At 35.5% G+C, this 288,358-nt stretch overlaps 12 protein-coding genes and 1 long non-coding RNA gene across 35 annotated transcripts in view; 3 read left to right on the top strand and 10 right to left on the bottom strand.

Moving 5' to 3' along the window:
* Positions 1 to 87,824, top strand: part of LOC105215336 (GTPase-activating protein skywalker) — a 121,316-nt gene extending 33,492 nt beyond the window's left edge. The window contains exons 2-11 of one of the 6 annotated variants that reach the window (XM_054227386.1): positions 9,368 to 9,983; positions 60,918 to 61,120; positions 61,907 to 62,111; positions 75,452 to 75,576; positions 75,663 to 75,991; positions 76,070 to 76,241; positions 79,117 to 79,170; positions 81,628 to 81,786; positions 81,852 to 82,072; positions 82,145 to 87,824. In XM_054227386.1, coding sequence (XP_054083361.1) covers positions 9,836 to 9,983; positions 60,918 to 61,120; positions 61,907 to 62,111; positions 75,452 to 75,576; positions 75,663 to 75,991; positions 76,070 to 76,241; positions 79,117 to 79,170; positions 81,628 to 81,786; positions 81,852 to 82,072; positions 82,145 to 82,286 — 1,758 coding nt within the window. In that variant the 5' untranslated portion in view covers positions 9,368 to 9,835 and the 3' untranslated portion in view covers positions 82,287 to 87,824. Of the gene's footprint in view, positions 1 to 9,367; positions 9,984 to 53,268; positions 54,080 to 60,917; positions 61,121 to 61,906; positions 62,112 to 75,451; positions 75,577 to 75,662; positions 75,992 to 76,069; positions 76,242 to 77,294; positions 77,325 to 79,116; positions 79,171 to 81,627; positions 81,787 to 81,851; positions 82,073 to 82,144 lie in introns of those variants that run through there. The other 5 variants (XM_054227387.1, XM_011189185.3, XM_011189188.3 and 2 more) reach the window with 5 other exon arrangements.
* A 10,193-nt stretch (positions 87,825 to 98,017) lies between these two features.
* Ly6i (uncharacterized) lies at positions 98,018 to 99,041 on the bottom strand. The gene is made up of 3 exons (XM_011189184.3): positions 98,874 to 99,041; positions 98,624 to 98,800; positions 98,018 to 98,352 (listed from the first exon to the last, which is right to left on the bottom strand). Exons 1-3 carry the CDS (start codon positions 98,920 to 98,922, stop codon positions 98,093 to 98,095), a joined length of 486 nt encoding a protein of 161 aa, XP_011187486.1. The 5' UTR covers positions 98,923 to 99,041; the 3' UTR covers positions 98,018 to 98,092.
* Positions 99,042 to 100,988: 1,947 nt separating this feature from the next.
* LOC105215334 (uncharacterized) lies at positions 100,989 to 106,776 on the bottom strand. The gene is made up of 3 exons (XM_011189183.3): positions 105,893 to 106,776; positions 102,183 to 102,356; positions 100,989 to 101,403 (listed from the first exon to the last, which is right to left on the bottom strand). Exons 1-3 carry the CDS (start codon positions 105,942 to 105,944, stop codon positions 101,177 to 101,179), a joined length of 453 nt encoding a protein of 150 aa, XP_011187485.1. The 5' UTR covers positions 105,945 to 106,776; the 3' UTR covers positions 100,989 to 101,176.
* A 1,310-nt stretch (positions 106,777 to 108,086) lies between these two features.
* Positions 108,087 to 119,718, top strand: LOC128920312 (uncharacterized). The gene is made up of 3 exons (XR_008470408.1): positions 108,087 to 108,309; positions 118,524 to 119,501; positions 119,588 to 119,718. It is a non-coding gene; the product is annotated as an uncharacterized LOC128920312 (long non-coding RNA).
* Positions 111,027 to 117,107, bottom strand: LOC105215333 (uncharacterized). Its single transcript, XM_011189182.3, has 4 exons — positions 116,902 to 117,107; positions 115,936 to 116,039; positions 114,721 to 114,894; positions 111,027 to 111,509 (listed from the first exon to the last, which is right to left on the bottom strand). The coding sequence occupies exons 2-4, from the start codon at positions 115,994 to 115,996 to the stop codon at positions 111,301 to 111,303; spliced, it is 444 nt and encodes a 147-aa protein (XP_011187484.1). The 5' UTR covers positions 115,997 to 116,039; positions 116,902 to 117,107; the 3' UTR covers positions 111,027 to 111,300.
* A 13,786-nt stretch (positions 119,719 to 133,504) lies between the features above and the next one.
* LOC105215332 (uncharacterized) lies at positions 133,505 to 148,643 on the bottom strand. Its single transcript, XM_011189181.3, has 3 exons — positions 148,185 to 148,643; positions 134,664 to 134,864; positions 133,505 to 134,593 (listed from the first exon to the last, which is right to left on the bottom strand). Exons 1-3 carry the CDS (start codon positions 148,249 to 148,251, stop codon positions 134,382 to 134,384), a joined length of 480 nt encoding a protein of 159 aa, XP_011187483.1. The 5' UTR covers positions 148,252 to 148,643; the 3' UTR covers positions 133,505 to 134,381.
* A 6,899-nt stretch (positions 148,644 to 155,542) lies between these two features.
* On the bottom strand, positions 155,543 to 189,687 carry At2g31690 (uncharacterized). Its single transcript, XM_011189180.3, has 3 exons — positions 189,104 to 189,687; positions 171,236 to 171,421; positions 155,543 to 156,547 (listed from the first exon to the last, which is right to left on the bottom strand). The coding sequence occupies exons 1-3, from the start codon at positions 189,162 to 189,164 to the stop codon at positions 156,333 to 156,335; spliced, it is 462 nt and encodes a 153-aa protein (XP_011187482.1). The 5' UTR covers positions 189,165 to 189,687; the 3' UTR covers positions 155,543 to 156,332.
* A 12,593-nt stretch (positions 189,688 to 202,280) lies between these two features.
* On the top strand, positions 202,281 to 206,094 carry LOC105215342 (intraflagellar transport protein 80 homolog). Its single transcript, XM_029042311.2, has 9 exons — positions 202,281 to 203,243; positions 203,314 to 203,591; positions 203,674 to 203,852; positions 203,914 to 204,141; positions 204,205 to 204,584; positions 204,684 to 204,853; positions 204,920 to 205,367; positions 205,435 to 205,726; positions 205,782 to 206,094. Exons 1-9 carry the CDS (start codon positions 203,059 to 203,061, stop codon positions 206,070 to 206,072), a joined length of 2,451 nt encoding a protein of 816 aa, XP_028898144.1. The 5' UTR covers positions 202,281 to 203,058; the 3' UTR covers positions 206,073 to 206,094.
* A 948-nt stretch (positions 206,095 to 207,042) lies between these two features.
* Positions 207,043 to 211,210, bottom strand: LOC105215329 (glyoxylate reductase/hydroxypyruvate reductase-like). 5 transcript variants are annotated; one of them, XM_054227924.1, is made up of 5 exons: positions 210,934 to 211,210; positions 207,924 to 208,382; positions 207,526 to 207,863; positions 207,344 to 207,469; positions 207,043 to 207,254 (listed from the first exon to the last, which is right to left on the bottom strand). In XM_054227924.1, exons 2-5 carry the CDS (start codon positions 208,322 to 208,324, stop codon positions 207,136 to 207,138), a joined length of 984 nt encoding a protein of 327 aa, XP_054083899.1. In that variant the 5' UTR covers positions 208,325 to 208,382; positions 210,934 to 211,210; the 3' UTR covers positions 207,043 to 207,135. The 5 variants fall into 5 exon arrangements, with proteins under 5 accessions (XP_054083899.1, XP_011187481.2, XP_054083900.1 ...); XM_011189179.3 differs by lacking the exon at positions 210,934 to 211,210 and adding an exon at positions 209,031 to 209,191; XM_054227925.1 differs by lacking the exon at positions 210,934 to 211,210 and adding an exon at positions 208,990 to 209,008.
* Positions 211,211 to 211,366: 156 nt separating this feature from the next.
* LOC105215326 (glyoxylate reductase/hydroxypyruvate reductase-like) lies at positions 211,367 to 215,011 on the bottom strand. 9 transcript variants are annotated; one of them, XM_054227916.1, is made up of 6 exons: positions 214,853 to 215,011; positions 214,394 to 214,504; positions 213,526 to 214,003; positions 213,133 to 213,470; positions 212,948 to 213,073; positions 211,367 to 212,858 (listed from the first exon to the last, which is right to left on the bottom strand). In XM_054227916.1, exons 2-6 carry the CDS (start codon positions 214,461 to 214,463, stop codon positions 212,740 to 212,742), a joined length of 1,131 nt encoding a protein of 376 aa, XP_054083891.1. In that variant the 5' UTR covers positions 214,464 to 214,504; positions 214,853 to 215,011; the 3' UTR covers positions 211,367 to 212,739. The 9 variants fall into 9 exon arrangements, with proteins under 9 accessions (XP_054083891.1, XP_054083894.1, XP_054083892.1 ...); XM_054227919.1 differs by having other exon boundaries at positions 213,526 to 214,082; positions 214,853 to 214,891; XM_054227917.1 differs by lacking the exon at positions 214,853 to 215,011 and adding an exon at positions 214,579 to 214,846 and having other exon boundaries at positions 214,394 to 214,529.
* Positions 215,012 to 216,519: 1,508 nt separating this feature from the next.
* Grhpr_1 (glyoxylate reductase/hydroxypyruvate reductase) lies at positions 216,520 to 220,414 on the bottom strand. The gene is made up of 4 exons (XM_011189174.3): positions 217,801 to 220,414; positions 217,278 to 217,603; positions 217,081 to 217,206; positions 216,520 to 216,729 (listed from the first exon to the last, which is right to left on the bottom strand). The coding sequence occupies exons 1-4, from the start codon at positions 218,205 to 218,207 to the stop codon at positions 216,611 to 216,613; spliced, it is 978 nt and encodes a 325-aa protein (XP_011187476.1). The 5' UTR covers positions 218,208 to 220,414; the 3' UTR covers positions 216,520 to 216,610.
* Positions 220,415 to 220,566: 152 nt separating this feature from the next.
* On the bottom strand, positions 220,567 to 247,622 carry LOC105215328 (glyoxylate reductase/hydroxypyruvate reductase). 5 transcript variants are annotated; one of them, XM_029042319.2, is made up of 6 exons: positions 245,623 to 246,966; positions 245,402 to 245,564; positions 221,950 to 222,355; positions 221,552 to 221,889; positions 221,369 to 221,494; positions 220,567 to 220,777 (listed from the first exon to the last, which is right to left on the bottom strand). In XM_029042319.2, the coding sequence occupies exons 3-6, from the start codon at positions 222,348 to 222,350 to the stop codon at positions 220,659 to 220,661; spliced, it is 984 nt and encodes a 327-aa protein (XP_028898152.1). In that variant the 5' UTR covers positions 222,351 to 222,355; positions 245,402 to 245,564; positions 245,623 to 246,966; the 3' UTR covers positions 220,567 to 220,658. The 5 variants fall into 5 exon arrangements, 4 of the variants coding, with proteins under 4 accessions (XP_028898152.1, XP_011187478.1, XP_054083889.1 ...); XM_011189176.3 differs by lacking the exons at positions 245,402 to 245,564; positions 245,623 to 246,966 and adding an exon at positions 223,239 to 223,380; XM_054227914.1 differs by lacking the exons at positions 245,402 to 245,564; positions 245,623 to 246,966 and adding an exon at positions 222,603 to 222,734.
* Positions 247,623 to 248,297: 675 nt separating this feature from the next.
* On the bottom strand, positions 248,298 to 258,246 carry LOC105215323 (protein FAM107B). Of its 2 annotated transcripts, none has more exons than XM_029042283.2 (3): positions 258,106 to 258,246; positions 251,027 to 251,417; positions 248,298 to 249,877 (listed from the first exon to the last, which is right to left on the bottom strand). In XM_029042283.2, exons 1-3 carry the CDS (start codon positions 258,113 to 258,115, stop codon positions 249,613 to 249,615), a joined length of 666 nt encoding a protein of 221 aa, XP_028898116.1. In that variant the 5' UTR covers positions 258,116 to 258,246; the 3' UTR covers positions 248,298 to 249,612. The 2 variants fall into 2 exon arrangements, with proteins under 2 accessions (XP_028898116.1, XP_011187464.1); XM_011189162.3 differs by lacking the exon at positions 258,106 to 258,246 and adding an exon at positions 257,190 to 257,817.
* Positions 258,247 to 288,358: the final 30,112 nt, after the last annotated feature.

The following is a 288,358-nucleotide window of genomic DNA, read 5'->3' as shown; positions in this document are numbered from 1 at the left end:
ATCTTACTGAGGGCGAGAGTCCCTCTGATCTCCTGCGATTTACTTTGGGCTAGAAGGATCTAATGATCCTTCAACTGAGACCCATTCATCCCGAAGCAAATTGCAGAATAGTGATGCTCCTACTTGTTCCCATTCTACTGTAGCTTAGACCGACGTGTCTAGCCTAGCAAGCTCATAAGCCTTGCAGTTTCCGCTGCTAGATTCCGCTGTGGCAAGGCACCCACACTGATCTGATTGCGAAGTGATCCGATGCAACTTCTAGTGAGGAGTGGCATTTCTTCACCAGAATGGCAGTATCACCGCTCTTATATCAGAGAGGATCGTCACCTTTCTGAATTGTGCTGAGCTTCACAGCAGTGGATCCGCTGCAACTTTTATGGCATTCGTGTGAAGTTGGAGAGGAAGTAGGGAATCGAACGATCTGTACCAATCTTGCAAGTTTACGCTAATATGTTTCCTTGCGGATACTAAATTCCTTTCTTAGTAAGCAATTCTTTACGTGACAGACAATATTTTAAAAATCTATTGATTTTAAATGGCGATAGTGTTAATGTAGTGAAAGAAAGTAATTGTAATTAAATAAGGATTGACAGTCCTTGACTGATTTACGGCGCCGTAATTAATGGAAGCAGCTTTTGGTATCTTGAGAAACTGTCCAAAACTCTACCATTTTTCAGAAGCTTTAAGTCTCCCATGAACATTTCTGTCGCACTTTAGAATCGATACAGCTTACTGTTCAGCTGTTTTCCTATAATGATTTAACCAATTGGGCACTGGGTACTAGAATTGTGGTTAATGACCGTATAAGGAGAATTGGCATAGAAACTAATAAAATATTAAATGCTTGGGAATATTCATACAATTGTACAGATCTATGACATAGAAGCCGTTAAACAAATGCGTGCGCTGCCGTAGCAACGGACTTGTCGAACAGGCGGGAGTTGAAAATTTATGCGATAACAAAAAAACGCCAGCAGAAAGGTGGAGCAAAAAACCACTAACGAAAAATAATTACAAATGTTGCCTAAGCAATGAGTTGCTAATAGACATGGACAGCTGGTTACATTTATTCTAGCACATAAGTATGTATGTATGTAGTTACAGTTTGCTCCGTCGAAAACGCGGCGAATGTAGTGCAGCTCAACATGACGGCGAATCATGTGATCGCGAAATGGATTTCAGCTGACTAAACATTCACGGAACGCCTCAAGGCTGTCGGTGGTAAGCACGTACTAATGCTCTCATGTGTGTGCCGATAAATGAATTGTAGCAGTCGCTAATATTGGACCTGGCTGAGTTCATCTATTCAGGTCCACTGTCCTTTGACGGCGTCGCCGACAAAAGTTTCCGGCTGCCAGTGGCACTTGAAATGCAGGTGTAATTTTCTAATTCACTTCAATTGGGGACGTTGAATAGCGTCACGGCTATTAAGTGGCACATTAATGCGCTCGTCTGCAACACGTCCGTTCGTCGCTTATCACAAGCATTTGAGGAATGAGTACTTGATCTAGAAATAACGGCTATTTTTATTAAATGGTTTGTGCAACACTGAAGCTTTCGCACATTAAGCTTCGTAGGCAATTTGCCAGTTGACATTCAGCTTGATTAAAATTGACATTTTGTTTGCGTATTCTAATGAGGAAAGACAACGGAGAGAGGGATAGAGACAGGTGTGGCAGTGCGTTATTCATAACGGTATAAAAGGCATACTAAATGTATATACGACTTTCATGCTCATGTACAGATGGTGCTTCCATAAACCTTCAGTACGCCTTTTGTAAAAACAACCGTTGGAAATTCGAGGAGATGCGTTGATTGAAGATGTTGAAATTTTGATCAATTGAGTGAATTCATTTCGTATTCTGGTTTCTGGTGTGAAAGTATTAAAATATTAAACTTTTAGTTTGCAAAATGTTATTGCAGATAAAATCAACACTTGTTACTTCTTTATAAATTTATACAATTCTACACACTATTTTTGAGAAACCTTTTATTGTATTTTATGCCATTTGCTTACTTGATATTTCACATTTACCCGTTATTTATCTAAAAATCTTTTGAAGCATTTAGTTAGCACTTCATTGTCGAATAAAAAACCGTCAAATTTCTGATAACCATAATTGTTATCATATCTTTTAGTGTTGCGGTAATTATTCCGTCTGCTTGTTTGTCTTTATCTAACTCAATTTGTTAGCTTTAAAATTCAGACTGAATAAATGCGGTGTCATTTAGCTCCCAATATCTGTTGCTGATTCAGAAACTACAATTCTGGGAAATCCTAAATCATCGTACAAGAAGCAGAAATATAAGTGCATATGTGTGTGCATAGTACATATAGCCCATAAAAGTGTGCGTACACCAGCAAAATTTGTTTAAATTTTTACATAAATTTTTTCTTTGTATTCTCAATTTCAAAAAGCTTTAGAATGAGTTACAAAAGCATTAACAAAGAAAAAAGAAATTTAATATTTTCTTAGATAGCCTTGTGGTTTTATAACCTCACTTCTAGACGGGCGTTGAATTTACCAACTTAGCTGTTTCCTCAGTTGTAATCTGTGACCATTCTGTCGGATACATATTTACTTAAAATTCCGAATTTTATTTTTCCTTTTTTTTACATTTTCAATAATGTTTGTTGACGTTATTCGCGTTCAATCTTACCACATTTATTATTTTGCATTCTTCCCGGATTTCCTGACGACCAAATTGTGGTTTCGATGTAAAAATTCTGGGTTTTTTGAATGGTTGGTTGGAGGAATAAGTTGTTCCAATAGTTTGCCCATTTTTCGCTAAATGCAGACTTTGTGGTGCTTCAGTTGAAATAAACATGTGTAAAGAGAAATAAATGTAAACAATTTTAACTGCATTGAGTTTTTACTTTACTTAAAAATATGTATGTCAGGTGTACGTGTATCTACACTGGTTGTCAGATAAATGAGACAAGAGCGAAATATTAGAAATATACAAGCTCGCACTAGGGCGAGCTCTGAGCGTTCCCAATGCCTTCATAATCAGAGAGAAAGATAACGGACACCAAAGACTTGAAGTCGTAATCGCTTCAATATTTATCTGGCCAGCACTGTATGTCTGAATGCCTACGTGTAAATTTACATTTTAAAAATTATTAATAATTCCCGGAATGTCAAGCGCACCCACTTTGTCAGCTATTCCCTTGCAAATAAAACTATTCCAAGCACTTTGTTTTGCATTTATTTTCTTCCGTAGCTAATCTTAGCAGCTTTCCGGAAAATGTTATTCACATTTCTTAGTAGACTGAGTACAAACATCCATTGCTACTTTAAACACGATCAGTTTTTTTTAAATTTTTGTTGACAGAAGCATATTGATATCACATGAACAGCAACCAAAAACTTATAAGGAAGGGATAACTTATTCGACTCAAATATTTGGCATAAAGTCCATTAGTATAAGCTACTACAAGCTGCATTATTCATATCACCCTTTTACGTTCACTAAATTTTGCTAGATATCTCACATATTAATCGATGTATTCTGTATAAAGTCTACCGGGAGTTTGAAAATTCCTATGTATATGATATATATGGAAGTTAGAAGTATGGAACTTATAACAATAGTGAAGAAATTTCTGTACGATGATACACCCTATATCCAATGAATTTGTGGTTGTGTAGACAAAAACACGCGATTGTGTAATGCAATGAAACAAAATTCTGCAAAAGTTTGCAATTCGAGGTAAATGTTTATATTTTCAGATGTAAGCAAAAACTTAATTGCTTCACATACATACATACATATGTATATATACAATCTTGTGTATGAAGCCTTATGAATTGACTGTAGCATTATTTGTTAAATGTTATAAAGCAACCTTGTTTAAAACAAACTGACCTCAGTTCTCCCTTTTATGTAAATGAAGAGTGTTAATTGCACCAGTTTTAAAACCAATTGCGCTACATACTTAACCACATAGTACATATGTACATATGTATGTATGTTCATATCGTACTATAACTAGGTGACAAAACGAAAGATGCAGCTGAACACTTGCACTTGGTGATCTCGTGAATCGCGGATGGAAAAACCGAGAAAACTTGCTTGTCAAACAATCGTAAAAGTATTATTTATTCTTAGTAGTTATTAGCAGTTGTCGTCTGTTAAGGTTATGTACAACTCTCAACGCAGCCGGTTCTACGCTACCGGATTTTATAAGGTCAAGGGCTGCTCTTTCGGAGATCTAATCCTGTTTGGATGCACTGGTAATTATGCGGATTTTGAAGCATCGAAATCTGAAACATTGCAATAAATATTATGAATAGGGAATTTCAAATTATATGGAAAAATGGTCACTAGAAAAGAGAACACTCTTCAGTTTAATTGTATAAAATTTCTCTTTCAAGGTACGTCTATTTAGATTTATTTTCGAAATATCAATGCGCTTTGATTATATCCATACTTCCCATACCAAGAGGTGGATGTTCCAGACTATTTCGCAAGCCAAAAAGCATCCGTAAGAAGATGAATGCAGTTTATTTTCAAAACAGGCCGTTACGGCTTTTATTATATACCAAATTTCATGGAAATCGGTCGAGTAGTTCTTGAGATATGGGTTTTAACCCATAAGTAGGCGACGCCACGACCATTTACCGTTTTATAAAAAAAATCTGAGTTTATTTTAAAATACAGTGGAACTTCCATAACTCGAACTATTAAAATGGCAATTGAAGTCAAATTCCATACAAATTTTCTTCCATAAATCGAATTTTTCGACCAGGGATGTAATTGCGTTTCGTCAACCACACGAGGATATGGCTCACCTCAATAGCCACAATTTTGTATGTTGACGAAGCCATTAAGCCAGAAATAGGCATCGTCTGAGAGGCATCGAAGAGCTGTTACAGTAGCCACTGGATAACGTTAATTTTTGTAATTATGTTAGGTGATTTCCAAGCGTTGTAAGTGAAATGTTATATGATGAAATGGTAAACCTTACTAAACACACTGACAAAATCACGTCATCCCTATTGGAATACGCTAAATACTACTTCTAAACGAACAATTCAGATTTGCTCATAAATCCGCGTAGTCTATTAGTAATAAAATGTTTTATGTACTTATATGGAATAACGTTTGCCGATAATATTTGCTATCAAAGTCGTCGATGGCAATTTTGTAAAATCATGCTACAAATTGCAAAAATGAGTCCATCACATTGTATATAAAAGTAAAATGTACACACATATGTATGTGTGTATAAATTCACTTTAATTCAATTTCAAACTCACACCAAATAATTGTTTTAATGGCGCTGGTAACACAATGTTTCCCCACAGGTGCATATTTAAGAAATGGGCCAACATTCTCCCTCATGACAGCTATTATTCACAATGAATCGGCTCATTATGATTAACTTTATTTTTACAATAACAAAGACATTTGAATGAGTCGCCGAAAGCCTCATACAAACACACTCAACATCGACGTCGGCTGCGGCAGAATAATTAATTTATCATCGTGAATTAATTGTTGACCTTTAAAAACTTGAAATTCTATGATGACGTAAAAATTGATCGCGTAGCAAAACAAAGAGTACAATAATTAAAATTAATGAAAATAAATCAGAGAAAAAACACGCAAAAATAAAACAGAATAAAAATAGCACGATTGCGTAGGGGAGAGTAGCTAGCGATATGGGAAGATACGAGAAGCGAACAGGCGTGTGAAACAGAGTGAAAACATTATATAGTTACAAACATACACACAAAGAGTGGACTCAAAATGTATGAATGAAAAAATGAACTGTTTCTGTTTTAGTAAGTTGGTTTCTATCAATTGAAATTAATAATTCATGTGGTAAAGGTAGTGACAATTTTGATATATTTATACTGTTGACTCTCTAGTGACTACCCAACAAACACTGAGATCTTATATAAAACTGAGAATAATTAATGATCAAAAGTACTTTTTATATCTTTAACTGTGGATGATAAATTAACGCCAAATTTAATAAGAGGATTTTTGCTCTCTTTGGGAAATACTGATTTCAAAATCTGTATCCGGAGCAGGGGTTATCGTATATAATAATTTCTGGAGTTGTTAAATACTATTAAATAAAAATAATGTTTTTAATTTGAATCAAAAATTTTGCTTTGCCATTTCTGAAATATACTCAAAGAATATACCAATTAAATGAGCAATTAAATGCAATATTTTATTTGGTAATAATTTTAGAAAATAATTAAAATCTAAACTATTTAAATGAATAGTTCTCGCAATTGTTAAAAACTGTGTTCGCTGGGTAGAGCAACCGGTTTCGTAAGCGTTTAATACTTGAGCGGGTTGAGAGAGTGTACGCATAAGTATGTAGACGTGTGAGCAATCGCATTCACAGGTTGGTTGGTACTAAGAAAAAGTAGTATAACCGTGACGGAACCGGTAAAACATGCACGTGCTCGGGTTTAGCCGCAAAAGCTGCGAAATAGCACATTCATGAATCAGATAACAAGCGAAGAAGGTGAGCTGCCACAGTGATTTTGGAAGTCGAGTGCAAATGAGAATGTTTGTGGTTGTGCAAATTTTGTTTTAGCAAATTATAAAAATAAATGAACAACTTTTTTGCATTTTAACACCGTTTTCCAGTTTTGCATGCATTATATAATATGTGGGTTTGTTGTGTATCTAAGTATATATGAGTACTCAAAAACGAGGAAGTAAATTAATTTTTGTGATTTCGTGTCATATTTAAGATACAATATTTTCGATTTTCTGGGTATTTCATAAATCAAATAAGTGATACATCAGCAGATAATTTTTACAATTAAAAAAAAATTACAAAAAAAATATTTTAAAATTTTATGTACGTTTATAACAGTATATATGTATTTGTGCATATGTATATTACTGTATATATATTTTGTACATATGTATTATATACTTATACCAACTGATCATATTCGCAGCGGTAACCAAATGTTTTCTGTTCTTTCACCTCCATTCTAGAAGAATATGAACGAATATAAAGAGAACACGGTTTTGAACAGTTATCATGAATATCAGAAAATACATTTTAGAAGCGCTTTATAAAAATTGGTTAATTATGTGTTATGTTAATTCAAAATCTTATTTACATTTTATTTTAAAATATATTTATTTCAATAGAACAATATTCTCAACACGACTACATGCGAGCGTCCAACATGGCGTATGATTAACGTCACATTTCCGCTTTTCCCAGCTCATTTGTTCACCGTCGCTTATGTATGCGTATGTATGTATGTATGTATGTATGTATGTATGTATGTATGTATGTGTTTTGTTTTTCTGCTGTGTTTGGTAAACGTTCGAATCGCACGTCACTCGGCACTCGATAAAATTGCCTGCAACGCTGAGTGTTTAATTTTCTGTTCGGCTAAAATTGTTTTCATTAAATTCCGCTATAAAAAGTTGTTGTTGTTTTAAGTTTTATGTATTATATTTTCGCTGCCTCTAAAATCAGCCGATCTCATTTATATTTTACCATTTCTTCTTCATTTGTTTATTTCCTCTCGTCCAGCTGCCGCTTCCGACCCACTCTTTTATCCAGTAATAACGCCATTTTATTTGCTTTTTTGGAAATTAACGCACAACAATTATAAATTGTTTGTTTTTATAGTCTAGTGCAGCGTTTTCCTCTAGCTTTATCTATTTAGTTAGTTTATTTGTTGAAAAGAGAAATTGTTTTGAACGCTCATGGCAATGTAGTGGAAAGTGGTTTCTGCACAAAAGTTTTGTATACAAAATTTAGTGGATTTTCATAGTTAGATACATTTTAGGGCAAATGGAAAGGCATGCAAATAAGAATTCAGACGCCTACTTCCGCTTTGAAGCATTCAGGATAATTATTATTAAGATTTTTAAACCCACTAAATTTTAGTTCAACATAACCTTATTTAACAATAGAATAGAATAGAATAGAATAGAATAGGATAGAATAAGAATTATTCAATTGAATCAACCAAATATTAATATTCAATTCCCTAGAGTAGTTATACATTTTACATCAATATTGTCATCCCAATGGATCCCAAACATGTCTATTGCTTACTCTGGCTATTGATGCGCTTTATATTTCAATATTTCTTTTTCATTTAAATGTTACCTGACAAATAACTTAGAGTTCCTTATATAAATCGGTAAGGTCGGGTTAGGTTTTCCGTAGAGATCTTCTGCTTCTTTTTCTTTGGCACTTCAACCGTGGGTCGGTCTGGGCTAGGAACACAAAACATCGCCATTGAACTCTAGCCTTTGCGAAGTCACGCCAGTTGTACATCCGAAGTGTAGATAGGTGCAGGATGCAGTTGGTCTTTCCATTAGATGCGTGGGCGCCCTTGCTTCCGTTGTCGGTGGATCCTTTCACTGAAGCACTGTCTATCATACGTACGGCCTAACCAGCGCTTAACTATATCAATGTCGTCGTAGGTCTCATACAGCTCATGGTTCCATCTTCTTCGGTACTCTTCGCTCACTGACGGACGGCTCAAAAGATCTTGCGGGGAACAGATCTCTCGAATGCTTCAAGTACCTTTTCATCTCGGGTTGTCATCGTCCATGTTTCAGCGCCGTATGGGAATGATGAGAGACTAATAGAGCGTAGTTTGTGTTCGTCGGGAGATGGATCTGCTTCTCAATTGCCTAACGATCCCAAAGTAGCACCTTAGATTGTTAGTGGGATTTATGCTGGTTCCGAGATAAACAAAGTTCTTAACTATGTCAAATGAGTGATAAGTGACGTAGTTCCTAATACCCGAGACACACATGTGTTAAAAACACTATACCAGACGTGTGCCACCAGAGCAATGTAGTATTTTGCTGGTAACAATATCAGCATTTTTTTGTGGTATTTTAGTAAACACAGCTGAAAATAGGTTTGAAATCTAGAACCTAGACAGAGCTCATATACAAAAGGTTTTCAAAATATTTTGTCAAAATGACAATTATTTTTTGAAAATAAATAAATTAAAAAGAAAATAAGAAATTTTTCAGATTTTTCAGATTTTTTTTTCAAAAACTCCAAGGCCATGTACCGCTTTGGTTTGTTACACGATTCGGAGATATAATTTAACGACTTCTGTGTTTTGTGGAGAAAATACATAACACTTTTGTCCTGGTATTTTTACCACATGTGTGTCTTCGGTATAAGACATGAGGAATTTTGTGTGTGGCCTCCAGGTACTTTGTCTTGCCCTCGTTCACCACAAGATCAACCTCTTTCACTTCTTTTTCTTAGCTAAAATTTATTCTGCTTCAAGTATACCTTAAAACATAATGCATAGCTTAAGTAACCTATCTATTTTGTCTAATTTAAATGTGCAATTTTAATAAAATATAAATATTTTTTCTTATTTTTCAGATTCACTTAACCTGTAATTTGATTGGATTATGCTTTTTGAGGATTTAACATAAATTTGAAGATATCATAATGTTGCATTTCTCAACTCGTCGCCGTGGAGTATTTCTATCTCCATAAACATTTAATGTAAAAATATTTACAAAAACAATTTGAAATTGAATTGAACGTAAAAGGAAAAGAAAAAGATTAAGTAAACGTAAACTAAATTTAAAGTAACAAAGTTCGCAAACACTTCTAGTCAAATTGAAAATAACTAAAATTAAATTAAATAAAGCAAAGGCCAGTAATATAACTCCGAAAAGAGAGAGCGTACCAAAGAGAAAGGGGTGTGCTGCGAGAGATAGCGAGGAACTGTGAGATTCTGCGCAGAGTAAAAAGTGCACACTATATTAATAATATAGTTTATTTGTAAAAATAAAAATATAAATATCTACTTGGGCAAGCTTTCTAAACGATTATTTAGAAAAAATGCCTTACAATCGTGACGCGTCTTCAGCTCAGGCTGATAAATTGAGCGGCATTGAGGAGGAGAGCGACTTGTACGAGGGATTTTCACCACACGTCGACACTGCCGAGATAAAAAGCTTAGATTTCTACAATCAAAAGCCCTCGACAGGTAAGTGTTTTGAACTTTTTTGCATTTCTTAATTAAAACCGCGAATATTCATTAATTGAATGCGTGTCTTTGAGTGGTCGTGATTTGCAGAACTGCAGCATTAGTAATTAGCAAAACTGCTGAGGACAACTTCAACCGGTAAACATGCTAATGAATGCAAATATTTTTAATTTAAATAAATATTGCCAAAAATATTTGAAATAGAAATTATGTTTTTGTGTTTTTCTTTGTAGGTAGTAATTAATTTCTAGTGACTTGTGAATATTCTAATTTTGATTATTTTTGATTTGTTTGTATATATTGGAATGTAGTAAATTGATTGAATGCTGACTACAACAACAATTACAGTTGAATTTAAAATAGAAAATTCTGTCTTCGGTATTTGCCACATTCTATATTCGTAATAAAATAATAAATCCATATTTAAAATTGTGAAATTTTATAGCATTTTCAGATTTTTCATTTTGATAAACCATGAAAAATGTAAATAAAATCCACACATGCCACAGTTCATTAAAATGCTGTGCACTTGTGTGTGGCCCAGATCGTTTCTGCCGCCACACACATTTAATAAATTTTATTTTATAACTCAAAATAAAACCAATGATTTAGCTTTTAAATATACATATGTTCAACATTTGTCAATATTTACATTAATTTTGCGGTTAGACATAAAATTTGTCGAATAGTATTGTACATGTTGTAATTGAACGAAGACCTTCTTCAATAAAACTTTCGATTTACCGCTTGTTTTTAAAGAATTGCTTCTATTTCGAAACACTTTCCAACACTACATGCAATCGAGCAAACGAAATAAACATTGATTTGCCGATTCGATTCGAATTTTATTTTGAATGGCTACTTGAGCAATTATTTGCGTTTGTACAGTTGTGTTCATAAAAATAGCAGTGTGAGTTGGGATATATTTTAGTGCTAACCAAGCTAGACAGGTAAGAGCGATTTTAGCCAAAGGGCGATATAAAATACAAATGTTAAAAAAGAAAGTCTACAAGTGGACAAATATTTGACGAAATTGCTCTAATATGCCTCATTATACTACTGCTATCACCGTGAAGAAGATTGCATATGATCGAAATATTATTGAAATAATAAAATAGGTTATAGAATCGATAGAAAGATAGAGAAATCTCGAATAAATTGACTGTTAAATAATATCATTAGGTGTATAAAAAGTTTCTTTAGAGACAAGAGTATTGAGAGATTTTATCTGCTCAATATCTCGATTTCTACCGCATTGATTCTACGGATTCATTCAAATGCCTTATGAAATGCAGGACGTTCAGGATGCGAAATCATTACTATCAATACATGCATTGACTCTATGCTGTGTAGACGCGATCTATCAAACCAAATATTAGTTGAATTATTGCTCCAGTTAAGTTAACGCTTCATATTTATGGTTTTTAGAGAATAAATATTTTAACCCAATTGTGTTAATTAGTGGCCTGCAGGCCTACCAGACCAACCTAACCTAACCATTGTGTTAATTAGTGAATATGTGATGTGTATGTGATTGGCGTTGCAACCGTTTAGCCGGTTATAGCCGAATCGACGATAGTGCGCCACCTCTCTCTCTCCTTCGCAGTTCGGCGCCAGTAGGAGATCCCAAGTTAAACCAGGTCTTCCCCTTCCTCGGCTTCCTCCGGCGGGTACTGCATCGAACACTTTCAGTGCTGGAGTGTTTTCGTCCATTCGGACAACATGACCTAGCCAGCGTAGCCGCTGTCTTTTTATTCGCTGAACTATGTCAATGTCGTCGTATAACTCGTACAGCTCATCGTTCCATCGTCTGCGGTATTCGCCGTTGCCAATGTTCTGAGGACCATAAATCTTGCGCAAAATTTTCCTCTCGAAAACTCCTAGTGTCGTCACATCTGATGTTGACATCGTCCAAGCTTCTGCGCCGTAGAGCAGGACGGGAATGATAAGCGACTTGTAGAGCTTGATTTTGGTTCGTCGAGAGAGGACTTTACTGTTCAATTGCCTACTCAGTCCAAAGTAGCACCTGTTGGCAAGAGTTATTCTGCGCTGGATTTCGAGGCTGACATTGTTCGTGTTGTTGATGCTGGTTCCCAGGTATACGAAATTATCTACGACCTCGAAGTTATGACTGTCAACAGTGACGTGGGAGCCAAGACGCGAATGCGCCGACTGTTTGCTTGATGACAGGAGATATTTCGTCTTGTCCTCATTCACCTCCAGACCCATTCGCTTCGCCTCCTTATCCATGCGGGAAAAAGCAGAACAAACGGCGCGGTTGTTGCTTCCGATGATATCAATATCATCGGCGTACGCCAGGAGCTGTACACTCTTGTAGAAGATTGTACCTTCTTGGTTTAGCTCTGCAGCTCTTATAATTTTTTCCAGCATCAGGTTAAAGAAGTCGCACGATAGTGAGTCACCTTGTCTGAAACCTCGTTTGGTATCGAACGGCTCGGAGAGGTCCTTCCCAATCATGACGGAGCTTTTGGGGTTGCTCAGCGTCAATTTACACAGCCGTATTAGTTTTGTGGGGATACCAAATTCAGACATCGCGGCGTAAAGGCAGCTCCTTTTCGTGCTGTCGAAAGCAGCTTTAAAATCGACAAAAAGGTGGTGTGTGTCGATCCTCTTTTCACGGGTCTTCTCCAAAATTTGGCGCATGGTGAATATCTGGTCAGTTGTCGATTTTCCAGGTCTAAAGCCACACTGATAAGGTCCAATCAGTTTGTTGACGGTGGGCTTTAGTCTTTCACACAGTACGCTCGATAGAACCTTGTATGCGATATTTAGGAGGCTGATCCCACGGTAATTGGCGCAGATTGTGGGATCTCCCTTTTTATGGATTGGGCAGAGCACACTGAGATTCCAATCGTCAGGCATGCTTTCTTCCGACCATATTCTGCAAAGAAGCTGATGCATGCACCTTATCAGTTCTTCGCCGCCGTATTTGAATAGTTCTGCCGGTAATCTATCGGCCCCCGCTGCTTTGTTGTTCTTCAAGCGGGTAATTGCTATTCGAATTTCTTCATGGTCGGGTAATGGAACAACTGTTCCATCGTCATCGATTGGGGGATCGGGTTCGCCATCTCCTGGTGTTGTACTCTCACTGCCATTCAGCAGGTCGGAGAAGTGCTCCCTCCATAATCCCAGTATGCCCTGGACATCGGTTACCAGATTACCACCTTGGTCTCTACATGAGGATGCTGCGGTCTTGAAACCTTCGTTAAGTCGCTTCATTTTTTCATAAAATTTTCGAGCATTACCTCTGTCTGCCAGCTTCTCAAGCTCTTCGTACTCACGCATTTCGGCCTCTTTCTTTTTTTGTCTGCAGATGCGTCTCGCTTCCCTCTTCAGCTCTCGGTATCTATCCCATCCCGCACGTGTTGTGGTCGTTTGCAACGTTGCGAGGTAGGCAGTCTGTTTTCTCTCCGCTGCGAGACGGCACTCCTCATCGTACCAGCTTGTTTTTTGTCGTTGCCAAAAACCAATTGTTTCGGCTGCAGCGGTACGCAGTGAGTTTGAGGTGCCGTTCCACAGTTGCCTTATACCGAGATGCTGATGAGTGCTCTCAGAGAGCAGGAGTGCAAGTCGAGTAGAGTATTTCGTGGCTGTCTGTTGCGATTGCAGCTTTTCGACGTCGAACCTTCCTTGTGTTTGTTGACGGGCATTCTTTGCTGCACAGAGGCGGGTGCGTATCTTCGCTGCGACCAGATAATGGTCCGAGTCAATATTTGGTCCTCGGAGCGTACGCACGTCTAAAACACAGGAGACATGTCTTCCGTCTATCACAACGTGATCGATTTGGTTCCGCGTGTTTCGATCAGGAGACAGCCAAGTAGCTTGATGTATTTTCTTATGCTGGAATCTGGTACTACAGACGACCATATTTCGGGCCCCAGCGAAGTCGATCAGCCTCAGGCCGTTTGGCGATGTTTCGTCATGGAGGCTGAATTTTCCGACTGTTGTGCCAAAGACACCTTCTTTACCCCACCTGGCGTTTGGCCAAGCACGACTTTTACATCGTGGCGGTCACATCGTCCTTCTCTTCCGTTGGGGCGTGGGCGCAAATCAGCGATATGTTGAAGAACCTCGCTTTGATGCGGATTGTGGCTAGACGTTCATCCACCGGGGTGAATGCCAGGACTCTGCGACGGAGTCTCTCTCCCACCACAAATCCAACACCAAATTTGCGCTCCTTTATATGGCCGCTGTAGTAGATGTCACAAGGACCCACCTTCTTCCGTCCTTGTCCCGTCCATCGCACCTCTTGGATGGCGGTGATGTCAGCCTTGAGTCGTATGAGGACATCAACCAGCTGGGCAGAGGCACCTTCCCAATTAAGGGTCCGGACATTCCAGGTGCATGCCCTTATATCATTGTCCTTAAAACGTTTGCAGGGGTCGTCATCAAAAGGGGGGTGTCTCATCCGAGGCTTTCGTAGATTTTTCATTGGGGGGTGTTTTTATGTGGTGGGTCCCAAGCCCTACGCACAACCGCATAAGCGGGCTTCGCCTTCTCACTTTAGCTCGCCTTCAAACGGATGTCTGTTGGCTACCCAGAGGATACTTGGTCTAAAACCGGAAGTCGTGAGTTGCTTGAACCATGTGGAGAAGAATCGTTTCTGGCCACTCCCAAGTGAATGACAATCAAAAACTTTCCTCACTTGCGTGAACTTCTACACATGATCCCATCCTCCAATATGAATATAGTTTTATGAAAAACTATTGTTTTTATGTCGTTCTCATGTGAGCAGTGCTATTTTCATGAACACAACTGTATGTATACAATAAGGAAAATAATAGAAAAAATACAACAAGTCAAATGGAAATGTAGAACACTCCGGCTGTGGTCCACGTGATGGGAAGGTCGTGCTGAATATTAAAATTTTTATGGAAGGTTATATGGGAAAGCCTTGTATATAAACATTAAATCGAATAAAAATATGTGTGTGTGTGTCCACTTCAGATTTCTGCCTATGATGACTGGCATTATCGCGAGATCTTTGCTGTAAACAACAGCTTTTATGGTTTGAAACAGTAAAAAAGTTGGCGAAGAGGTTGCGGTGGCATGCAGTGTTCTAAATTGTTGTGCTGATGCTGTGAAAGCATTGAAAATTTTCATAGTGCCGAATTTACTCAAAAAATATTTGTTTTTAGCTTTCTGTTTAATAAATTTGTAATAGAAGGCATCCAATGGAATCGATAATCGATAGAGTATGTATACAACTTTTACATACTGCTTACATATCACAATATCGGCTCACCTTGTGCCTAATGTGCTATGTACAACATAAGCATTAACGATTTCTACGTAAACGTTTGCCGGCTTCGATGAGATAAAATTGAAATTAGAACAAGAAAAGACAAGGTTGGCGTCGGTGGAAACAGCTGCTCAAAGTGAGAAGAATCAAGGTTTTGACTGAAATATTTGTTCATCTGGAATTATGTACATATGTATGTATACCTAGGATTTAAACAACTATAGATATAAAAGTATCATATAACAACAATGTACACGCAAAACTAATAGAAGTGGTTACAGATATTTTTTTCACGCCAAACAATTTTGTGTTCGTATCCAATTTAATTGAGGACCAATATCATTTTAACGGTCCTAAATATTTTAAATCTATAGTTTTGGGTTTAGAGCTCTCTTAAAATAAAATAAAAAAATAAAAAACTATCTGGTACAGTTGGGGTTTGTTTTGGACCAGTTTCATTTCTATGATTTTGTTGTTGTAAACTATTCTTTACTCGGACTGGCTTGCTGTTTCACTGTAAGGCACACACACCCGACAATTATGCAAATATGTAACTGTGAAGGTCTCGTTCGTTTTCCAGTTTTGTGCCTAATATTTTCCTCAATTCATTGATATCACATGATCAAGCGTGTAGTTTTCAATCCATAATGTATTAGAACATATTCACACATGGTTTGCTTGTTTTGGAAATTTTATGGAAAAAAATTTGAAATTTTTTCCTTTCTTTAAATTTTTTGAAACTAAAAATGGCATTTATTTACATTTTAAAATTGAAATTGGCCTGCCTCCAAGTTTCGTTGTTATTTGTTTACATTAGTTGGACATCCACTAAAACTATCATGCCGAGGCAGTGTGTTTTTATTGGAAACTATTGAAGGAACTCAACGGGTGGTTATTCATATTCCTTGTTTCTTTTCAAATGTTTGTCAATCTTTACGGGTGTGCGAATCTTTTTGATATACATAGGTGATATTATAGGATGACAATCCTAATGGGGAAAGCTCATATGTATATATGTTTATGTGCATTAAAGCCCGTTGAAAGTCAAATTCGTGCGTGTTAATTATATAATTCGGGTGTATGCGGACATTCAAGTTAATGTATTTTGCACCACATGTTTACTGACATGTTTAATCTGAAATTTCCTCGAACACTTGTTGTGCTTGGCATTTCGAAATCATAAATATATACAAGTGAATGTTGTTGAAGCTTTGCGATAAAACAAAAAGTTGCCAAACTGATTAGCGTTACTGTTTGTTATGTTCATTTTGCATACACATTTCGGTCATATGATGCGCTGATATGCGCTTAACTTGACTAAATATTTCGAGTTGACACTTAATGATTAGGTACGCACTGAGCGTTGCCACCTGATAGCTAGTGGGCAGGGCAATAATCAAATTCTGCTACTGGTATACAGACAGTCTTGTTTCATACAACACTTTATTATTTTTAAATGTGTTTACATGCGCTCCCATCCACTGTGGTGCCCACTGAGCATCCTACTTGATTCTGCGGTAGCTTGTGGTAACCGGGCGTCGTTTACATGGGCGCGAGTTGCGCCATAAATCATCATAAAATACAATTGCTCAACTTGATTTTCGACGTCAATTCGATAATTAAATTTAGCATTTTATTCCATTTGGCATTTTATTGCAATTCTCTTCGGTTTTAGATTTATTAGCTCACATACTTTATGATCGTGTTTATTGATTATACAACAGACTGACATCTTTCTGAATTGGCATTTTCATAATTTTATTATTACACGAATCTTGAATTTGACAAATTTTTACGACTCAATTGATAATCATAAAATATTTCAATGAAGGATCGCCTTCTTTCCAGTGAATCGACAAATTTGGGTGCAGTAGCTAAACTTTTGGTGAGATATGCAAGGTGTCTTAGTACTTTTTTATTGAGCTCAGTTTCTTATAGGGAACACATAGAACTGTTGACATCGATTTACGGTGTAATATAAAAAATGCCACCTTGTCTTATAAGCGAGCGCCGAAATAACACTCGCTAAACTAAGAAAAGTTCTAAGAAATTTCAACAAACATCCAACTCTTTTTACGACTTGATAAAAATAAAAAAAATAACTTTTGTTGAAACTATCCTCTAGACATAACTTGTCCGTTTTACCACTCCTTCTTTATCTTTAGCCCACTGTAAGGTGTGTTTTTGGTGGCTTTCTGATATGACTGTACTATATCATAATGTGTCAGAAATGATTTTATAGACTGTCAATAAAAATTAATCCCGCATTTAGCGCATGGAATATTCACGAGTATATTTACAGTTAATTTTGTATGTATTTGAGTGCCCAAAATAAATTTTAGATAAGTTTCTGATAGTATTTCTATTAATATGACTCTGCTTTAACATGCCACATTATTAAAGGTGTTTTGAATTTGATGTGAAATAATTTTAAAGTTAGAAATTGATCTAAAAATGTATAGTTTTCGTTCAAAAAATAACTATAATTTGTGCAGCTCAACAATATTTCGTTGGAAGTTGAAATTATGTCTCAGATGTGAGTAAGAAGAGTGAGATCTCTATACAGACTACTCATATACATACTGATTTCTCTTATTAGACATCTTGATTAAGATGAGTGTAAGAGGAGCTTTCAGTTTTTTCATCTAATTTGGTATTGTTATGGTGTCCAACGATTGGTGTGCTAGCATTAGCATTCTTCTTCTATATGTTTCCCGATGAACGATGTGTCTTTCAAGCTGATGGATTTCATGAAAATATTTAACATTTCAGTAAAACTCTACAAATTCGAAAAACCAAATCTGGATGACAGTTTTTAACAACACATATGTATTTATAAGATAAGATAAAGTGTGTCTTGGAAATCAGCACTTTTGGTTCTTCATATATACTTCATATGAAAAATGTCAATTATTATGTGTTTTTTACTAAAGTAATCTTTTAAAACTGTTTCGGTCAAATTTCGACGAACGACGACGATAAATGAAATATCAAGCAAAAAATTGTATTCTCACCATACCGAACAACATAGCCTGAATTTCCTTTCAGAGGAAGAGTGTTCACAAAGATTTCAATATTCTTATTACCTTTTGCCCTTTCAATGATGTTCAGTTGTTTCCATAAAACTGAAATAAACAAATCTCGAGTGAATAATCTTGGCCCGGCGCCAAATATAAATTGTTGGAACCAAGTAGTAAAAACCGCAGCAACAACAATAAATACATATTAACAATTTATTAACGTAATATAAACACAATGCACGAAAATACTCTTATTAATTATTGCATTAAATAAAATATATAAAACATTTTAAAATATGGCAAGAAATGGAAATTTTTTGTCACGCTGCCAAAAGCGCGTCGGTTTTCCCGGTGGAAATTCATTTAAATTTCTCATCTTTTTATAGAAATTTTCATAACAGAAGTCGTTACTTTGTTTACATTTTTAAATTTATTTTCGACACATCTTTCTTCTTGTTTTGCTTTATCTTTGTGCTTTAAACGCTTTGAATCACAACATTGGGAACATACAGTGGTGGTCAGCAAGTTAGCAACGATGCTGTTTTGCGAGCTTTAAATTATTTGTGTGTGAAAATATTGTGTTTTTGTATTGAAAATCACTAAATTTTAAACTTCTATTTTCATCTAAAAATAACATAAAGTCATTAATTGTTTCTATTTTGCAGCCCATCAGTGAATATTTATGAACTTTTAAAATATAGAGTTTGTGATTGCTGATAAAGCTTACATTTATTAATAAACTAGCTGGCCCGGCGAACTTCGCCCCGCCCAATTTTTATTTGAAATAGTTAAAACGCTTTTTGAGCTCTGTTCATTGCTTATTTGTCTGACTATACATATGTACATAACTTTATTTATTTCACGGATTGTATGTGATTTTTTCTTAAATTTAGAATATTGGAAGTCATAGATTCGTATAACAGCCTAAATCCATGAACATTTAAAAAGAAATATAGCGCCATCTACTGTTACATAGCGTACTTAGCGCCACCAACTGGTGGGTAGCTCTTTGCTAATAATAAACAAATAATTTGCAATAAATAAATAATGCGACTATAAGGAGAGTTATAAACTATCCTATCTTTCAAGTTGGACCAAACTGCACACAGTGTTAAAAATTTCATTAAAATCGGTTCAGTAGTTTAGGAGTCCATCGAAAACAAACAATGTAACACGTGATTTTTATATATTAAGATATATTCATTTACATTGAGAAATAGAATGTGCAAGTGTGGAGTTTTTTGAGTTCCTCCAGTGGTATATAAGTAAAGCCGGGTGCATTTGTCCGTTCGATCGCTGTTATTCGTTTGAGAATATTTTTTTTATGTTTATGATTATGCATCGAGAATGCACTGTAAGGCGCCAACCAACTATATAATTTTCAAAAAAATGTGTAGGTATTTGAGTCAATAAAATTGCATCACCACCCACTCAAACAATATTGTTGCTTCATGCGGTGAATGAAATATTTATAAATACTTGTTCATACATTTATGCATATTAAGTATAATTATTGGCTTTTGTGGAATGTGTTTCTAAATGTGTATAGTAGGGGTTGTCCGATCTTTCACGCACATTTTTTTCTATCTTTTAGCTTATCGGTTTTCAAGAAGAATTCCATAATAACAAACCTGTTTTTTGTACAATACGAAATATACATTAAATAAGCAAAATTAACCAAATCCATAGGAAGTAAAGCACCCGGCTGACATAGTGCTCTCTTGAATACCCCCATTGGGCGCACGTGCTTTTTCTCTATACAAATGAGTACTTACTTACATACATATTTGCAGTTCAGTACATTGATGTCTATATGTATATGCGCACGAATCTGGCTAGAACGTAATGGGAATTTTCCACGGGTTTTCTATTAATTGCGAAGATATCTAGATGCATGTTTATCGAAAGAATTCACTACAGTGATGAGAAATATTGCAAGGGGCAGATTTTAAGAATTAAAAATAGCTGAAGATTTTCAACATAATCAATATCGAAGATGCAATTTTCTATTAGAGCTTTAATTGAAGTTCATTTTAATAAATATCATGCTTTTGGATAATATCACTCTTACGTTGTTATTATGTTACACGCCATTGTATAGTTTCGAATAACTACTCCGTCACTTAACAGTTAAACGGAAACAATTTTTATTTTTTTTTGTGGAAGGCCAGATCTTTTGCAGTGATATAAGTGTATTTCACAAATTTTAACTGTTTTTGCATCATATACATGCTATGTTTGTGTTTGTATTTGTTGTGTTAATCACAATTGATTACAGCTTATTTTTATTTGAATTGGCTTATTTTATAAAGAGAAGCCTTGTTGATTGCTTACTTTTTTTTTACAAATTTTATTCGTTAATCACACAAAAAAAAATTGCTAATAAATTTGTGATAATACAGAGTGCGTCATCTTCAACAATTCACCATATTAAATATACGTACTTAAGTAGTATAAATCTTGTTAATGAACGAAGAAAAAAAAAAAGATATTAAAATTTGTATTTTTAATATAAAAACTACCTTTTTTCGTACAATTTTCTTGCTTGAATAGTTGTAATAAAAATAAAAAAATCCTTCATGCATTAACTAGAGAATGTTATTCCAAAGATGTGTGTGAAATAATTGCCTTGAACTATTACTTTTCAAATACCCTATTGCATCAATAAAGTGCCGTCTTAATTGGAATATTTTCACACATTTGAGGTCGAACCAAACAAACAGTATTATTTCAATGCTTTTAAACTTCACTAAACATACTGCATACATAAAAACATGTCGTTTTTATACTCCTGCAACAAAGTTGCTAGAGAGTATTATAGTTTTGTTCACATAACGGTTGTTAATAACACCCAAAACCATAAGAAGGTTAAGTTCGAAAATGGGCGGAATCGGACCACTGCCACGCCCACAAAATAGCGATAACCAAAACCACATAAAGAGCTATAAAAGTGGGCGTGACCTCGCCCCCAAATATGATTTTTGTATATATCTTGCAAACCAATAAAGCTATATAAACCAAACTTTCTGCAGTCGTTTCTTTTAGCCGTTTCCTTATACAGTCCAAAAATGAAAGAAATCGGATAATAACCACGCCCACCTCCCATACAAAAGTTAGGTTGAAAATGACTAAAAGTGCGTTAACTCACTAATGAGAAACGCCAGAAACACAAAATTTCACAGAAATGATAGCAGAAGGAAGCTGCACTCAGATCTTTTTACAAAATGGAAAATGGGCGTGGCATCGCCCACTTATGGGTCAAAAACCATATCTCAGGAACTACCCGACAAATTTCAATGAAATTCGGTATATAATATTTTATTGACACCCTGATGACATATGTGGAAAATGGATGAAATCGGTAAGAAATTTCAACAAACATCCAACTCTTTTTACGACTTGATAAAAATAAAAAAAATAACTTTTGTTGAAACTATCCTCTAGACATAACTTGTCCGTTTTACCACTCCTTCTTTATCTTTAGCCCACTGTAAGGTGTGTTTTTGGTGGCTTTCTGATATGACTGTACTATATCATAATGTGTCAGAAATGATTTTATAGACTGTCAATAAAAATTAATCCCGCATTTAGCGCATGGAATATTCACGAGTATATTTACAGTTAATTTTGTATGTATTTGAGTGCCCAAAATAAATTTTAGATAAGTTTCTGATAGTATTTCTATTAATATGACTCTGCTTTAACATGCCACATTATTAAAGGTGTTTTGAATTTGATGTGAAATAATTTTAAAGTTAGAAATTGATCTAAAAATGTATAGTTTTCGTTCAAAAAATAACTATAATTTGTGCAGCTCAACAATATTTCGTTGGAAGTTGAAATTATGTCTCAGATGTGAGTAAGAAGAGTGAGATCTCTATACAGACTACTCATATACATACTGATTTCTCTTATTAGACATCTTGATTAAGATGAGTGTAAGAGGAGCTTTCAGTTTTTTCATCTAATTTGGTATTGTTATGGTGTCCAACGATTGGTGTGCTAGCATTAGCATTCTTCTTCTATATGTTTCCCGATGAACGATGTGTCTTTCAAGCTGATGGATTTCATGAAAATATTTAACATTTCAGTAAAACTCTACAAATTCGAAAAACCAAATCTGGATGACAGTTTTTAACAACACATATGTATTTATAAGATAAGATAAAGTGTGTCTTGGAAATCAGCACTTTTGGTTCTTCATATATACTTCATATGAAAAATGTCAATTATTATGTGTTTTTTACTAAAGTAATCTTTTAAAACTGTTTCGGTCAAATTTCGACGAACGACGACGATAAATGAAATATCAAGCAAAAAATTGTATTCTCACCATACCGAACAACATAGCCTGAATTTCCTTTCAGAGGAAGAGTGTTCACAAAGATTTCAATATTCTTATTACCTTTTGCCCTTTCAATGATGTTCAGTTGTTTCCATAAAACTGAAATAAACAAATCTCGAGTGAATAATCTTGGCCCGGCGCCAAATATAAATTGTTGGAACCAAGTAGTAAAAACCGCAGCAACAACAATAAATACATATTAACAATTTATTAACGTAATATAAACACAATGCACGAAAATACTCTTATTAATTATTGCATTAAATAAAATATATAAAACATTTTAAAATATGGCAAGAAATGGAAATTTTTTGTCACGCTGCCAAAAGCGCGTCGGTTTTCCCGGTGGAAATTCATTTAAATTTCTCATCTTTTTATAGAAATTTTCATAACAGAAGTCGTTACTTTGTTTACATTTTTAAATTTATTTTCGACACATCTTTCTTCTTGTTTTGCTTTATCTTTGTGCTTTAAACGCTTTGAATCACAACATTGGGAACATACAGTGGTGGTCAGCAAGTTAGCAACGATGCTGTTTTGCGAGCTTTAAATTATTTGTGTGTGAAAATATTGTGTTTTTGTATTGAAAATCACTAAATTTTAAACTTCTATTTTCATCTAAAAATAACATAAAGTCATTAATTGTTTCTATTTTGCAGCCCATCAGTGAATATTTATGAACTTTTAAAATATAGAGTTTGTGATTGCTGATAAAGCTTACATTTATTAATAAACTAGCTGGCCCGGCGAACTTCGCCCCGCCCAATTTTTATTTGAAATAGTTAAAACGCTTTTTGAGCTCTGTTCATTGCTTATTTGTCTGACTATACATATGTACATAACTTTATTTATTTCACGGATTGTATGTGATTTTTTCTTAAATTTAGAATATTGGAAGTCATAGATTCGTATAACAGCCTAAATCCATGAACATTTAAAAAGAAATATAGCGCCATCTACTGTTACATAGCGTACTTAGCGCCACCAACTGGTGGGTAGCTCTTTGCTAATAATAAACAAATAATTTGCAATAAATAAATAATGCGACTATAAGGAGAGTTATAAACTATCCTATCTTTCAAGTTGGACCAAACTGCACACAGTGTTAAAAATTTCATTAAAATCGGTTCAGTAGTTTAGGAGTCCATCGAAAACAAACAATGTAACACGTGATTTTTATATATTAAGATATATTCATTTACATTGAGAAATAGAATGTGCAAGTGTGGAGTTTTTTGAGTTCCTCCAGTGGTATATAAGTAAAGCCGGGTGCATTTGTCCGTTCGATCGCTGTTATTCGTTTGAGAATATTTTTTTTATGTTTATGATTATGCATCGAGAATGCACTGTAAGGCGCCAACCAACTATATAATTTTCAAAAAAATGTGTAGGTATTTGAGTCAATAAAATTGCATCACCACCCACTCAAACAATATTGTTGCTTCATGCGGTGAATGAAATATTTATAAATACTTGTTCATACATTTATGCATATTAAGTATAATTATTGGCTTTTGTGGAATGTGTTTCTAAATGTGTATAGTAGGGGTTGTCCGATCTTTCACGCACATTTTTTTCTATCTTTTAGCTTATCGGTTTTCAAGAAGAATTCCATAATAACAAACCTGTTTTTTGTACAATACGAAATATACATTAAATAAGCAAAATTAACCAAATCCATAGGAAGTAAAGCACCCGGCTGACATAGTGCTCTCTTGAATACCCCCATTGGGCGCACGTGCTTTTTCTCTATACAAATGAGTACTTACTTACATACATATTTGCAGTTCAGTACATTGATGTCTATATGTATATGCGCACGAATCTGGCTAGAACGTAATGGGAATTTTCCACGGGTTTTCTATTAATTGCGAAGATATCTAGATGCATGTTTATCGAAAGAATTCACTACAGTGATGAGAAATATTGCAAGGGGCAGATTTTAAGAATTAAAAATAGCTGAAGATTTTCAACATAATCAATATCGAAGATGCAATTTTCTATTAGAGCTTTAATTGAAGTTCATTTTAATAAATATCATGCTTTTGGATAATATCACTCTTACGTTGTTATTATGTTACACGCCATTGTATAGTTTCGAATAACTACTCCGTCACTTAACAGTTAAACGGAAACAATTTTTATTTTTTTTTGTGGAAGGCCAGATCTTTTGCAGTGATATAAGTGTATTTCACAAATTTTAACTGTTTTTGCATCATATACATGCTATGTTTGTGTTTGTATTTGTTGTGTTAATCACAATTGATTACAGCTTATTTTTATTTGAATTGGCTTATTTTATAAAGAGAAGCCTTGTTGATTGCTTACTTTTTTTTTACAAATTTTATTCGTTAATCACACAAAAAAAAATTGCTAATAAATTTGTGATAATACAGAGTGCGTCATCTTCAACAATTCACCATATTAAATATACGTACTTAAGTAGTATAAATCTTGTTAATGAACGAAGAAAAAAAAAAAGATATTAAAATTTGTATTTTTAATATAAAAACTACCTTTTTTCGTACAATTTTCTTGCTTGAATAGTTGTAATAAAAATAAAAAAATCCTTCATGCATTAACTAGAGAATGTTATTCCAAAGATGTGTGTGAAATAATTGCCTTGAACTATTACTTTTCAAATACCCTATTGCATCAATAAAGTGCCGTCTTAATTGGAATATTTTCACACATTTGAGGTCGAACCAAACAAACAGTATTATTTCAATGCTTTTAAACTTCACTAAACATACTGCATACATAAAAACATGTCGTTTTTATACTCCTGCAACAAAGTTGCTAGAGAGTATTATAGTTTTGTTCACATAACGGTTGTTAGTAACACCCAAAACCATAAGAAGGTTAAGTTCGAAAATGGGCGGAATCGGACCACTGCCACGCCCACAAAATAGCGATAACCAAAACCACATAAAGAGCTATAAAAGTGGGCGTGACCTCGCCCCCAAATATGATTTTTGTATATATCTTGCAAACCAATAAAGCTATATAAACCAAACTTTCTGCAGTCGTTTCTTTTAGCCGTTTCCTTATACAGTCCAAAAATGAAAGAAATCGGATAATAACCACGCCCACCTCCCATACAAAAGTTAGGTTGAAAATGACTAAAAGTGCGTTAACTCACTAATGAGAAACGCCAGAAACACAAAATTTCACAGAAATGATAGCAGAAGGAAGCTGCACTCAGATCTTTTTACAAAATGGAAAATGGGCGTGGCATCGCCCACTTATGGGTCAAAAACCATATCTCAGGAACTACCCGACAAATTTCAATGAAATTCGGTATATAATATTTTATTGACACCCTGATGACATATGTGGAAAATGGATGAAATCGGTTCACAACCACGACTACTTTCTTTATAACTCAATTTTGAATTCCATCTGAATCCTTCACTTTATAATATATACATTAGGAACCAATGATGATAGCGAAATAAAACTTTACACAAATACAGTATATGATCTGTGGCATCACATGTGAAAAAATTGTCGAAAACGGACTATAACTTTTTCAAGGCCCCAGATATCGAACATGTTGAACTCAGCGCCTAAGGTTAAATTTTAACCGAAAATATGGGTAAATCTCTCAGCTAATTTAATGTAATTCAGAGGAAATTGTTTTCTTGAAATAGTGTGTCTCTGTTCCAAAAATTATTAAAATCGGGTCACAACATCTCCTAGCTCCCATATACATAATTATAGGTTTTTCAAAAATTCGTTGGGCTTTATTACGCATATATGTATTGGTTAATATGTGAACTATCTTAGCAAAATTAAGTGAGCGTATAGTATTGGATATAGTGTACCTTGCTGGTGAAATTGAATGAAATCGGTTCAGGAATTACCTCAGCCCTCATATCTATATATGACTTTCATTATTCTATTAAACTTTATGCCGAATTTATGGGTAAATTTGTGCGTTATCTTAATAAAATTTCTTCAATAAATTGCGAGAGTATAAAATGTTCGGTTACACCCGAACTTCTTCTTCTTCTTGACTGGCGTAGACACCGCTTACGCGGTTATAGCCGAGTCCAAAACAGCGCGCCACGCATCTCTCCTTCTGGCAGTTTGGCGCCAATTGGTTATTCCAAGCGAAGCCAGGTCCCTCTCCACCTGGTCCTTCCATCGGAGTGGAGGTCTCCCTCTTCCTCTGCTTCCACCAGCGGGTACTGCATCGAATACTTTCAGAGCTGGAGCACCTTCATCCATTCGAACAACATGTCCTAGCCAGCGTAGCCGCTGTTTTTTTATTCGCTGGACTATGTCTATGTCGTCGAATAACACATACAGCTCATCGTTCCATCGTCTGCGGTATTCGCCGTTGCCAATTCTTAAGGGACCATAAATCTTCCGCAAAACCTTTCTCTCGAAAACTCCTAGTGCCGTCTCATCGGATGTTGACATCGTCCACGCTTCTGCACCGGACACCCGAACTTAGCCTTTCCTTAAATGAATATTTTTTGTTAAATGATATTTTAATCCAGATTTGGCACTCTTTTTACAACTGTTCGTCTATATATGTATATACCTATACCCAAAAGGTAACATAAATTAAGGATCCCAATATCGTAGTATTTATAATCTACATTTGAACTCCCGAATAATTGGATTTGGCACAATTGTTTAAGTATTTAGATATTATATAATATAGCATTGTGGCAATAAAGTGCATTTATTATATTCGGCGCCATCAATTCACATCTGCAAGAAAATGTATAACCAAATATAGCAACGAATTTCTAACGAGGCGCTGTTTTAATATCTGTTCAAATAATAATGACGTTGGCAGCATACCAAATGTACCCTGTAGTGAAATCGGTGAGAAATAAATAATTTTGCAACTAGTCTAAATACTACTTATCTATAACAAGCCCAATTCGACATTCATGATCTTTTCACAAACATAGTGTGTTTCTTAGGTGTTGATGTCCTAAGAGTTGTCGATTGTTAGAAATATACAAGTTTCACATCAGCTAAAATAATTTCTAGTTTGCTAGATTAAATAAAAAAACTCATTAAGAAAATCGTTTCTGTAGGTTTTTTCGAACTCATTCACCATGAGGCATTTCTGGAAACAGCTTTAATGAACCAATGTTTTTTCTGACTACCTCTTCTTTACTTACAGTTACTTATAACATTGTTTGCCTTTACAACAGTTACTGGAAATGTAAGCATTAATTATTCATATTTGTAGCTTGTATTGCCCGTTTTCAAGCTTCAATTGCACGATAACTGCTCATTAGTTGTCTATTAATTGCTGTTACAGTGCATTAAACAGAGCCTGTAAATAAATGCACTTCGCAATTTGCACATATTTTCTATTTTCATATTCACCGACTCATTTGAAATGTTTGTTTTCTATTCGCAGCGCTCGTGATAACTGTAATTTTTGCGGTTAATGACAGCGTTTGCGCTTCTTCTTTGTTTTCTCCAAGTGGCAGCTGATCTTTCAAGAATTGCTCAGTATTTTTTCGCAGAAAGTGAGGGCGTGCACTGAAGTAAGATTCTAGAAGGAGTTGTGGATCAGATCAGAAAAATTACTGCGAATTAAATCCTGATCCTCAGGTTTACTAACTTGGTCTGATCATATAATCCCATCTTTCAAGGGAACATTTTTTTATACTGTTTGTACTAATATTCAGTGCGGTCTAGTGGTGTTGGATTTTTCAGGTAAAGAAAGCATCGAACATTGGAGTAGCTAAATCCTTAGTTAAACTTACATATCTAAGTGCTACCCATTTTTTTGCACAGAATACTGAAACACTACTGGTATAGTTTGTTCGACTCGCTACTCTCTAACTTGGCTTAGCGAATCAAGGATAGCTATTGTAATATCTACATATATCAACTATCATATCTCACTCATTGTTCCAATTGGGGTTCTTGCGCAAATCTATGGTTCTGATATGTAAATAAATAATTGTAATAATTTCTTGGCTGTTTTTAATTTCTATTTATACGTTTATTATAGCATTTTCATTTTGTATACGCTTTTTAATGCTTTCGTACAATAACAAGTTGCGGCGATAAGTAGCCGAGAGCACACTAAACGGACTTTGTAAAGCCAACAAGCGAAGCGAAGTAAAACTAAAACAAAAAGAAAACATATTCAACGTCGAAGAACGCCATTAATCTTCATATTGCTGTATTTATGTTTATATTTAGTTTTTATTTTGATTTCATTTGGTTTTCTATCTTTTCAAAAACAACTCAAGTGTATCGGGGATTGCAACAATATCTTCAGTGAATGTCTATGAGTGACCAGTGAAATATATTTGAATTATACTTGGGTCTATATGTGTATGTACATACATATATGGTTTTATGTAATGAAGAGATTCCATTAGATAGATTGCTTGGCTTTTAATGTGAGCGATCATGGTATCTTGGGTCCTGAAACCACAGTTTTGTGCTTTTTTGTCAAAATTGTTGTGATAACCAGTCTCGTTTAACTGAACTTGAATTTTGCTTTTGTATAATGCAAAAATGATATTAGACAACTAAGCCCTAAGTGGAAAACTAGTTTCTTGAATTCAAACTCAATATGAATTCGATTGGTGATTAGTGTGTCTTCTATTACTTCGAGAATTGCTTCATATTTTAACATGAAAATAATTTTTCTAGTCATGAAACTAACTCAGTATGGCTAATATAATATATTGGAGGCATTTCAAAGTAGTCAATTCTTCCTCTTTTCTGAGACCTCATATGGGTCTTTTTTCTTTGCTTATTCCTAGAAAGAGTATATCAGCAGTAGAAGAGTATATCGGACTACCCAAAATGCGCTAAATTTTCAAAAATTCAGTTCTTTTACTTTCATTATTCCAGTAATTTTCTAACGAAAAATGAAGAGTTTGGAGGCTCTCACCTGACATCCGTACATATCTGAAGTATTTTGCCGAGTGGTCTTTATCTGGGAAACATTCTTGTAGATTGCGATAATGTCATCGTATCACCTTGTCCTTGTCAAAATTATTGCGATATTTGCTGTCACTTTTTATTTCAAGGGATCCTAAGTGCATCCGACATATATACATACCTTTAGGCAGATATTTCGTAATTATTTCCATTTACTTAGCTTTCACCCTGATTTCAGAACTTTTTCTTAAATTTGTTTATTTTGAAAATGTAAACATACTGGCGGCGTTTTAACAACAAGATGTTTTTCAAAATCATGCCGCTTGCTGCCATATTTGCTGTACATACTTACATATGTATGTACATACACTTTATGAAGTATGTTTCCCTTTCGTTTACATTTTGACTTTCATTCAACATCTCACTACCCAGCTGCCAGCGTTCTTCGGCGTTGAATATTTTTGTGAAGTGTGGATTATTGGAGCTCTCACCTCACTGTGGTGTAGTGTGTTTTTCGGCATCTCCGAAGTTTCGTTTGTTTGTCATTTCAAAGCGCTGTACGCTAGGTGTCATACATATATGTATCTATGACAGGTTGTGGCGATATAATCAAACAATGTTGGATTGTTGACTGATAATGCTTAGCGCACCCAAAAACTACACCTTTTTGTTTTTAGAGCGTTATCTAAGAAAATTTTTGATTAAAATTCTTAAATCTAATCAAAAATTGGTTAAACCTCGAAAATTAGAATTTATAATTTAATCTTTATGCTTTTAGGTGAAAAAGAAGCAGAAAAATCGACGAGAAAGAGAAATGATATCTGACATGTTCTGCATTCATATTCGGATAATATTTCTCATTTCCCCCTCGAAGCATTTTTGTTTTAGAAATTAATCGCTTTCCCACTCGAAAAATCGTTGCAGATTTCCAGAAATATTTATTACAATGTAAGTATACACTCGTTATAATTCGCGACGAAACATTTCAGAGACGACCGAGTTAGTTACTGAGGAAATATGCATTATGCTTAACAAGGGCCCCTGCTGCTCCCCCATGAAAAAGTTAGAATAATAAATATAAATACGAATTGTTGACATAAAAATCGGATCCATTCAGATCCAGTTTTTTATTCCGTGCAAATGAATTCCAAGGAACAATTTTATTTCTGAATTCATTCCAATAAACTATTTCAAACACAATCTCAAACATAATGTGAACTAATTCCCTGACCTGTTTCTGTTAGAGGAAAGTTCTTCTGGTTTCCTTGACGTAAAATCTTCGTAAAATGAAAAAAATCTTGTAACGTTTAGAAATTTCTTCTATTCTGCTTTGCATTTGTGATTCGTAGGTTCTTATAGACTGCAATTCTGCGATATTTAATTTCTGTTATAATATAATTAATTCACAATAAATTTGTTTCATTTTTAAATCACAATCCCGAAATTTAAATCCCGTTTGCAGATACAAATAGCAGTATGCCTAAAAGTATGCTACAGAAATTGTAGATAGCGGCGCAATCAATGTTGCGGCACACTGTTTATAAACATTTCAACCACAGCACACACCCACATAGAAGAGTACTGATAAAAGGCAACAACATTCTTCCCCATTTCCCGTACACCACCACCGCCACCGCCACCGCCACTCGCTGGCTTTTGAATGTAGACGCAATCAATTTGTTTTTGTTGCATTTATTTTCTCGCAATTATCACTTAACGTCAGAGGATATTTTTGATTTTCACTCAAGCGCCTAAGTTCCATTCCATTCTATTTGTTTGTTGTTCAACTTCCATTAAATTTTCCATTCTTCTGTTTTTTTTTCTGCTTCTGTTTCTGTTTTTATTGTGCCTGTTGAGGTTGTACGCAAAGCGATTTATGCGTTTTCATTGATTGTTTTTGTTGTTGCTTTTAAATGTATTAATGAATTCTAATATGTATGGTAAACACATTTCGCGCCCGTAAGCACGAAGGCGACAATAACAATAACAATAAGAAAGATGTGCGCGCGTACTTGAATATATTTATTTACATAAATACGTGAGTACATACGTACCTATTCACATGGGTGTGCGAAGTACTTTTTGCGACCATTTTTTTCTACTTGAATTCACTTTAATTAAAAAGCTTTCTTCACATTATTTACTCACTGCTCGAACTGGTATGCAATTGTGAGGTAATTCGTACATAAATATCTACGTACACACATTAAGTACGTATGTATGTATTATGCCAGGGAACCCATGTATATGCGTGTGTGTTGTTTATATATAAGCAATAAGTATATTTACTTACGTAAATACCCAAAAAAGGGGTATGAGAGGTGACACTGTGCCTCACTAACTAGTATTCTACAAACTTATGCGAGAGATTTTCCACAAAGCTCCATGAATAAACTTTTTTAAAAGCCTTACTGTATAAATTAAATATTGTGTATCAGTGGTTGAAACAAGGGCATATTTAATTTTTTTTTAATATATACAATAATTTATTTTATTTAAACAATTTAGCATATCAAAAATATTTATTTAAGCAGTATTTTGTCAAATTTTATTTACAAATTTCGAAAACTCAGCCATTGCTCAGCTCGTCTCCCATGATGTGTGAAAAATGTATGCAAAATTTGAACAAAATCGCATTTCTATCACTTAGAATTTTACTCGGATCGATTTGATATTTTTGGATAATATTTTAAACATATCGTACTATTTAATATTAAAAAAACATCTAACTTTAACCAACTTTAACAAAAAGAAGCGCTTATTTCTTTAAAAATACATTTTCTTTAAAATAAGAGGTTGGAAAAGTTATTGATATTTCCTTGACTTTCACAATATCCACCCTGTGCAAAGTTTTTCATTGATTCCTATCGTTTCTTAGTTATGGCATTTTTTTCTACTATGGAAATCTATTAAAATTCGTCCTTGTTCCTTTATTGAACAGTTACCAAGAACTACTTTTAGATTTTTCTATAAACCTATCGCTATGGCGTGTTGCAAATTGTTTCAAGTAACGGTTGCATTGAATACCCAAACGGTTACTTTGGATACCCTACTTTGGTCGCACAGTGTGTATATTTTGCTGGCTATTTGTACAATATGTTTGTTTACATTTTGCATTTCGCCACTGTCGGCTTGTTCGCATTATTTATTGACTTGTATTTCTTATGCTGCCGTCGTCTCTTTGTTTTGTTCGCCTTACACTGGGATTTATTTTTGTGCGATTACAGATATCTATATCATTAAATAAATGTTTGCATACACGCACACCTATACACACATATTCACATATGCAGGTATATAAAGGTATATAAATCAAAGCATTAGTCTGCAATGGGTTGTCGCCGCGGTGGCGCAACTTTCCTCCACACACGCCTTGCGGCTCACTCGCTTCGCCAAAGCGCACACCGAAGAATTTCGCCCACTGAGCGCTCGCACAATAGAAATTCCGATTTTCTCAGATTTTCTCACTTTTCAGAGCGTAAACAAATAGAATAAGCAAGGTTATTGACTCGCTAGAAAAGTGGCTTACATATGTGTAGGTTAAACTATCAACATACATACATATACATATGTATGTACTCGTAGTTATCTTCCTAGCTGTGTGTTTGGATATAATCAGCTTTAGGCTTCACTGTTTGAATGAGGCCAAAGTTTTGCGTGCAACATACTAGTATGTAGGTAGTCAGGTATAAAATCGCTGAGCAAAAAGAAATACTGCACAAAAGGTTCTCAAAGCTCTCAAGTGCAACCAAGCACGAGTAGAAATAGCCGTTAATGTGCGAAAAGAAATTGCATGCTCACGTAAATACATATATATGAATATGTATATATATTTGGTATGGGATAATTGGTATGTATTAATGTATGTATATATTGAGTTTTGGCTATAAGTGAAGCGACAATATTTCCGCAATTAAGATGCATTGTTGCAGCTGTTGCAAATTGGTTGAAATGATAAGGAGGGGAGGAGGGCTTAACAAGCAAAGAGTGGAGAGAGCTAATTCAATTGAGTGTTTTATATACATATGTAATTTAGCTTTCTATATTTATTTCGGCAAAATTATAAAATATGTGATGTACCAATTGTACATAATTTGATAGCGATAATTTCAGACAAGAACTTCATTTCAAGAGAGCTGCGAAAGCAATAAGATTTATTTTTAACGAATTTTTAGCTTTTCTCGATTTCATACCAAAATCTCCGAATTACTGACGGTTTTTTAGATTTTATTTTCGTTCCACAATTGAAGAGTAACATTTCAAAAGCAGAACTCTATATCTTAACATTTTTTCACAAAATAAGAAAACGTTTTAATGTAAATATTTATAGACCTAAAAATATTTTGTAACTATGTATATTATATCATTGATCTATCTACTCAATTTGGTAAAAATAGAACCTTGCAATTTTGATCTACACAATTTAAAAAAGCAGAATATCCCTTTTTGTTTTGTACTTCGTTGTAAATATGTAGTTTTTGGCAATATACATATGTATACAGAACAAATGGCACAAAAATGTTGGACTCACAAAAATGTTTGACCCACTTATGGGTCAAAAACCTTATATCATGAACTAGTCGACCGATAATAGGTGAAATCGGTTCACAACAACACCTACTTCCAATATAACTCAATTTTGATTTCCATCTGATTTATTCACTTTATAATATACATATGTGTACATTAGGAACCATATATCGAACACGAAGAACTCAGCGCCTAGGGTTACATTTCCGTTGAGCTTCATGTGGAGTTATCAACCGTGATAAAAATATTTCAATATTTAACCAATTTTACAACATTGGACACTCTTTAAATGATACGGCACTCATTTCACTTTGTTTACAATATGGCCGCAGATTGTGCTGCCACCCTCTTTTTATTTATAATTATTTATATATATAATTTACAGATTTATAATGTTGCCCAATATATAACTTCATAATTTATAAAGCTGCCACACTTGTTCAATCATCGTCTTTCGGTTATAAAAGGTTTTTCTAACTGAAAAATAATATGGAATGGTGTTACAAAATGATGTTGAAACTTAGGCACTCCAATTGAAACGAAAATATAAAATTTATTTCCTTACGACTTCCGTTCTCGCGGTTTTTTCGCATAATTATCCTTTCTTCCACCCCTATTTCGATCTTCTACGGGTTTCTCATTGATGATGTGGTAAAATCAATAAGAGTCATTAAAATCCTCACGAAATCAGTTTATAAAAAAATTGTTCGAATGTCAAAACCAGCTGAGATCGAGATCTTAACCCTCTCTTGTCGGAATTAAAATTGGCGGAACTAACATTTTTTAGTACAGATATATATTAGTCTTAACTCAAATATGAAGTGATAAAAATTTCACTCTGCAAAGAACGCCTACTGAAGGAACATGCACAGCTCATAACAGAAAACATAAGTCTACATAATTGAAAAAACCACTGGTCAAAAAAGTTTAAATAACGAGAATTAGAAGCCGGTATAAGCAATGTTGCCTATAAGAAACATTGGGCATGAAAGGGTTAAAAAAATAAAACAATTTGTGAAAGTAAATATCCCGTTTTGAAAAGTCTAACATGCGCTAGAAATAATTATTTTGTAAATATCCTCACACAGTTGTGTTTTTTGTAATACTACGTTCGGACCATGTTTTCATTGAAATGGAAACATGTTTTCATTGAAAAAAATGGGTTTTCGTTCGAAAACTTGTGTTTTCATCCATGCAAAATCTGTCAAACAAAACCACAGTTTTCGCTGAAAACTTCTTGAAAACTTACATTCCACTCATTATAATCGATGTCTGCTCTAGTTTAGTCGATATAATTGGAAGACATACATTGCCATCCCAAATTGTCAGCTGATATTTGTTTACATTTTAAAAAAGAATGGAGAAAAAAATAAAAGTACAAAAACAGAAATTCCTTGGGTGAGAGGGAGGAAGCGCTACTAATTGAATTGTGCAAAATAAGGTGTGTGCTCTTGGCGGGCCCAGAAAAAATAGCCACATTTCAGAAGAAATGGCAGTGGAGTGGCAACAAGGTGTGCTATTCACAGCGGCCGAAATTAATTAAGGATGTCGCATAATTCATTAAATTAACGAAAGTTTTCTTTAAAAAACAGATGCATTTCGATAGCAATAAATAATCAGATTATCTATCTCCTAGAATTTTACTCGGATCGATTTGATATTTTTGGATGATATTTTAAACATATCGTATTATTTAATATTAAAAAAACATCTAACTTTAACCAATCTTAACAAAAGGAAGCGCTTATTTCTTTAAAAATTTAATTTAGAAACTCGTCCTTGTTCTTTATTGAACAGTTACCAAGAACTACTTTTAGATTTTTCTATAAACCGATCGCTGAACCGAAGAATGTCGCATAATTCATTAAATTAACGAAAGTTTTCTTTAAAAAACACAGAAGCATTTCGATAGAAATATTTTCCCAAAAATTATTCTTACGTTGCTGGAATTAATTATATTTAATTGAAAACATTTGCATCAGTAAAAACCTATACAAACTTTTATCCAACATGATTTAATCGGCGTCCCAAGTTCCTTTACTATACCTAATAGGATTAAAGGTTGTTTGTTCAACTCTTCTATCTTTTTTGCAAGGCAAAGGTGCTGGGTAGTAAGAGTCTAAATCAATTCTCTTGAAGAATCATCGTTGCGCAAGGTATTTATCTGCCTTGTCGTGATTCTATAAAACGCGATCATTAATAATAATTGTAAGCAAATATTAAAGATTCTAAAACTTACCATTTTCGTTGCTCAAAATGTAAACAAACAAATAAATTTGTGAATTGTCAATGAAAACACATCGAAAATCCAAAATGTCGGTCAGAACGACTTTGGTTCCACAATCCACAAATTGTGTTTTCAAGAGGTTTTCAATGTCGGTCCGAACGTAGTATAAGATGAATTTCAAATGGGGGAAAATCTTACATATTCGAAACATTTCCCTATTTGTAAGTGTAATTTTTTTGTTCATCTGAAAGAATAAAATTTGTTCACAAAATTAATTGAAGGAAACAATTAACAATTCAATTGATTTTAGCAACGTTTTTATATTCTATGCATATTGAGTAGTTCTTTGGCTATATGAAACCAAAGTTAAATTAATATTCGGTGGGATCCTTGTGTGGTGGAGAGCGCTTCAAAAATTGTCATCACTATTGTAGCAATGCTAGACATCATACCAACATTAGAATAGGAACAAATAGGACGACGTCCTATCTTCTATGTGATTTTCTACTGGACATTTGGGCTTCAGTTGGGCTGCGATCCTTGTGACCCAAGGAAAATCGTGAGATGTCTTGGGAGCTCTTCAACCTCAGTAATATCTTCTTAGCATGCATTTTGGAATACTAATATGATTTATTGGATATCATGGGGTCACCATTGAAATCGATTTCAGAATAGAGCAAGATTGTCACGTTGCTTCCGTTCAAGTTGCTTTATTAAATTATTCCTTGAAATATATATCTTTTTCCGGTATGGAGAACGTAAGTCGAGCCAGCACTGAAAATTGTTATGTTTATAATTTATGCGTTTATTTGTGAAATTTCATGGACTAAACTATTATTAGTCAAAAAGTTGAAAGTTGGAATCAGTAATTGCTTTTAAGTTAATAATTACTTTGAAAACTTTTATAGGTGTATATTATGAAAAGAAACTATAAGTAGAGTGTTTAAGAGAATAACAAATTTAACTATTATTAAACAAGATCATTGTGAAATATAAACTAAATTTTCTATTCCTTTTATTGTGTAAAATATTGGAGTATGAAGCTTAAGGTTTCACGGTCATGATTATATATCTTAAGAGAAATAGTAAAAAAGGGTCAAATGCCCTTTACGCATACATATATGATTCAGCTTCACTTTTTAACGGACATTATTCTTAAATGTTTCTAAAAGCACAAACACCAGATTAACATCTGTTCTGTATCTGTTTATACATGCTGTACAAGCTAACAATCTAAATACCGTTTACGTCAAGAGACCGTTTACTTACATATAAAGGCTGTTATGACATTGCCACCCACTTCAAACTAATGTAACAATTAGCAAATCGCAGTGATTGACTATAAAGGCCAAAAAGCGAAAATACTTACGAGACAATTTAAACTTTTACAATTAAATTAAACGTGATTTCCGCAACTCATCGGAAAGTAATTTAAAGGAAATTAAAATATAAAATTCAAGATTTTGAGTCGTTCTGTAGAGCCTACTTATTCGATGAGTTGTTTACTGTTTTACTGCGTAGGAAGTGTAATGGAAGTGTATTGAAGTTGTATACTTCAGTTGCTTTTGTTGAAGAGCAGCCTTAGGGTGGGTGTGCTTGCGGACCTTGAACTGAAGGAGCACTCAACTAAAATTACTTTCATATAGAAAATATTACTAAATATTTCATTGTTTATTTTTAAGCGACCTATCCTTAGAATTTTTTAGCGGATTAATTTCCTCAAAAGCGATTTCAAACAATTAATGCAGTAAATATTAAAATGACTTCGAAAATTCTCGTTCTCAGCCGTTGAAACTGGATGACTGGAGAATGGCGGAATTTCGAAATAATTAAATGTATTTCAATTGCAATTTGCATACGATCACTTAAAACTGTAGCATTTGCATACACAAGTATCATATACTGGGCCCGATGATCAGTTGATCACTTGCGATCGCACATTATTTCGTTATATGAGCATTCATAAAAAATGGGGAGAATTAATTTGCATTTCGTTCTTTGTTTTTGTTGATTTCTTTTTGTGTTTTCTTTTTTATTTTTGAACGTCAAGATACGAAAGTGGGAGAAGGTGAAGAAAGTGAGAAGAAACAAGTTATTTGCTAAACAGAAGATCAGTCAGCGCACAAAATACGAGGTGTTGAAAGCGAGTAAAGAACAAACTGCTGAAGTGGAGATTATACTGGCGAACTCAAGTGGTTATTGTTTTCGCGTTGAGCAGAGTAAAATTCAATTGGTCTTATGTAGCAGTTCACACAGCGTATTAGCGTCTTTTGTTCCTTGTTCCTTGTTTCTGAATGTAAATAAATATTTAAAGCATATGCAGAAGATATTGCAACTATCACAGAAAGCTGTCTGAATCTCTGAATATTATTATAAAATATTTGATAAATTATCTGATAGTTCTCCACAAAAGTGCATACTACATATGAATGTTCCATCATAAAGTGATTGCAGATTATCTTATTGAGTAATTTAAAAGGATTACTTAGAATTACAAAAACATGGCCCTACTTGGCCCTGCGCTCCAACTGTTTCATATTGCTAGAGTCTCGTAAACCGATTTTCTGCTATTACAAATTAGCCTTTAAAGGGTTAGGTGGGTTTCAGAGGCTGACAAATATATAAAAAATCATTCGTTCATTAACTAGATAATGTTATTTCAAAGATGTGTGCAATTTGAACAAAAAACGCTTACTAATAACACGATATCAGTCCATCGACTTAAAAAATTTAGTTTTGAGATAGTCGCGTTTAAAGTATTACATTCAAACTGACATATCCTGATGTCAGAATTTACTCGGATTGAATTGATATTTTTGGATAATATTTTAAGCATATTGTACTTTTTTTACTTTTGAAGTTTTGAATCCCACCTAACCCCTTAATAACGTAATTGGATATATTTAATTTTAAGTGTTTATAATTTCAGACATAATAATATCGCTGATCGATTTCAAAATCATCACAATTATTTGACCGTCTATCAACCGCCTAAATGTATGCTTCTAAAAATCAATAGATTTCTTCACTTCTTCAAGCTAAGCATTTGAATTTGAATGCTTTATTGTCTAAAGTTCCATAATGCCTAGCTTGTAGAATATTCGACAGAATTACAAAAGTTATTCACATGCAAATTATATATATTATACAGCTCAGTTTGTTGGCTTTACGCTGATCGGCTAATAGTAGCGCAGATTATTGAAAGGTAATCGCTCACCTAATTCAGTTATTGCCTCATTTTCTTTCTCTCATTGTGCATAGCTGGGCACTACGATCGCCGTCATGATCGCCAACAACTTGTCGGTCGACGAGTTTTCACTGCATTTTCAGCAGCACATTTCACCAGAAAAACACTAAACACTCTTTATGCCTAGTTTTCCTCCGTCATTTTCTTTTTCTCTATAATTGCAATCATCATTTTGTGCAATTTCACTTGCACAATGAGATCACTTTAAATGTGCGCTCGTTCTCAGTGCAGGAATTAGTATCGATTTCGCCTTGTTACAGTGCAGTACACCGGCAAAGAAAATTCAAATACACAGAAAAGTGTTGTTGTGAAAACGTCGATCGTGTTAATAAATCTAATTGTGGTCGGTAGTAGTGATCATTGCAGCGTCGTGTGTGATGAGTTATGCTCGTTTAGTGCAGATAAAAGCTATTAGACTGGTTGTAATCCGTGTTGTCAGTGTTCATTTATTCTAATGGTTTAACATTTTTAATACCTTTCGTATATATATATGTATATCTATATGTATATATGTTTACCGACCAACGTGCTTCGCCTGCTGATCGCGCGATAAATTGTGCGTACGTGATAAAAGCGCTCACGCTTGCTAGTTCGTCTGGTTGCTCGCCTGCTCGTGCGATGCGAAACATGCTCTCATCGCTTCATTCTTGGCGGCACGATTAATATCCAGCGTAAAGTAAACAAACAAATATGATTTGAAAATAATTTGTAAAGCTCGTTTTTGTCGTAATAAGCGCGAAAAGTGTGCGCTGCTGCTATTGACATTTTGTAGCTGGTTGAGTTGTTGTTGCTAAAAGTCTCGTGCCTGGGCTCTCCATTCACGACTGCACTGATTTTGCCCCACCGCCAGCTTCACCCTTTAACATATACATATGTATATAGTATATATTTCTTGAATCCGATGTCATTAATGACAGTGATCGACGACGATCGAACGCGTCAATTGACTCAACGATCGTTAACTCTTTCGCTCTCTCTATCTCTCTCACACACTCTTATTTATTTATTTTATCAATGAAAACTGCTTAATTTTCAGTAGTTTTTCTTTGCTAAAACTGTTGTGGAATTTAATTTTTAGCTGTTTTCTGTCCGATTGTTTGCTCTCACTGAACTTATTAGTGATTGAATTAGGACCAAAAGCATTCGATCTTTTCTTTTGAAGCTTTTGTTGGCTCCTGAAGTACTTCGAGACTAGTGACACATTTAAATTAAATGTAGTTTTACTTAATCAGTATGAAAAACTTTCACTTGAGTTTAATAGATAAAATTTTAATTGGAGGAACACAATACCATTAGGTGGATGCTTGAAGTCCGGATTTTAGATATTTAAACTTACTCGGTATGGCAGTAGGTCTGTTGCAAGAAAATTCATGATGCAAGTCATATGATAATGATTCGAGTGTGACTCAATATCAATAGAAATTCAGGTTAGGTTACAATTTTTATCTCAAAAACAACTGTACTTGGTTCAAAATTATAGCGATCATCTCCGCACCGAATAACAAAACTAAACATTAATGTTAACTATTAAAATATCGGTAAGATTCTTATATAAAAAAGAATTAATAATTATTGAATCGAGTGTTCTCATTCATTTGTTGTTCAGAGCGCACCGGGACAGCCAGAAGCCAGTACAAAGTAATTTTCATTTCATAATAAAATAATATTTTAATGATTTCTAGTATTCGGCACTAAGTTCACTGCAACTTTTCAGTGTCACATGTCTTTAATGCTCCTTATCAGTCCAAAATACAAACGAACATTTTCGAAACCTGCGCACTAAGTTAAAAATAAGTCGGATGCTCATCATGCGGCTATTGTTAGCATAAATAATTTGCACTCGTTTTTTTATGTTGTGTCATTGGTTTTATTTGAAATTTTCATGCCCATCATAATTGTTTGCCCCAATAAAGCGCCAATCAGCAGTCGACGTGAATTGACGAACGGCCAGCGAAAAAGCACACAAATGAACAAATGAAGCTTGAGTCAGAAAGAGAGGCGCGTGTTGTTTTGCTTTTGACACTTAATGTTCGTCATGTGCCGCCTTTGTCATGCTTTGCTGCAATTTTTTTTATTTATTTCACATTTTTTACTGTCCCGTTTTACACTATGCAACTATAAGCTGACATTTGTTTGTATGTATGTATTTGTGTAGGCTCGATTTATTGCTCTTCGTTGTATTTTCTTCCAGAAATAGTAAAGGGTGATTTTTTAAGAGCTTGATAACTTTAAAAAAAAAAAAAACGCATAAAATCGGTTCTTTATTTGAAACGTTAGATTGGTTCATGACATTTACTTTTTGAAGATAATTTCATTTAAATGTTGACCGCGGCTGCGTCTTAGGTGGTCCATTCGGAAAGTCCAATTTTGGGCAACTTTTTCGAGCATTTCGGCCGGAATAGCCCGAATTTCTTCGGAAATGTTGTCTTCCAAAGCTGGAATAGTTGCTGGCTTATTTCTGTAGACTTTAGACTTGACGTAGCCCCACAAAAAATAGTCTAAAGGCGTTAAATCGCATGATCTTGGTGGCCAACTTACGGGTCCATTTCTTGAGATGAATTGTTCTCCGAAGTTTTCCCTCAAAATGGCCATAGAATCGCGAGCTGTGTGGCATGTAGCGCCATCTTGTTGAAACCACATGTCAACCAAGTTCAGTTCTTCCATTTTTGGCAACAAAAAGTTTGTTAGCATCGAACGATAGCGATCGCCATTCACCGTAACGTTGCGTCCAACAGCATCTTTGAAAAAATACGGTCCAATGATTCCACCAGCGTACAAACCACACCAAACAGTGCATTTTTCGGGATGCATGGGCAGTTCTTGAACGGCTTCTGGTTGCTCTTCACCCCAAATGCGGCAATTTTGCTTATTTACGTAGCCATTCAACCAGAAATGAGCCTCATCGCTGAACAAAATTTGTCGATAAAAAAGCGGATTTTCTGCCAACTTTTCTAGGGCCCATTCACTGAAAATTCGACGTTGTGGCAGATCGTTCGGCTTCAGTTCTTGCACGAGCTGTATTTTATACGGTTTTACACCAAGATCTTTGCGTAAAATCTTCCATGTGGTCGAATAACACAAACCCAATTGCTGCGAACGGCGACGAATCGACATTTCACGGTCTTCAGCCACACTCTCAGAAACAGACGCAATATTCTCTTCTGTACGCACTGTACGCATTCGTGTGGTTGGTTTAATGTCCAATAAAGTAAACTGAGTGCGAAACTTGGTCACAATCGCATTAATTGTTTGCTCACTTGGTCGATTATGTAGACCATAAATCGGACGTAAAGCGCGAAACACATTTCGAACCGAACACTGATTTTGGTAATAAAATTCAATGATTTGCAAGCGTTGCTCGTTAGTAAGTCTATTCATGATGAAATGTCAAAGCATACTGAGCATCTTTCTCTTTGACACCATGTCTGAAATCCCACGTGATCTGTCAAATACTAATGCATGAAAATCCTAACCTCAAAAAAATCACCCGTTATAATTTTGCGATGTAGCGGCGCTGCAACTATGCAAGTATAATATTATTTAGTAAAAGTTTAATGCGTATATTACGAACAACAGGGTGAACAATTGGAACTTTAAACAATGTTTGTAATAATAAAATAAAGTTTGAGTCAAGTAAAAAATTAAAGAATTAACGTTCTTCTAGAATCTTCAACATACTTTCCCGATACTAGGTCAAAAGGAGGTTCATAGTTAGGTTAGGTCAAGGGGTAGATCAACGCATATACAGAGAATCTCACTTAGACAGCATCGACTGTCCTTAGTGACATGCGAATGTTCCTGATCCATCGCCAATGCTCTTACGATGCGACAAAGCGTTTGGACTCTATTATAAAGTTCTTAAGTCGGCTTATAGCGATTCCAGTAACTTCGTTGGGTTTGCCGAAGTTGTGCCTACCGAGGTGTTTTAACCGCAGTCTGGTGAATGCTGGACTTTGAAGAGGAAGCCTTCCTCTAAGCAGCTTTGGCAACTAGAGTCTGGCTTGATTCCTAATCTCACCACATGTGTGCCTATTAGATAGTGACCAGTACCCTCTCTTCGATTTCCAGCGATTTCGCGGTACCCACACAAGTCGGTTAGTTAAGTAGTTCGAAGATATTGATAAATAGATTAGACACTCTCTTATTAGCTTAGAACGTACGGTCCCCGAATCTAATCTTTTTTTTTTTTTTTTTTGGGGCAGCCCTTGACCGGATAAAATCCGGGTCAACTCCGGTGGCGTAGAACCGGCTGCGTTGGGAGTTGGGCCAAGGCCAGTATTGCCGCTCTGCTGTTGAAGTGAATACACACCTCTCTAAAGGTGCCCCACTTCGGAGCGGTATGTACTGCTGCTAATTCCTCTATAATGTCTTTTTAAGCGAGCGGCAAAATAATTCTTGTTAAAATAGAGAAATACTTCGAGTAACACTAATGCGGCTAATTTTTCGGAATGACGAGGTATTTAAAGGACAAATCGGAAATACAACATACATATATGTATATCAAACAATCACAGCAGAATCTTCCAATGAATAGTGTTGCCGTTCTCACGATAGTCGGTTTTATCGGTCAAATCGACAGCATTCATACAAATTATTTGGCGAATGTTTTATGCCGAGAAGTGTGAAAAATGAATGCTATACAGGAAAAAATTATTTTACTTGTACATTGATTTGCATTAATTTCAATGCGCTTTTCTCACCCTGTATACTGTGTATTATTTTATTTTTCATTATTTACTTTTTCTTTACTTTGTGTTAATTGCATTTGTCACTAGAGCAACAGTATCATTATACAAACAACAAAAATAGCCTACAATGGATGATCCGATATTGACGCTGACGCCGATTTACCATAATTCTTATTGAATCTTTTGATGAAAATTGTCATTTTCGTGTGACACTCATTTGCAGCAAATGTCTAAAAACAGCCCACAATGCTGAACGAAAAAATATTTTTAGCAAAGTGCTAAAAACCATTAAAACTGACTTTCTGCTAACTGCGATTTTAAAAAGCGAGCTTATTATTCGGGCTCGTGCCGTGAGTTTCATTCTAGTTGATTGAAAAAATTTGGTGGAAATACGTATGTACCTTAGCAGTCTTATTCTAATTATTTATGTTTTTGTAATCTTTTTTTGTTTTTTATATGCTAGACTGTTAGATGTTGCTGTCGGGAGCAGTTTAATGGGGTACAAAGTACATCGCAAAATACTGAATGCCTGTATAATCTTTACTTGTACGCTTTATGTAAATAAAGAAATTTAATATTGCCTCTGTGGTTAGGCGCTACACAGTGTTATTACTGTTTAATTATATAGTAAGATCAGTGATCGCTCGCTTTTATGCGACTCAACGAACTTTTCCAAGATTAGTTTCTCTGTTTGAAGTGTCAAGTTCACTAATTACCTATTATTTAAGAATATTACTAGCGATTAACTTCAAACAAGGGGCACAGAGTTCGCTATACAGCTTGCTGCATTTAAAAAAGAGCAACAAAAACTAATTCTTAGACTTGAAATATTCTCTATTATTGGCATACAGTCCAATAGAAAAACGAAAATCATCATATATAGTATAAAGACTGAGGTAATTCCTGAACCGATTTCACTCATTTTCACCACCAACATACATTAGATATATGTTCATTTAATTTGGCTAAGATATATCACATACTAACCGATTTATAAGCCCTATATCTAGTTCGTTTAGTTTTATAACTTACAAACAACCGTTGTGTGAACAAAACTATAATACTCTCCTAGTAACCTTTGTTGCGAGAGTATAAAAAAATTGCATTCAAATGATGGGATGGGATCAATCGTTTCAATACTCCTCTTAATAATAATTATGCAGCGATTCGTCAGACTTCCTTCTTTCGAGGCATCTCAAATTGCGTCACGGAAAATTCTTGTAAATTGTTAATTACGTGGCATGAACCTGTCATTGCCGTACATCAATATTTGTCGCACACTGCAACAAAAGCAACAAAATGAATTAACATATTGCGAATAGCAACAGCCAACTGGCAACGGGTGACTGCAATCAACAATTCACCGAAATCTCACCATCAATGTTACTTAAAATACTTTTCTTCTAGAATTGTTTGTGTAGAACTTGACGAAAACATTTTTGTTGCCAATTTTTAACGAGTATCTGTTGAGCTAAATTTAGTTTATCAGCGTAATTAATGCAAACGCAAAGCAAAACAACAATAAATTTAAATAATAAGCTGCAACAAAATATGTATATACGTATATATTCATTTAGTGGCATGCCCAGCGCACCCTTTGGGTTGTTGCATTACAACGCCGAGTTCCTACAAATTATAAAGAGTAAGAGACAAGTTCATTATGCGCTAATGCTGATGTCAAACTTTGCCCAGTTGTTGGTCGATTTTATGTATGGGAGTGTATGTGGCTAAAGAGCGGGTAGCAGGCTTTCTGCAAGTTCTTTAGTTTGCTGTTTGTCTTCAAATTTGTGCAATTGTCCCGAAAGCGTCAATTTTACTCATGCTTAAAAAATTTCTCTTGCTAAATTATTTTATTATTTCCCGCAACTATTTATTTTCTCAACAATTAGTGTTAAATTTAGAAATATAACATTTGTCAAAAATGACGTGCAATTAATGTGCGCAATGTCATTACATTGTACTTTTTAAAGTTTTCATTTCATGTTCTTCGAGATGTGGTAGTTTCTTCTAATTCACATGCAGGCATTGACTATTTATTCTGATTTTTTTCAGGCCAACGACTTTGGTCGTTCCCAAAATTATATTTTCTATAATTATGTTCTTCCAAAGGGTCCTTAGAAGCACACCTGATCTTCATACCTACATACATATATAATATTGAACCAATTTCTACATATAATATGGACCAATGACTATTTGTGTTTCTTCCATTTTGAAAAATAGAACTTTTCACTTTGTTAAATATTGTATTACTTAAATACGTAAGAGCTGGAAACAATTCTTATATCCCTCACAAAAAATGTGTAATAAACCGATTCTATCAACACTGGCTCTAAGTATATTTATAATTTTTTTAACAGTGTCTAGAATTTTTCCTTCAATTTAAGCTATCTTGAAACAAAATTAGTTATAATCCCTAGCAAGTATTCTATATTTTCATACTATCATAATTGGTTGCAAAAGTCTCCTCAAAAGTGGATAATTTCATTGGGAAAACAACTTTTGAAATTCTCAAACACAAATTATTTGTTACAATTTTCTGTCGCCTATTCGTTACCGTTCTGCATCGATTATTTTCGGTTTATTATTCGTAAATTTTCCTTATAGTCTCATAGGTGTTGCCAACTTTTGCTTTTGTATTATTGATGACTTCTATAGGTTGTTTTTTCTGATGACGTTTTCTGTGTTCCTTGTTTTCGTACTGAATTTCGTAAGTTTATCTCAGGTTTTGTGTTTATGTGTTGTTTTCGTTCGTATTGTCACTCGTTTTTTGCACAATATGTTTCTGTTTGTTCTTCATTAAATATTTCGTACGTTGTTCACCAACGTCCACTAAATGACCACATGCCACACATGCGAGAGCATTTTTGCTAATATTAAATTATACCCGATAAAATTGGCTATGACTGCTTAGGGACTAATAACATAGGTAAATGACAGTTGATTAATTAGTTGACCTTTGAACCAAAATAGTTTTAATATTTAGTGTGACCGTGAAGATCTGGAGCTATATTCCACAGTGCTCCACATCTCATCCATTATTGACCCCACAAACTTTCTTAGGGTCGCTATCGTGCTAGAATATAACTTCTGGGAGTTCTTTTTTGCCATAAATTTAAGCTAAACTTTTAACTCGTTTTCCAAAAATATTGGCATGGTGGACAGCATTCATATATTCACAAACTTTCACCAGTTTTTTAGAGTCAGACAACCCCAATTATGTGCCTGTCAAACAGCTTTTCACTATAATCTTTCCAGACCAACAGTCTGCAATTAGAATTTTGTTCCAACGGTAGGTTTTTCGCGTCAAATATGGGGTTTCATTGTGATTTTGATATATTTTTTCGCAAACATCGAACACGATAGTTTATGGAAGTACGTTAATGGTAGATTTTGACTTTTGTATGACCATTAATATCAGTTTTGCAAAATATTTTTCGGATTGTCACATTAATTTCCATTGTAGCTCTTTATTTTTTTCTTTTTTAGTCCATATTTTGGCGTATAGTTGATAATTTCCGATGAGGATCCCTATTTGGTTTATGACTAAGCCATCTGCTACATCCTGGGATACAATAAGTTAATTAATATCATAATAGAACTGATAAATTAGTAATGTTTATGTAATTACATACATATATAGATCTCAGTTATTGTTATTCTCTTTTAGGCTTTGTAAGAATTGATAATTGTTTAAAGATTTTTTTTGTATACATATACATATACATGTACATAAGTTTTCAATAGTCGTTTCGTTTATTGACCACAGAAACTTGCAATAAGATCTTTCCCTGCAGAAACTTAGTCAACATTGATAGTTAACAGCAAAGAATATGTTTTGACAATTTAAAAAAAAAAATATTAAATTTATTTATGTACCATTTTTTTATAATTAGTACTTCCCGTTTTTTTGCAACAAGTTTTTTTATTTAACTAAATGTTTTATTTTTATTCATTAATTTTTGTCATAAAATAGATGTGAGCACTCATGAAGCGATGATTTTTTATTGCTCAATTCGGTTGTGGTCTTAATGTCTTCTAATTTTTCGCCACTTGACATTGCGCTTATTGTTTTTGACTGCTGCTGGAACAAGTCAATTTGTTGTTTTTGTTTTTCATAGAAATGAAAAATAAGAAAAGATCGAATGCCAATAAGGCAGACACAAAGTGAACAGCAGTCACACGTATTCGCTAAAGCTTTGCAGTACATTTGATACAACAACAACAATTGCTGGTATTATTTGTAAACAAACTGACTGACAAGCGCAACAATAACAAAGAACATTATGAACCAAATAAAAATGCGAATATAAGCAGATACTATACTATGAACTACACGGGAGGGTATCCTCAATATAAATATATGTACATATGTGTGTAGCGTTCATGTGTGTGTGTGTGTGCATTTGCATACATATTATAGACGTAATACTTCTTACGTGTACGTATGTATGGGCGTAAGTGCGCGACAAAAATATGCAAAATATATTTGCAAATTGATTCAACGCCAAATACGTAGTACAATTATTGTATTTTAAATATGCATATCTAATGTGCCCTGTAGGAAAATTTACCCAACTGCCATTGGAATGTACTTTTGTAACACACTGTGGCCTGCTTGCAACTAGTGACACTGCCAATCCGACCAGTTTGGACTGGTGCAATTAGTTCACTTCGGTGCTAGAAGTAGTTTGCTACTGTAATTATGAGGCTTTCTAAGCGGGGTTTTCCGGATGCAAAGTGCGTGTGTGTGGACCATAGAATGTCACCGAAAATAGTAGTCGTTCGCCGGAAAAATAGGCAATTAGTTTCTTACTCTGATTGTTTGCACAGCTTTTTTCGGATTTATACACTATACATTCCTTCGTGCCGTCTTCATCATTGTTTTGTCCGCTGTATTTGTTCGTGTTACTAATCAGTTGCTCACGTGATGCGCTGCTATTTGTTGGAGGCGATGCAAAAATTAGCTGAAAACCTTTTTATACATACATATGTTCATGTGTGTGTGCTTGTGCATATCTTAGCGTTTTACTGTTTTTACTGCTCATCCGCTGAGAGAAAAGTACATAAACGAGGCTAAAAAAGAATCGAATTTATGATTTGTTTGTTGTGGTTGGCAGTTTATTTTTGGCATCAAGTGTTGCACGCGCGTGCCTAAACAACATTGAAAACACGTACAAACAGTTATACATATATATTATATTTCGTGTGTGTATGTGGTATATATTATTATTGCCGTGTGTGTGTGTTTTGTGCTTTCCGAAATCGGTGTAGTGACTTAAGAACCGTACGCCGCTGCCATAGTGTGTGGCTCACAAATTAAAGAAAATTAATTTAAAAAGTCACAACAACAAAAAGTGTTTGGAAATTCGTCATTCTACGTCACTCGCAGTGTTTGTGTACGCAATTGTCAATTGAAATTATTTTGCTCATCATCGAATTGTGCATTTTTCGTTAGTTTTCGGCGAATGTTGTGCGAGGCTTGTGATGTTATGTAAACTTAGATGTTTTCGCATACATACTAACACACACAGACACATACACATAAATGTACATATGTATATAGAAATGTGGCATTCTTCCAATGTGTACAAATCACTGCCGTGTTTGTGGGCGTGGAAAATTTGATGAGTCGTCGAGAAATGCCGCAATTCTCACACGCTCAAGGCAACTACCTCCATACATATACACACATACATATATCTTATGTATTAAGCTTTTCTGTTTTTGTGTCACTTATATATAGCATGAACTATATGCTTAACTACTTATATACCAGAGAGCAGCTTCGGGTATGTTCGAGTGTGTTCAATCACACTAGCTTAAATTCGGTACGAGTGTGTCGTAACACTCTTCAAACACGTGTTCGATCGAGTTTGGAACCCGAAGCGAAAATAACGCAAAGACCGATTTCACACAGGCAATTTTTGTTGCGGCAATTCTTAACTTTATAGGAGAGGGGGCGACGAAGAGAGGAGAATTTCTCTCTCTTTCGCTTCCCTTGGTCGCCCCCTCTCCTATAAAACTAAGAATTGCCGCAACAAAAATTGCCTGTGTGAAATCGGTCAAACGAACAATCACGACGGTCCTATCTTCGAGTGCAAGCAGCAAACTCGGATTTTATGTATATTATATTTTCGGGTGTGTCGTGCACGTGTTGATTGTGATCGACACACTCGAGTGGCACTCGAAGACCAAAAAATAATAGATAAACATACGTAGACACATATGTATGTATGTTGGCGTCGGGATGACGCGTTCTGTCTTAGCTTTTTTGGTTGAATAATTTGAATATTAGACGTACATAGTACATATTATAAAAGAATAATTCAATTTAAGAATAGAATTCACTCAAAACTTATTTTATTTATTAATTCATAAATCATAAATAAAAAAACATTTCATTGCACTTAAATATTTTAATTTTTTTTAAATCACAAATTTCAGGTGTAGACCAGATAAGGTGTTTGTGCCATTGGAAATGTTCTCACAACCCGAATTTTCTATCGTTGTCATTATGAATTATAAAAAGTAAACAAAACAAACAAAACCAATAATCGTTGACAATCACTACGCAATAATAGCATGACTGCCAATTACATACATACATATTCTGAAATTTTGTGCACACTCGTGTGTGACTCGATCACATTCAATACGATCGGGTTAGAGTGCCAGCTCGTTCACAAACGAGTGTCAACTCGGCACTCTGTTAAAACAAGCATATATGCTTGTGTTTCGAGTGTCGCGAAAGGCTCGTTCGTTTTGAACATGTCTCCAAGCGATCAATACGTGTATTCATACCGAAAAGTTTGATCAAACAAAATCAGAGTGGACATTCGAGTGTGCACGAAAATGATATATCCGTTGCAGCTCTCTGTTATATACATACATATACACGTGCGTATTAAACACTCAATTGAACTTATTTACTACTTTAACAAATACTCACTGTCCTCTGTCTTGCTTATGACAATTCTATGTCATATGGAAGTATTCATGCCATGAATTGTTTATACCGTTTATTATTGTTTATTTAAAACAATAAATTAATAAAAAAAGTATTTATAAATTGAATAATAAAATACTTGGGAAATTAGTCAACGCCATAATTCCCCTCTTCTTGATAAACTTAGCAAATGTTTTTTTTTTTGTAACTTATTCAAGGGTATCCACGGTATTATTTGTACATTCATTTCGTTCAAAAACCCTTCCTCTTCATATTTCGTAGGATTTCAACAAAGCTTCATAAAATATACTCATGAAGAAAAAGTGGATTTGCTCAAAATTGTCCAAATTTGTTGAGACCTCCATTGGAGTATGAAGGGTTAAAAATATGTACTCAGTAAAACATTTAAGATCCGGAAATTGTATTCCCACTGAAATAATTTTGCTTGGTTAATAATCAACTCATAATTACTAGCTCTCAGAACGTCGATTAGGAAGTATAGTTAGTCACCGATATAATGAGTGAAATTAAATGGTACAATACGTTTAAAATATTATAAAAAAAAAGTTCCACTTAACAGCCCACGTCAGTTTGAATATAAAATTTAAACGCGTTTATCTCAAAACTCAATTTTTGAAGTTGGTGGACACGATATCTCGAAAAGTTATGAATCGTTTTTGTTCAAATTTTGCACACTATTATTTATAGTGAATGAACGAAGGATTTTTTTATTTTTATTACAATTTTTTTTTCGAGCCAATATTTTTTGAGCAAAAAACTGAGTCTTTTTGTTAAAAACTGTCGAAAATACAAATTTACAATTACAATATTACCTTTATTTCTTCGTTATATAACTAGATATATCCAGGTAATATCAAAATATTTATGGTTTATAACGTTTGAATGAACCAATAATGAGTTATGTTGTCTACGGGAAGAGTTTTTTTGAACACTACACGGGATATGAGGTATAAAGGACTGAGTTTTCGAAATTTGTAAATAAAAATTTCACGAATTACTGTTTAAATTTGTATTTTGGATATGGTGAATTATTTAAATGAAATAAATTATTGTGTATATTAAAAAATATATAAAAATACCTTTGTTTTCAATCTCTGAAACCCACCTAACCCCTTAAGCCAAAGGAGGATTAAGACGGCCTTAAAATAATGTCGACTAAGCCGTCGCCGCACCCTACTTTTTGATTGAGCTTTGGTTTTTACTCATATGGTATTCATAAAAACTGAAAATGCCATAACTATAAAAGTTTTATGAATCACTAGATCGTCATCGGTTTGTTTGCACATATTAAAACTGAAATAAAGATATTAGGCGAATTAAGTAACATTTTTATAGCGCTCACACACCCAACAGTATGTTTTCTGCACTGCTGTGTAGAATCACATATAGAATTACAAATTTTCAGAGACTGTTGAGAGATTACAAATCAGCAGAGCATTTTAATAAATATATGTACATATGTACATGCAAAATATCATATAATTCAGCGTCAAAACAAAAGCTGCGATCGCCTTCTTGGCTCGCTAAATTCTAAATGTAAACAAAATACTAAAAAATGTAGCTAAAAAAACCAGCTGCTCACAGGCGGCTGTGCGACCTTTGTTAGCCGGTAAACTAGCGAAAAGCTTTAAGCTTTCACATTACACCCCCTCGCAACTATTCACAATCACGCGAACAAAAGAGAGTCCGCTGCGCGCACAAAAGAGCAATAAGTCGAACAGTCGAACGAACGTTGGGTGCCGCGATCACATCAACCCTTCGTGAATTAACGTAATGTTGCATCTTCATTGATATTGATGCGATATGAAAGCTTTGAGTACCTTAAGGTAGGGCTGCTCCCCCATCTGCTATACACAACACACTCATAAACACATATGTACCTTATTTGTGAACGAAGCAGCTGATTACGCGCTCGCACTGACAAGTAAGCCGGCTCATGATCGCGAGCAATGAGCGAGATATGCAAGTGGTATGTAGCGTTCTACATATACGAGCGCTAGTGGGGAGGCATCTTTGTTGGTGTCTCCTCTTCTACCGAGTCCATACCTACATACATATATTCGTATTTACGAGTGCATGGCATATTTTTTCGTGTACTGGTTCTAAATACCGGGACGGTCGGCATTCGATCACCGAACTAGTAAACGAACAGTACTCAAACGCAGCGGCAGCGAAGGTGGCGCGCGCGTTTTGAATTCATTACAAATACAACAATTTAATTGAAAATACGTAAAACAAGAGGAAACATAGTTATTTGACGAAAACGAGCGATACGAATCAAGTCTGTTTAGCAATTTGCTTTTTCTTGTAGTTGTAATCAACTAATTTGTGAAAATATTTTCGTTACCTATGCGACAGTGAAGTGCGAACGAAAACGGCAACTTTTCGACGACAAAGCGATCAAAAATACAAGACACACTAATTGAGGAAATTCCTTAATATCAACAAAAACAAAAAATAATATAATAAATAAATAAACGAGTAAACGCAGCGAATGAGACAAATGTGAAAATGTGCAAATTGAAGGGTTAAGCGTTACATATTGCAGATACTTTTGAGCTGCTGACTATCTAAAATTAAATAATTGTGATAAGTAAAGCAAAATCATGCGCTTGAAAGCTTAGAAAATTGTGCAGTGTTTTTCAAAAAAAAACAACAAACAAAAACAAATAATTTTTTATACAACCCAGCAAGTGCAATTTAACGATTAAGTGTTTGACACTTTTTTTAATAACTAGTTTTAAAGCAAAAAAGCCCAAAAATGGTTGGCAAAATCATCGCTTTGCGCGACATGGACAATTTCAGTCGGCGCAGCAGCGTTTATGTGGATCCAGAATGTGATAAATTTTTCGAAATGCCGCTCTTCATTGCGGCCAGCACCACAGATATGACCACGAAGTGTGTCTGCTGGCAATTTAGCGCAGGTAAATAATATAGCAAAAGCAAAATAAATTTTTGAAAATTAATTATCAATCACAGTGTCTCGGAATTTTCCATCTGTCCTAGGCACCCCGACAGACACATTTAGTGCTTGTTATTGTGGGATTATTGTGAACGCCTAGTAAAATTTGAAAACAATAAAAATTAGTTTTGCTTCATTAATGCAGTTGTAAATATCCAGTTTCGGACAGAAATAAATACTTATATTGGGGGGTTCATTTCGAGGTTTCCTACTTTCTTTAAGGAAAAAACACAGAAAATTCAAATTAAATGGGGAATGTATGTATATTATCATTCGAAAGTGCATTCTATGGCTTTTATTTGTTAAAGATTAACTCTTTCAATTGTTGGCCGCGGCTACGTTTAAGATGGTCTATCCGTTGAGTTCAATTTTCGATAACTCGTTCGAGCATTTCGACTGGTAAGTGGTGAATGACACGTGTGATGTTTTACTAAGGCCTTAATCGAAGTGGGGTAGACTTTAAACAAAACGTGAAATTATCTGCTCACCGAAGTGCTCTCTAAAAATCCATTGATTGATGCGATGTGTGGGAAGTGGCGCCGATTTGAAACCAAATGTCACCGATATCACGAGCTTCAATTTCAGACATCAAATAGTCGGTTATCATGACGCGATAACCGATGGATCTTTGGGAAGATCGACATGTAACTGAAGATTGTTCGTTCTATAACGGAGCGGTAGGAACCATCTAGTAGTTTTTATTATTTTTTCCTTCATGGGTAAACGACTTTCCAACTTTTAAAGCGATGCTTATCCTGTTCCTAAGCATGTAACTTGGATGTCAAGAATGTTTAGTTGTAGGAACTAGAAAACAAGATAAATTATATATAACCGTTCTACCTATTTTTACGTTATCAAGGAACTTTTGGAATAGGGCTCACTTAGCAGTCATTGTGACAGAAAGTTTGCAAATATTGACATTTCAAAAGCTCTTTCTTTCCTCAACATATAATTAGCATAGACGGGTTGTAAAATGGAGCTTTAAAATCATATAAACAACACTGATCTTTTTATTGATACTATTACATTAAAATTTTCTACAATATTTTATTCCCCCTTCTCTTTTTTAGTTTGTTATATAAAAAGAGACAGACGTTTTAAAATCAATAAATAGTGTTTGGTTTTGTTTGTGTTAATTCATTTCATGCTTCATTCTCAGCTTAACTTCCCAAACATTTGCATTTGAAGTGTCTAATGGGTAAAATTAGAAATTCAAATAAGTAAATTTTTTTGTCTGCGCTCTTTTGAGACGGCTTGAAGCGCTCTGCTCTCAAATATGTGTGTGTGTTCGCGAACTTTTGCATACATACAATAATTGGGAATTATTATGATAGCTACTGATAGATAGTGTTAAGATAACATTAAATTCAATCACGTGCCGAAGATTATTGCGATATAAAATTGCGCTCTTCCGCTCTTCAATTATTGGAAGATCACCAAAATTCGTGGTTGATCTCACTTATACCTTTTATTTTAGATTGTCTCTTGAAGGCGTGTAAAAGGAAATGTGATAGTGTTTTGCTGGCCAGATCTATGCAGTTCAATTTCACGTGAGCTTAAGATTTGTAGGTTTTGTAGGTGGTTAATATGGGATAAGTATGCCGTATAAAATTTGTTTCTTAATCATCTGAGCATATTATTTACTTTAGCAACCTTAGTAGAAATGTATCAACTAAAGCTGTTGAAATTTCTACTTTTACGAAGAAATATTGTTTAATGGGTATTATGCACATTCCTTATAAAGTACAATTGAAAATTAGAACTCAGCACTTCTATCTTGACTATAAAAATCAGTTTTGTGTAGTAAGCTTTTAATTTGAGTGTTTTTAAACAACTTAATCACTGGTAAAAATGAGTTTTCAATTATCACTTCAATGGCAGTTATGCGCATAAGAGTGTGTGTGAGAGTGTGCTGTTCAATAATTATGGTAAATAAAGTGCTCTACAAACTAAGCAATCGAAAATATTAAAATTTAATCAAACAATATTAACCTCCAAGCGAAATACAGTAATTTGTTTGTATTGAAATGACACCTGCCGCGTTCTTATTGAACATCTCCCTACCTCCCTCCCTTCCACCATTAACTATATATTTACTGTGTGTGTTTATTTACGTTTCTGCTTTGACTTGTCTGCTTTCCGTTTTTAATTTCATAATTCCTCGTTTGCTGTAATTTGATCAGCGCAGCTCGGTTGAGTGGAAACGATTTTTTACATGCAAATTTGAATTGCCTTAATGACATAATAAAATGATATTTAGCGTGCTAATAACTGCTCTTTGGTAAATCGTGAGGTAAAATATACACAAAAAATTATAGAACAAAAATATCAATTTGACCACACCGCGCGCTGGAGATTAGCAACAAATGCAACAACAAGAACTACTAGCAGTAGTGCAATATGGAAGTTTATAATTTGACTACGGTGATACAATCACACAATGTAATTAGAGCAATAAAAGTGAAAAATCGTATTTAGCGGTTTGGACACACACACACCTAGATATTGAGAAAACTAGTTTGAATAGCCATATTGCATTACAACTTCAGTTTTCAATTTGGGGAGTGAGTGGAGTGCACATTATGACTAGTGCGACCGATTGCGGTTAGTTGCCGAGAAAGTGAGCGATCGTGTGCCTCAACAACTAATATGCGCCTACAAAACTGTAGCAAGAAGAAGATTCAATAAGATTCAAGTATAGGGGGGGATTTCAAGTATAGAGGGGACCTGTTGCGAAGACAATGCAATGACTTTTAAGGCGCTCTATTGGCCAGTGTGCAACTTTGTGAACCTGGTGTCACGCATTAATTGTCAGCCAGCCTATCTGACTCGCTGTTTAGCTTGCTATTTGGGTGTCATATTTCACACATCAGTTAGCGATCTCCTGCTATTGCGAGCGACTAATTCTCAAGTTTAGCAGTTGAAAAGTGAAAAAGTTGTAGAGTAAATATTTTGTATTGCACAATTGTACTTTGTATGGGAAGCTTTGTGTTTTGCATAATATTTGATGATCAACAATGCAGATTATATGAAAGCACATATATAATTTCCTTAACTAATATTAAAATGTATCTATTCGATTTGTTTATATTAAATAACTAAATTGAATACTGTGGAAATCGGTTTTCGCTAAATACGCATGTTTATCGATTTCAAGACTGCTCATCGGTTAGATATACATGTGTCAGTGCAGATAGTTCAACTTATGGTTTTTTTATTTTTATTTTAAAGCTATTTTTAAGAAAATCTAGCTTTTCAAGCCAGTACAACCCTACCATTATTGTATTGCAATGAATTGCTTACCACATCTAAATAAAGTATTTTTCTAATCCTATAAAACTTAAAGCCTGCATAATTGTTAAATCCTTATTCAATTCTTTATCAGTTTGCGAGCATGCAACTTTATCGAATCTATCCCGCTTCTTGGCGGCTCGTTTATCTTTACCACTATTATGTTGCTTAATGCGTAAGGAGCAAATAGCTGTCAACATACGTAAAGTGACAGCAAAATGACAGATGACAGAAAGCAACAGCTCGAGAGATCAAAAATGCGACGAACCTTTAGCGGTCGACGAACGTGTACGGAATCTCGTTTACTTCATTATGTTTTAGCAAGTGTAGATAGCCAGTGGTATATGCGAGATACAGTTTAATAGGTATATTTAACTCATGTATTCAAGAATCTTTGTTTAGGATGATCCTCGCAGCAGATCCCACTTGCAGAATTGAGGCACCAACACCAAACCTTTGCGATGCCAAATAACTCACAGCTGTGAATCAAAAGACCCTAATGTATCCATGAATCAATTTGATCACTGTTGCGGCGATAAATTCCAAAACAAACAGGAACTTTCTTTTAACATTCATTATTGTTTCACTAGTCGCTTTCGCTTGACTTCTGAGAGTGTATTATAATATATCAATTTTTCCATGCCTCTCCGAGTAATTACCACCGTTAACTAGCATAACATTTAAATTTAGTACAGTAATCTTTTAACAACCTAAGTTTATTGCTGAAATCAATCATTTCGCAAGACACTCGAAAATCAAGCCGAAACGTTTTTGCACATTATAACGCATGTGAATGTGTGCGTGCATACATGTGTACTACGTCTGTTTAATCTTATCATAATAGTTTTATTTATCAATGTATGTATGTTGTGGTGTAAAAAGCCGGCGACGAAATAGTCCATTTGAGTTTTGTTTATATCATAAATCAAGTGATATTGCCAGCGAGTGATATTGACGCTCAGCTGACAAACGTATGAAGTTGTCAATCGATCAAAAATCATTTAACTAATTAGTCATAAATAATAAAATAAGCAAGTGAACAAGTGAGCAATATATGTATGTATGTATCTAGTGGAACAAAGATAGCTGTGCGGACAACAGTTCACTAATAAAATTGAATATTCAATCATTTATATATCGTATGTATATATACAACTATATATATATGCAGAATGGTGGTTTTATATTTTATCACTATTCAAAAGGAAAATACTTCAGCTCAAATAATGTGTACTAAATATGCGAGTATTGTATGTATGAAGAGTGCAGGTACTTATTGGCATGCCTTGACACTTCACAGTTTTATCTCATATGTACAATACATATGTATTTCAATAAAAATTGTATCAGCGCTCGCATGCTAACTCCATTAGCAATCAATCTAGCCGCTGCATATGACCAATACCTCAAACCCGATAATTGTTTGTCAGCACATGTAATGCTCGGCGGGCAGTCAGATAATTTTTATATGTATGTATGTGTGTTTAGTTTGATTTTATGGCGTTTGCTCAGCTATTTAAGATAAAATACTTGACTTCCATGGCATTTAGGTTGGGCACAAATCAATCGTGTTCTCATTTCGTTCAAGTTATCTTTATAATATTTACACTTGCTTCATTGACTTGGATATGCAGTGACTTCGTCTGCTTAGTATATAGTATAGTATACAGATTGTACGCAGCGCCAGTTAGAAACACCACACATCGTTTGGTGATTTTTCCCTTTTTAACATTGAAATTGCCTACACACATATGATTACATGAGCTTTGCTCTCTCACCATAAAACTATAAAATTCATTCATCGAGTAAAAAATTCCATTGATTTTTATTGGTTGTGTTATTGAGACGATTGACTTTGTTTTTAGTCTCTGAAATCCAATCTCGTAGTATTTGGTGGCTCAAAAGTTTTGGAGAATTCTTCGTATATCTTATATCTATAGCTTGGGACACTTACTGAGAACGACGATAAATAAACAAGTATATTTTCTGTGTGATCCGTAAATGTTCCTTTACAATCTTCTGACTGAGAACATCGACAAAATTAGAGATCATAGCAATAGCAGTAAACTGCCGGAATCAGCCGAATGCAAATGCATTTCTTCCAAATCCAAAAATAAATCACGGATATTTATATGTACTCATTCCTGCGGTCAAACCATTTTTTATCTGATGATCTTGAATATAAGTTGAATTCAAATAGAAACAAAAAAAAGTGTCATAATTTGTGGAAGTCTAGTATTCGTCCAGAAATCTAGTGCTAAACTACCATATTGCCTGTCTTTTTCTCTAAACTCTCTTTTTCTACAGGGTATTCAGTGTTATATGCATGTAGTTTTCACTTTCGAATACAAATATTGTTTGTGTAAACATTGAGAATCTTATTATTAAATACCAATGAGTCACCTCAGCTTCCTCTCTAAGCGGCTCACTATCTTTCGTAGTTAATTAAACAAATTTGCGAATCGAATTAATTTTCATGCCTACAAATAGCACAAATAGTCTATTTGTCTAATGCTTAAATACATACTTATGTACTTATGTGACTGCTCGCGTACTTTTATCAACGTCATACACACCCCCAAGCCAAGTTTGTTGTGTGCCGTTAATACTGCTATGTACGCCAGCTATGTAGCATTCCTAATGCTCAAATGGCTTTGAGAGAGCCGCTGTGCATGTGATAACAGTCACGTCCACAAAAAAATCGATTGTACAAACGTCAAGACACTGACGCAGTCTTCAAATTTCATGATTTTATGATTTCATTATTTGCGAATTGTTTTTAGATTTGCATACAACACCATGTCTACATTTGTCGGCAATCGCCAATTTTTTGGTATTTTTGTTTTTATCTTTTTTATTATATATTTAAACCATATGTGGATTTGGTATGCAGTTCACTTTCAACAGTTAAAACTGTACAGATTTTTGTTCTTGGCGCTAGTTGTGTGTGCGAAGCTTGAAACTTGAAATGCATTCATTCCTAGACTTTACTAGAAAGAATTTGTAAACAAATATTTCAAAATTCTGATTTTGTTAGTGATGTTCACTTATCATCATCACTTTCTGAGTAATTTGTTGACAGTGTTTTTGGCTTTTTAAAGGCGATTTGTCAACCTCCAACGTTTGCTGCTAATATTCTAATCTGACCAACGCAATATTTGTAATCTCATCAGTTTAAGTGTTTTGACACCATCGCGCGTTTGGAATGTGTCAAAACAGTGCTCATGAGTTCTATTTTTGTAGATACGCCCTAATCGAAATCTACGCGCGTACATTTCACTGGCAAACAATCTTTGAAAGGTAGATTGAGTAATACAAATACAAAGAGACTTTCGAAACTTGTGTGATTCAGAAATAAACTTCTTATTGCTAAATTGTAACTAAACTCTCGTAAATCCTACCTCAATGACGCGCGTTATACATTCTCATTTCATTTAGTTTGCATTCACCATACTTGTGATTTGTAATACCCACTATATATTTTTATCTCTATTTATCTTTGTGTACAGGCAAAGAGCCAGCTTTGCGTTCGTTCACCGAAATCCAACAGCTGCTCCAGCAGGGCAAGAAGCGTGATGTGAAGAGTATTCTACGTGAGAATTCATGGCCTATCAACTCACCCATTCGTGCACAATTGTGGCCAGCACTATGCGCTCAACATCAGACGAAGCAGAATATGTTAGATGGTTTCTATTGGGACATGGTGCATCAGGTAAGCAAAAGTGAATTTTGAGTAAGCGTATATAATGGAAGAATCAAGTACAGCAATGTGCAAGTGAGAAACAGACATCCGCTGTGGCCTTAGCTAGAAACCACTTTTACAAAGGGACTCCAATAGAAGTGAACCCATACATTTTGTAATTGGACCTAACCTTTAAAAGACACTTTTCAACTGTTGGGCAATTGGTTCCTGAGAGTTTTGGTATTAATTTGTGTGTTAATGAAACACTACTAAAGAATAGTACTTTGGACGCTTCAGTTTAACTGTCGACCGCATGTTTTAATAAATAATTTATACAAGCACATCCGCGAGAATCGATTATCGACCGATCGCAGCTGATTGCTGAACAAGCAGAACCGTCCAAGTATGCGCTCGAGAATCGAGTACGGCTTGAAGAACAAAATATTAGAAATATAATATACAAGCTCGCACTAGGGTGTCGAACTCTGAGCGTTCCCAACGCCTACATAATCAGAGAGAAAGACAACGGACATCAAAGACTAGAGGTCGTAATAAAGTTTTAGCTCATTACAAATAAAATATAATTTCGTATTCGAATATTCCACGCAAGAAACATGAAAGTACATACATATGTATGGGAGAGTGTGTATAAGTGTGTAAAACCTTCTAACTTTTGAAATGCTTCTTTAAACCCGTGCTAAGCTGGAACGGGCGAAAAAGTTAACACATTAAAAACTATGTCCATATGTTTGAGTCTTACTTATATTACGGTAGATACGTACGAATATTTGCTTTAACTTTCATTCTCAATTGCAGGTCTTTGGCACAACGGAGCTCTCTGAAAAACCCATAATGTTACCCGCCTTCGTCGATCCCGCTCACTGTCTAACCTACCATCTCACACGCACTGGGCGTTCGGTAGCCGATCGCATTGTGAATGTATTGGGCTATGATTGTCCCGATATTACATACAGCCCAGTATTGTATCCGATTACATCGATTCTGTTGCATTTCATGTCGGGTGAGTACAAATAAGATTATCAAAAGAGATAACATTTTTATATAAAATGTCAATTTAAGCAACCCCGTGCGCTTTGTGAAAGGTTGTATAGTTCACTTGTTTAACTGTTTATAGCTATTTGTTGTTCTTGTTTTCTCTCAGTTTTCTATTTGTGCATATTTCAAATTCACGTTTTCTGAGGTTTTTACTCAGCTGTTGTGGCTGGTTTTTGCTTGATATCCGTAACTTTAAAATTAGTATGGCAAATATTTATTTGTTTAAAAATATTCGCCTTTATTTAGTTTGTATTATTACTTGTTTTCCAAAGTCACAATATTTATTATGTTGATTTTGTGTTATTTACGGTTTCAACGCCGTTATTTGTTTTTCTATTCAACTTATTTTCTACTCACATATGGTGTTTACCTACTTGAACGAATCGTGAAGATTTTATAAGATAAAACTATGATCAAACATACGATCAAAAATGTTCCGTGATTGCAAATTGACAAGTACATCCACATATGTATAATGAGAAATTCAGATCTAGGGTTTATTCAATTAGTTTGAATCTGCTATGAGATAGTCAACATTGTCATCGAATGGAGATTTCTTGGCGAAAAAATGTAAATGGTTTTCCTGTACCCAAGCGAGTACAATGGGAGGGAATGGGTTAATATTCAGCCCGAGATGGACGAAAACACAAGAAAAGAAACTCATTTTGTTAAAGCCAATAAAGGCAGCCAATTGCTTGAATACATTTTATTGATCCAAATTAAATGCAAATATTTCAAATATGAAATTTAAAAGTTATCAACAGATCGTTCGATACACAAGATGGAGCGCCCTGTGGAAATTGACATGAAAGTAAAATTTTGCAAACTATCTCATTACTTCTTGATAAACCTTTAGATTTATTTAGTATTCACTTACATGATACTTTTTAAATAAGAATAAGAAAATCTCTTTATTTTTTGCCACACAATTTGCTAGGTGCTTCTGAACCCAACTTTCTTCTACTATTGTAAGTACGACACCCTGTGTTCTCACTTTTGGTGTAAATAGTGAAATAGTGGTAAATTCAAAGTCAATAATAACTTATTTATTAATGGAAAACTTTGGTGAAATATTAAGCCAATTAGATCCGCTTTTATCCCAGCGCATTTGACGAAAACTGGTTTTCTCACCACTTTCCACTGCAGAGACCTACTTGAATTGCGCTCACGTTGATATCTGTGACGACAATATTTTATTCTAAATAAACATTTGCCTTGCACTCCAGCGTATGGACATATGCACTAACTTATGTATATATATGATATTATATATCAGAATATTGCCCCCGAAAAGATAATTTTATTTGTTACTCATTAAAATTTGCAATTATTTATTTCTTATATTTTTTGCACATGCTTAATTAGCAGTTACAAAGGAGCAGTGTAAATATGTACAAATGTCCGTAAGCTTACAGTAAGGCATCTCCGTCGCTACGGCTTCTCCAGCACCCAAGTGTGCCTGCCCGCTTTTAGCTGTGCTTCATTGGCATAATGCTGATAATATTAATTCGCTATAATTAAAATTTTTATATTATTTGTTATTAATAAATGTACACATTTATATTGTTTACTAGACCAGCGCTGCCATATGTACACACACGTATATATGTAGAGGCCTGTTTATTAGAAATGCGATTGCTGAACCATAATCTCCGCGCTCTATTGAAACAGCGGTCTATCGCATATTTTAATGAGCACAACAACAACAATAATAACAACAACAATAACAACTAATTGACCTCTACTATCAGAGCCCAAACGTATGGCGTTTGAGAAATAGCATAATCACATTTGTAGCACCCGCTGCGCCACGCCCCGCCCTGCGCCACAGCCCACTCGAGTCCCCAGATTGTCGTCTTATCATAAAAGCATTCATGTGACTTTGTAGATACATATTTGATGACTTATTAGTTGACAGTCCACTTGCTTCACCAACACCAACACACACACACGCGCCCGATTGAGCACTACGCATATGATTCCGTGTATATATGTGTGTGTGTGTGTATGTGTGTATGTGTGTTTACTTGCCAATTAAAGAGGCATTTCAATCAGAAGGCAAACAAACAAAAAAGGTTCCGTGCAAGTGTTTTCGCTTCCCCACATACTTTTTGACGCTTCGTAGACAAGGCACAGCTGTCTTCTAACGTGTGTATATGTGTGTACGGGATGTAAGTTCGTGAAATACCGGAAATATTTCGCGTAGATCAAGGCGGACCTCACTTGTGTTGCATGCCATTAATTGCTTTAGTACATTTCGAATCAAATTTGCCTTAATGCGATTAATTTTGCGAATTTTGTCAAAAGCTAATGGCTTTACAATGGCGCTGCCTGTCATTACGTTGCAGATATTCCACATTGGGTCACACTGCGATTTGAAGAATGCGGGAAGCATTCTTTAACTCTCATTTAATTTAATCATGCTCTTTACACATGCTAATCTAACTTTCTTTAGCGTCTTGGCAGCATAATTTTATTGTGATTTTATATTGACGGCTCTCCAACGTGCGAACCCCTTGGCGGGGTCTGCTAATAGTGAAAATTGATTTTGACTAGCTTGGAAAATTGAATCAAATTACATATGGACGTTAATTGGCGTAACGAGGTCCGAAGACTGCTTACTATGTTTGGCTTTTATTGACGTTTCTGATTCTCACAAATATTCTACAATGAAGTTGTCATGTCGCAGCAATTAGCGCTTTGGTTGTAATGTAACATAGCCAGTCGAATGTGTACATTTAATTTACTTACATAAAATCTTAAAGCGGTAGCCCTTCTGGTCTTCGATGTTAATCCAAAAAGCAATTTCTATTCAATGCTGAAGGTGTGCTAATCAAATCAAATAAAAAATGTGTTATGTCTTTTGCGGTCTCTCTCCAGTTTTCCAGCCGGAGCTTCTTCAGATCTTCGCTTAATTCGTCCTTCCATCTTGGTCATGGGTTTCCTCTTGCTTTGCCGTTGAATGCTTTCGCGTTCATTACCATATTTTGGGCTCTTAAACCATTCATTCTTATAATATTCCTAGCCATCAACGCAACGAATAACGTTTTAAAAAAATCACACCACGTTTTCGCCTTAATTAGCTCTATTACTCAGGTCCGCTTCGGACTGCAACCAAAATTTTTCGGAGAATTTTTATTCGAAGGTCAAAATTGTTTTGCCTTTTTCGCTTATTGTCCATGTTTCAGCTCCATATGACAAGACTGGTACTCTGTCATCGATTGTAACGCTCATAACCAAGGTATGTGAAAGTGGATTTACTTAGCCCCAAAAATGCCAATATGCGTCTGAGGACCAATGCACTCTCATTTACCTTTGCTGTGACGGCCAGATTAAGCTGTAATCTGTTGGATGGTTTCAACAGCAACGGTGCCACTCAAATAACAACAAAAGGTTATACATTTTATGCGTTTCTTTAATTAATCCAAACAATTAAACACATTCAACATTCCATTTGCCTCAGAAAATGCGAGCATTTATTGAATTTCTCGGTCGTTAACATTGCTTGGCACACACCAACAACACCCACATCCAATTGTGCCAACAGTCCCGAATGAAATTCGCCTATTGTGGGAACTGTTAACCAGCGGATGTGATAAGCTTTTCTCAAATATGGTTTGCGTCAATCAAAAAAGCATGGAAATGTCCGTCATTTGACTCCCGCCGCTGTAAACACCTCGCCTACGCATCGCCGTTTATACATACATATATCCATATATATATCGTTTCAAAATGAAAACAATCTGAAAATTTAAATGCAATCACAGATTATATACAAGCGTGTTGCACTGTGGTTTTATGAACTCACATATTTTTTTACATGTGTAATAAAATTTATTGCGCAATTCAATCTGATAAACAATTTATAGACTCACTTATGAATATCGCGCCTAACGTCCACTTGCGATGCGATCACCGGCATTTACATAGGCTGCCATAGAGTTCTACATTTGTAATGAGCCCCAAGTGGGCTTTACTGGGTGCGCGCTGTCGGGGGATATGCTGCGGTTGGGCGCTTTGCAATTAATATGCGATAAATGTGAATATGGAAAATGTGTGGCGAGTGGGTGTGCTGGACTGTTATTGTTGTGTTTGGAAGGAATTAATATGCAATCGAATTAGTAATGCATACCTACACTTGTACTTGTATGGCTAGAAAGCTGAGTGGGTGCTGGATGAAACAAGTTTACTCCCAGTGTTCGAGGGAAAATTTTCCGATGTGACAGCATTTATTAACATAAATTAACTAAATAATAGAGGATTATTATAATTTGCAATTAATTTAAACTTCCTAATGACAATATATTACTTCATTTCACTTACATAACCATAAATTTCTTATTGAAATTTCCTAAATTATTATGTAAGGTGAGGTGCGATGAGGTTTCGGGGTTAATATGCGCGACGAAAATCGGAGGAATCTCACTTATACAGTTGTGACATTATTCCTTTGTGCGGCCAAAAACTCCAATATAAGACTTCAGAGGCACTTGTTTATCGACGTAGCGCTTTAAGCTTATCATTAAATCTGTTGAGGCTACTAATCTTGATATCAACCAAAGTGATTCGTTCTCGTTCTAATGGATGCTGGAAAAGTTAGACTATGTGTATAAATATATAGGCGATGCCTTGAAATTAGGTAGAAAGAGTTAAAGATTTGAGCTGAGTTTTACTCCTCCATGACTTTATGCGTTCAAGTAATATACAAAACACTCTCAATTAGTGTCCGACCGATTAATCGGCCTTGTCATCGGCATCGGCCAGTATCGGCCACAAAATTTAGCATCGGCTTCTTAGCCGATTCTTTCTACTTCTTTTGAATTACACTTACAATTATTTGTTTTTTACTTTCTTGATTTTTAAAAGCCTAATTAATATTAAGTCTAGTATAAAGGACTTCATTAATTTTGTTTTAAATTTATTTTACATTACTTAGAATGATCCGATTTATTTCAAGTATGCACAGTTTTGGGCAACAACTTGTTGAGGTTTTGAAGATAATTTCATAATGTCACTTTAATAGAAACCCTTGTATATTTTTAAAAGTTTCTCTTGAGACGAATTTTCATAATCAACATCATTCGCCATAGGTATGAACAGATAATAATCATTAGGTGCTGGTTTGGAGTATGAGGTGCATGTAAAAGTACCTCTCAAAAAATCTTTCTTTCTGTCCTTAAAGGAAAAAAGCTAAATTGCTGAAGTAGCAGCTTGTTTTGAAAAAGACGAATAACTTTTTTTTCTATCTATATATTATATAAATAAGCTATTTAGTTTTAAATATTTATTGAATTAATAGACACCTTCATATTTACATATGAACTGATTTTATACTGATTTTTTATTTTGTATGTTATTTGTTTTTGTTTTTCTTTTGTTACTATATTAGTTAACTGAAAAAAAAAAATTGTCCATTAAAGAATCGGTATCGGCCTATACTTTGTCCACTGGCCGATGAATCGGCATCGGCATCGGCTTAGGCTAAAAATTGGGTATCGGTCGGACACTACTTTCAATAACTCTTGATGCTTAGGCACGCTGAAGAAGTGTTTACCTATCGGTATCTTTACAACGAATTTGTTTCATATCGCGGTTTATAAATGTAATCAAATATCTCCTTGTCCGATCTGACTTAGAAAACCATCTCCTGAAGAATATCTGAAATCCATATATCTTAAGCTATATATTCATTTAATGATAACTAATGGTAATTTTAGATGGAAGCCCACGATGGCGTCCTCCATCTCTGTATGTTTTTTCTCGAAGTATTGACGTATTTCTGTGGTTTTTTTTTTTTCTAAAGAATGTTTTAGATGTTCAATTAATTGCAGTTTTTCTCCTCATTTTTTTCGCAATAAGAGCCTCTTTATTGAATTAGATTATTAAGCAAATAGTAGTTATTAAGTGGGAATAATGGCAAGGCAAACAATGCAGCAATATATTCATGCAAACAAACACTCGTTATGGACATGAGCACATGTACGTATGTATGTATGTGTGTAGGTGCATACGTGCCCGCTAATGTAAGACCTCAATTACTGATTACAAAATGGGCAATTATAGTAGGCACAAATGCAAATACAACTGAAATGATCATTGCCTATTGTAAATGTACATACATATGTACACATAATTGTAACAACAATAATCGAGACGCAAAACAAAAACACAACAAACAGCAAGAAAACTTTACAATCACGAGTAAATAATATTCGCCTGATAAGTCATATTTACTAAGACATCGCTCACCGCACACGATCGAAAAGCTAGCGGTGAAGCTAAATTCAGTGTCTTCTTCTTCTTCTATGAAGACGGAGAGGTCTGAAATAATATGCGCATAAATGCATTTTATTTTATGCGCTTTTTGCGACAAGGCACGACCGAGTCAGACCACTCTGCCGTTAGACTTTTAATTACCAAGAGCATTCAGCACAATGTTTTATTTGGCAGGCATCCAAGAAGTAGTTTTTCAAAGCAATAGTGCTCGGTGGAGCAATTGCATAGTTCTTTAACATGGAAGTGATTCAGGGAATCAATTTATGGTGTCTTCACCAACTCATTATCACCGATTCGAAGGAAACCATAAGCATTTTTGAAATACCTTAGTACCATAAATCCATATGATTCGTGCCAATGGCCCCCTACGCTAACAGATTAGAATTGTGTACTAACTATTCAGTAGGTCCCTTCATTGCCTTTTGACAAGTTCAGCGAAATGTTCTACTAGTCCTCATATTTCTTACAGTGTATTGAATTTGCCACAATAGTAGAATTAGTTGTTGTTTCCTGACAACTACGTTTTTCACAAATACATCGATACATTATTATCTCATATTTAATTTTTGTATTCTTTTATTCGAAAACATATTTGTGCACAAATTCAGAAATAATCGAGAGTCTATAAGATTTTATGAAATTCCGAAAATGTGGAATCTTTTGGAGAATATTCGAACTTCGGTATTCGACAGCACTTCAAGAAGACACAAGAAACGCCTTTGAATAGATTTTACTGCTTCAATGTCCCCTTTTTAAACCATTGTGGACATATCATGATTTAAGGCAAAAGTAATAGAGACATTATTGCGACATGCAACGAAATAAACTGTGGAACTTTAATTGTAAACAAACTAACGGCACAAAACTCTCGAAATCGCAATTTCTCGCAATTTAGGGTTCAAGCCATGTCTGATCTCCCTAGATATATCAATTTGCATACATTTACTTACATTTTGGGCTGAGAGACAAATCATGATGGGTGACCGGATTTTCGAGCAGTGAATGTTAACGGCCCACATGTGCTCCTAGATACGACCAAATGGTCTAGTGCAGAAAGAATAGCAAAATATTTGTGTCACTTTCACCATATGGTGGGACTATAAAATCAACCCAAGTCAATTGTAATTGTTTTATTATTATGAGTGACTATGCGCACATGCATTCGGTCGTATATTTCTCTATGCGACAGTGATTTGTTTTGATTGTGTTGGCTGATAAGCACGGTAGGGACACCACGTGGCCGGCTTTTACCAGTTTCTGCTGGACGCATAAACAAGACTATGTGTGTATGTTTGTATGCAAAACATTTGCTGATAACCGGCCAGCTGACAGCAAAATAGACAGCCAGCGCTAATCAGTAAAGCTGTTTATGTTTGTAGGTATTCATATATATGTAGGTATACCGATTTAAGCGCGCTTTGTGTTTTTTGTATTAATTGGTTAATCAAGAATCGCCTGTCTCATGGATTGGGGTGAGGCTGCTAGGTTAAGGGTGACTGCACCTTATCTCGTAAACAATACCATACTGCCTACTTACACTTTGTCTACCTAAACTGTAATGAGTTCGTGCTCTGCTGCGTTGTCTATGAAGTTCTTATCACGACAGCAATATAGAACAAAGTGCTTAAGCCAGTGCTTATGTTTAATCAATAAAACTAGTGATTAATATACATATATTCTAACTTTGAGTAATTAATAATATTGCTGAAAAAATATGTAATTAATACATATGAAATGAATTCGAAAAAAATAATGTTTCTTACATATATGAGATAACTGCTAGATTCAGAGAGGTTCTAAAAAACATATGCGCTATGTATGAACTATTTATTAAAATACAAAATTTCACAAGCAATTGATATAGCCATAAACATAATCTGGAATTTAATTTCGCTGTTTGGCTCCCGTTTTACTACTACTAATTAATTGGAGAGTTACATTATTGATTGCTTAAAAACCTGTTGAAATATTCTCTTTTTCTCATCTCGACTGCTAATCTCAATTTTGTATATCATCATTAGTTCAGTTCCTTAAAAATGTCTTACATGCGAAACTATATTGTAGCAACACTGAGTCTAACATCCCTATTATGTATTTCAACAGAAGCAGGAATTGAAAATTAGGGTTATGCATAACAGCTGATAAGACCAACCCTTGTTATAGTATAAAAAAATGTTTCTGCCAAAGGCCAGTTACCAACAGTGTTTTCCGAAATTTTCGAAAATATCATAAAAGAAAAATTACTAAAAAGTAATAGATAGTCTTTTGAGGATTTCTGTGAAAAAATATTTTTCAAATAATATTAATATTGTTTCATATAATGAATTGTTGTTGTCTCCAACACAAACACTGCACAGATGTAACCTTATCGTGTACAGATACAAGGGACTTAAGGGCATACGCTTTCTTTATAATTCGCGCCTATCTACAGGTGACAAAACAAGTGCTCTATCCGAAGTAATTAGCTCTTATAACGGAAAAAAATCTGTGTTGACTTTTTCAATATGAAAATAACTTACTACAAAACACTGTCATATAGCGCTTTATCGCACAATGATAAACAATACAAAACGTGTTCCTATTGTAATAAAGTCTGTATATATTTACTGTTTCATGTTTTCAAGTCATTTTCATAGGTTTTTAGTTCACATTGCCTTACATTTAGTAGTTTTTTATAGTCAATAGCAATTAAACATACATATATTGCTATTTAATTTAAATTTATTATTTTTTGTTGTTTCTATTGTATTATATTTTACTTTTCATATTATTAATCTGTAATACCCATTGATCAGTTTAGCACAATGACCTAAGCCAAAGCTGCATTATAGTCTATAAATTGCCTCGCAATTATGACAATTATGCAATTTTTGAGATATTGTTGGTAGTTATTACAAACTAAAGTGCTAAATATACGAATGGCCTGACGTCGCTGCAGACGACTACGACTAATTCGTCGTACTAATTCTAATCCTAGAATAGATATTTTAGTGCATATCCACTTGATATAAATGTATGTATATACTTAAAATTATTCACACTCGCATAAATGAATTTGTCGGTCCATTTATCTACATGCATACATATACACTCCGCGTCATCAGAATCGGGATTTTTCTTTAGTTCCTGCCTTTTTAAATGTTCAACTTCCTTAACCACCATTTTAGTAGTTGATTTGATCACTTATTATTAGTTTTTCTACAATTTTGACGGAGGAGTCGTGATAATTATAAGCTTCTCTGAGCATACACCGCCCATTTGCTTCCGAAAATCGACGATTAATGCCACATTTGAAGCTCTTTTCATAAGTTTCTTTATTTCGAAGAAAATTGAAAATTATTTTTCGTTTCCTCCCATTTTTTCTGCAATTTTATGCAAAAAAAAGTCCACATTCATGAATCGTTTCGATTTTGGATTTTTCTTCCATAGTTAAAACAATTCTTCTTCCCAAATTACTAATCAATTCAGTACCACAACAAATTTGGTGCTTGCAATTGTAATTTTTGTTTGTAAATTTTTGTACTGTTTTCGTTTTTAATGCATTAAAATTTTATAATGAATCATATTGTGTCCTTTTATAGCTTATTTCGAGGCAAATTGTTTAAAGTATGTTAGAGAAAATTGTGTAGCTCTAACCCAAATATGATGGGTAGTATTTGGTATCAACCAAGCATGCATGGGGGGCGCTACATTGCTGACGCGGAGTGTATATTTCGATCCATCTACTAACTACTTTTTAAATGAAAATGCCAATGTTTGCTCGTGCGCCTTTACCTTATTGGCAGCACAAATGTGATTATAAGCTGAATTGACGCTTAATTGAAAGAGAGACCTTGTTTCGCCGTCGAAGTAACCAACGAACCGGCATCAACATATAGCTAGTTTTGTTTGTGACCGGGTCCGCATGTGACTATCGGGCGTTTAGTCTCGTTTATGCACACTCGCTGTATTGTTACGACGGCACCCCTCTTTCGCTTGCTTCTTGTCCGTCCTCTAACGATTTATTGCAACTTGAGCTCGCCTTTTAAAGCGTTTTTGCAGTTCTACTGTGCCTGTCGATATTTACGCTTGTCGTTGTCACAATTATTGTTGTTGCTTAAGTGAGTGCAATAGGCGAGCAACGACATGACAACCTTGTAAAATGAATTTTCTTGACCTAAAGCTCATTGGCAGCTGTGCAATTGTTGGTGTGAATTCACCTAATAGGCATATAAGTAAGAAAATATGCACAAATGTATGTATTCTTATGTCATAGGCAGCCTTTAGCAGTTGTGCGCGCTTGATAGTGGGCGTGTTATTTGCATAGAGCGGGTGTGATAAAAAAAACAGTAAATGTGCTAAGCGAGCACAAGTCTCACCCCTCGACTGTATTTGAGTATATGCGATTTTTCATATTGTCAGAAAAGGTGAAACTAATGAGCAGCTATAAATAAATGGATGTTTTCTCACATGTGCTAGTATAGGGTGCTCCTCCTATAGATATAACTAGTCCGATTTTTTGATAAACATGCGACAGAGTTTTTAATATTTTTTAATCCATAAATATTTATCTGTCTCTTTATTTGAAGTACACAATGTGTTGTATTTCGTTTTTTATGATATGATAGTTTATCTATTCAGCTTCTTTGCGGGTGATGCAAGTAGAGGTACTTGTTTTAATAGCCTTTTTGGACATATCACGCGTGAGTGATTGTTCAAGGAATGACTTACACCTGAACAACGTTTACAAATTGTTCAACTTTATTACGAAAGTTCACGGTCTGTAAAGAATGTGTATCGCGCGCTTCGTTGCATTTATGGTCAACATAATCGGCATACGGAGCGTACTATTTGTAACACCCATTTGGGATCCAGCATTCATTATTGGATAATATATGACCCAATAGACCACGCCCAGCACACATTTGGGACGAATAGCAACCTGAAGAGATTCAAGAACGGATGAACGAAGCCGCGGTCAACATTTGAAAAAGATAGTTTTTAAAAAATAAATGCTAAAGAGTGTTCCATTCCATAAACATTCCTCATTAAATTTTAATTTTCTGTTTCTTTTATCTAAAAAAATGTAGGGAACCTCGAAATGGATCACTCTTTACAACGTTACTTACTTTTGATTACTGCGCTACTTTAGAAAACAGTCACTTCCGTTGCTATTACATCCAACATTTTATCTAAATACATTGTGGTTTTCTAAGCGAAATGCACGAGCAAATTATCGTTAAAATGCTAATCAATGAATCCATTGTAGTTTTAAACTTTATTATCTGCTAAAATTCTCGAGAATTCGCGTGCAACTAAATACAATGCACGCTTTTATTAGCAAGTACGTATGCATTTGCATAAAACCGGTGCTCCAGCACCATTCATCGATCAGTCGGAGATCAGTCGACGCATCCGTACGCTTCAGTGGTGTGAACTCTTTGCTCCAATATTTGTAAACAAAATTATGAATTTGTGCTAATAAGTAATAGCTAAACTGTAATTAGACTAAACATTATAAATTAAACGCTGTTATACAAAGGGTTTCTTAAGGAACTTGGCGTTATGTAGTTAAGACTAACGGTGAGGTGAGGCGAATATAAGGCATATATTTAAGTCAATAATATTCTCTTATTTAAAATATTAATATGGAGATATCGTTCGCGATGTTTAAAAAATCTTAGAATATATAACTTTTATTTTTGGATTATTCTACGTGACCACTGTTTATCAGAGCTTTCATCATTTTATCATAGCATTTAGCATTACCCAATCACAAGGCTATATAGTTTGCTATGAGTCATTTGTAAGACATTTCTGCGCTAATTTTTAGTATTCCCCATCATTTTTATTAATTAATATTCATTTTTCTTTTTTTCCTTCTAACTAATCTCACAACTAATGCTCGTGCCTCCTTTGATTTATGTACATATGTTTCGAAATTATTTTGTTATTCATTGAATATTTCTGTTTTAATGTCTATTTTTAGTCTCTTCGTGCTCATTTTTATTTCTTCTCCTGTTTTCCTTGTACATTTTTTAGATGTTTTCTCTTTTTTTGTCATGTTTGTCATGGGAATTTTTTTCTTAAAAAAAATAATAGCTTTTCGTGCTCACTTTGTCGCTTTGTTTGGCGTTAATCCAAAAATATTTTTAAATTCAAATATTCGGCAATAAACAACAACATCTGATCATATTTTGGCCGCAGAGGCAGTAATAAAAAGTTGACAAAATTCTTTACAACGCCACATCTCATATAGGTCAATTGAAAATGTTTAACCGGCTCAATGTCATATTGAAGTCAGCATTTTCTACATGAACGACTGTTCAGCGGTCTATAAGTGTGCGATTTGTGCTGCTCATTAGTATAATGTATGATTAAGATTTGTATATCAGATATATTTATGTAACAATATGCCATTTAGCACTTGAGTTCTTACCTTGTCTTTCTTAGTTCGAACGTAATATACACATTAAATGGATATATGCACATTAAATGAATATATAATATATCATTTGTGCGTTTTGTTAGACCAGAGTCGTATAGTCGTGTACTACATTAGAACACAGTTCTGTAATTCTATAACATAGTACTATAATCTGATTGAAGAAGAGGAAGAAAATATAAAATAATTCTCTCCAAGGTGTATTTGTTTTTGAATGAGATGAATGCTTGAGAATAATTCCGCGATATCTATTATTTTCCCTATATAGTATAAAAGAGCTTTTTTCAAATTACTACTTGGAAACTTTTTACAGAGAGAAATACCTAACTTGATCGGAGTCGGATTTTTATCCGGTTAGAGACTTTTCACAAGGCAACATCATTCGAAATTATTTTTTTTTAATGTTTTCTGCCGCTAATAATAATATTGGTTGCTTGAAATGAATATTATAGATTATATATTTCCTTCGCGGTCATTTTATTTTTTTCAAAGAGCACTGTAGCGAAATACGTATTTTATAATGTGGTCTTATTAGAACTTATTTGACCCAAATGAAATAAAGTCTTCCATGTCTCTGAAGTATATCTATTTTCTTTTATTTGCAGAGGAGGAAGCGTATCATTGTTTAGCTGCGCTTGTCGGTAGCAAGGAAAAAGTCTTTATAAAACAAACCAAATTACAGCATGAAGTCACCTGGAAAACTGTGATGCAAATTGCCAAAAAACATAGCGTAAGTAAACTTGACCTAACTGCACAACAATGCTTCTTATAACGGCAAATTTTTCATATATTATATTACTTCCTCCCTCCACACAGAAAAATGCCGTGACCTATTTTCAACGCATCTGTCCTGGTGTTAAGCTGGAACGCGTCTTCATGGATTGGTGCTGGTGGATATTAGCAGGTCTACCATTTCAGCATCTAGTACGCATTATGGATTGTTACTTCCACGAGGGTATTAAGGTGCTATATCGCGTGGCGCTCGTGATAATCAATCTCTTCCACAAAGAGTGTCAATCCAACAACGAATGGAGTCCAGATAATATTAAGAATGACATTGGTAATGCGTTAATTAAATTCTGCAAGAAGATACCAGTGTCACCAACGAAATTATTGCATGCCGCATTTAGTATTAGGGGACTGAGGTGAGTTCAATTAAGATTTTATATTTATTGTTATTTATATAAAATCTCTCTCTCTCTTTCTCTCTCTGTCTTCCACAGTTCCACATATATTTCTAGAATATTTATGAAGACTGAAATGATACTAAAGAGCCGTTCCGTTTTAAATAGCGGGGCGAAGCAATTAGTTAAGTCGAGATCCAGTGATAATTTGCCATCGAGTCAATCACAAGTCAATATACAAATGATGTCGCACACATTGACCATACGTGAGGTTAGTTCTATGCCTCACAAAGGCACTTTTTCTCATCTAACTAACGATACAAAATTACTAAAGCTGTTTTATGAATTAGAAAACTTTAATTATTAGGTACGAATTGTGTTAAAATTCAATTCGGAATTTTACTAAACCATAAATGAAATTTCATATATTTTCATTTCTAATTTTGCATTATATACTTTCAAGCAAACTAACTTTCGAATTTCTTCAACGTGTTACTGATGCTGACAATTTTACATATAATAATACTTTGCCCCTTTCCTTCTTTTCCCATGCCATTTACACTGTTTTCACGAGTCAATAAAATCTCCACCGTGCTTTAGTACACCTAATTTAGTACATCACAATTCTTCATTTCCCAAATCACTATAGTTGTCTTTGTATAAACATTTTCACCAACTTGCCTATAAAATTTGCGTTAAAAGAACTACAACCAGAAAAGGAGATACTCATTTTCACATGTCATATTTCAGCTTTTCAATTCAGCTTAGTCTAATTTAAGCTACTTCAGTAATTAGTCATATATGTTAACTCATCTTAAACTTATATACATCGAGAAGAACAGTAAAATATGTGCGAACGTGATGACAGTATTGAAATAATTATTTCTTTGTTTCGAAAAAAAATTCTTTGAAAATTGTTGGTCATAAAGTAAAATTAAACAATTTGGAATTTATGTTCATGGGCCAATAGAATATGCCGAATCTCTGTCGGTATGCTGTGAATCGATTAAATGTTGGGATTGCAGGGAGTCGAGGTTTTCAAAACTCGGTCATGTAACTAATTAAAAGTAAATTAAATCTCGGGCGCACATAAAAACTCGTATGTATATTTGTTCTGCTTAGTTTTAGTTTTAACAACTAGCTTAGTATCTATTTAATATTAATTAATATCTATACAAAAACACAGTAGCAACAACAACAACAAAGCCACAACAAGTATCGCATTTAATTTGATTTATATCTTGTTTTTTCGTTTCGTTTACTTTTTCTCATATATGTAACTGTCGTAACTTGAACTGCCGAAATGTGCATTGAAACATTTTAGCGATTGTACACCGAGACCTGTCGCAATTTGGTATGGGACACTCAGTATAACTTATTATCAATACTTGAACAATACAAAAATGAAAAAGAAATAAAAAAATTAATATATTCTAACTGCTGCTAATGCAAATGCAAAGCTGGTTCTAATACTTGTATGCTAGTTTTTCGTTTAATTACAATTTAAGTTTCCGTTTCTGTTTCCGTTCAGTTTGTCTTCTGACTTGTTAGATTGGGCGATGATTTGTCGGTGTTGCATTAACTTTGGTTTATTACATTTCATGCTTCTGCGAGTACATACACACAAATGCGTACGTGTGTGTGTGTATTTTGTTTTTGTGCTGCCATTTACTAACACTTTCCACTATTATAAAATTCGTTTCACCTGCCTATCACCTCTAATACCACCTTTCATAACCCACTAAAGGGGCGCTCTTTGCTTGCACTTGGTTCAAATTCGTTTTATCCTTTCGCTTTTGTCTCATTTTCAACTTGCAACTTGCAAAAAATGGCATGAATTGTCACCTGTTTTCGGTTTTCTTTGCTTACTTGTACCAAAATTTAGTTGCATTGCATTGCGTTATGTAAACACACATGTTATTTGGCAACAAGGAAAGGACTAAAGTTTTGTTGTGTATTACTAAAATCGTTTGCGCAATATTATACATATATGATTGGCTGAAATTTGATGTGAAAAATTATTAAAGACAAAAAACTAATTTAAATTTCAATTGAAACAGTAACAAAATACTTTTAATCGTACTTTCTTTTCTCTTTTTGAAATGCTGCCATAAAAATGTGAATATTTTATTTCTCTCTCGTCCCTGCTCTGCCTAACTCTCCAACAAATTATATCCCTGTCCTCATTTATTATATAATATTTACATAATTTCTTTATTACTCAAATATATTTCCATATATATTTTTGTATTCATTGTTTTGTGGTTCTAAAAACCGATATTTTGCGCTTCTTATTAAATCCATAACCCTCTCCCTTCAATATTATTACTATCCACCTTTGTTTATAAAATTAAATATCTTCTTTTGTTCGTAATTTGCCTTATAACCTGTTATTTGTAACGATTAAAAAAACTCCCCAACTCCGTCCGCTCAATAGGGCGAAAAATCGCCTGGCCATAGAGCAGTTGCTATGGGTGTTTACCCCATACACAATCTAAAGAGTCTAGTTTGTTCCGGTGAAGATGTAAGTGTGATTTTTGTTAAGAAAAAATCAAGATTTATATATCTACACACATTTACATATTTAAAAAGAATATAGTATTTTATTACTCACTTATTTCTTGGAAAATCTCAATGTTATCGAAGCACACTTTCGTTTAGTGTTCTTATTTTATTAATTAAATATTTAGTATTTTTTTTTATGTTTATAGCGTTGATCGTTGTTGATTAATGAACGACTTTATAGCTGTATATTTTGGCACGAATGTAATTTCCACAAACAAATTAAAATTTTGATTTTTTGCATTGAAAACTTTATGCAAAGTAAACTATAAACATTAACGTCTAAATGAAGACACATCCATAGAACTTTCGGTAATCGTCGGTTGCTTAAGTATTACAATAAACACGAATAACACTTTCAAATAATCAACACAATAATGAATTCTTCAAGGGGTTTGCAAGTACATTTTTAAAGTACGGTCTTTTGACGAATTTCACAAGGAGTCCAAATAACTAATATTATCCAAAATTTTTACAATTGTCCCTAAGCCACAGTTGCCTTTGGTGCAACAGTTTTCGAATTAAATTTTGTGTTCGCAATATCATTAAGTCTGTAATTAAGGTGCCTCCGTTTTTTTTCTTAGAATCACAGTTTCATTGGAGTTCACCTAATGGGCAAGCGATGGCATCGAAAACAGGTTGTACAGTATAAAGCGACAAATTTTGAAAATTTTAAATCTACCAGAGATTGTTTTTTTAATTGGTGTTCGTAATTATAGCTGTTATTGTATTATTGGATAATTTGAACTCGAATATGAAGAAATGTCAAAACGTATATAAATACAAATGTTTACAAATTTCAAAACGGTTCCAAAACTTACGAAATTGTTTAAAATAGATTAGAACCGATCTTCAAAAACAGATCTAGCAAATCGACAATCTGCCACTCTAACTATTAGGCCTTTGACATATTTTGGCATTTCTTCAATATTTTAATTAAAATAATATACCCAAAATACAGTACTTCCAAAACCCGAACTAAGTGAAACAATAATCAAACGAAAAGAACCAAAATCACACAAACATCAACAACTAAAGAGAAATTTAAAACAAAAGCCATTGTGCAACCTTCGAACTAATCCTCCAAAACTTTCTAAAAATTATCAAAAATCTACAATTAAACACCTGAAATGTATACATATATATGTACATATGTAAATGTTATTTCGCAATTTGAAAATTCACAATTTCATTTTCGACTTATTTTCGTAGTTTTCTATTTGTTATATATTTATTTTGTCCTTCTCAACAGTTAGTAGGTTCTAAAAGTAGTTTAGATATGTTCAAAGTTTGGTATCCTATATTGTGTTTCCAAAGTAACCACATTTTTGTTCATATTTTCAATATGTTTAATTTACTAGTGACAATATCGGGAAAAAAACTATTTGTTTATCTAAATTAATTTTAATGTGTAACTTTATTTCACCATTTTGGTATCGTCATTATGCATTTTAGCTAAATGATACTTTTTTTTAAGAAAAATAATGTTATGTATAATGTCTATAATCGAATTTAATCACTACATAATAAAAATAATAATAAAGTAATAACTTAAACTACAATTTATTGTAAAATTAAAAAATTCCTTACTGCAGGATGAAATTGTTGATCGGCGTCTTCGTTTACTTGTTGTTGAAAATGCACGACATTGTTATGATGCTACATGTTTAGGCTTCTCTACTAAATTAAGTTTAAAAAAGGATAAAGATAAAACAATTAAACCAATATATTCGGCATAAAGTCCAATAGAATAACGTAAATCATCACAAATACAGTATTTGTGCAAAGTTTCATTCCGCTATCTTCATGGGTCCTAATATATATATTATAAAGAGAATGATTCAGATGGAATTCAAAATTGAGGAGCGACTGCAAAGTTTGGTTTATATAGTATTTTTGGTTTGCGAGATATATACAAAAAATTTATTAGGAGGCCCAGTTTCAATACCAATCTCCTCAGTGTACTAAGGAATATGTGTACCAAGTTTCATTAAGATATCTCAACTTTCAATTTTTACTCAATGTATCGCTTGCACGGACAGACGTATGGATTCGTCATCTTGATCATTTATATATATGTATATAACCCCATGTCTAACTCTTTTATTTCTGAATGATACAAACAACCGTTATGGGAACAAAACTATAATACTCTCTTAGCAACTTTTCTTGCGAGCGTATAAAAATTTATGAGGAATACAATATAGAATAATATGAAATGGGTAGGAATAGGGTGCATTTAATAATTTAAAAAAGATGATATTTTAACTATACTATTTCATGTTCGAATTTTCCTCATTTTACTTTTTTTATACGAACCCACGCAAGAAACGGGAAAGTGTTAAAAACTTATAACTTTTGAAATTTTTGTTTAAACCCGTGCGAAGCCGGAGCGGTCTGCTAGTATACACATGTATCCAATTAATTAGGTTCTTCTCAATTTATTTTGCCTACGATATAATTCATACAGCATTAATCAAGTCTTTTGGTAATCACAGAAAATTTACTTTTGTTTGCTTTCCCATTATTATTATTATTATCTTTATATCAATATTGTTTTCAATGTAAAGCATCACCATTTCGACACATTATTTTAGAGATTCCTTTTTGGAATTGTACTAAAGCGAGGTTTCCAAACCATATCCAACCAACTAAATCTATTAGTGCCATAAATGTCAGAATTATTTTGTATGAAAATTATAGTATAAAAATTAGCAAAATATGAAACCAAGTTAAATATGATGAAACAAATTCAAGTTTTAATAATAGACATTAAATAGTAGAAATGACAGTTATTGAAACTGGATTTCTATTTAATATCATAAGTTAAAGTTATTACACGAAAACACTTGATTTAATTGAGCGAAGCACTTACCCACTAAATGTTATGGAGTTGTTGCCAGTTTGTTTAATTATTTTTAAATTTATCAACTTTGTTGTTTGTGCATTATTTTAAATGTATGTTGTGGCGTCCGTGTATTTTATTTGTTTTAACTAATTTATTGAATGCTAAGTCGCTTGATTTTGCATTTTTTTAATTATTAATTTAAATAAGTCGGTGCACGCAAAGGCTAATAAGCGCTTTTCACCTACAGCTCTTTACACTCTGGTCATGGCTGCCCGTCAGGATAACAATGTATCAGCCGGTACTGCTTTACACCACTGAGGAGCACGGTTGCTCTCTGACCACCTTCTATGTGCGCGTGGAGCAGCATGAGCCGACGCTCATGATGATAAAGACGTGCAATAATGAGGTGAGACACACTTAGTTTACAATAATTTCAATTTCAAATTCATAAAATTCTCTGAACGTTTGCAGGTCTTTGGCGCATACTGCTCAACACGTTGGTTTGAGCGCAATGTCAAAGATGACAAGGGCCAGCGTCAGGCCTACTTTGGCACTGGCGAGACCTTCCTCTTTTCACTCTACCCGGAGCGCGCCAAGTACCCGTGGGTCGGTATTGAGAATGAGAAGGACTTGGGGCATGCGTCCGAACTTTTCATGGCAGCCGATTCTAAGATGATAACCATCGGTGGCGGGTAATTATTATAGATAATTAATTGTCTTGAACTTTTGTATTTAAATACTAATATTTGCATTTGTCTCTGCAGTGAGGGCCAAGCCATTTGGATGGATGAGAACATACGATTTGGCAAGACAGACAGCTGCAAGACCTTCAACAATCCGCCACTCTGTCCATCTGGTGATTTTGAAATACGCGTGCTTGAAGTGTACGGCTTTGATGGCGTCTAAGTGAATATACGTACAAGTCACATGCACACACACACACACCGAACCAAAAAATAAACGTACACACCTTCCCACAATGTATGTGCCACCCATGTTGCAAAGCATTTGTTGCTCGCAATGGCTCAATCCAGGCGTTGAAGCGTTGACTCTATATTTTTGTAATATATTTTCGAAAGACAATGAGAGGCCGCCTTATGGGCCTCTTTAAATGCTTAACGAAAATGGTATTGTAAGCATCACGAAAATTAAAATCTAAAACGAAAATATTTCATTCAAAATTGCCCGCCGAGAATGTCTTCTTTTGAGTGTTGACGATGCTGATGTTTATGATGATGATGATGTTGCTGGTGATGGTGATGATGTTGAGATGTAGCGAGGAGCAGCATAGGTAGAGTGAGTTGTTCAAGGCGCAGTATTTTACGTATACATATATTATTACATATACCTATACATATATTTATGCATTAAAGAAATGAAATTCTCGTGGCTGGATTGCCAACGCGCTGTTTGATGAGTGTTAGTAGTAAACAGAAATTATAATAATACCATATATACATATATATACCTATATAGTTGTAGTAACAATAGCTAATATCTAATACATATTGTTGTAAAATGAAGCAGCAAAGTGAAGCAAATACTCGGTGAATGAAAACAATGCAAACTTTTATTATAAAAAGAAAATACAAATAAATGAACTTGAAATGAAAGGCGCATGGCGTTGACGAAACAATAAACAAGAAATTTGCATAAACATTATACTCGTTTGAAAAGGAAAATGCAATGTTAGTTGCCGCCTGCTGCTTAGTTGCTTAGTCAAGCAAGCGTACTAAATGCGAGGAATTATATGAAAATGACACACACACATGCATATAAATGCGCATGTAAATGACGTTGTTTGTGAGATTAAGTAATTTTTAAGTTGCCAACTGTTGGCCTCAACTTGTTTGTTATCCCTATTGTTTAACAAATACTGTTTTTATTGCTTTAAAACTATTTTGTTGACGACATATACCAAGTAGTTCTTCCTAATTGTGTAAGCATAGCTTGCATTTGGCAAATGAAATTAGCAAACATTATGTGAAGTTGCGATGATTGTAGTAAATTGTTTTTTTTAACTTGTCTGTGGATCAAGCAGATCCATATTGAGATGCAATAGTACACAAATTAGCGTTGTAAACTGGAAAATAGTAAAAAACTACATAGCATATACATTAACAAGCATGAAAAACACAGAAAATATAAGATATCTTATTTGCTCAAAGGCTTGTCTTTTGCATGTTTTTATGCGTTTTTACGCATTTAGCATTGACCCCTATATACTTGCTGTTTGCTAAAGTGCTGAAATTGGTTTCCACTGAAATTTCCATTACTTCCTCAATAGTTGTAATGAGCGATATCAATGTGCGACAATCAGCGTGATATAATATTAATTGCTGTATAAAGTAATTAGGAAAACACAACAAAACCGTAGTTTTGTGTTGCTCAACTTTACAAGTTTAAACATTTTTAGTGAACTCTAGTAATTCGTCTGAAGTAAGTAACTAACGCACGCTGAGTTAGTTTAGCCAATTTGTAGTTAGTTTGGAGTACATAAATTCAAATATATATATTACAAAAAAACAACAACAACTCAATTGAAATCAATGCAAGAAATCCGACTGATTTTGTTATAATTTCTATATTATAACCCTCATTTAAGTGTATTATGTAACAACATTATATTTATAATTATTTCATACGTCACGTTTACTACAATCATAACAGTTTTTGTTAACATAATTATTATTGTTGAATACAAAAGCGTTTTAAACATTGGAGGAATTGTATATGCAACTGAAGAGAATTGTATTGTTTATTGGTTAGCTGTTCACTATGCTGATGTTGTTAAAGGAATTTTCGTTGTTTTAGTTTATTTTTCTATTTTAAGTTACCTATGTCATTATGTTTTTGTGATTTTGTGATTACTTGTAATGTCGTTGCATGTACGACAATGAGACAAGATTGAAATGCCGATTACTTTTGTGAATTCGCATTGAAATGAACTGCTCAATTTTTTCGAGCGCACTAACAAATTATAACACACAGAACACATGTATGTATATGTATGTGCACATATACATTTATGTGCATGAAAGCGAAATTGAAATAAACACAAAAATAAAAAATAAATAATAAATAACAAATGTTACACAATTTGTAAAACGAAACATCATAATATACATACATAATGAATATTTATTTATGCATATTATCGCAACAACTTTCACTAACAAATAACGCGTACTAACATTATATACAGCAAACGAGAATCATTTATGTAGCGTATTAGAAATAGAAACAGAAGGAGATACACTTCTTCACATTAAGTATAAATAAATGTTTTTGCTAGTTTACTAAGTGTTTAAGAGATTTACTTTATAGTTATACATATAATAATGAACTATACATAAAGAGAAGTATATAATATATATATATACATATATAAATATATATAACTATAACTGTGTTTATATGCGTTTGAGCGCGAAACAATTTCTTCTGTAAAATTTATAAAAACGAGAAGTGAAGTAAAATTACATTTGTTACGCATGAAGGCATTTGTGCAAGCAGAATAATCGAAAGCCAAGCCAAACGGCAGCAAGAAAATGCGAGAAAAGCTAAATACCCAAATGAATAAATTTTTTAAGTTATTAAGTGAAGATTATAGCTGATGATAAGACAAGAAACACCAAAATTTGCATGTAATGTTCGAGACAATTGCGCCGCATTGCTCTGTAAGAATAGTATACATATACATATATAATGCTGTAATATTAATTTGTAAATTTGTAAACAAGGCCAATGCAGCCCTGTTTGTTTAAGAGTATTTGATTCTACATTAAAAACGTTTATTTTTAAATATAATTCTTGTTTTAGTTTTTTTTAGTTTTTCATATATGCTTTGTAAATAATTGCGCATAATACATAATTGATCTCATTTCATTACATTTAATTGCAAATTTCAAATTGAATAAACCTGAAGCATATAAACTGTTGTTAACTAAGCAGCATTTCTTAAGTTTCTTAAAAGTATAGAGCTCAATATGACTACGTTTACGTATAGTATTTATTGTTATTTGTATTTAGGAGTAAATGTGGCGCAATTGTGGCCTCCAGAGTTGTATTATTATTCAAAACAAATACGAAATAAATATAAACACAACAGTGAATTACAAATTGTACACAACTAGTTTAATATTTCATGTTTTCATTTTCAAAGTTCATAATAAAATGGCGCGCCGCTTTCAAGCAGTTGGGTAATGCTGGATTTGTAAACATATGTCAACAAAATTTGTGAAAACAAAATGTTGGAAACCAAAAAAAAAAAACAAAAATGAAGAAATTTATAAGTTTTACACATTGTATTTTTGTTTTATTTTGCACAAATTCTTTATTAAACTTCTGAGTTGATCTAGTCAAATCATGTGTTACGTGCAAAAATTCAATAGACTCTATTTTAGTGTGTGCAAATATGGGTAGATCTAGAGATTTTCTTTTGTGATGATGACTAAAAAGTGATTTACTTATATGCAAGAGATGAAGTTATGTGTCTACTTCAGTGCTTTATTTATTAGTATGTACCATACAAACACAAAGACATAACCTCAATTTGTTGCAAACGATGGTAAGAAGTACTTTGCCATTGCCTTTGAATGACTCCCAAAGTTATGTTGCCTTATAGGCTGGGTAATAACTTCTAACTTGCATCTCAGTAAATGCATATTTAAAATAACAACATTTAATTACTTTTCAATAAAAACATTCCATTTTCATTAGATACGTATTGGGTAAGCATCCACAAATTTAGATTTCGAAATTCAATAAACGTTTAACACTATTTTTCTCGTTAGCATTTAACGGTCATTGGAAATATATTTTTTAATTGCAAAACTAACCTTAATTAATGAATATTAAAAACTTTCATAATTTAATATAAATGTCACATTAAAGAATTTTGTGCAAAATAAAATATAAATGGAATATACAATACGTTCATAAATTATTTAAAATTATTTATTATTAAATAAATTATTAAATTTGGAACAGTTCATAGGTATGTACCATATATGAAAAACCCATTACTGTAGTCAAAAAAAAATGTTTATGATTTTATTTTAATTTCTCAAGTCATTTTATCTATTCTATGGAAGCTTTTTATGCTTCATGTCATTTCTTGAAAGAAAAATCATTATACAACAAAGCAATAACGTAATTTATGCTTAAATACGATAATTTGTCACGCCTAAGTGATGCAATGCCAAAAGCAGTGAAGAATTATTCCAACTTTACTGCGATTAATTGCATACCTTCAGGCGCAGACACACTTTTTTTCGTACGCTGGCTCAAGGAAATATTACAAAGCTTGGCTTTTGTTATTCTGTTTGATTGTGCCACAACAAAAACAACATTGGGTTTAGCTTTGTGTGTTGCAAATGGAAGATAGGTACGTTTAATACGAATATTTAAGTGCAAACATGATACATCGACTTGTTTACTAAGTTTACTATGTAACTAGCCTAAGCACACTCAATGCGCTGTTAACCTATATGTACACAGGGCATATATGTATGTTTATTAAGCGTGATTTCTTGTTATTTTTTAACTAAATTTAGATTATACGTATATTCATAAAGATGTATGTACATCAATGGACAAAAAGTTATGTAACAGTGTTTGATTTATGCTTTGAAGAAGAAGAAGCATATTTTTTTAATATGTTTATATTGTTTGTTTACTGTTTTTCACTTAGTATGTAGTAGTGTTATTGTTGGAACGATGTGGGAATTGCTAATTTGCAGTGGTTGCAACAGTTTTTGTTGCAATTGTTGTTATTTGTGTTGTGCTGTGCAGCTGAGAATTCAACAATATTTATCAGTATTTTTATGGTTAGTTCTACAAGGTGTTATGTAAGATTTTGTATAAATTCAAAATATTTAAATATGTATAATTGCATATGCATGGCATACAAATGCACGTAAGTATGTATGTATGTGTGCATGTACATATGCATTGTGTTTGTTTTGACGTAATTTAATTTTACGTTTTTGTTATGCGAATTGAGCAATCAGTTATTGAGTAAAAATTTATGTGAAGATTAAGTGGCTAAATTTATGAATAATGAACGCTAAGTATTTAAGCATAAATTAACAAAAGATAGCAGCAATAAATATCTTTAATAAATAGTTAAGTGACAAACGAAATAAGCATATGTATTTACAGCAAGAGAATCACAAATAAATTATGAATTATTAATCGTACGAAATTACCATTTTGTTATGCTAAATGTGTAGATCTTGAAATATGAGTGTTAGATAAAGATAAGGATTATGATGACATATATACTCCAATGCATACACCAAACTAATGAAATCAAAATAGTAATATTTATGAAATGGAAAATATAAATTAACGAAACTAAACTTTCGTTTACTACCTGTTGTCAATGTGTGTGTAATACAGCAACATGAAACGTGTGTATTTGTTGTAAATTATTTTTATGCATTCAATTTTACAAAACTCATAGATGTCATATAGTTCAATAAATATATATATATATATGTGTATCAACAATAATGTACCAGCTACGATTTTTAAATAATAAACATACAAATAAATACAAATATATTGCTGTCCAGTTAGTTCTTACATAATAGTACCATATATCTATATTACATAGTCCGTTCGGTTGTTTTTCAAAACACTAATTTTCACTTATTATTTATTTATTCTATATTTTAAGAAAAGTTAAAAAGAAAATTAATTGTAATATGTTTGAACAATAACTGACATACATATTTACAAAACATTTTAACCGTTAGCGTTACTATTACTATTACAAAATAAATAAATAATATGTATTATGGCTACTCCGATTATTGTAATTTAACTATTATTATTAAAGAAATATTATTATTGAAGCATTACAAGTTTTAATTGCTACTATTATTGTGACTCAAGTTAAAAAAAGAACACAAAAACAAATTAAAATAATATATTGTGAGTATTTTGAGTATATTAAATATTAAACAAATTGTCATAATTTAATAAAATTGCCGCATTAAAGAATTTTGTGCGAAAAATTATTAATGGAATATACAATATACCGGGTTTTAATAATTTGATCATGAAAACAGGGAATGCCAAAGCCTTCCAGAAAGAAATAATTTATTTTTGTTTAAACGCCGAAACCGAAACTGCAGGTGAGTGTTTTTTAAAAAGATGATATTTACCAAAGTGTATTCAACAAAGTGAACCAGGTATATGACATTTCATTTTTTTTACCCGAATTCGACATGTTTGTTGTCATTGATTTAACCCATACATTTATTCAAAAATTCAAATTTTGAAATTCAAAAGTAAACAAATTTCAAACCAAAAAAAAATATTTTTTAAATGAATAAAAGAAAATGCCGAATACTTTCTGCTTAGGCAAAACAACTCATGGAAGCAATTTACTAAGGTTTTGTGCTCCAACTGACAAATTGCAAACAATTTTATCAATATATATTATATTGTTAAAGTTAAAAAAGACGGGTTAATGTAAACAAATACATGAATTGTTTACTATTTTATTGTCAAAAGCGAGTATGTCAAATACTTAGTTCACTTTGTTGAATACACTTTGATATTTACTTTTTTACATTCTTGTTCTTAGTGCTAATACACACAATTTCGTCGGTTGGATTGTTAACCGAATGAGATAGTTTTGAAGTAAGAAAGCTTTAAATGTGGGCGTGCATTTCAAAACGGGATATTTTAACCCATAAAATTATAGGTATTAAAAATATTGGTAGACTGGAGAAAGAAACCAGCTATAACCAACAACAAAGTTAAGAAAAGCTTGGAAATGAGTTCCAAAAGACTGGCTAGAATGCAATCATTGAAGAGAATTTTTATCCTCTCTCTGTTCATATAACGGTTGTTTGTATCACCCAGAAATAAAAGAGTTAGATATAGGGTTACATACATATATCAAAATGATCAGGATGACGAGTACAGTTGGAATCCTCACGTCTGTCTGTCCGTCCGTCCGTCTTGAGGAAATCATAATCATAATGTCACCTCCGACTCTATTTAGCGTCTAAACTTATTCTCCTTCTCACGTGGTAAATGCATAAAGCGTTTACTAAAGAAGTCCTGAAACTAATGTTCAGCTTTATTTACCCACTACAATTAAAGCATATGATAGGCATATCGCTTTTTTGGTTTCGGGAATATTGACCACTTTATGCACAACTTGTTTACATTAGGATATGTTATCCTGAGCAGTGTAGCATCATTGACTGTTCATTCGGTTTTCTAATTTGATGGTGCTGCAAATTGTGGTATTTCGTATGACAGTTCCTACTAATCTTCTACATTCTCTTTGAGTTATCACAGGTTTCCGCCCAGTTATCTTTAAATTGTCCTTGCAATTGTTCGTCTCCTTCTTTTTAATAACATTATAAACAGTATTCCTTAAATTCTATAAGTTTTTACTTACTCCGAAGCTGAAACACCATTCTTAAACTTAGCAATAGTATCCGGTCTAGTTATAATCCATAATTCCTTTGTTTCGGCGTTTTATTTACCAAGTTTTATATTTTAAGGCTTTGTTAGTTAGTTATGAATGCAATAGAAGCCAATCACTACTCTTGCTTAGAATAAATCGAAGAATAAAGGCTAAATTGCGGTGTACTTTTGACTACTGCGAGTCTTTAGTTCATATTCAGGATTGTTGTGGAATCTGACAGTTGTCGGAATCAGAATTCAAACCGATAAAAAATTCTGGTTCGTGTCATGAATTCTGATATTATTGGTTTGATGTTCGAATCAGAAATTCTATTGGTTTTAGGGGTGATGGAAACCAATTTTATCGGTTTAACTATCAGAAACAAACCAAGAGCTTCAGGGCTGACAGATTTGAGACATTTTGTTTAAATTTATTTTGATTTGCCGTTAAAACGCTTTGGAAAAAATATAATTATTATTAAACAAGTAAGGAAAGGCTAAGTTCGGGTGCAACCGAACATTTTATACTCTCGCAATTTATTGAAGAAATTTAACCAATACATATATGCGGAATAAAGCTCACCGTATTTTTGAAAAACCTATAAGTAGGCATATGGGAGCTAGGAGAAGATACTTTTGAAAAACCTGCAATGAGGTATATGGAAATGTTATGACCCGATTTTAATAATTTTTGGAACAGAGACGCACTATTAGAAGAAAAAACAATTTCCTCTCAATTAAATTGAGATATCTAAGAGATTTACCCATATTTTCGGTTATAATGTATCCTTAGGCGCTGAGTTCAACATGTTCGATATCTGGGGCCTTGAAAAGTTATGGTCCGTTTTCCACAATTTTTTTCACAAGTGAAGCCAGAGATGATATGCACTAATTGTGTAAAGTTTTATTCCGTTATCTTCATTGGTTCCTTATGTTTACACTATAAAGCGAAGGAATAGGATGGATTTCAAAATTGAGTTATAAGGAAAGTAGTAGTGGTTGTGCACCGATTTCGCCCATTTTTTGTCCGTGTTATCAGGGTGTCAAGAAAATATTATATACCGAATTTTATTCGAATCGGTCGAGTAGTTCCTGAGATATGGTTTTTGACCCATAAGTGGGCGATGCCACGCCCATTTTCCATTTTGTAAAAAAATCTGAGTACAGCTCCCTTCTGCTATTTCTTCTGCAAAATTTAGTGTTTCTGACGTTTTTCGTTACTTAGTTAACCCACTTTTAGTAATTTTCAACATAACCTTTGTATGGGAGGTGGGCGTGGTTATTATCCGATTTAAACTATTTTCATGGTGTGTGGTGGGGTATGTAAAAAAACCGACTGCAGAAAGTTTGGTTTATATAGCTTTTTTAGTTTGCGAGTTAAATACAAATAACCGATTTGTGGGCGGGGCCACGCCCACTTCCCCAAAAAAATTACATCCAAATATGCCCCCTCCTAGTGTGATCCTTTATTCCCAATTTTACTTTTATATCTTCATTTACGGCTTAGTTATGACACTTTATGTGTTTTTGGTTTTCGCCATTTTGTGGGCAATGGTCCGATTCTGCCCATTTTCGAACCTGATCTTCTTATGGTGCCAAGGAATATTTGACAGACGGACAGACGGACGGACGGACAGACATCCGGATTTCAAATCTACTCGTCACCCTGATCACTTTGGTATATATGACTCTATATCTAACTCTTTTAGTTTTAGGTGTTACAAACAACCGTTATGTGAACAAAACTACACTAGCGGAAAAAATTAAGGGATCAGAAAAAAATTCCATATTTTTGGGCAAATTTCAACAGGCCGTAACTTCGAAAGCAATGGTCGTACAAGAAATCGATACAGACGAAAATTATAGCTCCAAGTGTCTAGTTTTTGGATTAGAACTTTAAAAAATTTTAACCTCTGCGGTTTTTGAGTAATCGAGTAAACCAGGAACAAAAAAATTTTCAAAATTTTTTTAGTTTTTTTTTTTTTGGTCTACGGGCGTGGAAATTTTTTTTTAGCTTAACCACTATAAGGATCGGATACTTTGTTCATTTAGCTTTAATTTAGTTTTTCGAACACCTCGATACGTCCACTTCTCGCCGAGATATCGGTCTTCAAATGGAAAAGATTCTTTTTGTCTTTGATTATCGATATCTCAGCAACCAATGATCGCACAGAAAGTTAAAGGTGGGTTTCAAGAACTTGAATGAATTCTCATTAACGACTAGCCATTGATTTTCTGAAACATTTTTTTTCTTATTGTCACATGATCTCGAAAATGTAAAAAAAAAGGGCTTTTGAGGGTTTTTTGGAAAATCGAGTGCTAGATCGAAAATATTGAGGAAACCACTAATATTAAGTGTGCCTTTTACAGTTCAATATGTCCACAAAAACCCTACAAAAAAATCAAATTAATCCATCCAGCCGTTTTTTTGTTTCACTCGATCAAATTTTTGAAAAAAATTAAAGGATCACGTTTTTTGCTCTGAAAAACTCATAATTTTTAAAAATGAAAAAATAAATAGTTTTTCCTAGCTTTTCCACATTGTTGCTCCAGAAAAAGCTTAAATTTAAAACAAAAAAAAAAAAAACAAGTTAAGAACAAGTTGTCTGCGTTTGGGGAAGTTTCGAGCAAAAATATTTGCATTGACAAAAGGTTGTCGTCGAACTTCTTTGACAATTGCCCGATCATCGCGGGCATTAGTAACTCGATGGCGACCTTGTCCGGGGTGACGATTGTATTGGTTCGTCTCTTGGTATTTGGCATACGCTCGAGATACGACGGATTGACTTACACCCATCCGGACAGCAATTGCATGTTGACTGTAACCTTCGTCAATAAGAGCTACTAACCGAGCAACTTCTACGTCCGATAAATGTCGTCTAACCATGATTGAAAATTAAAAAAGTAAAAAAATTTTAATTCTGACCAAAAAAGTTAAAAAAAATTTCGACGACAACCTTTTGTCAATGCGAATATTGTTGCACGAAACTTCCCCAACCGCAGACAACTTGTTCCTTAACTTGTTTTTTTTTTAAACACTCGCAACAAAAGTTGCTAAAGAGAGTATTATAGTTTTGTCCACATAACGGTTGTTTGTAAGTCCTAAAACTAAACGAGTTAGATATAGGGTTATATATACCAAAGTGATCAGGGTAAAGTTCAAATCCGGATGTTTGTCTGTCCGTCCGTCTGTCCGTCCGTGCACGCTGTAACTTGAGTAAAAATTGAGATATTAATGAAACTTGGAACACGTATTCCTTGGCACCATAAGAAGGTTAAGTTCGAAAATGGGCAAAATCGGACCACTGCCACGCCCACAAAATGGCGATAACCAAAAACACATAAAGAGCTATAACTAAGCCATAAATAAAGTTATGAAAATAAAATTTGGAACATAGGATCGCATTAGAGAGGCACATTTGAATGTAATTTTTTTGGAAAAGTGGGTGTGACCCCACCCCCAAAAATTTTTTTTTTGTATATATCTTGCAAACCAATAAAGCTATATAAACCAAACTTTCTGCAGTCGTTTCTTATACAGTCCAAAAATGAAAGAAATAACCACGCCCACCTCCCATACAAAGGTTAGGTTGAAAATGACTAAAAGTGCGTTAACTCACTAACGAGAAACGACAGAAACACCAAATTTTACATAAGAAATGGCAGAAGGAAGCTGCACTGAGATTTTTTTACAAAATGGAAAATGGGCGTGGCGTCGCCCACTTATGTGTCAAAAACCATATCTCAGGAACTACTCAACAGATTCGAATGAAATTCGGTATATAAGATTTTCTTGGCACCCAGATGACACGTGTGGAAAATGGATGAAATCGGTTCACAACTACGCCTACTTCCTATATAACTCAATTTTGAATCCTTCTGATTCGTTCACTTTATAATGTATACATAAGGAACAGATAAAGATAGCGAAATAAAACTTTACACAAATACTGTATTTGAGCTGTGACATCACTTGAAGAAAAAATTTCAAAATCGGACCATGACTTTTCAAGGCCCCTGATATCAAACATGAAGAACTCAGTGCCTAAGGGTAATTTTTCACCGAAAATATAGGTAAATCTCTTAGATATCTCAATTTAATTCAGAGGAAATTGTTTTTTCTTCTAATAGTATGTCTCTGTTCCAAAAATTATTAAAATCGGGTCATAACATTTCCATATACCTCATTGTAGGTTTTTCAAAAGTATCTTCTCCTAGCTCCCATATACCTAATTATAGGTTTTTCAAAAATACGGTGAGCTTTATTCCGCATATATGTATTGGTTAAATTTCTTCAATAAATTGCAAGAGTATAAAATGTTCGGTTGCACCCGAACTTAGCCTTTCCTTACTTGTTTTTGTTTTAAATTAAAGCTTTTTCTGGAGCAAAAATGTGGAAAAGCTAGGAAAAACGATTTTTTGTCTCATTTTTTAAAATTATGAGTTTTCAGAGCAAAAAACGTGATCCTTTAATTTGTTAAAAAATTTGATCGAGTGAAACAAAAAAACGGCTGGCTGGATTAATTTGATTTTTTTGTAGGGTTTTTGTGGACATATTGAACTGTAAAAGGTACACTTAATATGAGTGGTTTCCTCAATATTTTCGATCCAGCGCTCGATTTTCCAAAAAACCACCAAAAGCCCTTTTTTTGTTACATTTTCAAATTCATGTGATAATAAGAAAAAAAAAAAATTTCGGAAAAGCAATGGCTAGTCGTTAATCAGAATTCATTCAAGTTCTTGAAACCCACCTTTAACTTTCTGTACGATCATTGGTTGCTGAGATATCGATAATCAAAGACAAAAAGATCCTTTTTCATTTGAAGACCGATATCTCGGCGAGAAGTGGACGTATCGAGGTGTTCGAAAAACTAAATTAAAGCTAAATGAACAAAGTATCCGATCCTTATAGTGGTTAAGCTAAAACAAATTTTCCACGCCCGTAGACCAAAAAATAAACTAAAAAAATTTTGAAATTTTTTTTTTGTTCCTGGTTTTTCTACGATTACTCAAAAACCGCAGAGGTTAAAATTTTTTAAAGCTCTAATCCAAAAACTAGACACTTTCGACCATTTCTTTCGAAGTTACGGCCTGTTGAAATTTGCCCAAAAATATGGAATTTTTTTCTGATCCCTTAATTTTTTCCAGTAGTGTGTAATACTCTTTTTAGCAACTTTAGTTGCGTGAATATAAAAATAAGAAAAGAACGCTAAATTACGTAATTATTGAATTTAACGAAAAAAATTAAATATTCGAAGAAATTTACAAAATAAGTAATTCAGATTAGATCAATGAAATATCAAACTTTTATATTAAAGTTAAACAATATACAGTGGAACTTCCATAACTCGAAGTTCTCTATAACTCGAACTCTTGAAGTGACATTGAAAGGCAATTCCATACAAATTACACATACATTACATAAAAATAATTATTATTTTTGACTTCCTTTGAGCATAAAGCGAATTACTATGATTCCTTAAAACTTTCATTTTTTCACGCTACTTTCATTGCCAAATAAAACAAAAGCTGAAATAATTTCTCATTTTAATTATATTTTTTGGGTTTAATGAATATTTTTAACTAGAAATGTCCAAAAAACCTATTTGGGGCGAGGCCACGCCCACCTCCCCAAAAAAATTACATCCACAAATGCCCCTTCCTAGTGCGATCCTTCATACCAAACTTTATTTCAATAGCCTTATTTATGGCTTAGTTATGGCACTTTATGTGTTTTCGGTTTTCGCCATTTTGTGGGCGTTGCAGTGGTCCGATTTTGCTCATTTTCGAAAGCAACCTTCCTATGGTGCCAAGAAATAAGTGTGCCAAGTTTCATCAAGATATCTTTTTACTCAAGTTACAGCTTGCACAGACGGACGGACGGACAGAGAGACATTCGGATTTGAGCTCCACTCTTCACCCACTTTGGTGTATATAACCCTATATCTAACTCGTTTAGTTTTGGGTGTTACAAACAACCGTTATGTGAACAAAACTATAATACTCTCTAGCAACTTTGTTGCGAGAGTATAAACATATAAAGTCCAATCAGGTTGGATAATGGTTGGTATTAGAAGCCACTCTGACCTTGAACACTTCATTATTGGACAGAACGTCGTAAAAATCATTAAAGTTCATGGAATTGGCTGAATTGTTGGCACTTAGTAGTGGATCAGAAAATCTAGATCTAGAAAGACAGTTATACTGAGTTTGTGGAGGGAAGACTTCTCCAGCCTGCTGAATGGCAGTGAAAGTAAAACACCAGGAGATGGCGAACCCGATTCCCCAATCGACGACGATGGAGCAGATGTTCCATTGCCCGACCGTGAAGAAATTCGAATAGCAATTACCCGCTTGAAGAACAATAAGGCGGCGGGTGCCGATGGATTACCGGCCGAGCTATTCAAATACGGCGGCGAAGAGCTGATATGGTCGGAAGAAAGCATGCCTGACGATTGGAATCTCAGTGTACTCTGCCCAATACACAAAAAGGGAGACCCCACAATTTGCGCCAATTACCGTGGGATAAGCCTCCTCAACATCGCGTATAAGGTTCTGTCGAGCGTATTGTGTGAAAGACTAAAGCCCACCGTCAACAAACTGATTGGACCTTATCAGTGTGGCTTTAGACCTGGAAAATCAACAACAGACCAGATATTCACCATGCGCCAAATTTTGGAGAATACCCGTGAAAATAGGATCGACACATACCATCTCTTTGTCGACTTTAAAGCTGCTTTCGACAGCACGAAAAGGAGCTGCCTTTATGCCGCGATGTCTGAATTTGGTATCCCCGCAAAACTAATACGGCTGTGTAAGCTGACGTTGAGCAACACCAAAAGCTCCGTCAGGATCGGGAAGGACCTCTCCGAGCCATTCGATACCAGACGAGGTTTCAGACAAGGTGACTCACTCTCGTGTGATTTCTTTAACCTGATGCTGGAGAAAATAATACGAGCTGCAGAGCTAAATCGAGAAGGTACAATCTTCTATAAGAGTGTACAGCTACTGGCGTACGCCGATGATATCGATATCATCAGAAACAACACCCGCGCCGTTAGTTCTGCTTTTTCCAGACTGGATAAGGAAGCGAAGCGTATGGGTCTGGTGGTGAACGAGGACAAGACGAAATATCTCCTGTCGTCAAACAAACAGTCAGCGCATTCGCGTCTTGGCTCCCACGTCACTGTTGACAGTCATAACTTTGAAGTTGTAGATAATTTCGTCTACCTGGGAACCAGCATTAACACCAATAACAATGTCAGCCTGGAAATCCAACGCAGAATCACTCTTGCCAACAGGTGCTACTATGGACTAAGTAGGCAATTGAAAAGTAAAGTCCTCTCTCGACGAACAAAAACCAAACTCTACAAGTCTCTCATCATTCCCGTCCTACTTTACGGTGCAGAAGCGTGGACGATGTCAACATCCGATGAGACGGCACTAGGAGTTTTCGAGAGAAAGGTTTTGCGGAAGATTTATGGTCCCTTAAGAATTGGCAACGGCGAATACCGCAGACGATGGAACGATGAGCTGTATGTGTTATTCGACGACATAGACATAGTCCAGCGAATAAAAAAACAGCGGCTACGCTGGCTAGGTCATGTTGTCCGAATGGATGAAAGTGCTCCAGCTCTGAAAGTATTCGATGCAGTACCCGCTGGTGGAAGCAGAGGAAGAGGGAGACCTCCACTCCGATGGAAGGACCAGGTGGAGAGGGACCTGGCTTCGCTTGGAATAACCAATTGGCGTCAAACTGCCAGAAGGAGGGATGCGTGGCGCGCTGTTTTGGACTCGGCTATAACCGCGTAAGCGGTGTCTACGCCAGTCAAGAAGAAGAAGAAGAAAGACAGTTGCTAGAGTTTAATTCATATATTTTTTAGTTTGGCTTAATCTTCACATTATTTTGCAAAAAGCAAATGCATTAAAACGATTTGCATGTGACTTGGTGGACGTTGTTTGGGCTCTGCGCTAGTAACCGTTGGTGTGGCCAGATGACCTCATAAATATGTATATGTCATATATTCGGGTGTTTGTTTCACTTTACAGCCAGAACAACGAACACGTTGTTTGGTTCCCATGTTTCGTTTAGGATAATCTTATAGCGTGAAGTTTACATTAAAATACCCCTTCCTTTATTAAGTCCTATCATTAATAAGGTGAAACACCACAGGGGAATCTTTAAGATGAGAATAGTGTGATTATTTTGGAGTAATAAAATCTTTATTAACTTAATAATTCACGAGTGTAAATAGACATGTGATCAACTGTTTATTTCATTTAAAGAGTGTATGTGCGCAGTGTAGTGTCATTGCTGCCAAAGTTAGTCCGATCAATGCGAATTCTGGCCAAGCACTCGTTGTATGATGTCCTCCGTTCAATGGCATATTTTCATTGCACAAGTCCTCGGTGCAGACAGTGCATGAAATCAAATTGGCCCAGGGCACATATGGATCGGGGGTATCACAAGCTTCGTCTATATTTTCTGGATCTCCGAAATAACAGCTACGACGTATATAGAAACGGCGGCCATCCACTGATGAATGAAATTGTATAGAATAAGGCAACGTTAGAGGTTTTGAATTTTATATGGAGAGTGGACCGAGAATATCAAATATATGAAGCGAAAATTTTCAATTAAAAATTTTACATATGAAGAGGAACATTAATAATTTCACTTGGGAACATACTCTTGACTCATCCAGTAGGTCAAACTCGGCCATGGTGTTTCTGGCTCAAAAATTACCAAAACATCATTTCTATATATACGGTTTCAAAGTTAAATATATGTATGTATAAGTACTTACAGCCTTCGTGCACCTTCGTTAAACAACCGGTAGCTGGTATGCGACGCTCGTACTTATGCAAATATGCTGGCATATCCGCATCGTCACAATCGGTTTGTCTGACACCTTTGCTCTCGAAAAATTGATTACAACGCGGGTCACTCAGTGATTCACAGTCATAGCAATCAATGCCGAATGCTATAGAAATTCGATCACAGAAATATATTTTTTATTGAAATACTTTTTTATTTATGAAAATGATATTGCTTACCAGTTGATATGAAGGCAGATATTAGCACAATTATTAAAATCGGTTTCATTGCAAAGAAATATAGTCGGATAGGTGGTATATGTATTATAAAAGAACTTTTAATCTAATAGTTTCGCTGATCCACAAGTTGTTTTCTATATTTCAACTAGATCATAACTAAAAATGTTTAGTGAAACGGAAATTGAACCATCAAATTGAAAATAAAATTTGCTCTCCTATAGAGAGTGACCATGAGTTTATATATCTATGTATTTGGATATATGTACATAACTAGGGTAATCAAAAATGTTGCAAATTTAAATATTTTTAAACTCAATTTCAATTATTCGAACAATTGAATGTAACGAACTGAACAAGTAAGGAAAGGCTATGTCCGCGAACAATTTATACTCCCGCAAGTTATTGATGTAATTTTATTAAGATAAGGCACAATTTGACCCATATTTTCGGCATAAAGTCGAATACAATAACGAAAATCTTCACATATGGTATATGAGGGCTGATGTAATTCCTAAACCGATTTCACTAATTTTTCCCAACCAAGCTACACTATATTCACTAGACTGTGCTCACTTAATTTTGCTAAAATATCTCATTTATTTACCGATATATGCGGAATAAATCCCGCACATAATTAGGTATATGGGAGCTAGGGGAAGTTCTGACCCGATTTTAAAAAAATTTGGATCAGAGACACACAATTTGGAGAAAAAAAATGTCCTCTGAATTGAAGCCAGAGATGATATACAGTATTTGTGTCAAGTTTTATTCCGCTATCTTCATCGGTTCTTTATGTATATATTATAAAGTGAACGAATCAGATGGAATTCAAAATTTAGTTATATTGGAAGTTGGCGTGCTTGTGAACAGATTTCGCCCATTTCACCAATTTCACCAGGGTGTCACGAAAATATTACATACCGAATTTCATAAAGATCGGTCTAGAAGTTCCTGAGATATGATTTTTGACTCATAAGTGGGCGATGCCACGCCCATTTTCCATTTTGTAAAAAAATCTAAGTGCAGCTTTCATCTCCCATTTCTTATGTACACTTTTTTGACGTTTTTCGTTAGTGGGTTAACTCACTTTTAGTAATTTTCAACATAACCTTTGTATGGGAGGTGGGCGTGGTTATTTTCCAATTTATTTTATTTTTGGACTGTATACGGAAATGGCTAAAAGATACGACTGCAGAAAGTTTGGTTTATAAGATATATACAAATAACCGATTTGGGGGCGGCGCCACGCCCACTTGAAAAAATTACATCCAAATGTGCTCCTCCCTAATGCGATCCGAGGCACGGACATTCTGATAATTTATATATATATATAGCCCCATAAATTTTTTTAAGTTTGTATTAAAAAAATTAGTACAAGCTTCCGAGAAAAAATGTTCAAATGCTTGATTTTATTTGTTTTATAGCATTTGTTAATAAAATAATTAATTAATTACTTTTCATTTAACTGACTTGTGAAAAGATACAATAGTTCGTAGAAGTATTTGTTTTTATCACCATATAACCACCACCCTAATAAACACCCTGTAAGCTCCTGTGTACTTATATGTTCATATAAACAAATTAATTAGTAATTCATTTGGAGACTCTTTCGACGGAAATAACAGTTTGTATGTGACAATGCTCTTATGAGAGAAGGAAATTTAAAAATAAAATAAATTTCTCACAAACATTCATTTCCGAATATTTTGCGTTGGCGTTGGATCGCTGTTCGTAGGGAAAGAGAGTATTGAAATCTATAGAGCAATAAAATATTTGTCAAATGAATGGATGAGAATTAATCGAAACAACACCGATAAAGTTTTTGTTTAATCATTGTTCCGACTTCGTTTTGAAGTTCTTTTGAAGTTGCCTAAATGAAGTGAAATCCAATTTGTAAATATATGGTTATCGAAATATGTTATATCCTCAGTCTCCACCTATTTCACTGCAAGATTTTGCTTATCAAGCGATATATCCTGAAAATTGTCGTTGAAATACTTTTCAGTTCAACTCTCTTTACCACTCAATAATTTGTTTTCAAAAGTTGATAGGTAAGTATGTCCGAAGATGAAAACCCCCTGCAAGCACCCAAACCGACAACATTGGATAATCTCTTTTTATAATTTAATGTTTTTATTAATTTAAAATATTTTTTACTACTCGCTACAAAAACAAATAACAAATAATCTTTCGCTCAACTACAACAGTAAACAAATTCTGCTACCTCTATGTCTTTCTATTGGAGCTGGATACTGAAGAAAGCAGAGTTGAGTTTCTGCATCAATTTACAATGCAAACATATTTTAGCTTAGCCCATGCAAGAGTTTCGCCGTAAACGCAAACAAAGCGATGGCTAAATATTGTGGCCACGCCTTCAGTTGACTGCTGTGATTACAAAAATCCTCCGTGTCGCAAACATCACACGATATTGGGTCCGCTTGTTCCACTGTAGGATCCAGTTGGCAACCGCGGTCCGTGTCGTTCATGTCACCGAAAAAGCAATTGCGTTCGATCCGCAGCAGATCTCCCACTGTGAATGAAACAAATCAGACACACTTTCATAATTACAAATATTTATTGTAAAATATAATTTATAAACAAATTTGTAATGCAGTTAGCGTAATGCAATAGAAAGCAAAAATTTGTGTAGAAGAAAAGACAGAATGAGTCAGTGACTCAGTGACATTGGCCGTCGAAATGGAAATATCTAAATTAAGAATATATACATTTTGAGTTTCTTTATTGCGAGAACAAAAAAAAAAAACGTGTGAACATATTTCGCCACACAAATCTCCTAAATCTATTACTGCTTCAGATCTATAATAACTGTGATAACTGTGTGTGGGAAGAAGGTAAGATATAACTTAAAACGAGTAAAATTTCGTACACCCAAATGATCACATCAATAATATTTACTATAAATTGGCATTTTTTCATAAGAGATAGTGCATCTTCAGAGAATACACTAAGACCATAAAGATCCCTTTATTATTGATAGATAATTAGGGATATTTAATTCCCATTTTTCATTTCTGCCTGTACATTCATAGTTATAAAATATTTTGAAAGTATATGAGAAAATTGTAAATAATAACTAATGAAGAGCTGAGTTCGTTCTTTATTTCGATATGTCTGCTCAGGAATGTAGTATTCCTCTATATATAAATATTTTGTAGATGTGGTAAGAGAGTGTCATAAGAATGTTATGTATCAACTAGGACTGGCCAAGAGGCTTACGATGAGCTACGCCACCATAAATGCATTCTTAATATAATACATTCATAATTGGTACATGTGTGTAAGAATCACCTTTATATGTCCGTTTCATGCAACCCGTTGCGTTTCGTTCATCCAAGTCATACCCGAGATATCGTGGTGGTGGAACATGCGAGCAATCCAATTTGAAGTGGTTTTCCATGTCGAAGTCATCCCCGCAACTGGAATGGTAGATGGATTCACATGAGTAACATTCAATGGCCCAAGCTGCAAAAAATAAGTACAAAATTAATGTTAAAGGTGTTGTCTATGAAATATGTAATACTCAACTTAAATGTTATTGGCGATTTTAAAGTACGTGGAAAATTATTGTAATTTTAACCTTTCTGAATGCTATAGCAAAAGTTAAAAGTAATAGATAATATGCAAAAACATTGAGATTGGTGACTCAATAGCCTGTCTTTTTTGCAGACAGCTCTCGTTTTTTTTGTTTGGTCTACGGTTGCCTGCTTGCAACTACAGAAGGGCGCAAATTATATTAGTCAAAAGTCGAGACAAATTTCATTCATATTCAGCGAAAATCACATTACAGTTAAGAAAACTTGCTCACTTTCATGGAAATATCGAACATATTGATCAATCAATTGGAATATTGAAAATTGCTTTATTGTATATATTAGAAGTAATTAGGCTTAACTGGCTTTGCTGTTGGAAGTCAAGTACAGTAAGCTAGTGAAAATGTGTTCACGAGGATCGATTAATTAAACACTAAAATAACAAAAATCGTTTTATGTCTTGTAGATAATGAAGATGTGATAATTCATGGATCAAAACTGCAGAAGTTGAGGAAAGATATTTTTTTATTTTTTCTTAAGGAAAGTCACATTTGATTGATATATTCAGCTATATGTTGCTAGGGGGAGTATTAACCCGAATTATCTACCAAGGCATTTTAAATCAGAAAAGATTTCTAAGAATTTCATTAAGATATACAGGATATTGATCGATATTGTGAGTAAAAAATCAGTCAATTATTGGGTACATGGGGTTTTAAAAAGTAATTGTCATTTTTCACACACAGTTTTAACCCATATACAATATGTATGCATATATTTTTAAGATTCTCGCTCTGTTTTTTATTCAGCTTGATAGTTATCAACTCACAATCTTGTTGAATAAAGAATGTTGAATTGAAATACAAACTTTTACTAGGGTATATAATGGTCGGCTGAATCTAAACTTAGCCCAACCTTACTTGTTTAAATTGAAGTAAAGTGTGCATGGATTTTGCGGAAAACACAAGCAGCCGGCCATTTCCTCCATATAAGGCAATGACAAATCTCACACAACAAAAGGAAAAGGAAGTTATACAAAAATTGCTCATACATTTTGCAACGTTATTATGATCCATATCCTGTGTTTATCTCATTCTGCTTAATAACTTACACATTTAAATATCGATTTCTTTTGAAATACTTGTTCAAGTGTTTTAAGACTCTGTCTAACCGTTTGTTCGCGAACACTTGGCTAAAAATTAAAATATTCTCATCAAGACTACAGAACATGCTCCTGAAATATACATATGGGTCGCGAACCGTACGTTCGCACGCATTTAAAGTTCAAAAAACAAGGAAAACAGAAATTTGTCTTATTTTTTTTATGTTTCGATAGCATTTTGCTAGGTCTTTCTTTGGTGCAAAAGTTAAGATCTTTCGATTTTTATTTTTTAATATGTTAGCGACAAACATGCGGTCGCGACCGTACGAATAATGGAAGTTGCTTTTGGGTGCAACTAGAAAAACTCAAAAAATAGCGAAATGGAGCAAAATATTCTAAAAGGATTAATTTATATTAAATTGGAATAAAGTAACTTCCTCCTAACTAATTGCACGTTGAAATTTTTCTATTGGTTGAGTACCGGTCGCGAACGTACGATTTTTCCATCAAGTTTTTATTTGGATTTTGGAAACCTTTTCTTAAATAAAGCAAACTAATATTAATTTTATTGACTGAAAAGATATAAACATATGGGCATTTCCGCCATGTCGAACGGGACAATCGTACGCCTTTCAACTAAAAAAAAAATATGAACTAAAATGTTTTTTAATTTTGACAGTAGGATTTTTAATAGCCCTTCATTAGCTCTACATTTAGTGTTAAGGTTGATTTTGGAACGGTTTTCATTTTCAAGATAATTGCAAAAAATCAAGGCATTCGCACGGGACAAAAAATGGAAGTCGTTTTTGGGGACAACGATTCAAACGACGATTTCAGCGAATTGTGAGGCAATATTCAAATGTTTTTGATTGTAAAATGTTGCGCATTGATGACCTTTAAAGATGGTATAAATTTCATCCAAAAATAATTTATAGATTTTTTTAAATTAATTATTAACCACATTCGCACGGGACATTTTTTTCCATCATAATATTTATGTTGATTTTGTTGTTATAATACGGAATTATTTAACAACAAGTCCAATAAAATGGCTTAAAAAAGTAGTAAATGCATTTATTTATTTATTTTTACCATTATCCAAAGAGAAACACAACAAATATTCCATAGTATGAAATGAAAATAGTATTATGAATGTGAAATACAATATTTTAGAAAAGCAACTAAATGATTTCTTAATTTTAGTTAAGAGATTTATTAAGAAAATAATATGTCGTGATCGTATGTAAATTTTATATAAAAAAAAATAAATTTCAATTTTTAAATTCCACACCTACGATGTCGCACGGGACCAATTTTAAGTAGTTACCAAAACCACAAATCTTCTGATTTTTGAACAAGGTTTTTTTTATTTTAATTGTATTAAAATTTACTGTTTATACCCAAAATTTGGCGAGCTTGCTGCTTTTATTTGCGATGCAGTGGGAACAAGTGTTGTTTTTTGATGTCGCACGGGACAATAAATTTTGGGATAATAAGAGAGCAAAAACTTACAGTTATTTGCAATCGTATGGTTTCTTATGCATTTTATTTTGCTCTTTGTACCATTATAAAGGTTTTACACAGAGCAAAAAATTATACATGATATGTTTCTTTAACAATTTTGACGAAAAAACAAATGCAGTAGAAAAGTCGAAATGAGAATAGTTGCTCCTATTCGACTTGGCTTTCGTATATCTCGTAATTAGTTATGAATTAATTTAAAATTAATTAAATATAAATAAATTTAAATATTTTCCTATGAAAATATGCAAAAACTTTGTAATTCTAATAATGTTTAATATTTTGTCCGTGGTGGACCTTCTGGCGGAAATGCCCATTTATAACTATGAATAAAACAAAGTCATCTTTATAAGATATAAATAATTTCATCCGGTAGAATAGTTTTTAAAATATGGCAAAGAATTATAGAAAATATTCGAAACACAAATATGTATAAATAAAGATCAACAACAACTCTCCAAGCGAAGAGAAAGTCTCAAAAAATCATACGTCCAGTAGTTTACAACAAATTTGTGTAGACGATCCCTTGCAATATTTTAAAGTGTAACGTGTCAATGGGAATAAGCGTGTAACTAAAACTTGATGGTATTGTCTAAATACTATGGTATCGCCTGGTAAACAAAACTCGTTTTGGAGAGAAATTGTTATAATTTAAGTCGCAGTTTTCGCATTAATTAATCAGCGTCAAATATTAATTTTTAAACTAACTTGAATGTTTTTAACACAAAACATATGTCCTTAAGGTCTCCGTATGTTTTCCCTTTAGTTTAGTGTTTTATAATTATTTTTAAATAAACTAGCATATATACGTACATACATCTTCGTGTTTTCTTTGACATACTAACCATTCACGGCCAAACTGAGCATCAAAATTATCAGGCAAAAAATGCGCTGCATTTTCCTTCACTGTGTCGTTTACTTTCACTTCTGAATTTATTGTCCGTACTTTTAAAATATCAATGATTTATGTGTGTGATATTCGGATGTAGAACGATTTATTTTAATTTATTGCACAATGAAATTCGGCTGGATGGCTCTGGAAGCGTACGTTCTATAAGCACATACATATGCAGCGTATATATAAATAGCTTTCGGTTTCGGAATTTTCCGATTTCGTCGTTAAAGTTGTACGTCAATATACTGAAGCAAAAAGCGATCACGCATTTAAATTTTCACGAGATAATCAAATAAATTTATTGATTTCTCAACTACTGTTATACATAAATTTGTTTGTACTGTGTTTCAATATTAATACTTTTATAATCTTCAGTGAGTTATGAAATTATTTTAGAAAACGTTTTTGTAATTTTCTTTTTCTCCTTTGCAATGTTCCTTTTTGTTTACTTGATCTCTTTTAAACTGACACGTTTTACACTCTCGTTCTCCACACGATTTTTTCATTTATGCTTTCACAACCATTTATGCGGTATAATTAATTTAGGAACGCTCGTCTTTCAACCATTTAATCGCGCGTCCGAATTTCTACTGATCAATGTGTGAGTTTTCCAAAACCCCAAAGATAATTTTTACACAAAACTCATGCCGCAAATAATTCTAATTACACATATGTTCTCATGTATGTATGTATCTGTCCGCGTAAGTATGAATTTATAAGTTTCCACATTGATTTGAAGCGACACCTTTGAATATTCCGCACCTATCGTCGGCAGCTCTTGCATAGGATTTTCTCCTGCCTATACACACTCGTACTGCTCATCCACTAATAACTACATGCGTTTGTATGTATGCAAATGGTCACACATTCTCTAGCACAGCTTTTTTGCTTTTATTTGCTATGCTCTTACATTCCCATTCCAACAGTATGTCCGCTCACTCATTGCGTCATTTGTTGTTGGTCGAGGCTCCTCGCGGCACTTGCATTCGACAGCGCTGGTACAAATTTGTTTGGAGTAGAGCGCTAGAGAGCAGGCTGACAGTCGATGTTAATTACTCTTTGGCATATAACCATTTCATGTCGGCCACCTCCTGTTGAGCAGATTACAAACACAAATGTACCCAGTTGGAAATTTTTAGTACGGTCATTTCGTTGTATGATGGTTTAGCTGAACTTCTCCTCTTGTGGAGTGAGCCCTTATTTTAAGATATGTTTTATGTCACCTGTTGCCAGCTGATGTCTTGTGTGAGAGGATACTTCTTGCCAGGAAACACCCTATTTTTGATTTTACTTAATGTCTAGACAGATTTATCTCGATGTATTAACAAATTCCTCAGATCTCACTTTTTTGCCAATATTTCTCCCTTGTTCGATATATCATATTTGTGCTTGAGTTACTACATGAGACATCTAAAGCTAAGATAGGATAATCCTACGGAGGTGTGGTCTTCCACTTGCCCTGTTTCCATCAGCGGGTACTGCGTCTAACACTTTCAAAGCTGTAGTGTTTTAGTGCAGTCGGACAACAAGAACTAGGCATGGTAACTGCTGAACTATGTCAATGTGGTCGTATAGCTCGTTCCATTGTCCGCGGTATTCGCCGTTGACAAGTTCAAAGAACCATAAATGTTTCGCAATTCCTTTTTTCGAAAACTCCTAGTGTCGTCTCATCGGATGTTGACATCGTCCACCCTTCAGCATTTTAATGCAGGTTGAGTTTGGTCTTTGTTCGTCGAAAGAGGACTTTACTTCATTATTAATTTTTAATAATAAATTGAAGTAAATTGACGGAGAACAATATTTTTTGTATATGAAAATTATAACTATTTTTTGGTTAGTTCTAGGCACTGATGCTCCGCAAGGTTTAAATGAACAAAACTTATTTATAACAACATATTATTTTCTCACATTTATGTGTAGAATTCTCACTACGTGGATGCGGTGAACACCAGCAGAGGCGTGGGTGAAGTATTAATTCATAGTTTTTATTGCCACTTCGTGCCTTTTACGATATCTCTGTGGCATAGTTTAGCCCATTTTATGGCTTTTTTCGTGCACACTCAGCGTCTTCACTCATATACTCATGTACTCGTATTCTCAATACTCTAGAGAAGAGTGCGTTCATTCGTTGTACAAATAAATCGCCTGTTGCATGTTCCACGTCTGTCGCTAAATTTTGTGTGGGTGTGTCAACTCTTCAATTTATTTGAAAGACATGTGACTATTTATGTTGGATAACTTCACGAAAAGGATGACTACTGCGTTTACCCCTGCTCTAAGTTGGCCCGGATCTACAATAGGTTGGTGGATTTAGATACAGCGGACTGAACTTTGGAAATTGTGATAACAATATGATATCTTATTTAGGTAAGTGAAATGAGGCGTTAATTCATAGTTCTTGTTTTTAAGTGAATACAAATTCACATTCGCAAAAATGTGGCAGTCTTAAATATTGTAACTGTATTAAATTTCATTTATTTAACTGCTAACAGAGTAAATGCTTAATATTCATAAATTATTAAACATAGTTTTTGTAATTTGCTTTAGAAGAGTTCGTAACCTTCTCAGTGAAATCTACACTAATCATATAAGTTGTGATTTGCACTGTCTATCCCAGCATATCTCGGCTCAAGTTAAATTTATCATCCTCAGCGGAGTATTTATTATTGTAATTAATGCCAAAATTATGTGTTTAGTCAAAATGTTCAAGCTTTTGAATAATATAACAATCGAGAATAGTCCTAAAATAACAATAGTATTCTTCTAAATCTTTAAATAAACATGCCTTTGAATGACCAACATGGCGTATGAGTTACATTTTTAGTTCACTTACATTAGGGGCCATCATAAATTACGTCACACGAATTTAAGGACTTTTTAACCCCTCCCCCCCTCCTTGTCACAAGTTGTCACATTTTGAACTCACACGTCTAGCACCAGGAGCGCAGCAGAGCGGGAAACGATATTACCCTAAATTTTGAATTTTGTCACTTCTGAATGATGCCCTCCCCCCCCTTCAAGGTGTGACGTAATTTATGGATGGCCCCTTACTGCTAACTATAACCCTATAAATTGGCGTCAGTTGACTTGAATAAATCCTTTGATTAAAATCCTATTACCCTAAATTTTGAAATGTGATGTTACAAAGCTTTTGACCCCCCTGCCCCTTGTCACATAATGTCACTTCTGAACTACAAGAATCGGAATTGAAATACTTAAAGCTAACGCAATAAGATCATACGATAGTTTGAAAGCCATGGTAGTAGCACGAGAGCTTTTTAAAAAAAGCTCCTATTCAACCTCTGTTGAAAGCAAAAGTTGTTGGCAAAAATACTTTTTATGTTCTATTGACAAAAATATTGAATATGGTACGCTATTTTGATAGATATTTTCACTTGAATTATGGAATGCGGACCACGAGCTGCAAAGATACTATATATTGTCGATTATATTGTCACTATCTATTTTTAATAGGATAGAATGTCGGAAAATGCAATTGATTTTTGTTTACTCAATGAAAATTATACAAACGCACAGAAGTGTATTTTTATACTCTCGCAACATGTAGCACTGAAGCCTTAAAACTAAAGTCTGTCTGTCCATCCGTCGAAGCTATAACTTGAGTAAAAAATTAGATACTACTAAAGCTATATAAACCAAACTCTCAAAAGTCATTTCCTTTATGCACTCCCTTATACAATCTAAAAACGAAGGATATCGGTTTATAACCACGTCTGCCTCCCATGCAAAGGTTATCTTGAAAACTATTAAAAATGCTTTAATTCAGTAAGGAAAAACACCAGAAACCTTAAATTGCATGTTAAAGTTGGTACATAAGAGCTGCAATGAAATTATTATACAAAATTTTAAATGGGCGTGTCTCCGACCACTTATGGATCGATAGCCAAATCTCCTAAACTACTCGAGTTTAGCAGTTCCTGTGTTGAATAAAAGAACAGTTAAAAGCTCTCAGAGAAGTTCGCTACTGAACCTGACGCCATTTCCCCACATTCTTTCAAAAGACAGTGGAAACAGGAAGATCACTACTGGTCGTATGAGTCACCTTTTAGCGAAGAAGGTTGTTCGAAGAAGGTAGTTCGATGTATTGATGCTTTTCATCGATTTCAAACATATCGGTAATTGAAACATCGATGTATTTTTGAACTTTTATTACGGATTTTAATAGTGAACATGAAAAGATAGTTTTCGAATCATAATTAAATGAAATACATTAGAAAGTCAAACATTTTTTTCATAAAAAAAATATATATATATTTTCCTATAGTTCCGAGATGGAACATAGGGCCTCAATAAAAAAAATTATAATAGAACCCTCGTTCACTCTGGACTGAAGTGGTCACAATGGTTAACTATTTATAAGCCTGTTTTTATATCCTCGATGCCAAACCACATTTCTATTGGATTCTGATTGATAGGAGCGTCATCTGATTCAAGATATATTTGGACTTCAACTTATACGTATATCATATTTTGTTGGGGAAAAATGTTTATGATGGATCCAAATATATTATCAAACGAGTGTTCAACTTCACACAAAACCGAAGATTCTGATGTACCAGTTTCATTCTTTACATCCTTTGTGAACCTGTTTGACTAAAAAATGTTTTGCTTTTAGCCATAGCATCTTTAAACTGCAATTATTTTGGCTCTAACATAGTTAACAACGACAGAGTTGAATTAAATTCAAATGTGTCAAGTCTTTTATTCATATTATTTTGCAGTTCACTTTTACTTCACCTAAACTACGGACTAACTGGACAAATACCTCTAATTTATCCAGTTCTTACATCATTTATTTATCATTTTATTTGTATTGCTTGTAGAAGTTTTTGTTTTTTTCTTTCGCAATTCAGCGCACTTTCATTAATTAACTTAACAATATCACTTACCTTGGTGATCAAAGCTGACACTTCCATCGACATATCTATCAACATAAAACATCGATCCAGGTACATTCCATATATCGAATATAATTCGGTTCTTAATGCCCTGGCACTGTCATATACCTGTAATTTGGTGGCAATGTAAAATATTGGAACATTTGATACCAATTAAAACCCCAATTATATACATACACTTTATTTAACAAAATAAAAAACATACAATAGCACTTACAGTATATTATACATACTTGTCGAGTGTATTTTTATATAGTAGCATAATTCCGGGCGCACTTAAGCGCCATACATTGGTAAAAAGATCGAATAAAACAAAACTACAAACTAAGAATACAGTATTGAGATTTTGATCGCCGTTTGTAAGAGAAGAAAATGTCTTATGCTAAATTTTGTATGGTAATTTGTCAAACAGCAACTAGTACAGTGGCGGCCCAACAACTTAGGACAGCATACGTGCCAATGCGAAGAAGAGTACAATGGCGGCGGCTACCGGGACTGTGGCGCTGGAGCCATTGCAGAGGTTGCCACTGCAAACATCGCACGACAGTTGCTTCACGAATGGCAATGAGGGATCGGCTTGGCAGCCGGATTGGGTATTCGATACATCGCCGTAGAAGCAGCCACGGATCACCTGTGGATGTCCGGGAACTGAAATGAGAGGAAAGAGTAAAATATTTAATAATAATTGAGGAGGTAACAGAAGATGTATTTCAAGAAAAAGCGATGAAAACAAATTAAAAACTGATCAAGCAGAATATAATCACAACCACACCTTCTGATTTCAGTATAATCGCTAAAACGAATATTTATTATACAGTTGCACGTTTTTGTTTCACATTATTATATATGTATGTATGTACATATATACTAAAATTATGAGCTTGTTGATTCCATATTTAATATACACTCTTTCTATAACCTTGAACTCTAACCTTGAACTCAACTTTTGTTGAGACATTTCGTATTGCTTATCGAGAATTGTTTTTTTTGTTTTATTTGTAATTATATTTGTGAGAAAATGATATATTATTTTATTAAGAATTCGCTTAAAATTCATGAATGCCGTATTTATTTAAATGATTTGATTATCTTATAAAATCACGGTCATATATACTTATTATGTCATAAGCGATCTTGCATGTTTGACAAATGCAATTTTTTTGAATTTTTTCGTACGCGCCAGTAAAATTATCAAAATTACTCGACTTAATAGTAATAAACATTTTAATATATTAACTGAAAGCATTTGTTAAATGGACTCCTTACTTAAATTTGGTAGGCAATGCAATCCAAATATCATCTTCCGAATTGAAATTCAGAAAACCTGCAACCATTTTCGAAAACTTACTTTTCTGGAACCGTTTTGGATATCTGTTACTCCGTACTCCTATATATGTTTTGATGAATATTAAAGCATGAATTGGATCAATAGAATTTAACAATCCTGGTTTTACTTGGAGTGACAATATCACAAAATAATTATCTATCCAATGCTGAAGTAGCAGCTCACTTAATAACATATGTAGCCATGCCAATCTTGCATGGAAATTCCAAATTAATGATAAAAGAAGTGAGATCTAACCAAATGTTCCTTATTTCAAAACCTCTTCTTTGGCTTGGCTCCAAAAACAAAACGATCAATATTGCTTAAATATTCGCGATATCTATTAGTTGACATATATGTAAATATATATGTATGTATAATGTGTATGTAAAATGTCGTTGAACTCGTCGAACATCTGCTTATGGTTGCAGTTCTGCACACTTAACCTCAATATGATCTCATCCACAAATAAACTAATCTCTAAATATAGGCATTACGAAAAATTCGGTTGAAGAATTGGCAAGAAGAGAGAAAATAAAATTTAGAATACATAGTTCAAAGGCGGAGTGTCTTCTTTCACAAAGCTATCCTAAAATGAAATATACATTCATGTTCATATATACTAGTATGACAGTGATATAAAGCTACCATAAGAATAAATTTTCAATATATAAATAGAGTTGTATTATAATGACTCATAACTCATAGTTCACGAAGTCAAGTCATATCTTATATATGTATTGTACATAATATCCAATCTTTCGAATAAATGATTGCGTGTCTCTTGATTGATACACATGTAAGCTTATATAGTATATATCTATATCTCAATTTGTTCTTTTTATAACTTAATTTCTTGTAATTCAATTTAATAGAATCAGTTAAATTTCACAAATTACTTACTCTACGTTAAGTTTCGGCTTGAGTTGTGTGAGATATGTTCACGCACTAAATATAAAGAAGTGGTGTTCACACCCGCACTTGTGTACTCAGTATAACACTAGTAGGGTAATAAAAATAACAAAGCTGGTTCAGAACTAGTCCGAAATAGATGCCGAATGGAATAGTTGATTAAATTCCGATTTATGCTTCTTGAAACATAGTATATTTAAAGTCAGCGGGTTGAAAACACTTGTCCGGAAATTACAAAATCACGTCTGCTTATTCTGTTCAGGACTCTGTGACAATGTTATAGCTTAAACTCAATTGGTAAATTTGTAAGATCAAACATCTCAGAATTTTTCGAGAATAATTTACCGAGCTATGTCAACTTATACTTAAGTTGTATCTTTAAAAATATCAGAAAAAGTTCCACATCATTTATTTTCAGTCTCACCATTGACTAGGTAGGGATTCTCTCTTCAGTTGAAAAAGGTAATGACATACACATAGGTATAATGCTTTGATATGCCCTTACATCAGGGCATTCCCTTACCCTATATCTATTGGATCATTTAAAGGTGTTGAGACATTTTTGAGGTTGACATAACTAATATAATCGCTCAAACTTTCCAACATGTGAGGGATATTCAGCAATTGTAATTTTTATAATTTGTTTAAAAGTACAGTAAACGAGTTAATGCTTATATAATCATAATAGTTTTTGCAAGACTCGAAACCAGATAATTAAATTCAGTTGCATAATTTTATATGTATGTTTAATTTCTAGAACTATCGGAAAACTATTTCATTTTGTTAGCAACTGAACCTGTACACCTGTACTCCAACAACAACCTCAAGTATCTAACCGATCTAACAATAGAATATATCTTAAAGCACGTAGTTTACTTATGCAATATTTTTTTTCTTAGAAGTTAAATTGTTAATTACCAGTAACATTACAATTACAAAATAAATAAGTGTTGCCGAGATTAATTCGCAATTATTTACAAATGTTCGTTGTAATTACTGGCAATAAGATGTGCCGAAGTATGTGTAGGCATTTCATTACGTGTGTTCTACAATTAACAAATGCGCCATTAAGAATATGACTGAAACCGGTCGTAGCTTTCCGCTCGACTATGAGCCCCGTTTTCAATTTAAGGCGCAATAGCGCTTTATCGTGATGACATGAAGACGCGACAAAAATCACATACGACCCCCTGAATATCTACGTAATACAATACCGTAAGAATACACCCATACATACCCATATACATATAACATATACATAGATACATGTATAGTTGTATACTGTTTATGTATGAGGGAATATATGTAATTTGTAAATAAATTAACTATATCTCCAGGTGAGCATGACATCATTGACATATTTGCTAATATGTAATGCACATATTGCATTTGAATGTATTCGGGCACCTTTGGCATCCATAAAAGTGCCAAGCACACAAATTGTAACAAAATACATTTAATTTTACTAGTTTTGGAGAAAATATTACGTCACCGAACTATATGAAAAATTTGATATACTTTCTGCTGTATACATATATGTATGTACTCCTTTGCATTCACACCGTAGTCATTCGCATATTTCACACCGGTATTTGTAATTTTATACGGATATTCATTACTTACCATCGAGCACCTTCCGCATGCAGCCGGTGGCATTGTGTACGTTGAAGAAGTTCTGCAGGAAGCGTGGCGGCGATACGCGTGCGCAATCGTATTTCATGTCATCGCTCGCCTCGAATTTCTGACCGCACTTCGGATTGGTGACCGAGTCGCAAATGTAGCATTGCACGGCAAAGGCTGTAGAAAGGAAGAGAGTTACATATGTGTTAGTTATGGCACTTACAGAAGTTGTTTTTATATATTTATATATAGATAAACTATTATTTAAGTGTTTATTATTCTGCTTGTTATTATTATTGAGTTGAGACTTTTTAAATTTCAGCTTAAAACTAGTTGCCTTGGATTAATATTATTATAGGTGAGAAGCTGTGTGAGAGAGTTTGGTTGATATAAAAGCGTATGTATGTATGTATATAAATATGTTACAATAATGATGTTATGGACTCTAAGGTCACAGCTATGTGAATTATTATGATTGGCGCATTACTGAAACGCAAGCAAGTGTAAACATATCTAATTACTAAATTACTAATAATTTTACATTTGAATTAAAAATAAAAATTAAATTAAAAAAAAAAAAACTTTTTTACATTTAAATTACACTTTAATTAATATATTTTTATTCTTTAAGCAAATTTAACTCTTCACTATTTATTTATTTTATGTTTGATATTTAATTATTTGCACTTTTTAGTAGAAATTTGCAAGAATACATTTATAAATATTTTTTATCGATGAATTCTTCAAATGTTTCTTACTTTTAATGTGTTTCTTATTTAAAATTAAAATGGATTTATTTAAAGTACAAGATAGTTCGCAATTTTTTGCGACTGTAGAAATTTGTACGTGATCACTTTTTCTCTGCATACCATTAATTTAATTACTGAAAGGGGGCAAGCTGAGAATATATTATTCCAATAATAATTAATATACTGTTGACTTCAACGATTTAACAAGGTAAAAACATTAAGATTCCATTTACATTTACTGTTTTATATTATTTTATAGCCGTATCCCCTACATATGTATGTATGTATGTATGTAGTTGTTACTGATCCTTTTACAAGCAATGTAATTATACTACATAATTTAATATAATATATTAAAGATATGCGTTGAGTACTAATTGTTAAGTTCTTTTCACTTTGTTAAATTTGTATTTATGTTGCAAGTTATATTCTTAAAATTTATAATAATAATAAAATTCTTTCAACTCACCGGAGCATGCAACACTGGCGATAACGGCAATAGCCAACAATGATTTTACTGCGGAAACCATTTTGGTTGTATTGTAAATTATTTTGATTTGTTTGGTTGAAAAACTGTAATTGTTTATAAAATATATATATAGAGAACATTGTTGTTGAAAATATTTCCGTATAATATATAATATAATTTAGTAATATTACCATTAAAAATTAAAAAAAAGTATAAAATCAAATATAAAAAACTAAAATTTTCAAAAAAGTGTTTTTGCAGAATTAAAAAACGAATAAAAACAATTTTAAATTTGAAGCAGGAGTAATACAAATTGTTTCAATCATTTCTTGAATGAAACCAACATGTAATTTTGATGTTTAACAAATCCTCTTAAAACAATTTTAAATGCTTCCAAGTCCTTTAAATGAGTCCTTTATGCGTTTAACAAAACAAATTTTTAAGATCAGAAAACATTATGGTTGATTTTGAGAAAACTGCTTCTGCTAAATTTATGTATGCAAGTTTAAGTAAATTGTAAAGAATAATAGCATTAAAAAATAAGAATATATAGCATTAATAAAAAATATATTTATTCATAGAAATCTGAACAAAATACGCGTTTACTTAACTTTTCAACTTTTATTTGCAATTTTATTACTTATAATTTCAAGAAATATTATTATTTGCCTAAAGTAAAATAAAGATAGGCACATATATATATTAAACTTTTTATGTTTATATTTTACATAGAAAAAACGTTATCCTTTTCCTTCAAATGCATCAATACATTTGAAACTCAAACACTTTTTAATTAACATTACACATTATTTTTTATTTTAACTTCGACAACAATAAACACTTGCTTTAAAACTGTAAATTAAAATACATTTTAATTCACTTTACAAGCAAAAAACTGCTCATTAAAATAAATATAATTTCCTCTACAAAACTAAAAAAGAACACCAAACTTCCTTTTTGTCTAACCTGAGAGAACGCTGTGTAAAAGACGTCTTGTAAGTAGCACGACACGGGCGCAACTGTGGCGGGCATGGGTACCCAAACTCCGAACTGGATTACGGACTAGCTGATCGCTTTACTACACACACACACACACACACCACCAACAGCCAAGCGTATTCATACTCGCAAATAATAATGTTGTTATTCACAGCGTAGCGCCACGCTTGAGTAAGGCGCACAATGTTTTGAGTGAAACAGAGAGGAACAAGTACCCAACCCAAAGAACTTTCACTCACGACCCCCACCAGTCAGCCGAGTGTGTCATCATTTAGTACTATTGGTAAACAACATGTGTACCGAAATAAATTTGTTTTCATTCGAGTGTTTGTGAGTAAGATTTTGTTTTCCATGAATTTTGCAGCTCAAATGCTGCTACGCCAAACGCTCACTCACTTGGCGGTTGGCCACTTGTTTGAGTGGGAAAGCAAGTTTTTGGATGTGGGAACCATAGCCCACTTGGGTGGACAATACCACTCGTTCAACGTGTTGTTTTTGAGTATGTTTTTTTGTTTTTCATCTCATTGTCAAAGCATTGCTCTAATGCTTTCTTGTTGATTGCTACTATGACCAGCTTTTGGCTTTTTTGTCAAATACTTCTGCGTTTTACTTTGCTCATTTTCATAACAAATCTCGAACCAGTTGTGAGAGCTTTTTCATCAATTTTGCTTTGTGTTTATGTTGCGTATTATGTACTTGTACATAGTCACACTAATTGTATATGTGTAGAAATTTATGTACAACAGTAGTAATCGTAATCTTATTTTCAATTATGAGGTAATGCTTACTATGTATGCTACGCCTATGCTACAATAGTTATGGTGTGATCGACTCTGTCAAAGTTCGGAGAAACAGTTCTTCATGCAAACCATTACCAGATAATTGATTGTATGTGCAGACGAGTATGTCAGAGAAATTAAAAGTAAATTTATTTATAATTTTATAATGGAGAAATTTGATTTTGCGGTTAATGATCTATTTACTGAACATTTTAGAAAACATCCATCACTGTTTGTATCTACATACATAAGTATATATTCAAGAATTACTCATTTTCAGTTTTACGCTTTCATATTTATTTTTTAATTTCATTTATTGTCTAATGAGTGCCACCAATTGTCAAATCTTTTGGTTACGCTTATTCCAAATCATATGTTTGGCGGCAAAAAGTTTGATGCTGTTTAGCCTTAAAGTGTTATATCTAGTTAATTTAATTAATTTCAAAACATCGATTTTTTATTAATATAATATTATGTATCCAAGTAAACACTATGAAAATTTCAAGTCAGTCCGAGGGTATTTCTCATCTCTCAAAACTGTGAAGTTTTGAAAGTCGGTGACCAAGATTTTTCGGATATGGCTAAACCATATTTACACAGGGTTTCTGAACTATATTTTCTAGTACTTAGTCGAAACATTTTTATTACCTATAAAAATGTTTTACCCACAATTTAAAATTTTACAAAAGTATGGTAAAAATCAATTTATTTTAGAAGCCGTCATTTTGTCAAAAAAAAAAAATTGTTTTGCGTATTTTTTCGATTAATTACATTACTTTAACGAAATCTGTTTGATTTTTTTCATTTCAGATGATTCACTTCAGAGATACAGCGGTCACCGTAAAAAAAAATTATTCAATACTCCTCAAAGTTACCAAATATGAAAAAAATATTTTAATATTTTTTTAGGGCTCCTAACTTGATGTAACCTCTTAATTATATTTTTAATAGGTTGCTTCTTAAACATAATTCTAGAAAAAAGTAATACCCATGAAAATTGCTATTGATTAAACTTTCAATGGATAAAAATTTAGTTTCAAATAAAAAAACTATATATTTTGCAAAGAAACTCTGATACTCATAGTTCTGAGGCGAGGGTATGAAGGCAAAAAGAAAAAAAATAGATAAATATAAATGTGATCATTGAAAATCTTAGTAGAAAGAGAAAGTTAGAAAGAGTATATGTTATATATATTATAGATTTATGATAGTAGTGGTTATTTCCGGTTATATTTTCTGGATGAAAAATATAAAAGAAGGACCAGACTTCGTAGATATTTTTTAATCACAAGAAACGATATATGCAACGTATTCGAAACATATGAAAAAGCACTACCATTCGCAAGATGACTGAAGTCTATGATAGCTCTAATGGAACTGCTGAATATATTAGAAGCCAAACATCATCATATCCATCATAAATAACAGAAAAATGCGCGTAAACTGAACTTAATCGTCAAATTGTAAAAATATTTAAGTGCAGAAAAGCTGAAGTTACTGTCGCCCTGGAAAACGTATAATAATCACAAGTAGTTACTAACAACCATTGAAATGTTGTTTAGGGGAGGATTTTGGGATTACATCACTACAACATTTTGTATATATATTTTGATGACATCACTAGACTTAGTATGATGCTCAGTGAAGATGGGAATAAAAGTAAGCTATGTATCTCTACATATTTACAAATATACATACACATATCTATGTATGTATATATGTTTTTGGACTTACGAAAATATTGAACATGTTCATCTCACATCGAGGGATAAAGAATAGTTGGACAGTGTAAGACAAAATTGTCTTGTAAATCAGTAGTTCAAAAATTTTGAAGTTTTATACGAAACCCGATCTAACCAGTCTGTTTATTTCAGATGATTTCATATGAGAAACCTTAAATGTTAACCCACGTTCTTCTTTAGTTTACAGTACCAGAGAATTGGATGCAGAATCAAAGTACCCATGAATAACAAAAACAAAAGAGAAATTAGTTTTAATAATAAATAAGATGTGCTTCTTTCTTTTAATAAATGACATTTCTTGTGTACATACATAAATAATATTATTTATATATATGTATACATATATGAGAATTAAACAGTGATGATCTAATCATTAACTCAAAGCAACTGAGAATTTTCTTAGCTAAAACACCTGCTCTAAACAAAGTCGGCGTTTGACGATTTGAGCGGAATTTCGTAGATAATGTCGCTGCGATTTGTTGTCTATTCTGTTTGCTACTCCTCTAAGTATGTATGTTTATACATACATATGTGTATGCATTCTCAATTTGGCGTATTAAAGCGATTAAAAAAATTAGACATAAAAATTCTAAGTGCATATTAGTATATTCACGTATTTGCAATTGAAGACTAACATTACACACGTACATAGGAAAAAATATATACATATGTACATACATTTATACATATGTATCTTATATGACAAATTTAAGTAAATATAAATGAGTTCTCGGAGTGAATATTAAAAGTAGTAAAAAGCATGAAGGTAATTATTTATAATTTACAAGTTCATAGTACTGTACGATTCACGAATGTTTGCGAGTTGTGTGTAAACGCCATTGTTTTCCATTTCACGTTTTTTGGTGAGCCTATTTTACATGCAGCTGTTAATTCTACTTACATTATATATTTGTTACTTAAACAAAACAATATTTATATAAATTCATATAATAATCACCAAATGTGTGTGTGTGTGTGCCTGTATGTACACATCTGATATATTCATTTGCGGTTTTCACAAGTGTTTTTAACTTTCCACCGTTAATTAGAGTGTTACTGGAGAAGTGTGTAGCATTGAGAAGTCGTATATGAATCAGCGCTCCACAAAAATTAACAACAAATACATATGAATATATATACATATTATATAAATATATATATTATAGATAAAGTAAAGGCAATGTACTTACATACATACAAACATATGTACATATGTCTGCTGATATGAGAATTAAAAAAAATATCTCGTTGTACAACTAGCTCTATGCGGTATTTTTTTAATTTTCAAGCTTCCTAAAGGGAACTTAAATAAGTTAACTTGAAAATGTGTTAAAGAACTGTATCTAAACTGTTTTGTTATTACGTCCACCAGTGGAGCAAAATTACAGATGTGATTCCACCATGAAGTTCCTAGTTCTAATGCAGAACATTTATGGGTTGATATACATATATATCAATTATTTAATTCTATTAAACTTTTGATCGAAAGACACCAGTTCTATTGAGTTACTGAAGCAAAGCCAATGAGTTTCATTATTCATACCCATATCTCATCCTATGTTTCTTGAAGCTAATTATTCTCATTATGTGGTTACGATTGTTATTGGTGTTTTTTTATTTGCTTCAAACCGAATTGGCACCAATCAGTTGTATAATAAAAACAAATAAAACAAGTAAGGAAAGGCTAAGTTCGGGTGCAATCGAACATTTTATAGTCTCGCAATTTATTGAAGAAATTTTATTAAGATAACATACAAATTTACCCATAAATTCGGCATAAAGTTTAATAGAATAACGAAAATCGTCATATATAGTATATGAGGGCTGAGGTAATTCCTGTACCGATTTCAGTAATTTTCCCAACTAAGCTACACTATATACAAGACGATATGTTCACTTAATTTTGCTAAGATATCTAATTTTGCTAAGATATTAACCGATATATGCGGAATAAAGCTCACTGTATTTTTGAAAACCCCATAATTAGGTATAATGGAGCTAGGAGATGTTATGAACAGATTTTAATAATTTTTGAAACAGAGACACACTATTAGCAGAAAACAATTTCCTCTAAATTACATTAAATTATCTGAGAGATTTACCTATATTTTCAGTTAAAATTTACCCTTAGGCGCCGAGTTCAACATGTTCGATATTTGGGGCCTTGAAAAGTTATAGTCCGTTTTCGACAGTTTTTTCACAAGTGAAGCCAGAGTTGATATGCACTATTTGTGTAAAGTTTTGTTACGCTATTTTCATTGGTTCCTTATGTATACATTATAAAGTGAAGGAATCAGATGGAATTAAAAATTGAGTTAGAAGGAAAGTAGTCGTGGTTGTGATTCGATTTCGCCCAGTTTTAATCCGTGTCAGGGGCGAACGCAGGGGGGGGGTTTTGGGGTGTTAAAACCCCCCCAAAGTAATTGAATTTTTAAATAATAGAAATTAATTCTACATAGTCATTTGAAAAATTGTAATTTGTTGTTTTCAAAGCAATCTTTCTGCCGACGATGTATGAATATGTAAAATAAATGAATACATTAGTCACTAACAGCCTTGCCGTTTTGATACAATTGTATCTTTTTTGATACTTTTTTTTTCTAAATTTGGTGATTTGATACTTTTTTGTTCACAAACGGCCTATTTTGATACTTTTCTGCTGATAGAATTTAATATTTTGAAACTATGAGAATGTTAAACTAAAAACAAACCTATTGTATCTGGATAGTATTAAACAGTTGTGGGAATGTAGGCCAATTAAAAAACCCAGAAACATATAAACTGGACAGAGACATTTTTTTAATTTGCTTCAAAGTAATGGGTTTGCTTTATAACTCTGTGGCTGCTGACTGGATTTTTTTAGATTTAAGGGGAATTGTGTGTGAAAATTGACCAATCGTTTAAACTAATTTTTGAATCAGTTAAAACAATAGCCGCAGAATTAGATTTAGAAATCAAAATTCCGCGTTTGGCGAAACGCCAAACTAATCGCGACAATTATGAAGTCGAACCGGAAGAATATTACCGCAGATCAATTTTTATACCGTTTTTAGATAATTTGTTGGTCCAAATCAATGAACGATTTTTAAAACATCGAGAGCTGCTTTCCAAAATTGAAAACATTTTGCCAAATAAATGCATAAATCTTGACGTTATTGAGATGCAGGAGACTGTTCGTGTTTTAGAAAAACAATGGTCCGCTGATGTAGAAGATCCCGATGATTTCGTTGCTGAATTTAGAATGTGGAAATGGTTAAAAATCTTTTCTTCAGATTATATTTTCTAACTAAAATTTTGAATATATATTCAGGAACTGGTTAAATCAAACAAATAGATCCAAAACTTTTTTAGAAGCGTTGAATTGTTGCGATCCAAAATTTTTCAAAACAGTGCATTGTTTTTTAAAGATTGGAGCAACAATCCCTATATCTGTCGCATCAAATGAACGCTTGTTTTCCTCACTTCGCAGGCTTAAAACATATTTAAGAAATAAAACTGGAGAAGCACGCCTGAACGGAATGGCTCTGTTGAATATCCATAGAGATATAGACGTGACGGAGGAAGAGATTTTAAATGTTATGACCCAAAATAAAAGAAGATTAGACTTCAATTAGTGAATAAAATAATGAAACATTGTCTTTTTACCTAAAACCCCCCCCCCCCCCCCCAAATTTTTTTCCTGCGTTCGCCACTGATCCGTGTTATCAGGGTGTCAAGAAAATATTATATACCCAATTTCATTGAAATCTGTCGAGTAGTTCCTGAGATATGGTTTTTGACCCATAAGTGGACGATGCCACCCCCATTTTTCAATTTGGTAAAAAAATTTGACTGCAGCTTATTTCTGCCATTTCTTCTGTAAAAATTAGTGTTTCTGATGTTTTCTGTTAGTGAGTTAACCCACTTTTAGTAATTTTCAACCTAACCTTTGTATGGGAGGTGGGCGTGGTTATCATCCGATTTCAACTATTTTCATGATATGTGGTGGGAATGTAAGAGAACCGACTGCAGAAAGTTTGGCTTATATAGCTTTATTGATTTGCAAGATATATACAAATAACCGCTTTGAAGGCGGGGCCCCGCCCACTTTCCCAAAGAAAATTACATCCAAATATGCTTTTTCCCAGTCCGATCCTTTATTCCAAATTGTACTTTTATAACTTTATTTATGGCTTTGTTATGAAACTTTATGTGTTTTCTGTTTTCGCCATTTTGTGGCCGTGACAGTGGGCTTGCCCATTTTCGAAACACTCTAACGGTCCCAAGGAACATGTGTACCAAGTTTCATCAATTATCTTTATTTTTACTCAAATTATCCGTTGCACGGATGGACGGACAGACAGGCAGACATTCGGATTTTGACTCGTCTCGTCACCCTGATCATTTTGATATAGAAAACCTTATATCTAACTCGTTTAGTTTTATGACTTACAAACAACAGTTATGTGAATAAAACTATAATACTCACTTAGCAACTTTGGTTGCGAGAGTATAATAAAACACACTGCCTTTTCATTACTTCGCTTACAAAATATCTACAGTTAAGTGCGGAAACTAAACTTTTGTGAAAAACAATTATCGCACAAATATCCGTTTAATATTCATATTATGTACACGATATGGTATGTAGGTATGTATATGCGCCAAAAGCGTTGTACCTATATACATAAGTTAATGAAGTAATACTACTTTTGAACATTATATATTTTTCCAGTTTTTCCAAAGCAGATTCATCAAATATAATTACATACTAAATAACTATGTATGTTCTCCAAGATCATGTAGCATAATGTTTCTCTATAGATCTGATATTTATGCCGTTGACCCAGCTCAGCCGAAGACTTGTATACACATAACTAGTTTATACACGTTGTATTTACTTAAGTTATTCACCAAATAAAGTACGACTAAATTCTTTGTAGATTGCTCTATAATTTATATGAAAAGCTAAGTCTCTGTTCTAAGTTCCTAACTGAACAATCGGTTCGTGTTCCATTGGATCAATAGGCCAGTTTTTGAAATGACTAATATACATCGTCTCATATAGCATTAAAATGCTAATAAAGCTGAGGGAATGGTTTTGAAAAATCTTCTTGAATTCATCAAATTATCAATCAACTGATTATATATTAATATTTTTTAATAAAAGTAAAAAATAGACCTATGGACAAGTAATAACATAATGTGATACTCCTTAAGCTAATTAGGTTGTTCATTTAAATACTGGCATTTGTGTTCACACACCCACAAGCAATATTTGTTAGGTAGGCAAGCATTTATGAAAATTAGCCTTTATGGAGTCGAGTCAAAGTTCAGACACAGTTCAACTGAATTTTAAAATACATATCTTAGCATGTCACACATTAAACAATTAATGGGAACACAGTGAAATTGTAGAGAGCGTACATATTTCAATAAGCAGCCTACGGTTGCACAGTGGTTAGGAAGAGAAAACTTTACTGGATAAATGTGCTATTGGAATTTTCATAAATAATAATTTAAAAAATAAATCGTAATCGTAACCGTTAGCCATTCATTCATAATAAGAAAATCACATTTTATTTATGTTAAATAAATTTAATTTCAATTAAAAAAATATGGTACTGAATAGTTATACATACATATATTTAAAAATTCAAAGCAATTCTGCCTGCATTTAAAACTATTTTCAAACCAAAATTCCTCAGTTAATCAGATATTTTCTCTATTTCCTGTTCATCTAATATTTAATGAGCGGATTATATATTTAATATTATACTAGCGGACCTAATACAGTTTATGCTGGTACTAGTCTTATTTTTGTATTTCTTATAGTCGCTAAGTTAAATTCTTTTAAAATAGGAAATATGCGCTGAATAAAATAAGTTGTGAGCCACTGTACATACCTCGATTTCCTGATCATCTTCGATATTTTCTGCCACAAATATATTATTCTATTTTGATTGAGGGTAGAAAATAGTACAGGTTCCTGAGCTTTAAATTTTTGTATTAAAATTTTAAAATATGTCGGTCTATGGATTATATCTGAATAAACTCTTCTATTCTGAATGATGTCATATTTAATATTAGTCCAAATACATAAATCTTTTAATAATCATTTAAAATAATTTTATTAAATTTCCCACTTATTTTGAATCACTGTGCTCTTCCACATATACCGTACAGCAATATTTAGAATATGATCTTGAAATTAGGCTACGAGTACAATTAATGTAGCCACAAATGTAATGCCTCCGTTCTGAATACACACATACTTAGGTATATATATGTATACATATGTACGTCAATTAATTATGATCCTCAGTAGCACTTGTTGTAAATAAGTAACTGAGAAAGCATGTTCGTGCAAGATATATGCAAACGGTTTATATGGTTTATACACATATTTTTAATTGTAACGGTATTTGTACGCCTACACTGCCTTTGCTTGTTTCTCTTTTTCTCTCAGTCCAACTCTAATTAGTTAAACAGAACTAATTTTAATGGCATTTTAAGTGTATGACAGATGGGGTGTAGAAAATAACGAAGTCTCCGATTAAGAGTCAATATCTAAACTAGATGCATTGGTACCCACGAAAATAGCTTTTACTGTTTTCTCAACTTTATTAAATGGTAAAATTTTTCCAGAATTTAGTATATTTCTTTAACTTTGGAGTATTTATGTATTTTTGTCGGTAATGAACAACAACATGTTGCACAGAGTGTTAAGCTGAGATCACACGATTGGTCAAATGTACCGATTTTGGACACAATTTTTCTGTACAAATTTGTACATAATAAATTTTGTGTACCGATACAATTTTCAGTGTTCACACGATTGGCGTACTTGAGCCAGAATTTTTCTGTACTGATTGGTACACTTCAATAATATGACAGATATTTGTGCAACCTTGTCACATGGTTGGGCTTGTCATCTTAAATAAATTAGATAGCTGATAAGCTTTGAATACATAATTACATATATTTGAACGTAATTTTATAATTTTTAAATATAATGATTTCTTCATCAAGAAAAAAAGAAAATAGTGGCAATTATGTGTATTTGTGTACACCTAATTAATAAAAAAAACAAAAACAAATAAAAGAAAAGCGAACATTGAAGAAGCGAAGTGTTTGGGTGCTGGATTGGCTTCAGAGGAGAAGTACTGACGGCGCGTATGCAAAAACTCTGCGCGAGTTTCGTGAAGTAATCAATCAAAAATATTTTTTTAAAAATTATCTTCGCATGAACGAAGCCACTTTTAATTATATTCTTGAATTAGTCTCTCCAAACATAAAAAAAGTGACACCAATATGCGCAAAGCAATATCAGCCAATGAACGTTTGGCGGTTCCACTTCGCTTCCTTGCATCTGGAGACAGCTTCAAAAATTTATCTGTTGACTTTCGCATTGCTCCGAATACCATATCTATATTTGTACCGGAGGTTTGCGATGCAATTAACAAAGCTTTGAAAAATGAATATTTAAAGGAATATTTAAATTAAATATTTAAACGAATATACATAATCACATCAAAAATATAATTTGATATCACATTACACATTTGCAAGGTTCCAAACAACGAACAGATGTGGATTGACATTGCCCAAAAATTTAGTGATAAATGGAATTTTCCCCATTGTATAGGCGCAGTTGACGGGAAACACATTGTGATGAAGGCTCCGCCGCGGTCTGGAAGTACCTTTTATAATTATAAAGGTACTAATAGTATTGTACTTATGGTCATTGCGGATGCGGACTACCGATTTATATATATTGATGTCGGGTGCAATGGCAGAGTTTCGGACGGCGGCGTTTTTGGAAAGTCCACATTTCAGAAAGCTTTGGACAATAACACACTGAGAGTGGTAAACAACCATTGCTAAATCGTGACCGTGATTGTCCATACTTGTTAGTGGCGGATGATGCATTCCGCATGCAAAAACACATTTTAAAACCATACCCTGGTAAAAATTTAACTGCCGGTCAACGCATATTCAATTACTGATTGTCACGTGCTAGGCGCGTTGTCGAAAATGCATTTGGCATTATGGCAAAGCGGTTTCAAATTCTATATCGACCAATTCAACTGAATGAGCGTAAAACGACCCAAATAACACTGGCCTGCTGTGTCTTGCATAATTTTTTAATTAAAAAAAATGCCAGTTATATAGAAGGTTTAACTACAGATAGGAATGATCAACAAGACAATTGAGTTCATGAGCAAGGTACTCAAAATTGCCAGCAAGGAGCAGAGGAACGTCCAACGACATACATAAGCAATGAAGCCAAAGAAATTCGTGAGGAGTTTCAACAATATTTTATGACAGCCGCTGGAGAAATACCATTTCAATATAGGTGTTTATGTTAAATAAAATTAATGATTTAAATATGTCTGTAACTTTATTAATATAGAAGAAAAAACAATTCAATTAAATATCAATCATCATTTAATTCTGAAAGCGCATCTATAGTGCACTTCATAATATTAATTTCAAGTTTTTTTTGCTGCTTTCTCATATTTTGCATTCATTTCACGCATTTGCGCCGCTATGTACATGCCGAAGGAATACCACTTGTCCTCTTTTTCTGCATACAACAAATCTGTTGCGCGTTTTAAAATCTCTTCTGGCGAATTGGTTGCTACATCAGCTGGCGATGTTGTTGATGCATTGGATTGCATTTTGATGGGTTGAAAATGCGTGTTTGGTAAACTTTCACTATCAGGGCTTATATTTGAAACAGATGAAGTCGTTTTTTCTTTGTCGTGGTGGTGATCAAACTGCATTGCAGTCCAAAATTGCCAATGAGGTTGTGAACTTGACGCACTCTGACCAGATTTTGCCTGTAATTTGTTTTTTGTATTATTGTACGCTGTTTTCACATTCGCCCACTTGGCTTTGCCAACGACAGTTCGCTGCAACTTCTCTCCATGCGTTCTCTCTCTTCTGTCGGTTTTTATAGTCTGATGAAGAATATTCCCACAAACAAGGATGTTTTTCTATTATTTCTACTAAATTAAACACATCTTCCGAGGACCATGCCGTTGTAACTTGAAAACGCTTTCTCTTTTTATCTGGCGTTGGTGGTGGTCCTGCCGACATATTGGATATATTTTCGCATATTGCGGTAGTTAAATTATCAAAGATTTCATCTTCTTCTGTATCCATATTTTGAAAAATAAATGAACAATATTCATATATTAAATGTAAATAAATAAATATTTATACTCACCAATAGATGTAGTGATTTGTTTAATAACGGATAAATTGATAAAGAACAGTGGTGCTTCAATTGTTTTTGCAGATATCAGTGCTGTCAAGTTTAATAATTATTTATTATTATTATTTTAAATATTTAGAGGTGCCAAACAGTAAATAATGAAATTCCAGCCAGGTGTAAAGTGTTCCTAGGATAATAAAAATAAAAAAAAACATAATTTTGGCTTTATTTGAATAGATTGGTCCATCGGTACATTTGTCAATTTTTTGTATTTACTTGATTTGTACAACAGTTCACATGATTGATACAACAGAGCCGTATTTTAGCGGTCTATCTGCACAAAAATTTTGTTAATTTGCCTTATGCCAAATATTTTCTGGCTGTCACACGATCTGTACATATAAATGACAAAAAATTGGTACATTTGACCAATCGTGTGATTTCAGCTTTATAGTTTTGTTCACATAACGGTTGTTTGTATCACCCAAAAATAAAAGATTTTAGATATGGGGTTATATACATACATATATATAAATGACCAGGATGACAAGCGAAGTTGAAATCCGTCTGTCTGTCATATTCCTTGGCATACCGAAAAGGTTGGTATTGGGTTAAATGAGCTAAATCGGTCCATTGCCACGCCCACAAAACGGTGAAAACCGAAAACACATAAAGTGTCATAACTAAGCCATAAATAAAGTTTGGTACAAAGGATCGCTTAGGGAGGGGCACATTTGGATGTAATTTTTTTTTAAAAGTGGGCGGGCCAAAAATAAGGTTTTATGTATAAATTGCAAACCCCAAAAAACTGTATAAATCAAACTTTTTGCAGTCGTTTCTTTTAGTCATTTCCTTATACACTCCAAAAATGAAAGAAATCGGATAATAACCACATCCACGTCCCATACAAAGATTATGTTGAAAATTACTAAAAGTGAGTTAACTCAATAACGAAAAACATTAGAACCACTAAATTTTATATAAGAAATGGAAAATGGGCGTGGCCCATTTATGGGTCAAAAACCATATCTCAGGAACTGCCCTACCGATTTCAATAAAATTCGGTATATAATATTTTCTTGACACCCTGACAACACGGATGAAAAATGGGTTCACAAGCACGCCTACTTCCCATATAACTCAATTTTGAATTGCATCTGATTCGTTCACTTTATAATATAATATATACATTAGGAACCAAAAATGGTTAAAATCGGGTCATAACTAGATCCCATATACCTAATTATAGGTAATATAAAATTAAGTGAGCGTATAGTCTTCGATATATTGTATCTTGGTGGTGAAAATGACTGAAATCGGTTTAGAAATTACCTCAGTCCCCATATACTATTTATGATGATTTTCGTTATTCTATTAGACTTTATGCCGAATATATGGGTCGAATTGTGTTATCTTTATAAAATTACAGCAATAAATTGCGAGAGTATAAAATGTTCGTTTGCACCCGAACTTAGCCTTTCCTTCCTTGTTTGCATCTATGTTTCTGCACTTAATTGAAAACGAATAATTTTGGTGTCGACTGTAAGCCTAAAGAATGCACACACACACACGAGTACTGACAAGCCTAAATGTAGGCAAGGAATTTGAGCAGCCGACACAGCTATTAACAGTATCAATATTTGGCGTGACTAAGTATATAATCTAGTCAAATTAAAAAACATAACAACAAACTGTCTGGAAGGATGTCTGCCATGCTAGTTAATTGACGCCGGGGAATCCAATAAACACAATACCAAATGGATTTGCATAAAATACATGAAACGGTAAGAAATCAATCGCATTAAGCCCTGTTGTGGAAAATAAAACAACAAAACCAAAAATCTTGTGTAGTTGTATGCAAGAAGAAAGTAGTAGAATAACCAAGTCAATAGAGCGTTTAATTAGGGGCTAAAAATAAAACCATATAAATAAGAAGAAATACTTTATAGACAAGAGAGCATATGCTTATGTAACATTCCCAATATTTAAAGCCAGTTAGGTGATTTACCGTCATTAATTGGAACTTAGCAACTCAGGAATATAGTATAAAATGTGTAAATATTTGAAATAAAATAATATCCAGACTTCTTACATTGCTAAGATGATATGGTCGATACTGAGCCACTTCCTCTTTTAGTCATTTAATTTCTATTTCCTTCAAAAAGTTTGTTGAATTCGGCGATGGGTTTCCATATTTTTATGAAATTTAGAATTTGACAACCCATCTCAGTGAAAAAATAAACTTCGCTAACCAAGGGTGGAACTGAACATATACTCTGGAATTTATTGATGTAATTTTATTATGATAACACAAGTGGACACATATATTCGGCAAAAAGTCCACGTGAATAGGGAAAATTATTACATATACTATCTGAGGGCTGAGATAATAATAAAAGAATATTATCTCTGACTTTCTTTAAAGTATCTGAGAGATTTACCGATATTTTCGGTGAAAAAATTACCCTGTGGCACTGAGGTCTTCATGTTTAATATATGGGGCCTTAAAAAGGTATAGTCTGACGCTGTGGTAACATCAGAATGTCAAGAAAATATTATTTACAAAACTTAAATGAAATCGGTCGGGTTGTTCCTGAGATATGGTTTTAAACCCAAAAGTTATCGACGTCACGGACCAAAATAAATGTATATTATATAAATATGAGTTCAAATCTTTTTTCGTTCTTATGTAAAATTTCTGACGTTTTTCGTTAGAGAGTTAACGCACTTTAAGTAGTAGCACTCATTCACCCATTCAAAATATCGCTAAAGAGATTACCTTCCCCCTTCCCTGTGCTCAATATCTCAACAATATTTTAATAAAGATGTAATTAAATATCTGTTTATCTGATTAAGGAGAGTTTAGATATTTGAATAGTTGGATTTAATTTGGTGGTAATCTATTGCTGCTGGAATGATTATGCTGAAAGCTAATCTCAGGGGAATTGTTTGCAAAACCAAAGAATTTTATGTTTACTAATAAATTACCGCAGCATTTTTTCCATTAACGCGACTATATTTTCGAAACAATAAAACTATTTGTAACACATTAGTTAGTGTGTTGTCTTCCATACTATTCGCCACTTGCACTTATCACACATGAACACAATTCGCTATGCACTGCTTTATCGACCGACATCAGATTACCGCAATAACACGAGCGCTTCGTCATTGTGCGTGTCCAAAATTGCGTTTACCTTGAAAATAAAGCAGTCCTTGAACGGTCTTGTGAAAAAAGCAACAACAAATAAAATATGCAGAGCTGATATGCAAATTTGCACAATTCGCCGTGTAAAAATTCCTTCAAAATTGCATGTCCTTGAAGCATATGGCGTGACTAGCTGCCATTTATTTATTAATTCTTCGCTGTTGTGTGTTGTGTTTTGCTTGCTTCTTTACACACCTTCGCTTTTGATTACATAAGCCTATCCTTTCATATGTTAAAAGTGTACGTGTTACCCTTGAACTCGCCAAAACGCTCGCCAAAATTACCAAATTGCTTAGAATAACTGTAAATTTGACCAATTGCCGATGTGTTGGTAGGCGAAATTACACCGTTGTGGTTTCCTGTATTTAATATTTCATTATGTAAAGGCCATTGACACCGTACGACATCGTGTGATGTTGTAATAGTCTGATGAAGACCAACAATTTAGAAGTTTCTTTACATTTTAATGGTCTAGAAGTGGTCGAAAATTGGGTCTAACGTCTATAGGGTTAAACAATTTTTTTTTACTTTTAAAAGTATATTCGAAAACCGGATAAATGAGATAATAACGACTGTATATTTCTTTAAAAATTATAAAATACTTATAGACGTTCTTCTTTTGTTCGAAACCCCTAATCCAGGGTGTTCCAAATTTTCAATTAAAAACACGTGTTCCTTCTAATATTTAATGCCGTCTTGTACGAATCTGAAGTCAGATTTCAAATTGGAAATACTTTTATTATTATTTAATAAAATATATAAATATGGTTAAAAAAACCATCTCTCAAAACAATTAATATACATTTAAGAATAATTTTTTGAACTTAACTTTTTAAGTTTTGAAGTATTTAAATCAGAATATCTCTCCCCAACTGGGTTGGTGCCGTAAGGGACTAACATATTTATGGGACGCTGCCACAGAATCCACATTTGTGGGAATATTAAAGCAATAAAACGAGCATATGAAATGATTTTAATGATTGAGTCATAGCAGAAGTGATTGTAAGGTATTTAAGGACGCGCAGGAATGAATTTTTCAAATTTTTAATATCTGTTCTAAAATCCGTTCTCTATTAAGAAGTATTCTTGTCTGATCTTGTAGATATATCAAATACTGAAGCGTTCATGCCTATTTCGTCAAAAGTTCTAGAACCACCATCAATATATGGCTTGTGGTATGCCACATGTTGTGGTATGTGGTATTTGAAAATGTATGATAGACAGACAGGCATCTACTGTAGTTGTCATTACAAAACACCTACTTGAGATCTCGCATTCATAAACATGGTAAGGTATGTAGAGCATTAACCTTAGATGATGAAAAGTTCGATCATTACATTTACGAATATCAAAACAGGACGTTTTATATAATATAAATCGATTCGCTCTTCAAGAGGATTTAATTCGCAGTTAGGAGGTACGGTTATTTGCTAATACATAGAAATGTACATTCGGTATATACGTAAATTTTATCGAGGTTAAGTGACTCGAGATTACTTACTATGATTGGTATTTAAAAGTTGCACTTATCATTGAAGTGTTAAGCTAATATTGAAAATAGTAATATTTTTTTCATTGAAAATAAATATATTTTAAAACTAACCATAAATTAGTTAATTGTTTCAATAAAACCAAACAATTTATTTAATGAACTTTATTTCTCACGATCTCTGAAATCGGCGGACATTTGGATTTTGCATGTTATTTTAAGTTGGAGTGCATTGGCTTTAAATTTTTGTATGTATGTTATATGAATCAAATACAGTATGTAGCATGAAACGGCATGTTTGTTAATACATTTTAGTGCTGTGTTTGTTTGACTAATATATTTTTAAGAATACGATTAACAACAACTGGTCTACTTATAGTTATAGTACATTCAAACACTTCGTGATCAAATGAATTTTAAATTATAATTTTACATATGAGTTTGATTTCATTACTGATTTTCATTATTGTTTTGGTTTGTATTAAATTCGAAATTTGATACTGCGTTCCAAAGTAGACACGAATTTGTATGAAATCATCGTTTATTGAAAATGCAAGTTGTCATTGTGATACAGTGACACTATCAATGGATTCTCTGCCTCACAATTCACGACTAAGTACCTTTTAATATTACAGTTAATTACATAGAGTGAATTATTTGTGCTAATTTAAGTTAAATTAAACCAACGTAAGTTACGTTAAGTTAAGTTTTATAGTATGTATGTTAAGCGCATATGTAATTAAATGTCTTTCAACATTTCAAATAATACTTTTCCAGATTTATTAAATAAATTCCTAAGACTACTCAATGGCACTAAGTTTAAATATTACGAATAAGTCATGCTTGGAAATTCTACAATTAAACTAGAACTTAAACGGAAACATGAGTATCAGTTGAAACTTACGAAGTAAGTGCATTTCTTAAAAACTTATTTGACTAAATTTAAAAAAATTAACTGTAAAGTCCCTAACTAAAATTACAAAAACCTCAAAATACTTCCTTCCGCTCTACTTTTTCGATAAACAGTTTAAAAGCGCATATAGTTGGCTAAAAACAGTGGCAGCAGTTGACTGAGCCATGTGGCCAATTGTTTGCCAACGCCGTTGCAGTGATCGGTTTGACAATCCTGGCAGAAGGTCCGCACGACATTCTTTTCGGTGGGCTCTTCCATACAGCGATCCATAGAATCGGATTTGTTGGTGTAGTAGCAGAAACGTTTTGTAACCGTTTTGCCATTGACTATAAGGAGTACAGAAAGAGTGATAAATCGACAATTACATTTACTTAAAAGTGAATATATAGCACTTACTCTCTTCAACTGTTTTGCGACAAACGGCGCGCTCATGTTCGGAATTTGTGGTACTGCTGCAATTGCGCAAAACATTAATGTTGTGTTCCTTCCTCACTTCGGGATCGGGTATACTATCCTCATCGAAGCTTACTCCACAGAAATCCTCCGCGCCAACTGTTTCCGAGCTGCAGTGCCAACATTCCAACTGCTTTGGCTCCGCTGAAGAATTTAACAAAAAATAATATAAATTGAAAATGCAATTGAATTTAAAAATGAGTATTGAGAATTCATAGTTCAATAAAGCAAGCGTCTAAAGATTATCTAAGAGAGGCAATAGTGAAGATTACATTTTATTTTAAACGACGAAGTAAGAATTCTGTCAGGGGAAAGATGATTGGAGGAAATTTTTGAAAATTTGTTATGGTCCCTAATAAATTAAAGTTATAAACTACTTGAATTACTCAGTCTGCCTCAATTGGCACACTTTCCATATAACAAACGAATGTGGCGACGAAGATAAGGGTTAAGTTAGTATACTTTCGAGTTTTCGACTAAAAATATTTTAATTTACTCAGGAAAACACGAGAAAACCTAAGGAAAAGATAGTAGAGAAAAGCAGTACTAAAATCGGTAAAAAAAATATAAAATGGGCGTGGCGTCGCCCGCTTTTGGTTAAAAACGACATATGAGGAACTACTCAAATAATGAAATCTGGTACATAATATTTTCTTGACGCCCTGAAAATAATGAAATCGAGGAATTCTATTATTCTATTTAATAATGTGCCCTCACTATCGTGCGACTTCTTTAACTTGATGTTGGAAAAAATAATAAAAAAAAAAATAAAAAATAACTGCAGAGCTAAATAGAGAAGGTACAATCTTCTATAAGAGTGTACAGCTACTGGCGTACGCCGATGATATCGATATCATCGGAAACAACACCCGCGCCGTTTGTTCTGCTTTTTCCCGCATGGATAAGGAGGCGAAGCGAATGGGTCTGGAGGTGAATGAGGACAAGACGAAATATCTCCTGTCATCAAGCAAACAGTCAGCGCACTGGCGTCTTGGCTCCCACGTCACTATTGACAGTCATAACTTCGAAGTCGTAGATAATTTCGTATACCTGGGAACCAATATCAACAACACCAACAATGTCAGCCTCGAAATCCAGCGCAGAATCACTCTTGCCAACAGGTGCTACTTTGGACAGAGTAGGCAATTCCTCTCTCGACGAACCAAAATCAAACTCAGTCGCTTATCATTCCCGCCCTGCTTTATGGTGCAGAAGCTTGGACGATGTCAACATCAGATGAGACGACACTAGGAGTTTTCGAGAGGAAAATTTTGCGCAAGATTTATGGTCCTCAGAACATTGGCAACGGCGAATACCGCAGACGATGGAACGATGAGCTGTACGAGTTATACGACGACATTGACATAGTTCAGCGAATAAAAAGACAGCGGCTTCGTTGTCCGAATGGACGAAAACACTCCAGCCCTGAAAGTATTCGATGCAGTACCCGCCGGAGGAAGCAGAGGAAGGGCCTCCACTCCGTTGGAGGGACCAGGTGGAGAGCGACCTGGTTATACTTGGAATCTCCAACTGGCGCCGAACTGCGAAGGAAAGAGAAGAGTGGCGCGCTCTCATCGATTCGGCTATAACCGGCAAAACGGTTGAACGCCAATAACATACATACAATGTGCCCCCTAGCTCCAAAATTCCTAATATTAGGGTTTTTAAAAATCCGATGAGCTTTATACCGTATATATCAGTTAATATGTGAGACATTTTAGCTAAAAGAAGTGACCATATAATCTTGGAGCTTGTTGATGAAAATTAATGAAATCGGTCCATGAGTTATCATTCATATAAATTTGAACTTCCATAACTCCAACTCATGAATTGGCAATAGAAGTACAATTTCATATATATCTAAATCGATCTTTTCGGCCAGGGTAATACAAAACTTAAAATTTCACTATAGAGGCTGCATTTCAAAGAAGTCTCTCTATATCGTATGAAGGCGAATATGATATTACACTTATGTATCGCATAAATCATGTAACAAAGGCATGGCAAAGGCATGGCAACTGAAATTACAGAATACATTTAACAGGTTTTAGAAAAATGTTATGTTTTAAAGAAAACTAGAAGTTTTTCCTTTTGTGAATTATGGTGCTTCACGTTAGAGAAGTTCGACTGTATATGTATACATAAAATAATGACTTTCTTTATTCTACGGGATTTTATGCCGAATATGGTTTATTTTGTGTATTATCTTATTAAAATTTAATAAATAAATTGCGAGAGTATAAAATGTGCGGTTACACCCGAACTTAGCTCTTCCATACTTTTACATTTTAACAAAGTACATACATATGTATTTAGATGTTCATATGTGTAAGAAAAACCTCAGTCCACAAGCAGATAGACAGTTGCGTTTAAGTAAATAAATTACTGCCAAGGAGTGAAAGGCCAAATTGTGGGTGAAAGTCTATGTAGGCCCAATAGAGATCTGTATGTACATATGTGTGTGTAGGAATATATGCTCTTGTTTTATACAACCATTGTTGACATCATCACCGCCAAAGAATATATATGTATAAGTTATAAGTACATTGTGTACGACTGTGTGTATGTATGTATGAATGTGACAGAATGTGAGTAAATACAAAGAAAGAAAGTGTGGGAATTTATTACTCTCGTGAACTAGTTAGTGGCACATCCCGACATGAAGTCCCAGTCAGTTGGACGCCTGCTCTGCGATTGGTTTCTCTTTCGAAAATATATATAGATATATATGTGTGTGTAAGCGTACGCATGAAATCAAAATTAATTGACATCTTCGCGGGTGAGGTACCTTCTACTTTACGCTTATAAATTGAATAAAAAAACTGAAAACTGCAACTTACAAATGTCTCGGTGATAAAGTCTTCATAACAATGAAATATGCACTTTGCACTGGCTGCGCTTTAAAATACAATGCTTTCCACTATTATCCTCAATTCATTTCTTTCATGAATCCTTTCGCAGGAAATGTCACCGCTTGGCGCCAATTCCAACTACCCGAGTAACACAATTTCAAAGGACAGCCAGACAAGTGGCGCCGCTGAGGCGCGTGTTCTAATTTTCAGCGCTTTCTATGCTGATTATTCTTGTTGTTATCATTGTCTGACGGTCGTAGTGGTTGTTGCTGTTGCCTTGGCTCCATAAATATTGCTTGACGCCACACTCAAACTCCCATTATGGTTCTAGTAAATCTAGAAGAAACGCTGTTGACCAAATACTCTTTAAAATTGTTGGTACCAAACAACGTGACTTGGAAGCAACCACAAACGAGGGCGACAATATTTATTATTTATGTTCTTAGCGTCACATACATACATACATATTAAATGTAAAGCTTTAAATATATTGTTGTGTTACGGATATAGTTTTGTGGTGGAATCACATTAACTAAGCAAAATCCACGATATGAATGAATCCACAATTAACTGGATATATAATGGATAATATAAATAAATATTCTATATCTAAAATTAATGTTGAAATAATAGGTTTTTTTTTGTATGGAAAATTGATCTAAATCAGCGCTTTAATCATTCAAAGGCCAGTTAGTTGATCAATTAACAGTTGAAGACAGCTATTATATGTATGGGAAGTGGGAATGATGATCACCCGATTTATCCTAGCTTTAAGCTAAATAATGCACAAAGGAAAACCAGTCCTTTATCCATCTCGTATAGTTTAATACTTAGTAATTCCAAAGGGCAGAGCATAGTTAACATATTATATTTTTACAAAAGTTTATAATTAAACACTATAGTTATATTTTCAAATAACCCTCATGTCACTTCAGACTGGGCTTTTTTTTAGCATATATATGAAAAATATATATTTCATATATATATATATATATGAAAATTTTATTCATCCACGATTTTCATAAGGTCGTTTGTTTATGTCGGTATATAATACACGAAAGCGTACGCTGAGTCAACAGGTATAATTTAATGATTAATTGACTTCTGACCCAATTGCTATTTATTTGGTTCCATTTGTGTAATGACGAGGAGATAGTGAAGGATTCAAAAGTTCTCAACTGCCATACAAACTGTCAATAAGAAATACAGTTTGCCCTACGAAGAGCAACGACCATTCAAAAGTGAACTTCTCGCCCATTTCCGCACGCATTACTGAAATGGCACAAATGGAAATGGGTTAATACAAATTGGCAAAGCCACAATGATGCAAACATAGTTATGCACTCACCATCTATATCAATCTACATTACACATATATATAACCAAGTAGCACAAGTATGACTTCAATGGAAGCCGCAAAATATCCCGTTCCTCCTAAACTTCATTCGCTGTTGCATGTTCAACTTTCCTTCTCTGGCTACACATATACATCGCGTATTATTACACATTACGTCCCACACAGACCGCACAATGACCGCTCGTTTGGTTGGCGTTGCCATGGCGAAATATAACCTAGTTGGCGAACAACTGTGTATGTGTTTGTTGTCATGGCTGCACCTCGAAATGAAATGAAAATTCAGACAACACCTTGTTGAGGACCTAACCGATCCTCATACTCATACTCGCACCAAAGCCTTCAATTGTCACTAGGCGGCGCTGATGTGGTTAGCTTTTAAGTCGCCTTTCTCTCTCGCTGTTGCATTAATAAGTAATTGCATACACCGTTTAGGGTGTTGTTGGGGGTGTGCCGAGACGTTTGCATGTCAAGTTGCTCATACGCCATGGATGACCACAATTTATTATCATAAAAGCCACGAGTTATTCTATTCAAAGTGTAAACAATCTTAATACTATACATATAAAAGAGTTTTCTTTCAATATTAAATATTGACATATATTAAGAAAGACATCTTCGATTACAAGAATTTTATTATCCCCATCGTCGTTGGAAATTGTGTGCTTCTTTTGTTAACCGTAATATGTGTTGTCTTTTGTTGAGGAAGCAAACGTACGCTTCTAGATTTTAATCCTTTACTTTAATTAATATTTCATTTTACTCAATTACAGGAATTTCTTTATTTTAATAGTGGAACAAGCTAAGTATGGAAAAATGTTGGACATCTTGTTTTACACTTCTTTAAGTGAGAATTGATTAAGGCTTGACGATGTGACGACAGAAGATATTTACTCCTGAAGAAAATAGGGGAATGGTGTAAACGGAGCACTTTAAGAAGTGAACACAATTGCTATTTTGAATGAAATTGCGAATCTTCATTTTTTAACGCAGCAATGTGAAAAATTTGTTTTCATTTCGACTTTCAGGATTATTAATTATTCGTTAATTGCTGGTAAATAGCATTGCAGGAAAAATTCTTACAGCGCAAATTCAAAAGTTCTTTTGATAAAAATGCTGTGGAATTTCCCACTCAAAAATTATAATAAAATTTACGTCAGAATATGTATAATAATATATTCAAAATATTTATGCTATGTGCTAATATATATTTGAAGATTAATATTTGGTTAAGGTGGTTCTGGTTTTGACTAAATTACTTTAATTACTGAGAGTATATTCTTTAGAAATATTAATGCTATTTTAAGAAAACGGAATAACTCCAGTAAGAATTTTAACTCCCGATTAAATTAGGTCCATCAACATCCAAAGTAAATTGGCACACAATTATAAGAAACTCATCTTCTTTGATTTTTTTTAACAATATATGAAACATTTAATGAAATTTTAGGTAAAAAACAACAGTCACAAGCACTGAGGTTCTCATGTTCGGTATCGGAAGTCACACTAGAAATGCAATATTTGTGCAAAGTTTTATTCCTTAATTTATGCTTAATTTATATATCGTAAAGTGAACGAATCAGAAAATTGTGTTATAAGGAAAGTAGGCTAGGTTGTTCAGTCGATTGTATTGATTGTATGCCAAAACAATGTTATCCGTAGTTCCTGAGATATATTTTTTGACCCATAAGCAGCAGAGTTCACGACAATCGGATAATTTATTCCAGTCATGGTGCATCATTTCTGTACCATCTCTACCCTGGTATTTAGGGTTTCTGATGCTTTATGAAAATCTATGACCTTCCGTGTGACATTCGGTAAAAAAAGTCTCAATTAGACATATGGACCACCTTTATGTTAATATTACTAGCTTAGTGCCTTTGTTTACCTTTGAAACTATTTACGGGTACACAAATATATATGGTTATATATGTATGTGCGTATGGAAAAGTTATGACCCATCAAGAAAACTTTGTACAAGTTGCACCCTAGAATTATCGAAATATAAATATATTGTCAAACCATTGAAGCAAGTGTTGTTCGTAGCATTTAAAAACAAGAAGTTATTTGTAACTAAAAATAAAATATTTCCACCACTTGGTTGTCTCAGAATGAAATCAGAAAGCATTTTATTTACCTTTATTCTTAATTACTTATGTGTGTCATTGCATTTTCGTGGACCTTTAATTTATGTAATTAATACTAAACCTAAAAATATTTGAAATACTCGATTGTTCCAACCGGGCACAAAGAACACGTGTGCATACCAATATACCATAAATGCGCTTGCCTATCGCGTCGATTTAATACACATTTCAGCAATTATTTGTTTACCTTTCCCTTTCAAACTAGAATTAACAATATTTTGCTTGATGAACAATTCTGTTAAGTAATTCTGCGCCAATAATAAAATGCGTGTAAACTGTGGAAATTTGCCTTAGTGTAAACATTTACATTATACTAATTACCAATTTGTTGTGAATGGTTTTATTTGTGGTAAATTAACATAACAACAACACATACACACACAAGTATTCGCACTTATTACACATTAGAGCTGAGGTTTTTATAGCTTTCGTTGATTTTTTTATTAAAACTAATTGTGAAAAGTGTATTTGTGGGATGTAATATATACAAACATATTTATACCAGTAGTAGTATGAATGTATGTACATGCATATGATATATGAGATACACAGTCACTCAAACAAGTGTTCACATGTTTGTATAGTGACTAAAAATACTATAGAATCTGGAATTAAGTACTTTAGATGTCGTACGGGATTCAGCACGATCCACCATCGACTTAGTAACGCGCTTAACGCCCTCATCTAAAGTGGCCACGGGGAGTAATATGTACGGGCATATTGAATATATTAAAAATTTGAAAGCGATTAGATGCGAATGCCTCTATTCGAAAAAGAAAAAGATGAGATAGTAATACAAAAATATTTGAAATTCTTTGGAATTTGGAAAGCTTATCAGCCAATGTTTGTATTTCTTTTAGCATCATCAAAAAAATATAATTTAATAACAAACCGCACACGTAAAACATAAGCAATCTCATAAAAATATTCAAATATTTAAAGGTGATTGTGTTTGGTGTTTTGAAATAAATTGCAATGTGTAACTTTATCTGTTTACTCAAGGTCACAAGTTTTTTCCAAGCACCTTGCTGATACTTATATACATACATATGCGTCGGAAAATTCTGTAATTGTTTTTAAAATTGTTTAACAAAGTAATTAATTGTGGCGGAGCAAAACGGCGCGCCAGCCGACAGACAAGGAAAACACAAGACCAACGAAAAATGCACGTTTGTATGTTTAAGCAAATCTTCATAAATAAAAACACCTGTAGAATTGAAAAATTACAAGTGGCTTATTGCCTCAAAGCCCTCCGCAGCGCAGCTATGCCAAAATTATAAAAGATACAATTTTCTAGTCTTCACCTATTCTTGTATGGAGGGGCAGTACACATGCGATGGACTTTTGCTTTACTACACAATTGTTTATCGCACTTCGCTTCGCATGAAATCTTTGAAAAAATGTTTTCTCTTGTGGCAGTAATTTTAAATATGTTTTATGCCGTTCGAATTTTCGAAGGCTTACATCGCTAAATCTCAATTACTGATCTATTAATATTATAATTAGACCTTTTAGAAGACCATAATATTAGACCGGAAAGGTGCTCTCATTTATTTACATTGAAAAATTTTCCACTTTCAAAGATATTTTATGTCGATGTTTTGTACTAAAATTTTACTTCACATCTTCATACTTTTTCTGGTATTAACCCGAAACCCTCTATTTGGAAACGCTTTGTCATATTTTAATTCGTTTTGTTGTAAAATTCTTAAAATTCGTTAGGCGAATGTGTGCAAAAATTTTCCTCTCGAAAACTTCTAGTGTCGTCTCATCTGATGTTGACATCGTCCAACGTCTTCTGCACCGTAAAGTAGGACGGGAATGATGAGGGACTTGTAGAGTTTGGTTTTTGTTCGTCGAGAGAGGACTTTACTGTTCAATTGCCTACTCAGTCCAAAGTAGCACCTGTTGGCAAGAGTGATTCTGCGCTGGATTTCGAGGCTGACATTGTTGGTGTTGTTGATACTGGTTCCCAGGTATACGAAATTATCTACAACTTCGAAGTTATGACTGTCAACAGTGACGTGGGAGCCAAGACGCGAGTCCGCCGACTGTTTACTTGATGACAGGAGATATTTCGTCTTGTCCTTGTCGTCTTCACCTCCAGACCCATTCGCTTCGCAAAATACTGCGGTTAATTTTATGATCTATTGTGAAAATTTAATTCTGGCGTTGGCCACTACGTTAGAACCTAGATTCAAATTACTGTATTTTAAAGATGTTATGACCAAAAGAAAAACTTTTAGTTGACGAGAAAATGTATCTTGGATCAGCTATTACTTCTATCACTAAAACTCTATTGGATTCTGTGGGTTGACATAAAAAGTGTGTTTCCGATGTTTCGATACATGTATGTTTTATTGACCGCTGTTTTTGATTTCGATGTTTTTTGAAGAAACTTCGATACTTTCGCATCCCTATTGACATAAGAAGCTACTTCCGAAACATAGTCTAGCGGTTCAAGGTTAAAGAGGGTATTAACAGAGGAACAAAGTAATCGAAATAGTTTAGAGAGGATCTCTTCAGCCGATAACAACAATAAATGTTACTGTTGTGTATTTTGTAAACCCCAAAAGAGTAATATGAATTCAACTCTGTCTACACTTATTTAGTAAAAAAATGCAAAAGATTGCATTTGAAATTTGTGGAGGGTGTATATAAATATACCTACAAATATATATATGAACGCAGTGCAAAAGCAGCGACGTCATTTAATATTTTGATTTCCTTTGTTATTTGTTTATATTTGCTGAGGTTGTGTATGGATGGCAAGATAACTCATATAAAGAGAGAAATTAAAATAATAAAGCACCGTTTATCCAGCAGTGCATCATTAATCCACGGCGAATCTGTGTATGTGTGTATTTCAATATATTGCGAAAAAGTATTAAAAATCGCATTAAAAGCCACAAGTGGCTGTAAAGTGATCGTATACATATATAAACAGACATAAATATATACGACTAGCTGTATATGTTCATACGCTAATATGTATATAGATATGCCCAAATGGATTGCCTTGGCATCGACACCTTGAATAAATGGCTTTTTGCGTGTACATGCCATAAAGAAATTTGCCTGAATTGATTGTTTCCACGTTCGCTCCCTTCAGACCGGACCGCCTGTCTGCAATATTTATTATTCATAAATTACTGACTCAGTTTAAAGAAAAATCGGTTAGTATAAATGTTTTTTTTTTTAATTTATTTCTAATGTCAAATATTGAAGAATTGCAGACTGTTTAGCTGTTTAAGCTATTCTAGAGGAATCTTTGTTCGCTACGAGTCATAATGCATTTGTAACATAATACAAGCGAAATGAATTCCCTAAGGCTGATATATAGACTTTAGTCAAGAAAGTATTATCAGATGAGAGCAAGTTTTCGAATGATAATGCAAATAGGCATTATTTTCAATAAAATCTCTCAGACATATGAAATTTCGAGGAAGTTGTTTTTTCTGTATTCTTTTCATAAAAATAAGGTTCAGGGGAAACACTCATAAAAAATATTTGACATATGCCATACGTAGTGTATATCAGCGCCGACAAACAGCTGAACTCAATTATAGAAATATTTGAAATTAGTAAACGTTTTAGCATAAAATATTGTCTTAGAATCCCAGCATCAATATATTTAAAGGAGAGCCCGAACAATTGGTGAGATGTATTTGAATTCTAAGCGCATATTTTTAAAAATATCTCAATTGAATTTCAAATCGACCTTAGCGGTCGTGCCTGATCAGATACACTCGTATATTTGAATATATTAAGTGATGTACACAGAAAAGCAACACAATTAGTAATTAAAAATTTTTCACGGGAAACTTTTGTCCTTGGGATCTTTATTTCAAAGGGAATTGAGTACACCAACATATTCAAATAAATTACTTGACAGCTAATAAATTGTTTAAAATCAAAATAAGTAATTTATATTTTTCTATAGTTCAGAGCATTGAACTTTTGGATTTTGAATTCAATCAACAAAATCAGCAATTAACTAAAGGAAAATAATTACGTAAATGGATTTTAATGAATAGGTTTTTATTACTTGCAATTGATCTTACTAACATCATAATAGTCACTATAGAGCGCTATTCAATACAATAATATTTGTACTTTGCTTGTTAACTTTATTTAACATTTTCTTTGTGAATAACCGAGATCTATATGATGCGAGATCTGTTGGATCCCCTTGGGTTTAATAACATTTTTGTTTCAATGCTGTTTTGCGGTTAAAATTCGAAGGTCTCAACTGGAAATGCTCAATATTGAAAGCCATACCGTCACCTGAATAACCATGTATAAAATATACATGTAGAGTTAAAAGGTATGTTTAAGCAATTTTCAAAGCATTAATTGTTTCAAATTGAATTCATTTGAACAGTGAACTGAAGTGAATTAAAAATTGACTAATTGACTAATCCTTGGACTAACCAATGGAGCACTGTTCGCGAAGTAGACAGGTTTTAGAGAATGGCAAAAAAACCATTTCGGAAAACCATGCGGGAGTTTAAAGTGTTTGTCTATAAATTGGGTAATTAATAGTTCGTTTAACATTGTAGATTTGAAGCCTAACTATTTCGAGATCAACATGAAATAGCGTAACTAAAGCGAGCAACCGATAAAGAATTTTATAATTATTATTTCTCCTAATTAGCTAGCAATTATTTATGAAAATTGTTTCTGCATTTAGATCATGTTATTAAGAAATACAAAATTTATTTGTTTAAAAGAAATTCAGAAATTCTCTTCATTCACATTCATTCAAAGGGTGTGTCGTAGATTGAGTTCTTGTCCCTTGTGATATGATATCCCCGTTAAATAATCATTTATAGCTTTAATTTAATCATTATCCTTACGAGCCTAATTAATTTTTGTAAGTAGATACTCATGTGTCCTTATCTATGTTAGTGTATGTAGATGATGAATATGTGTAACTTAATCGCTTCAAAGAAATGTCCATTAAAGAACACCATATTGCTTAAACATAAACATACGTCTATGTACGTAAGTAAGTGCGATCTTATGATGAATGCTTCTTACATTAAAGCACCAAAGCAATCATTTATCACAAGGAATAAGTAAATGGAAAGGAAAGGTCATAACATGGCATGACTTTTATGTTATATGAAAGCGCTTGGATGGAATTAAATTTAATGGCTGGACGTCGTAATTAATAGCATGTTGATCCCCACAAAAACTGGACACATTATTTAACAAATAAATAATTTAAATTACATTTTATTCATTTCTAGTTTGCTTATTTCTTAAAGGTGATTTTAGGATATCAACTTATCAATATTCTACAACTCGCTGGTTATTATTAAAATTTAAGCTTTTTTCTCTAGTTGTCCAATTTTTTGTAGATCGTTTCGTCTCAACTATCTGAAGATTGGCTATTCAAAGGTAAAATTTATCTTTGGGCAAAATGTTTCTGGGAGTTCCACTGGAATGTTAAAGCACTTATCTAGGTATAACTGGCTTCATCGATTATTGAAACGAATGTCATGAAAAGTATTAGATCTGAAACCCTGTTTACGTTATTTTACTTTACATTCAGTTTATGTTTGTCGACAGTGGGCATCGACTAAATGAATATTTTGTTATTCAATTCCACTGCGCAGGAGTATCGTGTATCGCGCCTCTATTTTAAAAAGCATTTTCTAAAATATTTACTGATGAAAGTTTTTTGTGCATTGACTATCGGAAATCGAAAAAACTACGTAATTTAGCGCTGCTCAAAATTGTAAAATATATTTAACGTTTGTTTAGCCATTTGCGAAATAAGAACTGGCAATAGAGTGCTTTAGTGTTGAAAGAAAAATCCAGAACCCTGAATTTAAATGTGTAATTACCTTATATTTTTGGGTTTTCGAAAACATGTACAATTCGCAAATTTGAGCTGGCTTGGTTTTAATTAGTTCCCGTCTTCGAGCGTGCGCTGTAATTCTTTTTTGTGTCACCTATTAGAACTTTTTGTGCCCTACATGTTAGCCTGGTATGCCCGAAATTGAAGCGACCAAGAAATAAGAATTTATTTTGTATTTTATAACTTAAATTTGCTTTTCTATAGAAAGACCAATTCGAAATTGCATTGGTCAATTCATATGATCAAAAAGGAAGGTATAATTTCTCTTAGTATTTTCCACAATAACTCCAACTTAGTTTGAACAAATTTACAGTTTTGCCATAATGAAAACTTTTAGAATTGTCTTACGTACGACTTATGTAAGTTTAATACAGTAGTTTTCCAAAATAACGAACACATTAATTGTCAGGCCTTTTCGCTATATCGAATTAAAAAAAACGAGTACTCACTTAGAGGTATTTTTATCAATAAAAATGAGTTATATATCAGTAATTTGCAGTTTAATAAATTGTTTTTATTAATTATTTGTTAAAAAATGAAAAACCATAACAAAACAATTCAAATCCAATAAATTCTTCCAAAATGGACCAATTCTGACACTTATACTTCTATTTGGTGCTGATCAATAATTTTAAGCTTTTTTATAAAATTCAACATTTTTTCAATTTGCACATTTCTTTTGAATTTTTTCCAGTTTTATTTTTAATTCTGGTTCGATGGTATTTGATTCTTTTCTCTTTCTTCATATGTCTTCTTCATGTTGTTCGTCAAACCGAGTACTTACAAATCTCCGATGTTCATTATTTAAGGTACTCAATGTAACAAATTTGCTTGTTTGTTATAAGCGGTTTTCGTTAAAGCGAATATTTGTTATTTCGGAAAACTATAAATATTTAATGAGAGGAAGAAATGCAATATATATATATATTTTTTTCATTGAAAAAATATCAATTGCTCGTTTCATGCAGATTTATACGACTTTCTTCCCTTACCGAGTTTAACTCAAATATCAATAAAATTATTATTTAGATTTAACTGAGTTTCTTCACTTATTTACCGTGATAATCAGGTATCAATCTTGAAATGAAGAGTAATTGAAACTACCTCTGAATTTATGAAGGCCTCTTTAGGCAACCGCATTAAAATTAAAAGCGTAATGCTTATAGATGGACATTAATTTTCATAGAGTTCTTGTTATAAAATATCTTTCACAACCAAAGATTAAGAATTGCTAATACCCACCTTTACTAAAATGCACCGCCAAGATAAGGCAAATTCCGCCCAATACAATTTTCAAGTCCTTTTGCATTTTTCTTTGTAGCAATCGCTTACTTCCGGCTAAGTATCAGCAACGACTGCAGGGTGTTTCCGTTTTACTTCAAAGTACCACTTTGACCTTGAGCAATTGGGGCCTCTCTAGCCTTTTATAGTTATATCTATATCTATCTCAAGATATCTTTTAAGATTATTGCCTTTGTTCTATTCCACTTCACAGATCACGAAGCAGTTTAATGCCGATTAACTTCTTCTTAAATATTTGAGTTATTTTCGCGACAATGTGGCGCCATTAACCGTTAAACTCAAAGCAATGTGCAATAGTTTTCTTGTAATTACTCGCACGTGAGCGGCAAGTAGAACGCGATGCTAACACTTTCTCTAGTGGACGTCGACTAAAGCGAGCAGCTGCTTGTGCCGACGAAAGAAGCCACCAACCACCCAAATGACTAGAAAAGCGAGCACCGCCAAACGGCTCTAACATTTACAACAACATGCATAGTAATTTTCATATTTTCACAAGTGACGTCGTTCGTCGCTGCTGTGGCCGAGCTGCTGCTGTTTCGTATTTTTGTATAATTCTGTAGTGCTAAGAACTGTAAACAGTTTTCGTCACTGGATTGTCGTTGTTGTTAGTTCTGCTGTCGGTGGTCGGCTGTGTTCCCATTGCTCTATTTGCCACTAGCAGTGGGTCACTTGTTTCTTTAAGCCTCCCTTGGCGCCGTTGTGACGGTGGTGATGACATCGTTGGTGCAGAAGAAGGTGGCAGTCCTAATGGCGCCATACGAAGACCAACATTAAATACGAAACTCTGCATTTATCCTTTCGGAAGGGGGATGCTTCAACAGTTCAGTATGGCAGCCACTGCGCTCATATACCACATTTAAGAGGCGGTGTGTTAAATAATTTCCGGTTTTGGCATGAAATGATAACAGTTTGACGGGCACTGTATCCCAACGACTGTTGACAACTGGATTTCCGTCAAAGAACGAACCGTTTTCAAAGAACGTATTATACGTTCACACACATTTGAATACACTACTCAAATTATATTCACCACATTTTAATACGAGGTGTATAAGGTATCTGGGAACGGACAGTGGAGGTATATAACTAAATGGAAGTGTATTATAATCGTGTAATTAAATAAATTAAATATAGCACGTAAGCGGTTCCTACACCAAATATATATATATATTTAATGAAATAAAAGATCAAAAACAAAATAAATGTTGGTTAAATAGAGATTCAAAGATAACAAGTTCAACGCTCAAGACAAGTCTTCGACATTTAGGAACCCTGACCTTTGTATGAGACCTAGTAATCAAAAAAAAAAAAAATTTGCAGCCTAAAGTTATTTATAGTCATTCGTTTAACGAAATTGGTGGATACAAAAGATTTCTGCCTTATTCGAAATTCATCACAACATTCCTAAAATAGGAAGAAGAATTAAACCAACATCAGTTAGTAAATTTTGTAGTTTCGAATGAAAGGAATAACTTATTTTGAGATCGCAAAGCGCTTTATCAAAAATATGGTATTTGGCAAGTTCTAAAACAATCGGAAATGTTCCACACAAAATTCAAAAATGTTAAAATCTGTGTATTGATAAACTAAATTCGTATTAATTCTAGTATTTCGTTTGCTTTTCTTTTCATTATTCTAGGTATACATTTTTTGTAATTGCAAACATTTTGGTCATTCTTCAATTAAAGGTCGTCCTTGCTTAAAATGATCTATCTGATTTTACAATGAAGGTGTTCCTATAGATGCTTTATGAGATTACGATCTGAACACTGCGGAGCATTTTTGGTGTTCGATAGAACAGCCACTTACTAAATATTTTGGACTTGTGCTGTGGATTATCGTCTTGTTGAAAGTTCCGATTCCCTGACAGTCCAAAATTCGATGCTAGAGGCAACGTTATCATTCAAATACTTGAATAGTTCAATTTGTTTATTAATGACCCAATAATGACTAATAAAATACTTGTAATTGAGACTAAATGCTCAACACCAGATGCGTATTGCCTTATAGACTATAACCGATCGTCCAACATGCTTTACTGTGCTAGTAATCCATTTATCATCAAACGTTTTATTTTTAATGTGTTTCCAGAACTACAGGCAAATTCAAAAATGCTTTTTGCGTGTGATTGTACCGGCACTTATGAGTTAACCATATGTCTTCGCTATATGGTATGATTTGCAATTGAACCACGCTTGGAACTGGTAGAGGATTTTAGCGGAGCAAACCATCGGTGATATGCGGATAATGAAACCGGAAGCTTACTAATAATTAATAATTGTTATTATTTTTTACAAACTTACTCTCAATTCATAAAACCCAAGTAATAGAATTAACACTATCCGAGCAAGTCGACAACCAAATTTAGTGTTATTACTTTAATGCAAGTAATCGCTGCGTATTTATTAATCAATTCATATTGAAAGTAACAAAAACAAGCGTTCTTTGCAATAAAACGGACACAAATGCTAACAGTCGCAAACTCGATTTGGCTATAACTATGTGTCTGTATGCAAATCTTGACATTAATCTTATTCATTAAACGACAGTGAAATCGGACGACAATCGGCCTGCGGCGAACCGAATTGGCGGGATAAAGAAGGAGGACTGCTAACAGAATGATAGATATAGTACTTAAATTATGTGTAAACAAATCGATAAATGTGTGTATGTATGAGTGCAGAGTGCGTGACGGCCAAATAGTTGGGAGCAGACAGCGCGCATGCGCAATGCGTTGCAAACCGCATTTTTTGCTTTTGGTGAAAAATAGTCAAATGCGAATTGAGATAAAAAAAAAGCAAGAACTGTTGACTTGAATTCTAAACATGGCAACACATATTTACCACATATTGTTTACAATGTTTACCGATAATGCAAAATAAATCTTTACTTTGGGGGAAAAAATAAATAAAATTCGCAGCAGAGACTTCGTGCCACATGCCAATTGCCACGGGCACCAGCAGCCACTCCAACTGGCCGGACACTCTGTGCGTAAATTGTTAATTTTTTGCTTGGCTAGAATTTGACCATAAACCATTTAAAAAGGCATGGCACATGGCCACTGGACAAACCAGACCGGCCAATCAAGTGCGCGGTCTACTCCGATACACATAAGGAGGTAAATACTTATATTTGTATTTAGAAATGTAGCTACATATCTATTAAAGGTTCACATTTTCTAATTCGGCATAATCAAATGACAATACTATGTGTAGGTAGGTTGGTAATGTGGACGTCGTACGACGCGCTTAGGCCTTTAGGAGGCCCATTGCGACAAACTATGAAAACTTAAGCCTGTTTAGGTCGGCAAAAATCCCCCGCTGAACCCTCCGCGAGGGTTCCGACTGGTAATAGTTACCACAGTGTCGCAACTGTGGAGGGAACTGTCCGGTAACGGTCTGTCCCTACCACAGTCGCGAGGTATCTAGCTAAGGTGCGACTCCGTTGTTGAGTGTTTGTTGCTCTTCAATAGCACAGCATTCGGTGACGCAGTCGTATCCTGGTAGGGGGTACAACAAAGGGCTGGATCAAGGTGTCATGCGACCCGTGCCGAGGATCAACCTGGCTGGGGGCCCTTAAATAGCCCAGTCTCGAACGGAGCTTACGGATACCTGACGCCCTCCGTAATAAGATAGCCTTGCTTGCGTATCGGGGGCTATGCGCAAGGGGACATTTATTCCCCTACATTCGTGGGTCCAAATATGAACACTTCAAATAACAAGAATGGAAAATCAGGGAAGTCCGGTCCTCCTTTAATAAAGCCGGAAGGAGCGGATTGTTCCGAGAAAAGAGCAGCGTTTGCAACGAGCTCTAAGACAGTCAGCACGAAGACAGTGGCTATGCCTGGTCTGAATGTTAAGGCTGGCACCAGTGCTGGAACTACAGCTAAGCCAGGTTCCAGCAAGGCAACAACAACAGCGGCACCCGGATCCAAGCCTACCAACCAGAGGCAGAAGGCAAAGGGAGTAGCCAAAAGTTTAGTTGCTGGTGCAGTGCCGAAAGAATGGCCTACCCTCAGGGTGGAAGAGCCATCGAAGGCGAAGTATGCAGAGAGGAAACGCGCTGCATACATTCTAAGAAGAGCTCACCTGCATCCACCAACCAAGGAGGAGCTCACTAAGGAGCTCAAAGAAACCATAGAGTGTGCTAAAGCGGTTCTTCCCAATTTTAGCATCGCTCGACCCATATTGTGCAAACTTCACATAAACCATCTACTAAATAGTCCGAACAAAGCTTAAACATTTGGTTTGGATAGGCGAGCCCGTTCTTAAGTTATAAATTTACAACGAAAAGTGGCATTAATTTTTATATATTTTAGGAAAACTTCTAATCCAAATCCGCCTCTTATAATGATAACGAAAAAAGTTAATTACAGAGTTCAAAGATATGACATTTTCAAGTATCGATATTATTACTTTTATTACAGTAAAGAGAACTAGATCAAGTTCTAGGCCGATTTCATCAGAATATTTGGTATATTGGTTAGGGAAAGGTTTATACTCAAAACCCAGAATATTCATTTTAATAAGAAAACTCTATTTGATCTATACTTATGTATATATTCGACAATCCTTATATACGATTTCAGGTCCAATTTATCTCTTTTTTGGCACCAAGCTACATCATCAAGACTATACATTCACTTAATTTTGGTAAGATGTATTAAATTTTCTCTTACGTATTAACCAATATGACGACACGATTGCTCGGAAATCTTTACGAGGTCTCTTTTGCGTGGCACATTTTCTGATGTTTCATACTTTCTGAAATATTTAAATGTATCAAGCACTTTCCTTTAAATCAGAATTTAAATGCTTTATAATCTCCAAATAATGTTTTTTTTTTAGAAATTCCAAAATTGACTTAAGCATTGTCTTAAATAGATGATCGATACATTTCATCTCTTTTTCAACAGCTGCCTCTCTGACGTTGTGTCTGAATTTGGCTCCCCGCAAAGCTAAAACGGCTGTGTAAACAATATGAAAAGCTCCGTCAGGATCGGGAACAACTTGTCCAAGCCTTTGATACGAAACGAAGTTTCAGACAAGGGGCTCACTATCTTTAATCTATTGCTGTAGAATAAAATAAGAACCCCATAGTTAAATAGACAGGGTGCAATGTTTTTCAAAAGTGTACATAGAGTATGGGGCTAGTAGTCAACGAGGACAAGATGAAATATCTCCTGACTCTCGCGTCACAGTTGACTGTCATAATTTTGAAGTTGCAGACAATTTCGTTCATCTTAGAACCAGCATTAACACAATCTACAATGTTAGCCTTGAAATCCAACGCAAAATCACTCTTGCCAACAGGTGCTGGTGTGGACTGAGTAGACAGTTGAAAAGTTAAGTCCTCGCTCGACGAACAAAGTCCATAGGCTACAAATCCCTCAACATTACTCTCAAAATGATTCTTTTATATTAGTTTAGGTTATCGAATTTATGAAAGTACTTATATTATAAGAAACACCTTAATGTGCAAATGCAGAAGTTTAACAATACTCATTTTCAATTCCCAAACAAAATTTGAGACATTAATTAACTATCAGCTAAATAAAACAAGTTGGTTAATTAATGTTGTGCGAAAAGCAAAGTGGATTCCACCTTAATGGGATTAAAATTATGTGAAATTATAAAAAACAGATTATGATGGAAGCAAAAAGTATTAATATTTACAATACTGAATTCGGCACTCAGCATTCAGCTCGGCATAGAAATATAAGATTCACCTTATTCAAGCGTTAAAAAAGTAGAATTTACGTCGCAATTACCAAAGCAGATATTTTATAATCATTTACAAGGTTTAACCTCTATTTTAATTTTAATCCATATTTCCAATTTTCTCTTGAAGTTCTTAGAATTACTAGTTTATATAACTCTCAATTTACATACATATGTATTTTATAGAAGCTGTAGAATAGTTTAGTTTCGAATTGAACTATTTAAAGTTTCCGAAGTAAATAAACTTCAAAATCTTTTCCAGAAACTATTCCGTAACTCTTTAAACTCGAGAGTAACCCTTCAGGCAGTAAGGTTAGTCACCAAGTAACGTAAAATCAAGTGGTATTGTATGCACATATGCGGGTATGAAATGTAAGTTTCTGTAAACTTTTTTTTGCCCGACGGTTAATTTTTTATCCCCAAGCGCAGACACGGTCATTGTCAATTATATATGCACATATATTCGTCTTTACATATGCCTTTATGTACTTGAAACAAACTATAGCAGCGGTCAAAGGCCAGACGTGCCGGCGTGGAGCCGCAGAAATAAGCGTAGGCGGTGAACGCAACATTCTAAAAAAGCACATCTGCAATCAACGAGGAAGATTAGAGCGCAGCGACTGCACAAAAATTAAATCATGACAAAGGAACGTTGGAAAAAAATAAAAAAGGAGCAATTAAGCATAATTGCATTTCCGCTGATTTCAGAGAATGATTTGAAAACTGCGTTGCAATTCATTAACAGAATACAGTATGGTGAATCCAAAATCAGCGTGGTTATTGATTTTTGAGAGCTCTTTAATACTTGACACCTCAATTACTGGGTAGTTTTTAGTTTTCCATGTAGACCAAGTACAATATTATTATGTTAGGTTAGGTTAGGTTAGGTTTGTAGGCAGATCTCTGTAAAACAGAAGATCTCACTTAGACAGCCTGACGCTGTCCATTGTGGTACCAATAAAACTCCCTCTGGATCAAAGGCCTTTGGATTCAGCAAAGCGCTTGGAATCCGTTACAAATTTCTTAAGACGGCTAATATCGATTCTAACCAATTTGCTAGGATCACCGAAAAAGGGCCTTCTGAGGTGTTTCAACCTCAGTGTGGCAAAAGCTGGACAATGTAGATAGAAATGCTTAGATGATTCCATCTCGCCTTCCTCCATACAGCTTTGGCAAACTTGCATCTGTCACGATCCCAAGTCTCACCGCAAGGGGACCCATTGGACAATGCCCAGTAAGTACACCCATGATGACGCTGAGATGGACCTTGTCCAGAGAAAGCAGTTGAAAGGACCGTTTACGCTCCACAGAGGGCCGAAAGGACCTCGCCACTGCCCAAGTACTGGTATTTGACCAGCGTTTGACGAGCTCGTGCTCTTGCGCGGGTGGACCATGGACTACCAATGCGCTCCCATTCCGACGTCAATGTAGCTAGGGTCCCTCCCTTGCAAGCTTGTCCGCTATACAGTTACCAAAGATCCCGCATATTATTATGTTATTCACGTAGCAAATTTCTTTACCATTAATTGTTCCATGATTGTTTTTCGTAATACCAAAAAATAAAAAAAATTATTAGAATTCTACAATTTAATAATCACTCAGTTTATTGGGACATCTGTTGTTCTTACATTCTTAAAATTGTACCATATAATAAATATAAATTGTATGACAAAGGTGATGCCAAATTAATTACTTCAATTTCGAAATAATTCATTTAATACTAGGTCAGCTATATCAATTCATTTAATAGTTTAAAATCAATCAAATCACTATTTTTATAGAAATATGTAAATAGCAGGATTCAGGGGTGATTTGTTTTAACGATGTTATTTATGTTTGGTTTTTGAAATACTTCGTAATGCTGCTCCGAGTGCTGATACTTAAAGATTTATTGAATATTTGTGTATTAGAAACCGTTATGCCATAATTTCCTGATTATTTAGAGTTCATTGGTGTAACAATACGTATGTGCAATCCTGCGGTGCTGATTTTTTTGTTAAGTTTTATTATTCATAATCTTTGTGTTTTGTGCGAATTTCATTGAGTACTGCTTCAAGTTTGTTAATAGATTTATTCAAAATTTTGAGAAAAAATTCATCTAAATATTTGGTTTTTAAAGAGGTAAATTTAACTAGAAGCTAGACAAATATTCTATAGTTATAAAAACATTTCGGATGAATTATAAATACTTTGTTTTTGTGTACATCGCAAAATTAATTCGCTAACTTATAGTATGTTTAAATGTGACTTATGTATTGAAAACATAAAACTAAAGAGCTGGTTTTGTCTTAATAATAAAAAGCATTGCAAAGGTGGACTCCAAGCGACTCCTGCCATAACCTCAACTGCGCTCCCATCTCGACGATCCTCATTTGAACAGTTTGATTAGCAACGTGCCGATCGGTAGTAGCACTAACGCGGCGTATGGTGCGAAAGCGGCGGTGCCGTTGCAACCGTCGGTGCTGCAGGTTTGACAGAAAATCGTTTTGATGTACGATGAGCCTGTTTCGTGACCGCAGCGATCGGAGGAGTCTTCGTAATCTTCATAGAAACAGGAGCGTGAAATAACACGCTTGCCATATACTGCAAAAAATTAAAGAAGAAAAAGATAAAATATACTTATTTATATGTTGCGGTAATTTAAAATATGTACAGAGAATTCATACAAACGTTTAGTATAATAAGGGTAATATAAAGGAATCATCATATAATGTCTTTAAAAAATGTTGCTCAGATGTATTTTATTATTTAAGGTTAAGGCACCTTGGACAACATGTGAACCGATTTTTTTCAATTCTTAGACATATGTCATATTACGATAGGAAAAAAAATCACAGAATATTTTGAGACTTATCTTATATTTATCTTATGGTATAAAGCCAACCGGAAGAGAAGGGTGGGCGAAAATTATTAAATTGGTTTAAAGGACCGATTATACAGATTAATTTTAGGTTTCAGAAACAATCGTTGAGTTGGGTAATGATGTCGAAAAGTTTTTAAATTTCTAAGAACTTCCTAAGTTCTGAAGTAACTCCATCGAACAGTTTTTTAACAATCCGCTAACAAATAAAAAGCAAGTCTGACCAGTACTCGTGACCAACCGTCTCGAATTTTGAATCGATTGCAAACATATGTAGCTACTGCAATACTGCATCATTCAGAGAAAAAAAACCAATTGTTGAAAAATATTAGCCACTGCCTTAATAAGCAACTTGTCGTTACCAAAATCGGCGAAACAGTTTAAACAACGCCATAATGGCGAACGGCAACAACAACACGCGATGCGTTAATTTGTTTTGTGGCACTTATTGCCGTTGCAATCGCCAGAGATTTCTAAAGTATACAAAAATATTACATAAAATGAAAAATAACTTAAAGTAACTTGTGTTCGATTGGTCTAACTGTAATTCCAATTTGCGGCGAATTGCGAAACTTGAGGAAGAACTTCAGATGTCAATTGGCATCGAGTTGTAAACAGAATTGACATTTGTGACCAAAAATCATAATTACAAGCTGGCGGTTGTCAGTTCTATGGCGAAGCCGCAACAACACTGAAAAGCGGTAAATTTATGCGCTCGAGTATAAAATGCAATTGTTCAGAGGTTTTTTGTACCGTTGGCAATTGTGTTGATTATTACTTACGCTTTGTTTCTCTGTTTATTTTGCCTTTTGTTGTGGAGTAGAATGTCAATATAATTGATTTTGTTGCGATTATTGCACTCATTACTTAACAACTTAATTACTTTTGTGTCATGCACCTTTAACAGTCGATTTCAACAGTTACGACTTAATGTGTAATTTGCTATTTCTCGCATTGCACCGTAATTTTCTTTGCTCTTAGACGATAATAATAAAGGTATTCAAAATTAGTATTCTGCTAATTGACACTTTGAATAACTGGGCACAGTATGTCTTAATTAAACTCTAGTAATCTAATTAGAATTCCGTTTCCCAAATTACTTTTCTTTACTGTTTCATACTTGGTGATATTTTTAATAAAATATTTACCGAAACAATGCCACGATGGAGAAGCGGGTGTGAATAGTTACAACTCTAATAATCAGAAACAGTAGAATTGTCGAACAACAAAGCTTTGAAGAGGCTCATATGTCCGCAATGTTTAAAAAATTCAAATTTTTATACTCTCGTAACAAAGTTGCCAAAAAGAGTATTATAGTTTTGTTCACATAACGGTTGTTTGTGTCACCAAGAAATAAAAGAGTTAGATATGGGGTTATATATATATAAATGATCAGGATGACGAATGGAGTTGAAACCCGGATGTCTGCTCGTCTGTCCGTCCGTCTGTCCCTGCAAGCGATAACTTGAGTAAAAAGTGAGATATTTTAATGAAACTTAGAACACATGTTCCTTGGGCTTGCTTTCGAAAATGGGCAAAATGGGACCATCGTCACGCCAACAATATGGAGAAAACCAAAAACACATAAAGTGTCATAACTAAGCCATAAATAAAGCTATAACAGTAAAATTTTTAAATTTAAAAAATAAAGAATTGCATAGGAACGGGCATTATACGGGCATCACACACCATGAAAATGGTTGAATAATAACCACGCCCACCTCCCATACAAAGGTTAGGTTATTACTAAAAGTGAGTTAACTGAGAAAAACGTCAGAAACACTAAATTTACAGAAGATATAGCAGAAGGAAGCTGCACTCATGGGTCATAAACCCATATCTCAGAAACTACTCGACAGATTTCAATGGAATTCGGTATATAATATTTTCCTGACACCCTGATGTATGTGTATGTGATTGGCGTTGCAACCGTTTAGCCGGTTATAGCCGAATCGACGATAGTGCGCCACCTCTCTCTCTCCTTCGCAGTTCGGCGCCAGTTGGAGATCCCAAGTGTAACCAGGTCGCTCTCCACCTGGTCCCTCCAACGGAGTGGAGGCCTTCCCCTTCCTCGGCTTCCTCCGGCGGGTACTGCATCGACCACTTTCAGGGCTGGAGTGTTTTCGTCCATTCGGACAACATGACCTAGCCAGCGCAGCCGCTGTCTTTTTATTCGCTGAACTATATCAATGTCGTCGTACAACTCGTACAGCTCATCGTTCCATCGTCTGCGGTATTCGCCGTTGCCAATGTTCTGAGGACCATAAATCTTGCGCAAAATTTTCCTCTCGAAAACTCCTAGTGTCGTCTCATCTGATGTTGACATCGTCCAAGCTTCTGCACCGTAAAGCAGGACGGGAATGATAAGCGACTTGTAGAGCTTGATTTTGGTTCGTCGAGAGAGGACTTTACTGTTCAATTGCCTACTCAGTCCAAAGTAGCACCTGTTGGCAAGAGTTATTCTGCGCTGGATTTCGAGGCTGACATTGTTCGTGTTGTTGATGCTGGTTCCCAGGTATACGAAATTATCTACGACCTCGAAGTTATGACTGTCAACAGTGACGTGGGAGCCAAGACGCGAATGCGCCGACTGTTTGTTTGATGACAGGAGATATTTCGTCTTGTCCTCATTCACCTCCAGACCCATTCGCTTCGCCTCCTTATCCATGCGGGAAAAAGCAGAACAAACGGCGGGGTTGTTGCTTCCGATGATATCAATATCATCGGCGTACGCCAGGAGCTGTACACTCTTGTAGAAGATTGTACCTTCTCGGTTTAGCTCTGCAGCTCTTATAATTTTTTCCAGCATCAGGTTAAAGAAGTCGCACGATAGTGAGTCACCTTGTCTGAAACCTCGTTTGGTATCGAACGGCTCGGAGAGGTCCTTCCCAATCATGACGGAGCTTTTGGTGTTGCTCAACGTCAATTTACACAGCCGTATTAGTTTTGCGGGGATACCAAATTCAGACATCGCGGCGTAAAGGCAGCTCCTTTTCGTGCTGTCGAAAGCAGCTTTAAAATCGACAAAAAGGTGGTGTGTGTCGATCCTCTTTTCTCGGGTCTTTTCCAAGATTTGGCGCATGGTGAATATCTGGTCAGTTGTCGATTTTCCAGGTCTAAAGCCACACTGATAAGGTCCAATCAGTTTGTTGACGGTGGGCTTTAGTCTTTCACACAATACGCTCGATAGAACCTTGTATGCGATATTTAGGAGGCTGATCCCACGGTAATTGGCGCAGATTGTGGGATCTCCCTTTTTATGGATTGGGCAGAGCACACTGAGATTCCAATCGTCAGGCATGCTTTCTTCCGACCATATTCTGCAAAGAAGCTGATGCATGCACCTTATCAGTTCTTCGCCGCCGTATTTGAATAGTTCTGCCGGTAATCTATCGGCCCCCGCTGCTTTGTTGTTCTTCAAGCGGGTAATTGCTATTCGAATTTCTTCATGGTCGGGTAATGGAACATCTGTTCCATCGTCATCGATTGGGGGATCGGGTTCGCCATCTCCTGGTGTTGTACTCTCACTGCCATTCAGCAGGTCGGAGAAGTGTTCCCTCCATAATCCCAGTATGCCCTGGACATCGGTTACCAGATTACCACCTTGGTCTCTACATGAGGATGCTCTGGTCTTGAAACCTTCGTTAAGTCGCTTCATTTTTTCATAAAATTTTCGAGCATTACCTCTGTCTGCCAGCTTCTCAAGCTCTTCGTACTCACGCAGATGCGTATCGCTTCCCTCTTCAGCTCTCGGTATCTATCCCATCCAGCACGTGTTGTGGTCGTTTACAACGTTGCGAGGTAGGCAGTCTGTTTTCTCTCCGCTGCGAGACGGCACTCCTCATCGTACCAGCTTGTTTTTTGTCGTTGCCGAAAACCAATTGTTTCGGCTGCAGCGGTACGCAGTGAGTTTGAGATGCCGTTCCACAGTTCCCTTATATCGAGATATGATGAGTGCTCTCAGAGAGCAGGAGTGCAAGTCGAGTAGAGTATTTCGTGGCTGTCTGTTGCGATTGCAGCTTTTCGACGTCGAACCTTCCTTGTGTTTGTTGACGGGCGTTCTTTGCTGCACAGAGGCGGGTGCGTATCTTCGCTGCGACCAGATAGTGGTCCGAGTCTATATTTGGTCCTCGGAGCGTACGCACGTCTAAAACACAGGAGACATGTCTTCCGTCTATCACAACGTGATCGATTTGGTTCCGCGTGTTTCGATCAGGAGACAGCCAAGTAGCTTGATGTATTTTCTTATGCTGGAATCTGGTACTACAGACGACCATATTTCGGGCACCAGCGAAGTCGATCAGCCTCAGGCCGTTTGGTGATGTTTCGTCATGGAGGCTGAATTTTCCGACTGTTGTGCCAAAGACACCTTCTTTACCCACCCTGCCGTTAAAATCGCCAAGCACGACTTTTACATCGTGGCGGGGGCAGCGCTCATAGGTACGTTCTAGGCGCTCATAGAAAGCATCTTTGGTCATATCGTCCTTCTCTGCCGTCGGGGCGTGGGCGCAAATCAGCGATATGTTGAAGAACCTCGCTTTGATGCGGATTGTGGCTAGACGTTCATCCACCGGGGTGAATGCCAGGACTCTGCGACGGAGTCTCTCTCCCACCACAAATCCAACACCAAATTTGCGCTCCTTTATATGGCCGCTGTAGTAGATGTCACAAGGACCCACCTTCTTCCGTCCTTGTCCCGTCCATCGCACTTCTTGGATGGCGGTGATGTCAGCCTTGAGTCGTACGAGGACATCAACCAGCTGGGCAGAGGCACCTTCCCAATTAAGGGTCCGGACATTCCAGGTGCATGCCCTTATATCATTGTCCTTAAAACGTTTGCAGGGGTCGTCATCAAAAGGGGGGTGTCTCATCCGAGGCTTTCGTAGATTTTTCATTGGGGGGTGTTTTTATGTGGTGGGTCCCAAGCCCTACGCACAACCGCATAAGCGGGCTTCGCCTTCTCACTTTAGCTCGCCTTCAAACGGATGTCTGTTGGCTACCCAGAGGATACTTGGTCTAAAACCGGAAGTCGTGAGCTGCTTGAACCATGTGGAGAAGAATCGTTTCTGGCCACTCCCAAGTGAATGACAATCAAAAACTTTCCTCACTTGCGTGAACTTCTACACATGATCCCATCCCCCACCCTGATAACACGGAAAAAAATGGGTGAAATCGGTTCACAACCACGACTACTTTCCTTATAACTAAATTTTGAATTCCATCTTATTTCTTCATTTTATAATATATACATAAGGAACCAATGAAGATAGCGGAATAAAACTTTACACTTCATTTGTGAAAAAATTGTCGAAAACGGACTATAACTTTTCAAGGCCTCGGATATGGAACGTGTTGAACTCAGCGCCTAAGGTTAAATTTTAATCGAAAATATGGGTAAATCTCTTAGATAATTTAATGTAATTCAGAGGAAATTGTTTTCTTCTAATAGTGTTCTGTTCCAAAAATTATTAAAATCGGGTCATAACAATTAAGTCAGCGTATAGTCTTGGATATAGTTCACCTTGCTGGTGAAAATGAATGAAATCGGTTCAGGAATTACCTCAGCCCTCATATACTATATATGACGATTTTCGTTATTCTATTAAACTTTATGCAATAAATAAAATTTTTTTCAATAAATTGCGAGAGTATAAAATGTTCGGTTACATCTGAACTTAGCCCTTCTTTACTTGTTTTTGAACTCAGGCTTTGAGTCTCATCTCGAGTTTTGCTTAATCAAATTGCTTATACGCCCGAATATTGCGCTTAGAAACATTCGGAGCTATTATTTAAATATATATGGACAATCCAACTGAGGAACGTATAGACATAAATCATCATGATTTTATTTTTTTTTTTGCTCAGAATAAAATTCGCTTTTGGATTACATGTTTCTTATTATGTTGGTACTATTTTTTCATGTTCCTGAGATATGTGTAAGATAAGATAAGACTTGTCTATAAAAACTCTCTTTTTGAGTAATTTCCATGTTTTGGATCTGATAGAGATAAAATTTGTAAGGTATATGCATATCGGGACCTATATCCTTTGTGTGAAAATGTGTGGTCCTAGCTAAAAAATAATGCCTAATATTCATTTATTTCTGTTTTATTTTTTTGTAAAACAAAGACGAAAATTTTACCATAAAAGTTTTTTCGTTAAAAATCTGACAAAAATTCCAATTTGAATATAGATTTTCTTCCATCGTTCACTAACTAGAAAAAATCCATATATTATGTACAAATTTTTGCTTTATTGTTTTGGATGATGCATTATTATGTATATGATATGTTTATGAGAATGTGGTACCAACGGCTAAGTTTTGGGAATTTTTAAATACAAATTTCACACAATACTGTTTATATATGTATCTTCGTTATGCTGAATTGTTTAAATAAAATATATGACTGTATAAATAAAAAAAAATTTATAAAAAATTCCATGTTTTCAACATCTGGACACACCTAGCCCCTTAAGTCAAACTAAAGCTACTTTGGAGCTTTCAAAGATGGTGCTAGATATAACTATAAATTTGTGTCTAGTTTGAATTCTATAAAAAATATAATAAATAATGATGGTTGAGAGATATAATCTTTGCACATTAAATCTTTAAAGTTCCAATCACCTGTCAGTCACAAGGGTACCCAACCCCATGACCAAAAATGCTTTATAACTGCACCCATCGGTCAACGACACAAACATACACACATCAAAGATGGCGATAAAGCATTAGCACAACTTTATTTGCAGATAACATATTCATATTCAAGTGTCAAGCTATCCTGGGCGTATGAGCAACTTTTTGTCAGCTGCTTAAACATGCGCAGAGCATAAACTAATGGACGCATAAGAATCGTAACAAATCGAAAATGGCTTCAGTTGAATGCATTTTGTTTAAGTTGTTTTTTATCCGTTTTTTATTTGATTGTTTGCTCCATTGAAGTTCGTCTGCGTTGGGTTTTTGCACATAATCCACACGCACAACGACACATATGTGCTTTTGTATATGAATGTGTGTGTGTTTGGGGTCCGGTGCATTTTTATTTGTCGCAGACAAGTTTTGCATTTTTCGCTGCTTAACAGCTTTTGCTTTTGTTAGTCATTTTGTTTTTTTGTTTTCAATGAGTTTGCAATTCGAGACAATCACTGAAAATTCCACATCACAAAAGCCAAACACTAAGCACAAAAAGTCGTAATGAAAAGTGAGAAAAATGCAATGAAAACATGCAATTCAATTTATTTTTGTTTTTGTTTCTTGGAAAAAATGCGAATTGTGCGAACAGCAAATTGTAAAAATGCATTTTTTTCCTTTTTTGTTATTTTTGCCTTTGTGAAGTCTGAAGTTTGGCGCGTTTTTTTCCACTACAATTGCATGTCTGTTGTTGTTGCTGTTGGTTTTATTGCTTTCAAATAAGTTTCGGAAACAGATGATGTAGACAAGTAGGCAAATAGTTGGATGAAGTGAACTACGCGCAGTGCGCATATTTAGAGAATTAGTTTTCACAGTGAGGGGCAGGGGGCTAAAGCATTGGAAGAGTGTGTAAGACAGCGGTCGTTTGTTGGTCATGGTGTCTCTGTAAGGTGTGTTGTTGGTCAGAGTTGTCTGCTGGAAGTCCTTGAACCTATTTTTCGTGAATGTGCAACTGTCATGGAACTAGACAGCTGCCGCAACTACAACCAAACTAATAAGCTTATGTGTTTATTCGTATCCACATATGTATGCAGGTATTAGATTTACATAATTTTTAATTAATACCTAAGGTCTACCAAACATAAATATATTCATTAAGTAGTTAAGTAAATAGTTTAAGTAGCTTCGGTAGCAGAATTGCTGACAGTTATGAGCACTTTTGCAGATACAATTATAAATACTTACGAAGAAACTATCCGCATACTGACTTAGAATAAAAATCATAATTAATTTTTTTGCAGACTGAGGTCACTTGTAGTTTTTCATAAAAGTTAAAGGTAAATGGGAAATCTAATCTCCATATTTAAATATTTGTTAATACCTAAAATCGTTAACATAATTGTTCGTGATACAAATCGTAAGGCCCAGGAAATAAATGGCAGAAACAGTCAGCCAGCTGCTGAGTTATATTTGATTTTATAACAGCAGCGCAAGATCCGATCGACTAACAGTAACTCAATTTCAACATGTCTGGAACATGCTTATGAACAACTTGGCGCGACTATATGTTTCAAGTGCTCAGATAACCGTTGATGAACAATTGTTCCCAATTCCTATGCGCCCTCGATATAAGTTTCATCTAAGTCAACGAAATACATGCGGCTTATTCGTTCACATACTAGGTACTCCTGTTTGGAAGTCATACTCATCTGTTTTATTACCTATACTTCTAATTTATAAAACAAAAAAAAATAAAAATGTATTTTTATAGTACTTTTTTCCTTTTTCTTAACACAAAACACACACTTGACATACAGATTTCTTATACCAGTTTAGCACAAAAAAATGCTTCTTCCAAGGGTTAAATAACTCTTTTTAAAACGGTGTAAAGGTATTAACATAGCCGTTTCCGCTCACCACACCGAATGGTCAAATTTTTAGATCCTTTAAAAAGTTATATTGAGGCTCCTTTTCAGTTAAATTGGGCTATTTTTTCTGCTCAACCAACAGAATAGTAGAGCCATGTGACCGCTGCCCATCTTCAGGTAGTCCATGTATGTACATCACACCTTGTGTATACCAGAAAACGCGGGTCATCGCTTACCCAGCCGATAGGAGTGTACTCGGCTTCTTCGGAACAAGTTCGACAGAAGACTTCAACTGGTTCGACTGTTTCTTGGGCTCTGCTGTTCAGAGTTCAGTGGATCTATGTTTGGTCGATAGCGATGAAATTACACAGAAACTGCTCTGGAACTGCTGTGACCTATGAACCTGTGGGTCTTTAGGTTTCGCTTGCTGTTTGGAATGGATGCAGTATACCGCTGACTTTCCGATCAAAAAACAGAAAGTAAACGTATATTAGTGGAAAGCTCCTGGCTTCAGTTTGTTAAAGAAGTAAAAATTATTTTCCTATATGCATTTGAAGAGCCTGGTCTCAGCATATTTATAAATAAATAGTCGCTTGAAAAATGCAAAATATCATAGTCATAAGTTTACGAAGAACTACGAGCTTCTACGAAATGTGATTTGAAAATGGCGTTATTAATATCAAAGTAAGCTAACGCTTTGCTACAATTCTGCTTTTACGTAATTGAGCAATTGAGACATGAAAATTTACATAAAAATAGTTTGCTGGAATAACTGCGAAGTGTCGTAGGAAATGGATTGCCATAAAGCAAAATTAAGTACGTCATAAAAATGCGAAAGTGACGCAATTACCTGCGTGCACACATTGCTACGTCTTTATACATATACATATGTACATACAAAAGTGCAGATAATGAATGCAATGAAGATACAAGCAACAATTTGTTGCATGCACGATAAAATGGCAACAAATGCAATAACAAAGCAACCGTAAAATATTTGCTCAAAACTAAAGCATAAAACACTTGCAATGGTAAAACGTAAGGTGGCGTTAAACACGAGTGTGGTCGAAGTATGATTGGATTGACTCATATCCTATTCTATGGTGCAATCCTGGTATATGTATTTTAGATATATTCTCAAAGAATATTTTTCCTTTCCAATCAGAACATAATTATTGTGAATGAACCCTAATTTTCCTTGATTTATCAGATATTAACTATGTGATTAAATAACGAATATTTAAAAAATCGCGTTTCAAAAGAAAATATTAAAAAGAAAATATTATTTATTTAATTAAAGAATTGGTGCTTACAAATGATTTAATTTTTAATTTGAATATACAGTTGAACTTCACTAACTGGAATCACCATAATCCACAAAAAGACCTCCGAGTTACCGAAGGTAATTTGTATGAAATTTTACTTCTATTGCCAATTCTAGAGTTCGAGTTATGGAGAACTTCGAGTTATGGAAGTTCAACTGTATTAATGTTTAATTAAATATAAACAATTTTGATTTGATTTGGAAGGTCCTAGGTATAAATGAGGAATTAGTCGCGTGGTCATATAAGGCAATTTAATTTGTGCTCTATACCTAAGAGAGTTGCTCTCGCGTATGGAAAATGCGAATAATCAAATACATTGCGCGCTGTCGGTAATGGCAAGCAGTGCATGCGAATTTTGATACGCATGCCTACTTTCATACAGATATAGCATTCGAACATTGTTGCCTTTTTATAACAATGGCGAAAATCAACAGGCAATCCGTTGGCGGCGGCGTCACGACTTTTGCGATGATAAAGCGAATTTGCGCGAATATGGCACCGTCGACACCGATACCGACGCCGCTGTTGAAAACATTGTGCAATAAATTGCAACAAATTAGCGCCGCATGAAGCGAGCAACAACGCCACGCGAATTGTGGTGCAAGTGTCGAAGAGCGACCCCTGAACAGTGTGCGGTAGACTTTTTGCAACAAAACAAAAAGAAAAGACAACCACGCGATAGCCCCAATTGGGGGCGGGTGTGTATGGCGGTGGTGTGGCTGTTGTGTGAGTGCATTTTTGACAGTGAGACGATAAGTGGACACGACAGCACCGAGCGCATTTTGTGTTTGTTAAATATTTATTTTCTTTTATCAATGGAAATGTGTTTGTAGCATTGTGTCTGCGTTCATTCGCACATTCTTGCTTTTGACATTTTACAATGCAACACTGGTGTCACTGTTAGTGTCGCCAATCGCACCTCACCCACATGGCGTGTGCGTTTCAGTGTCTATTAGCTACTCTTTAGCAAGATCAATAAATTTTAATGTTTTTGACGTTTCGCCAAACGTAGTGTGGATTTGTCTACGAAATTAGTGGAATTTGTACGAATCGTGTACAAACAGAATGTGACATGGGATTTCGGTGTTTCGGACCACCACAGTTTCTATGCCAAAACAATTTGTAGTTGACTAAGCAAGGTCTTGAAATCAAGGCGGCTGCACTTGTAACAGTAAAACATGTTTCTTTTATATGTTCATAGCTATTTTCCGCAAGTATACTTGCTTAGTCATTGTGCGATTGACCAAATTGGGGTTAATTGATACTAATTTAGCGAGTAAGCTTGAATTCGAACAAATCACTATCAAGTAAATTGTTAATAAAAGAGCAATAGGTTAACATATGTTGAGCAATTTTCAATATAAGTTTTAATTTTGGGTTTTATAGAATCAGAAGAATCCAGCTATAGAACACAGTAGTTAGTAGTCTGGCATGTTGAATCCCACAACAAAAAGAATGGCGAACACTTATTTTACAACAAAATTAGAGAAGTATTAGTCAAAATAATTAACATTATTGGATAAACAACATTTTTGGTATTTCCGTTTTGAGCATAAATTCTTCTTCACTTATGAAATTTTATTTTGCACGTTTTTGATAGTTGGCAAAACTTATATCTGAATTAAGAACATCCATTATGTGGCAAATATTTATTTGAATATAAATATATAAAGGGACAACTTCGGTCTATCAACAGTTTTCAATATACGAAATAAAAGTGACGAGAATTTTGATTCACATTTGTTTTCACTGTGTCGTTGATATCATTCAAATGCCAACAAATTCTCCACCTAAATTGTCGCGGCATTTCAAATAATCTTGACTATTAAATGGAAATATAGAAATACGCCAATTATGTACATATAAGTATTCTTTATTGCTCTTTTCTGATTTTCAATAAAATTTCCCAAACAAATTCCTAATAATTTTACTTCCTCTATTCGCAATGGAATATTTCGGAGGATTTTTACATTTGAATGTAATTATTTTGGAAAAGTGGGCGTGGCCCCGCCCCCAAATATGTTTTTTGTATATGTCTTGCAAACCAATAAAGCTATATAAACCAAAATTTCTGCAGTCGTTTCTTTTAGCCGTTTCCTTATACAGTCCAAAAATGAAAGAAATCGGATAATAACCACGCCCACCTCCCATACAAAGGTTAGGTTGAAAATGACTAAAAGTGCGTTAACTCACTAACGAGAAACGTCAGAAACACAAAATTTCACAGAAATGATAGCAGAAGGAAGCTGCACTGAGATTTTTTTACAAAATAGAAAATGGCATCGCCCACTTATGGGACAAAAACCATATCTCAGGTACTACTCGACAGATTTCAATGAAATTCGGTATATAATATTTTATTGACACCCTGATGACATGTGTGGAAAATGGATGAAATCGGTTCACAACCACGACTACTTTCTTTATAACTCAATTTTGAATTCCATCTGAATCCTTCACTTTATAATATATACATTAGGAACCAATGATGATAGCGAAATAAAACTTTACACAAACACAGTATATGATCTGTGGCATCATTTGCGAAAAAATTGTCGAAAACGGTCTATAACTGTTCAAGGCCCCAGATATCGAACATGTTGAACTCAGCGCCTAAGGTTAATTTTTAACCGAAAATATGGGTAAATCTTCCAGATAATTTAATGTAATTCAGAGGAAATTGTTTTCTTCCAATAGTGTGTCTCTGTTTCAAAAATTATTAAAATCGGGTCACAACATCTCCTAGCTCCCATATACATAATTATAGTTTTTTCAAAAATTCAGTGGGCTTTATTACGCATATGTGTATTGGTTAATATGTGATATATCTTAGCAAAATTAAGTGAGCGTATAGTATTGGATATAGTGTACCTTGCTGGTGAAATTGAATGAAATCGGTTCAGGGATTACCTCAGCCCTCATATCTATATTGACGATTTTCGTTATTCTATTAAACTTTATACCGAATTTATGGGAAAATTTGATGGTTATCTTAATAAAATTTCTTCAATAAATTGCGAGAGTATAAAATGTTCGGTTACACCCGAACTTAGCCTTTCCTTACTTGTTCATTGTTGTAATCTGGTCTTAAAGTTCAAATTTAAAGATATGAAACTAATTACTGGTAAATAATACTAATTTAAGTAACCGATACCGAAATATTATTGAATGTAAAGTTATGAATAAATTGTGCTTGATTATAATTGCAAAGAATGCGGTTGGTTTCTACGCGCAAGTTACATATCATTCGAATGGACACATGTCTATAATTTTTGACTGTCCACTAAAATGTTCTCCTTACATATATGAAACCTCAATACTTAACCGAAATCCAAATAAACATAATAGGAAAACTAAGAAGATGCCGATATTCTTATATGCTTGTCACGTACGCGTGCGCGGTTTGTTCACTGTGCTCGGCCGTTTGTAATTGTTTGTAAACAATATTTGTAAATATTATTAAGTCAAGGTAAATTTTTATTTTTCATGACTTCTTAAATATGGTACATATACTTAAAAATGCGAGTATGAATTTAATGAGCGAGGTAATTGGTTCTTATTTCAAATATAACATATCTCAAATATATGGAGAATTATATTTATGCAAATCAGCGAAAATATAATATAAAAACAAGTAAGGAAGGGCTAAGTTCGGGTGTAACCGAACATTTTATACTCTCGCAATTTATTTATTTAATTTTATTTATATTATATAATACACAATTTGACCCACATATTCGTCATATATATTGTATAAAGTCCATTGAAAGTTGGAAACCCTAATATTAGGTTAGAAGCACCGAGGTCCTCGGGTTCGATATATGGGGCCTTAAAAACCTATGGTCCGATTTCGGCGATTTTTAGAATGGGGCTGCCACACTATTAACATAGTATTTGTGCAAAGTTCTGCACCGATATCTTCACTAGTGCTTACTTTATATATTGTAAAGTAAACGATTCAGATTGTCTTCAAAGTTCTGGTATATAGGAAGTAGGCGTGGTTGTGAAGCGATTAGGCCTATTTTCACAATATATCATTGGGATGTAAGGAAACTATTACAAACCAAGTTTCATTGAAATCGGTTGAGTAGTTCTTGAGATATGGTTTTTGACCCATAAGTGGGCGACGCCACGCCCATTTTAAATTTTGTAAAAAAATCTGAATGTAGCTTCTATCTATCCATTTCTTATGTGAAATTTAGTGTTTCTGACGTTTTTCGTTAGTGAGTTAACCCACTTTTAGTAATTTTCAACCTAACTTTTGTATGGGAAGTGGGCGTGGTTATTATCCGATTTCTTTCATTTTTGGACTGTATTAGGAAGTGGCCTATATCTAACTCGTTTAGTTTTGGGTGTTACAAACAACCGTTATGTGAACAAAACTATAATACTATCTTTAGCAACATTTGTTGCGAGAGTATAAAAATGATAATTTCATAAACAACATATTCGTACAAATGAAAATCTTTTGCGAAAACCCTTTCGTGTTCAACTAAAAATTCTCATTTAGAAGATCACAATATCTTTTTATCTTTATATAATCGTAAAATACAGATCAACAGGATCTTAGTATTGCCTTTTACTCACCTTCTTGCACGAGTTTCTTACACACGGGTCGTGCATTGACCGCCTTGTAACTCGCCGAATATGAGCAATTCACGTAACTCCAGTAGCGTTGCTGGTCAGAAATGAACTCCGGATCGAAGGGATCATCGCAGAAGCCACCATTAGAGACATCAGTTGAGCAGCGCCAACATCTCAGCAAAGCGTCGACTAAAATGGAAAATTATGGAAATAAATAGAATTGACATCAAAACATTGTTAAATATATTTACATATATTATGATATAATAAAAGCAATAAGATAGTGTTAAGTTCGGGTTTAATTGAAATTTTATACTCTTACAATCTGAAAAGCTCTAAACTGGGGCATATTTTCAGATGCTGATAAAACTTCCTATTAAAAATGTTTTCAATTTTAAAAATAAATTAAATTGTTGTCATTCGACAAAAGTTGTTATACAAAAAGTATTCAAAAACATAAAAATAATTGTTTTATTTTAAAACGAAGTGAACTATATAAATAAATAACGATAAGAGTGTTATTTGAAAACCAAAAAGAATCAAACATGAGAAAAGTATTTAGTTTATTTATAATAATTTAGTAGTTGCCTATAGGCAACCAGGATAAATAATGAACCTGGATTCCAAAGACTATGAAATTTAAAAAATGTTAGCTCCGCCCATTATAATTCGGGCATGAGAGGGAAAACATATGGGGACTAGGGGAAGTAGTGAGACCGGGTTGATCCATTTAGATACTTGAAAATAAATAAGTTGTAATTCAATCAGGACTCAACAAAAGAGCGAATGTGCCTGTCTACTTAATATGATGAAGCCTCTTTATATTGTTTCTGTAATTCATTATACAATTCTATTGAATTTATGCCTGTGTTCGGTTCGTCCCACACACTCTATTCTTTTGTAATCTAACATTCAACTACGCATTACATACGACATATTTGCATTTAATTACTAGCTCATTAAAACAGGTGAAACAGCGTTTCAAATTGTGTTAATTTATTCCACCCAACACTCGTGATCTGCATACGTTCCGAAAGCTCACTCACAATAACTATTTCATCTATAAAATGTTGAGTGCAATATCAAACTGATAAACACCGATAGTTTTAATGCATATTAATGAACAAAAGTGAATCACATGAGAATATCTCAGTAATAAATGCAAATGAACTACACATAAAACTAAAAGGAAATGTATTCCTCTAAGTAATGCTGAATTGTATTAAATGTCTATTTCTTGAATACGATCTTAGCACTTAACAATTTATTGCGTCTTAATTATACCAGTTTTTTATATAATGGAAGTTGTGTTATCACACACTCTTTACAAATCGGACCGAGCTTCCCTAAAAAGTTCATAAATTTGGTCAAACATTTACAAATAATGAGTGTTAGCGCCACATTATTATCGCTTGACTAGGAAACAAAGAGGATGGAGTCATATGTAGAAGTTCACGTAAGTGAGGAAAGTTTCTGACTTTCATTCATTGGGAGTGGCCAGGAACGATTCTTTTACATGTGGCTCAAGCAGCTCATGACTTCCGGTCTTAGACCAAGTATCCTCTGGGTAGCCAACAGACATCCGTTTGGAGGCGAGCTAAAGTGAGAAGGCGAAACCCGCCTATGCGGTTGTGCCTAGGGTTTGGGACCCACCACATAAAAACACCCCCCAATGAAAAAGAAAAAACAGCCTCGGATGAGAGACCCCAATTTTGATGACGACCACTGCAAACGTTTAAAGGACTACGAAATAAGGGCATGCACCTGGAATGTCCGGACCCTTAATTGGGAAGGTGCCTCTGCCCAGCTGGTTGATGTCCTCGTAAGAGTAAAGGCTGACATCACCGCAATCCAACAAATGCGATGGACGGGACAAGGACGGAAGAAGGTGGGTCCTTGTGACATCTACTACAGCGGCCATATAAAGGAACGCAAATTCCGTGTGGGATTCGTGGTGGGAGAGAGACTCCGTCGTCGAGTCCTGACATTCACTCCGGTGGATGAACGTCTAGCCACAATCCGCATCAAAGCGAGGTTCTTCAACATATCGCTGATTTGCGCCCACGCCCCGACGGAAGAGAAGAACTAAGTGATCAAAGATACCTTCTATGAGCGCCTAGAACGTACCTATGAGCGCTGCCCCCGCCACGATGTCAAAATCGAAGGTGTCTTTGGCACAACAGTCGGAAAATTCAGCCTCCATGACGAAACATCACCAAACAGTCTGAGGCTGATCGACTTCGCCGGGGCCCGAAATATGGTCGTCTGTAGTACTAGATTCCAGCATAAGAAAATCCATCAAGCTACTTGGCTGTCCCCGGATCGAATCACTCGCAACCAGATCGATCATGTTGTGATAGATGGACGACATGTCTCCAGTGTTTTTGATGTGCATACGCTTCGTGGTCCCAACATCGACTCGGACCACTATCTTGTAGCAGCTAAGATACGCACCCGCCTCTGTGTAGAAAAGCGCACACGTCAACAAACATCGACATCGAGAAGCTGCAATCACAACCGACAGCCGAACGATTTTCTACTCGACTTGCACTCCTGCTCTCTGAGAGCACTCATCAGCATCTCGGTATAAGGGAGATGTGGGACGGCATATCAAACTCCTTATGTACAGCTGCAACCGAAACCATTGGTTTTCGGAAAGGTCAAAAAAACAGCTGGTATGATGAGGATTGTCGTCTCGCAGTGGAGAGAAAACAGACTGCCTACCTCGCAATGTTGCGATCGACCGCAACACGAGCGGGATGGGAAAGATACCGAGAGCTGAAGAGGGAAGCGAGACGCATTTGCAGACAAAAAAAGAAAGAGGCCGAAATGCGTGAGTATGAAGAGCTTGACAAGCTGGCCGACAGGGGTAATGCTCGAAAATTTTACGAAAAGATCCGGCGACTAACTGAAGGTTTCAAGACCGGAGCACACTCCTGTAGGACCCCCAGAGGTGATCTAGTTTTTGATGACTAGAGTATACTGAGTTTGTGGAGGGAACACTTCTCCAGCCTGCTGAATGGCAGTGAAAGTACAACACCAGGAGATGGCGAACCCGATTCCCCAATCGACGACGATGGAGCAGATGTTCCATTGCCCGACCGTGAAGAAGTTCGAATAGCAATTACCCGCTTGAAGAACAATAAGGCGGCAGGGGCCGATGGATTACCGGCCGAGCTATTCAAATACGGCGGCGAAGAGCTGATAAGGTGCTTGCATCAGCTTCTATGCAGAATATGGTCGGAAGAAAGCATGCCAGACGATTGGAATCTCAGTGTCCTCTGCCCAATACACAAAAAGGGAGACCCCACAATTTGCGCCAATTACAGGATAAGGAAGCGAAGCGTATGGGTCTGGTAGTGAACGAGGACCTGTCGTCAAACAAACAGTCAGCGCATTCGCGTCTTGGCTCCCACGTCACTGTTGACAGTCGTCTACCTGGGAACCAGCATTAACAGCAACAACAATGTCAGCCTGGAAATCCAACGCAGAATCACTCTTGCCAACAGGTGCTACTATGGACTAAGTAGGCAATTGAAAAGTAAAGTCCTCTCTCGACGAACCAAAATCAAGCTCTACAAGTCTCTCATCATTCCCGTCCTACTTTACGGTGCAGAAGCGTGGACGATGTCAACATCCGATGAGACGGCACTAGGAGTTTTCGAGAGAAAGGTTTTGCGGAAGATTTATGGTCTCTTAAGAATTTGCAACGGCGAATACCGCAGACGATGGAACGATGAGCTGTATGTGTTATTCGACGACATAGACATAGTCCAGCGAATTAAAAAACAGCGGCTACGCTGGCTAGGACATGTTGTTCGAATGGATGAAGGTGCTCCAGCTCTGAAAGTATTCGATGCAGTACCCGCTGGTGGAAGCAGAGGAAGAGTGAGACCTCCACTCCGATGGAAGGACCAGGTGGAGAGGGACCTGGCTTCGCTTGGAATAACCAATTGGCGCCAAACTGCCAGAAGGAGGGATACGTGGCGCGCTGTTTTGGACTCGGCTATAACCGCGTAAGCGGTGTCTACGCCAGTCTGCGAGTCTGCGAGTGTTTAGCGAAAGTAGCATGCATTAAATTTAAAAAGGGCGTATTCAACTCTTAAATGTGGCTCATTATTTCGTTACTAATTATTTTAATTGCCGGTGGGACAAAACGACAACACTTTTTTAATTTTTTTGCACGCCGGCCTTAGGTTGGGAGTACAAAGCCAAACACGCGTTCAAGTAATTAGAGCGAAAGTAAAACTTCCTTTTGCTCGGTGATTTAGTGTGCCATAAAAGAGTTTTAATTAAGACGAAGTTAAAAAGAATATACAATTAACGAAGTAGTTGGAGATTTAGGATATGAAAAAGTAATAAAAACTGCAAACAGGAAATGCATGTGAAAATTAAAGTGTCACCTCAGTCATAAAAGTTTAAGAATTGTACTTAACCTACATATCGCTTTTACTTAAATAGTGTCACAACTTAAAAAAGTCGATTTTTCAGGAGAGCGATTTAAAGTTTTCAATTGTCTCTTATTTGGCAAATATCGAAAACTGCCATCAGTTTATTGACAAATCTAGTGGCCTGTAATATATTACATAGAATGTTGAGCATAAATGGACCAATGTACTAATGCTTTTTCTTGGGCATAAATGTGACCCACTTTGAATTATGTCGTTATTTGTGGAAAATATAAATCAATTTCGCCGTCATAAGTCAAATGTGTCGTTTTTGTTGAAAAAAGCAATATGAAGAATTTAATTAATTTTTCACCAATATCGTTGTAATACAAAATGTGTCGTTCTTTCTGAAAATAAAACCAAATTCACCTTTTCACAATATGTTTTGGAACACAAAATATGTCGTTATTTGGTAAAAAAATTATAATTATTTTGGCACAACTGAGAAGTGTCGTTATTGTGGTTAACAAATAATGCAACCTAACAAGTTTAATAACGGCACATTCTTATATCACGGTTTATTTTCCTACGCATCGGAATGAAATTTTTATACTATATGGACGATGAAATTGCGCACATTTCTGTATACTCAACGCAAAAATCGTGTTTTTTGAGTTATGACACTATTCAAGTAAATGAGCGATATGACTTCTAAGATTTGTCACCTATAATAATTTAATAGTTTAATTTCATTAACTGTTGTTTATTCGTGTGTAATTCCAAATGGGCAGCATGAAGAGTGTATGTAACATAATTTCAGAAACCAGGAACGGCAATTCAGCGATTCATATGATATAATAAATATATAAAGGGTTTGCTCACACTCTATAAAAAACAAGCTTTAATACAACGGTATTATGAATTTCATCAGCACTTTGGAGATGAAGTAATGGAAATTAAGATCGATAATAAAATTTAGCAAATAACTTATGAGTAACTCGTAAACTTGCATTTTAACTTATTTTGAAGTCATTTGCACTTTATATCGGGTGATCCTAGTAGAGGTACTTTTTTCAATATCCGTTTTTGACAGATGACGCGGAGTCACTTCAAGGTGTCATATCTATCATCTGTATTGTTTGCCATTTCATCATGGAAAGGCTTATGCTTGAACAGCGAACTAATTGAACAACGTTTACAAATTGTTCAACTTTATAACGAAAATTCACATTTTGTAATGAATGTGTTTTGGGCGCTTCACTCAACTTATGGTCAACATAATCAACCTACTGAGCGTATTATTCGCAACACTATCACCCACCTTGAGACCCTACATTCATTATTGGATAATATAATAATAGACCAGGTCCAGCACGCAGTGAAGAAAATGTAGCAGCCGTAGCTGAGAGTATACACGAAGACCGTGGAGCAACACTCGGACTGTTATTGCGTCTGAAATTGAAGCTCGTGATCTCGGCGACATTTGGTTTCAACAAAATGGTGCCACTTCCACACATCGCATCAATCAATGGATTTATTGAGAGAACACTTCGGTGGGAAATAATTTAAATTTTGGGCCGGTGTATTCGTCATCAAGATCGTGTGATATCACACTGTTAGACTTTTTTCCAGTGACGATATATAAAGTCTAAAGTCTATGCGGACAACCCCGCTGCGATGCAGACTTGGACTCAACGGATGGACCATCTGAGACGTAGCCGCGGAGATAAAAGAGATTCTCTTAAAAAAATAAGTGCCAACGAATGTTCTTTCGGATGATAATAAACATTCCCCATTAAATTTGTTCCTGTGTACTTTTCTTTAAAAAATTGATAACCGAGTTTTTTCATAACTAGAAAAATTTTTTTTTGATAAATCACTTGTTTTGCGTAAAAGTTCTCTTCAATAAATTAAAAATTTAAAAATAAATTATTGCATTCATTATACAACCTTAACTGAATGCGTTATTATTAGCACATTTTTTATGTTTTTTTTGTTACATTTCTCTCTCACAATTTTATTAGTGCAGTCGCCGCCGACAAAACTCTTGCATGTGAATAAAAATATGTATATGGTAAGTGCAAACATTCATACTCATGTGTACATATGTTCACCGTTATCCTTATAATGTATCTCATTAAGATTTTCACACTCCCCGATGCTTTGGGAATTCTAAATACATGAGAAAATTGCTTGTTTGCAAAAGGCGGTTAGTTTATGCAGCACACAAATTTATCAACATCAACTCTCGAGTGGCCACTTAACTGTATACCTAGTAGTAATTCATATATCTATATACATATGTACATGTACATACTTTGTTATTTGATAGTGCAACGGTGAATTACCGCTTAGCATAAACGTCATAAAGCGCAAGAAAATGATTTAGTCTCACGTTCAAATTTAAATTAATGAGCTTTATGGGAATTTCAGATTGCCCACTGAGATTACGCCGCATATCTTGTATATCATGGAGTACATAAGTGAATATACCCTGCAACGAAATCATCTAGATACAAATTATTTAGTTTAGTATTAAAAGCAATTGCAAGTAGTTAGCCAATTTCGTTTCCAATCCATGATACCAGAACATATTTTTTACGTGGCGACATCCAACGAGGTGTTGTCAGATTTTGGCTCGAAATACATCCCTGTCATACTAGTTCAAGAAAGATGCATAACTGTTTAGTTTTATTAATCTTCTCAGATAAAAATTGGGTTAGGTTAAATTGTTTTTATTGAAGATATGAATATGAATATAAATTCAAACGATCTCGCCGATATAACTATGTTCTCATTGAGAACCAACTCTTCTAAAATTAGTATAAATCTGAAGCATTTCTGACTAGTTCGATTTAAGTTGGAAAATTCTAGTTGTAAACTAGTGTTTTGGTCTAACTAGTGCGATATGCGATTCACTGAAGGGTAGTTGGAAAGACAAAAATATAAAGTAGATCTAATCTTTTTTTCCAAGCACATACAACTGTGTTCGAAATAATAGTAGTGGCTAATCAAAATTGAAATAAGTGAAATTATTACACGTAAAAACTTCTAGCCATGTAATTCTTTTTTATGCAAAAACATGGGTTTAAATATTGAGAATCTGTGTTTAAATTCATATTTGATACAGTTATCATATACATGGAGGGTACTCCAAGTTGTGCAACATAGTTGTTTTTAGCTGTGATTAAAAATTGTGCTAGCGAAATGGTCATATTATTTTAAATAATTTGATTGAAATGCGAAAATTTAAATTGAAATCAACTGATGCAATAGTTCTTTAGTGAATAAATCGCTCTTTAAATTTGAAAACACATTTCATTTACGAAAATGGAGCGTGGCACAAACTTTTCTAAAGGAGAACGAAATCTCATTAAAAAGTGTTGGCGGAAGAAAAATCTTACAAGTCTATTGAAAATTTCGTTGGATGTTATGTCAAAACGCATCTGAATGCAAACAAGTTTTAACCAAATACTGAAACAAGGGGAAGACATTTAACTTTTTCGCGGCTACGGTTGAGAACAGTGGTGGGTTTGTCACGAGAAAAGCGAATTTATACAAAAAAAACTAAAGACTGGTTAAATCTTAGTGTTATTGCGTCCACAATAAGACAAGAGTTAAAAACAGGTAACATTTTCGGCAGGAGACCAAAGAAAGTGCTTTTACTACAAACGGGCATGTGCAGATCACAGTTCAAAATACCTGCAGTTCAAATAGCACCTGCGTTGGCAAGTCGAAAAATGACGCAAGAAATCATAGTCCGACGAAACGAAAAATGTTTTATTTGGCTCCCGAGAACATCAATAAAGATCAGATAAATCTTAATTTTATCCTATATTTGTTTCCCGGGCTGTGAAACATGGGTGTGTTAAATTAACGTATTGGGGGCTTCTTTTACTACGGTATAGGTTCGTTATATTGGATTTAAAAGAACATGGATGCCAAAATGTACGTGTAAATAATTGAGCCGATTATGCTCCCCTCCGCTGAATCGAAAATCGCACAAAAAAGGGTCTATCAGCATAACAACTGCGCTAAGAATGTCATCAGGTTGAAAGTCAATGTGTTTACTACACATGGATTTAAGGTTATGGGTTACCCAGCTCAATCATCTAACCTTAATCCAAGTGCGAATCTTTGGGCAGAGGTTAAGGAAGCTGTAGAGAAAAAAACTCCTTCAAATATGAAGCACTTATGGAGTATTATGAAGAAGATGCACAAGGCCAGGCCACGATAGTAATTCGACGATGAATTAATTATTTAAACTTTATTTTGTTTTATTATAATGAATAAATTGGTTTTTGAAGTAAAATGCTCAATAAAAAAATATTTATGTTATTTTCTAAGGAAACCACATTTCTTGTAAGTTTAAATATGGGCAAATAATATAACATAACAACGAACTATAACTAATTACATTATTATTTTTCATTGAATACATTTTGGTTTTAACGCTGCTATTATTTCGAACACAATTGTAAATCACATAACTGCCAGTCTGTTTTGAAACTCGCAGGCCAGTAACTAATTTGACAGTTTCGACCAGCGTTTGAAATATTTGACAGGTCTGTTAGACAACTCATAAGGCGCTTATAAAAATGTCACTGCTCGAGAGTTGAGCTTTAATAAATATGTCCATGCTGTAGCGCACCAGAAAACACGATAAAAATAAGAGAGATCTACGAATAGCAGAGTATGATATTTTGTTAATGAAATTCGCAAGCTGAAACACACACGCAGCTCTCGTATTTACATACTGGCTCAAAAGTAGCAATGACTTTAACAGTAGAGCTTGCTTAACGGGTTGTTGTGCTTGTTTTCGCAGCCGATAAGAGATGACAACAACGACACAAACTTATATATATAGCAAGATACAAACTTAGATATATGTATATATAAAGACTTTTGTGTACAGAGGAACAGGTGGCATGCAAGTCGACTCTTTCAGTCGCCTATCAATTAGTGAGACACTTTCTTTGGACGAGTGTGCTGTGGACTGACCGATATCCGCTGGCGCTTATACTTTTGCCCTGTAAAAACATCTTATCAACATGTGGATACACTTCTTTGTGGCGAGGGAACTGGCGCTGAAGCCACGGAATTGGGTGTGGATTGAGTGTACTTATCGGAAAAACGATTTTGCTAAGGGTGCTTTGGAGCCTAGAAGGCCTTATTCTAAGCGCCACAGCCCACCACGACTTGTTTGGCTGAACTCTCAGTATGCGGTTACTGTCACCCGTCACATGGCCCGCACAACTTTCGCTCGATTGAAGCGTTTCGCAGTCGTTGAGGTAGATGTAAGCAAGAGAGAAGAACTGTAAGAGCATGAAGTGGTGTTTTTTAAACAGAGTAAAACTATTGAGGCATATACAGTTGATCTCCTTTTTGCACGGTTAACTGGGACAGTAAATTACTCGTGTAAAAAAAAAAACCGTGCAAAAAAAATTAAATTTTTATATAAAACTCGCTATTGGGACCAATTTAAGAAAAAATCGTGCAAAAAATAGAAAACGTGTAAAAAAGATCTTATTTTACATGAAAATCTATCTATTCGTACAGAGAATTTACAATGTTGTTGTTGTTATAGACTTTTATGGTATTATATGTATGTACATATTACTGTTAGAAGGAACAAACAACAACTATTCTGGGAATGGTAAAAAAATAATACATTTTTAAGTTTCGTCAATAATCGCTGTGTCTTCTTTTTTCTTACTTCTTCATATAGCTTCATTTATTTGTTTACGTATTGAAATTGTTGCAACCTTTTCACTGGCTTTCGAATCTAAGATTTGTATTTTTTAGTTTAAATCTAATTTAAAATTTATTAAATTCTATTAACATAATTGGATTTGTGACGTATTGACGTATGGAATTTTGATTTTATTGCAAAAAAGTATACAATTAAAATAAAAAATCCGTGTAAAAAAAGTAAAACCGTGTACAAATGGTAACTGGGAAGTGTTCAAAAACACCGTGTAAAAAAAAACCGTGCAAAAAAAAACCGTGTAAAAAGGAGATCAACTGTAATTTGCGAAAGAATTATCAATTGAAAATATATTGTAATTTAATGATTTTATATTTTATTGTATGTGTGTACTGAAATGACATAGTTCAATAATACAAACGTTTTTTTCACAAGGTGTCTTTCATTGTGTAACTTTGCTAAACATTGATAATAAGGTTTTAGATGATTTGACAATGTTTTTGAATATCGCTGAAATCTTATTTTGAGTAGACAATTTATATTATTATTTGGACTATATTAAAAGTCCAGGTCTTCCGATTATTTGTGACTCATACATATTGACATCAAACAAAAACTTAAGGCGTAGTCTCTTATACTATAATTTAATTAGATTGTATGGTTTCGAATTTTATAGTGTATTTCCTTTGCCTCCTTTCAACTTTTTCGGTGCATCCTTTGTATTCAGACCGAGCATGTTTATTTGGTAATTAGTTAGCTAAGCTTGTCAGACTGGTACTTTGTTACTCGGTACAACGATACTTTGTTAATATTACAAAACAAAATATTCGTAAAAAACTAAAGAGTAAGGACTAACAAATTACCAGAGGTAGTCTGAGTACTCCGATTTGTGACAATGGTTAAAACATGGATACGTAATTACACCAAAGAGTGCTATCGGCACTACTTTGAATATTTGCTGTCGGGTGAAGGTTATAAAAGTTGGAACAAAGGATCGCACTAGGAAGGGGCATATTTGGATCCCTCAAATCGGTTATTTGCATATATCTCGCAAACCAATAAAGCTATATAAACCCAACTTTCTGCAGTCGGTTCTCTTACGTACCCCACCACACACCATGAAATTAGTTGAAATCGGATAATAACCACGCCCACCTCCCATACAAAGGTTAGGTTGAAAATTACTAAAAGTGGGTTATAGATCAAAATTTGCGCTGATTTGGTTGAGAGTATTATACTTCGGAATATTATGCGGATATTCAGGACCAAAGTATGTAATAGTATAGTAATGCTAACCTCTAGACTGGAACCAACAAGTACCGATCCATAACGAAATTCGATGTTGTAAATGGAAGTGGATCGGCCACACTATGCGAAAACCTCAGTACGACATTAGTAGAACATTACTAGATTGGAATTGTCAAGGAAGCCTTAGAAGCGGAAGACCAGCGAACACCTGGAGGCGGGAAGTCGAAGTAGAAGCACAGAAAAGCGGTTATTCTTGAAGATAAATTAAATTCCTAGCTTTAAATAATTATAATTTATTTATTGAGACCCTATGTTTCATCTAGGAACAATGGAATAAATATATATGTTGTAATATGTACATCTTAAGCAAATTACAGTCTGAAGCAAATTAAAACTTTTTGATCCATAAATATTTTTCAATAATTTGTACTAACTGTTCTCGAACCATCAACACATTTAATCACTAATGACAGGCTGAAATATGGTAACCTGATTTATTAACTATTGCTACGATTGGAACGAAACTCACTACTGATATTAAGTGGGTGGGGTTAAGCGCAGTGAACCCTTCTATATCGCTTCTGTGTTTTACTTATACCTGCATATGTACAAATAATTATGCATAAAGTATCGTACTTCTGTGAGTGTATATATATTTTGACATATTTATCTAAATTGCAATTGTAACTAACTTTTGCGAGAAATGTGTGCAACTTGTGCACTTGCATAAGTCATAAAAGCACACATATAGACACATGTATTTGTATTTTTGTGAAATAACGAAAGACAGTCAGCGATTTGTGGCAAACCTAGCAAGCAAGTGCAAAATTTCCCGCAGTAAAGGAACAACTGTTGCGCAGAGAGATAAGTTATATATTCGTATGTGTAAGGAAATTATGGTAATTTCTAAATTGTCGTAAAACGTTTTCCAAAAAAAAAAGTAAGGAGAATGTGCAAAATGATAATTACAAGAAAAATTGCGGACTATTGTAAAAATTATTTTTTCTTTGAGAAATTGACAATTGCGTGGGTTCAAAGTGAACTAATTTGGGTAGCAAATTGTATGGATGCATTTACACAAATATGTAAATATGTCCATTATTTTAGATTTCGCAAATCTTTCTCCTTATCATGGACTTACAAAATTACTCATTCGCCCATCGTGTCACACAACAATTTTAGCATTCTCATGTAAATTAAGGCAGTTTTCCTCATACGATACCATACATATATACATATGTAAGCAGCAACGGCCGTCTATATAATCACATCCACCCACTCATCTGCACGTAAAAGATTCGCACGATATTTTCTTGATTTTTTGCATCTGATTCATTGGGTTTATTAAGTGAGACACGCAGCAGCCGGTTACAGCCCACAGTAATGTCATTCGAATTAATTATATATGTATTTATACTTTAATTATTAAATTCTGGGTTTTTTAATAAAGATTCTGGCTGCGGAAATTGTATCAGTTGAATTTTTTAAATAATGTGTATAATTAAAATTTTCATTTAATTTTAAAAGGTAAACAATCGACGGAAACGCCTTTATCAGTTGTGCGTGTGTGTGTGTTAATTGCTGTCTTTAGCCGGTTGAAACAGTTTATCAGTGGCAAATGTATGTAATCTGCTGAGAATACTTTTTGGGACCTATAATTTTGTGCTGCAAAGCTAAATTAAGTCGCAAAATATTATAAAGATTTCGTGACAAGCACGAATGCCTTATCTAAATGACAATTGCACGATACAAAGTGAGTCAAATGTAATTTAATTATATACAGCTAAGTACATATAAGTGTAGGTTATGTAAGTCATTTTCGAATCCTCTCTTTGAGCTGAGCACTCTCCACATAAATTCATAACTTAAATTTACAAGTGAGAACAACAAAAAAAAATTATCCTATTGAATTCAACACAAAATGGTATGGTATGCTTCCTAATTGATCAAAAATCATATTTAAAATCATATTTAACTCAAATGGAAGACATTAAATAATTATCACTAAGGAGTAACAAATATATCCACCATATTCAAAGTAGCAGTTGTAAATAAAGTCACTTTTTGATGATATAAACAACTGTTATCAAAGTTTTCTTATTTTTTTTTTTCAATATTTCTTTATTTATTGAATCTGCTTTTACTTTAAGCCTAACAATAAGTTATAAAATCTTAAAACTATTTAAAAAACTAGACAAGCTCAAACAAGTGATTGAGCTGTATTGGTGAAACGTTGCTCTTTAGTACGCAGGCATATCCCTTCTTTTTAGGCGTGTTTGATCGCAGGAATGTACTAAGGCATTGGCCAATGGGTTTGGGTGATCACGGAGTTTAGATATATATTTCAATCTGCTGTCCTCTACTGCTTTCTTCACCATAGGGATACCAAGATCTTTATGGATATTTTCATTGCGAATGTACCATGGTGAGCACGTGATTGATCTAAGCATTTTCGATTGGAAACTTTGTATAATATCAATATTAGTTGCACAGGTCGTACCCCACAGTTGAATGCCATACATCCAAATCGGCTTTATGACCGCATTGTATAAAAGCACTTTGTTGTCTAGGCTAAGTTTAGAGTTTTTATTTAAAGCCAATTTAAATTTGCAGCTCTTATCTTCATGCACGTTATTTTGCTAGATATATGTTTTCTCCATGTAAACCTTCTATCTAGGTGAATACCAAGATAGATAACTTCATTCACTTGAGGCACTAGAATATTGTTCATTTTTACTGCCGGGCACATTTTTGGTCTTAGCGAAAACGTAACGTGCTTACACTTTTGTTCATTCACATTTGTACGCCAGTTGGCTAGCCATTCTTCGACAGATCTTAAGTGCTCCGATAATATTCTTGATGCTATAATGTGGCATTTGTTACGGCTCACTAAAGCTGTGTCATCCGCGAAAATTGATGTCAAAACATTATTAGCTGTTGGAAGATCAGCAGTATATATGATGTACAGAGTTGGGCCTAAAACACTGCCTTGTGGTACACCAGCCCTTATTTGTCGTTCATCAGATATGAAGTCTCCCACTTTAACCATAAATTGTCTATTTTTTAGATAAGACTCCAATATTTTATACAATTCTCAAGGCGGAATGTTTTTAATCTTATATAAAAGCCCTTCATGCCACACCTTATCAAATGCCTGAGCTACGTCTAGAAATATAGCTGAACAGTACTCTCTGTGCTCGAATGCTTTTCTTATTTCGTTAGTTATTCTATTTACTTGTTCTATTGTACTATGTTTTGCACGAAACCCAAATTGGTGCGTTGGTATTACATTATTTTCGTGGAGGAAAGGAGACATCTTTGATAGCAGCACCTTTTTCGTCAGTGCTTGTGACCATTTTTTACCGAAAATATTGGTAAATCGACCAAATATTCTAAGGGAATTCAGAGGAGATGTTCTCCTTATACTAGTGTGTCTATGCGGCGAAAATGGCAAACTCGGGTCAATAATTAGTAATACCAGATATACAGCATTTCAAACCTGGACTTGGATAACGGACTTGGAATAACGAGTTTGCTCGAAATAACGGTTTAAAGCAGAATACCTGAATGGCTGATGAAATATACGTTCGCAAGCTCACTTTTAAAGGAAACATTTATTTTAAGAGTTATTTCGATCGTATTGATAATTTGTGTCGAAGCATAAGGTAATATTTTCTAATGATGTTGGTCGTATATAAGATATCATATCGTATATTTGTGTCGTGTAAAATAGAGCGATTTCCTAAACTATCTGCAGCATATTTTGTTTGACATTTGGAGAATACCAGATCACCCTACTGCTCCTTAAAGCGTCCGTTCCTCCAAGCAAACTCTTAAATTCTCGTACCCGATGACACACTTCGCTTTATATTCCGTAACATCCACATACGACTATATACTGTGGTATTACACTTATTACGTACATAGTATGTACATTTCACTAAAAAACGGCGGCCAACGTTTTCAACTCATCATTTAATTAAAAATGAAATTTCATTTGTGCTTAAGGGCAACGCATCAAAGAATGGGGTCAATACCACATTTCGTACATGATTTGCGACTAACGCCGCGCTTTAGCTTCTATTGTGTGCAGAAGACGTTAACTTCTTGTTTGCGGTTTCAATTTTCCATTTTTGTGTGTTTCACTTAAGGCCTACCGTTTGTTGACTCGTCAAGGCCTACATCTTTGTAGTTTTGCTAGTGTTGTTGTTGTTCTAACCAAATGTGGGCTTATGACTTTCCGCCTCATCCCCAAGTTGTTCGCAGCACGCAATGGCACTCATACAAATAGCCATACATAAGTGCTATGACACATGAGTAGTAGTTTTTTTGCAGCGACTGTTGGCAAATGTGGTGTCGGTAGCAATAAAACGGCCTATAAGGCTTTACACTCTTAATGCAATCCTGGGAAACATTAAAATGCCATTACACGAAGAGCACGGATGTCCTTGCCTGCCGTTTAGCCATTTATCGAGTGATTCATTTATGTCGGCCACCGCATTCGCTCCACATTGCTGCATTTTCATTTTCATTGCTCTTATACTTATCTGACATTGAACTGAAGGCCCACAGGCTGTGGCTGACGGTTTACAGAGTAGTTCACATGTAGTGCCGAGTATCTAAGTTGAATCAATTATTTCATTTCAATTATAAAGGATTTGTTTTAGATAAATGTTAGCACTAGTTTGTTTACACAACTTTTTTAAGAGCAATTCTGATATGATAAGGGTCAATTAAGACCAAGTACATTTTTGCTGATACTGTTTCCGTAGAACACAATTTTATGAAAGATTCCACTAAAAATATGAACCTCGAAACCACTGTTTGAAATCTCCAGAAACCCAGATTAGTTTAAGACTTACAGGGCACTTGAGTTTTTATTCCACAAGTTTAACCAGTGACATTTTGAGATGTAATAGTTCCTTTAATTGCCAGAAACAGGTTAAATTTTGTGAAAACATAACAGTCCACCATAGGCAGTTTATCTTTTGCAACAAGTTTTCCTCACCAAATGTCCGAAAATGTCTATGGCCATATTTTAAATCTTTAAAACATTTAGTTGCTCTTTTGACACAGTGCCAACTGATACCGTACAATGGAAGCGGAAATAGTTCACTGAACTCGTATGAATGCAACCGCGAAAGGAAAGGCGGTCATAGAGGGGCCATAGAGTTAAGAATTTATTTGAAACATAACGCGGCACAACTCGTACAAACGCAATTAACGAACTTTTATGTGCAAAAGCGACGGGCAACAAGCCAAAAAGACCCGTTAAGGGGTGATTAGGTGTGGGCGAAACCACTCAACAGTTACATACTCACTTGAGAAGATATATAGGGTATTAGCAATATTGTAAAATGTTTAAAATTTGACCGATTCTTTAGAAGTGGACAACACAGTGTACTTGCAGAAATTGCATAAATCTATTTTAAAATTTTAAATTATTGAACTCTATTTCTGACAATTATCTTTCCTTCATTCCAGTTGTAATATACAAGTACACATTTGGCTGACTTGGTTTGCCTCATATTGTTATCAAAAACTTATATTGAGTTGAAAATATACTTTCCATGTACGTCAAAAAAATTAAGAGCAAATCCTAGTGGGAATGTAAACCACGAAAATCCAGCCTCCAAACTTTTTATCCATATGTGACCAGGTCTACGGAAAGGGGGCTTAGGTGTCAAAAAATCAATTTTCACTTTTTAGTTGATTCGGATGGAAGATGAGATGTTGTTTATTTTTAACAGCTGTTTCCCAGAAAACTAGTTTTCGCACGTTAGCTCCCTTTTCGTAGACCAGGTCACATATTTCGATATTCTTTATTCACATTCTTTTATAGGCGCAGTTTCCCTACCCGTATCCCTGTTAATATTTCGAGTATGAGCTATGTCGTAATGGGATAATTTTTTCACAGAAGTTCTTTTCTTAACGGTGGGGAATATGCATACACATATTTCGACCAAGAATCACTCTGAATACAATTGTTTGCGCTGTCTAATTAAGACCAGCACAACCACAATTGCGTGAACAAATCTGTAATACCCTTAGGTTCAATATGGTACCTCGTGTTTAAAAACGGACAAATGAAACTCAAAACGAAATGCAACCCTTCTACTTGCGCCATGCACATTTTGGATATGAGGGCAAACGGGAGAAGAGGTCAAGCAACGCTTAGTGCGGGTGGCAAGTAATTGAAGCAGAGAAATGCACTGATTACTAGCATACGTACAATGGTGTAGAGGGTGAAGCAAGGAAGGAGTGTAGGAAGGAAACGAGTCACAAAGCAAAAGCAATGAAATCGGATCGCATGGAATTGTGGGCTGAGAAATTGTGTGCCTTCAAATGCAAAACAGAAAAAAACTTTATTTAAAATAAAGTAAAATTTATGCAGTGATCTGTTAAAAATTCCTAATGTTATGAGGGCTCAACACAACTCAGCGCTGGTTTCTCATTTAATCACACATTTTAAGCTTTAAAAATACATATTTTCTTTACTTCTTGGCATCAAGTTCAGCTTTTACTTACCCGCAGTGCCACCTAATGCCAACGCCAAGAGTAGCGACAGGATATACGCTGAAGTGGACATTTTTTATTTTGTATTTATATAGTAGACTTGTGTTGTTGTAAATATTATTTATATATATATATATATATTTTTTTTGTAATTGAAAAGGCACTTGCTTTGTTTTACTTAGCTCTGCTTGCTATAAGATATATCTTTTGTTATTTTAATATTTGCATCCAGTAGTTTGGTGCAAACCCAACACACTCACACACGGGGGTAAAACCACACGTTTTTGGGAAAATTTAAAATATTGGAAATTTGCGCATTCAAATTTGTTTTGGTTTATTTTCTGCACTGCACCAAGCGCGTAAATAATTTCAATATTTTTCAAAAAAAATTGCACGTAAATTATTCCGTACAGACAATTTTATTTTGTATGCTTTTCCGCCGACTTCCACGAATGATTTGTTACTTTAGTATTTTTTTTGAGAATTTTCGAAAAAGCGCGCTCTCGCTGGTGGCCACTAAACACTACCGGACGACGACAATGCTGCTGACTGACTGTTGCTCGACTGCTGGTTCGATGCGTTGTTGGCTTCCACAAGTCGTAGTACCAGAGAACTTACAACATAGAGAAGGAGCATTTTGATTTTTGTATGATGCTCGATACGGTCATTTACAGAGCTTATAATTGGCTAGTAGGGAATTCACCATTCGCTCGTTACTCGTTATTATTTAACAGAATTGACTGCTGGGGAATGAACATTTGTGATGATTGGCATTTTGATGTGATATGCCCATGCTTTGATATGATAAACTATTTTGACTTTTTATAAATTTTAACTGATCAATAGAATTTTTTCAGCTCATAAATAATATTTAAAATAATTTGTAGAAAAATAAATAAAAATTTATGTCAATATTTCGGTTTCATTTATAAATGAAATGTGAAAAATATTTAATAGAATTTGTAGGAAATTAAAAAAATATTTTTCAATATTTCGGTTTTATAAATTAAATGTGTTAAAATTTAAAAAAATTGCTACATTTTAAAAAAATTATAGGTATAAATGAGCATTTGTATGTATAGATATGCATATACACATGTATATATTATCTGTCATATGCGCGATCGCATAAAAAACCTCCCACGTACACGATATTTCTACATATGTATGTATCTACTACATTCATTCATAAATATATTTTTATGTAAGCGTAAAAAGGGAATTCCTTCATATGAGCAATCACCAACGCACAAATATTCGCGAATGACCTACAAACTTACAAGTGTACGTACATATGTATGTATGTAGAATATTACGAATTGGCAATCGTCATACGAACAACAACACCATTCCTTCATATGCGCAACAGCAAACGCACCAATTAGAATATGTGAATGTGAATGACCGTCAAAGCACATATACGCATATTCAAACTTACGTACATGAGTAACTCATTACAAAAAACTATGAACATCAAGAAGCAGAAACAACAATATGTCAACTCTTTTCCCCGCTGCACACGTCGGTGTCGACAAACTGCTTCCTCGCGACGAAGACAAAAGCTAAAATCCTATTTCGATGTTGATGCTGAAGTCAAAGCGAAAAGTAGCAACAGTTCAAGCAGCTTGACAAAAATCACAAAAGAATCAATTTTCATATTTGCCATCAATTGTGGCAGAAATATAAAATATGCGGAAAAATAAGACTTCGGCCAGGATTTGAACCCGAGCACTGTCTAAATAGCGGATGCGCGCGTACCACACGCACCACGAAAGCTGCTGAAAGTCGATCCGCTTAATTGATATTTTATAACCCATAGCACAAGATGCTAGCTCTAATAGAAATATGAATATGATTCTCGGCCACAGCCAGTTTTCTCTTCTGAAGGAAATATCAGAAATTATTTGAATTTGTGATTTTTAGCATCCCAGACAATGCCGCTTTTTGGCAAGGCATGCGCGGAGATGTGCGCGACGCTTGCGCTTATGAATGAAGTTCACATGCTTTGTTGTTGATACGCATGCGTTTCAACATGGAAATGTGTTGTAATTTTTTGTTGTAGGCGAGTTGCTTTTTCCGAAGATGTGTCGAAGTGACAAATCTGCGGAATGTAGATTTGTATATTCACATTTATATGTACATATGTATGTATGTACATATAAATTTTTGCACGCGTATGGTAGTAAAAATATTTGAACATACACATTGTTATGAAATTTGCCGACGGCAAATCAATGATTGTTCGAGTCCAGAATGATATTATAGATTTGTTATATAGTTTATTTAAATGATTAAAGAATAAAATGGACTTTTTAATCAGATTTGAATAAAAAATATCTAATAAAAATTAAATGAAATAAAAATATTTATGAATAATATATAAATTTAATAAAACACGACTTTCAGGATTGACTACCATCAATTGGCGAATTTTCGCACAATCAGTGAATTATCATTCATATGTACATACATATGTATATTCACACATATTTTCTTATTTTGCCTATCCAAGGAATTCCCTAGTTGAGAAAGGGCAACAGGTTCGACGCTCATCATAAACATAATTTTTCATTCATTTTATTAATAATTGGGTAAAAATATGATTTTAATTATTAATTATTTCAATTTATAAATTAGTTTAAAATAACTTGAAATAAAAAAAAAAAATACAAAATTTAAATGAATTTGAAAAACATCAAATGATTATTTCATGTGCCAGCGATTTCTCGTTTTACAGAATTCCCTATGCTAAAACTGAAATCGCTGTTAACTTTTCATGAGGTGAGTTTCCCAGCAGCGTGGTAAATTCCCTAGTACACTTCTTTCAGACTTGAATTTCAGTCGCTGTCGAACCTGCACCTTCTCTATGTTGTAAGTTCTCTGGTAGTACTACGGCGAACCTCGTGGACTAAAAGCGATTGAAAACGCGCCACTAAGCTCGCCAAGTGCGGGTCTGAGTGTGTGTGTTTGTTCGCCGCTGTTCGTTGCAATCGAATTGAAATCTATTGAGGTGGGAATGTGTGTGTGTGTCTATAACTTTTTAATGCTCCGATGAGTGTTGCTCGACGACAGTGCTTTGTGGCAGATATGGCGGCAGGCGTATAAGTAGTGGTTACCAGCGGCACAAATACAAACATAAACAACTAAGCAATTAACCGCAGCGGCAAGCAGCACCTGTGTGCGAAGTTGCACATTTGACAAGTTTGTTGTCTTGTTAAGGGTTGTGACTCGATCGCTTCAATGTTGTTGTTGTGGAAATTAAAGTCAAAAATGAGATTAAAAACACGCATGGGTCGAGCGCAACGCATTCCTCCGCACAAAACTCGACACAATTCAATCCGTTTTTGGGTCCGTGCTGTCATTGCTCTGAGAAGTGCTCATTTCAGGGAAGTCATGACAGAGTTTTTAACAACACATAATCGCGTGCATGACAATGCGTGCGAAATTGCTTTGAAATAATTAATTTCTCACAGCTTTGCAAAAATGCTCCACACATTTCGTGTGATGACTGCATTGCCATTGAAAGCTGCTGAAATTATGCTTAGGACCTTGTTAGGTATAGGAACTACTCTCGTGTTGTGTGGCCATTTGATTGAGGTAAAACCACTTCCGCTTTGGCAGACAATTTATGGAATATTTTAAAATGCAGGACTTGAAAATTCAAGAAAATTTAATTTAACTTCCAAACTTCCCCATCTCATGTCAATATTCCATCACATGCTAGTAAATCAAAGGAACAATAATCGCGTGATATAAATTCAATGATGAATGACATCACATGATGAGAACTAAGTTACATTCAATGATCGATATTGATATTACTTAACGTATGTGGTGCTGATTGGAAGATCGGTCTGATTATAAATAGTTTGACAGGCAAAACTTCGACTCCTTTTAAAGATATGTTTATTAAAGCAAATCATTTCTCATCTGAAACAAGTTTGGCATCGATTTCATTAATTTGTGAAATGTGCAGTGTTCTGATGAAACATACATTTCTTTTTCTTTAGAAGAGATCATATATTCTACTAAGGTGGCATTTCACCACTATTATGTCTATATCAAGGAAGTTCCTATTATATTGCCGCGGTACTGAGAACCAAAGTCTTTTACAAAATTAATATATTAAACTTATTTAATAATTTAATTTAAAATCCATGTTTATTGTTTTTGAAATATAAAATCCCATCTTATCACCGTTTCTACTCAAAATCAGACACTTTATGAACTTAATGGTCTATCGGCCGACGATGGCGAGAAACCTTAACAAATAAACTGCTTGATATGAGTATGTATGTATATACTTATCACACCAACTTGTTCAACAAATGCAAAATTTTTATTGCGAGAGAACTGCATCGTCATTGTCATTGTCAGCAGACATTTTCCGACATCATTGTTTGTAAATATTCAGGGACATGTCGGCTTGTACATATATGCATATAGTCATGCCTGCTTATATTTTCATATTTTGTATATGTATAAACATATATTTGTTTTCTTCGAAGAAAATTCAGAGAGGAGCATTTAATTTCAGTAGATTTTTTAAAGTACATATGTATGTATGGTGCATATAAATTGTGCTGTGCAGTTCTTGATGCCGCAAAGGTCTTAGCCTTCATTTCATATAACTTGTGCTATTATTAGTTTATGCTTCCGTTTTGAATCATGTATTTTTCGAAAAAGTCAAAAGCAAAGATCAGCCTTCCAGGACACTGGAATGTAGATCTGGGGAAAGTTCATAAACTAAATATGTCTTCAATATAATACAAAAAGTCGAAATGTCTCTATTCTCTCACTTTAGAGAATAAGTTATAAAATGCAAAATAATATTGAGAAATAGTTTGACTTATTGGATATCCACAGCGTTTTCTCTATAATGTTGTTTACACTAAACAAAAATTGCATTGTTACATACCATAAAACCTTTCAATAAGAAACTCGTTTGAATAAAAATAATTCCAGATTAGTGTTAAATTAAAAAAAAAAAAGTTAGTACTGTCGGTGTGATTATTCCATAGAAACTCGTAGTATACGAAATTTATGTAATCAATGTACTGTTATTCTAAATCTAAACATCTACTACCAAATCTAAACACCTTTCATTAACAATACTAATATCAAGAATTGGGAGTAAATTTGAATTAATAAATACGAAAGACAGAGAAAAAGTTTCTCGAAAGAGTCATGAGAGGCTTCAAAGTAAGTACGCCCAAAGCACCATAAGGTTCGGAGGTAGAAATGTTTTAATTTTGGGTTGCTTTAGCTACAGTCGTCAATCAAATCCTCTAGTAATGGTCGAAAGCAAATGACGGGAGAATTCTATGTACTGATGCAGGATACAAATTTTGAGCCCACAACGCAAAAAATGAGCTTTGAAGATAACTTTCTATACCAACAGGACAATGACTGCAAACATACAAGTCGGGTTCGGAATGAATATTTCGATCAAAAATCGTTAGAGCTCCTGGTCGGGGTTGTAAACCGATTTCGCCCGATTTATCCGTGTTATCAGGGTGTCAAGAAAATATTATGTACCGAATTTCATTCGAATCGGTCGAGTAGTTGGTTTTTGGTTTTTGACCCATAAGTGGGCGCCGCCACTTGTAAAAAATCTGAATGCAGCTTCCTCCTGGTATTTCTTCTGTAAAATTTTGTATTTCTGATGTTTTTCGTTAGTGAGTTGACGCACTTTTAGTAATTTTCAACCTAACCTTTGTATGGTGTATGTTGGGGTACGTAAGGGAAACGACTGCAGAAAGTTCCGGATTTCGCGTCAGGATTCATTTACATGTGCCATTTGATGTTTGTGTGTTCAGATATGTGCACATATTTTTATTATATGAGTATCCTTAAAATTTTTTGATGAAGTGAGTGCAGGGAACAGAAATCAGTCATAATCCTTAAAGCATTTCAGGCAATACATTTAAGCCTTCAGATATTTCTCAACGTTATTCAAGTTGAGTTTTTTGTTTGCAAATCTAGCCGATGTGATTGAATGTGTCGAAATCCAGTCAGGACAAGATTCAAGCAAGCCCAATGCAAAATCTTTCCGTTACGTCTACCTTATCTAGATTGAATAGCGAAACAATTAAAAGGCGTTATTTACTTTACTGTCGACTCAGCCTCAAATATGAAATGTTTAAAAAACATTTTAATTTTCACTTTTTTCTTTAGATTTTTATATGAAGTTCACTATCCTTTGTAGCTTTTCTTAAGTCTGTGATTAGTTAAGTGCGGTTCAATTTGCTTACATCACGTCAGGAAGCTATTATTTAGATCGGCTATTACTAAAATCACCTTCATTTTGGTAAACACAAAATCAAATTTTTGTGCCCTTTTTGTGTTATTATTAGATTTCCTGTAGGGTGTGAGTGTGAGGGACACGCTAAATTGCACCTTCCGTGCACCTTAATTACCTTTAACTTTGACATGCGAGGAGGTGAATTTGTCAAACGGTAATACAAGAACGTGTCATCCATCTTCGAGCGGCAAATAAAAAATGGCCATACACTTAAAGTACAGACACATCAACGAAATTTACTTCTTATTGCGCCACATACAGGGTGGTTATGAAATGAATTGTAAAAAAGTACATTTGATTAATATATCAAACAAACTTCGAAACAAGTTTCCAAAGTACCCTATATAAACACTGTTAAAACATTGATTGAGATCAATCTAATGATAAATGTAGACATTCACACATATAAGATTAATTATAAAACCCGATCCTATATGTACAGTTTTTCAATTTCGAGTACCGATCTTGGCCATTTTCAAATGTGTGCGGTTGGTCAATTACTTGTTAAATTGGTTTCAGTATTTTTAAAATTCCTCGTTACCGACAAGTAAATGTTTTGAGTACTTGCTAGTAAATCCCCATTTTTTATATGCCCTCTATAAATGCATTTACTTACATTCGTACGATTAATTTGGTCAACAATCAAACAAATTAAATAGCATCAATTAAAGTTCATTCACTAAACAAGCCAACTAAAAACAGAAGAGAGTGCTCCGAAGTATTAAAAGCTTGATAAAAGTCAACCAAATCGATTACAAGACAAAGCTCCAAATTAGCCATGAATTTAATGGCCACCCCAACCCTTATATATTCAATTTCGCTGGCTTGGGTGAAGTAGAAAAGCACTACATCCTTAATAGTTTTTTAGGTCATACATGGAAAGCACATTAGGAAACGAAAGCATGTCCGTCCAGACTTGTGTAGTCATTTCCGTAACCATTATTCTAATGCGCCTGGAATATTCAAAGCAATAGACAAATACTTATAAGCATATACCGTTGCATGTAGAGCTGTGTAAATATTATTATCACGGCAATTTCGTATGTTTAAGGAAATATGCTCGGTCACACTGTCCGAAGACAACGCCCAATATGTATGGACTTGCATACACAAACATTCTGTATGTCTTCGTGTAAGAACAAATGCTTTTAAGGTGAAAATAAAGCTTAATAGAAAACCAAAATTAATTATTAAGCGACTTAAAATTGTATTTCTATTTACACACGTCAATTATGGGTCTATTCTTCTAATGTTCTCAGCCACCCTCTATTTCATTATTAATCGTTATTCTAAGTTAAGTTTCAAAAGATGGTCATATGTTTCTTGTTCTCTTTTGTAAGTAGACATTAGACAAATCTTTCTATTTGATCATAATACATTTCTCTCGACATTCTGGTTTACTTAATTGAAATGGACTTGGAGCTGTCAAAGACTGCCAACTAGGCTGCTTTCATAAAAATTGTTCGAAGAATAGTACCAATGCAATGCTTACACTACACCCCATAAACCTCAAGATTTACGATCGAAACTATTAGTATATAATGCCTTTGTTCACATGGAATAAAAACTAAACTCAATCATCAAAGCATATAACGGGTGATTTTTTTGAGGTTAGGATTTTCATGCATTAGTATTTGACAGATCACGTGGGATTTCAGACATGGTGTCAAAGAGAAAGATGCTCAGTATGCTTTGACATTTCATCATGAATAGACTTACTAACGAGCAACGCTTGCAAATCATTGAATTTTATTACCAAAATCAGTGTTCGGTTCGAAATGTGAAATCCGCTTTTTTATCGACAAATTTTGTTCAGCGATGAGGCTCATTTCTGGTTGAATGGCTACGTAAATAAGCAAAATTGCCGCATTTGGGGTGAAGAGCAACCAGAAGCCGTTCAAGAACTGCCCATGCATCCCGAAAAATGCACTGTTTGGTGTGGTTTGTACGCTGGTGGAATCATTGGACCGTATTTTTTCAAAGATGCTGTTGGACGCAACGTTACGGTGAATGGCGATCGCTATCGTTCGATGCTAACAAACTTTTTGTTGCCAAAAATGGAAGAACTGAACTTGGTTGACATGTGGTTTCAACAAGATGGCGCTACATGCCACACAGCTCGCGATTCTATGGCCATTTTGAGGGAAAACTTCGGAGAACAATTCATCTCAAGAAATGGACCCGTAAGTTGGCCACCAAGATCATGCGATTTAACGCCTTTAGACTATTTTTTGTGGGGCTACGTCAAGTCTAAAGTCTACAGAAATAAGCCAGCAACTATTCCAGCTTTGGAAGACAACATTTCCGAAGAAATTCGGGCTATTCCGGCCGAAATGCTCGAAAAAGTTGCCCAAAATTGGACTTTCCGAATGGACCACCTAAGAGGCAGCCGCGGTCAACATTTAAATGAAATTATCTTCAAAAAGTAAATGTCATGAACCAATCTAACGTTTCAAATAAAGAACCGATGAGATTTTGCAAATTTTATGCGTTTTTTTTTTTTTAAAAGTTATCAAGCTCTTAAAAAATCACCCTTTATTTGAACCATTGATTTTGGAACAAAAAAATAGAGGTTATTGGTTAAAAGTATTTTCTTTTATCTTCAATTTGTTTCCTGTATCTTATGAAGGGGTTTTTTTGCAGCATAGAGTTATTACATATTTAAGCAAAGTTAAGTTTTATTGATTCTTGCCAATGGTTATACAGATGTCTACGATCTTTCAAATTTGCTTGCAGTTACTGTAAAATATTAAGTTAAATTTTTCTTTGGCAAAGCAAAATTAAATACAAAATTCCTGGTTAGGAACTATTTTTTTATTATTATTTTATTTACCAGAAACTGTACAAGTGGACCACGCCCACTTTCCAACATTTTTTGAACTACAGATGTCTCTCCTGCGATTTTCTGTACTAAATATCACAGTTTCCTTCGACGAACGGACGGACAAACATCTCGATTAGTTTCAGAAATGTTGTGTTCAGTTCATCATGCTGCCAAGCATACAAATTATGTAACTCTAAGACGCATATTACTAGAAGTAACGAAAATATTTAAAAAGCTTATTGAATGTGAGTGAATTATGTCACATTTCTTCAACTCTCATGACAGACATAGATTTTTGTTTACTATTTCATATGTATGTATGTATATAGAAATGGTTATCTACAACCGAAGTCGGTCATTCGGATATACAATAATCATGCATACGTAACACCTAATTAGCGCTTATTACCGAAATTGTTCACCTATTTTCTAAATTACGTAAGTGACACTAATTAACATGTGACAATGCCTTTCTTAAGATAAAAGTGCCCTCCTAACACTTTCACTGAATTCATATGGCCCAAATAATCTTGCTCGTTACGGAATACTTTCTCTCATTATATAACTTTGTTCAATTAATTTCTATGTTATATATGCACACAGCTGTGATTAATGTGAGTAGAAATTATTGATACAATTTTCTTAGTTAATATAATCAACTCGAACTCATATTAAAATAATTTTTTTATTGTACAAAGCAAACTATATTTATATAAACTTGAGAATTTGTTCGAATCACCATAAACCCCAAAAAATATATAATTCCAATTTTTATGGAAGCTAATTTGTATGAAATTTGACTTCTATTGACAATTCTAGAGTTCGAGTTATGAAGAACTTCGACTTTCAATAAGTGAATATATACTATTTTTGGTTTAGGAATTATTCAGTTCATTATTTGGTTTTAGCAGTTTGAAGGATTGCTTGAGAGCACTCTCTTTCGAAAATGTGAGAGATACTTGGAATAATGAAATATCTCCTGCAAAATAGGTGATAATTGATTAATGAATTATAGTCTTGAAGCAAGCTTCTTGAACATTTTGAAGAAGGCAGCGACATATAAAACAGCAATTTTGTTGTTGTCGTAATAAAACCTTTCACTTTAATAAAATTTATATATTTTGTTCAAATTTTCTGTGCAAAAAATGTATAAATAGGTCGACTAATTTGTAAAAAAAACTTTTGGGATTTTTATTATAACATGACCATGACAATTTTTCAGCTTCCATTGCATCGTTTTATAGGAATTTTTTATACGCTCGCAACAAAAGTTGCTAAAGAGAGTATTATAGTTTTGTCCACATAACGGTTGTTTGTAAGTCCTAAAACTAAACGAGTTAGATATAGGGTTATATATACCAAAGTGATCAGGGTGACGAGTAAAGTTCAAATCCGAATGTCTGTCTGTCCGTCCGTCCGTCCGTCCGTCTGTGCAAACTGTAACTTGAGTAAAAATTAAGATATCTTAATGAATTAACACGTGCTCCTTGGCGCCATAAGAGGGTTAAGTTCGAAGATGGGCGGAATCGGACCACTGCCACGCCCACAAAATGGCGATAACCAAAAACACATAAAGAGCTATAACTACGCCATAAATAAAGTTACGAAAATACAATTTGGAACATAGGATCGCATTAGGGAGGGGCACATTTGAATGTGATTTTTTTTTTCGAAAAGTGGGCGTGACCCCGCCCCCATATATCTTGCAAACCAATAAAGCTATATAAACCAAACTTTCTGCAGTCGTTTCTTTTAGCCGTTTCCTTATACAGTCCAAAAATGAAAGAAATCGGATAATAACCACGCCCACCTCCCATACAAAGGTTAGGTTGAAAATGACTAAAAGTGCGTTAACTCACTAACGAGAAACGTCAGAAACATAAAATTTCACTGAAATGATAGCAGAAGGATCTCAAATCTTTGTACAAAATGGAAAATGGGCGTGGCATCGCCCATTTATGGGTCAAAAACCATATCTCAGGAACTATTCGACAGATTTCAATGAAATTCGGTATATAATATTTTATTGACACCCTGGAGACATGTGTGGAAAATGGATGAATTCGGTTCACAACCACGACTACTTTCTTTATAACTCAATTTTGAATTCCATCTGAATCCTTCACTTAATAATATATACATTAGGAACCAATGATTATAGCGAAATAAGACTTTACACAAATACAGTATATGATCTGTGGCATCACTTGTGAAAAAATTGTCGAAAACGGACTATAACTTTTCAAGGCCCCAGATATCGAACATGTTAAACTCAGCGCCTAAGGTTAAATTTTAACCGAAAAAATGGTAAATCTCTCAGCTAATTTAATGTAATTCAGAGGAAATTGTTTTCTTCCAATAGTGTGTCTCTGTTCCAAAAATTATTAAAATCGGGTCACAACATCTCTTAGCTCCCATATACATAATTATAGGTTTTTCAAAAATTCGTTGGGCTTTATTACGCATATATGTATTGGGTAATATGTGATATATCTTAGCAAAATTAAGTGAGCGTGTAGTATTGGATATAGTGTCCCTTGCTGGTGAAATTGATTGGAATCGGTTCAGGAATTACCTCAGCCCTCATATCTATATATGACGATTTTCGTTATTCTATTAAACTTTATGCCGAATTTATGGGTAAATTTGTGCGTTATCTTAATAAAATTTCTTCAATAAATTGGGAGAGTATAAAATGTTCGGTTACACCCGAACTTAGCCTTTTCTTAAAATGATTTCATTAGTTATTTCTGTAGAGCTTTTAGTCACAGCTATGTTATTTGTTCAGAAAACTTCGATTTACTTTGTTACCAATGCCAACTATGTGATCGTAGACTCTATCCAGAAGCAGAGGCCAAGAGTATCATATTATATTTTGTGGACACAGCAAAGACACAACTTTGTGCAATGGAAATATGTGCTACCTATGATTATGCATTTTTTAATGTGTTGTAGGTTATTTGAAACGAAAATGCTTGATTAGCAAGGAATGAAATAAGGTTTACAGAGTTCTCAATAGATTGATTAATTATGTTTTTTGTTCTTCTATATATCGTTCTTAAAAAATATGAGATAGAGTCACTAAGAGATAAATATCGAAATTGTGTGTATGTTGAAAAAAATCTGAACCAGAAATAGAGAACAACTTTCTTTGATCCTACAAATGTTAGTGCAGACGAATAATTAAAAGGAGAGATTATTCAATATATTAGTTACAATAAACAATACAAATTCAAAACAACTAAGGAAAGGTTGAGTTCGGGTGCAACCGAACATTGTATACTTTCGCAATTTATTGTTATATTATTATTAAGATCACATACAATTTGACACATATATTCGGCATAAAGTCCAATAGAAAAACGAAATTGATCATGTATAGTGTATGAGGGCTGAGGTAATTCTTAAGCCGATTTCACTTATTTTCCCCACTAAGCTACACTATATACAAGACGATATGCTCACTTAATTTTGCTAAGATATCTCACATATTAACCGATATATGCGGAATAAATGCCACCGTATTTTTGAAAATCCTATAATTAACTATATGAGAGCTAAGGGAAGTTATGACCCGATTTTAACCATTTTTGCCACAGAGACACACTATTAGAAGAAAACGCTTTACTCTGAATTAAGTTGAGATATCTGAGAGATTTACCGATATTTTCGGTGAAAAATTACCATAAGGCACTGAGTTCTTCATATTCGATTTCCGGGGCATTAAACATTTATAGTCCGATTTCAACAATTTTTTCACAAGTGATGCCACGGATCATATACAATATTTGTGTAAAGTTTTATTTATCTATCTTCATTGGTTCCTTATGTATATATTATAAAGTGAAGGAATAAGATGGAATTCAAAATTGAGTTATATGGGAAGTTGTCGTGGTTGTGAACCGATTTCATCAATTTTCCACACGTGTCATCAGGGTGTCAAGAAAATATTATACACCGAATTTCATTGAAATCTGTCGAGAAGTTCCTGAGATATGGTTTTTGACCCATATGTGGGCGATGCCACGCCCATTTTCCATTTTGTAAAAATATATAAGTGCAACTTCTTTCTGCTATTTCTTCTGTAAATACCGAACCGTACAAATATCCAATTTTGGTGGGGGGCCACGCCCACTTACCCAAAAAGATTACATCCAAATATGCCCCTTACTAGTGCGATCCTTTTTTCTAAACTTTTATAACTTTATTTATAGCTTAGTTATGACACTTTATGTGTTTTCGGATTTCGCCATTTTGTGGGCGTGACAGTGGTTCGAATTTGCCCATTTTCGAATGCCCACCCTCTCACGGTCTCAAGGAATATGTGTGCCAAGTTTCGTCAAGATATCTCAATTTTTACTCAAGTTACAGCTTGCACAGACGGACAGACGGAAGGGCATATATCTAACTCGTTTAGTTTTATGACTTACAAACAACCGTTATGTGAAAACTACGAGTATAATACTCTCTTAGCAACTTTTGTTGCGAGAGTATAAAAACATACAGAATAAATTATATGTTAGCAATGGTAAGACCAGATCCTTCTTTTGAACTCATTCATAAATGGTCAACGCAATAGCATTGGGTTGCAAAGTGGATTCTAAAACTGGGATATATATATATATATATATATATGCTTTTACTTGTGCAGCGCTCACACATTTATATTCAGTTTTAGTTAAACGAACCAACAGGTGAAAGTCGTCAACGCTAAGGGTTGCTTCCCTTAAAATTGTAATAGAATCACTATGACAACGCCACTAGCCAAACAATTCGACAGCTCGAGAAAAAAATTAGTGTCTGAAGAGTTTTTATGGAGAATAAAACAAGTTTTTTAAAATGCGTTTAAAGACTCATATTTGCAAGCGAACCTCAGTTAATACTAATGTGGATTATCGGCTGCGGAATTCGGCAACACAAAGAAACTCGAGTGGAGCCAAGGAGAAGGAAAGTAATGAGAAGTCGAATATTATACCTTTAAGCTGTGTGGACTGGAGCAGCAATGAAGAAATTTACTTTGTTAGGTACGAACTCTTCGAAGGCAATACTATTGATTGGCGTGTTCCTCAAAAATTTGGTATTCTTCCAAAACAGTGATGATCACCAGATCTACAAATGGAGCGCCGTTACACGCGATTCCGTGGAAGTGGCCAAACTGCCCGATGACTTCATACCCACCGATTTGCATTGGCTGCTCTTGGGTGGGCGCAACAGTGGTGGCGGCAAAGGAAGTGATACACTACTCATCTGCAGCAATGATGGCCGCTTAATAATACTGAATAAGAGCGCGCGGGTGGAGCGGAATATTTCAGCACATAGCGCTGCGATCAGCACAGGACGTTGGAGCCCGGATGGCGCCGGTCTACTCACAGGTAAGCACTGTGTCTTGTGTTTAGTATACGATTTAGGTCACGTAGCATTTCCTCTCGATTTTTTTTTTTTTTGATATTGCAGCTGGCGAGGATGGTGTTATCAAGATTTGGTCACGCTCTGGTATGCTGCGCTCTACTGTAATACAGAGCGATGAACCCATTAGTTGCGCACGTTGGGCGCCCAATTCCACTTCGATGGTTTTCAGTCAGGGCTGCTACATGTCTATCAAGCCCCTCGCAGCGAATAGCAAGTTAACAAGGGTACGTGCGCCTAGTAAAGAATATATAAAGGTCTTCAAAAAATCATAGTTATATTTTGCAGTGGCGGGCTCATGATGGCCTTGTTCTTTCGCTGAGCTGGTCCACGCATTCGAATATTATCGCATCGGGTGGCGAAGACTTTCGGTTCAAGATTTGGGATGCACAAGGCGCTAATTTGTTCACGAGCTCAACAGAGGAATATGCCATTACTTCAGTGTGCTTCAACTCGGAAAAGGATGTGCTTTTAGTAGGGTCCTTCAATATGCTAAAGTTGTGCTCCAGCGCAGGGGTAAGTAGTACTTCCTAACAAAAATAGTTCGAGTCCATAATGACTCTCCTTTATACCCACCAGTGGTCCTATAGCAGCAGTCGTTTCAGTGAACCCGCTGTCGGTTCCTTTTATACAATGGCATGGTCATCGGATGGCACACAAGTGGCTTGTGGCACTTCGACCGGCAACCTTATTGTGGGTTATATTGTGGAACGCCAATTAATCTCACGCAATCTGAAGGCAACCACAACGGGTCGCAAAACTATTATGTTACAGGACATCACAAACAGTAGCAGCGATATTTTGGACTTTCCTGAGCGCGTCATCAATTTTGGTTTGGGATATGGGCACTTAATTGTCGCCACTTCTAATCAATTGCATATTTACAATGAGAAATATATCAACACCCCGATAATTATTGATGGCAGAACAGATGTGCGAGTGATTGAAGTGGGCAAGAAGTGAGTATGGAAAGAGAAATACCAAATATAAATATGTTTGCTTGAAAATATTAACCATGGAAACCTCTAACGTTTTTGAAATATATATTATTGATTCAGATTCTTCATGGTCTTAGATGCTACATCGATTTGGGTTTATACCTACACGGGACGCTTGCATTTGAATCCACGCTATCCAGGTTTACAAGCACAAGTACCGCTACTTACATGGCGAGCTGTATCTCTCGGATTGGATGTTTTAGCAATACGAGATAACTCAGATAACACCGGTAAACATTATAAATACTTTTTAGTAAAACTTCCTGATAATAATAATATTTCGTTATCGGTCGAAGTAATTCACATCTTTGACCTCGTGCCCGGCGCTTCTAGACAATATGAACCACATTCGCTGCGCGCAAAAACTCAAATATCCGAGATCTCCGCATGCCGCGCCGGCACACTGGATGATCAATATTTGGTGCTTATAGACAATAATCGAGAATTGTACATCACAGAGACGCGTAATCTAAATAGCAGTGGTGGGGCTAGTGGCGGTGGAGTGGGCGGAGGTAATGGTTTGGGGGCTGTGGCTGGAGTGAATGGCAACACCGAACGCGGACGCACAAATAACAGTGGTGAAATTTACAAAATCGGTACACAAGTGACGACCGTTATGTGGGGCAGTGAGACAAATATTTTGGTGGGCGTACACGATACCTGCTACAGCATTTGGTATTGCCCTGGCGAGGGGGCAGCAGATCCAACATTGATTGCACTAACAACGATCACTATAGATGCGACGTGAGTTGATCACAGATTTTCTGCACCAAAGGGAAGTCAAATAATATATTTTTATTCACTGATTTAGCGAGTTTGGTAAAAATATCACATTGGAGTCCTTCGAAGATGCCATCGTTACTTTCCGCTGCGCCGGTGCTTTGCTGCCCGTCAATGTGAATATATATTGTGAAATTTTACATCGCACGCTGATGGAGGGTCAGTGGCAGCAGGCGCTGAAAATTTGCCGTTTAGCACAAAGTGGCAACCTCTGGGCAACACTTGCTGCAGTAGCCACGCGCAAAAATCAACTGCAAATCAGCGAGGAGGCATATTCGGCAGCGCTGCAGATCGACAAAGTCAGCTATTTGCAATACATCAAAGTACAGTAAAACAAATATAGAATTTCTACCAAAATTTACTAACACTGCTTTCTAGGAATTAACCTCGGCGAGTCCGGAACAAATGGCGGAGAACTCACTAATGCTCGGACGCTTAATCGAAGCAGAGACTATTCTCTTGCATAACAAGAAGTTCCCGGAAGCTGTTACTCTCTGCTTGCGTATGCACAATTGGCGGCGTGCCCTGGAGGTAGCGCAGAAACATGAACCCGAACTGTTGGTTAAAGTGCTAGAGCAGAGACGTAGATATTTAAAAGCTTTACAACGTGATGAATGGGACACCGTATTTTTACCATTCCAATTGAAGGATAATGACCTAAGTGAATAAAATCTAATTCAAGAATAATTTATGCTGAGTTTTAGTTCATTTGCGTAGACATACTGCTCCGTAGTGCGGCCTCTTGCAAATACTAGTATTGAAATTGATGACAGTGTGCTCCTGGTTGGTAAAGGAGTGTTTAACTTCCTTATCAATAACTTCTAGCCAGTTTGGTATCTGACTTGAGTGGGTACCCAACCACTGCGGAAACGTTGGAGCTGCAAAGCGGATAAGTTTGCAAGTACCCCCTCTCAAGCAATATTAACACCGGAATGGGAGCGAGTTGGCCCTCCATGGTCCACTTGTTTACGAGAGCTAGATTTACAGACATCGCATGACAATTTGCCCGACTAAGGTTGAAACACCTTGGTAGGCACACCTTCGGCGAATCTAGCGAAATGGCTAGAAGCGCTTTTTTGAATCGTGAGGGTATTTCTGATACATCAGGTACCACAAACGACAGTGTTCATAACTGTCTAAAGAGACCTTCTGCAAATGCAGAAAAAGGCAGAGATCTAACCTCACCTTTGGTTTATTTGAAGGGTACTCCCTGTTCATTTTAATAACTTTATGAATCTTAGCTACTAGTCATTAAGCAGGCGAAACCTATTTTCGAATGAACAAATTTAGTTAACTTATTACAGTAACAACATGACAGCCCGATTTATTAAGTACTATTAGCCTACAATTGAAAATCGAAACATATTTCTAGATTTGAAATATGCATGCAATGTCAGCGATGCTCGGACTTCTTTTACCCGGCTGAAAATATGTTTTCTGGAGATCCTTAATTTGTAGCGCTGATAACTCCCCCTTTTGAGATAGTTGGTGCCACTATGAAATCTTAGACATTTATCACATAATCGACTATGATAGCACTTTTCAGGACCAATTCTTTTCTAATTCTCGAAAAACAGACCGCAGACAGTATTGAATATGTAGTCATTAAATGTTCTGAAGTCCCGACTGAGAGAGAGTATTGCACTAGTGTAAATCAATTTATTTATTCATTAGGTGGAACATATTTCCCCTCTAAAAAGTAATATATTTATAACTTATATTGCATGGAGAATTAATATGCTGGTGAGAGCATAGGTTCACCAGCAAGTCCTCGTAAAATATTATGTGCTGCTATAATTGCCATATGGGTCCGTGTACGCGTGGTAGCTGAACCCACATGAGGCATTAGAACTAGAAGAAGAATATGAAAGAAGATTTATTAGATTCTTGACATGAATATTTATGAGATATTTAAATATACTTCAATTCAAGGTACTCACCAACATTTGGTAAACTCAATAGCGGATCATTGAGAGGTAGTGGTTCTGGAGTCATTACATCCAAGCCTGCGGAAAATATTTGATTTGTTTTCAAAGCCTCATATAAATCCTGCTGATTCACGACACCTAAAATATTTCATTGAATCAATATATAGACACATAAATAAATCGTCGCGTCTTACCACCACGCCCAATATTTACCAGCACGGCGGTATTCTTCATTTTACCAAAAGCGGTGGCATTGAAAACACCAGTAGTCTCATTAGTCAAGGGTGTAGCAATAATAACGAAATCACTCTGGGCAAGCAAGGTGTCGAATTCCACTTTCTTGGCATTGTACTTCTGTTCGATTTCCTCCGAAACTCGGCGACGTGTGGTGTATAAGACACTATCAATATCGAAACCGGATAAACGTTTGGCGATCGTTTGTGCGATACCACCGAAACCAAAGAAACCCACTACCGCGTCGCGCAAATCCTGACCCAACATCCAGTTTAGATGGTAATTCTCCCAATTGTTACTGTAACAAAGATGTGAAATAAATACTTGAAGAAGTAAACATATAAATATCAATATTCACGTCTCAATCTTCAGTCGTCCTTCGTGGAAACGGCGCGCAGCTGCCAACAATAAACCAACCGCTACATCAGCAACTGCATCGTTTAGTGCGCCAAGCGTGTTTCCCAGAGGTATCTTGCGTCGCTTAAATTCTTCAACGTCGACGTTATCAATGCCCGTAGACCTAGTGGAAATGACTTGTAGCTGTGGCCCAGCGGCATCTAAAATTTCCGCATTGAGTGACCGATGATTTACCCAAAGTATACCATGCACACCCTTGCACTTCTCCAAAATTTCCGAACGTTGCGAAGGTACATTGTGACAAAGGATTACTTCATGATCTCGCGACAGTAAGTCGATAGCCTCCTGTGGTATTTCTGGATTTGTGACTAGAACCTTCAGTCTTTCACTTTCGGCAGGCATTTCGAATGATGGAAATGGAAGTTTGGTATTCGATAGAAGTAGATGAGGAACTGAAGAACTGTATGAAGGAGGAAGTAATATTTTAATATGCAAATATTTGCAAAACTTATTTCCAGTCAGAATTGAATATTAGATATTATCAGTTCCCATTAGTCACAATATTATGATCCTGCTCTAAATATTTAAAGAACAATAATTTTGGCACAGACAAAATGACAAAGGTGCGCAACATACATATCAATGTTCCACGCTCAAACAATAGTTCAATAGAGAGACGAAAAAGATTATTTAGAAATTTTTAAAATACCAATAATGTCTCATGTTCGGGAGAGTTTGCAAACAAATTAGTCAAATTGTTTCTATTAATTTCCAAATAATTTACCAAACTTTGTGTAATGACATTAGCACATAAGCACACTTTTGCTCGAAGCTTTGACGCTCACCAAGAGCGAGTATTTTTATTTGAAAATAAGAGCAAGAGTATTTCGTTCTCTATTTTTGAGCAGATATCACACGCACTACGAAGTTCGCTTGGTTTCGTCAATGAACAGCTGATATTGTCACATACGATTGGCGTCAATGAATTTGAAATTACTTTTATGCCGTTATACTTTTACCGTGTCTAATATACTACTATAATAACGGAAACAAGTTAAATAGAATACCAGGAAATCAAATCATTCACTCGACTCTCTTCAAAACTCACAATTATTTCCCAACCTGGGGGCAGCACGTCCAGCGTTAAACTAAATTCGGACAAGTGATTTGCGAAATATAAAGCGGTGTATGAAATAATTAAGATAAAATATAATTAGTTACATATACACATGAGTATACTAATAGCAAACACACAAACACCAAACCAAACCACTTCTGATAATTGAAAGAATTTACAAATGGGTTATCTCTTTGATCGGCAGACTGCTAGATTATAAAATATACTCGTACGTTTAGTTTGCCATCATAGTGGGTGACATATCTCTTACGTACACTCGACATAAGGTTATATTGATGACAACAAAGTTTGTGATAAAAATGCGTAATATTTAGAAATACACGGGCTAAGTTCATGCATCAGACATCTGTCAATTATTATGCTGTTTTTGAAACAAATCTCTGATATTCACTATCTCTCACAACTACTGAGCTTTTACAGTGAGTGGGAATTTGCCATATTCCCCTTTTGTCAGTATTTTATTAAAAACCACGCTCTAGAAGATCAATTGTCGAAAATTCGTTAAACAATGGAAATCGTCGGGTCATGTAACCATTACCCAGGAGCAAAACGTTGCACAGAATATCGTATAGAACCATTTAACTAGGACTGGATACAAAAAGAATCGTTTTTGAATCGTAACATTATCGATAAATTTCTGAAGGGAAATGGGCCGTGAGCATTGATTGACGGTCAGATATGTTTTAATGTGTGTTTGTTGGGATTAGCAGCAAGCCTTACAGCCGAACTCTTAAATCAGACCTGTACTATTAACAATTGAACCGTCGGAGGAAGGCAACCGCCCAGAAGCAACCATTTTGGTCATTTGGAGAGGAATTTAATTTCATCAGGACAACGAACATCGATTATGACTCGCCATAAACTCCGGGAGCTTCGTAAGGAGTTATTAAGCACTCTGTGAACCTCACTCCAAGTGATTCATAGCTCATTTTGTCTATGGCGAATGATATTGTTGTTGAAATGTACGTCTCCAAGAAGCGACTGCCCAGTTATTTGCCAATATGGACGAGGATTTATTTGAGAGAGGTTGCACAGATTTCTGAACATTTCTAAACGGCTGCAATTGTAGATAAGAGAATTTTGTAAATTATCGTATTACATGTATTTATTTTTCTTATCATCAACAAATATCTATGAATGTATGTAAATAACTTTAAATTAATGTGGCAATAAAATGCAATATATATCCTAAAATAACAAACAGATAAAAAATTAATATTTTAATCCAACGTCGTTGAAGACACTTATGATTAAGAATATGGAAATACTACAAATATAATAAATGAGTTCTGGGAAAGGTTTTAAATCTTGAAACGAACACAAATGTTAAAAATGATACATTACTACTCTTTAAAGAAGAAAATATCCACTCATTACAGTGGAGAAGAGTTCGTGTTGAAAAAGTCAATTTATGCCAAAATGGCATTTGTAGAATGGTAACCTTATGACAAGCAATAGAACATCGAAAAGACCGATCTACAATGTTTATCGTTTTCCTGACGAAGATGAAATAAAATTACATTATTAAGTATGTAAAACGTTTAAAACTATCTTAAATTTAGGAAAATGCCTGTTGTATTTTTTGAAAAAAAAGAGGATGTGTTGGGTTGACTATAACAGTCTGGGATATAATTGGACACATCGATCTATTTCAATACTCGTTTGAAAGGCAGCAAATATCAAATGCTCAATACTTGGAAGAGTAAATTCAGTACCTGCACAATAAATACTTAAATATTGAACAGTTCCAAAATATCATTACGTTCACTGAGAATGTTATAGGACCAATATACTACGCCAAGTTTTGATTGATGGCACACAGAGATTATAATCGCCACAATAAAGAACACTAATAATAATGAAAATTACTTACCATTCTTACTAAGAAACCTTTCTTCATGTTGCCTTAGCAGTACAAGGCCAAAATCAAGCTAATTGGAATTTATCTAAGGCACTGAACGACTCAATTTATGCAATTAGTTGGACTCTCGATAAGCACATTAAAGGTGCATTATTCGTTGAACCAGCCACCAAACTCAACACAATAAATTGAAATGATTCAAAGAGGCATCATAACCGTCCTGTGAAATTCTAGAAGGGACTTTATGGAAAGATTATCGCTTTCGCGAGCATTAAAGAAACAAATTGTATCATTATTTTCAATTAATATAAATCGGCGAGGTGTACAAATATCAAGGTTTAATAGAATGACAATATCACCTAACACACATTAAAGTCCATTTTCAACATAGAACTTTTGTGAGATATCCTAACAAAATTACTAACAAATAATACAGGCATACCACTTAACTGTCAATATCATACATAACAAAATATCTTTAATTGTTTTATTTTTATACTCTCGCAACAAATGTTGCTAAAGAGAGTATTATAGTTTTGTTCACATAGCGGTTGTTTGTAACACCCAAAACTAAACGAGTTAGATATAGGGTTATATATACCAAAGTGATCAGGGTGAAGAGTGGAGTTCAAATCCGAATGTCTGTCTGTCCGTCCGTCCGTCCGTCCGACTGTGCAAGCTGTAACTTGAGTAAAAATTAAGATATCTTGATGAAACTTGGCACACTTATTTCATGGCACCATAGGAAGGTTGCTTTCGAATTGAGCAAAATCGGACCACTGCCACACCCACAAAATGGCGAAAACCGAAAACACATAAAGTGCCATAACTAAGCCATAAATAAAGCTATGGAAATAAAATTTGGTATGAAGGATCGCACTATGAAGGGGCATATGTGGGTGTAATTCTTTTGCGGAAGTGGGCGTGGCTCCGCCCCCTACTAAGTTTTTTTTGTACATTTCTCGCAAACCAATAGAGCTATATAAACCAAACTTTTTGCAGTCGTTTTTTTTAACCACTTCCTAATACAGTCCAAAAATGAAAGAAATCGGATCATAACCACGCCCACCTCCCATACAAAAGTTAGGTTGAAAATTACTAAAAGTGCGTTAACTCATTAACGAAAAACGTCAGAAACACTAAATTTCGCATAAGAAATGGATGAATCTTGATGAAAGCTGCACTCAGATTTTTTTACAAAATGGAAAATGAGCATGGCGTCGCCCACTTATGGGTCAAAAACCATATCTCAGGAACTACTCGACCGATTTCAATGAAACTTGGTTTGTAATAGTTTCCTTACATCCCAATGATATGTTGTGAAAATAGGCCAATCGCTTCACAACCACGCCTACTTCCTATATACCAGAACTTTGAAGACAATCTGAATCGTTTACTTTACAATATATAAAGTAAGCACTAGTGAAGATATCGATGCAGAACTTTGCACAAATACTATGTTAATAGTGTGGCAGCCCCATTCTAAAAATCGCCGAAATCGGACCATAGGTTTTTAAGGCCCCATATATCGAACACGAGGACCTCGGTGCTTCTAACCTAATATTATGGTTTCCACCTTTCAATGGACTTTATACAATATATATGACGAATATGTGGGTCATAGTGTGTATTATATAATATAAATAAAGTTAAATAAATAAATTGCGAGAGTATAAAATGTTCGGTTACACCGGAATTTAGCCCTTCCTTACTTGTTTTAATTGAAAATATTTCTCTACTAACATAAGTAAGAACAACATTACGGTGATTCTTATCTCAATTAACTAAAACCTCTAAGTTCATAAAATATCTACATATTTAATATGCGGGTGACAGCATAGGTTCACCAGCAAGTCCACGTAAAATGTTATGCGCTGCTATAATTGCCATATCGGTCCTTGTACGCTTGGTGGCTGAGCCCACATGAGGCATTAGAACTAGAAGAATAATAAGAAAGAAGATTTATTAGATTCTTGCCATGAATATTTATGAGATATTTAAATATATTTCAATTCAAGGCACTCACCAACATTTGGTAAACTCAACAGCGGATCATTGAGAGGTAGTGGTTCTGGAGTCATTACATCCAAACCTGCGGCGAATATTTGATTTGTTCTCAAAGCCTCATATAAATCCTGCTGATTCACTATACCTAAAAATATTTCACTGAATCAAATCGTGAAAAATAATGAGCACAGTATTGAGTCTTACCACCCCGCGCTATGTTTACCAGCACGGCGGTATTCTTCATTTTACCAAAAGCGGTAGCATTGAAAACACCAGCTGTCTCAGTAGTCAGCGGTGAAGCAATGATAACGAAATCACTTTGGCCAAGCAACGTGTCGAAGTCCACTTTTTTGGCATTGTACTTCTGTTCGATTTCCTCCGACACTCGGCGACGTGTAGTGTATAAGACACTATCAATATCGAAACCGGAGAGACGTTTGGCGATCGTTTGTGCGATACCACCAAAGCCATAGAAACCCACTACCGCGTCGCGCAAATCCTGACCCAACATCCAGTTGAGATAGTAATTCTCCCAATTGTTACTGTAACAAAAATGTGAAATAAATATATGAAATCGATGTATAAATCAATACTCACGCTTCAATCTTTAGTCTTCCTTCGTGGAAACGACGCGCTGCTGCCAACAATAAGCCAACAGCAATATTTGCCACTGCGTCGTTAAGTACGCCAAACGTGTTTCCCAGCGGAATCTTGCGTCGTTTAAGTTCTTCGACGTCGACATAATCAACGCCCGAAGATCTCGTAGAGATCACTTTAAGTTGGGGCCCAGCGGCATCCAACACAACCACGTCGAGTGGACTATGATTAGCCCAATATAAGGCATGCACACCCTTGCACTTCTCCAATATTTCCGAACGTTTCGGAGGCACACTTTGGCAAATGATTACATCAAGGTCTCGCGACAGCAAGTCGATAGCCTCCTGTGGAGTTTCCGGGTGTGTTACTAGAACCTTCAGTCTTTCACTTTCGCCAGGCATTTCGAACGTTTGATTATTGGTATTCGGTAGAGGTTTTTGTTGAGTTGGTGATTCGGGTAATCTTGGGAGAGAAGGAACTGAGGAAGTGTAGGAAGCAAGAAGGAGAAATGTCACAATATAGTAGTTTTTATGAAGTAAACACTCGCTAAACTTGAGCTGGAATCGAATAAGTAAATGCTCTGAGGTATTTTGGAATGTCAAGTTAACAGAATTCAAATCATTATGTTTATATTGACTTTATCGGTAGTTATCAGTGTAGATATATGTGGACCAATCCCAATTAAATAAATTTAATATATTTATAAAATTTTCAAGTATCTTTCATAATTATTTTCTGACTGAAATGATGAAATCTCAAACTTATACAATATAATCTGCTAAATATTTATGGAAAACCTTTAGTACTGACAAAATGCCAAAATACACAAAATAAATAACAACGTATCACTCTCATACAGCGTACTTACTCGTTGAACAGAAATGCTGAATATTATTTTGAACCTTTTTAAATGCCAATAATACGCGGGAGGATCTCATGTTCGGGAGAGTTTCCAAACAAGAGGCTAGTCAAATTGTTTCTGTAATATCAAATAATTAACAAAACTTAACATAAACTAATGTACACCGTTTTGTTTAAAGCTTTGACGCTCACCATGAGCGAGTATTTTTGTTTGAAAATAAGAGCAAGAGTAGTTCGTTCTCTATTTTCTATCAGACTCTATTTTCTTCACACTCACTATAATGTTCGTTTAGTTTCGTCAATGAACAGCTGATATTGTCAAATATGGTAGGTGCTAATGAACTTGAAAATTCTTTATCCCGCTATAATTTAACCGTGGTCTAGTATATTATCAAAATAACGGAAACGAGTGAAATATAATACCAGTAAAACAAATCACTTTCACTCGACTTTGTGGAAAACTCACATTTATTTGTAATTTAAACAACGTTTCCAGTCAACCTGACGGCAGCGCGTCAAGCGTTCTACTAAATTCGCAGAAATGAATTGCAAAATATGAAGTGCTATATGACATAATTAAGATAAAATACGATTAGTTATGTATATGCACGCGTATGCTGATAATTGGAAGAAACTACATCTATCTCTTCGATCGGCAGACTGCTAGATCATAAAAAATACATTTAGTTTGCCGTCATAGCGGGTGACATACATACATATTTATCTATTGTGTACATTTGACAGGCTATATTAATGACAACAGAGTTTCGATAAGAATTGCGAAATATTTTGAAATTCACAGTTCTTTCTAAGTTCATGATTTTATTGACATACACGAAAGGCGGGCTTTTGCAAAGCTCATTTCCGTCTTGCTAAGATTTTTCATATTTCTTTTATATAAATATTTAATGTACTAAAGCGCAATCAATGTGCAATCATAGAGCGCTAGTCTGACAATGGAACGTTTGAGGAATCCAATAGTTATAACCGAATATTTTTGTACGTTTTTCCTAATTCCATTGATTCAGTTTCTAGAACTTTGGCCTCGGCCATGCAATGAGCGGTGAGAGGTAGAACGGTGAGCCGCTTACGATTAAAGTATATGAAATGCTATTGAACTAGCCACACAATAAGTGGCAGAGCGGCGCCGCTCGGAAATGGAACTTGCTATAATTTTTAGTATATGTAGCTGAGCGGCAAACAATAAAAATAGCTAATAAATATATATTTTTTAATTTCATGGGTGGAAATTCGATTGCTATCACTTTTTAAGTTAATGTGCTGTTAGTAAGGTATGGATTTTCCAACAGTTACCTCCCATATGATAATACACGTATTTGAAATTATGTTACTGACGGTACTTCTGACCAAACGAAAAGCAACTAAAGCTAGCCTTTGGTCTGCAGAATTACTTTTTCTTTGTTTTGTCAATTTAGTTATAATTTTTAGAACAACAGATCAAAAGTTTTAACAGACATACAACAATAATGCAAAATTCTGTAAAATTTGATAGATTTTTATATAAATGGTTCATCCAATTCACCATTTTTTTTTAATAAAATATTAATCTTTTTACAAATATTAATGCGATTTTCACTTAAAAATATTAAGCGGACTGCCCTTGGCAACAACACTTTATTCAATTTTCCTTTTCGCATTTTGGTGCCAATGGGTGATATTAAGCCATGCCTTCTACACCTGCTCTTTCCAACGGAATATAGGTCTCCCTCTGCTTCCACCAGCGTGTACTGCATCAACCAATTTCAAAGCAGGAGTGTTTTCGTCCATTGGGAAAACATGACATAACTATCGTAGCCGCTATTTTTATGTGCAATTTTTATGGTGCACATAAAACAGGACGGGAATGATAAGAGACTTGAAGAGTTTGGTTATTATTCGTGAGAGAGGACTTTACTTATCAGTTGTCTACTCAGTCCAAAGTAGCACCTATTGGCAAGAGTGATTCTGCATTGAATTTCTAGGCTGACATTGTTATTGTTGTTAATGCTGGTTTCAAGATAAACGAAATTATCTACAACTTCAAATTTATAACTGTTAACCAAGCCGGTTGCGAATGGCTGGCTGCCTCCACACATGACCCCATTCCGAATTAACCAAAAAAATAGTGAAAAATAAACTTCAATTCAATTTTTATTTAAAATATAAAACAACAATAAATGCATGTATGTCTGCCTGCACATACTTAGGGTATAGGAAAGTGATTTTAGTATGCAGGACAAACCATTGGTTTACCTTCCAATGCATTTAGTATATTATTCGCAGCTGTCAAGGCCATTTCAGTGGTCGTCTGCATAGTTTGGGTGCCTATATGCGGAATGACGACTGCAAAGAGATGGAAAATGTTTAATAACTAATTATGCTACAAAATAATTTGAGTAAACTTTATGAACTTTAAATTAGTTCTGTAATATATTATTGCTTTTGATATCGAGTAGACTTTGCAGTCAATAAAATCGTAGGGAATAGTTTTGATGGGCCCAATTAAAAGTATGACCGTGCCGAAGAGTCCAAACTAAAGTTTAAAGCACGTCTTAGACACATAAATATTAAAATATAAGTAACACAAAAACATACTTAAATTTATTGAAAAAATCTTCCCTTACTAATGTATGAATTCTCATGTATTTGTATATTGCCGTACATATGTATGCGTAAAATAAAATTTTTTCTTACCACAATTGGGCAGCTTCAAAAGCGGATCATCCGCGGGAAGTGGTTCTGGCGTCATTACGTCTAAGCCTGCCGCAGCAATTTCACCACTCTTCAAAGCGTCGACAAGAGCTGGTTGGTCCACAATACCTGAAATGCCATATATGACAATGATAAACACAAATGTTATAAATATTATTCTGATTATCACACAAACTAACCTCCTCTGCCCACATTCACAAACACACAATTCGACTTCATCTGTTTGAAAGCGTCGGCATTGAATTTACCACGCGTCTCCGCCGTCAATGGACAAGTGACAACAAGGAAATCACTTTCCCGTAGCAACTGATCGAACGGCACATGAATGGCGCCATAGGGATTTTCATGTGTGGAACGTGTGTGGTATATGAATTTTGCCGCCTCCCAACCTTGTAAACGCTTCACAACAGCTTGACCTATACCGCCAAAGCCCATAAAGCCCACCACCGAGCCGCGCACCTCTTGACCCATCAGCCAATTGATGCGCTCCGTGCGCCAAAGAGAACTTCAAAGAGACACACACGAAAAAGTTTAATGCTGAAAGTTCTTGTACAGAAAAAAATTACTGTTGGCAATGCCAGCGTTAGTTTGATTAGCCTTGAAAGCTACATGTTATCACTGCTGTTAAATCAGCTGTCAGCGTAACTTATAAAACGTAAATATTTAGCAAAATTGCAATTCTTGAAATGTATTTTCACTCACTTCTCAATCTCCTGTCGTCCAGCTTGGAAATGTCTGCCGGCAGATATCATCAAGCCCACGGCTATGTCAGCCACAGAGTTCTTCACTATGCCTGGCGTGTGACCCAGCGGCATTTGGCGGCGCTTGAATTCCGCGACATCAGCGTAGTCAATGCCCGATGACATGGTTGAGACCGCTTTCAACTGCTTGCCGGCTGCGTCGAGTATCTCCGCGTTTAACGGTTGATAGTGCGCCCAGAAAATGGCATCCACTCCGGGCAGTTTGCGTATGATTTCGGCACGCGATGGAGGGACACTCTCGCACACGATTGTTTCACATCCACGCTGTTGAAGAAGCTCCAACGCTGCTTTGGGAACCTCCGGATGGGAGACGAGCACTTTGTGAAGACGTCGCGTTGCGCTGGCCATTTTTACAAATAAGTATATAACCAGCGTTGGGGATAGTACAGATGACACTAAATATCCCACTTAACAGCGCTAAGCTTTTACGTTGATAAATTCTAATTTAGTCAATGGGCCGCTCGCATACACAAATGTATATACTTACATATATACATATGTATATGGACATTGACTACAGTGGCGGGCGTAAATAGTTGAACCGTGAAAATGAAATTTGTTAGCTACTTTCGCTCGAGGAAACATACGATAGATATACATTAATGAAACTGTATTTAAGAAACTTTGGGGATATCCACAAATATTTTTATATTTCTTAATATTATGGAGTTTCATAAATCCTGAACTGAAGAGTTTAGAAGGAGATGTAAAATACATGTCATTCCAAATATTTAAATCAGAGTGTCGAGACCATGGAATATTCAACACCATTTGAACTTCTCGATAAGTGATTATCTAATCTTCGACTTATCCCAAACGAAAACAATACGCAAGCTAGTTATAGTCTAATTAATGATTAAATAACTCATTTTTATACTCTCGCAACAAAAATTGTTAAGATAGTATTATAGTTTTGTTCAAATAACGGTTGTTTGTAACACCTAAAACTAAAAGAATTAGATATGGGGTTATATATACCAAAGTGATCAGGGTGACGAGTAGATTTGAAATCCGGATGTCAGTCCATCAATGCAAGCTATAACTTGAGTAAAAATGAAGATATCTTGACGAGACTTGGCACAAATATTCCTTGGGTCCACTTATGGGTCAAAAACCTTATCTCAGGAACTACTAGACCGATTTCCATGAAATTCGGTATATACTATTTTCTTGACACCCTGATCACACGGATAAAAGATGGGCGAAATCTGTACACAACCACGACTACTTTCCATATAACTCATCTTATTCCTTCACTTTGTAATGTATACATAAGGAACCAATGAAGATAGTGGAATAGAACTTTACACAAATAGTTCATATCATTTCTGGCTTCACTTGTTAAAAAATTTTCAAAAACGGACTATAACTTTTCAAGGCCCCAGATATCGAACATGTTGAACTCAACGCCTAAGAGTAAATAGTAACCGAAAATATGGGTAAATCTCTTAGATAATTTAATGTAATTCAGAGGTAATTGCAAAATTAAGTGAGCGTATAGTCTTGAATATAGTGTTCCTTGCTGTTGAAAATGAATGAAATCGGTTCAGGAATTACCTCAGCCCTCATATATATGACGATTTTCGTTATTCTTATGCCGAATTTATGGGTAAAATTTTTATCTTAATAAAATTTCTTCAATAAATTGCGAGAGTATAAAATGTTCGGTTGCACCCGAACTTAGCCATTCCTTACTTGTTTATTTCATCTTTTCTTGAAGAATTTTATATTAGCTAATTCAGCTAGAAATAGTAAATATTTTGATAGTAATCTTCTTACTACGATCTGTATTTTTGCCCATTAGATGTGTGATGCTCTTAACTACGTTCCGTACTTAAATCCTTATATCGCTTAGGAAGGCGGGCTAAATACGGTTATGAGAAACTGAGAACTGACTTACGTGAGGTACAATTGTACAAATTTACCAGAAGAAAGCGGTAGTCTTTTAAACCCCTCCTTATCAGGAAAAATCTTCGGTATCAGGTTTGACACTAATCTTTCCATCTCCAGGATGTGATCCAATAATATCCGCTAACTTTTTTCGTTTTTGATAAGCCAATCAGCCGGAATCGTTGAGGAAGTGCGAGCCCATTTTTTCGAGGCGTGGGTGTTCAGAATGCTGTAGCTCATGTTCTACACAATACATTTGCTTAAAATTTATATTTATACTGTCGAAATATATGTTAATAAATGATAATAAACATAAGGCTTTATCTATATACTGATCGTAGGAAAAAATCGCTAAAAAACAGGCCGTCACATGGGACCCCTTAAATTGAGAGCGTACAAAATACAGCTTGTGCAAGAACTGAAGCCGCTCGACATTTCCAAGCGACATCACTGGCTTAGTCAACTTTAAACTTCATTCGATAAATAAAAGTTTTCGGAGAAATATAACGTAGAAGTGTTCAGCGCCATATTGCATGATTTATATAGATATGATTTAGAAAAACGAATAACTACACCAAATTTTTCGATCAACTACTAGTAAAGTAGCTAATTTTTCATTCACCAATATCATTTAACTTTCACCCTACTCGCTCAATTAATTTTAATTAAATATTTTTAGCGATTTGACAGTGATAATTAATTGTTTTGTTTGTACTCACTATTTTTAACATTAATTATTTGATTGTCTAGTCAGTCAGTCAGTTGGCATCATGAATATCAATTTTCCTAATTTACCATAAAATTACAAACATACCCGTCGTGTGTTTATTTTTATTGCAATAAGTTAGGTTATATACATTTGGTGCTACTTTGTAAGAGTTTTGTCCGAGCAAGCGATCTGTTATGAAATTAATATGCGGGCGAGAACATTGGTTCCCCAGCAAGTCCGCGTAAAACGTTGTGTGCTGCTATGGTACCCATATCGGTGCGGGTGCGCAGCGTAGCGGAACCCAAATGTGGGACGAGCACTGAAAGGAGAGATGAAAGTGTTTATTAGATTATGATTCAAACACTTAGAAGAACTATGTATATATAATATATACTCGTATGCTCATTTTGCCTTTTTTTAAACTTCATAACCAAATTAGTTTAGCAAATATGGTTTTAATACGACAATTCAATAACAATATGCGTGTAGCCAAAAAGTAAAAGTCATTAAAGAATTTAAATTAAAATTAAAGAGAGATATACCTAAATAATTAAAATGTTGTGAGCATGTTAGTTGACATTTTGACCTTGATGATCAAATTCATTAAAAGTTTAACACATGGAAGTGAGAACAACTATATTTTTCCAAGTCAGCACCTATGACAACCATAAAGCGAAAGCAAAACTGATAAGATTGTGGCGCAGCAAAATAAAATAAGTTTGCTACATCAACACTTTGCTATCTGTTAAAAAAAATACAGGTAAACAGATCGCCATATCAACACTATCAAGTTCTAAAATTTTGAATTATAATCACTTCAATTTGAGTTGGTATATATGAATCTCACACGCATGGAAATTTTTCAAACTTTTCATTAAATCTTTTATTTTATTTAAACTACTTTACTTACCCAGATTTGGCAGACTCAACAAAGGATCATTTGAGGGCAGTGGTTCTGGTGTCATTACATCCAAGCCGGCAGAGAATATTTGATTTGTCTTCAAGGCCTCGTACAAATCCTGCTGGTTCACAACACCTAAAAATATATCACAGAATTAATGTATGGATACACAAACACATCGTCGGGTCTTACCTCCACGTCCAATATTTACCAGCACGGCGGTTTTCTTCATTTTACCAAAAGCGGTGGCATTGAATACACCAGCGGTCTCTTTAGTCAGAGGCGAAGCAATGATAACGAAATCACTCTGGGCAAGCATAGTGTCAAAATCCACTTTCTTGGCGTTGTACTCCTGCTCGATTTCCTCCGACACACGGCGGCGTGTGGTGTATAAGATGCTATCAATGTCGAAACCGGATAGACGTTTGGCGATCGCTTGTGCGATACCACCGAAACCAAAGAAACCCACTACCGAGTCACGCAAATCCTGACCCAACATCCAGTTTAGATGGTAGCTCTCCCAAGTGTTACTGTGATATGGATGTGAAATAAATAGATGAAGAAATAAATATAAGAATATCAGAACTCACGTCTCAATCTTCAGTCGTCCTTCGTGGAAACGGCGCGCTGCTGCCAACAACAAGCCAATCGCTATGTCAGCAACAGCCTCATTGAGTACGACAGGGGTGTGGCCGAGAGGTATCTTGCGTCGCTTAATCTCTGGCACATCTACATAATCAATACCAGCAGACATGGTGGATATCGCTTTCAATTGTGGGCCAGCGGCATCCAAAGCCTCTGCATTAAGTGGTTCGTGATCAGCCCAGAAGAAGGCGTGCACACCCTTAGCTTTCTCCAAAATTTCCGAACGCTTTGGCGGAACACTCTGGCACACGATTACCTCACAGTCGCGCGACAACAATTCGATAGCCTCTTGTGGCACTTCAGGGTGTGTGACCAAAATTCTGAATTTTTCTTCTCCGCCGGACATTTTGCCTTTGTTTTTAGAAATTGCGTTGTCAGCCGTTGTTGTTGTGACGATGGAGATGAACAGCAATGCGTTAATTGAGAGTTGAAAAATAGAAAAATGCCGTGTAAACATTTTGCGTATAAAAAATAAAGAGTTGTTCAAATAGGAAAAATTAAAAATAATATTCCCCAAGAGAACTAAAACAGGTTTGCAAAACTTAAACATTCACTTGAAAAACCGGCTTTCAAATAAGTTCGCGATACTCTCACTTACAAATGCCTCTAAGCTCTTGCCTGGTTGTTGTACCGCAACGGTGAGAGACAAAGCGCATAATTTTAGCGCCCAATAATCGGCTCTGCTGCGAGGCAAACATTGCTCTCTGTGGAGATGCGTTGCAACTGGGAAATTAACAACTGCTAGCACATTGCTCAAGCTGCGAGCACGCGAGCTTTTGATCGCTTCAAAAGTTCTCACTTCTCAGAGAGCGAATTTTCTGCACAGATTCTTATCAAAGGGCTTGTCTATTTTATCAGGTGCAACAGTAAATCAGTTTGTTCTTTGTAATGAAATGACTTGAAAATTGAAAAAGTGATGCTATTTCATATCGAATATTATCGATTTTTATTAATATTGGGTTTGGAGGAAAAAGTTTACTTAACACATTCTCAAATTATCAAGTTTTTTTTTGCTAGAAATTTTATTATAAGAAATTAATGAGTTTTTATATATTAACTTATGGCCCAATATTTAATCGATTAATTAATTTTTTTAGTTAGAAATTTTAACCTCATTCGCCTACCCAAATAATTATTTTGAAAAATTTTACATCACAGAAAATAGTTAGTACGACTTCACTGTGCGCGAGACGAACATTTCAAGTACTCTCTTTTGTAACACTTTCGTACTCACCAATTAATTTGTATTTCTATTTTGTTCGCTCAGAATTTATATTGCTCAACACAAGCTGACTTTGCTGCCGCACGTCCAGTGTTCTACTAAATTAGTTCGCGCAAATGTTAGCAAGTTTATAATAAAAGCGTTGGAGATTACAATTTCACAAAATTAATTGCATGCGGAAGGGGGTGGTGCTTATTAGCCACTTTAGATAACATGTCAAAACTTATGTACACTTTATGCCTGGGTGATATAATGTGAGTATGTATATAATATGTGGGTTCACATCTGTATTATAGTTTGGAAATAATTATCACACTTATAATCGTATGCTTTTGATTACTTTTTAGTGTCAATTCATTCATTTTTAGAGGGTCAAATGACAATGTTTGAAGTGAGTGATTTATGTTAAGTCATTAAGTCTTTTGCGAAATTCATATGAAATGCAAACAAGTTAGAGTAATCCTGCGTTAAATCATGAGAAGTCACTTATGCAACTCTGAATTACTTGGAAATTCGAAACTGCTTTGGAATTAAAATGCAATAGAAATCTTAATTACTTATACTCGTAATGAAAATTCCTACAGGGTCGCATTAAATGTTCAATTGAAATAATTTGTTATATTATTATGTACTATATATATTATTATATGAAAATCATATTTATCACTGAATGATAAGGGCTTCGTCTTATGAATATGGGTTAAACCCAATTTCGATTTGATAGAAAAAAAACTTCCGAGTTTTTGCTGATTTTCAAAAGTCCACATGATGTTCTCAAATGTTCTCACAGCAATGAAAGCTAACACAAAGTTTTATATTAAATTCCAATCCTCCCTAATTATTTACTTTATATGAAGATAAATGAGTAGTCATTCCTTGCATTTATTATTTCAACACCTAAAAGCTTTTCCTCGAACAATTTTGTTTTAAATGTTGGCAATACTATTAGCTTTTTCTGCATGTCAACAGTTAAATAAGCTCTCTGTAACAGTTAAACTTCAAACAATGTGCATTTTTATACTCTCGCAACAAAGTTGCTACGAGAGTATTATAGTTTTGTCCACATAACGGTTGGTTGTAAGTCCTAAAACTAAACGAGTTAGATATAGGGTTATATATATCAAAGTGATCAGGGTGAAGAGTGGAGTTCAAATCCGGATGTCTGTCTGTCCGTCCGTCCGTCTGTGCAAGCTGTAACTTGAGTAAAATTTAAGATATCTTGATGAAACTTGGCACACTTATTTCTTGGCACCATAGGAAGGTTGCTTTCGAAAATGAGCAAAATCAGACCACTGCCACGCCCACAAAATGTCGAAAACCGAAAACACTTAATGTGTCATAACTAAGCCATAAATAAAGCTATGGAAATAAAATTTGGTATGAAGGATCGCACTATGAAGGGGCATATGTGGGTGTAATTTTTTTGGGGAAGTGGGCGTGGCTCCGCCCCCTATTAAGTTTTTTGTACACATCTCGCAAACTACTAAAGCTATATCAAGGAAACTTTCTAGAGTCGTTTCTTTTAGGTACTACCTTATACAGGCCAAAAATGGAGGAAATCGGATTATAACCACGCCCACCTCCCATACAAAAGTTAGGTTGAAAATTACTAAAAGTGAAAAACGTTAGAAACACTAAATTTCACATAAGAAATGGCAGCTGAAAGCTGCACACAGATTTTTTTACAAAATGGAAAATAGGCGTGGCGTCGCCCACTTATGGGTCAAAAACCATATCTCAGGAACTACTTGACCGATTTCGATGAAACTTGGTTTGTAAAAGTTTCCTTACATCCCAATGATATGTTGTGAAAATAGGCCAAATCGCTTCACAACCACACCTACTTCCTATATACCAGAACTTTGAAGACGATCTGAATCGTTTACTTTACAATATATAAAGTAAGCACTAGTGAAGATATCCATGCAGAACTTTGCACAAATACTACGTTTATAGTGTGGCAGCCCCATTCTAAAAATCGCCGAAATCGGACCATAGGTTTTTAAGGCCCCATATATCGAACACGAGGACCTCGGTGCTTCTAACCTAATATTAGGGTTTCCAACTTTCAATGGACTTTATATAATATATATGACGAATATGTGGGTCAAATTGTGTATTATATAATATTAATTAAGTTAAATAAATAAATTGCGAGAGTATAAAATGTTCGGTTACACCCGAACTTAGCACTTCCTTACTTGTTATTATAGACTTTGTACCAGCTCCAATCTTTTGATTTACGATCCAGTTAATTAGGTGTGACGTTCAACAATTCTATCTAGTTTAAAATTGTTGTTACCTTATTTAATATAAAAAAATTGCCTTTAGACAACTTGTTCAAATTATTTTAACAAGTCCAGCCGTTCGACTCAATTTCGAGATGATTCTTTTACTCTTAGTTTAGACAATGCATTAAGAGAGATGAGGAATAACTGAAGTTATTTCGAAGATGAATATTTTTTTATATAATTTTCAATATACATATGTACATAAATATTGTTTCACAGTTTTTAAAGAATCTTATACGAAGAGAGAGTGGCGAGAAAGAGATTTGCTTTATATAAGAATTGGTATAAATTAAAAAGTTTTACAATAAGGTGTCGATTTCACTTCAATTATTTGAAATGCTTCAACGTTTTTTCGATTATGACGATCTTTTGAAGAATTTGAACTGAAAATCAAAGTCAAAGTTTCTCGAGAACTGTTGAGATGAATTTCATTCGGGCAGCATAAAATTAATTTCACAACATACCGTATCAGTAGCAATCCGAATTTTTTTATCACAATATTTTGACCTTCACAACTTTTGGGACTAATCTAATGCGTGCTCTGCGTCTAATCACAGACACGTTTCAACATTCAAATGAAGTACAACAAATATTCACTAACATGAAAATCTCCTGGTCACACTTATCTGCCAAGCATAGTATCTATCCAAGCAATATCGCCAATTCCATATCGTACTTTCTACGAGTGGGTACTTAAGTCGAAAATGTTGTATATTCAAACATAATACAAAATTTAATATCAACATTTGATAACAATGTAATTTGTGTCTGACGCGAAGGGAAAAAATTAGCTAAATTATTAAATATACAGGTACTTATATGGTATATTAGTATACAAGAATTTGGTAAAAATTTGTAGACAGATCGATTGGATACAAAAGACTTTAATGGGACGGGAGGTGAGCTGAGATTAATTTGTCTTCTATTCGGCATGCAGGAATGTATTAAATGAAGATTACCACTATTATGTGGTCTAATTAAGTTATGGAGATAGGGAGTGGTAATCAGACATTTATTCATAATAGGCCTTTAGGCAGCCCATTGTGACTCTGTCGGGACTAGAATGCCATCACACCATCATGTCCTCTCTGAACCATCCTTTGTCTTGATAAAGTTGTTCAATTCAAAATGTTTTGTAAATGCAACTTCGGAGACAAGAAAATCGTGACCGCTCTCAGTGGAAATTATGTTCAATAATATAATTGAAATTTGTTCAAACAACCGAATCCATGAGTGTTTGTTTCAGATTTTTTCGTAATTAATTTACAATTAATCGCTGAGTTATTTGTAAGCACTAATTCAATATTTTGTCTAGCCATTTGTGCCCAAATGAGCTCATATCCGTTAGCACAAAGCAATTTCCGTCCGTTTACTGGCATTTGAAGACGAAGCAACGAGCAGTTTTGGTGCTTGAATAGGGGCAGCGCTCCTCTGACACTATCTGGCAGCGCTGCTCTCCCAGTGCCATTTAAGCGCCATTGAGTAAAGCTGTACACAAGAAAACACGCTTTATCTCAGAAGGTGGCAAGCGTTCGAAATGTCAATCAGATTTGCATAGAAAGCACCACATTTGCTGCCGAATTTGCGACGTGCGATTCCAGAGAAAGCACAAAATGCACTAACATCACGAAAGCAAATGCGCTGCATTCAGTTGGATCCGAAGAATTACGCGAGTGGATCTTGGAGGAAGCACAAGAATAGCAGAACACAATAATCAAAAAGGCGAAATCAAGCAGACAGCAGCAGAAGTCGTATGCCATCTGTCCTGTCTCTGTCCGTCGTAGCAATCGTGTAACTTAACCTCAGGGAAACATATCCATATTATTAGCATCAACATGAGTTAGCAGCCCAGCCAACCACATGACTGCGTTCTGTTGTCTATACCTCTGCTATGTTTTATCTATGCCACAACATCTCCTACTTGGATCCCAATGCCGTTGCGCTCGTTCCCCACTGAAGCCGCGTGGGCGTACACCGGTCACATGGGAAATCCCCAACTGGTATTTTCAATAGGCAATCAGCCGGCAACGCAAGCAAAGCAAGCCACCAGCGTCAATCACAGAAAAGGGGCCCGGACCCATACGTCGACTGTGTGGAGAAATACAAAAACAACGCAGCGCCAACAAACGCAATGGAATGAATGAATGGCAGTGGAGTGGAAAGACGAACAAAAACGGTTGTTGAAAAAGAAAAAAATACCTTCAAAGCGAAACAAAAAAATCCCTAAATTTTATAAGCAAGCAATGTGAGATGTGGGGGAAAACGGAGAGTGAACCGAAGTATGAACTCCAGCCAACAACCAAGAGTCGACAGCTGCTCTTTTTGTGGCTGCGCTGTGGCGCAGGGGAAGCGATGGCGACTGGTGCAGGGAAGCAGCGGAAAGGTGCATGAAGGTCGCATAGGAATGAAACGGAGGAATGAGAACAAGCATGTATTTATGCATGAATGTACTCACATCTGGAAACATGCGCGATAGCCTGGCGTGAAAATCAGCACGTGAGTGCTTTGTGTTGGCGACACAACGGAAGTACATAGGTGCCTAGAAGAGAGAAGCTGTGAAGTAAACTTATCTATAGAGGTGTTGAGAGGCACCGTTTCTGCTAACTTCTACGTTTTTAGGTAGACTTGCATGATGAAGTGATAAAGTTATTAGAATTTCGTATAAAGTTCACACGAGTCACGAACTGGTGGAAAAATACACTGAATGGCAAAAATATCCCAACATTAATTATTAAAGAAATGCAGTTTGCACATATTTAGCCTCTTCTCATCTAGATCAAGTAAAAAAACAATTGACAGGGGAGAAACGTAAGATTCTCCCACAAACTGAAGGAACCAATAGTGAGAAGAAATGTTTAGTAGCACTAGCTAAATGTATAAAGCGAAATTTGAACTTGGCCGACTTTCGGCAAATTTAAGTTATTCTTAAAGGTGGCGGAACTTCATCTGTGATATTACAAAATCGGGCCAATCGACTGGCCCAAAACGTGAAATTATCTGTTCATCGAAGTTTCTCTCAGTACATCCATTTATTAATGTGATGAGTGGGAAATGAAGCCTTCTTGACGAGACCAAATATCGCCGAAATCACGAGATCACAAACCACACCAAACCGTTGCTTTTTCGGGATCAAATGGCAGCTCTTGAATCTCTTCAGGTTGTTCTTCGTTCTCCAAATGAGGTCATTTTGCTTGTTTACATACCCATTGAACCAAAAACGAACCTGAACAGTATTTGGCTCGAAAACGTGGGAACTTCTTAGAACTTTTCAAGAGCGCTAGGAAAGGTCGAGCAGCTTCAATTCTTGCACAAGCTGTATTTTGTACGCTTTCAATTTAAGATCTCGACGTAAAATGTCCCAAGTTGTCGTCCCATACGTCAGTCCGAGTTGCTACGAACGGACTACAGTCCGAGTCTCAAGATAGGTTACGGTGTTGCGAATAGTACGCTCAGTAGGACGATCATGTTGAACATAACTTGAGCGAAGCGCGCAAAACGCATTCTTTACAGAACATGAGCGTGATCGACACACGTGTGTTCTGTCAAAAAGGGCTATTGAAAAAAGTACCTCCACTTGGATCACCCGATATAAATACTGATATGTTGAATTACTTGTTTTCCTAAAGATACATTTATAGAATAATTATAATTGGAAAACTTTAAAACTTAAATAGCTAGTTGTAAATGTCTATCAAATCAGCCCTGTTATTCATTGCTAAATTTCCAGCGTAGGCCTTACGCCAATTGGGCTACTTTGTTGCAAAGTTTTTTAGGGTAACCCCGGGGTGAAGTAAAGAGTAGTAACGCTATATAGAATAAAGTAAAACTAAAAAAATGGAAAATGAAATAAAATTAGGCGCAACAGGAAAGAACCACATACACATAAACATATGACTTCAAAATATTTACATGAATGCGCAATGCTTCAAGTGCGTACATTTATACAAACACACATTTGGACATACATACATATGTTTGTGGCTACACATTTTGTTCACTGAGGGCGAATGACAAACTGCAATGGCAATGCAAAGCAACAACTGCGCTCTGGAGCTGATGAAGTTGTAATGGAGTGGATTGAAGCTATTACTGCCACACTTGGGGTGTTGCCGGGCGCATTTTTTGTCTGCTTTTACAGCGCGGCGACAATGAAAAATTAGAAACACTGCACTCTACTCGAGTACACACACCTACATACGTGCGGTTTTCATTTTAGTGGCGTCGCGCCGCTGACAGTGCGACATACGCACCGACGCGCCCGTGCTTGGGCCGCGCGCCACCATTGCCGACAACCGCTTCGTCTGAAGGCGCACTTCTACTGGTGGCGCTGACAATTCGGTTGCTGGAATAGTATGTTGCCCTGTTACCAAAATACGATGCGTCATTTTGACTGACGTAACCCGGACAGCTGTCAATCGTCGGTACAATCGTTGGCAATTCGTTGGTTGCACTTCTTTTATTTCCAAACGGAGCGGTGTAATACACCACTGCTTGCTCGACTAGTTGGTTGGCAGGTTGGTGGTTTGCTGGTTTAATAAGCAACCTAAGCCGTAAGCAGTACCTTCACTACGTGTCGGTGACGTACGAGTGGCGACGCGCGACAATTTAATGGCAACACAAAGTGCCGCGCGTTCACTGACATCGCGGACGCTTCAATGCGTTTGAGGTGTGAAAATTAGGTAGCCACTGAATTTCCACCGAATTATTGGCATGATTGAATGACTGACTGTTCATTGTCGCTGTTAAAAGCAACGGCACATGCTGCTTAACCGAATTGCCTGACACACCTAAACGCGACACTAGCGCAGCACGCGTGACTTTCAACACTTAATTGTATATAATTTAGATTTAACACAGGAATTCATTAATTATTTTGTGTATTTGTTCACAGTTCAGCTTGCACACCGAATTTGTTGTTTTGCCGCGCCAATGTTTGGCTACGTGAACCTGTAAGCGTTGTCGTGCAAAGCAACGCTACGCCACGCGACGCAACGCAATGGAACGAATGCGACTGTCATGGCGTCATTGTCATCGGTGCGGTTATAATAGCAAGCACTCAGAAATGTAGAGAGGCATAGCGCGACACCAGCATAACCACCGTTGCCACCACAAAAATGAAATAATCAAACACTTCAACTTCCACTAGCGGAGCTACGAACTCAGCTGAATGGAGACAAGAAATACACACACAAATACACACTACATACAGAAACACTCTTACGCGGTTAAAATTCATATATAGGTACATAGATAGCAAAACATCAGCATAGTTGTAATGAAAGACAAAGCATCGGAGCACATTTTAGAGTGAAACATGGAAAGAGCTGCGAATTAGCGAACAAACTCAACTTAACGGCACAGTGTGTTAATTCAGTAATGGATTAAGTATCTTTGAAAAGAACTTTAATGACAGTAGCAAGTGATTAATAAATTTTCAGTATTTGAAATTACTTAATCGGACATTGCTGTACAAATTTTTCATAAGCGTTATTTATGCTTAAATGTAAGTTTTTTTAAAGAAACATACTTTGTAGACTTAGTTGAAAGTGATTTTGATTTAAACGTTTCGCCATCATTAAAGGAAAGAAAATCAGCAATTTTCAGAAAAATTCTTGATTTTAATATATTTATAAAAATTATATAAGGACTATTGGAGGATGGGATCATGTGTAGAAGTTCACGCAAGTGAGGAAAGTTTTTGATTGTCATTCACTTGGGAGTGGCCAGAAACGATTCTTCTCCACATGGTTCAAGCAGCTCACGACTTCCGGTTTTAGACCAAGTATCCTCTGGGTAGCCAACAGACATCCGTTTGAAGGCGAGCTAAAGTGAGAAGGCGAAGCCCGCTTATGCGGTTGTGCGTAGGGCTTGGGACCCACCACATAAAAACGAAGTACCAATGAAAAATCTACGAAAGCCTCGGATGAGACACCCCCCTTTTGATGACGACCCCTGCAAACGTTTTAAGGATTATGATATAAGGGCATGCACCTGGAATGTCCGGACCCTTAATTGGGAAGGTGCCTCTGCCCAGCTGGTTGATGTCCTCATACGACTCAAGGCTGACATCACCGCCATCCAAGAAGTGCGATGGACGGGACAAGGACGGAAGAAGGTGGGTCCTTGTGACATCTACTACAGCGGCCATATAAAGGAGCGCAAATTTGGTGTTGGATTTGTGGTGGGAGAGAGACTCCGTCGCAGAGTCCTGGCATTCACCCCGGTGGAAGAACGTCTTGCCACAATCCGCATCAAAGCGAGGTTCTTCAACATATCGCTGATTTGCGCCCACGCCCCAACTGAAGAGAAGGACGATGTGACCAAAGATGCTTTCTATGAGCGCCTAGAACGCACCTATGAGCGCTGACCCCGCCACGATGTAAAAGTCGTACTTGGCGATTTTAACGCCCAGGGTGGGTAAAGAAGGTGTCTTTGGCACAACAGTCGGAAAATTCAGCCTCCATGACGAAACATCGCCAAACGGCCTGAGGCTGATCGACTTCGCTGGGGCCCGAAATATAGTCGTCTGTAGTACCAGATTCGTTGTGATAGACGGAAGACATGTCTCCTGTGTTTTAGACGTGCGTACGCTTCGAGGACCAAATATAGACTCGGACCATTATCTGGTCGCAGCGAAGATACGCACCCGCCCCTGTGCAGCAAAGAATGCCCGTCAACAAACACAAGGAAGGTTCGACGTCGAAAAGCTGCAATCGCAACAGACAGCCACGAAATACTCTACTCGACTTGCACTCCTGCTCTCTGAGAGCACTCATCAGCATCTCGGTATAAGGGAACTGTGGAACGGCATCTCAAACTCACTGCGTACCGCTGCAGCTGAAACAATTGGTTTTCGGCAACGACAAAAAACAAGCTGGTACGATGAGGAGTGCCGTCTCGCAGCGTTGAGAAAACAGACTGCCTACCTCGCAACGTTGCAAACGACCACAACACGTGCGGGATGGGATAGATACCGAGAGCTAAAGAGGGAAGCGAGACGCATTTGCAGACAAAAAAAGAAAGAGGCCGAAATGCGTGAGTACGAAGAGCTTGAGAAGCTGGCAGACAGAGGGAATGCTCGAAAATTTTATGAAAAAATGAAGCGACTTAACGAAGGTTTCAAGACCGGAGCACCCTCATGTAGAGACCAAGGTGGTAATCTGGTAACCGATGTCCAGGGCATACTGGGATTATGGAGGGAACACTTCTCCGACCTGCTGAATGGCAGTGAGAGTACAACACCAGGAGATGGCGAACCCGATCCCCCAATCGATGACGATGGAACAGATGTTCCATTACCCGACCATGAAGAAATTCGAATAGCAATTACCCGCTTGAAGAACAACAAAGCAGCGGGGGCCGATAGATTACCGGCAGAACTATTCAAATACGGCGGCGAAGAACTGATAAGGTGCATGCATCAGCTTCTTTGCAGAATATGGTCGGAAGAAAGCATGCCTGACGATTGGAATCTCAGTGTGCTCTGCCCAATCCATAAAAAGGGAGATCCCACAATCTGCGCCAATTACCGTGGGATCAGCCTCCGAAATATCGCATACAAGGTTCTATCGAGCGTATTGTGTGAAAGACTAAAGCCCACCGTCAACAAACTGATTGGACCTTATCAGTGTGGCTTTAGACCTGGAAAATCGACAACTGACCAGATATTCACCATGCGCCAAATTTTGGAGAAGACCCGTGAAAAGAGGATCGACACACACCACCTTTTTGTCGATTTTAAAGCTGCTTTCGACAGCACGAAAAGGAGTTGCCTTTACGCCGCGATGTCTGAATTTGGTATCCCCGCAAAACTAATACGGCTGTGTAAATTGACGTTGAGCAACACCAAAAGCTACGTCATGATTGGGAAGGACCTCTCCGAGCCGTTCGATACCAAACGAGGTTTCAGACAAGGTGACTCACTATCGTGCGACTTCTTTAACTTGATGCTGGAAAAAATAATACGAGCTGCAGAGCTAAATAGAAAAGGTACAATCTTCTATAAGTACGCCGATGATATTGCTATCATCGGAAGCAACAACCACGCCGTTTGTTCTGCTTTTTCCCGCATGGATAAGGAGGCGAAGCGAATGGGTCTGGAGGAGAATGAGGACAAGACGAAATATCTCCTGTCATCAAACAAACAGTCGGCGCATTCGCGTCTTGGCTCCCACGTCACTGTTGACAGTCATAACTTCGAGGTCGTAGATAATTTCGTATACCTGGGAACCAGCATCAACAACACGAACAATGTCAGCCTCGAAATCCAGCGCAGAATAACTCTTGCCAACAGGTGCTACTTTCGACTGAGTAGGCAATTGAACAGTAAAGTCCTCTCTCGACGAACCAAAATCAAGCTTTACATGTCGTTTACCATTCCCGTCCTGCTTTACGGTGCAGAAGCTTGGACGATGTCAACATCAGATGAGACGACACTAGGAGTTTTCGAGAGGAAAATTTTGCGTAAGATTTATGGTCCTCAGAACATTGGCAACGGCGAATACCGCAGACGATGGAACGATGAGCTGTACGAGTTATACGACGACATTGACATAGTTCAGCGAATAAAAAGACAGCGGCTACGCTGGCTAGGTCATGTTGTCCGAATGGACGAAAATACTCCAGCCCTGAAAGTGTTCGATGCAGTACCCGCCGGAGGAAGCCGGGGAAGGGGAAGGCCTCCACTTCGTTGGAGGGACCAGGTGGAGAGCGACCTGGTTACACTTGGGATCTCCAACTGGCGCCGAACTGCGAAGGAGAGAGAGAGGTGGCGCACTATCGTCGATTCGGCTATAATCGGCTAAACGGTTGCAACGCCAATCACATACATACATATAAGGACTATTAGTAAACATAGACCAAGAGTAGGAAAGATTACTACAATTGATTACGTACTTAGAGTGTTTTTTCTCAAATAAAAAAAATATTTCTTTATTTCATATTCCATATTTTTCAAGTATTTTATGCTTCAAAATTCGTATATTTTTTATAGTACTTCATTAATGTATTGTGAGGTATGTATGTACATTTTAATTCCGGGAAATGGCCAAGGTTCATGGTCATGCATATGCCAAAATCAAATTATAATAGCTTTATGGGAGTTAAAAACGATTATTTGTAATACGTAAAGTATTTTGTACTATGTTTTAGTAGAAAATCAGCGGTATTCGCAAATATTTTTGGGATTTCACAAGGACTACAAATATATTATACAGACATTCATTATATAAACATATTAGCAATGACATTCTTAGTCCATATCAACCTACTGTACAAAAAATGCTTCCCTATCACTGAGATTATCGTGAGCGCTAGACTGTGTGCTGCTTGAAATGGGGAAACCAAAGCCGTGGGGAGCACACAAAAGTGTGTTTCCCTTTTTGTTGGTTTTGGAGAAAGTGAGTGAAACAAACATAATACAGAAAATAACCACGAAAAATGAAACAAACGACAGCCGCTCCATAAGCGGAGAAAGCACACACCAGTGTTTGGAACTCACAATTGGGGGAGAAGACAAATGCTAAAGATGAAGGAAGGCAAAATTGCGCGCTCAGCTGTGCAGTCGCTATATCTACATTTGCATGAGTGTGTATGTGTTTGAAAAAATGTAGAAACCTGCTCAGTTAGCACTCATAGGAGAAAGACAACGCTGCCCGTACGATAAAACTGAAATGCAAGAATTGCTTACAAACAAAGGTCAAGCAGCCAAACACTGCACGACAGCTACATACATGGCATGCATGCTCGGCGCCTCGTTCGAAACCCTATACGAAACAGAAGTGTGTTCGCTCCTCTTCAGCGATTGTAAGCGCACAGCAACAAAATATAGACAGCATGGTAGACGATGTAGGTACCGCAAAGGTAACCTAAAAGTACCCCTAGATTATCTAGCAACATTGAGGCAGGTCCCTCTACACGAAATATTCGATTAGGCGCCCAAACGCATGCAACAAGCAGCCGCCGGTGACTCGCTATGTTTGGCTGAAGAGCGAAAGCGAACCGACGGCACCAATGCAGAGGTTTACATCGGCGCAACGATAGGTACCAGCGTGGTAAACAAGAACAACATGCAGCCAACGCAAACGATATGCTTACTCAGTGGTATGCCAAATCGGAGAAAGACCGAAAGACCAGCAAGAGTATCACATAAATATGAAGGCAAAAGCGTAGCGACGAAAGCAGAAAGGCAAAGCGATGGCAGCAGATGAGAAGGCATTGGAGCAGCTCCTACGCTCACGAATTGATAGTGCTCATGTGTGTATGTGTGTGTATATAAGAGTGTGTGTGTGACTAAACCACAATTTCCGCGCTCACACATCTGTGCAATATGAGAACAAGTGAGGAGCGAGTTAACATTTACATTTCATAGCAGAAGCAGCCCAATTTAACAGTGGGGAGACACAAACAACAGAAACAATGTTTTGTGTTTGCTGTTGAGCAGCAGAGAGAAATGCTTACGTTTGAAAGAAGAAATATATTGATTTGCACAAACTTTGATGTGGCTTGCACAAACCTGCTAACTGTGAATTAAAGATAATTTAAGAGTTTTAAATTAATATATGAAATTTCGAACTATATATGTTGATATTACCACAGTCTAATATTACACACAGTGTACATACACTTTAAAATATAAGTTTATAGGAGCAACAAAGAATGAAGCGTAATGTTTACTAGTTTAAAGAATTTTTAAATTCAACAAAGGCCTTACAATATGTCTATGCTTATAAAGAATATAAACACTGGTTATTTAAGTAAAGGCAGCTATTATAGTAGTGTCTTTCAAGCAGAAGTGTCTGCCTTTAAGATCGCTATAGATGAACTGCTCCGAAGTGCAGCCTACATCAGGGAGGTGAGTATTCACACCGATATTAGAGCGGTAATTATGGCGCTAGGTTCGCTGTATGTGTGATCAAAGTTAGTTATGGAGTGTCTAAGATTACTATCGATAGCTTCAAATTATTTCCCTATACACTGAGATTGAAACATCTCGGCATCTATACATTTGGCTAGTTGGAATGCCCGCCTCATAAAACTTGTGAGAATTCTTGTCATCACAATGGAAAGGATCTCCTTTATCCGTCCAAGTGGGACTCTTCGTGATACTTGTCGCGATGGTTATCCTTTAACAGTAACCTAAATCAACCTATATACTGCTAATATGGCATAGATTAATTAATTCAAGGGACATTTTTTTGTATCTTACTCAATACTATTAGGAAAAGCTGGGGTTATTTCGTAAAACATATTAAATATATAAGCAACTCAAAAAGAGCACCAATTTTAAAGGACATCATTCAAGAATGAAAGAGTCTACGTAAGCAACACAAAGAGTCACACGAATACCAAAAAAGTAAAGATACGAAGCAGTTAGATATAGAGTCATATATACCAAAGCGATCAGGGTGACGAGTAGATTTGAAATCCGGATGTCTGTCCGTCTGTCCGTCTGTGCGAGATGTAACTTGAGTAAAAATTAAGATATCTTAATGAAACTTGGAACACCTTGGGGCACGGAGCGGGTTGCTTTCGAAAATGGGCTAAATCGCACCATTGCCACGCCCACAAAAAGTCGAAAACCAAAAACACATAAAGTGTCATAACTAAGCCATAAATGAAGTTATAAAAGTAAAATTTGGAATAAGGGATCGCACTAGGAAGGGGCATATTTGAGTTTAGTTTTTTTGGGGAAGTGGGCGTAGCCCCGCCCACAAATCGGTTATTTATTGGAATAAAACTTTACACAAATAGTACATATCATCTCTGACTTCACTTGTGAAAAAATTGTCGAAAACGGACAATAACTTTTCAAGGCCTCAGATATCGAACATGTTGAACTCAACGCCTAAGGGTAAATTTTAACCGAAAATTTGGGTAAATCTCTCAGATAATTTAATGTAATTCAGAGGAAGTTGTTTTCTGCTAATAGTGTTCTGTTAAAAAAAAATATTTAAAATCATAACATCTCAGTCAGTAACAGCTCCCATATACCTAATAATAGGTCTTTCAAAAATACGGTGGGCTTTATTCCGCATATATGTATTGGTTAATATGTGAGATATCTTAGCAAAATTAAGTGGGCGTATATTGGATATAGTGTACCCTGCTGGTGAAAATTAAAAAATTACCTCAGCCCTCATATAGTATATATTACGATTTTCCTTATTCTATTAAACCTTATGCCGAATTTATGGGTAAATTTTGTATGATTGTAAGTTTCTTCAATAAATTGCGAACTTCTCTAACTCGAATCACCATAATCTTCAAAAAAAACTTCTAGTTAGAGAGACTACGAATTATAGAATTTTCATTAAAACATATAAATCTTCAAAAAGCTGGAAAATATAGATTTATACACAGTTTTATTTATTTGCATCGCATATAGTTTTATGTGCATACGTTAAAACATGTATTCTGTAATTTTGTTTGTTGCAGATTGCTATTATTGGCTCTGGACGTCTATATCCCATGCCTTTGTTAGATGATTTATGCAATCCATATGTGTAATATTATATTTTTTGTTTGCCTCCGACCAATATAGGACTCTTTTAAAATTCTACCTCTATAGTATAATTTTAAATTTTGTATTATGTCCTGACCAAAAAGTTCGATTTATACTCTATTGCCTCTTCAAGAGTTCGAGTTATAGAAATTCGAGTTATGGAAGTTCCACTTTATAGATACCGACTTAAAAAATCGAGTTTTGAGATAAATGCGTTTAAAGTTGTAAAATTCAAACTAACTTGACATGATGGGCGGAACTTCCATAGGGCCCATCTCTTAGAATTTTACTCGAATCGATTGGATATTTTTGGATAAACTATAAATTTAAACAATTTTTAAAATTTTGAAACGCACTTAACCCTTTAAGGGGAAGTACAATGCGCAAGAAAAGCCCAGTTCTATTATTCGGATTGTTCGAATAAGTTTTAACTTTTAAGGCCATACCATGCTATGTATTAAAAAATGAGAAATGTGATGAGCACTGACTTTTTCACGAAGCATAAAGTGTTCGCTGTTGAATATATGCTACAAAATCTATGAACGGGTTAATTAAGATAATAATTTAAACTTTATGTCGCAGTCAGGGTGGGTAAAGAAGGTGTCTTTGGCACAACAGTCGGACAATTCAGCCTCCATGACGAAACATCACCAAACGGTCTGAGGCTGATCGACTTCGCCGGGGCCCGAAATATGGTCGTCTGTAGTACTAGATTCCAGCATAAGAAAATCCATCAAGCTACTTGGCTGTCCCCGGATCGAATCACTCGCAACCAGATCGATCATGTTGTGATAGATGGACGACATGTCTCCAGTGTTTTTGATGTGCGTACGCAGCTAAGATACGCACCCGCCTCTGTGTAGAAAAGCGCACACGTCAACAAACACAAGGAAGGTTCGACAACGAGAAGCTGCAATCACAACCGACAGCCGAACGATTTTCTACTCGACTTGCACTCCTGCTCTCTGAGAACACTCATCAGCATCTCGGTATAAGGGAGCTGTGGGACGGCATATCAAACTCCTTACGTACAGCTGCAACCGAAACCATTGGTTTTCGGAAAAGTCAAAAAAACAGCTGGTATGATGAGGATTGTCGTCTCGCAGTGGAGAGAAAACAGACTGCCTACCTCGCAATGTTGCGATCGACCGCAACAGAAAGCTGAAGAGGAAAGCGAGACGCATTTGCAGACAAAAAAAGAAAGAGGAGGGGAGATCCCACAATTTGCGCCAATTACCGAGGGATAAGCCTCCTCAACATCGCGTATAAGGTTCTGTCGAGCGTATTGTGTGAAAGACTAAAGCCCATCGTCAACAAACTGATTGGACCTTATCAGTGTGGCTTTAGACCTGGAAAATCAACAACAGACCAGATATTCACCATGCGCCAAATTTTGGAGAAGACCCGTGAAAATAGGATCGACACACACCATCTCTTTGTCGACTTTAAAGCTGCTTTCGACAGCACGAAAAGGAGTTGCCTTTATGCCGCGATGTCTAAATTTGGTATCCCCGCAAAACTAATACGGCTTGTAAACTGACGTTGAGCAACACCAAAAGCTCCGTCAGGATCGGGAAGGACCTATCCGAGCCGTTCCATACCAGACGAGGTTTCAGACAAGGTGACTCACTATCGTGCGACTTCTTTAACTTGATGCTGGAAAAAATTATAAGAGCTGCAGAGCTAAATAGAGAAGGTACAATCTTCTACAAGAGTGTACAGCTACTGGCGTACGCCGATGATATCGATATCATTGGAAACAACACTCGCGCCGTTAGTTCTGCTTTTTCCAGACTGGATAAGGAAGCGAAGCGTATGGGTCTGGTGGTGAACGAGGACAAGACGAAATATCTCCTGTCATCAAACAAACAGTCAGCGCATTCGCGTCTTGGCTCCCACGTTGAAGTTTGAAGTTGTAGATAATTTCGTCTACCTGGGAACCAGCATTAACAGCAATAACAATGTCCGCCTTGAAATCCAACGCAGAATCACTCTTGCCAACAGGTGCTACTATGGACTAAGTAGGCAATTGAAAAGTAAAGTTCTCTCTCGACGAACAAAAACCAAACTCTACAAGTCCCTCATCATTCCCGTCCTACTTTACGGTGCAGAAGCGTGGACGATGTCAACATCCGATGAGACAGCACTAGGAGTTTTCGAGAGAAAGGTTTTGCGGAAGATTTATGGTCCCTTAAACATTGGCAACGGCGAATACCGCAGACAATGGAACGATAAGCTGTATGTGTTATTCGACGACATAGACATAGTCCAGCGAATAAAAAAACAGCTGCTACGCTGGCTAGGTCATGTTGTTCGAATGGATGAAAGTACTCCAGCTCTGAAAGTATTCGATGCAGTATCCGCTAGTGGAAGCCGAGGAAAAGGTAGACCTCCACTCCGATGGAAGGACCAGGTGGAGAGGGCCTGGCTTCGCTTGGTATAACCAATTGGCGCCAAACTGCCAGAAGGAGGGATACGTGGCGCGCTGTTTTGGACTCGGCTATAACCGCGTAAGCGGTGTCTACGCCAGTCAAGAAGAAGAAGAAGCATTAGTTTAACTTCCTGAAAATTATAGACTCATGATTTTACTAAAAATCCTTGCTTATGGAGGGTCGTATAATAATTTTGTGAAATAAATCATGCTCTGTAAAACGTTATTATCAATAGAACCATTTTCTCGATAGGCTTCGTTAAAGAGCTTGTCTTTTAGTAGGATTATTTTCTCTACTAGTTCGGTCTAATGTAGCCTAAGTAATTTATAGAGATCCTTTCCTTTTCTTTTTTAGTGGAAATTTCCGCATACCTTACAAACAACAACCACAATCTTATTAAATTTATTGTCAAACCTACGTCATATTTGTGTAAGTTAAGAAAGAGGCGAGAGGTGGAAACTATGAAAAAACGGACAGCAGCCGGCTCATGGCTGGAAGTTATGATTGAAGCGGGCGCATAGTGGAAGCCAGATTTCATGACGGTGGCCAGCCAAGTAGACAAGCCGTCTCTAAGGAAGACTAATACGGCTGTGCGCGGCTGTCGATAGGCATTCGTCACTAGCTACTTGTCTCCAACAACCGGTCTCCATCCACACCAAGCAACATTGTTAGCTGTGCAGTTGGCCGGATAAATAAGCAAATGCGAGTGCACGCCCATAATGCCGTGTTAAGTAGCTGGAAAAATGCCGCTCACATTACACGCCACTTGACCGACGTCGCTGCAACAACACATCAAAATACACATAAATACTCATAAATAAACATTAAAAATGCAACAGCAACAACAACAGCACTCGACGGTATCTATGTGTACGTGTGTATGTGGAAAGGCATAAATATTTGTTGGAATTGCAGTGGCGCGTTTGAAATACTAATGATTTGATCGTTGGCCGTTTGGGCTATTAGCTGTTGGCCATTTGGGCTGTTTGCTGTTGGTGTTGATGTTCGCCGCTGGCAGTTGTTGTTTGATTATTTGCTCATAATAATCACATGCTAATCACAGCAACTGGAGGAAAATTATTATGTTGTGACGACTTCAGAGAACTGTTTCGCCTGCGCTACGGCGAATCAAATATTTGAAAATGTGTGATATATGGGTCAAAATCGTTTTGAGTCTGTAGCCGTTGCATTGCGTGAAAGTTTCTCAGCAATTAACAGTGCATCTTTATTATAAACGCTTTTGCCTCTTTCTTACTTCTTTTCGTTTAATATAATTCAAGTTTTACTCAAGAATTTTGTAGTTTTTCATAGTCATTGGTGGTACATTTATATTCATCATAATCTTGTATTGCTGGCTACTTATCGAGCATTCCATTGAAAAAAACTGAAACACTGAAGAAAACCAATCGATCTGTGCGATCCAAGAATTATTACCGATTTGGTAGTCTTGTTCCTTAGATTGGAGTAGCCGTAGAAAGTATGCCTTTTAACGGACTGATGGCGGGACATTCGCAAAGAAAATGCTCCAGCGTCTCGTCATCCTCCTCGCACGCCGTGCAATCTGCCGATTCTACAGGTGGACTCTTAGAGGTAAATGTCCCGTGATAACCTCTGTGGTATTATTTATCTTTCCTAAAAGGATTAAAGGAGCTGAAAGGTATGGGCAGCTTAATACTAGCTGCCCTTGAGCGGGAAAACTCATCCACCTTTTTATTTCCGGGTTTATATTCCACTGAGTCTGCTTCTGCTAGTCTATTGAGTCTAGCCTCGTTGCGTGTTCTCACATTGTGAGACTTCTTATTAGCGCAGCGGATATCCTTAATTGCAGTCAGTGTCAGTCAACTTATCGCCTTCTCTTAATCTGATACTCTCGAACTGAAAGACCGAATTGTAGTCTTTTAGTTTGAAGTTGATTTCTATATGTGGATTATTACAGAAGAAACTCGCTCTTGTGCAGATTTCACCTTTCGATCCTATCAATAATAGTAACATTGACCCATACTTCTCTGCTGGGGAAAGTAAACATTGCGTTTATCTCCCCACCATTCTTCAGTATCCGATCGCAACACATTTTTATATTTTCGTCCATAACAGCCTCCTCTGGATATCCCATAGACCACACTCATAGAAATAAAACGATTTAGAATTTTCATATAAGAACACAAACGAAGAAAACTTCATTTGATTTCGAGTTTCCTAGTCGGAATCGAAAAGATCGTTGTGAGTTTGTCCATAGCGATCAATTATGCAATATAAACTACCAATAAAGGAACTGTACGCTAGAAACCGTTGTTTCAAAGCGTGATCGGGATAACTTAACAAAATAAAATTAATTAGTTCGTTAAGTGCAGCGGCGAATATTTTTATACTCTCGCAACAAAAGTTGCTAAGAGAGTATTATAGTTTTGTTTGATGTTGTTAGTAAGTCATAAAACTAAAGAGTTAGATATAGGGTTAGATATATCGAAATTATCACGAGGACGAGACGAGTTGAAATCCGGATGTCTGTCTGTCCATACAACATATAACTTGAGTAAAAATTAAGATATCTTGACGAAACTTGGTACATACATATATTCCTTGGCACCTTGAGAAGGTTGGTATTGAAAATGGCGAAAACCAAAAACTTATAAAGTGTCATAACTAAGCCATAAATAAAGTTATAAAAGAATATTTGGATATAATTTTTTGAGGAAGTGTGCCCCGCCCCTAAATCGGTTAATTGTATATATCTCGCAAACCAGTAAAGCTATAGAAACCAAACATTCCGCATTCGTTTCATTCAGCGTTTTTTACAAAATACAAAATGGGCGTTTATAGGTCAAAAACCATATTTCAGGAACTACTCGACCGATTTCAATGAAATTCAGTACATAATATTTTCTTGAACCCCTGATGACAGGTGTGGAAAATGGATGAAATCGGTATACAACCACGACTACTTCCCATATAACTCAATTTTGAATTCCTTCTGATTCCTTCACTTTATAATGTATACATAAGGAACCGATGAAGATAGTATAATAAAACTTTACACAACTACTATATATCATTTGTGGCTTCACTTCTGGAAAAATTACCCTCAGCCCACATATACCATTTATGGAATCCTATATAATAGGATTTTATTCCGTTAAATGGGTCACCTTGTGTGTTATCTGAATAAAATTATATTAATAAATTGCGAGGGTATAAAATGTTCGGTTGCACCCGAACTTAGTTACTTTTCTTTTCACTTATATTATTGAGTATGACTTATGAAAGTAGCTGAGGCTGCTTGGCGATCGCATCAACATCTACTGCGGAACTCAAGCAATTTTTTGCACATTTTTCAAAAACAATCATTAGTAGCGAAAAGTTGCTTGCCTTACGGACCCATGTCTACGGTTGAGGAATTTTAACTACGAAAAAATATTATGTCTATGGAAGGAGGTAGCCGTTACATTTCGCTTGCAAAAGGCACGTTAGGGAACACACACATTTTTATATACATACATTTGTACTTATAGCTAATATTGTTTGCCCAATTAACAACTAAGAGCCAACGTGACACAATTTAACTTCGTTGTCGACTTTTTATTTTTCGATAAAAATTTCTGCATTTTGTAGGCATTTAACATTTTTTACATATACAGTGGAACTTCTCTAACTGGAATCACCATAATCCACAAAAAAACTTCGAGTTAGAGAGACTTCTAGTTATACAAATTTTCATTAAAACATACTGTAAAATATAGATTTATAAACCGTTTTATTTATTTACTTCGCAAAAAGTTTTATTTATATATAATACATTAAAATATGTATTCTCTAATTTCGTTTGTTGCACTTTGCTCAGTTTGGCTCTTGACGTCTGTATCGCCTGCCTTTGTTAAATGATTTATAAAATCCATTAGAGTAATATCATATTTTTTGTTCGTCTCCAAACGATATAGGAACTCTTTTAAAATTGTGCCTAGATAATACATTTTTAAAATTTGTATTATGCCCTCGTCGAAAAGTTCGATTTATGGAAGGAAATGTTTATGAAAATTTACTTCTATTGCCAATTCAAGAGTTCCAGTTATGGAGATCTTCGAGATCGAAAAGTTCGAGTTATTGCAGTTCCACTGTCTTTTAGTTGTAATCAATGGCTTCGGCACAATATGACGCCATAACTCACTTCCTTATTTCACCACCAGTCTCCCCTTGCCCGACGACCAGCCATTTGACTCGCCTGTTTCAAGCCGTTGTGTACGAACGCGTAAAGTGGATTGTTGTGTTAACTTCGGATCAAAGCCTTAGAGCGGGGGTATTCCGGGAGCAAGGCATGCGTTATTCCACTACTCGACTACTTTTTGCTTTTGGTTATTGTTTTCGTGTTAGCTTTGTGCTTCTATAAATATTTTCAGATGTTGCAAGGTAGTCGCCAATTTTGGGCATTCGCCGATAAACTTGTCAATAACAGACTTACTTTTGTCAGTTTGGTTGTGTTAGAAAAATCTACGTGAGCGTTGGTCATTTATTGCGCTGCTTGAGTTTTTTGCAAGAAATTAGATTGAAAGTGGGTTTTCCATTAAATGGGGTTGAGTAAGCAACATTTGTGTGTACAATTTTGCGATTTTAAATTAAATAACATATGTGATAATTATTCCTATTCGTTTTGTAATGAAGCTACATACTAAACAATCATTTCACTTCTGGAAAGTATGTGCTCATTCGTACTAGCTCGTTTAGATATTACCCCTTCACTCTTTGCTTTATAACCCTCAGGTTCATATTTATGTTCCTGAAATATACGGTTTACTGGTTGGACGCGCTACGCCCAAGTGAGAAGCATTCATGCTAAGTTAAAGAGTAAAATGGAAGCTAATGTTAGGTTAAAAATTCCCGGTCATCACAAAAGTTGGGAAAGTTCCCTCTACTAAATAAATAGGTTTGAACTACTTAACAATTCGAAAATTTACTCACCTCTTACTTTAATGTCTGAGCTTCCCAGATCGTAAGCGACCGAGCCAATTACAACACTGGCTCCTTTGTGTAGCCTTTGCCACCTCTTCCTTATGTCGAGAATAGCCAGAATTCTCCGGCACCATCCTCTAGTCTTGCGGTGACGATATCACCATTACTGAAACTAGGGAGAAGAAAAAAATTATGTTTATTTCTAACCAACAAACAAGCTCTGGTTCTACCTGTATTGCTGGCCATCAACAGTTTATAGGTCCTTGTCCTTAACCCCGAGATCTCGTGGATTAGGACAACGTCGGCTTCGTCTCATTCTAGACGAAGCAAAAGCTTGGCGGAGGCCGCCTTTGTGTGTTGCTGGAGGTTAATCTGAAGGATATTCATCCTGCAGAGTGCTCTCTAGAAGTGCGAGTTCTGCACTAAAGTCAAATCCGACTCGATCTTCATCGTACATCCGCTCGGGACTGAAGTCGGATCCATCAATTGACGATCCGTCCCCAATGCTTACGGTATCCGAAAGAACAGGGTCGGAATTCATGCCCATTTGTGTCTCTTCTCCCTTATCTTCCTGTACTTCTGGTGACTGCGGGTCTTCCGCTGTATGTTCCATCGGGAGGACATTCAGAACCACACTCTCGAAGCCATAGCTTATGGCTCCTTTTGTGTGCCTAAGCGGACCGAGTGATTCCTTGTTTAGGAGTATCAGCGCTTGCCGATATGGTTGCGCTGTCTTCTCCAGCCTGATCACCCTCCAATCGTGAGTGGGTAGAGAAGGATTACAATAATGCATAATCTCTTCAATTTCTTTAGGTGTAGAGGGTTCGGCTGGGAGCCAGACACGAGCTCGAGGGCGCACCGGGAGATCTGATTTGACCACTGCCTCGAGTCTTGCACCCTTCCAAACTTCCCCCACCCTTACAACTGCCTCCTTATAAAGGGATGCGGACCGTTCGTCGGAACATTTAATCAATTTGTGCAATCCGTGATGCCAACCGGCGCTCTCACACTTAGGAGGTGGCCCAGGGTTTCCTTTGACCACCTCCATAAAAACCGCAGATATAGCAGCCGCTACTTGCTTCCATTCCTCTCGGGAGATGGCTCCATCTTCCCTGCTGCGATCGTAGACACCAAGTTCTACTGAACTACCAAGTTGAGCGATTTCGCTAGACGTTGATGCCGCTTCAGTACGTGGCTTTTTGCAGATGGAGGATTCCCCCTCATTTGACCGCTGCCGTTTTACTGAGGAATGGATCACATTGGACTCCGCTTTCTCGTTGTCTCCACCGCTCAGCACCCTTTTGGCCCACTCCAGTGATCTGGCATGCCGCTCAGACTCCTGCTCTGCTTGTTTTTCCCCGTAGCGTTCTAAAATCTTTTTTGCCATACGACGATCCGACCTCAGCTTCCTAGCTGCCGTCACAAACCTTTTACCGGTTCCCTTAGCATGTGCTAGGTTCCCTGAACTCCCCGTGCGCCAAACGGAGGTTCCTCTGCTGGTGCTGGCGATTCCGCCTCGCACTCCAGCCCCACCTACAATTTCTGGCGGCAGATTCCTACCGACCCCTACTATCTTACCGCCTCTAAAGCCTCGCCGCGCCTGCCTGTTTCTAATATTACCTTTTACGGAGGACGATTCCGTCACTCTGGGAAATGGCATCCCACGTGGAACATTGTCCGATCTTCTATAGGTCGGTTGCGACCTACGTTCTTCTCGTGCGTGTGTGTTTTCATTTTGTTTGTAATTATTCATGTTTATTAGGGTCCCCACTCAGAGCCGCTATCCACCAACCGGAAAGGTAGTCGCCTTTAATGGTCCCAAGGTTATCTCATTTACGAGGCCAAGGCGAGGGTTGACGCACGCCCTTATGGGGCAATGCGTTCAGAGCCGACCAGCGCAAGTAGGGAGTCATCTCAACCTACACCTACCACACCAACTAAATGATGACGAGTGGGGAACGTTCTCTAAGGCCTGCCAGGGTTTTAACGGGACGGAGACAGTCTCGGCATTAGCCCGACAGCCATTTCTGCAGCGTGTCACCACTGCATACTCAGGTGACGGAATACCTAGACTACCAGCCCAGGGTTCAAACAATTCATATAATAGTCCAATTCAAAGTCCGTGTCGAGCATATGGTCAATGGTCCGTAAGAGTTAGAAGGCCGTGAAGGCCGCAGGTCATTTAGCGTTACCCAGGATGCACCGCGCGGAGGCGAACCTGCTTTACATCCCTCAAGCGTTGTTGGTTTCGTTATAACTACTTTACTGGATTCGCAAAGGAGCAAGCTGATTTATGAAATTAGTAGAATTGAATTAATTTGTACATTCGTCATGAAATTGTTTAAGAAGATAATAATCCTATGCCGTGAAGTTGAAAACCTTCATTTTTGTATAGTTGGGAGCCAGTACATACGTATACATAATAAATATTTTTTACCGATAACTCAAATCTGCCGATAAAGAGGTTATACACATGTCTTTGGCGACTTGTAAACACCTAATTCGACAAATATGTCATAAAGTTGGCTGAATCTCAGGGGAAGCAATTCCTGACTTGCTCAAGAAGCAGACAAACTCTGGTAGAAGTTCTAACGAGACACTGTTTGATTGGCAGACATGCTTGCAGACAGAAAATAGAAATAGAAGACGAAGAAATTGTAGAACATCTTCTATGCGAGGGCAAAGCTTTATATATGAAAAGAATGGCAACTGTTGGTCGCGGTTTCCCCGACGATAGCTTGGAAGATGCACAGCTAATACTTTTTGAATTATTTAATTTCATGGTATTGTGAGGGGTGTCCAGTCCCGGTGTTATCCGACATTCCACATCCGCTATACCTACCTGCCTACCGAAACTCACCTTTTTCCTTAAACTTTTTAATTGAGATTGACGAAAGAAAGATCGTTTTAACTTTTTACTACAATAGAATTTATTTAAAACTATTTTTATAAGTATTATCTACGTTTCATATAATTATTGGTTTTGTTTTTGTTTTAAAGAACTGCTAACGATTTTATATTTCCCTTTACACTTTATTTTAAATATTGTTTTTCTTTTATTCATGTATTTATTTAGTATATTTTACCTCCCTGTTTCGCTTGTCAGACCTTTCCATTGCATTTAACATTTACAGTTATTTTTATCGGTTATAATTTCACATTTTTGCTTTATACACACGTAAGTTAAGTCAATATGAGTAATTATTATAATCATTAAGGTAGTCTCTTTTAACAGTTTCTCGTTATTTAACTTATTTAATTTTTTGTTTTTTATTTCTTTTTTGTTTTCGTTTGAGGTTCAACACAGGGTTATGAGTTTCCTTGTTGCTTATAGAGTGGATTTTGTTAAAGGGTTTTTACGTTAGAGTTTCGCTACAAATACAATACAATACAGTACAATTATATATTATTAATTATTATTACAAATACAGTTATGTTAAATGGGTTTTCATGTATAAAAATAATATCATTTCTTCATTTAAATTTCGCCATTCGTCATATAATTAAATACGCGGTTGATTGATAGCACATTTGTGGGCTTGTGAAGTTGAAAAGTAAGTGCTTGAAAAGAGATTCGAACGAACGGATTAGATAACGGTTTCAATTGCAGTGTCATATGTGTCTGAAAGCATGAAAACTTGTCTCGAATTTTAAAAAGTTGTGTAAAGAAATGATATAACTTCTAAAAATATTTATCTCGAGTACTCGATATTCAATCATTATAACAAATAAAATTTGAGGAGCACACAAATACTATAGAAACTCCCGTGGAGTTTACATTTTAGCTTCACAACAATAAAAACAAAATTACGCTAATTTACAATATTGAGATATGAGACAGACATAACCAAACAAATACATCTAAAATGTTTACTAAAGCGAATTAACGAATATTTGAATATTTTACGCTAAAAAGTGTTGTTTCAAAAAGTGATGTGCGATAACTCAAAATCTATGCAAACTACAATAACAAAATGTCTCCCTATCATTTCGACCCAAAGCCAAATTCAACAAAAATTTTAGGTTATTTTACACGCCGTTTAGTAGACTTAAAAAAGAAAACGGTAAACCTATTTGTAAAGCAATAAAAATTAGTAGGTTATGCAACTAAAAGGGCGTTTGAAGTGTATATTCTCTTATTTTTGTTGATGTTGAATGCGCGGGTGCTGTATTGTTGTTCGTATTTTTGGTTTTTACTCCCTACCTCCCATCACCCCCATCTATTTTAGCTCGCTCGCCCGTTGCTGGCGCAGTTTCGCTCGCGCATTTAAATATTCCGGATTCACATATTGCTTATCCTCCTCATCTTCGCCGCCCTCCTGGCGCTCGTGCTTTTGGGCACGCTCCATTATCACACGATTCAGTTCAGCTTTAAGGCCGGCGGTGGGTGAGAGATCCTCCTGATGCTGTTGGCGTTGTTGCCGTTCGCGCTGCTTCTCGTAGGCGCGCTGCAGTTCGGATTTCTGATTTAGCACACTTTTGCCCCTGTAGGAGAGTGAGTATCACATTTGTTTTATTGAAGTAAACAGAAATGTAAATGTTTGTAATTATATATATAATAAACTTAATCTAAGATTAAAGAATTTAGAACTATTTGGAATAAACTGCCAAACTCTAAGCTAAGCTATAAATGTTTGGGAATTCGGTGAGCATAAATGGGTATATTCCGATTAGATTGGGATAATTTCAAATTAAAGAAAAGAACCTTGTGAAAACAGAAACATAAGAATCATATTAAACTCTACTGTCTTTCATAAAGGTAAAGGTCACATTTTTCATTACCAATGTATTTTTGATTGTATCTGGTTATTATTTCATTCATTTCATTTTCGGCCAAATACTTTAAGCAGTCATCACATCTCTTTCTAGAGGCAATCGATCGCAAAGAAGATCCCTACGTAGCGCCGAAGCGCTTTTAGGTCAAAACAAATTTTATGATGCGGCTAATGTATAATCCGGCAAGTTCTCACGGTTCGCCTAATGGATGGCTGCCGCTGCGGGAAGTGACTTGGTCTTTCCACCTCGCCTTCCTCCATTCAGCTATGACAGTTTGCGTACGGCCGTATTCCCAGCTTCATTGCATGTATGCTTATTCCGCAGAGTCCGGTGAGTACTCCTACCATTACGGCAAGTTGAACCTTTTCAATTGCACGCGGTTCCGCCGACCTCTTGCGCTCGACTTTAGGTCAAAAGGATTACGCAACCAAGCAGGTTTTTGTTTGTTAACCAGAGCTTACGAAGCTCTAGAGAGTATCAATGATCCAATGATTCCGACTTGTTCCCAGGAAACAGGACGACGGGTGCTCATCCGCTCTGCGGTTTCCAGCGATTCCGCTGTGACTCGGCACATACACGGGCCTATGATAAGTTGTCTAAATTCTTTGAATTCTGTTCTCTAACCCTAAATCTAAATCAAATCTCATCTTCAATTAAAGGCAATTAATATTGGTCAAGGTTTCAATCGCAAAATTTGTTTATCAAAAAACATTAAGAAACAATGTAAGGCTCTTAACAAAGTTACATTTGTTTAAGTACGCAACTACAAAGTTTTCAACCTTTTGTCTATATTTTTTCGGATATTACAATAAAAATCTAAGTTTAACCTAACCTAATCTAAACAATAATCATACTCACATTTTGTTGTTGAATTTCAGCTCTCGATGCAGCTGCTGCCGTTCATTTGATTCCAAACAGGGATTTATCAACTTCCTGGGCAGTATGAGTCCGTCCGCATCTTTTTGTACTCCCGGCGGTGGCGACGACATCATCATTGTTATTGTTGTTGTGGTGCGTTCGTTCGCTGCAAGTGCACTACTAATCGCTTGCCGCTTATGCTCAAACCACTCTGGCCCAACGGTCGGTATGGATTCAGGTTCCCGTAGCACAATCTTCTCCGACGTCGACGTTGACGATGACAATGCCGCTGTCAATATTATTGGGGAATGTTGTGAAGATGTTGCCGCAGTTGTTGCTGTTGTTGAGCGTTTCGTCGGACTGTCAGTGATGGAAGCTGAAGAATCTGTGCCTGCAAAAAGCAAAAAAGAAGTAAGAAAATTGTTTAAATTAAGTGTTTAAGTTAAGTAAGAAATCTTCTTGGAATGGCTTGTATTTAAAGAGCGACAAACTGCACAAAGTGGCCATTATTTACAGCTTCGTTCAATTCTGCAGACTCTCTGGAATTCGCAGTGGTCACTAAAATGGGACAAAACAGAGGTACCGATTACCGCGGCCACAGATAACTCGAGCGCTGTACTCTTCGCCAAACAAGTGGGAATATTACTAAACTTAAAGTTGTACGGTCGTGGCAGTGACCATCGTGCAAGATCACAAGAAGCATGGCTAATCAATATTGGAGTCAATGATTTATGACAAAAGCGAAACGAATGCGCGAAATGTAGCAAAGAGCAATTTTCTTTTCTTTATTTTTATTTTTATTTTTTCTTTTCTTATTTGTATTTCTTCCACATTTTTGTACTTTATTTATATTTTCATTTTGCATTCACAATGCACGCCTGACACCATGGAACTTGGATGACGCTTTAAAATGCCAATTGTCAGCACTTGACGCACAATGACCGCCTACAATAGTCAATTGTCAAAATAGCCGACGAACAACTACTTGCTGATTGCGGAGTCTCAGTGGTCTTGTAGAGATTATACTGGATTGTATACATAATAGACGTTGACATCACAACAGAAAATACAAATAATTTTATTAATAGCACTTAGTCCAAAACAAATTTTAGGCTCGAGTAGTAATGAAACCAATTCCAACTAAAGAAACTCAAACAACTTAAGAGCCTCAAATTCAGTCTAGAAAGTAATATTTCATATTTCTTTTAAGTGGGAAGTCTCATTAAAACCGGCCGTATGTAAGCGTATGCCATTGTCGACATGAATGAAATCACAAGAGCTCATGTTGAGCCCAACTTAAATCACCTGACCCCATACAGTTCGAAAAGCCTTTCAGACCAATTATTTAGTACGTTCTGGAAGAAAAAGATAAAATTTATTCTTCTTCACTTTCGACGGCGGATACCTGAGTCTTCGTCGGTTGCCTTTCTATTGGATGGAGGTAATGACGTTTCCAATGACGTAGAGACCAAGGTGGTAATCTGGTAACCGATGTCCAGGGCATACTGGGATTATGGAGGGAACACTTCTCCGACCTGCTGAATGGCAGTGAAAGTACAACACCAGGAGATGGCGAACCCGATTCCCCAATCGACGACGATGGAACAGATGTTCCATTACCCGATCATGAAGAAATTCGAATAGCAATTACCCGCCTAAGAACAACAAAGCGGCGGGGGCCGATAGATTACCGGCCGAGCTATTCAAATACGGCGGCGAAGAACTGATAAGGTGCATGCATCAGCTTCTTTGCAGAATATGGTCGGGAGAAAGCATGCCTGACGATTGGAATCTCAGTGTGCTCTGCCTAATCCATAAAAAAGGAGATCCCACAATCTGTGCCAATTACCGTGGGATAAGCCTAATAAATATCGCATATAAGGTTCTATCGAACGTACTGCGTGCAAGACTAAAGCCCACCGTCAACAAAATGATTGGACCTTATCAGTGTGGCTTTAGACCTGGAAAATCGACAACTTTTTGTCGATTTTAAAGCTGCTTTCGACAGCACGTAAAGGAGCTGCCTTTACGCCGCGATGTCTGAATTTGGTATCACCGCAAAACTAATACGGCTGTGCAAGTTGACGCTGAGCAACACCAAAAGCTCCGTCATGATTGGGAACGACCTCTCCGAGCCGTTCGATACCAAACCAGGTTTTAGACAAGGTGACTCACTATCGTGCGACTTCTTTAACTTGATGCTGGAAAAAATAATACGAACTGCAGAGCTAAATAGAGAAGGTTCAACGCCAATCACATACATACATACATACTATGACGTTTCCTGGTAATGTCTAAACTTGAAATACCACAGATGCATGCATTGAGATAATTACTTTGGAGTCCCCCAATATCACGGTATCCCCTTCAAAACAAGTGGAACGAGTGAAATGTCTTTAGGATTGAATTCGTGGAAATTACAGACGTTATATCCCTTATACAAATTATATTCATTGGAAATCTCTTCCTCACTCGTTAGTATATTACTTTTATTAAGGCAATACATAAACGTGAAAGAATCTGTCACTAAAGATTTTACTGAATCAAAAGGTTTCTTCAAATGAGTGTCTGAAGTAGACTTCACATAGATAGAATTCACCTGAGATACACAGATGTTTTAAACTGATCGAATTGATTAAAAAGAGCTACATAAGTAGAAAATGAAAATATACATGAAGAATTTATGTTTCAAGTATATTTCTAAGCTTCGTCATCATCAATATACTTGAAGAATGAAGTTATTATTTACATAATGTTGCCATGGCATACCACAAGTATTTAGTAATCAAGCTCAACTAAATAACAAGAGAAGAGTGTAAAGGAATGCTTATGCTCACAAAGGAAAAACTGTAATTCTAACCTCAACTAATAACCTGCTGTATTGAAAGCAACAAAGAACCACAAATAAGCGTGAAAACATGATTGAAACAAAAAGTAGAATACCGGAGCACCAAAGTACTTGTACCTACATTCCGCATGCCACAGTGCAACAAATACCGTGCCACATTTGCCACAAACACAAAAGTCAAATATTCTTACGAGCATATCTTAGATAGATTAAGGTTAATAGTAGACAGAGCCCGCAGCTCAGACAATTACAGACACAAAAGCAACGACGAGCCTAAAGAAAATGCCAACGAAGAACAGCAGTACTTAAGAAAATAACTTAATAGCGTTGCTCATGCTCACAGCGCGACAATGCGACGCGAATTTCTTTGTCGCGAAGGCTGACGGTGCCTATAATTACCACGACACTGTTAGAATCCAGCGAACGGCAATAGGCACCTAGAAGACGACATGCTTCTCAGCCAAGTATGCTTCACAGCTAAGCACTATAGGTATGTCTGTATGTGGAATCACGGCCCGCGAAGCACTTTCTTTTTCAGCCTCATCACACTGTGCCTACAAATGCCACCTGACTGCTGTGGCAGCGGTGGAAGACACTACAAAAGAGACAACAGCAGCCAATACAAAGCGCCAACTTCAAACAATTGTTACCGCTATTCTATCGGCACTACACGCATATTACAGCTATCAGCTATCATATTAACCCATATTTTCACGCATCGAATTAACGCGGAACAAAAAGAGCCGCAGCAGAGCGCTTAGAGCACAGAAAAAGTGAAGTGGCCCACAGACAGCACAAAGGCGTTCAAAGTTGACTAAATTAGTTAGCATTCCACATTCGCATAGTTCATGCCTTTCTCGCATTAGTGGCATGTTCTATTGTACGTTTCTTATTTGATTTCTTTGATTTCTTTCATTTTTTCTTCAAAAGCGTCGCTCAACTGACACTGAAACGTTTGGGTTAACGAGCTACAACAGCAAGTCGCTGGCTGAAATGTTAAATAGCTTGCAGCACACACATGCGTAGACATGAGCAGCTTACAGCTTGTTTACAAATTCGCTGTTGCCGAAGTGTTCTTAGCTTTTTGGGCTTTTGTGTGCTTTATGATTTTGTTTTCACCATTTAAAATATTTTTTATTTTTGTTAATTTTTGGAGAAATTTCGCACACAAAGCGCATAGCGTCTGAAATGTTTACGAGCTTAATGGGCGCTTCGCAGCAACCAGTTTTTGGAGTTCCACTTTGCCCACTTCTACACAGAAAGGCTGCGAAGAATTGTGCATACATATGTATTCAGTATTCGTACTCATTCATCGCTTTGACCTATTGAGCAATCAGCAGCCACAAAGCTTACAGTAATAATAAACAACGGTAAAGAACCTTTATTAATGACTTGCGAGCTCGCTGATAAGCACTTGCGCCGCGTGCTTAACATACAAAACTACTTAGATCTTGTTGTATATAGTATACAGTATAGTCTACAGATGTGCATGTTGAAAGAGTGATTTTACTTACGTCGATTTGTTAATTTCACGTTTGGTAATTCTACAACGACACGGATTGTTTGGCACCTAAAAAGTGGTTAATTGCTCTCCAGTGCGATGCCAGCATATGCACATTAAAACTGATCTTGAAACTCGATATTAAAGAGCTCAATGTTTTCATAATTGGAATTCTAAAATTGTCAGACATACTTATGAAACTAATTCGAGTTTTAGTTGTTGAAAGCAGAAGTGATTTTATCTTGATCTCTCTTTATTTTGATATTTCCAAAACTAATTTATAACTACAAGAAAAAAACTTCGATTAGCCAAAACATTTATAGTATGTATGTATATAACACGTATACGAAATGGATTACAAAGCATGTCTCTCGTTCAATGTGTGGCCCTTCGAATTATAACACTCATAGAAACTTTTCTACAAATAATCAAAGCACATCTCGGGATGATATTAAATCCAATAACATATTTGGGAAAACTCCTAACATATGGAATTTTGACCAAATTAAGAGGCATCAGGCACATTTTCCAGAGTGCAACTCTTCTGTACCATATTTATTGTAAAGTATGAGTCCTCTGTCATTGTTCCTTAGTTAACCTCTGTATGGTGTCGCGTGGTTATTATCCGATTTCATTACTTTATTCGTATTCATATTGTGTGAGGAGGTTCTGAAGAGAACTGTCCCCAGCATATCTAGTTGGTAAAGCTGTAGGAAAAATCACAGATGGTTCCAAACTAGAGGAACGAGTGGGAGGTGGCGTCTTTTCAGAAAATTTAGACATAAAAATCGCCTCCCGATGTTGAAATTTTAAGAACTCTAGTAGGAATGTTAACAGGTTACTGTCTGATTGGCAGGCGTGCCAAGTAGTAGAAGAGGAGGAGACAGTAGAACATCTTCTTACACACGAAAAGAAAGACAACGATCGGTCACGATTTTCTCGACGACGCTTCCGAAGGAAGTTGCACTTATAAAACATATTGAATTGAACAAGTTTATCAAGACCAGAATGTTTTAGGATGTTTCAGAGAGTACATGGTAGTGGTAGGGGGATTCTAGTCCCGGTGGAGTCACAATGGGCCTCTTAAAGCCCTAATTGCGTCGTACGACTTCCACTTTACCTAGCTACCTACTATCTAAAGCTAAGTCATTTAAGTACCCTTTTAGGAGGGGCAGGGGTTTGGTAGATGCTTCAAATGATAACTGTAGTTTTACGAATATCTAAAAAGTTCTTTGTTAAATATTTATGTTTACCCAGCTTGTAATTTAAGCATATTTAGTATTCACTTGCAACAAAAGTGAAACGATTTTAAGCTCACATTTCCAGCCACAGGGTCGCAATTTCACTGCCAAAACGGCACTCACACACTCACATTTCACTAAATCACTGTGTTATGAAAGATGCACCATTGCTCTTTGTGCATTCTTTCGCTTCAAGCAAATCGATTTAATTAAATTGCTGCGTGCACGTGAACTATGAAATGCTGACGCTGCAAAATCGCATGGCTTTCAAATAATTAACACTGTTTGGGCGAAATTCGAAAGCTACTTGAAAAGTTTGCGCGTTTGGCTGCGACTTTTGGCTTTGTCGACAACAATTTTCGTTAATTGCAGCGGCTTTAAGCCGCAGGCGTTGATTGAGTTGCAAACCGAGTGAAATACAAAAACAAATAGTGAAATTCGTTTTGTAACTAATAAAACAATGATAAGCAAAATTGTGGCCAAATTACACACGACTGCATGTCAAATGTAACTATAAGTCAACACCAACAACAACAACAAGAGCAACAGCGCTGGCAAATTGGTTGCACTCACTTTCGAAAACCCGCATGCGGCTCATTATGCCGGACGAGATGTGCGTGCGACTCATTTTAATAAGCTTGGCTGACTTAATTTTTTTAATTTAAATTTCTTTGCGGTATAAGTGTTCAATTTTGAATATTTGTTTTTTACTGTTTTTTAACGACTTTGTTATAGTTTAGCGTCGCGTTGCCACTAATGGTTGCAATGCAAGGCGGCAAGCTGATTAAGCGTGTCGCGGCAGCTATTATAAAATCGCACGGGTTTGTTTTAACACATGTTACGTTTTAAATTTGGAGCCACATTTGAGCAGTTAGCTTAAAGCGCCACTAATGCGTTGCAATTACGCGTTGCACGTATGTGCCGCCGTTGTCTGACTGGTCGCCGCGTGCTGGTCGCCCGGCTCAGCATGTCGCTGTGCTGCCGTTGCAAATCGATTTTGCTAACTGAATTAAGAAACGGGTTTAATTGAATTTGAGTGGCAATGTGCGGCACATTAATTGTTTTGTTTCTCGATGTTTTTTTTTTTATTAATTTTACTTTATTTCTACTTTTTTAATTGCACTCTCAATGAAGTTGTTGGATAGCCGCAAAACACTTGCTAAATATTTGCATACGGTCGCCGTGTGCGATTAATCAATTCGATTGCCTATTTTGCTGCCCACTGCCGCAGTCTTGCCAGCAACTTTGCCACTGGAATCGCCATTCTCGGCGCTTCTGCGCTGATTCCACAACAGATAGACATAGAAAGAGCGCCGTGCAGGCTTCCTTTAAGCCGTAGCGTTGTGCTTTGTTACGTGTGCAGTGGTGCCCCCACTTGTCATTGTCACAAGCTGACACTTTCTGTTGTTCCAATTGTTACTATCTGCCTTACACTTAACATTTATTCTATTTTATTCTATTTAAGCCTCACACATTCGCTGCTATTTACTTGTATTCATTTGCTGCTTTGTTGTGTTGCAAAGGTTTTCCGTTGTTTTCACTTTCCACACGTTGCCGTGTCCGTCCGCTCGCAGTCCGTCTGACACCGAGCACGCCAAAGTCACACTTAAACACGGCCGAGAGGCGCCACATGTTGCCGCAGCTAGTCGCAAAAGCAAAGTCGAGGCGCACCAACGCTCGGCTGCACCACCCCGCTGCATGCAGCTGCAGCAATTGTTGCAAGTCGTGTGGCGCTGCGCTGCTCTGCGGCGCATTATCGTCAAGGTGGGCGCAAAAATCGATACACAAATGACGGCAGCCTCATGCCTTACTATTTTTAGTAATTTTTCAATTCCAAGCGACAGCGCAGCGGCACACAGTGTGTCTGTGGGAAACGGGCAAACGAATAGAATTTGATGGAACTGTATATTAATTGTGTTCTATATTTTAAAAATTTATTTATCTCAAATTTTTATATTTTAAATATTTTAGAGCTCTAGGAAAGGCTATCAGAAACCTTCCCATCTTCAACGATTGTCATCACAAATGAGTATGAACACTCAAAAATATTTTTTCTCGCTTGACCCTTTACTTAACGGCAATAAGTTTTCGTGAAATCTCACGACCTCAAGATGTTAAACGTAAAAAATAATGTCATAGCAGTAAAGGCCAAGAGTAGAACGGACCACTGCTGTACTAATTTTTATCGACAGATAAAATATATACTAAATCTTACTTTGACGCAACCAGTGCCATATTTTACCCACTGTGCGGTTGCTGATAATAAATTTGCACTATATTTAGCAACAGTTATACAACATTGGGGCGGAAAATGCAGCTGCAAACACACACACCGACACACCAACCAATGTGTGTCTGTGTGTGTATCGGAACTATGCTTTGAATTGTTTGGCCTAGTTTTAGGCGCTGTATTTTCGAAATGCAACAACACGAAACACGAGCGCTTGGAGTCATTTGCAGCCCTACACATAATCGGTTAATCCTGCCAAGGTATTACAAGTGAGAGTGTAATGGTGCATTAAAGACGGACGAGTTGGCAAAGGCGCTGGGATCTGCTAGCTGCTCGGCTGAGGCGTAGAGCGGCGGGTAATTTGAGTGTGGCACGAGTATTTTCGGAATATTCATGTCAATAACTGCAGTAGTGTTTATAAATACATTTAACTTCTTAGTCAGCAGTTATAATTCGTGTATACAACGAAAATAGGTTGGTAGCTCAAATCTGCTACAAGTGCGCATATGTAAATAGAGCTGAATTATCCGCTTGAACTATTCATGAAGGTAAATATGCGTCATTCATAGTTATTTGCACCAGATGTTTGAATAACAGCAAAAAAAATATGTAAAAATGAAAGTATTGAAGAAAGCACAATGAAGAATAAGCACATTTGGGTAAAAGCTAAAAAGAATAATTCGGCGATTATTTACTCAGAGTTTTATATTGAATTAGTTAGTAGTAGTTTTATATTAGAATAATAGGCTTTATAAGTTATAAGATAAAGATCGTCATTTATAAATACATATGTATATGAGTGCAGGTAAATGCTGTGGTGGACAGGCGTACGGAAATCCAAACACCGAAATCCAATGGAAATGGAGCGGCTTGCTGACTAAGAATAACCCCAACGGCGGCCCTTGAACTAATAATAAATCTCCCTATAGATCTCTTTGCTGAAAACAGCGCTGCAAAATTGGCGTGATGACTTATGCCAGCAGGAGAATTTAAGGATAGAACTTTCAGAAGATTCAAAGTCATTTCAGAATGATAAGGTTGGCGTAAGGGCAAGGAAACGGGTTCAGCCTTTGGGTACTTCAAAGAACGATAATCTGGGAGAGACATCGTTGTTGAAACCACATCACCTTTTGCGTTCCTAAAAGATGAATACTCCTCATTAACTACGTGGCGGCACTCCATCTGGTTCCGCCTACCAGAATAACCTAACCTATGTTAAAATTCTTAAACTAAGTTTCGTAATAATGCAAGAAACTTTGTTTTTATTTTGCTCAGGGTTGAGAATGTCCGAAAGCCGAATACCTGCTACATACTAGAACTATTTGATTTGATATTGCATCAACTTTTTTTACTTTAAAATGTGGATAATATATAAAAATTAATTCAATAATTTCCAGGTTTTCATGATTTCAGAATAACATTAGTAACTTTTGACTTAATACAAGGTTGTGCATCAATTAATTCGTATTTATAATATTAACGATTTTTATTCTTAATAATTGTCATCAATATATTTACTGGTTACGTATTCGTCTTCTAAATAAATAAGTGTTTTTACTTTCTATATTTAATATTTATGTATAATTTTTAAAACCGCATTCACTGTAAAACCGCATTGCTTCAAAAACTTGTACCAAAGATCTGCTTATTGAAAATAAGTCTTACTCAATTAAATTCTCAATTCAAATTATATTCTATTGTGCTTCATACTAAATAACATGTATTAATGAAAATTAGGAATTATTAAAAATATTATACTAACTTTCATTCATAAAATAAAATCCTACATTGGTGGATTCTAAGCATTTTAAAAGAAATTTGTGAGAGAGATTATTATAACCCCTTATTATGATTTTCGGTTTTGTTGCCTCCCTATTTCAGTTCAAAATTTACCTTTAAACAATAACAGCCATAGGTAAAACTGTGTATTGGTATGTATACTGGAAATACCATCGAAATGTGATAAATAAACAAGAAAGGAAGCAATTTATTGATATAATTTTATTAAGATAACACACAATTTGACCCATATATTCGGCATAACGGCCCATAGAATAACGAAAATCATCTTAAATACAGTGGATCTTTCATAACTCAAACTTCCCTAAATCGAATTGCACACAAATGTCTATCCATAAATCGAACTTTTCGAAATACATAATACAAATACAAAATCTAAAATTTTACTATCGATGCAGAATTTTAAGAGTCCCTATATATCGTAGGGAGGGGTACAAAAAATATGATATTACACTTATTGCGAAGTAAATAAATAAAACGGTGTATAAATCTATATTTTACAGCTTTTTGAAAAAATGTATGTTTAATGAAAATTCTATAACTCGAAGTTTTTTTTTTGTGAATTATTGAGTTAGAGAAGTTCCACTTTAGTATATGAAGGCTGAGGTAATTGTTGGACCAATTTCACTCATTTTCACCTCTAAGCTACATTATATCCAATACTATACGCTCACTTAATTTGGCTAAGATATTTATTATGAAAAACCGATAATTAGGTATACGGGAGCTAGGGGAATTTATGAGATGATTTCACCCATTTTTGGTACAGAGACACACTTATAGACAAAAAGAATTTCTCTGAATATCAGCAATTTATCTGAGAGATTTGCCGATATATTCAGTAAAAATTATTACACAGTTCTTGTTGTTCGATATCTGGGGCCTTGAACATTTGTAGTCCGATTTTGACATTTTTTTGTTATTTCGCCCGTTTTCCATGAGATAGGATTTTTGACCCAAAAGTGGGCGATACCACGCTCATAAAATTTGCCTAGCTTTATTTGTATCTTAGTTAAAGCTCTTTATAGCATAGAATAATACCTTCCGCAAGCGCTATCACCTCCAACCTTTGGCACTCTCTCATACTTTTTTCTCTAACCTTAGTTAGTTTTCATAACCTTCCATCATTTCATTAACATGAAAGCTTACTCAGGGTCGTCAAAGCTGGCGTGATACTGTGAAAATCTCAGTGGCGCAGCTTTTCCTGCTGCAAAATGCTTGAGGGAACAAAATAAACAAACAGAAAAATTGCGCGCAAATTGTGAAATCTAAGTCCCGTCGCGAAACACGACCCCACACATCACTACAAATACAACACAACGTATACACATGTGCATGTGTGTGTTGTACATTCGAACGACCTCCAAAATTGTCAATGAAAAACCTTGACCTACATAAGCGCGTGTAAGCTCCACAAAAACAGGCTCACAATAACAACAGCAGCACAACATCTCTCATCTCATGCAGTTCACATATTGGCTGCCCGCTACCTCCTGCCACCTGCCTCCTTCATTGCTTGCGATAATTGTTTTTGCCCGCTCTAATTTGTTGCTGTTGTTATTGGTTTTAGTTGTTGCAAAACGGGTCTCGATAACACGCGAGTGAGTGTACTAGAAACACACTGAAGTGGAATGTGTAGAATGGAAAATATCAACGTTAATAAGTCCTGCAAAGCATTTCTGTTTTCCTGGCAAAATTTTGCTCCATGAGGAAAATGGCCGCTCAAATGTGAAAAATTAAATATTAGATTTACTCGCACTAAGCATGGAACACCGGAAGTGAGCACAAGGCGTTTAGCTGGAGGCTGGAGGACAGTATAAAAACAAAAACGCGAGAGATGAGCAAAATGCGTGCAAATCCATAAAAATAGGGAGGCAGTAGAAGCATGCGTGAGGAAATGAGGTATTTTAGGAGATTTTGGTGTGAGAGGGAGATTGCTGGAAGTTTTATTTCAAATGTTGAATGTTTGGCAAAATACAACAATAGAAATGAAAAGCCCTGTCTTGGTTTTGGTGATTGTAAAGGTTAGAAAACACACGATTTTTCAAAAATTACAAAATTATTAAACTTGCGGATTTTTATCTAACAAAAATATATTAAAATAGTAGTATAAAGTTCACAAACAAAAAAATAAATTAAGTTTAATTCCAATCCACGCACTATACTACCCTTAATAAGCAAGAATTCTTCCCCTATTTAAGTTTATATTGTTCCCTTGGTGCAAACTCCACTCCCGCACCACTGGTACTCCACACTCAAACACACCCATTTCTTCATTATTACATATTTGCTTTCCATGAGAACACACTGTCACAAACAAACATCCATACGCTCCCGCTCCAATCGTTTCATTTTCCCCAACTAGATTCAGTTTGAGTGCGAATGCTCCACACTGGTGGCGGACTGTCTAGTGTATTGGAGCCTAAACTCAATGTTAAACAACTCTAACTCAAATACTCCGTCTCAATTGAACAGGCGAACAAAATTATCTGGAAGATATGCGCGTGCTCCCCATTACGACCACAAGCGAAAACAAGGAGAGGTAAGTGGTACAATGGTTGAAGCTTTAAAAGCCAGCCAGTAACGGCAATGTCTACAGTTGCCGAGTGTCTACTTTACAGATAAGTACGAACAATGGTAGAGAAGCGACATTAAAAGAAGGGGATTTCAACCACCGAATGAGAGGTACTACGTATATACGATACTGACACTTACATATACAGAAATGTATATAAAAATGTGTATATTATATACATATAATTGAACAAAGTTATGAGTCTACATAAAACGGTATTTAAATGCAAATGATTTATGGAAAATTCATAGTCCGTCGAACACGTTTAGTCAGCAGAGGGAGTAGAACGTTAGAGTTGCCAAATGATAATAATTAATTCTTGGCGATTTTTGGTAGACAAATGGCAAAAATGAAATCAAGGAAAATAAGTTAGAACCAATCTCTTGAGTTCAAACCGCCAGTATCTGAGTAGACCCATAACTATGAGACCCATTCAAGTCGAAATTAAATCCAAATCCAAATTAATGATGATAGATTCAATAACTGAATGTTATTGAAAATATCACTATATTTTCCACCCTAGCTCTTTTTATACTTTCGCAACAAAGTTGCTACGAGAGTATTATAGTTTTGTCCACATAACGGTTGGTTGTAAGTCCTAAAAATAAACGAGTTAGATATAGGGTTATATATATCAAAATGATCAGGGTGACGAGAAAAGTTCAAATCCGGATGTCTGTCTGTCCGTCCGTCTGTCCGTCCGTCCGTGCAAGCTGTAACTTGAGTAAAAATTTAGATATCTTAATGAAACGTGGAACACGTGTTCCTTGGCACCATAAGAAGGTTAAGTTCGAAAATAGGCGTAATCAGGCCAATGCCACGCCCACAAAATGCCGAAAACCGAAAACACTTAAAGTGCCATAACTAAGCTATAAATAATGCTATGGAAGTAAAATTTGGTATGAAGGATCGCACTAGGAAGGGGCATATGGGGATGTAATTTTTTTGGGGAAGTGGGTGTGGCCCCTCCCCCTACTAAGTTTTTTGTACATATCTCGCAAACTACTAAAGGTATATAAAGGACACTATCTAGAGTCGTTTCTTTTATGCACTTCCTTATACAGTCCAAAAATGGAGGAAATCGGATTGTAACCACGCCCACCTGCCATACAAAGGTTATGTTGAAAACTACTAAAAGTGGGTTAACTCAATAACCAAAAACGCCAGAAACACTAAATTTCACATAAGAAATGTCAGATGAAAGCTGCACTCAGATTTTTTACAAAATGGAAAATGGGCGTGGCATCGCCCACTTATGGGTCAAAAACCATATCTCAGGAACTACTCGACCGATTTCAATGGAACTTGGTTTGTAATAGTTTCCTTACCTCCCAATAATATGTTGTGAAAATTGGCCAAATCGCTTCACAACCACGCCTACTTCCTATATACCAGAACTTAGAAGATGATCTGAATCGTTTACTTTACAATATATATAGTAAGCACTAGTGAAGATATCGGTGCAAAACTTTGCACAAATACTGTATTTATAGTGTGGTAGCCCCATTCTAAAAATCACCGAAATCGGACCATAGGTTGTCAAGGCCCCATATATCGAACATGAGGACCTCGGTACTTCTTACCTAATATTAGGGTTTCCAACTTTCAATGGACTTTATACAATATATATGACGAATATGTGTGTCAAATTGTGTATTATATAATATTAATAAAGTTAAATAAATAAATTGCGAGAGTATAAAATGTTCGGTTACACCCGAACTTAGGCCTTCCTTACTTGTTAGATTATAATATTGGCTGGATGTCTCATCTCAACCGAATGGAAGCTAGGTATTATAGTAACGAGTCTAGAGTTTCATTCTCCTAAGGGAACCTTATCAAGTTTCTTAAGGTTAGATTTCAGCATCAAATGCCCCACTATGTCTCCAACCATATTACTCAGTCCCCTCTTTCTTAGAAGTAGAATCATTTTAGACTATCCATCATGAACACAAGCCCAACGTAGTTTCCCAAGTTCTGAGCTGTTCCTCTAACATGCTTTGAAGGAGCTGTACGATTATGGCCAGCTGTTAAGGGGTACGCTCCTGGCCAACTGATCCGGTTTTACTTTCTCAATATACATACATGATCGAGGACCCAAATGATATTTACAGAGTCTGTCACTAAAAATTACTTGTTTGTTTCTTTATATAAATGTCAATTCGAAGGGAATTATTACTTAATCATAATCAATATCTCTCCGCTCCACTAAAGTATAAATCTCATATTTCGGTTCGCCAATTCATAAGACCTCTTGTCTACTGACAAAAGAGCAGTGCTTAAACAGAGCGAAAAAAATGTTGCGATTAGAAGACGGCTAAAGTTATTGGTGGGATCTATAATTCCTATATAACATCAAGTACTGTATAATGGTAGTACATACCGCTACTTGCTACACCACGGTATTTATAGTCCACGACTACATCCTTTATCTCTTTTCAAAAATATAATAAGACGACAATAGCGACTATAACTACAGAAGTAGTCGACGGTTTTGGTAATGGATTCTTATTTTAAATATTATCCAAGTATATGCTAAAGATTTAAGTTAAGTTTATTAAACAAAGAGCACTTACCTTATAATGCCTAATGTAATAGAATTGTATATATTCCCAATGAAACTCTGGAATAAAGGAAACAAATAAATAAATATTAGTCGTGGCATTTTCAAAAGACATATTAAATAGAATAGGTTATTAAAAAATACCATCTAACTTTTTTATTTCTTTATAGATTGTTGGCCCACAGGGCAACTCTGACGCATGTCTGGGCAAACACAATACAAATGGCGCCACAAAGAAATGGAGGCACGCACAGAGAGGGTTGCAGAAAAATGGCGCCGTCTGCGCGAAGCCCGTGGCATGCCACAAGAATTTTGTTTACAACGTATGTAAACATTTCAGTATATAATATATGTATGTATGTATATGTAACAATGGTAAAAGTCGCTCCACTTGCTCCAACTTGGAATGCGATAAAAAGCGATACGCGCTGACGGTGTCTACAAATTCTTCACCCCTAATTGTTGGCATTCCACAATCGGGGATGAAATGGCGCAAAAATGTGGGCACACACACACACACACCAGAGCAGTCTATTGTGTCCCTACAAAGCCATTCGGCGATAGCACTCATACGACGTGGCCATCAAATCTTTCAGTGTATTTTTGGGAATGGCGTGCCAGCTGCTTGCTGCCAACTGCTGTGAGCCTCAGTGAATGCTCCTCTAGTTGACTTTCGAGGGCTTTGCAGCTGTCGATGTGGCAATATCATTATTGCAGTTTATCATTTCAACTTTAACCAAACACTTTTTACTGTTGTTTGCTGTGACTCATTTCTACATTCTACACGCCTAGTGCTCGACCGCTTCGCGTGCTTCTCTATTTTGATTGATTTTTCATGTTGCCTAACACCGTTCATGTCACACGTCGCATTGCTCCATTTGCTCCCTGTGACGTCACTTTGCATGAAAATATCAATAAATAGATTTCCCTGGTTTTTCAACAGGATAACAGAAACGCGGCGCAAATGTGCAATTGACTTTCTGGCTCACTTTGAAGCACAACATTCTCGACCAGCGTGCGCTTTCGGTTGGTGCGGGTGTGTGGCCACGAGAAACATGTGCTTTGCTGGCTGTCAACAATGACTCGCAATGACAATTTGTCTCCTTATCTGTTTACTATCTGCGCAATGGCACTGCCATTGCTTGCTGTGCGTCAACGCCCAGTTGTGGTGCCTCATCAACATATGGCTGAATGGAGTAGAGTGTAGCGTGGCTTGACTTTGTTTTTAAGTAATTTTACCGTTTTATTGAATTTTCAATGTTAAGCTTTTATCAGTTTCTCCACTATCGCACTAATAGCCGCAGCTATTAATCTTGCCACATGCGCACACACTCTCGCAAAAGTGAAAAGAAACCGAATGTCGCGTTAAATTCGACAAACCATTTCCACTTGATTAATTCCACTGTCTCTTTTATGTACTTCTCATACGAAAAGCGATAAATTTTGATGACAACATTAAACAATTTAGAAAAACAATATCTTTGCGGACAGACAGCGCTTGACGTGACGAGCCAAACACATGACGCGTCAAATTAGCCATTTAAAAGTGTCGAATCGGCCATAAAACTTTTGATGAGATTGGTTAGTGCCTGCGACAACAGTCGTAACGACAGGTCAAAAGAAAGACTATCGCCAATTATATAACGCTTTGTTATTGCCATGAGGTCAAATAATTGCTTGTCTGGAATTATACGAAAAATCGATGTGGCATTGAAAAATAATAGCAATAGATACGAAGAGAGGGCGTTTTTCATTAACTTTTTTACAATCTTTCCGAAGAGTGAATCGAAGCTGTAGTTAATACAAGCAAAACTGTGAAAGCTGTGGTAATGGAGGCGTAAGCTCGACCTCTGTAGTCAGGCATTTTTTGGACCACTTGCTCCTCCATCTCATATTTTTTATCAATTATTAACCAGCAATCCTACTTTAATAAAGAGATAAGCTCTCTTTTAAGAAGAAGATTCAAACCCCTTGACGACGAACTTGTTGTGACCTTATAAAATGATCTACTCAGGACCAAAACATTCAAAAAGTACCATGTCAATTTAAGATGAGAACAGAGAATCTCCTAAAGGTTTAAACATATTATTAGACTATATAAGCAATAAGTATTCCATAAGTTTAATTTTGAAATCGACTCCAGGGGACTAATAGATCATGAAATATTTGTCACAAATTCAAAATTAATAAAACTGTCCCAACATTGTGAGGCACGTCCTTCCCTAATTAAATATGCATTTTTCAATTTCTCACTTCCGATTTCAACTTCATATTTCCGGACATGTTAATTACGTACACACATATACATAAGCAAAGGTTGATGAAGATGATGACACGCCATTTTCTTAGCTAAATATTGCACTTCCAACAAAGCTGCGGCAACAGTGAGGTATGCGTGCATATTTAAGTAACAGGTATTATTTAATATTTGACAAACATACATACATATGTCTGCATATGTTGTTGGCTTTGCGCTCATAAATATTTCAACATCATCAGCGCCACTTGGTTGCATGCATCTTCGGCTGACTTGTTGAAGCCTCATTTCAAAAAGCTGTGAGCTTGTAAATAAACGCCTTTCGTCTCTTAGGCGTTTGACAAACCTGTGCTTCCTGCTGTGTGCAAAATATTATGTTGTCATTCATTAGCGTGTGTTTTTTGTTGCTAAAATTTCATTTACACTTTATTTTTGGATACTCAATTACAAGGCTATTATTGCTATTATTAAGTACAGAGTGCAATGAAGACTATATTATAGGTACTTAAATGTATACAGTGGAGTGTCTGACAACGACTTACGGTTAGGAAATATTAAGAAGTTTAAAAGAATTATGCTTTCAAAAGCTTGTATTGACTCAGGACTAGAGACTGGGATACCTAGAGAGCTCAGCTATTTTCACCTATATTTATCACGCAAATATTCATGTGTCATTCTGAACCAATGTTTCGAAATTTCTGTTCATGAATCCATCAATTGAGATACTTCTAATGGGAAGTGCTGTAGTAATACATTGTATTTTATATGCACTGATAAGCCAAATTATTATCAATATTACATGTTGTTGACCTAATATATGTATCTAAATCAGTATTCCCCCCTTAAGAGTTTCAAAATTTTAAAATTTTAATAAAATTGTTTGACTTAATAAATAGTACCATCTGTTTAAAATATTATCCAAATCAAATCATAGCAAATCGATCCGTGTAAAATTCTAAGAGATAGATTTTTTTTTTTTGAAGTTCCACCCATCGTACAACAAAATTTTACCCAAAATGTGAGTTTATTTGTTAAAAGTCTGTTAAAAATTCAAATTTCAATATTTTACCTTTTGTTTCGATAATTAAATAGTTTTATCCATATATTATCGAAATATTTTTTGTTTGTCTATTTTGGATGAACCAATAAAGAGTTATGCTGTCCACGACAAGAGTTTTTTTTTGACACGTCATGGGGGATAAGGTACGAACGGCTGAGTTTTCGGAATTTGTGAATAAAAATTTCACAAAATACTATCAAAATACGTATCTTTGATATGCTGAATTGTTTAAATGAAATATATGATCGTATATTAAAACAAGTAAGGAAGGGCTAAGTTCGGGTGTCACCGAACATTTTAATAATAATATAATATAACAATACAAGCAGACCCGGCCACACGTTGTTGTGGCTAAGGTATACATTAAATTAAGTTTGTCCAATCTTGGCTTCGGTGACGATATTGATTACTCGAGGTCAATTTATGTTACGCAGCATGATTACAACTCACACTACTTTTAATTGCAAAGTACAGGCAATTTTAAATAGTATGGGATAATTGACTACGTCATCCTGGTTTGTAGCTGTGTCAACTCTCCTGGACCGAAACTCTAAATTTTCGCATTAAGATCATCGATATCTTTGTTTTTTTTACCACCAATATAGGTCATTCAATCAGTCATTTATGGTTATCATATTGAGGTTTCATGTCAGGAAAACTTCTCTTTCAAGTCAATGAAGTGACAGAAATCTGTTGGAAGTGCTATTAATCCATCGAGGTGTCAACTGCGACCCTACCATATCCAACTGCTTCTACAATCGCAAATTGATATTGTTGCAAAAACACTCATATGTTAGTTGTTGATTGGCGATACTTTATGTGTCGCCACAAATGAAATGACTTTAGGCATGCGATTAGCCCGGCAGTAACAGTTGATCCAGGAATAATTGGAAGAGTCTGGCGTAAATCACCTGTTAACAGAATCCTGGCTCCACCAAAAACGTTCATCGACAATCAAGATCTTTTAAAGTCCTGTGCAGTATCTCCAGCGACTTCTTGAATATTTGGAAAATCTTCGTTATAGAGCTATTTTTGGCGATTTTGCCGACTGGTGTTTCGTTCATTTGCAATTTACGAGTAATTTCAAGGCCGAATGTGCCGTTTGTTTGCCTACTAACAGGTGCCAAGTTACCCCTATTCCCGTTAACCTTGGTGGTGAGAATGAGTGAAATTGGCTCTGGAATCACATCAGCTTATATACTATATGTTATGATTTTCTATGGGACTTTATGCCGAATATATAGGTCATATTGTGTGTTATCTTAATAAAATTACATCAATAAATTGCGAGAGTGTAAAATGTTCGGTTGGACGTGAACTTAGCCTTTCCTTATTTTTTACAAATTGTTTTGGGCTATCGACACAACCTTATACAATCGAACAATAACAAAAATGTTTTAACAAAGCAACAATGACAACCTTCAAAATATTATTATTTTGTTTTCTCTTTTTATATTTTTCTTGTCAACTCTAATAAAATTCTCTTATTGATATCTTCCTCGCAATTTTTCCATATTTACTCACATTCGAATATTTCAAGACTAAAATTAGCCAGATCGGTTTGAACTTCAACAACCAATAACTTCCCGATTTTAGAAATTTTTAATTTTCTTCGCGGAAAGTTAAAAAAATGTAGGGGTGGACCACCCTTAACATTTAGAAGGATGAAAAAAACCTACAACAATAATTTTTTCTAAAAGGTCTTTTTTCGACGAAACAAACAAGAACTCAGCGGATAATAAGGTGCCGTTCCCACTTCGTTGGCGCAAAGAACTATCTTCTCAAACACAATTCAACACTCGCTAATGAAAATACGGAATTTCGTAATATTTCAGGTACCTTCACATTAAGAAACTTATATTCAATATTTACTTTGTGCTAAGTGATTTTCGACACTGGCAACAGCAAAATGCTCTACTGTGCATCATTCACTTTTCTTGCAGCAGCAAGCAGCCTCTCCTATTTGTGTGTGTGTTAATGTCTACACATGTGACGTGTGTCGGCGCTTCCATCCAAATAGCGCAAAATGGCCAACACAGAAGTTACGCAACTCTGTTTATTACATTGCAGCATGGCAGCCATGCAAGCGCCGAACAACAACAAGGTGGCGGCAGCAGTGAAGCAGCTTTTGTTGCAGTTGGCAGCACTGCTGCCGTGAGTGTACGCGTGCGTCAGCAAGGCTGATAAAACAACTGGAGCCAAGATGTCCGAGCGCTCATGCAGCGTTAATCCAGTGCCAGTGCCATTGCAGTTGGACGTCAGTGGCTGCGGCTTGTTACACGTTGCAGCTATTCGTGTGCACAAACACACACACAGTCATGCGTAGCTGTGTGTGATGCAATCATCCGGGCTCGGCTTGGTGCATTGATTTGCAATCAATCGGTACCGTTAGGTGGGCGGAAGTAATTGCGAAATTCACCATAGTGTCTGTGTGTGTGTGGGTGGCTGGATGGCTGGTCGCAGCAGCAGCCTTGACCCGATTTTCGGCTCCTCCTGAATTTGCATGCCCAGCTGCTGCTGCACTTACCACAACTGAGCTGCTGCGACCGCCAGACAATTACAACGCCGTTAGTCACTCTGGTGTGCGTGGGTGCAGCTGTGCCGACGATTGTGCGCAATTCAGTGGTTGACTCATGCACATCTGTGGAGCAAGTGAGAGTCTGAGTACACATGTACCTATGTCCATATGTTCAAAATGGTTAAATGCTAGCACTTGTGGTGCCTGGCAATTGCTTTGTCACTTACGCCGATTTATGGGTGCCGGGATGAAATTGGCTCCATTGTGAAAAAATGGCCACTCGAATAAAACAATAAACGCCGCTCTGTCCCAATATGAGTGGGAATTTTGTTTGTGTGGGTGTCATGCAAGGCTTCGGCTCCGCTTTTGTTGTTACATAAGCATACAAGTGTATACATATCTCACATTTCACTCAATAGAGACATGAGCTCAGTAGCAAATATATATGTCAGTTCTGACTTTTGCTTATGGATAAACGTATTCGTTGATTTATTCTGAGAGCTCGCGAATTTTTTAATGATTACAAGTAGTTATTTCGAAACTGACACATATGTATTTATGTATATATCTATATAATAAATTATGCACCAAGGCATTCGAATACTTTAAGCAATCTAAGTATTCTGTGAAATTCTTATTTACAAAAAAAAAAAACCTTTTGCTCTTGCCATTGACAGAATAACTCATTAATGGTTGATCTAAAATCGACTGGAATCGTTAATCGATCGGCTGTGAGAAAGGCAAAAACTGATTTCTCAATTATAATCTTTAATAATTTCATATAATTAATTTGCGAAAAGGTTATAAGAATGGTAAGAGTATAAAGTTACCTAATAAAAGGTGTATAAAGGTTTGCCTTTCCATTCCTATTTATTTGTTCTATTCAGCATTCAATTTTACGAATCTATATTAGTGATGAGCGATATTGCTATTTTTAAATCACTTTGGTTTTATATTGTTATTGCGATTGGAACAAAAAAAGAACGAATTTATGAGAATTTGTACTCCACATTTTTATATCGATTAATTTTCACAATATCCAAAATGTACCTGAATTTGCAATAACAATCAACTGATCAATAAATAGTGGGTACATTTAACTGCTTTCGTACTCACCGTACCCAAATTTATCGAAATATCAGCTAAACTTGCTGCTGTGGTTAATCACAGAACTGCTATTGCTACTGTTATCCAACAATAATCACTGAACTGCTATAGGTACTGTGATCGTATTCAAAGTATTGGAATGCCATTGTGTTTGTAATTTACTGCTATTTACAAAAATTGATCGCAGTTGCTATATGCGATTTCTCAATCACAGTAACCGGTAGTGAAATATCGCTCATCAGTAATCCATATTCCATATCTCGAAATGCATTTATTATTTTTCATTAAAATTGAATTTCACTTTAAAATTTTCATCTGCTAAAATTCGTGCGAAATTAGATGTGTTATGATGAAACAAAAACTGACTGGGATGAGACAAAAAATATCCATTGCAGTCCTCTACTAACTAAATTGTTATTTACTCAACAAGTAAGAATCCAACAAGTGTTTAAATATTTTCGCAAATAAGGAAAGACATTTTTTTATTTATTTGGCCACCGGGTTCTCAGGGGTCCAAATTGTTCACTGAGAGTTCACATTTTGTGAACATCAAGTTTTATCAAAAATTAATAAATTGCTTTAAATTCATTCAAATGTTTTTTTTTTTCTTATCACGAAAAGAATTAATTAGAATTTGTGATTAAAGTGTAAAAACCAACGAAAAGTAAAAAACAAAAGTTCCTGCGAATTTTGTGTTTTTTGCATTGTTGTGGTGAAGAATAATTATCGCTCCATTAGGATTTCCGCTTAATTTTTATATTGGCTTATTTTTTGCATTCAAATAATCTCTTATTTCTTTTTTTTTTTTTTGAATTCCTGCTCAACACTCCGGAAATTTTAAAATCTAATTCGACTCACGGGTGACTAAAAATGCCCACAATTTTTGCTGCTGCGCTAATTTCATACACGTCAATTCTCGCCAAGTTCTCGCCGCCTCGCACAATCAATTCATACTGCTCGTGTGAGACCTAAAGCAACGCCCGAACAGCCTCCGAAAATTCGCTGGAAACGCTTCGATACAAAGTTTTCAGTTTTTCTAACAACACAATTTGCTTTTTAAGTTTTTTTCATAAAATTCTTGTTTTTGTTAAATTTTAATAGCTTCGTATGCAAATGTTTATTCGTTCGCTGTTGTTGCTATTTGTTTTTATAGCGCTTTTGTTACTTCGGCGGCGTCTTCAACGGCGCTGTTTGTTGCCGTCTTACACAATTCTTTGTTTACAAATAGAGGCAAATTCTAAAATTGGAGTGTTGTTGTTTGTTTATGGAGTGTCTGTCGGCCGCAGCCGCCCAACGCCAACCGCCAGCCTCTAACCGCCGGCGTCAACCACCAGAACCCGTTAAAAGTGGAATGCTCGTTTCGCTTTGCTACTTGGCCTAGCCACATGTGGCACGCATTGAGGTATGTCTGCGTTTACGCAACAAAAAAACAAAAACAAAAGCAAAAGTGATGATTGTGGGCCAACCACCAATTGGTAGCCAAATATTGTACAATAATAATGAATTAATTTACACTTTCGCTTTGCAAATGCCTCACACGCATACAAGCACGCACACACGCATGTAGAAACATCGCTTGGTCACAACGTCACTGCCGTAATCATCCGCTATTTACTCCATTTGGTTGCGCAACTTGTTTATTAAGTGCATTGGAAAATTAGCACGGCATGAAAAGTGATTCGATCGGCATGTAAAATATACTCACACTCATGCATACATACATACACAAATAGGTACGTGTGAACAAGTGTATTTATTTGTTTTCCAGTTGTTCTACGTGTTTGCGCAAGTTACAATTTCATTAAGATAATTGTGAAGAAAATTGTTCGCAAGTGGAATGAATGCTATTTGGAGGCTATTTGAGGATGTTATGCGAAATCTCTCAAATGGTTGTCATAATGGATGTTCGTGGTTTTTATATAATAGCTTGTTATGTCATCTAACCATGGGTTTTGAAATTATCCAATAATCGTATTTTAATAACTGGTACAAATTACATAAACATTTAAACAAATCAAAATTTGCTATACAAAACCAAGAGCCAAAAATTACAGGATACTTCAGAGAAAACATCGAATTTAAATTCAGAATTTGAAGATGTATTTGAAATTTGGTAATTCAATCGAAAAAATTCGAATGAGTATTAATATACATCCGGTGACTAGTATATGGAGGAAGATTGTTTTGAGAGTCAGAGCGAAAAGTTATTAAAGCAAAAAAGTGTAACTTATTTTCGAACATGTACATATGTACATACTAAATTCAATGTATTGGACTCTAAATTAAAACAAGTAAGGAAGGGCTAAGTACGGGTGTAACCGAACATTTTATACTCTCGCAATTTATTTATTTAACTTTATTTTATTATATAATACACAATTTGACCCACATATTCGTCATATATATTGTATAAAGTACATTGAAAGTTGGAAACCCTAATATTAGGTAAGAAGTACCGAGGTCCTCGTGTTCGATATATGGGGCCTTAAAAACCTATGGTCCAATTTCGGCGATTTTTAGAATGGGGCTGCCACACTATTAACATAGTATTTGTGCAAAGTTCTGCACCGATATCTTCACTAGTACTTACTTTATATATTGTAAAGTAAACGATTCAGATCGTCTTCAAAGTTCTGGTATATAGGAAGTAGGCGTGGTTGTGAAGCGATTTGGCCTATTTTCACAACATATCATTGGGATGTAAGGAAACTATTACAAGCCAAGTTTCATTGAAATCGGTCGAGTAGTTCCTGAGATATGTTTTTTGACTCATAAGTGGGCGACGCCACGCCCATTTTGTAAAAAAATCTGAGTGCAGCTTTCATCTGCCATTTCTTATGTGAAATTTAGTGTTTGTGGCGTTTTTCGTTAGTGAGTTAACCCACTTTTAGTAATTTTCAACCTAACTTTTGTATGGGAGGTGGGCGTGGTTATTATCCGATTTCTTTCATTTTTGGACTGTATTATGAAGTGGCTAAAAAAAAATGACTGCAGAAAGTTTGGTTTATATAGCTTTATTTGTTTGCGAGATATGTACAAAAAACTTAGTAGGGGGCGGGCCACGCCCACTTCCCCAAAAAAATTACATCTAAATATGCCCCTTCATAGTGCGATCCTTCATACCAAATTTTATTTCCATAGCTTTATTTATGGCTTAGTTATGGCACTTTATGTGTTTTCGGTTTTCGCCATTTTGTGGGCGTGGCAGTGGTCCGATTTTGCTCAACGCAACCTTCCTATGGTGCCAAGAAATAAGTGTGCCAAGTTTCATTAAGATATCTTAATTTTTACTCAAGTTACAGCTTGCACAGACGGACAGACAGACATTCGGATTTGAACTCCACTCTTCACCCTGATCACTTTGGTATATTAACCCTATATCTAACTCGTTTAGTTTTGGGTGTTACAAACAACCGTTATGTGAACAAAACTATAATACTCTCTTTAGCAACATTTGTTGCGAGAGTATAAAAAAGTGTCCAAGGCTTGGTATAAGTAATGTTTTTAATAGTCCTTCCTCTACAACGAATTGTGATCATCATTCTAATTTAGTGTATTTAAAATAGTGTTCCATTATGATGACATAATATACAAAATTCCTCTGTACGTGTGTATGTCACTGAAATCCTCTAAACGGCTGGACCGATTTGAAGGAAATTTTAATCGAACAAACTCTCCAAATTTTCATACGAACTGGCAGCACAGAAATCGAATTGTCTATACTTGGTCGCACTGAACTCTTCTACCACCGTCCCTGTCTTACCTTTTCTGCAACAAATTTAATTAACGGGTGATTTTTTTGAGGTTAGGATTTTCATGCATTAGTATTTGACAGATCACGTGGGATTTCAGACATGGTGTCAAAGAGAAAGATGCTCAGTATGCTTTGACATTTCATCATGAATAGACTTACTAACGAGCAACGCTTGCAAATCATTGAATTTTATTACCAAAATCAGTGTTCGGTTCGAAATGTGTTTATCGACAAATTTTGTTCAGCGATGAGGCTCATTTCTGGTTGAATGGCTACGTAAATAAGCAAAATTGCCGCATTTGGGGTGAAGAGCAACCAGAAGCCGTTCAAGAACTGCCCATGCATCCCGAAAAATGCACTGTTTGGTGTGGTTTGTACGCTGGTGGAATCATTGGACCGTATTTTTTCAAAGATGCTGTTGGACGCAACGTTACGGTGAATGGCGATCGCTATCGTTCGATGCTAACAAACTTTTTGTTGCCAAAAATGGAAGAACTGAACTTGGTTGACATGTGGTTTCAACAAGATGGCGCTACATGCCACACAGCTCGCGATTCTATGGCCATTTTGAGGGAAAACTTCGGAGAACAATTCATCTCAAGAAATGGACCCGTAAGTTGGCCACCAAGATCATGCGATTTAACGCCTTTAGACTATTTTTTGTGGGGCTACGTCAAGTCTAAAGTCTACAGAAATAAGCCAGCAACTATTCCAGCTTTGGAAGACAACATTTCCGAAGAAATTCGGGCTATTCCGGCCGAAATGCTCGAAAAAGTTGCCCAAAATTGGACTTTCCGAATGGACCACCTAAGACGCAGCCGCGGTCAACATTTAAATGAAATTATCTTCAAAAAGTAAATGTCATGAACCAATCTAACGTTTCAAATAAAGAACCGATGAGATTTTGCAAATTTTATGCGTTTTTTTTTTTTTAAAAAGTTATCAAGCTCTTAAAAAATCACCCTTTATTATTAAAGGTTTTTATTCAATAAATTCAATACCAAAATACTACGATTTATCTTCGCCTGCCATTTTAAATTTCAAATTTGTTAAACAAAACTTGGTAGCACTGAGCAAGCGGCGATAGAATTTTTAATGAGGTATTCGCATACTCTCCTGCACGAATTCAACTAGATAACTTTGTTGTTGCTTTCGCATGTAAAATTTTTGACAGGCAAGCAGCGCCCAAAGATAGAGAGCAGAGAAGTTACCAATCGATGGCAGCTTTTGTTTGTGTCCTTAGCTGGATTCGATAATGGTTTGCAGTGACCATTCGCTCCAATTTGTATAGTACATTTAATTCATTTTAAATTTATAAATTTTTTGATGTTTTATATTGGCCAAAAATAGATGGCGCCATTGTTACTGTATAGACACAGCCATGCCATGTATAAAAAATTGTTTTGATTTGTAAATGTTTTTTAATTGATTATTAATTGATATTAATTAAGCGGTTAGGTAGTTAAACCAGAAGAACTATGGACATAGTTAAATCCTGAAAAAACTCAAAGAATCCCAATGTTGGATTTCATTGGACATTGGCCGAGAACATGCCATGAAATAGGTATGCCCTAAAAGAACATTTGCCGATGCGACAGAATACTTGGAATCCATCAGGCATCAAACCCCGAATGGATGTGAATGGCGCAGCTAGTGCTAATAGAGCCTAAAACAAAATAATCCTACACTCCTACCTACCTACCTATCCTTATAGCTTGAAATATCATGCAGAACAAAATGGTGGGAGAATTATTTACGAAAAGAATATTACAGAAAAAAAATTTGCACAGAACCACCCATAAACAATAGTATCATCATCTAGAAGGGTATTTTAAGCATTTACCTTATTTCCTACTAGGATAATATGAATAAAGGTTGAATAAGATGTTGTGCTTATTACATACATTTTTGGAAAAATTGTAATAAAGCTCCCAAAGTAGTCTTAATGTCTTCGCCCTAAAAGTCTGAAATATAAGTGTACAGCACTCAGGCTTAGTAATGTACATTTTAAATATTAATGGAATTCTAATGCACAATTTTATAAATTTTTATTAGTTTTATGCATCTTATCTCTATATTTAGTATGTATGTATGTTCTTCCGTATTTTTATACTCTCGCAACAAAAGTTGCTAAAGAGAGTATTATAGTTTTGTTCACATAACGGTTGTTTGTAACACCCAAAACTTAACGAGTTAGATATAGGGTTATATTTATCAAAGTGATCAGGGTGAAGAGTGGAGTTCAAATCCGAATGTCTGTCTGTCCGTCCGTCCGTCTGTGCAAGCTGTAACTTGAGTAAAAATTAAGATATCTTGATGAAACTTGGCACACTTATTTCTTGGCACCATAGGAAGGTTGCTTTCGAATTGAGCAAAATCGGACCACTGCCACGCCCACAAAATGGCGAAAACCGAAAACACATAAAGTGCCATAACTAAGCCATAAATAAAGCTATGGAAATAAAATTTGGTATGAAGGATCGCACTATGAAGGGGCATATTTGGATGTAATTTTTATGGGGAGGTGGGCGTGGCCCGGCCCCAAATCGGTTATTTGTACATATCTCGGAAACCAATAGAGCTATATAAACCAAACTTTCTGCAGTCGTTGTTTTTAACCACTTCTTAATACAGTCCAAAAATGACAGAAATCGGATGATAACCACGCCCACCTCCCATACAAAGGTTAGGTTGACAAGTAAGGAAGGGCTAAGTTCGGGTGTAACCGAACATTTTATACTCTCGCAATTTATTTATTTAACTTTTTTTATATTATATAATACACAATTTGATCCACATATTCGTCATATATATTGTATAAAGTCCATTGAAAGTTGGAAACCATAATATGAGGTTAGAAGCACCGAGGTCCTCGTGTTCGATATATGGAGCCTTAAAAACCTATGGTCCGATTTCGGCGATTTTTAGAATGGGGCTGCCACACTATAAACATAGTATTTGTGCAAAGTTCTGCACTGATATCTTCACTAGTACTTACTTTATATATTGTAAAGTAAACGATTCAGATTGTCTTCAAAGTTCTGGTAGATAGGAAGTAGGCGTGGTTGTGAAGCGATTTGGCCTATTTTCACAACATATCATTGGGATGTAAGGAAACTATTACAAGCCAAGTTTCATTGAAATTGGTCAAGTAGTTCCTGAGATATGGTTTTTGACCCATAAGTGGGCGATGCCACGCCCATTTTCCATTTTGTAAAAAATTCTAAGTGTAGCTTCCATTTGCCATTTCTTATGTGAAATTTAGTGTTTGTGACGTTTTTCGTTAGTGACTTAACCCACTTTTAGTTATTTTCAACCTAACTTTTGTATGGGAGGTGGGCGTGGTTATTATCCGCTTTCTTTCATTTTTGGACTGTATTAAGAAGTGGTTAAAAAAAACGACTGCAGAAAGTTTGGTATATATAGCTCTATTGGTTTCCGAGATATGTACAAATAACCGATTTGGGGGCGGGGCCACGCCCACCTCTCCAAAAAAATTACATCCAAATATGCCCCTTCATAGTGCGATCCTTCATACCAAATTTTATTTCCATAGCTTTATTTATGGCTTAGTTATGGCACTTTATGTGTTTTCTGTTTTCGCCATTTTGTGGGCGTGGCAGTGGTCCGATTTTGCTCATTTTCGAAAGCAACCTTCCTATGGTGCCAAGAAATAAGTGTGCCAAGTTTCATCAAGATATCTTAATTTTTACTCAAGTTACAGCTTGCACAGACGGACAGACAGACATTCGGATTTGAACTCCACTCTTCACCCTGATCACTTTGGTATATATAACCCTATATCTAACGCGATTAGTTTTGGGTGTTACAAACAACCGTTATGTGAACAAAACTATAATACTCTCTTTAGCAACATTTGATGCGAGAGTATAAAAATTACTAAAAGTGGGTTAACTCACTAACGAAAAACGTCAGAAACACTAAATTTCACATAAGAAATGGCAGATGGCAGAAAATGGGCGTGGCGTCGCCCACTTATGGGTCAAAAACCATATCTCAGGAACTACTCGACCGATTTCAATGAAACTTGCTTTGTTAAAGTTTTCTTACATCACAATGATATGTTGTGAAAATAGTCCAAATCGGATCACAATCACGCCTACTTCCCATATACCAGAACTTTGAAGACGATCTGAATCGTGTACTTTACAATACTATGTTTATAGTGTGGCAGCCCCATTCTGAAAATCGCCGAAATCGGACCATAGGTTTTTAAAGCCCCATATATCGAACACTTCTTCTGTACGTCTGTTCTGGACTTCTGTACTTCTAACCTAGTATTATGGTTTCCAACTTTCAATGGACTTTATACAATATATATGACGAATATGTGGGTCAAATTGCATATGTAAATAAATAAATTGCGAGAGTTTAAAATGTTCAGTTACACCCGAACTTAGCCCTTCCTTACTTCTTTTTATTTGGTTGATCAACAGTAAATTAATTTTAATGATTTATTTCTTATTTTAAAGGAAACAATTTACAGACATGCGAAAAATAATAATTTGATTTACGAATCACTCTATTATTTCTTATTATATTATGCCGTATATAACTACTTAGACGTCCCTACTTATGTTTCTTCACATTGAAACGTCTGCGTTTGCGTCATTCCTTATTATTACCTCGAATACATATTTCAGACCGCGGTGATTTGCGCAAGTTTACTGTTTTCAGCATAAAATTAAACCAAATATTTACCAAGCGATAAATTGTGCGTCGCGGCGAACCGTCTATTTTCAGCAATAAAAAGAACACGATTATGAACTTACGTACAACTTGCATATGAGTGTCTTTATAACTTGAACCCACTTTTATGCTTGTCATATGTACATGTAAAAACTTGAAGTGTAATTAAGAAGAAATTTTCCTTTTGGTAAAGAATTGGTCAGATACGCGACGTGATTTACGGCAAGCTACGCATACGGGGCCCGTGTGGGTTATAAACTCTTGTGAACTGGAAAGGAGAAAATTTCCACAAACAATACTATAACTAAATAAAACTACGAAGTGTGTACTTAGAAATTTAACACAAACTGCAGCTGGGCGAACAAGCGTTAGGCAAGAAAATTATTCTTGTTAAACCTGTTGGGTGGAAAAATAAAACGACAGACGAAACTACGAAAAACTTAGCAACCAGCATAGCGACACGTTCGGCGTCGCCACAACCACAGTTATGCGGCCCCAACGTGACCCTCCATCACTGCAATGGCATAGCTGTCAGACAGGTAGAGACGCTTTGGGAATAGGCACATACACATGTCCACATATCGTCATATTTTTCAATGAAGCATGCGAGTTTATTAAAGTTCCCAGTCGGAAGTTTTCCGCGGTGATTTTAATTGGCTGCATAAACCACTTTCTCATAAACAAATAGACAGCGTCTTGAATATCTCGTAGGAAAATTTCAATTTCAAAAAATGTAAAAAACTCTCTGACACCCGATTATGGTTCGTGAAACGAGAATTCACTCACCGATCAGCTTCTCTACAGCATATCTCAATTACAATGAAGTTCTAGAGTCAAATAAATATAACTTTAATTTTATTGACCAAGGACTCCTCCTTACGTGAAACTGTCAAGAACCGATTCCTCAATAGATGGTGTACCATACCGGTCTTAATAACTCGGGATAAGTAACAACCTAATATGTGTCTTTAAAAACTAATAAATATATTTAATTCCGTCACTAACACGGAATTATGGTCACGCACAAACCACTGTGGGCTGAATTCCTCAAAAGAAAATGGTGTTGGCGCGGACATGTTCTGAGACGAGATCCAGATACAATCACCCGGAATGTGATCGAAGGAAAGGCCGTCTCGTTCTAACCTAGAGAAAAAAATTTTGGCATCGACATATCTAAGGTGCAAAAAAGTTGGAGTGAAATCAAGAAGCTACGTAATAAATAGAGGAATCTCATTGTGGCCCTTTGCTCCTCCGTGGAGCCATAGGACTTTATACATAATATGTGTGTTTGTTCTAGCGGAATGCACTTTTTAGGAGTGCAAGCTACCCAGCTGGGTTGTCTTTGCATCTAAGGAAAAGTCAATGAAGCATGTTAAAAGCGTGCGCTCAAACAATCTCAACAAAATCGCAACAACAAAAATATTGCAATGAAGCAACACCTAACAATGGGCAACTTTCAAATTGCCGGTAGTTGATTGCCGACGTAGATATAAACACATACTCGCATACAGGGTGAACCAAATGAAAGCTAACTTTAATTAGCTTCGAAATAAATTGCTGTGTGAATTAATTCAGTTTAGTGTACCCTTCAAGAAGAGGAAGAAACATCTCGTTCTTTGTTCTTAATAATTAAAAATTTCGTATCAACGCTAAAAAGAAAGAATTCAGAATTTTCTTCCATTTACTTTTACTACAAACGATTGTTGTTTTCGTGCCACCCGCTAAAAATAGCGACATAATTTCCGTCACATGTATGTACCCACATACCTGGTTACCAAGTTGCCGCAAAAAGTTGCAAGCTTTCAAAAGTCACAAGTCTCGCATGCGACAATCTCACGCTTCATTGCTCGGCCGCTTTTCGTTTGACAATGGAGCGATAATTTTTGTTGGCAGCAACAAGTTACCTGCAACAACGAATATCCACGATGGAACAGGGCATCATCAATGCACAGTAGGCTAAACACAATATCTAGATACAATTACGTTGTATCTGTGTGTGAGTGGACGAGAGATGCTGCCACAACAACACGACGATAATGAGATTAATGGCAGGAGTCTTCGCAAAAATACTCGTACAATAGCAAGTAGAGAAAAGATTTTCGTAAACAAACAATAAAATAAATAATAAAGGGTGATTTTTTAAGAGCTTGATAACTTTTTTTAAAAAAAAAACGCATAAAATTTGCAAAATCTCATCGGTTCTTTATTTGAAACGTTAGATTGGTTCATGACATTTACTTTTTGAAGATAATTTCATTTAAATGTTGACCGCGGCTGCGTCTTAGATGGTCCATTCGGAAAGTCCAATTTTGGGCAACTTTTTCGAGCATTTCGGCCGGAATAGCCCGAATTTCTTCGGAAATGTTGTCTTCCAAAGCTGGAATAGTTGCTGGCTTATTTCTGTAGACTTTAGACTTGACGTAGCCCCACAAAAAATAGTCTAAAGGCGTTAAATCGCATGATCTTGGTGGCCAACTTACGGGTCCATTTCTTGAGATGAATTGTTCTCCGAAGTTTTCCCTCAAAATGGCCATAGAATCGCGAGCTGTGTGGCATGTAGCGCCATCTTGTTGAAACCACATGTCAACCAAGTTCAGTTCTTCCATTTTTGGCAACAAAAAGTTTGTTAGCATCGAACGATAGCGATCGCCATTCACCGTAACGTTGCGTCCAACAGCATCTTTGAAAAAATACGGTCCAATGATTCCACCAGCGTACAAACCACACCAAACAGTGCATTTTTCGGGATGCATGGGCAGTTCTTGAACGGCTTCTGGTTGCTCTTCACCCCAAATGCGGCAATTTTGCTTATTTACGTAGCCATTCAACCAGAAATGAGCCTCATCGCTGAACAAAATTTGTCGATAAAAAAGCGGATTTCACATTTCGAACCGAACACTGATTTTGGTAATAAAATTCAATGATTTGCAAGCGTTGCTCGTTAGTAAGTCTATTCATGATGAAATGTCAAAGCATACTGAGCATCTTTCTCTTTGACACCATGTCTGAAATCCCACGTGATCTGTCAAATACTAATGCATGAAAATCCTAACCTCAAAAAAATCACCCGTTAAAAGTAATGTGTACAAACTGGCCTCGGAAATAGACTTTTAGCGAGCGCTCTTTGTAAGCGCGCGAAAATTGGCGCATGACGATTTCTGGTAGAGAGAGTGAGTGAGTAAGAGCGGAAGAGCGTACTTTTGGCGCGTATATGAAACCGAGGCTGCTAGTGAGAGGATGAAGGTTCAAGATATGACGCCAGGAATTTTTATCTCGTTTTTTTGATATAATATATATGTACAGTTATATATAGTATTTATTATTATTTCTTTGCCATATTTGCGTTTGCTCAGCTTATTTTGTGGATTTTCAGTATGTGTTATCAAAGAGTTTTATATTTCTCTAATATTTTTTTTAGACATTCCCGAAACACTTATCTTCAATGTGACCTCGAGCCTTAAAGCCCATTGGAAATCCATATGTACACTATATTATAATTATATGTATGTATACTCTTTTAATTACATTTATGCATCGGTTGAGATTTATTTCCTTTAACAACTGTAAGAGATGTGTTAAAAAAATAACGGAAATTTCGAGCGTTTCTTTCTAAAACTTTCTGCTGCATTCATTGGATATTTGTCTGTAGCAGCCGTTAAGGCGTGTTTTATGAGCTTGAATGAAAAATCGCTGAAAGAACCAAAGGTTATCCCAAAAATTACTTTAAGAAGGTTTACGACGTTTGGAAGATTGCATATTGTCAAATAGGGACTATTTTAAAATTAGACGAAGGAAAAAATATTAAAAAATAAATTACCGTTATTTTTTGAACACACCTCATATATAGATTGTATACGATTTTTAGTTCCAAATGTTTACGAATTGATAACTGCATTCCAACTTATATATTTTTTCACTCTCAATTTTCATTAATTCACTTTCAAGTGCTTCAAAAATTGTTTATTTATTTTTATACGCTTTTAGTGGCATAAACTTAAACGTAAATGCATTATTATACATTATATGTATAAGCATTATAAAGTACATATTATATGTATAAGTATGTACGAGTATGTAAATTCCACGCAGTTTTCAACCGAAAAGTAATAGCTGCGTCATTCACATGCTTTCTATGTTAAAATGTTGTGAACAACAATGAGTAGATTACAATGACAATGCGCCATCTAGAAAGTATTAGCCTTTCGCCACGGCATTGAATTGGCTCTCCCAAGAGTCGTGGCAAAAAGGTGAAACGATGACACCAAAAGTCATCATCTCAACGCGTCATACGCGCATTCAAAAACGTTAATGTGTGTTTACATACAAACATGCATACATACATATACATTTAACGATCTTGTAAGGCAGGTCAACAACTGAAAATGTGATTTTGGAATTAAAAAAAAAAAATAATAAAAAATTATAAATTTATTTTTATAGTTAAACCAATATATGCTCAAAATATTACAAAAAAAAAATAATTAAACATATCAAAATAAAATTAATCATATTTTATCGGCATTTGTACATACATACATAATTACATTGAAAAAATTAAGTCGCAAATTTCTCACATAAGCGATTCTTATCTTTACGATGCTTACACAAGCTTATATGAAATATGTATGTACGTTGGTATGTATGTATGTAGGTAGAACCCAACATTTTTAAATGCGGCTAATTATGTGAAGCAGATATCTATAGAATTAATTAAAACATTTCTGGTTACACATCAGTGGAGATAATGAGAAGCGTACACTTAATAATCACATATTTGTTTTCAGATAAAAAAGGGTGTTTTGTTAGAGCATATTAGTTTATTAGTGTCCAATGAATAGAATCTAGGACATAGATCCACCGCAACTGCGATGTTTTTTAGGAAGAAAATCCTATTGGTCTGATTTTACACCGGTTTTAACTCACTCATACTGTGTCGAAAGTCATCAATATAGGATACTAACTCGAAGAATCGTTTTAAAATAATATGTTTCGATTAACATTAGTACGTTCTTTTGAACTATTTAAGTTCTAGATGATTAATATTGACTAGGATAGCAAAAATTTGCAATTAATTTGCCTAAAATTTTTATCAGTTATGCCATTTCATTTAAGCTGAGTCCCACTAACATTACTGGATAACAAGCACCTTGAGGATCCCTTCTTCAATCTCTCTTATTTTTATTTTCAAAATAAAGTTCTACGAGGTTGTTACATTGGAAATATTTCCATGTGAATTTGCTAACGTATACAGAATATACATGCGAAAAATAACTATATATCTAGCACATTCTATATAGCTAAAAACACTCAAGGTAATCAAGGTAACGCTGTTGAAACTCGTTCATATTATTCAAATATGTTCCCTCAAGTCTATCAAAATAAATTGAAAATGTACATGATTTATTTAGATAAACTAGGCATTTTACGTAGCAATGCGAACAAGCTTTAACGGTTTTAACATACAAATATCTAAAAATTGTTAATTGAATATTGAAAAATATGTGAGTTACCAACAGATAAGACAAAGTAAATTAAGAACACTTTTCATTAGTACGAAAAAATTTTATCAGTAAACTTATAACGGTATATTAGGAAACGTTGTTCTTTTATACTTCAAAATATGAAATATTTGTGTTCAGAAAATAGGTGCACATTCATGTTATAATTAGTAATTTTACTTTGACGTGAAAAATTAAAAAAGCAAAAATTTCGATTATGAAGCACTTATAGGTGATTTCGAGTACTAGATTCTGGTGTACCTTCATTCCTCACAGCTTTTGATATATGCTTGTAACACAATTTAATTATCAAAATAACAACAAAGTTATCAAGTAGAATTCAAAGTAAGTAAGTACGCTGACACTTAATTAAGGTGATACCAGCTGTCATCGATTGGCTAAGCTTTAGAGAGAAGCCAATAGATTGCACTATTTTTTTGGTGGAGGAATACGTAAATCTACGTATTAATTTTTTTAACCTTAATGTCAAGTTTCGTCCACGCTTTAGGTTTTGTTCAATCAATTTAAATACAATAAAAATATATATTTGTATTGTAAGTTTTGTCAATAATTGTCCTTTGAGTCGTTTTTGCCATTGTGAATAGTCTAAATGTGGAAATCATCTTGGTACCACTAAGCGGCGATAGAATTTTTAATGAGGTATCCGGATGTTTTCTTGCACGAATTCAACTCGAAATCTGTTTTGTTGTTTTCACGTGTAAAATTTTGAACAAGCGAGCAGAGCCCAAAGATAGCGAGCAGAGAAGTGACCAATCAAATACAGCTATTGATTACTCGTTTAACAAAGTATCTTATTTTTTTCACAAATAAATAATTTTTATTGATGGTAAAGTCCAAACGTGATCTGCATGAAATCAAATTGGCAGTTTTAAGGTGGTTCAAAATATACAAAAACGCATATTAATAGCTCGAAGAGAAGCTAGCGCAGGTCTTAGGCGACGAAGTAACTGCCTAGTAGTGTTGTTATACTTAATTTTTAAAAATATAAATTCGAATAATTTCATAGGAGCGATAAGGACAAAACAAAAGACCGGCATTAAAATTGCAAAGTATTTATGCCTATTGAAAGTATATTAAATTCCGACTGCAAAAATAACAAAAACAAAGGCACACAATGTAAGCAACTGAAAACATTGACTTTTGGCGGAACAATGAGAGCGATTTGCATGTGAAAAAATGAGATTACAATAAGAAGCTGAGAAATTTTTTTTAAGAAACGTGTATGCAAACAGACATATTTAAATGTATGTATGTACAATAAAAACAAACAAAACGCATAACGTTTTGTATTCGTGAACACCTGTGCCAATATGCGCGTGTGTGTGTGTGTGATTACGATTGAACGCGGTGTACAAGACAAAAGTGTAATTAAGTAATAATGTGCACTGCAAATGGCAACAAGCGTAAAAAGACGGTGGCAAAATGAAAACAATAACAAAAGTGACGACAACAACAATACTACCAGACGAATATGCGTATTTTACTCCTGTGTATATATTTGTTGTATGTGAGCGGTTGATACAAGCAGATGGACATATTTGGTAATGAACATGCTTATATACATATGGACACATGTACATATATATATACATATGTACATATCTAAATTATAAATAGACAGAAATTTGTTTATACATTTGTTTCAATTT

Source organism: Zeugodacus cucurbitae, chromosome 3 (genome assembly GCF_028554725.1).
Source record: "Zeugodacus cucurbitae isolate PBARC_wt_2022May chromosome 3, idZeuCucr1.2, whole genome shotgun sequence".
NCBI lineage: Eukaryota > Metazoa > Arthropoda > Insecta > Diptera > Tephritidae > Zeugodacus > Zeugodacus cucurbitae.
This window is presented reverse-complemented; position numbering and strand designations above follow the sequence as displayed.

Bases quoted from the DNA above. Each gene is read 5' to 3' on its own strand.
- LOC105215332 (XM_011189181.3), bottom strand. From the start codon at position 148,251: ATGCAAAAGGACTTGAAAATTGTATTGGGCGGAATTTGCCTTATCTTG. The intron at 134,865-148,184 runs GTGGGTATTAGC...TAAATTCTTCAG, and splicing joins GGCGGTGCATTTTAGTAAAG to CGGAGCCAAAGCAGTTGGAA. The intron at 134,594-134,663 runs GTAAGTGCTATA...TACTCCTTATAG, and splicing joins TCGCAAAACAGTTGAAGAGA to TCAATGGCAAAACGGTTACA.
- LOC105215323 (XM_011189162.3), bottom strand. From the start codon at position 257,244: ATGAGTCGCACGCACATCTCGTCCGGCATAATGAGCCGCATGCGGGTT. The intron at 251,418-257,189 runs GTGAGTGCAACC...TGCTTTTTGCAG, and splicing joins CCGCATGCGGGTTTTCGAAA to GCACAGATTCTTCAGCTTCC. The intron at 249,878-251,026 runs GTGAGTATGATT...ACTCTCCTACAG, and splicing joins CTGAAATTCAACAACAAAAT to GGGCAAAAGTGTGCTAAATC.
- LOC105215334 (XM_011189183.3), bottom strand. From the start codon at position 105,944: ATGCAGCGCATTTTTTGCCTGATAATTTTGATGCTCAGTTTGGCCGTG. The intron at 102,357-105,892 runs GTTAGTATGTCA...TATTTTTTGCAG, and splicing joins GCTCAGTTTGGCCGTGAATG to CTTGGGCCATTGAATGTTAC. The intron at 101,404-102,182 runs GTGATTCTTACA...TTTCATTCACAG, and splicing joins CATGAAACGGACATATAAAG to TGGGAGATCTGCTGCGGATC.
- LOC105215342 (XM_029042311.2), top strand. From the start codon at position 203,059: ATGCGTTTAAAGACTCATATTTGCAAGCGAACCTCAGTTAATACTAAT. The intron at 204,142-204,204 runs GTAAGTAGTACT...TATACCCACCAG, and splicing joins AGTTGTGCTCCAGCGCAGGG to TGGTCCTATAGCAGCAGTCG. The intron at 204,854-204,919 runs GTAAACATTATA...TATCGGTCGAAG, and splicing joins AGATAACTCAGATAACACCG to TAATTCACATCTTTGACCTC.
- LOC105215329 (XM_011189177.3), bottom strand. From the start codon at position 208,726: ATGTCATTACACAAAGTTTG. The intron at 207,470-207,525 runs GTAAGACGCGAC...GAAATATTTTAG, and splicing joins GGTAAATATTGGGCGTGGTG to GTGTCGTGAATCAGCAGGAT. The intron at 207,255-207,343 runs GTGAGTACCTTG...TTCTTCTTCTAG, and splicing joins ATTGAGTTTACCAAATGTTG to TTCTAATGCCTCATGTGGGT.
- Grhpr_1 (XM_011189174.3), bottom strand. From the start codon at position 218,207: ATGGCCAGCGCAACGCGACGTCTTCACAAAGTGCTCGTCTCCCATCCG. The intron at 217,604-217,800 runs GTGAGTGAAAAT...GTCTCTTTGAAG, and splicing joins GGACGACAGGAGATTGAGAA to TTCTCTTTGGCGCACGGAGC. The intron at 217,207-217,277 runs GTTAGTTTGTGT...ATGGCATTTCAG, and splicing joins TGTGAATGTGGGCAGAGGAG to GTATTGTGGACCAACCAGCT.
- LOC105215326 (XM_054227916.1), bottom strand. From the start codon at position 214,463: ATGAGATCCTCCCGCGTATTATTGGCATTTAAAAAGGTTCAAAATAAT. The intron at 213,471-213,525 runs GTGAGTATTGAT...TTTTTGTTACAG, and splicing joins GGAAGACTAAAGATTGAAGC to TAACAATTGGGAGAATTACT. The intron at 213,074-213,132 runs GTAAGACTCAAT...AAATATTTTTAG, and splicing joins GGTAAACATAGCGCGGGGTG to GTATAGTGAATCAGCAGGAT.
- LOC105215333 (XM_011189182.3), bottom strand. From the start codon at position 115,996: ATGGTTTCCGCAGTAAAATCATTGTTGGCTATTGCCGTTATCGCCAGT. The intron at 114,895-115,935 runs GTGAGTTGAAAG...TCCTTTCTACAG, and splicing joins CGCCAGTGTTGCATGCTCCG to CCTTTGCCGTGCAATGCTAC. The intron at 111,510-114,720 runs GTAAGTAATGAA...CTCTCATTTCAG, and splicing joins CATGCGGAAGGTGCTCGATG to TTCCCGGACATCCACAGGTG.
- LOC105215328 (XM_011189175.3), bottom strand. From the start codon at position 222,461: ATGTTTACACGGCATTTTTCTATTTTTCAACTCTCAATTAACGCATTG. The intron at 221,495-221,551 runs GTAAGACCCGAC...ATATATTTTTAG, and splicing joins GGTAAATATTGGACGTGGAG to GTGTTGTGAACCAGCAGGAT. The intron at 220,778-221,368 runs GTAAGTAAAGTA...CTCTCCTTTCAG, and splicing joins GTTGAGTCTGCCAAATCTGG to TGCTCGTCCCACATTTGGGT.
- At2g31690 (XM_011189180.3), bottom strand. From the start codon at position 189,164: ATGTCCACTTCAGCGTATATCCTGTCGCTACTCTTGGCGTTGGCATTA. The intron at 171,422-189,103 runs GTAAGTAAAAGC...TTTCCATTTTAG, and splicing joins GGCATTAGGTGGCACTGCGG to TCGACGCTTTGCTGAGATGT. The intron at 156,548-171,235 runs GTGAGTAAAAGG...AATTTTTTGCAG, and splicing joins TAAGAAACTCGTGCAAGAAG to TATATGGCAAGCGTGTTATT.
- Ly6i (XM_011189184.3), bottom strand. From the start codon at position 98,922: ATGAAACCGATTTTAATAATTGTGCTAATATCTGCCTTCATATCAACT. The intron at 98,801-98,873 runs GTAAGCAATATC...GAATTTCTATAG, and splicing joins ATCTGCCTTCATATCAACTG to CATTCGGCATTGATTGCTAT. The intron at 98,353-98,623 runs GTAAGTACTTAT...TTCATTCATCAG, and splicing joins AACGAAGGTGCACGAAGGCT to TGGATGGCCGCCGTTTCTAT.